Consider the following 274,686-nt stretch of genomic DNA (forward strand, 5'->3'; position numbering starts at 1 on the left):
TAAGTTAGCATGGGATGGTATGACGGACACTGGACTTACTACTGTGGAGTCTAGAGCTTTTATTTGCGATCTTAAAAGTTCAGCAATAGAAATGATTTTTGTTTCAGGTTTTGAAATTTCTTGAAAGCCTTTGATGTATCCCACTGAGTTTGCATTTTCTGTTGTTTTTGTTAAGATAGAGGGAGAGGTGTCATATGTATCTGCCTTCAAATTTTGTGAGTCTGAACTAGATTTCTCCACCACTTTTGATACGCCCTCATTCTGCTCAGTTTCCTCATAAGGTGCACCTACAATGATTCCTCGAGCGTCTTTAATCCCTGTATCTTTGCTCTTTTCTATTTTAGTTTGTTCAGTCGTATGCACAGCAGCAGTTTCAGTTTCCATCTCAACTATCTTCTCATTTGGGCCATCACTGTCATCCTGTACCAACAACTTAGTGACCTCTACCTTCTTATCATCTTGTATTTCTGTCTCTTCAATGGTTTTTATAGTTGGATCAACTTGGCTCTGCAGGATGTTAAGTGAAATATTACACCCTAAGGTGCTCTCACCACCGATAGACCTTTCAAGGGGTGACTTCTGCACGTTTTTAAAAAGGACTTCATTTAATTCCCTGGAATGATCCCATGTGTCTTGCGTCATTGTGTCAACGTCTGTTTTAAAACCACTGTGCAAAAAAGGGGTTTGGATGTCATCTGTCATGGTCGGCCTTTCTACTGGAGTCTTTTGTTGTCGCGAGCTGACCATACACTGGTCTGCTGGTAGCTCAAGGCTGACAGGTGCATCATTCCAGATCATCTTTGTGGGATCCTGTGTAACCTTGGGACATAATACAAACACAGGTTTCCAAGCTGTAAATACATATTCCCTTATCCCTGGCTATGCTGGTCATGGATAAACACATGCAATTTTTAAAAACAGCAACAGTGTAGCCAGCAACAAGCAGGGAAAGGAACTGGAAGACCTTAGTGCAAAAGGAAATTTATAAACTGGAGAAAAGGTGAAGTTATAGTATCAAACAAATGTGAATTTTAGTTTTAGTTGGATTCTTGATGTGACATATAGGCTAGGAAATATTGTTTATTATTCAATAGACTACTTTATTGCAATATACTGGAAAACTGCACTAATGTTTAAGTAGTAGTGTGATATGAATTAAACATAGTAAATAAAGTAAAACCTATGCATAGCACACAACATGTTTGTTGACTGTCAATTCTTAAAGTCTCCTTATGAGTGGAATTACTTCTTTTAATTGTCACATGTTTTTGGATCATGGACGACATAAGCCATAATATGACCCAATATAAGCCAGTATTTTAACCTATATTATGCCTCAGGAAACAGCCTTTAGCGTAAAATATCAAGCTTTTGAAATCATACACTATACAGTCAAAGAATTATGCATCACTCTTTATTTCTGCTTTTTTCTCTTACCCTCTTTCTAAGTCTGACATGGGGGGACTGTTCAAAATGAAGGCTGCTATTTTGCATGTAAGACTGGCCAGAAAGGAACGCAACTTATTTTAAGTGGTGCTTGAGCCATTCGGTGTGTTTGTCTCAGTTGTAAGTGCTCAGTTATGCAGCTGAAGTTTGTGTGATTGTATAAGCAATATAAAGACTGACAATCAGTGAGAATTTTGTGCCCCAGCCTAGAATGATTTTTTTTTAATGCAGCAAATTAGCATTAATATCTGTCACAACAGCAACCATTCAATTGCAATATAAAGGAATGATTTACATTTTTAGAGGATGCCTCTTCTTTTTGTTTTTCTTCAGAACAGTAGGTGGAGACTGATGCAACTTTGAATGATATTAAGCTACAGGTGGCAGCGAGATATCTGACAGGAAACATTTGGAAACAGCTAATGAAAATCCATCTGCCAAAACATCTAGCTTAATGAATAATATGTTATAGCTCAGCTATTTAGTCTGTGCAAAAACATTTTATAAAGGGAATGTAGCTCTTCCCATTCCCAGTCTGGTAGTCTACTTAGTTCATATAATAACATTACCAAGAGCAATTTAACATTTAAATCTTAAACTTTTAGCAAAGGCTTACTTTCAGACCTTAAAACTTAAAGAATATCAGATGCACTACATCAATATACCTGTTGTAACTGTCAACATGTGCGTCATTTAATTCTTGTGACCCAGCGGGAGATACTTGTAAAAGCTATAAATAACTCTGGGATGCTTGTGTTACTGATGGGACTGGTGTTGGCAGCACAAAACACTCATGAGCTCATGCAAAAAGGTTCCCTCACCTCACTTGGCAGGGGTACTTGAGACACAGGCACCTTATTTTGGCTGGGGCTTGTTTCTTTCTCAGACAGCTGGTGTCCAGCCTGTTCACATGGACGCTGAGATAAAGCAGTCCTACTGTCACAAGATGCATCCACTGACTCACTGTGTTTGTGGGATAAAGATCCATCAGCTGAAGCGTTTGACTTCAAATCAACATCCATGGTTGTTGTATGAAAGTCCTCTTTTAATATGCTTAGGAGTGTTGATCTAGCACTTGACTGTGGCTGTGTTGAGGTAATGTAAGGGATTTGCTCTTGCATTTTCAAGCTTTCTTCTATAGCATTGTTTCCAGCTTCCTTCTCATATTTGGCAGCATTTTCACCTTCAGTTCTTGACCCAGGATGACTTGAAAATGTAAGAGCAGCAGGGGACACTGAGACAGTGAGCTGTTCTTTCTGTGAAATTACTGTTAACTCTGTACACATCTTTTCATCCTGTGAAGGCCTTTGAGGAAGCACTGCTACCTGTACTGCTGATTTCAAATCTTCTTTTATCACGTTTGTCACTGCTGAATGTGCAACTGATGAACTAGAAATGTTCTCTACTTCCATAACCTCGGCTGAATTCCTCTGAGTCCGGACTGCCTCTTTACAGGCTGGAGCTACAGAGGCTGACGCCTCACCTTTCAGCCTTCTCTGCCCAGACACAGACACCCTCTCTCCCAGAGCATCTGCTTTTCCAACCTTTGCATTGTTGGAAATTTTAATCTTCTTCTTGACAAAGGGAGGTTTTGGTTGGTGTGTGGTAAAAATCTTCTGGGTGGAGTCATTTATGCATGTCTCACCCTTATTGCCATTGTCATTAATGGCCTGCCCCTTAGATAAACCAGGCATTTCTCCATTAGTGATTGGGACTTGCTTTTCTTCAGCTTCCTCCCCAGTGGCCTCCTGTAACCTGGCCTTAGTCTCTAGAGTAACAGTCGTTTGGTTCTCCTCGTTGCCCTCATCCTCCATGGAGCTTGGCGTGCTGAGAAAGGCCTCCATTGTCGAACGGCGTTTCCTCAGTGTACGGTCGGGACTGATGGTTCGTATCGGCTCCTGGTTTTCTTTCCCTTCTGCTTCCCTGCGTCTATTCTCAGCCTTCTGTTTGACCTTGGCAAAGTACCGCTGGTGGATTTTGAACTCGTTCATCTCACCCACCTCCAGAACCCCAGAGCAGGACACAATACCTTTACAGTTGATTGCTGAGGCCTGATATATAGCTGCATCCTCTACAGTGCACCTAGAAATTAAAAACATCATATTAAACAGTTTATTTGGAAAAGCTATTATTTAAGAGTTTTACTTATTATTTATATTATGGACTACTTTACAATAAAAAAAAGATTTTTTAGAAGAAGTTGTGTGTGATCAACAAACAGCTTTTTCAAATATACATACTTGTAAATGTGCAGGGAATGGTTTTGTCCATTGCGGAATATTTCATATTTAGGAAGTCCACAGTATCTGTCCAACTGCATGTCATCTTTATACCACGTAACCTGAGGGGCCGGGTATCCTAATAAAAAAATTAAAATAAAAAAAAACAGTGTAAGGGGAAAATAGCAGGCCATAAGGGAATTTTGAAGAATTTCTATAACAACAATTCCAAAAACTTTATGGAAAATGTAAATGAAAACAGAATGCAATGAGTTGCAAATTTCATAGACATGTCCTGGGTCTTGTTTGTTGTATTTTTTGTTTCATGATGTACCAAACGTTTTCAAGTGCTGAAAGGTCTGGACTGCAGGAAGGCCAAATTAGCACCCAGACTCTTGTTGCTCTAAAACCTTCATATGCCTTTCAGCACTGATGGTGACTCTCCAGACGTGCAAGCTGCCAATTGATGATTTCTAGAAGTATTCAGTTCAGTCACTCAAATGTATGGAGAAGGCAACGTTTACCTGTAACCACACAGGAGAACTTCACGTTGGAATTTTCGGAAACAGCTTTTGACTTCAGGGTAATTTCAAAGGAGGGCTGTGTTTCTTCAGTTAAATGGGCAATCACACTGCAGAGTGTGCTCCTGTGCAAGAAAATGGAGCTGGTCAGTCATGTGCTAATGTGGATTCATATTTCTTTTAACATTTTAAAAAAAATAAAAATGAGATAATTGTTTATTGTAATTGTTTTTATCCATAAATGTTGGCTTGACTATTTTTTGTGCCATTGAATAGAATGTCCAAACTCAAAATTTTATAAAATTATGGACATAAGAACTGAAGTCAATATACAATGTGGATTGTTTTTCTTCACCCCTTAACTCTCAAATAAATTCTTTATATTGAGTCTGATTAAAGCACTAATTTCAGTAACAACAATAAAACAAAGCCATGTGATAGCAGCCACATCTGCTGTCACTGGCTAAGAAGGATGAAAATAAAAGTTGTGGATTTTGAATTAGAAGCAACTAAAACAAAGAGCACAAAGTATTCGTTTTAAAAATAAAACAAAGTCTTTCTTGTGGTCTTTCGCTGCTGTAGTCAGCGTTGTAAAGCTGCTGTACATTTAACCCAAATTCACATTAATTGCTTGGAAAATGTAACAATTTAAAGCTCTTGAATCTTTATAGCATGTGGAAGAATGCTATGATGAATGAAATATGAATATATGAATGAAATTCTCACTGCTAAAGTGTTAGATAAGTGCACAGTTAAATGATACTGCTATGCTTCACCGAATATAACTTTTTACATTTTATTTATTTTCAGTTGGTTTTGTTACTGGCTTGAAGTCAACAGTACACACACACAAAAAAAAGAACAGCTGTTTTTCTTCCTATTAAATATTGCACAAGATTACTGAAAAAGAAGACCTAAGGAGCAATACTGACTTGTGCTATAAACAAATCTTCCCATGCAGACGCTGTCATGTATGCTTGGTGTGAAAAGGGGCCAATGGTGCATAGCTGAGATTGTGTTCTTAATCAGCAGTTTATTTAAACCCTGTTGTCCATGGCAACAACAAACAAAGAAACACCAGGCAACACATCCTCATCTCAGGTTAGTAAAAAGCCTGAATTATAGATATATTATGCTGGGATCATACATACTGCATGGTGGTTCGAGTGGAAGGACAGCACGCTGAGTTAGTCTGGATTCTGTACCTGTTTTCTGGCCTCACATTAGAGAGGTAGCTGCAACCACCAAGCCGGCTGCTCCCGTTGACATCTTCCCCATTACTGGACCTCCCATTCCCATTAGAGGAGCGTGCTGTTGTCCTCCGTGAAGTCATTTTCCACCAGATATTGTTTTGTTGTCAAGAAATGAATTCAAACTTAAAGAGAACAAAGTTCATAAAAAGCAAATGGAAACATGAATGAAAACAAATTAAATCTGTAACATATATATATATATATATATATATATATGTATTTTTTTTTTTTTACATTAAAAAGACAACATATGCCAAGTTAAGATATACTTTACAAATTCTGCACGCTCTTATCCAGCAGTTACATAAACAACACTCAGCAGTCTATTTTATACAGTTAACTCACCGTACAGAAGTTTCATTCCTTCCTTTGACAGATAGCCCACAGCACTGGCTTAAGGCACTGCAATTTCCAATCAAACATGAGCATGCGTAGGCTCCTGGGCTATTTATAGTTGGCCTGCAAATAGGCACAAGAGCACATCACACTTTCCAATACTCATCTTTGGGCCATTTTATAAAGAAGAAGAAGAAGAAGAAAAAAACTCTATGCATCCACAAAAAATGGAAATCTCAAGTAGGGAAATATTTGTAAGAAATCAAGAACAATCTCTAAAAATAAATAAATAAACAAATGCTTGTTCAGTTTTTAAACCATGCCCAGAACTGTTAGATCCTCAGATAGTCTTTTCCCCCCCCAGTTCTGTTATCAGTGGACTGCAGTTTCTCAGAGAATGGATTGTTTGTGTGGCCAGTCCTTGGCTGTCTAACTTTTTAGCTCTGTGTAGAGACTGTAGTAAAGAATCATTTGAGCCTGTCAGTCAGAAGGATGACGCCTTTAGTTTTGAGTACGTTAATATGAGCAGCACATTCTTACAGTCATCCAGTCACACGTAGTTTCCTATTTAAAAAGTGTTGATAGGAGACTGTTGAGTATAAGTAGAAGATAACAAAAACACCATGAAATGGCACATTTATTCATGTTCTAAAATAGTTACATAATACCAAGTTCTCTGGCATGTATTGTCTAGTGGCTGACAATTGCATTACAATTGTGTCCCCAGAGGAAAAGCAGTAGGAATAGAACAGCCTTATATAGGCAGATACCACTGACTCCCAGAGAGCTATGGGCTCTTTGCACAAGCATGCACACACCCATACACACAGTCTGTCTCTCACTTGCACATCAGTTCTTAACAAGTCAGTTTATTTATTTTTTGTATTTATTTGTGGTCAGTAAAATGTGATTTTAATTGACTAGATGTCAAAACTGCCTTAATAAATGCTTTATTTGTCAGCTTTATAGCCTTCCATGGTAAACACACTCCAAACCCCCAAACTTGTCTTTGAACTGACTGGCACTGATACGACTACAATGAATTACAGCTTCCCAAGTGTGTTCTTCCAAGTTCAAAGGTATCAAACTGCATTATCACTCAGGTTACTATGTATGCTCATCATATTACACGTGCCAACATGACTTCCTTTCATCTATTTATGTTTTTTTTTGTTCCATCCATCCATCATACTCTTTTGTAGCGCCTTGCCAGGGCTGTGATGTAGTAATTTAATTTAAAAACCTAGATTAAATTAACATATCTTTAAACGCAATATGCTAAGATTCTTACAAGCAATGGATTCCATTAGTTATAGCGCGCACACACACACACACACACACACACACACACACACACACACACACACACACACGCACACACACACTCACAGAGTGGTGACAGACATGTATGGGCTGCAGGGCCTCGTATTGACTATATGCCAGTCCCCTGTGGGGGGGCTGGAAAACACAGTTGCCTCAGCATGGTCAGGATATTCTGGATTGTGGTGTGTACAGAGTGATCAAAGCACATCAGGATGGTGAAACACTACAGAAACCAGAAGACTGTCATGTGACTGTGTATCCCCCTCAAGCATATGGGAAATCTGCTGATGAAAGAGGGATTTCCAATAAAATATACTTAGAAAAGTACACAGTCAATCAACTTTCAAAAATATGATTCAATGAAAATAAACTGGTTAGACACTAGCTACTACTTTGACATCCATTCCAAGCTTTTCTCCAAAGTTTGTTTTCCTTTTATCTTGACTGTCCAAAGTATACTACACCCTCTTCCACTTCAATGTTGTAATCGCTTTCTAAATCTGAATTCACATGGGGCAATAGCGTTGCATTGCTTCATGTTTTACCAATTACAGCACATCACAAAATCCTGTAGTGGCTTAGTGAGGCAGATTTATAGAAAGGCTACTAATGATGCTCTCTGAGATCACTACCTCTGGCTTTGTTTATACCATTATCTCTTTTGCAAAGATAATTGTGCTTCTATCAGAAATAAAAGGGGCAAATGTAAATTGTTATGATTAGTCATTACAACCTGTGTGGTAATGGACATCCCAGGACAACAGGACCATTGTCAATCTGGATGTGTATAGAAGTGTGTGTGTATGTCCCTGATGGTGACAGGGGTAGACCAAAAAGGCTGAAGTAGATTGGACAACCATCAGCTCTTCAGTTTCACTGTGGCATTTATTTACCACCTCTATGGACTTCCAATAAATAGTGACCTTTCAGCATGTGCTCGTGAACCTTTAACTCACAGCTTTCTCTTGTCCCTCATTGTTTCTCCTATTATAATGCCATTAGTACAACAACAACAACAACAAAAAAGAAAAATCAGCTTCACCAACCTTCCTCAACTTTGTTAGCCTTAGTACTCAGCCACTGGAGAATGCTTGCCTTCAGTCTTTAACAAATAATTATACTTGGTCATGTATTTTTTCCCTTAAATTTAGCAGTGATAACATTTTTTGTTATGAATAGATGGTCTGTAAGTTTTCATGTACCTTTGCTTTGAACAACAGAATCCTAGGTCTGTTTTTTTTTCTGCTTTTAAGCATATAAATAGAAGGGATACAGTGAGCATGTTCTCTGGTGTTGTGGTAATCTTAATAAAATGGTGATGTAAACTTAAACCAACCCACTTGAGTCAAGTGAGGCCAGTTCCTGCTTTAAGTGGTGCACTAGTTGATACTGAGAGCTTTCCTTATCAAACGTTTGAGTGCATTCATATTATTTTGTAATGTCACGTAATGATTTTTTTTTTGTTTTATTTGAAAAGCCTCTGTCCTATTCTTATGGCAAGAGAGACTTGTTGCTTTAAAACATACACAAAGTGAAGTGGCAGTTAACTCTTTCGTGTTGCTGCCTGTGGAGGAGCCTCCTGATATAAATCGCTACTTTTAAAGCTACATGAAACACCAGCTGCATGGGAACACACTGTTCTAATTCAGCTGGGATGTTACAGTTCTCAGATCCAACATGGTTTGAGTGGTGAGGTGTTGACATGAGCTCATGGGGAGAGGGGTATACCAGCAGAAAAACAGGGGGAGGTAGCTATAACTGGAATTTTGATTGCAAATTAATTATTCTTTCTGGGAATAAAGCCAAACATATTGACAGGATCAAAAAATGCTAGAATGTATGCAGGTACACTGTTGCGTAGGTGATTTCGGTTCACCCAGACCTGCTGAGCTCTGTTGTGAGGGTTTACTGGCAGAGTGACCCAATGCCAAGTGTACCCCAAAACACCCTTGCACATAAATGCACAGTCAGAAAGCAGATTGTTTTGATGTTTGACAGGTCTCTGTGGAAACCGAGCTTGGCTTTGTATGGCCGTCTGGCCTGCTACTGAGCCTGTGACATCATCCTCTGGTTATTCACACCAGTGTCAGCTCCAAGGAAGCAGAAACAGGAGAAGACTTGACCTCCAAGAACAGCTGTGTGCCCAGCACACTCACACACACACACACACACACACACCTTTATGTAGCAGAGCCCTGTTCACATTGACTATGACCAATTATGCATGCACACACAATACGTAATTGACTAGCAGGCCATAGGTAATACTGCATGTCAAGCAAAATCCTAATAAAAAAAGAAAAAACTGAAACCCATTTGTATATATGAAAAATTTTGCATCAAAGTTTTAGGAATGAGGAAACTAGAAAAAAAATATTTTGATATAGAAAGCAGAATCTAGAATCACTTCACATTAGAGATAAAAATTTTATTTGAACTTTTGTTTGTATGCAGTTAAAATTGAGATAAAAAAAAAAAAACCTATTAAAACAAACAAAAAAATCACTACCAGATCATTTCCACTTTCTGTTCCTTTCCTTCAGATAGTTAAAGTACAATGTCAGCTGCTTGGTGCCAACTACAGCTACTCTACAACTTACTTTTATTCTTATTTTTTATGCCAGTTAAATAAACTCATTTATATATATTCCAAAACTAAACACGTGACAGATTTAATCTTTGAACACCTAAAAATATCTTGGGAGAGTATCTTTGATACACTTGATCTAGACACACAAAAAAAAAAAAAAAAAAAAAAGTACAACAGATTCGAGTTTTTCTGCAGGCATTGTAGTGCCATCTAGTGGAAATAATGTATATATAATGTTTGTTAAGAAGAAGAAACAGCCTTTATTGTCCCACAGAGGGGAAATTTGGGTGTAACAGCAGCCGCAGTTATTATAAATATAAATAAAGATATAATAATTCACACTATTAAGAAAAGAATATATATAAAATCAACAAACAATATTAACCTTAATACTACTAATAATAATAACACTATATACAATGTGCATGATGTGCCGGACTATTTACAGTATATTATATATTATCCTACATTGTGTAGGCTATTGTGGTTTTTGTTGGGAGCAGTGATGGTTATAAAGTCTTACAGCTGCTGGGAGGAAGGATCTGCGGTAACGCTCCTTTGTGCATTTAGGATTGTTAAATAGAAGCAGTAGTTTTAGAATGTAGCCATTTTATTGCTCAAGACACAATATTAATTTTCATTTTGACATTTTATTAAAGAGTGAGGATTGAAAATGACATGAGACTTTGCAAGATGTAAAGACAGTCTCACCTGTAAACAGTTCTCTCTTATTTGCTATGCTGTGATTGGATACAAACCTCTGTGTAGTCACATTCAGGTTGTAAACCAAGGTTTTTATCATTTTAACCACACAGGTTGTTTTGCAATTTAAAACACACAAAAAAACACCCCCAAAAAACAAAAATCCAGATTAGCAGAAAGAAGCTGAGGTCCATGCTTCTTATTAACCGTAACAGTAATCTTACAGGACAATGATGAAGTATGACTGATGTACAGATCGTGTGTAAATTGTCTCAGTTAGTTTGCAAATATGTCAACAAAACTGCCATTTTATGATACAAATAAATAAATACAAGCAATGCCAGATGTCAATAAAACAGACTTTGGACCATCTTCCCCAAGATTTAAAACTTTTTTTCCAGTTTTCTTGATTTTTCAAAACCATTTTCCCCATGGCATACTGTCTTTCAAACCTTATTCTTTTTTTTCTATTTAACATGATAACAATCTCAATATTTAGACAAGATGACGCTGACCTTTAGAAAACATCATCTCTGTGCAGTAAGTATACAAGTATACTTCTTACCTGATTTATTTTTAACTCAAGGCACATTTTAAACACTGACATAAACACAACATAAAAAGTAAAAACCAACAGTAATAATGATATAAAACAGTAACCAAGCTCTCAGTACAGGAAAGCTACCAAAACCTGAATATACAGTGATTTGTAATTACTATACTTTTGCTTTCTTCTTGAACATGTCGATGACAGATGGAGCCTTGCGTTTTACACCTTGAAGGAAAACACACACACACACACACACACACACAGAGAAACAGAATTTAATGCAAGCATGACAAATACAAAAGAACAGAAAGTTTTTTTGTTTCTTGTAGTACCTTGCTTTTTGTTAGGTGACTCTGTGGTGTCTGGAGATCTCTTGGCATAAGCCAGTTTCATCCTCTGAATGTTTTTCTTGCTGATCACTTCATGCTGTACAATGGGATGTGGGTAGTCTTTACCCACAATACATCCTGCTACCTCCTGGATCCTGCGTGGAGCTTTCCAAGGTTCATAGATATATTCTGCTGGAAACTTCTTCAAAAGAGGGAGGTACTTCCTATAAACATAGGAGAAAAATTCTAAATTGTTTCAAATAATACATGTTAAGAATGTAAGTTTGATAGGTAATCGGTTTATGATATTACCTGATGTAGTCTCCGTTTTTATCTGTCTTCTTCCCAAAGGCAACTGGAGAGTAAACCCTAAAATACTGGTGGAAGAAGGTGCTTGCTGACAGCCACTGCCAGTTTCCAGCATTCAAAGCCCAGTCACCATCCAATAAAAGCTCCTCGAACACCTTCAGAAGCAATGAAGAAAATATTAAGCTTATTATACTGATTTGGCATTATAAATTCTGCTAGACTCACAGTGAACAGTCAATAAACACAAGCATAACTTAGAATGCACAACTGATAGCTAAGGTGTAGACACTAACCCCAGGCCGCCATTTAAAGTTGTAGACTTTGATATAATCCCCTCTCATTGTCAGTTTACTCACAAAAGTTTTCTGAAACATTTTTAACCTCTTTTTAAAAAGACTTCATGTTAAATGGCAGCATTTTTTTACATTCCTGTAGAGAAATGTAATTATTTCAGGAAGTTTAAAGCAATGTCACTCTTCTGGAGAAAGTCATCCATGCATTTTTTTTCCTCAAGACTAGACTACTGCAACTTGCTCCTCTCTGCCATAAGTGAAAAGTCATTGTCTTGCCCTCAAATGATTTAGGCTGCAGGAACTCGGCCTCTTTCTGGTATTACCAGCCAGCATCACATCACCCCAATCCGGGCTTCTCCCCACTGGCTTCCTGTATGATTTAATTTTTTTTTTTAATTTAAGATTTTAGTCACACTTAAAGCTGGGCCTTTCTGGCTGTTCTGTGTGTTTCCCAAATGACCAAATTCTTCACCCTCTCTCTAAAAGGACACTCAGACTCCCTATAGAGGAAGCTCATTTCCACCACTTGTATCTGCAGTCTCATTCTTCTGGGTATACCCATAACTTGCCATAGGTGGGGGGAGGACAACTTTGCTATAATGCTCAGCACTCTCTTCACCACAACAGACCAGTACAGCATCTGTATCACTGCAGACGCTGTACCAATCCATTTGTCGAGCTCCCACTCCTTTCTTCTCTCACTTGTGTTGATAATAATAATAATAATAGTATCAATGCTAGTAGCAGCTGATATAGCCTTTGTGGGCTGACCTTCTGCCCTTCTTCCCAGCTGATCCAGAGATCTCCCCTAGTAAGGAAACAAGCAACGGCATGTCTGGCCAGGTGGTGGATCCAGCCCTCCTGCCTCAGCTGAGTCATGATGGCATCAATGAAGGGGTAACCAGTCCGAGCCTTAGAGGAGAGTGCAAAACAAAAAAGAATCATCTGTGACACAGGAAATTAGACTATCGCTCATTTAACAGTAATTACATGAGTATGTCAACATGAAAAGTCCTTTTCCCGGCCCATCGGTTTTCTCTAGATAAACTTAATTTAAGGACTCAATCTCAGTACCTCGCTCCAAGCAGCTAGATATTCAGGGTTTGTGTCCCAGTCCACCTGAGTACACACACTGTTACCCTCCATCTTGTTAAAGTTAGGTATGCCCAAACTGGCTGTGTAGAAGAACTCTCTCCAGAGTAACTGGCCATGGAGGGAAACTGGAGGATCTGAGTGTTTGTTCTGTTTAAAAAAAAAAAAAAAAATCACATTAAGGCCAAATATGAATAAAGCACACTGCGCCTGTAACCTCGCACCACAATCATTAGGCATGATAAAAGGAAAGTATTCGGATTAGCCTCAATGAATTTAGTTTGTTTGCTGCAAAAATTTATTAAACACTTTTATAAACTAGTTTACCTTATTAATTACAAAATCTGTATATGAAATGCAACACGCACCCCCTTATACACCTCTGTGAGTCTCCACCAGAAGGTTCTGACTGATAGGCATCCAAAGGTGACATATGGACTGAGAACAGTGGTGCTGGGGCTCAAAGAGTTTGGAGAAGTCTGTGGCTTCTCAAAGGTACACACCCATTTCTGAAAGGCACATATAGAACATGTTTCAGACAGAGAATGTAGGCATGTCTTCTGTCAAAATCTTGCAGATAAATAGGATGTAGATGTGATGCTAGTTTACAGTTCTTTTCATATGTTCGTCTAGTCTCCTGAGAGCCTCCTGTTCTCCTCCTGGAAACAGCTCCTCTCCAAGGGTAGTGGTGTCCAGGCCAAGCTCCTTCAGTGCTGGAATCCCATATTCCTTCTCATGGTTTTCTGAGGAAGGCATCTTTATATCTTTGACAGAGGAGACTCACATCTAAATTTTCACATTTGTATTTTAGATAAATGTGCTTACATCGATGCAAAGAACTCCATGTGATAATTCAGTAGCACTATACTGTCTTTCTGGTAGTCTCATACCTTTCATGTCGTCCATGGTTGGAGCAGAGACTGGTCTCTTAGGGGGACCGATAGTCTTCACTATTGCTTGCAAATGTTTGTAAGTAAGTGGAGGTTTCCCACTGTTTTCCTCAATTATTCTATGAAAACAAACAAAAAAAAACAGTCAAGAAAATAAAACACAGTGAAAATCCAACTATGTGTACATGCTCAGCATGACTTTTACCTGTCTATATTATACAGCGTGTGTGAAACTTTGTAGAGGACTTCAACTCCATGTTCTTTGGCCAGCGAGGTCACTTTGCTGTCGCGCTGGAGGCTGTAGGGCTCTGTGTCATACTCATAGGTCAGCCTGGTCACTTTCCACTTGGTGAACAACTTGGGGAACACATCTTCTGGTCTCCCTCTCACAACAAACAGCCTGAGGGGGTTGAACATACCACAACATGACAATAAGTGTTTGATGGCAGCAGTCTGACTTAAATCTTATAATTACAACCAGATAGTTTAAAAAAAAAAAAAAAAAAAAAGCTTAATATTTCTGAGTGTCGCCTGTGTCTCTACCTAGAGTTATGTTTCCTGAGGCTGCAGTCTAGGTCCTTCAGGGCTCCTATGAGGAACCTCCAGCGGTTGATGCCCACGCAGGTGTTGTTCTGGAAGTAAGGGTCCAGTATGAACACAGGGTACAGCTTCTTACAGTCCTTCAGAGCAGCCATCAGTGCTGGGTTGTCATGCAATCGGAGTCCCTTGCGGAACCAGTGAATACACGTGTGAGCCATGCCTGCAAACATGTGAATCACAAATACAATGCACAAAAACATAAGGAAGAGGTGAAGGTTAATGATCTTCAATGGGCTTTTGAACTTAAAGGGACTGAGGCTGCCGGTTAATTCCTCCCCTCCACCTCACCAATTCTCAATAATGGAGAGCTCATCCTATACAGACACAAAATCCACAGAAATGACTAAGACTTAAGATCTTTAAAACTACAGAGAGCACCAATCTTAAAACAAAATAAAGAGAGGAACAAACACTACTTTTCACAGAACAACTTGAAAGGAATGCATCTGGAAGTTCTGAACATCGGCTTGAATTTGCACGTCAGCGGCAGAACCTGCAGAAACGTCACGTCAAAAATGCAACCAACATGCAGTGTAACGAATCTACACCACAATGGCATTCAAACATTAAATACCAAAATGCTGCACAGTAGCCAAGCAAAACTTTACCTTCTTGGGGCGTTGTATCTGATCAGCTGAAGCTGTGTTTACCGAAAAAATTCAGTGTTTGGTAACAAGCACGTTTGGTTTGTTACAAAACAGGAAGATGTGCTACGTCGGCAGCAAAGTCCGCCAATCAAAAGAGGGCTGGTGGTGCCACTGCAGCACTTTGTTGGTTTATCCACCAGATGGTAACATCGTGCAGACAGTAACCGAAGTTAATGATTTTATACTGTCACAGAAACCCAATGTGCTCCCGATACTTACTAAAAGTTGTGCTGTCTTCTATATGTTGCTTATTTAAATCACCTATTTTAAGCTTGTCTCAGTATTGCACAAATAGTTGACAAGCTTTTGACGGGTTTGCTAAAGACACCACGTTTCTGGTTGTCTGAACCCGTAAGCTCATCGTAGCTCGCCGTGATCGTATAGTGGTTAGTACTCTGCGTTGTGGCCGCAGCAACCCCGGTTCGAATCCGGGTCACGGCATTGTGAAACAATGTCACGGCAGATGAGCTCTTTTTTGATTAAGCGAGTGCAAATTTCTGGTGGTCCCGACATTGTAATTATTTTTATAAATGCGTGAATGCACAGCCTGCATCACCACGCAGGCCTGAAAATAAGTCGACATCCACTCGTTTCCTACCACTGGAAGCATTTTGGGAAATGTAGCCAGCCAAAATAGAAAGAACTAGGGCCCTATTAATGCGGAAGTTTTCCCATTACTCCATTGTAATTACCACAAAGCCCCCCAAGAGAGAGACATAGTCGAAGAAATGGAAGAACTACCTAATTTTCTGATCACTCATCCAGCAGAGATCTTTCTCTGCTGCCCTCTGTTGCTATTGAGCAAGGCATGCCAATCGAGGCATTCTGATGGTCGCACTTGGGACTAAAAGCAAGAAAGTGATGAAAACCACTGGTCATTTAGAAATGGACGCGCAGAAGTGTAGATATATAAACTTTCTACTTTCTGATAACCAGAATACACATTTACTTTTCAATTAAACACTTTCATCGTGTACAAATAATGTTTTTGGATACATATTTAAAGGCAGGAAATCAACCTGTGGAGGATAAGATGTTTAAATATGCTGTTGCCTTCACCTTCTGTCGGAAATATCATATTAAACAAAGGTAAAATTGACAAACTGTTAAATCTGACACGTGAGGTGTGACGTTATAGTAGTTGAGCGTAAGTATGTTTCAGGAATATTGAGCTGACGCATTTTTGTGGCTGTAGTCATTTGTATATCAACTTAAATTAATTCAGCAACTTCTGCAACAGCACGGAGCAACTGCCTGTTTGACTTGTGAAACTGTGTTATTATTCCATGTGGATTTAGTCACGACTTGCAGCAGCCTATCGGAATTTCGGCTTCTGTCTTTAACTCTGCGAAGGCAGCATCTCAGTTACTGCTCTGTTGGCTGACAGACTCGCCATTCATCAACCAGCCCGCCCAGCAGCATTGAGAGCGGCATGGCAACGGCGAGGAGACGAGGGGAGAAGGTGTGGTGACAGTTTAACCGGACCAGAGAGCCGCAGCAGCAGCTACAGCAGCAGTGTTTCCACTCCTCGCGGACGGGAGAAACGCAGCACCTCGGTCAGTCCACGCTCACACGCTGATAAAGCGATGCACCACCGCTGCCTGTCTGCACAGTCGCTGCCACTGACCAGGTGCTGGAGCAAAGACCAGGGACGCCGTTAACGTCTCAGAACATAAACTTGTATGTATGTTCTGTGTGCACCTCTCTGTGGTCCCGTTCGCAGACGATCGAGAAGATGCTGAGCCGACTGATGAGCAGCAGCATCAGGAGTCTGGACCGGGAATGCAATTGCACCGTGCGGCTGCTGGACGATTCGGAGTACACCTGCACGATCCAGGTCAGTGGAGACCAACATTTCCTGTTTCTCGAATCACCTTGTTGCAGAGGACGTGCTATTGACACGTAACAGGGTGGCGATCAGGTAAAGTGACGTTTCCTCCGCTCGCCCATCACATTCAATCTGATGGTTGCAGGAAAATTTCAGATTAATAGAGGCATCATCTATCAAAGGTTTAGTCATCTTAACATCACACCTGATTGTAATGTTTTTTTTTTTTGTTTTTTTTTTTTATGATGAAACCTGTCGTATTGGAGCTGCGGATGTTAGGCTTTCGTCAGAGAACTACCTGTGTGGACATGCTATGATGACCGCATGTGGTGCGTGCATTGCGTAGCAAATATCAAGGATGGTCAGATTACACGATATGCCAGGACAAGGAATCCCCTAATGTTAAAAGAAAATAAAACAACGGTTTAAGCTGTTGTCAGCTTTTGTACATGCACTGATTTGAATGTATTATAGAACTAATCTGGATAATCTGATCTTGAACGATTTCAGTGAAGGAGTCAGTCGGGATTTCTAGATTCCTACATGAGCCAGTCTGGTTTTGGCTCACAACCACAGAAAGTTAAATGTTTATATTCCAGTCACATTTACAGTTAGTGTAAACAACGCACGTCTCATAGTCTCAGTTGGTTGACCTTCAGACTGACCCCATGTTCAACTGATGAACTGACGCTTTATAGTGATGAGAAAAATTTACCTCCATTTTTGCTTTTGTTGTTGTTGCTTTTAAGAAATTTAGAAATTCTTCTATATCTTAGCCAGCGTTAATGCAGAGATATTCTTTTCCAAATTTAAAATTAGTATGACATTTGTATTTTCAGAATTTTGCAGCAGAAACCTTAATGATCCAGATTTTGTTGAGATCTCTAAATGCTTGAAAATAAATAACATACATGACAAAAAAATAAAAAATCTCAGCAAAGCTTGTATGAATAGGCAAAACACAAAGGAGATCTATTTATAATGTTTACTCTTGCATCACGTAATAAGGCTGTAAGTAAAAATGTAAATTTATTGTCTTTTTAGCTCCTTTGTTGGATTGGATGGATAAGATATTGTGGATCTGTTTTATTGCTTTATAAAAGTGTTTCCACCTTTCTGTCTAGCAGTTGTAGATCAGTGACACTGTTTGTGTGACAGCTTAATTCAGAGGCTTCCATAAAACCGATTAATGCTGTATTTTGGTTTAATCATTCAGTCATTCTTCTTTCTCTGAGTCCTTGCAGTTGTTTGGAGCATTTATTTTTATTTCGTGTAGTTTGAGTTACTCAGTCAATTGCTATATTGGCATATGTGTGTGTACCCCCCCCCCCCCCACACACACACACACACACTTTATTTTTATTTTATTTTTATTTTATTGTTTGTAGACTTATTTGTACTCTGCACTACACTGTATCACCTCTGCTGTTCCTCTGAATCTACTCCGAGCCTATAGCAACATAATTTTGTTCTAATGCGCACTGTATGGTGTAATTTCAATGACAATAAAGTCTATGTCTATGAAGGAGCAGCATGGTGGTGTGGTGGTGTTTGCGTGGGTTTTCTCCAGGTACTCTGGTTTCCTCCCAGAGTCCAAAGACATGCAGTTAGTGGGGTTATCACCAGTCACTAATTAACCTAACTGGAGTAAATTGCCCATAGGTGTGAATGTACGTGTGAATGGTTATCTATCTCTGTGTTAGCCCTGTGATAGACTAGCAGCCTATCCAGGGTGTGCCATGTGTACCCTGCCTCTCGCCCTATGGTAGCTGGGATATGCTGCAGTCCTCCCGTGACCCTGAAAAGGATAAGTGGAAGAAAATAGATGGATGGATATTGGCATGAATAAAGGCAAGACGTGACTAGAGTCAGTAAGCACACAGTTTGTTTATATGAGAGTGAATGCAGGAGGAAGAGGAAGTGATTAATGTGTTTTACCTCCTTTGTAAATCAAGTGAGTATGTTTGTGTCTTTTGTGTTGGTGCATCATTATAAAGTATGATTTGTGAATGATCTAACCTGGTCTTTGATTTGCTGGATGTGCGTTTGATGCCTCTTTCTGGAAGAGATTCCAGCGGTGCTGAATTAGAGATGACAGCACAGAAAGGCCATCAACACCTGCTCATTTCTAGGATCTGACAGCAAAGGCAAAGCAAGGCTTTCAGCATCTAACAACTTAAAGTGGCAGTGCTCAGGGGACAGATAAAATGGGAATTTTGTCAGCCTCAGGTCTTTTACTGCCTGTAAAAAAAAATAAAATCAGCATTACCAACAAGTGGGGAGTAACATGAATGGTTTTCAGTGAAGTGATTGTATTTTCTTACTGCAGCATGTTGGGTAGTACTCATTCAGATGATGGTGACTTTGAGCCTATCCCCAGTAGCTTGCATATTCATCTTGAGAGAAAAGGGAGTGCTTTGTAGTTGATTTGACTTTTGACCAGCTTGCCAAATTACCTTTGTTTTAACATTACTATTTAAAAAGCAAAGCACCATGTAGGTTTTTGCTTTTGGTCACGTGTGGGGAAGACGTGGTGTGTCTTGTGCTTTTGCTGTAGCCTGCACTTTTTCCCCCTTTGACTTCTAAGCAGCTCTTTTTCCCCAAGTGTGATTCAAAGTGTTTGGTTGTCAAGATATGCTGATCCCATCCTTTCAGCAAGTGAATGCACTCAGCAGAGATAGAATGCCTAATTTCTAGTGGAGCTTGTACTGAGAAGGATTAGCTCTCTTTTGGCGTATGTCATTATTTCCAGCATGGGAAATAATGACATACACCATTATTTCACACTGTGGGGCCCTTGATGAAGCACAACTGGTCTGAATGGAGACATAAATAGGATCATCGGCTTAATCAATCATCTATTGTTTACAACAACAACAATGCCATTTATTTGCTGGCATCAGAATGTGTGAACACAGCATTTAGGAAACTCTATTAATTATGTTTTACACAAAGCATCTCTAAAGCTAAATAAACACTGGTGATGCCTTCATTTTTTGTCAGCATAAAGTACATTACAGTGTCTTTAGTGCAGAATGACATCATTGTGGGCTCAAGGAAAATGAGAGTGGATGGTTGCTGTCCTTTCCTGGCCCACCTTACAAAGGTGGCCCAGAATAAAGGGCCCTCATGGGGCCCAGTGGTCACATTCTCTATTTAGCTCAATTAGCCTACACCTTTAACAGCTGCCGTTAGAGTGGAATTGCATCTTTGGGGAACAATGAGAGAAAAAACCTCCATAACTGGAGGAAAATCTCAATGTGAAGACAGCCTGCAGTGGAATAGGAGATGGTGAAGGTGTCCTGTTTTTTTTAACATGGACCGCTGACTTTGCCTGTCTGTTGGCCAGGCTTACCTACCAGTCTAATCAGACTGAAGCATGGGGAGAACCAAATTCATTAATTTGTCCTGTTCTTCTGACAAGATTCTGCCCTTCAGAAAATTCACAGTCATTTTACATCCACAAATGTTTAAGCCTCAACTAATGATTGATACACAGAGCTGTTTCTGCAGGCAGAAAATTAAGAAAAGGGTAAATGGTTGCTGTGATGAAAAGGTGGAATGTGCTTTGTCTTCCCAAATTTTAAGGAAGACAAAGTTCAGACTAGGGTCACCTGTTGTTAGTGGACCTTATCAGCAGAGGTTTGAGATAGTTTCAAAAAAGCAAAATTTCAGAATATAAAGGTAGCAGTGACAGTGCAGAGGAGAGTAACCTAATGCACATGTAGGGCTGTGCAGTTAATTGGATTTTATGTTCAGTTACTTTGTGTCCAAAATTCACTTCTCTACAGGCTGTTGAAGATTTTGTTCAGCTTGAGCAAGATGATGGAAAGAATGACATTGGTTCAGCTGAATTTAGCTGTTTAGAAACACTGTGCTCAGAGTGGTCTACAGTGACCATATATAGGTAGGCACAGTTTCAGTTAAAGATTTGTATCACCTCAGAAACTTAGCTCTACTGTTACCTACATCAGTCCCTTTATCTTTAGTGGTCTTTGGCCGATGTTGCAACTCAAACATAAATTGACTGAATTCATGCATTTATCCACTTTACTCTTTTTCTTCTTCTTTTGACTGCTCCCTTTAGGGGTTTCTACCATTAATCATCTGCCTCTATCTCACCCTGTCCCTAGCACCCACCTCTGTCACACCAGTCCTCTGCATGTCTTTCTTCACTACATCCACTCTTCCCAGTGGTTTGCCTGGCAGCTCCGTCTTCAACATCCTTCATCCAGTATATCCACTCAGGGTTCTAGCCAGCGATTGATCACCCGGTGCTGTGCCATGTTGAGGTTGTCTTGCGCCAGGCTGAGAATTTCACCAGTTTGCTGTTGGAATTCTTCTATCACTGCAATTAGCAAGCGGGTGCGTACCGCGCACCCTCCGCCCCGTCACAAATACCAGACTGATTTGTTTTCTCTCGCTATATCACTGCATTATAGTATTATTTCACCGCAGTTTGCAATCTACCACCGGGACGGCCAGTGTCATTCACAGTGCGCATGCCTGATCTCTCGACAGTCCTGTTCACGTTTGATATCACGTGGCTACAGAAAGCAAAATGGTGACCAGCGTTAAAGTGAGGGGAAAGAAAAGGAAAGGGGAGCACAAATGACAATTTTGAGCTTCATATTTAACATAAATTTCCAGGAGCTTAGTGTTGCCAAATTAGTGACTTTTCAGGCCCCTCTAGCGACTTTTTCCCCCAAAAAGCAACTTTTTCCGATAATGTCGGCAACTTTTGGGGATAGCCCGGAAAGCCGAAATCCTCCGCCTCTGCCGTGTTTTGTGTACACATTGCACACGTACCGCATCCCTTAGTACGCTTCAGCATCACCCGGACCTTGCTTGGGAAAGGTTTGCTTCACCTCTCTTGTGCACTGTCTGTTGCTTTGGATGGTTGACCCTGCTACTTAAACTTGTACACCTTCACTAACTCTGCTCCTGGAATCTTAACTGTTACATCTGTTTCCCTCTCATCCACACATATATTCTGTCTTGCTTCTGGTGACTTTCATTTCTCTTCTCCAGAGGATGCTTCCACCTCTCCAGGCTTTCTTCCACCTGCTCTTTCTTGCAGCTCACAATGTCATCTGCAAACATCATAGTCCACAGAGGCTCCTGACTGACCTCATTTGTCAAACTGTCTGTCCATCACCACTGCAATCAAGAAGTGTCCAGCTTCACATGCAGTCCACAATCCTTTTTCTCTTCCCTGCCATCCAGAGCCTGTCTTAACTCCTCCTTGCACTCTGCGCCTCTGTCTTCACTTGCTTCCTCTTCTTGATTTCCAGAGTTGCCCTACAGACTATCATCCAATGTTGTCTAGCTACAACCTCAATTGACACCACTTTGCAGTTCCCTATCTCTTTCAGATTGCACCTCCAGCACAAGATATTGTCCACCTGTGTGCACATTCCTCCACTCTTGTATGTCACCCTGTGTTCTTGAAGTATGTGTTCACCACAGCCATTTCCATCCTTTTTGCAAAATCAACCACCGTCTGTACTTCCACATTTCTCTCCTTAACACCAAACCTACCCTACTCCTTTTCATCTCTTTTCCCTTCACCTACATGCCCACTGAAGTCTGCTCCAATCACTAATCTCTCCCACCTGGGGACACTCTCTACCGCTTCATCCAACTTTCTCCTGAATTCTTCTTTCTCTTTAAACTGACATCCAGCCTGTGAGATATTCAACATCACAGCTTCAAACTCATGATCCTGTCTGACACTCTCTTCACCTCCACAACACTATTCACATACTCTTCCTTCAAGATTACCCCTACTCCATTTCGATTACTACACCAGAGTAGCAGTCCAGTGCTCCTTGCCCCGCTTCCTTTCCAACAGACTCCTGCACATGCAATATTTCTACCTTCCGTCTCTCCATGATATCAGCCAACTTGCTTCCTTTACCAGTCATAGTCCCTACATTTAAGTCCCCACTCTCATCTCCACACTCCTGCCTCAATTTCTCTTTCTGCCTCTGAACACGCCTTCCCTCTCTCCTCGTCCTTTGTCTTTGGCCAACAGTAGCACAGTTTCCATTGGCACCCTGTTGGCCAACAGCACCAGAGGTGGTTGTTCTCAAGCCAGCGCCTGGAAATCCTCGATGAACCGCGTGTTTGATTTGGCACAGTTTTTACACTGCATGTCTTTCCTAACACAACCTTCCCCAGTTATCCGGGCTCCAGCACTAGAAGTACACTGGGTTGTGGCCCTTGTGGCTAGGTTTACCCACAAACACATATTAATGGTGGCAAGCTATAATGCAAGGCATTGCCCTAACCAGAGGGAGTAATTTGGGGTACTTATGTAAGACAACTTGTGAGGAGGAGGAGCACAGATCGAATCACCAACCCTCAATAAGTAGATGTCCTCTACCTGCTGAGTCACCCCATCCCCATCAATAAGAGGATGAATAGTTTCTTCCTTCAGTATTACAAAAATAATGATAATACTATTTTTTTCATACTACTCACCTGTACATCTGTGATTGTCCAAATCAATAAAATAATAGGACAGGCATTTAGTGTTCAAAAATTGGTTAAAAAAAAAGTCATTGACTTGCACTGTTGGTTGAACAGTAGAAATAAAACTTTGCTCCCATCTGCAATATCTTGATGTTTGAAAATCTGACAAGAAGAGTTTCTATTAAACTTCTATTGTGATTGTTATGGCTTGTTGATTTTTTCATGTGTCCTTTCCCTTTCAGAGATCATTATTCTAATCAATTTATTAATTTTTTTCTTGGAAAATATTGACTGTTGCTCTGGTTTAAATTTAGCCTTAGCTCACGAGTATCTGTGTTAGCTTCTTTACATTTCTGAATTAGTCACTGTATTTAAAGAGGCGTTCAAATACAGGGATTATTTGGATCTACGTTTTGTTTGGCAGATATACCCTGGATGCCTTTGAATTATGTAGTCAAGGAGAGTGGTTAAACAGCCATGGCCTAGCACTGTTAATAAGCAGTGTCTCAACACAGAACACAGAATAAATTCTCCAGTGTCTCACAGACCACTGAGATACATTTTAAGAGATTATTCTATGAAAATACAAGCTATGTAATTCACTCAAAGCTCAACATAACATACAGTTCAGCAAATATCATGTAGCAGTTAGCCAGTTAATTTTTTTTTAGTGAAATGCTGTCAGCCATTTGATCTAAATTAATATTCCTGTGAACCAAAATATGTATATCAGAGATTGAAAGACAGATGAATGATAGAATAGCACTGATGCATGGAAATGTACCTCATCACTGTGATTAAGTGGCTTAGTCACCTGGCACTGACTCAAGTCCTGGATAACTCACTAATGAAATTAGGATTGCTGTTTTGAAGCCAAATGCACAACTTGGAAGAAGTTCATCTTGTTTGTGTTGTAAATGCATTATTGAAATAGGTTGCTGTCATCTCCAAAGTGGTCTCCCGGCACTTGTATTATTTTCCTCTTGGTGTACATTTCCAGGAATGTTAATAGGTATTGTAACATTTTGTTTTAATACATGGAAGGGCCTCTTCTTCTGATTATGGTTTCTTCACTAAAAAAGTTCCCCACTGAAATCATGAATATAAGAACAAAAGCAAAATATGAATTTGTGAGTGTTTAAGAAGAACCCAGAAAGTGCTGGAGAATTCAACATATCAATTTGGTGTCAAATGATTGTTCTTTAGTGAAAATGTCAAGATTATAAATGGCCATCATACTCTGAACTACAGCAGGCATTGATTCATTCTTGATAAAAATTACACTTTGGCTTCCAAATGATTTGAGTTTATGGTTGATTTTAATTTTGTACCTTGGTATAAGCTATAGTCAAAGCACTTAGACTCTGCTAAAATTTCATATGTCTTCTTCCGTTTATCCAATTCAGGGTCATGGTGGGGCTGGAGCTTATCCCAACTGTCATAGGGTATGCCCTGGACACCAGTCTATCACAGATGTAACACAGAGAGACATACAACCATGCAGCCTCACATTCACACCCACAGGGAATCTAGAATTACCAGTTAACCTACCGAGCATGTCTTTGGACTATGCAAGGCTGGAGTACCTGGAGAAAACCCACACAGTCACAGACTCCACACATGCACACTCCACACAGAAAGGTCCCATCTGAGTAGTGGATTCAAACCCAGGACCTTGTTGCTGTGAGACAATAGTTCTAAATACCACACCACCATGCATAATACTAATTCTGATAATAAAAAGTCAAGTATTCCATAGCATTCCATCAAGATATTTCACTGAAAACCACACATATAATCCTCCTGGTGACACTAGTGGAAGAGCAAGGTGATTACTTAATCATTCATTGTCTGAATGTCTGTGCAAAATGTCATGGGAGTCAACCCAGTAGGTGCTTTGTGGTGGAATGACATCCCGAGAGCCCTATCACTATCATTGACCTAAGGTTTTTGTTTTGTTTTGTTTTGTTTTTTAATGCTATTCTTATCATTTGATACTCTTACTGGTTTTGGAGGGTTCTAATCTTATAACTGAGTTTACAACTACTGAGCAGCATAATCGTGATTATGGTTTTAGCCCCAATTGAACAGCCCTGGACAAATCTGTCCAAAATTCTGAGAAACTTACTGGGTCAATAGACAACCAACCAACGTTGAATTTAGACTGTGCATTCTGCAAACGTTTGCACATCAGATCAGCTGGTACAGGCATGAATGCTGTCATTCCTGTCAAAATGTCTTTGATCAAAGCTTTCAGTGGATCTGTCAGCTGGAGATAACAGAATTGTGCTTGGATTCAGAAGCTCCCAAGTGTAGAAAACGTAATCTAAATGAGTCATTTTAAAAGGTGTTCTGTCTTTATTTTTAGACATCTTGATAATGAAAAACTGTTGATAGCCTTGTTCTCACATCACGGTTCATGGTGCCTTGCGTAGCACCTTCAGAGGTGCTAAAAGAAGAACCCAGCATGTAGGTCTGTTTGGGAGAACATATAGTTACAGGATATAAATTTCACCTGATGGCCAAACAAGCACAAGCATAAAATTCAGGCAAAGCATTTGGGCTTGCAATAATCCAGACTGGGAATTCTGGCCTTCTAAGTAGATTTATTTCTAACAGGTAAAGGCTTAATATAGAATAAAAGTAGGATGTGTTAAAAACAGAACACTTGCTTATCTGCTTTGCTGCAAGCTATATGCCACCCTACTGACATTTCTTTCTCATTTCTGTTATTTAGCAACCTGCTAAATAACATGTTAATCTGTAATGTGCAGAACTGATGAGATGAGCCTTCAGAGCTTTGGTGTGCTTTCATATTAGGGTTTTGGGTGTTGGCCATGACACTAATGTGAAGAACTCCAGAGAAGTAGCTCTGATTAAGCTGCTCATTCATTCAACTGAAAACAGGGAAGGATTTTTACATTCAAAACTGAGACTCTCATAAACTCCAATTTTGTAGCTCTTAGTGACTCTTAGGTTGCTTTTCAGGGAGCTAATCCCCCACTGGCTACCCAATACTTGTATATGTATAAAGTGTGAGCAAAAAGTGGTTGCGACTATGAAAATCAAACATTCTACCTGATTTAAATTTGCTTCCTATCCCCTTCAGGGTAGTCTCCTTTAGCAGCTATACACTGGTCTCAATCTCCTGCTGTGTTTGAATCACTCCTTGGAGGTCCCTTTCTGACCTTGAATGGGATAACAGCCATATTTAAATACAGTAGAGTTTTTAGTTTTTCTTGGCATAGTTTTGGGTCTTCTTGATTGCACTTCATATTTCTATTACCGACTATGAGGAGGGTAGCTGAAATTCTTTGTTTACAGTTGAGGTTACATAGATTTTGGCTTTCAATATGTGCATGACAAAAGGAAATATTTGCTGATTTTTGCACATGCACATTTTTCTGGAGGCATTTGATGAAGTCAGCCTGCAATATGTGATGCATAAATGGTAGTAAAAGGGGAACTTGCCAGTACACTTAAAGCATTTGTCTTTGTGGTGTCACTGGACTTCTTGTGTAGCAGCATCTGAAGGTGCCTCAGCTTATACTAAACAAATCTTACTCTGAATGCTCTTACGCTCTTATTCTTTGTCCTCTATCTCTTTATCACTCTCATTCTTTCTGTCCTGTTTGAAGTATCTGTCATCCCTCCTCGCTCTTTGTGCTTTGTCTCCTGGCTGGCCCCTAAATTCTGTAAAATCCCCTCTTTGTTCCATCTCACTTTCATTCTCCCCTTCTTCTCTCTGTCTATCCGTTCTCTCAGCCAGTAGCACTGCAGCTGAGCAGATTAATGAGCTCGGCCTGAGTGAACCTGACACCAGTAAACATCGCAGCAAAGACATTCTATACATGATGCAGCAGATAGGATACTCGAAGCCCTTTACTCAAGGCTAGAAATGACAGCAATAGTTTCATATGTAAGAGCCTGGTTTTTATCCAGATTGGCAGCATGGTTCTAGGAATTGCTACGTCTTTGGTTAATCCAGTTCTATGGGTCACAATGAATCCTTGGGGTTGAGTTATGTGAAATTTTGTGCAACATTCATTGCAAACGATTTTTTATTTTTTTTTTACCAAAATGTGAACATCTGGGTGTAAGGATTGCCACAGGAATTGGTCCACATATTTTTGTTGCATCCAGGAAGTATGTAAAACCTTTGGCGATCTATTCCCCCATCATCTAGCTCTACCATCAGAAGTTTTTTTTTCATCTGTTCCATACTTTGGTTTTTAACCAAATTCCAGCAAAACTGACATTCTTCTTAGGGTTTGGTAACTGAGCCAATATATCGTCTATTAGCTCATCACAGGATGACTTTTATTTATTTTACTTTTTGTGAGGGGGAGGGCAGTATGTAGCCTAATTTTAAACAAAACAGTATGTTGGATATCTATTCTAGGTAAGCTATCTGCCTGTTGCTATATGTGTGTGTCTAGTAGGGCTGCAACGATTCATCGATGTAATCGATGACGTTGATTCCAAAAATTAGTCGACATGGAATTTTAATATCAAAGCGTCATATTTTATAACCCATCCATCCATTTTCTTCTGCTTATCATGTGATTTTGTAACTGCAATACACTACAGGAGTATATGGGTCATTATTTTAATTGTGAGAAGAGACAACAAGGTGATATTGACAGGTGGGGAGGCTTGAACAGGTGAGGTAAAATTGAAATAATGGTTGACTAATCGACTAATCGATAAAATAATTGACAGATTATTTGACTACCAAAATAATATTTAGTTGCAGCCCTGGTCTCTAGGTGTGAGAAAGTTGTGTTACACACATGTCAGCAAATATACTGGTAATCGCTGGTGTTTGCACTGATGGTAAGTTGAAGATTTTAAAATTAAAACAATAATTCCTGTTCAGCCAATGCTAGCATGCTAACACACCCTACCAACATGAGAAGTTAAAGTGAAGCACGGCAGCACTCAAGCTAATAAGCTTGTACATTTCCGCTTAAGTCAGAAGTCAGAATTTCCGAGTTCCCAGTCGGAATTTTAAACTGTAACACCCTCTCAAGTTGGATTTCCAACTCAGAAAGTCAGAGCAGCTCCACCAACACAAACTTAATCCAAAATGGTGGCTATGAACACAAACAGTAGTAAACCTGTAAAACTTCTAATCTGTACTGCCAGTCTTTTGTATTTATTACTGGCTAAATAAGCAATACACTGAGCACTGACCAGGCTCCATGAATGTGCTGCTCAATGTTTTTAAGTGCAAAAAACCCCCAAACATTGCACTGTATTGCTAGTGATGCATGAATGGGTCTACCTTGCTGAGAAGCAAAACAAATCCTGTATTTCCTTGCTTTTCTGATTTTAGTGTGGGGGTCACTCACCACTCCGAGGTGACTGGTATAATGCAACATCTGTACAGCCTCATGGGGTCAGTAAGATGGCATGGCATGTCAGTGTTATTTTAATTTCTAGAATCTGTACATAATAGAGAGCAGTTTATTTTCCAACCACACACCTATCATAGTCAGGATGCCAACAAATGATATCCACTATATTTATTCTCTGCTTCTTTTTCACAGTGGTGATTTACATCTCTTGGGGAGTTTGCATGTCTTATGCTGATGCCTTTGAAGCTTGCAGGAAAAAAAAATAAGAGAAAAAGTGTAGAAACCTGTTCACTGTTGTGAGACAGTAAATATGAGTTTTTCTGAAGCCTGCTGACACATCTACCAGTGTGCTTAATTCTCAATAAAACATAAGGGAATGCAGACGTGATTGTAGGTCAATATTACATCAACTCAAGCTGAGATTCGTCAGTTTAATTAAAATAGTTACGCTCAGTGTTGGAGATTATCTGCATTGTATAGTGTTAACAGAAGTCACCTATGTTGATAATTTTAATTTTCCTGTCATATTTGGGAGGCATTATGGTATAATGTGGGGAACCAAGCAACAGACAGACTGTAACCACCCAAACTAAATCACCCCACTGCATGTAGCACAGGGATTATGTAGTACGATTCCTATGAGACAGCAAACACCCTGAAGGAGAAGCTCTGGAAATTGATGTTTCTCACTTTTGCAATTTCCTCTGTCTATCTCTTTGTAACATCCATTTGCACATTACTCAATTAGTGCATTTTCCATCTGCAGCATTTGGCTGCAGCTACAATGAAGTGTTAGTGGTACTGTGCACCATGTCCTCAAAAAGAAGAAAAAGCGGAGCTCTAAAGATTAGCAGAATGGAGTGTATTAGCCTTTCAACACTGGCTGATATCAGAACCATAGAGGCATCTTCTCACCCTGGTACAAGCGTTACAGCAGGGAAATCTTTAAGACTTTACAGAAATGAGAGAGCAGTCTCTTGTTCTCACTGGGGGCTTCTCTGGTGCTCCTCTTCCCCTTTTGTCTTTCCTTTTATGTCAAACTTGAAAGGGGAGACAAAGCTTGTTTTGGAAATGCAGGGGCTTGCTGTGGAGTTGAGAATGTTGCTTGAAAGGGTGAGCTGAAGCACAGTGGAAATTGTGCACACACTGATCTTGGCCTCACTAATGTCGGAAATCATTCTGTTGTGAATTTTTTTGCTCAGACATGGGTCAAATGTTTTATTCATGACTCAGTTCCTTATTTAATCATCATATTGATGATGTTCTCATTGAGGTGCTCTTAATTGCCAGTGTGTGTGTGTGCGTGCGCACACATCTTTTCTTTGCCTGCATGTTTGATGTGTAATTTTATGTGTGCCAAAGCTAAAACGTTTATTTGCATATCTGATTTTCTTCTTTGTAATCTTTGTGTGAATTTCTGCATTAATGAGAGATTGTGTCTTTTGCTGGTGTCCACTGGTGATGGGTGCCTTACAAACAAAATGCGTAGAGCTTTAATTACACACGGATGCTGACATCCTGTTGGGTGCCTGCTGGCTCTGCACATTACAGACAACAGTATCCTCGGTTAGTGAGTCTGTATTTGTGTTTGCATGTGTGCATCCAAGTGTTTCAGAATGGAGGGTTTACACTGGACAAAGGGAAATGGAGACATAGCACCATAAGGATCATTATAATGACTCTGGGACTCTCACTTGGGTAACACACTGTGCCTGCTAATTATTTTGTTGCAGAGACAAAATGAAAATGCAAAATGATTAGAGATGCTTCGAAAACAGCAGAGATCACTCAAAGTGGTAAAAGACTGATTTTAATTCCATCAGTTGAATAATTTTTTATTTAAGGGAATGTTATGTACATGTTGCAGTTTTGCATTGCTTTGAGTTGGCCTCTTTATTTGTGATGTAAGCAGTATAAAATCAGAACCACATGCCTGGGCAGAGATGCCTGTTGCAGCTTCACCAATGAGTATTAAGACTGTACATATCCATGCAAGTTACTGTAAACTAAGAGTGCCTCGGTCTGTGAGGTGATTATTGGCCATGTACTGTGGTTTGTGGTGTATGTGTTTGGGTTGTAGCTGCTTTGTTTGTTGTCTTTTGGGAATGTGCGCCTGTCTGTGCCATAATGTGAGGTGATGGTGTGCTCTTCTTCTCTTCTTTGTCGATTCACAGAACCAGTTTAAGAGTAGAGGAGGAGGCCACACAGTCATCAATGAAGCCAGATCATGTATGAAAATGATATTTCAAGTATGTGTGTTTGTATTTATCAGAATTGTTGTTGTTACAACCCGGTGCCACGGCTGTAATAGTTGTACTAAACATTCGGGAACCTAATGACACGAGCAGAAAAAATACAAAGTGTTAATATTTTATTGTTTAAGGTACAAGAGTCATCATGCAACAAGTATTTGTATACTTTATTTATTTGTTTGATTTTTTTTTTAAAATGTGCTTCCTAACAAAAATGAGGACAGCCCAAAAAATTTCTAATGCATCACAATACTACACAAACCATCTTCCAAAGTGAGCATAATATTTCAACTAAAATAACCTTTACGAATGTACACAGGACTCTGAGACTGTGGTACAACCAAGGATGGCATTAGAACTGATATTTAGGAAACCTTTCAATTTGAAAATTCAGAAAATGTGCTGGCACATGTTTTGCTTCAGTACAGTAGGTACAGTGGACTCGGTATGTAACAAGGCTGCCGGTTTTTCAAAACTGACAGGGGCAGGATAAACTAGAACACTTCTAGGTGTAGAAGCATAGGAAAAATTAAACATGGAAGATGGTGATTAGTGCAGATGGGTCGAAGATGGGTCAGATGGGCCAATAGCTCAGCCCCAACTCGTGAGAAGAAAATCAGTAAGAGTCGGGTATGTTTGCAGTGGCTAATGTTCTATAAATGATTATGATTGTAATGTACCTATAGTTATACCTCCTAGTAATGTTTGTAGGGCACTCGGCAACCATCTGAACATTTCAGTCTGTGTCCTGTCAACAAAATATAACGTCAGCTAGTCACCAAGTCACTTAAACTTCTATGTTTAAGTACGTGGATTCATACTTTTGTTTTGGTGTCACATTGGGTATAGAGAATTGTGCGATTCTACTTGTATTGGTGCAGACTACTTAATTTATGGTATTGTAACAACAGGTGCAACCCAGTTTCCAAAGAAGTTGGAATGATGTACAAAATGTAAATAAAAGAAAAGTGCAATGATTTTCAGTGTATTTAAATCCTGTGTTTAATTGAAAATAACACAAAGAAGTGTGTGTATGTGTGCATGTATGGCTGTTCCTGGGTCTGGGGCTTGCTGTGCCTTGCACCCTGTGGGACATGTTTCCTCCCCACTGGCAGTTGCTGCCATCCAGGAGATGGGCACTTGGTGGTTCCGGGGAATGAGGCTGGGTGTTTTGGTGTGCCCCACTCCCTTGGGGTTGTGGTTTGGGTTGGCTCGGTTCCCTGGGGCCCTCCCTTGGCTGGTGCAGGGATGACCGGCCTCTGGCGGGGTTGGCTGGCTGTCTTCACTGGTTCTTTGGGGCTTTTACCCTTTGGCCGTGGGAACCCCAGCTGTGACCTCCCTCCTCCGTGGTCTCGGGTCTTTGGTGTTATCAAGTACGTTTCATACAAACATACACGCACACACACACACACACAGGCATGCACACACACGCAACAGAACATTATTATGTGTTTGTTGTAATCAGGTGCTGTTTGTTGTGGGGTTTTTTTGTGTTTTGTATTTTGTTACAGATGCAGCAGTTGGTAAAAAAAAAGAAGAAAATAACACAAAGAAAACATACGAAAAGGGCTTACACTGTAAACCCAGATTTTGATTCCACTTAAAAATATTGAGTTCATATTACTTAAAATTGCCTAGAATGTGAACATTACTTGTTAATGCTGAGTAGACTGTACTTTTTGATGGTCTATCTTATTGTAATCACGTGTTTGAGTTCAAACAACTTAATATCATCAATTTTTGCACCTGCTAAAAATCTAGTTTATACCAGTTTTAACAGACTGGATTAATGTGCAGCTGCATGGTGGCACGATGGTTAGCACTGCTCCCTCACAGGTAGAATGCCATCTAGAAGGTCTGGGTTCAATTCTGGCTTGGCCCAGGCCTCTTGCTGTTTGGAATAGTTGACATTTGGTATTTTTGTTTGGCTTTTGTTCACAATGCTCTCTCATATAGTTTTTTTTATTGTTCCATGGACAAATGTTATTTGTAAATGTTAATGTACCAGCATTCATCAGGGCTGAGTTTTATCATGTTTATTTACCAAATTTAAACAGACACAGTTCAACACTGTAAAAAATATTTGTGTTAATGGGCAGCATGGTGGCGTGGTAGTTAGCACTGCTACCTCACGGCTAGAATAGCTATCTGATAGTCTGGGTTCAATTCCACCTTAGCCTGGGACTCTTGCTGTGTGGAGTTTGTATGTTTTCCCTGTGTCTGGTTTCCTCCCACAATCTGAAGACATGCAGTTACAGGGGTTATGTTAATTGGTCTCTCTAAATTGCCCACAGGTGTGAATGGTTGTCTGTGTCAGCCCTGCAACAGGCTGGTGACCTGTACAGGGTGTACCCTGCATCTTACTGGCTTGTCAGCTGGGATAGGCTCCAGCTTCCCCCCCCCCCCCCCCCACCCCCCCACACAACCATGAAAAGGATAGGGGGAATTGATTGATCAAAAGCCATTTTATTTTTTCATGAACTGTAAAAGATAAGTTTGGTCAATTAGAACATACAATTTAGTTCAATTGGAAATGGAGTAGTGCTTACTTAACAGGCTGAGTTAAATGAACTGTTTCATTACTTAAAAATTTTAAGGCAACGAGTTACCTTGGTTTTTTTTAAGTAGATTCAACTTATCCGGGTTTACAGTGTACGTAATTTGCCAGTCACTGCATTCTCCTTTTTCAAGACTTGTATGAGACTGCATTAGTATTATCTATATGTGCCTAAAACACTGGGAACTGAGAAATGTCACAGTATACACAGATGAGCAGAAACATGATTTCTAGCCCTGCCTATAAGCTCCATAATGGCTCAGTCCTGCGATGGCATGGACAGTAAGTCTCATCTTTTTCCGTCACATAGAAGATGTCAAAGATTATATTGTTAGATTGCACATTGTCTCATTGTACTCATTGTCCCTTTGACAGTTCAATTAATGCTCGAGAGTTTCACAGTAAGAACAAAGGCTATAAATCATCAGATTAACACACTGCTCTAGTGTACTTTATACACTTTACTCTTAGATGTAGATTCATGTTTCTGTGAAAGTTATCATTGAAATTATTTGGATTTAACGATTCGTCACAGGTGTTATTGTAATAGCTTTCCATATGCTTTAGCAGTAAACACACACACACACACACACACACACACACACACACACACACACACACACACACACACACACACACACACACACACAAAACAAATCACAATGTAATTTTAAACACATTATTATAAACAAAGTTATTATAAGCACATGCACACACAAACATATTCCTCAGGAACTGTTCTGTTTTTCTTTCAGCTAAAACACTAATACTTATTTATTTTGACTTTTGGGTAGGTTTTGTTCCACATGAATGCAGGTCAATATTTTCATTAGTTAATTTTGAATGACACAAACAGGATTAGAGCTGGGCTCAGTATTATGTCTGCTCACTTTGGGTCACACCTCTTAATCTCCAAATTCAGCTGTTTTCAGTCCCATTGCCACATACAAGCGCCTAGTCATGCAGTCTACCTTCACAAACATTTTGTGAAAGATTGGGTCATTCTAAAAAGCATGGTACTATAATAGGATGCCACCGTTGCAACAAGTCAGTTGGTGAAATCTCTTCTAGATATTCCATTAACTGTAAGTGGTATTATTACAGAGTGGAAGGGTTTAGGAGCCATAGCAGGACAGCCATGAAGTGGTAGATCACATAAAGTTACAGAGCAGGGTCTCTGAGTGCTGAATGCATAAAAGTCACCAGGGCTCTGCTGATTCAATAGCTGTACAGTCCCAAATGCTCCTTTTTGTGCCTTAACATCAGCACAAAAACTGTGCACCGGGAGCTTCATAGCGTGGGGTTCCATAGCCAAGCAGCTCCTGCAGGTGTAATGTGTAAGTGGTCCAGTATGTTTGTCCATGTAGTGTGCGTTAGTTTTTTTTTTTTAACAAAATACTTGCTTTAGGTGCTTAAAAGCCTTCCAAGGTCATGCTGTGAATAATTGCGCTTAATTGCTGGACAGAGAGGCAGACAATGCTAAAAGAAAGCTTCCTCCATTGGTGGGATAATTTGGCATGTCTTTTCAGAATCATAAACATCATGTGAGACCGATATTCACTTTCTGTTACAGAACTGTGAATGTTAGTGGTCGAGTCTTCTAGGAAAATAGAAGTAAAGAGCAGAAGTAAAACAAACCCTTCAGATGGCTGGATTGAGATTTTCATTTAAGAGCTCAGCTGGGAAAAGAGCAAAACTCTGGTTTGCACTGATACAAATTGTATCCAGGCATATAAATCTTTTACAAAACTTTGGAAGTGAAATTCTGCTGATATGTATCTCTGGTCAGTCCCATGACATTTATTAAGTCTGAGTTCAGCAATTTCTGCAAGATAAAACACTTTTATTGTTTTCACTTCTGTTATTGTTTGCACAGACAAAGTATTTTTTGCTCATTAACATCAGCCCTCTGATGAGATCATTTTCCCTTAACATCACATAATGTAGTGATCTCAGTAACTCCAAGATGCTGTTACACTACATACAATTTTTATGCATCATGCCTCTGCAAATCTTTAATAACTTAATAATAAATCTTTAAAATTGTGATCAATGTAATCCCAAAATCCCAGTGTGGTGCACTGCCAGATGTGAATGTTTCTGGAGAAGCCATGGAGATCATTATACTGCCTGTAACATTGTTCAGCATGATCAGTTTGATAGTGGGTCAGTGATGGCCTGGGGAGACACACAGACCTAGTCTACAGGCTAGGCAACAGCACCCTGATTTCCATTAGGTATTGGGATGAAATCCTTACCTATGCTTGTGCAGTGGGTCCTGGGTTCCTCCTGGTGTATGACAATGCTCGGCCTCGTGTGGTGAGAGTATGCAGGCAGTTTCTGGAGGATGAGGGGATTGATAACATTGACTGGCCTCCACACTCACCTGCGCTAAATCCAATAGAACACTTCTGGGACATTATGTTTCGGTCCATTTGATGCCATCAGGTTACACCTCAGACTGTCTAGGAGCTCAGTGATGCCCTGGTCCAGATCATGGAGGAGGTCCATCCGTCGTCTCATTATTTACTTGATTTTTGTGTTTCTTTGGAATTCAGCCATGTGCAGGTTGATAATTTTCCTTTCCCTCAAAAGATGTGGCATCTTTTTAACACATTACCCAGTTCATATGAGTATAGATATACAGCATGATTTTTTTCCCCATTGAAATCTAATGTGCTTTCAAAGTGTTGATTGAATTTTTTTAGCTATATATATTATAGAATGCTAAATTAATAGAACAAATTTCCAAAGAAATAGCCCATTCAGATCTCATATGCATTGATGGCAATAATGGTAAATGTGAACAGATCTTGGTTTTCAGCAATGCCCTGCATTAAGTGAAAGATCCACAGTTCAATAATTATCATTATGAAGAGCAAAGCCATCCACCCCCACCCCCCACCCCCCTCAACCACACCAGTGTGGATCCCCCTCTTCATACGCTACACTGCCTCTCTTTTTAGCTCATCTGAGGTCTATTTTTAAACTCTTGCTATAGTGGAGTGAGTGTGTGTGTGTGTGTGTGTAGAATATTAAATGCTCTCGCTCTTCCCTCTTCCCTCTCTAACTGTGGGTAACTGTAGTCATCATCGGCTCACTTCCATGCGAAGAACAGTCCAGACTTAAGTCAAGTGCAAGCCTAAGAGCTCTCGTGTTTTTCTCTTGGCTCTTTTGGCTTCCTTCTTTGACTCCTCCGGCACACACAAATACACAATCTGTCTATTTTGTTTCATCTGCCTTTCATCACCCTTCTAATATCTCTTTGCTGAACTTAGCTTCTTCAACACCTTATGGTGAAGATGTTGATCAGTGAGCAGCCTGGCTAGCTGGCTACTTTGTGAACTTATGACGTCTTGGAGAGGACAAATGTTCTGATGCACAGGGCTTAGCATTGCCTTCCACTGTGTGTGTGTGTGTGTGTGTGTGTGTGGGGGGGGGGGGGGGGGGGGTCAGCAAAGGTTTGCCTGCACTCAGAGCTTTCTTCTTCTTTCTTCACCTCTTTCCCAGTGAGGTAGACAGCATGAGAATGACTCACTGAGAGGGATTGATCTCTACATATACAGTAGCATTTTTGTTGGCATTTTTGTAATACTGTTATGTTAAGACTGAATTCCTGTTTTGGATGTTTATGGATCAAGCATTTTTGTAGTAGTGCAGTGGTTTGTGAATTCAAGTAGGGATGCACCAATATGTCCACATATTGGCCGATATTAGACTTATTGACTGATATTATTCTTCTGGTAAATAAGAAGACATTTGCTGATGTCAGTGGTTTATATTTTTTTGTTGTGTCAGTTCAATTTTGCACTGACTAAATGTTTAAAGATGGTGAGATGAAGAGCTTACAGACATTTAAACAGTACAGTTTTTCACAATAAAGATTTCTTTGTTTACAGTGGGACAATGAGGGAAAAACAATTCAAAAAGTAAAGAAATAAAAACAAATAAAGAGGAAAAAAATGCTGTTTGCATGTTTGCATCAGCTATTTCTGTTATTTATTTTAAAAATTGTTATCCTTATTGACCCTGAATTTCACAGTCAGCATTTTCCTGCTGCTACACTGAATTCCCCCATCATGGGACTAATAAACGGATTTCTTATCTTATCTTCCTAGCATCAAGGATTTAATTTTTCTTCGTTTCCATTATGCTCAACTTACACTGAAACAGAGAGGCAAGTAGATAAGGCAAAGTTTAAGCCCATTATGTTACATAAAAATAATAGTTTTAGTATCATTTGAGAAGGAACTCTTCATAGTCATGTATCACACAGAGTCAAACCTGATTGATGACACTTTCTTTCATCAATGCCAAACAGAGAGCACTTATATATTTTTTTTTTTTGGATGTGGTTGTCTACAATAAAAATAATTTGTGAGTGCCCACATATTTGCGTAAAGATTGAGTGACAGACACACATGCACAACACAAATAAACACAAATAAACACACACACACACACACACAATTTGCATGCCACTGATTGAGGTAAGTATAACAAAACCTGACGTACTATTTGGTGGAGAAACCCTTGTTGGCAAGCACAGCAGTAAGATGTTTCTTGTGGTTGGTCACCAGGTTGGCACACTTGTCTTTACAGAAACAATCTACATCCTTGGCAACTTGAAGCTTCAGCTGCCTCCACAGATTTTCTATAGGACGGCGGTCTGGAGCCTGGCTAGGCCACTCCATGACCTTAATGTGGTTCTTCTTTAGCCACTCCTTTATTGCCTTGGTGGTATGTTTTGGGTCATTGTCATGCTGGAAGACCCATTCACAACCATCTTCAGTGTCTTGGTTGAGGAAGGAAGTTCTCATCCAAGATTTTACTGTACATGGCCCTGTCCATTGGGCCTTCAATGTGGTGAAGTTGTCCTTCACCCTTAGCAGAAAAACAGCCCCAAAGCATAATGTTTTCACCTCCATGCTTGACTGTGGGGATGCTGTTCTTTGGGTCATACTCAGCATTTTTCTTCCTACAAACTCAGTGGGTTGAGATGATGCCAAAGAGCTTGATTTTGGTTTCATCTGACTGCAGCACCTTCTCCCAAGCCTTCTCTGAATCATTTAAGTGTTCACTGGCAAACTTAAGACATGCCTGTATATGTACCTTCTTGGGCAGGGCAACCTTGCAGGCACTGCAGGATTTCAATCAATTACGGTGTGTTACGAATGGTGTTTTGGTAACTGTGGTCCCAACTACCTTCAGATCAATAACAAGCTCCTCTTGTGTAGTTTTGGGAATATTCACCACCTTTCTCATGATCATCCTCACCCCACGAGGCAAGAGCTTGCATGGAGCCCCAGACCAAGGATTATTGATGGTCATTTTATATTCTTTCCATTTCTGAATAATCTCACCAACAGTTGTCACCTTCTCATCAGGCTTCTTGCTGATGATCTTGTAGCCCATTCCAGTCTTGCGCAAGTCTACAATCTTGTCCCTGACTTTCTGTGACAGCTCTTTGGTCTTGCCCATGAAGGTGGAGAGGTTGGAATGGAAGAAACTGATTCTGTGGTCACGTGTGCGTTATACATAATGAGTTGAAATCAGAAGTACATGTAATTGATTGACTGTAATGTTTGTGCCACATGAACACACAACCAATCTGGGTTGAAGGGAATCAAATACATAACTCTCTCAATGACATGCAAATCAGTTTATAGCTTTTATATAATGTGTTTATTCTGTATTTTTAGTTTATTCTTAGTATTCTATTTCTCTCCATTAAAATTAAACTACTATAAAAATTAGAGACTGTTCATTTCTTTGCATGTGAGCAAACTTACAAATTCAGTTGGGAATCAAATAATTATTTATCCCACTGTATATTGTATGCTATTTAAAAAAACAAAATTAGGCATTTTGGGTAATTGCAACTGATTATAATTCAGTTTATTTTGTTTACTTGCATGACATTATGCATCTATTTACTCTACTGTGTTGCTCTTGGGTGATAGAAAGTCCCGATTCCTAAATCCTGATTTTATAACACTCATTAAGTCCAACAGTCAAGGCAAGAAATGATTAACAATTTATATCTTGAGAAGTTAGCTCTTCAGATGGAGAGTTAAATGATGTCCAAAAGCTCTTGAAGACATGATATGCTGCAATGCAGTGCTTTCACTTTCCAGTTAGACATTTGTGTGGCTTTAAAGAACGCAATTTTTTTTTTTTTTTTTCCATTTTTTAGTGATGATCGTCTGAAATGGTTTCAAATACTACTTGTTACTAACATGAACAGATATCTAATTGAGTTCCATTCGCTTTGCATGTTTGGAAACAATCTTGTCTTTAACCAATGATGAGATGCAAACTATAGAGCTCCCTGTTTTCTTTGTTTCCCATTGTTTCTATTCTCTTGCTGTCTAACTGTCCAATTTTTTCAACTCTTTATTTCTCATTCTCTCTCCGGGGACTCATCTGTATCTCATATCATCTAAATCAAAAGAATGAAGAGCATCTCTGCCTCAATTAGGGCTGAATACTACTGTAACTCAGAGGAGCGCATAACTGACAGGTTTGTGTTCTGACTTCACTTTGAATTTTTTCCAGTTGCTTTACATGGTTAATGTGATGAAAGCCAATGGAGACTCAAACCCTGACTCAAATCAGGGTTTTCTATTTTCTTGACCACTTTCCCCTAACACAATGACAAGCAGCTGTTTGACTGGAAGATTTAGTCCCTGTCTGTTCTTGAGGATTTGGGCAATCCTGACTCAGCCGTTTGGATCCTAAAAGATAATATAAAAAGGTTGTAGTGACTTAGCATACAGGCTAGCCTTTCTGCAGTAAAGTCTTCTCCTGTTTCTGTTTCCTTTAAAGTGAATGGCTATTAAAATTTTCTTGTGCATACATTAGCTTAAAAAGTGAGTGAAGTCAGCTGCAGTGCCTCTCTGTATGTGTGGCTGTGTGTCCTCTCACCACTGAAGCATTGTGTCCCAGCCAGCCTAGTGACTTTCCACCGCCCTTGAATTTTTGGAGATGCTGGGGAACCACTGGTCTCCATGGCAACAAGATTATTACATCACTACTCTCCAGCTGCTGTCGTCAGGCTGGTTTGGCCAAGCTCTGCGGCAGCGTGGCAGTGACTCCACACACTCATCATATATACACACTGCTGTACATGTCAAAACCCTCATTGTGAACTCTTCCAACTGCAAGAGCAGGTCCATATGTCTAAACATATTACGATTTTGGTAGGAGATTTTTAGCTATAATAAGGGTTTTTTGAGAGGACTCTGTAGTCAAATTTGATTTGTTTTATCTTAGCAGCAAGACATCCAAAACTCTTAAACATTCCAGTCTCGTATTTCCAGGACTCTTAATCAAAATGATCCTCATCCTATAGTTGTTCTTCTTTCTTGAATGTAAGGCTCTCAGAGCATGCTGCCTTGGATTCAAGGTTTAGGAAAGTTCAAAGTTCAAACAGACAAAAATGTGTTGGTTAATCAAGAAATAATCAGAAAATTATTAGTAAAAATTACAAATATTGTTTGTTTCAGCTCTTCTTGAAATGATATATAATTAAAATACACAGAAGGAGGAAAAGGAATGGTACATGGTAATATTAATTAATACAATAAATACAATTATATATTATGTGTAGTTTTATATTTTACCCTAAATTACAAATAATACCAACATCAAATGACTGTAAATTGAAGATGTTTTTGCTCAGTGCTTCTGAGACTTCTTAGCTGTCTTTACCCCAGTTTGGCTTTCACCTCGGGGAAGGTTAGTTCCTAAAATGTTTGGCACTATTTAAATGGGGTTAACAGTCTGTGTTAACCCAGTTTTCAGTCAGCTTGGTCCCTATGGGTGCCTGTGATAGATGGCCACATGAAAGCAACTTACCTACAGTTGGCTGTAATATGCACATGCAGAGGATGAGGTTATGAATGGTACAAAGTATTCACAGCTTCAGGCTGTCATTTGTGTAGCTCCAACAAAGCTGTCTCTCTTTTCTTAACCCCTGTACCTGCTAGCCAGGTTTTCTCTGGTGCAAGTGCAGGAAGGTGGAATAATCTACTGTGTCCCTCAGCTACATCATTCATCAAGTTGTCATTACTGTCGCAGACCGGACAGCATATCCCAGAAGGTCTTGTGTACTTTCTGCTTTAGCAGAGGTCAAAGTGACCTTGCTGCCTGACTGAACTCTTCAGTCTGACTTTGGTCCCTTGGCCACTGAACATTTATGTGTGTGCAGCTTGCTGCAGGCTCTTGGGTCCCACTAAGACGATGGAGCTATGGATGGATGAGATGAGCGTGACTGAAATAAGAGGAGAGAAGATGGAGAGAAACAGGCTCCAGGAGTGTGTGAAAATTCACAGTCACCTGGTTCTCTGTGGCTGTGGCTCCCAAGAATAAAAAAAAAAAACTGTCCCCTTGGCCTTTTAAGGGGATAGTGGTCTTATGCAGTTTTGGTCAAATTTAAAACAAATCTAAAATGAGAACACACGTCTGCAGAATGGTCATGAAAGGTGCAAATTAAAAATATATACATTTTCAAGAGATGTGGGGTAATACAGCAGAATCAGCGGTGGGGTCCAAGCAGATGTGTCTAGGGAAAGAGACAAAAAAAGAACAGATAGAAGGAGATACAGCAAAGATTAATTCAAAATGTCACATTATTTGATGTATTTATTGGCAGGCGTTTTCCCTCGTGAGCAGGATTTTTATCCTTCAGCATTTTTTTTTCCTCCAAGAAGGTTTCAGGTAGCTTTTTACTTCAAAGAACAGATCATAATAAAGCCCTTGAATGTCTTCCGCCTCTCCTTTGAATCCATGCAGTGTGGGCTAATAAGTCTGAGAAGTTTGAGGTTTACTTTCCAACTCCATCTCACTGTCTTGCACTAACACCACAGTTGCTTATGGTTTAATCAGATACATAGCAGTCATTTATTGCCAAGCAGACCTGGGCCTAGCTTCTTAAAGAAATGTTATTGCCAACAAATGATGTGGTGACAGGGCTTCAATTCTGAGCGCTTATTGCAATATCTTGCAAAAGATATCCTTCCTTACATTTAAACATAACAGGAGAGGGACTCACATGCAGAAATGAAGCAAACCACTTATCTCTTCATTTTTTTCTTCAGTAGTTAAATAAATATAAATTATATGAAATGTTTTTCTTTTCTCTTTTGCTATAAGATTTTTGGGATGTTTTGATTCTTTCCAAATAAATTTGGCTGATCTCCAGTTCAAAATCATCTTCGCATGCACCTCTGGACTTCTGTCATCACGGCAGCTATTTATAAATCACTCCATAGAAGTTCAATTCAATTTTATTTATATAGTGCCAAATCACAACAGTTGCCTCAAGGTGCTTGAGGCCTCCAAGTGCCAGTATATCCCCGTGTGTTTGCCCCTTGGATTTCTTCCAGTGTGTTGAAATGGTGATCCTTCAACTTGGCAGAGTATGCTCCATCAGAGGCATCAGGCTATTACAGCTGCGCTGAATATGCCAGAGAACATGACCTTGAATGGAAAATTGGCAAAATTCAAATCAGGTAATGTTTGTGATCTGTATACACCCATGAGTAAATAAGCAACTGTTGTTAACCATGTCTATCTAAAATGTAAAAATCTCAAGAGGAAGTGTACAGTAGATCATCTACCAAACAGAAGGTCAGTGGCTCAATCCCTGGTTCCTGCACTCCACTGAAGTGTTGCCAAGGCATTCTGGGGGCAGATACTGATACTAATTACCCCTGATGATGCATTCGTGTGTGTGTGTGTGTGTGTGTGTGTGTGTGTGTGTGTGTGTGTGTGTGTGTGTGTGTGTGTGTGTGCGTGTGTGTGTGTGTGTGTGATAGCTAGAAAGCACTTAAGGCAGAATAAAGCGCTGTGTGGGTCTCTGAATGAGGCTTGTAGTAAAAAGTACTTTGAGTGCTCATTTAGAGTAGAAAAGTGCTATTTAAGTACCAGTTCATTTATCTTGCTGTTTTTGTTTTGTTTTGTTTTTTTGTTTTTTATTTGCAGTATTTCTAGATTTAGAATGGATTTTTATTTATGCAAACAACACAATGTTTATATTCACAGTACATTTCTCCAGTGTCATCATCCGTGCTCTGGTGCATTCAATCAAAATCCAGCTCCATACCATATCCAGTTGACCCACTGCTTATCTGCTGTATATCTGTGGAAAGTGAAAGCACCATTTTTTTTTCAAAACTATATCATTATCATTAGTGGCCTGGTGATGTGGCTGCCACTTAACATGAGAAAAATCAGTGAAAACAAAATTTAAGCTGTGTTAGTCATAAATGCTAAATAAATGGTTTCAACAATCAAAACGTAATTCAAAAAACAATTGAGTTTCATCACTGAGCAAACACTAATCTAAAACATATTCATTTTGAGCGTTGAGTCCATGACTGTAAATGATTCAGATAGAGGGTTAAGAAAATGTACCAGTTTGATATTAAACCAACTGCACGTCCAGTTTTCATATCAGCGGTTCTCACTTCTACAGAGCTACATGGTGTTAACTAGGGAAGCTAATAATTCAATTAAAGAAATGTGTCCAATGTGACATCAATTTACCAAGACATTCATCTTATAAATGATAAATGAGCAGTAATTTCAGAATTCAGGATGAGTCCATAAATTAACACATCCTCAGATTTGCTAAACTAATGTATTAATGAATATTTACACTAGAGTGACTGTTTTGGGAAGGTCATATAATGCAAAGAAAGTAAAGCTGCGATTAATCTTTTTTTTTTTTTTTTTAACTTTTCATTCGAATAAGAAATGTCATTTTGACACGAATCAATAAACTGCATCAAGAGAGTGACTTAGGTGAATTTAATATTCTGTTTTTACACTAAAATAAATTTATATGTTTACTGTTCACATAAATCACATGCCTAGCTCTCTGTACACGTGGCACCTGAATTAATGAGGATCACCTGAAATTCATCAAGACTATGTAGGTTTTTGTGCAATTAGCATTTCTACTAAGCTCCCTGGTGAAACAAGTTCTGATGTCTGCATGTGTTCATATTTATTTGTTGTTTGAAAAATGTCATCGGCATGTGATGACTTAACAAAAGTTATCATAAGCCTTTGCCTTTTACATCTTTTTCCATCTTCCCTGAGCTCTCCTCTGTTCTGTGCAAGTGTAGCTCAGCTGTTGGTAATTAGTCACTTCTGATGTTGCAGAAACGCCTGACCTCAGTCTTACCTGGATACATGGATGGATCGCTAATTTACTCTGGGGGGGATAAAGTACCATGAAAGTGTCTATCATGAATTCCCGCTCATGCTGGAGATGACTGTTCTTGTTTAGTTGTTGATTAATCAGCAACATTATTCTCATCCAAGGGCAAAACTTTCACTGGGGATTGTACGGCAGGAATGTCCCCCCTCTACTATTCTTCCACTTTTGCAGCATGACTTTTATCTAATGATTTAAATTTCTCAAAAATCCATATATATATTTCATATCAGTCATCTATAATAAATAAATAAAATTAATAATTTCTCCAGGTATGTCAGTCTATTCTGGATCTTAGAGATTTTTTGTCCACTGAAGCGTCACAGCAACATTAAGTCATTCCACACCAACACCAAAAGAACAGTTGTCTTTGATGGCTCAACATCAGAAGTGGCGTGAAACAAGGATGCGTGCTTGGTCCAGCTATCTTCGGCATTCTTTTCCTCTTGCTTCTTAAGCGCGCCTTTGGCTCTTCAACTCATGGTGTGTACTTAAGAACATGATCATATAGGAACTTGTTCATCCTGGCTCGTCTAAAGACCAAGACCAGAGCCAAGGAGAAATGCCTCCAAGACTTCCCCTTTGCCGATTATGCTGCCATTACTGCTCCATCAGCCTCTAACTACAGAGGATGATAAACCTCTTCAGTGAAGCTTGCATGCACTATGGACTCACCAGCAGCACCAAGAAAACCCCAGTCATGGGACAAGGCACAGAAGTATCTCCAAAAATCAGCATTGGCAACCATGTACTTGAATTAGTCAAGTAGATATCACTGACCTTGGTTCAACAATAGCTGACAACCTGTCTCTGGAGAGTGAACTGTACAGTCACACTGGCAAAGCAGCTACCACTATGTCTCACCTGAACAAATAAGCCTGGATGAACAGAAGGCTGTAAAAATTGCTATAGTGAAATATTGTTTCATTGCTTGCTTACTTCAACTGGCTTGTGACTCCTTAAACATTACAGTTAATTTAATTAAGGCGATTTTGGAGTGTTTAAGAGTGTTTTTGTGACTGTTCAGAGGAGAAGAGGACCAAAAGACAGGACAGGGGATAGATGATATCCAAAATCCAAATCCTTAATGCAGTGAGCTGAAGGTTATTAATAATTAGTTAGCATAACAGTTCCATCAAAGGGAAGGTGAAAGGTCTTGCATGTAGAAACACATCAACAGAACCAAAATCCAAAACCACGACTGGTTTACATGTAAATTTTTAGAAACCTATGGGCATCTTACTAAGTTAATGTCAGTCATATGTTTTCATTCAGTATATTGGTTGAGCCAGGGCAAAGTTAGATTTTCACAGACCAGAAAGACTCATAGCAGAGAAAAACAACTACCATGATGCTGTCTGAGGCCTCTAATTAACATGTAATAGCTTGTTTAATCTGTACATAACCTAACTGAGTATGACTGAAATTATACAATATTTCACAGATGTGGAAGGCTTGTAAAAATTGATAGTGTAATCTCTGTTTTAGAGACCATTTTTTACCAACCAAAACAGTGTAATTGGTTTGATATTTTTCATGTCAGCAGCCAAGGCAATACTTGTTTCCTGTGTATTAATACAGTCTGTATGCCATTCATGCTATTGCTCTCCCCTTCATGGCCAGCCAGGCTAACATCATTTAGACTGCATCTAAAAGTCAATTACCAAGTCAGAGGATCAATAATTGCTCTGCTCCTTACAAAGAACAGGGTCTAATGATGATACCAAGGCCACAAAGCCCAATTTTCTCTAAATTAATCTATGTTTGGTTGAACAGAGTGACTCCTAAATCTAGTGGCTATTTTACTCCAAACATCACGTCATTTGTTAACTTGAAATTCTTTCTATATTGAAAATTGGGACAGTGATGGATGATTCATAACCAGAACTATTATCACGAAACTCTGTAGCTTTGCTTGAAAGATTTGACAGAATATTTGAGTGCACTCAGATTTCAAGATGCGCATGCTTGGCAGTTTGTTTCTGCATTAACTGCTCTCCATTAGATGAAAGAGTAATCTGCATGCAGACATTGATGCTATGGACGTATGGCTTAAATAGGACTTCTTTATGTGTCAGTCATCCTTCCTAATGCAGTGCGTCAGAGAAATGAGGCCTGTTATATTGGCAAGAGTTGGCAACACGTGATCATAGAGAGCTTAGCAGTCAGCCTCCCTTTCCTCCTCAGTGCACAGCTAGAGTGACACAATTGTCTGAGGTACTGGAGCTTTTAATTGAAAAACCTGTACTGGAAGTATCTTTCCTAAATGAAGTGTCATCTCAATGGGATTTTGACTCTTACACCTCAGCTTGGAGCACTGGAATGAAGAGAAATAAATTATTTTAAGCTATTTTTAAAAATCCACTAAGAAAGAAAAGTGGAAAAGATGTTTATTTTTCACATGGCCTCTAAGAGAGAAATCTATATACTATGGGACCAATTATTTTTCATTGCAATACCCTTGCTCTGTACTAAAAAGTCAAGAGAAATGAATCAGCCCATTAAGGCATGTGGAATAATGAAAAACTAAATGAGATACTTTAGGAAGTAACAGTGATATACTACTACGTACACAGCCATCATTAGCTGCTTATCATTTTAATGCCAACTAATGTTTTGGCTGCCAAAAAAGGCAATAGGAGCAGAACATTCATTTTTCACCTAACATTGTTGATAATGGACTTCATTAGCATTAATTTAGTCTCATTTCTGTCCACCTGATGAATATAAATTCAATATTTGCTATGTTTCTGCTCTGTTTTTAGTCTTCAGCTTCTGAGGGAGGGATATAGGTCTTTAGCAGCCAGTTGCTTACATACCGCCTTTGTTTGGTGCTAGGCAGGCAGTATCAACAAAACAGGCAGTGCACATGGTGACTCGCCCAGCAACGAAGGTGGTTAATATTTCTGAAGATGGAGTGTATTGTTTATAATTTTTTTTAATAGCTTGGTGATCACTGTGTTAAAACTAAGCTTATATATTAAGCACTGGTTTCTAGCCTGATCATAAAAACCACCTAAGGGGTCTCAGAAAATCTAAAGGGATTACAAGATGAAAGTGACATAAAAAAAAATTGACATTTGTTTGGCACCAGGGTGGCTCAGTGGGGGAGCAGGTGACCACGTATGCTGCATGACTTTGGTGCAGGCAGCTCAGTTTTGCGTCCGACCCGTGGCTCTTTGCTGTGTGTCTTCCCCATCTCGCTCCTCGCTTCCTGGTCTCTCTTCATTGTACACTATCTAATAAAGGCTTAAAAAAACATCTTTGACATTTTTAAGCGATCTTGTTAACAGGCCCTCACAATTAGACATGAGCTCAGTTTAAATTTTATAGCCTAAAATGGAAGTCACTGAAAAGAGGACATGTAGCCATGATCAGAGCTACAAGAACATACTACACACTGGCAGATACTGAACTAATCTAGCTGTCTTTCATATCACCTTCAGACTGTGTTTCTCCTCTGCTCTGTCATCCACCACATTTTCCTTCTACCTTAGTAAAGGCAAATACTGGGGGGGGGGGGGGGGGGGGGGGGGTGAATTGTTTATCCTCTTGTTGTATTGAATGCTTGGTTGGCAGAGGTTGCCTGTCCTGTGTAGCTTGCCTATGTTAGCACCGTTTACAGTACCCTGCAAGACGAAGCTGGCATCGGATGCTGGGTTTACCTGGGCATGCTCCCTCAGGCTTAACTCACACTGTGATATCAGGCAGCGCCCTGAGTCATCTTAGACCTGTGTGTAATTTTTTTTCTTTAAATAAAAAAAATCAAGTTCAGTCTGACCTGCAGCGACATTCAAAATAACCTCCTGTCTTAAGTTGTATTTGAGGCCTCTGCCTTTGAAAATGTCCATTTAAATGAAAAGACAAAAAAAAACAAAAAAAAAACAGTAATAATTTTACAAGGCCAGGGGCTAAGTTGTATCAGCATGAACCCAAGAAACAACATAAGCTGTCAAGCAGGTGGAAAGCCTCCAAGTAATTTCCTGGTTATGTGAAGGCATCCCCTTCTTGACCTATCTGTCTTGTTTGACAATAACGTCGGATCCAGCCATAAACAATCTGATTCACAGCGCAACCTGTTTTCCTTTCCAGCCGCCTGTTTTGTGTGTGAGGAGTGTGTTGCGGAGCTCGGGGCTGTGTGACAGGAATAAGAACGACTCCTGCTTGTCCTCTCAGGGGCTCAGTGAATATCTGCAGCTCTGCAGCTAATTGTCTCTGCCGCTGTGCGTCGGCATTCTGAATAATGCTGCAGCAGTGTTCTTCCTTTTGCAGGCTGTGGTTTGCCTCTGAAGCAGGGGCAGCCTTACCTGTGAGGATTTGATGAACAGGTAATATAATAACAATAATTACTTTTAAGAAGTGAAACATTACCTTCCTCCTCTGGTTTTTTTTTTTCTGTGAAATGAAACTATTATCGTCCCATTAACCCTCAGAAACAACTGCAGGAGTCAGAGACTTTCTTGTTGTCTTCCTTTAACCCTTGGAATTCATCATAAGTGTCACTGTGTGCCCATGAGCATCACTGGTTCTTTGTCCATGTGTGTGTCTGTGCGTGTGTGTGTGTGTGTGTCTGTGCGCATGTGTGTGTGAGCATCCCAGTTCCACAGGGATCTCATGCTCCACTGTCATTAATGAGATGAGATTTATTCTAATTATCACTGCACCCCTGTCCAGCCCCACAATCTAGCATGGTGACTGGAGTAAAATAAATGTGTCTGCCTCAATCCATCTCAGACCTCTTTGCAGCACAGTTTGGTTCTTTTTTTTTTTTTCTTTTTTTTTAACCATGGGGGCAAACATTTATGTTAAATTAAAATCAAATTTCCACTGTGCCTTATTTTGCAAAAAGGTCAGTGGAATTTTTGACAGGACTGACATGCTGTCAGTTCACTTCAGCAGACAAGCAATCAGCCTGACTATTCGGCCGAAATCATTTTAATGCACATTTAAAAAAAAATAAAATAAAATGTGTGCGCCTTTTAATCAGTCTCTCCCAGTGACTTGTAGCATTTGAATTTAAAAGGGCACCAGCATGATTTTTTTCAGTCTTACTGTAGGAATTAAATGGTTTGTTTGGATTTCTTAAAGTTTTGATTATGTAAGGTACTTATTCATATATTACCTATGACAAAAGGCAGAGAGATGAAAAAAAAAGGCAGAAAAAAATTTTAAACTGCCTGCATAAAGTGCCACCCAAAACTATATGCTGTATTAGAATATTTTTTGTTGCTTTGCTTGAAGCTTTTGTAATGTGGAACTAACATTTGCTGATATACAGCAGCAGCATATTGCTTATTTTCTGTTCCCAGCACTGTAAGTACTTCATATCAGCCTACATGCATTCAAAACTGGTATAGCTGGCAGGTGTAATACTGTAGGCTGGCCTTTTGTAATTTGTCTGTTCATTGCCTTGAGTCAGCTGAACAGAAGTGAATGTGTCTCCTTTCCAAATATGTTTATTTATGGCTGGCACACTTGCTGTGTTGCAGCTGAGTTGCATTTTAATGATTCAGCAAAATTCTCTTTCTGGCTTTCTTTGCAACCCTCTTGATATTTGCAGGCCTCTGTGATGGGCTTCCAACTGTATATTTGAAGTTGTTGTATACAGGGGTCCCAGGAGTTTGTTTTTCCAATGTGTTGTCCATGGCAGAACAAAAAAAGGTTCCTGTGATTGAGTGAGCGAGTATTCAATAGTTTTGGTAAAGAAAGAGGAAGGGAAGGAGGGAGGGAGGGAGGGTGATATCTGCTGTCCCAAAGCCTCAAAAATCCTAATCTCACCACAGGCAGTGATAGTCCTAGTTTAATGTACATAATGAACTAGAAAAAAAATGCAATTTAACATAAATATTGTCTTAAAGGAATATAATTTTGGGAAATACACATATTGTTTTTTTGATCGTGATAGGTTCAGTGCTTCTTTTGTATCTGTACATAAACATGAAGCTGGAGCCAGGAGTCTTAAGCCTAGATTCAAATAGAGACTGAGAACACTGGAAACAAAACTAGCATGGCTGTGCACAAACTGAAACAGGTATAGAAATGTTATGGCAGCCTCTAGCATCAGTAGCAACCTCAAGCATTACTATAGCTTTTCATGCATATGATATATTTCTATGTCTGGATAGATAAATGATTTTTGAATCTCATCACATTATTATGTATTCAACCATGGAGTATAATTAGCATTTCAAGATCAGATTTAAGTCACCAGTGTTTCACATCCTCAGCAAGAAAGTTAGTCAGTTTCTAAACTTGTGCAAATTTTCTATTTTAGTAAGGCAGACATGGCGAGTGCTCCTCAAAGTTTTTCCACTAATGGAATCCAGCAGTCTGAATATATTGACATGATGTGACTAGACTTTCATGTAGTTGTATAAGTTGGTGTGCAGTAACTCTTGTCATCAAAGATATTTAATCTGACGCCGCAGATTTAATGTGACAGGGAGCTGAAGGATGAATAAAAATTAAGGAAAGGATATAAAAATCTGCAGAACTCATGTCGAGGTAATGCAAATATAGGATATAAATGTGCTTGTGTACTCAGTTTATGTCAATAACTGTTGATGCACTCCAAAAAAAAAAAAAAAAAAAATAGCTGTGTCTGCATCTGCACCTGCTAACACTTAGACGATATGGACGGTGCTGAAGGATGTAATTCTATCATGAGGTTTTGGATAAAAGACAGCTGGCTGTGTCACTTTTGGGTTGATTTGCTTTACTAGGAAAAGCTCCAAAATTATACCACAATCTCTCACTCGTAAATAGAATGCTATTTTCTCTCCAGTCTTATGTAGAGCATGCCAGATAAAAGCAATACGGTCTGCAGTGCTCTTCGTGCACTCACCCTGCTTTCTGATTTTTACCTCTGGTCTGCCATAACTTTAATCCTGAGATGATGTTTCTCTGTGTCACTTATACTCTCTTCTTCCCCTCATGATATGTTTTCCTACAGTTAAATGTTTCAGAGACAATAAAGACATGGGTGTAACAGTGCTCTCTTGTTTGTGGTTTAAGTAAGCAATGAAAGGAGTCAAACTTGTACACATTTTATCTTAAAATACATCTCTAAAAGCAGAGTTTTAAAGGTTATACTTTCAGAGTGCTGCCCTTCAGCAGACGAGCAGACTTTAGAAAAGAAAGGTTGGAGATGGGGATAACATCTCAGCATGATAGAAGAAAGGTTCTGTAAGTGCTTTTTTGTCCTGCAGACACCTGCTTGGACATGAGAGGTTTCTTGTTCAAGACCTTGAGCCCTTTTGCCTGTGCCAGTTTTCCGCTTTAAAGCAAAATTTCTAAAAATCTTTTCCCTTTTCCAAGTAACTTAACCATTAAATCAAGAACACTAATGTGCAGTTTTGTAACATTAAAGTTGGGTATATTTTTTACCTGATAAAACATATTTTAATATATTAAAATACAGCAATACATGGCAAATTGAAAACTCTTCTTTTATTTCCCCCTGTACAATGAAAGAAGGGGTCATGATTCTCTAAAAAGACTCTAAAATTAGTGAAAATTTAGGGAATCATTAATGAAGAAATTCCTTAAAAAAATGATGGGCCTGGAAACTTGGTCTTTGTTCCACCCATTCCTGGGACATGTGCGGCTTGTCTAAGTGAAGGCACAGTCTCGCTGCATCACTGATAGCTATGGGATAGAGAAACAAAAAATTGGCATTTTTTAGAGAGGGGAAAATGACCAGCTGACTATGAAATATTTTTTCTGCATGCAACTCACACAGTAGCAACACAATGAAAATCACGTGCATGGGTTAAAATCACATTAGTGTTCTGGGGTTAAGGACTAATTTTGGAATAACCAGAATTCAAGTAGAAGTTGGCTTTTCTTAAATACAATCACGCTGAAGACGCCACCTGTTGTTTAATCATTTCTGCTATTTGCACTGAAGCAGACAGCTCGCTCTATACATTAATCATGCTGTTTTAGAACTGAAAACCTCCCTTTTCTTATCTGCCTGAAGCTATTCAGTGACGTTTTATCAAGTTGTCCAGCTGTGGTACACAGAAGGATCTTTGTGTAGGAGACTCAAAATCAGAGTAACGTGACGTGATTGCTCCTTTCAGAAATGTGGTGACATCAGTGAGAAAAATTACAAGGTGAACTAGCACAATATGTATGCAAAATGCAGTGTAGTCACACTGCAATAATATGAAAAAAGTGCAGATAAATTAGGTATGTTAATGAAATGTTTAGATTTTATTACTTATTTTTATCCCCTTTGGTTTTGTGGGGGTGCAGTGGTTTCCTTTGAGCTGCGCCGCTGGTATGATTGTTTTTGATGTTCTAAAAGTAATTTGGTTACAGAGAAAGAAAAATAGGTGGTGTCACACAACCTTTTGGGACCACTGTATTGTATTGAAAAGAAAAGAACCATCTTATCAATAGTAGATTTAATACTTATCCATGTCAACTTATCATACCTGATTGAGCCACAGTTTAACTTATTTGATAATTACACTGTTAAAGTCATTTAGATTTCACAGATCTGAGGCCAATCTATCTCTATATAAAAAGAAAAAACTACCGGTGGAAAACATTGTAACCGTTATGACTGAGGTGATCTGGTGGACTCAAAATGCAGACTCATAAAATCATAGTTCAGTGTGTTTATTTACAGTGAAAGGTGAACAACAAAAGCTAACTGGAGAATCAAAGGTTAGTGGCGGCAGATTTTTGCACTACTCCGATCCAGTGCACCCAAAGTCACTATCCAGCAGGACCACCACAATAACAGAGCCTCTGTTTTTTACTCCACAAACTCACTTGCTCTCTGGTACAAACTCGGGGTCCAGATTTCCTGTCTAGAAGGAGGCAGACACTTACAAGGGTCTTCTGGTAATCAACAAGACACAAAGTACAATCACTGGCACACCAATTCCACTAAATCGTTATAGGTAACAATCCAGCAACTAGTGTATGGCTCCCTCCAGCTTAAGTAGGAAACTGCTGATCACCAACAGCTGCGGTAATCAGCCCAGGTGCTTGGCCAATGAGAGCTGGAGGAAGACCTGTCTCTAAAACACAGGAAGTGGTTAGACAACATATACACAACTGAATAGAAAGAGAGAGCCAGAGTGAGAGAGAGACCAGCCAGGAAGGCCACGACAGTAACTGGCTTTTTAATACTGTAGCAAATATATTTATCTTCCAAAAGCAGTCTGAACTTGTCTTTCCATGATTTATTTCCACATCCATGGATTTATATTTCTTTGTGCATTTAGGCACACCCTCATTCTCCCTGTGCACACAACACTTTGTGCTCTCTTATTTATGTAATGCCACCGAGGCATAAGGTTTAATTTGAACATGCTGATGGTCTGCTTGTTTGTCTGATTTCTCTATTTGTTCTGCTTTTATGCTGCAGCAGATGGGTGGAGTTCAATTAGTTTCCTCTATAAAACTCCACTCTTAGAGCTTTTGGGGGCTCTGATTTCAAATTCAAATTACATATAAATGTCTTTATAATGAACAAATTATTATCCTTTCACCCTGTAAAAGTGTTTTTTATTCTTAACTTTTGCCTACATTTTATTCATAATAAACTTACGAGTTTTTGCTCGTAGTCAATCTTGTAAAAAATAATCTGCCGTTGTCTCTTTACGTGCTTGGCATATAAATTATCGGGCCACTTTGTTGATTACTGAGTCTGCAAGTAAAAATACGATGGTATCGTGATCACAAACTGTTTATTTGTTCACTAAAGCTTATTAAAGCAGGAAATTTCCTCAATGATTCACTATGAATCTGCAATGTTCTACTTTGGTCCACTGACTTTCTTATTTTAGAACAAACCTCCATAAGGTTCAGAACTGTCTATTAAACAAAGCACTTCCCAGCTGTGTTTTTACATTTATGCATATGCTGTCAGAAATCACAGGTAGTGGACCCAAATACAGACTTACGAAACTCACTGGTCAAACTTTAAGCACCTTTATTGTGTTAGTGGAAAATCCAAACAAAATAACAGAGTCCATGCAAACGTCCAAACAGTGATGTTAACAGAATCCAAAAAAAAACAAAAACCTCACAAACAGGCCAGAAGAACACAATGGAGAACAATAGACATCACGATAAAGGACAAAAGAAAGACTGAAGCTATATACTGTACATTGATCAAGCATAATATTATGACCACCTGCCTAATATTGTGTTGGTCCCCCTTTTTTTCTAAAACAGCCCTGGCCTGTTGAGGCATAGATGCCACAAGACCCCTGAAGGTGTGCTGTGGTATCTGCACCAAGATGTTCGCAAAAGATCCTTTAAGTCCTGTAAGTTGTGAGGTGGGGCCTCCATGGATTGGTCTTGTTTGTCCAGCATACCCCATAGATGCTTGATTGGATTGAGATATGGGGAATTTGGAGGCCAAGTCAATACCTCAAACTCATTGGTGTGCTCCTCAAACCATTCCTGAACCATTTTGGCTTTGTGGGAGGGTGCATTATCATGCTGAAAAAGGCCACAGCCATCAAGGAATACTGTTTCCATTAAAGTACATGTTCTGCAACAATGCTTAGGTAGATGTTAACATCCACATGGATAGCAGGACCAAAGCTTTCCCAGTAGAAAATTGCCCAAAGCATCACCCTGCCTCTGCCAGCTGGCCCTTTTCCCATAGTGTATCCTGGTGCCAGGCATTCCCCAGGTAAGCGGTGCGCATGCACTCGGCCATCCACGTGATGTACTGTAAAAGAAAACATGATTCATCAGACCAGGTCACCTTCTTCCATTGTTCTGTGGTCCGGTTCTGATGACAATGTGCCACTAACAGGTGCCATGATAAAGAGGTAATCAGTGTTATTCACTTCACCAATCAGTGGTCATACAGTAATGTTATGCTTAATCAGCGTACACACAAACAGACACAGAGGGCAGTCAGGGGACGTGGAAACAGCCAGGGAACAAGACAGAATCAGACACACACACACACACACACACACACACACACACGCACACACACACACACACGCACACACACACACACACACACACACACAGAGCAGCTTTACACTAAGCAAAACAATGGGGAAGGCCGGAAAACTTATATAAAAACTGTATTCAGGGAACCCCTACAGAATACAAAAATAAAGCAAAATTAATCCAAGCGATAACAAATAAAAACTAAGACAATGAAAATAACTTAAAGAAAAGCTGTAAATAATCGCAAAATCCAAGAACTTCAACTAAACGAAACCACAAAAGCACAAAGACCCTGGGACCCTGACATATGCAACGGTAAGTTCTGTGTGGGCGGTTAATCGCTGCTCGTGTGCTGAGGATGAGATGAAAACAGCAGGCGGCCATGAATGCCCACAGGTTATTCGAAAATAGGTTCTGAAATATTAACATTTTCATTCCAGTAATCAGAATTTCAAAGAGAAAAAGTTGATATGAATGAGATCTTGGGAATAAAAGCAATTTCTGAAAGGATTTGGGAAAGCAGGAATTACTGCTTATGAATGCACACATTATAAAACATCTTCATCTTTAGATAAAGATAAAGGTTGTGAGATAAAGATGGTGTGTCAGCAAGGTGGCTGTTTTCTCTGTGGTTAATACCAGAGTGTTGGGGAGCTATTGGACCAAAGAGAAATACTCTCTGTGGGAAGCTTCTAAGCAATATAAATAATCTATATAGGTTTTTGGAAATGATTATTCATGGAGATTCAGATCAAAAAGAGTGCTCAAGATGCAGTGGACAGATAAATGAAATCTACGTGCAAAATATGTGAAGTGATATCTAGTTTATTTTGGTTTTTTTTATCGAAGCTGAATGTTAAGCTGTGTGTTAACCTTGGTTGTGGTTCGCTGAGATCCTCCCACCTTTCCTCAATGAGTATACAGTAAAATTACTTTGGTGTTCCTCAGATTTCCTTCTGCCTTTATCAGCAGATCGGTAAAAGAATGAAGCTGCTTTAGTGCTTTTCTGGCACAGTTTTCCATTCACAAAAACCTTCTGGCAGCATCCTGAGTGTTATGACAGGACACTGATGGCCACTTTGTCCCCAAAGGGAAAAGAAACAATTCATTCAATGCACAAGTGTGCTCATTGTGCATTCTGGGGAGTAGGGGGGGAAAGATAATAAAAAACCTTTTGTGTGAAGGATGCATTTGCGTGACTTTGTCTGAGGGAGATATCTTTGTGTGTGTTTGTGTGTGTGAGTGTGCACACCATCTAGCACATCTGATGAACGAAAATAATGATGGCGTATGTGCATGTCTGCATGTGTGAGCATGGTTTTAGGAAAGCTGATCTCAAGTGCCGGGTGTCCGTGAGCTCTAAAATGTCCAGTGTCCTTCTGAATCCTTGTCTAGATGCAAGCACAGCAGATGGAGGGCGCCTGCTTCCAACATGGGCCGTGATCACTAATACATTTGACCTGCTGACAGTTCGGTCAGGGCAACAGTATTGGCTGTTAGCACTTTTCACAGAACTTCTCTGATAGCATAGAACACTGTCCATGGTAACAGAGCTCAAAGCATTTTGTTGCATAGGTGTTACAATGAAGCTGCCTTTCCAGGGAGAAGTGTTTCTGATTTTGCATAATATAAAGTCATGTCTTAAGGTCTCATTAGGTATTTGTTCTGCATATAGTTCAGTGTCACATCAGATTTGTAACTGAAAAGTTTTCTTTGCATATTGTTTTAGTTGGGTTTTGCTGGCCTGTTCTCTCACTAATTCGACCACAATCTTATGCTGTGAATCATATGGCTGAACCTTGCACTGTGAGCCAAATAATCACTCAGCCAAGTAATAACATCTGAATATTAGAAGTGCTCCTTGAGTTATTTTGTTAAATGAACTGCCATTATAGTGCCCAAGAAACTGAGTAATTATTGAGTAAAGGGACTTCTGGGCATTTACTGCAGTTACCTGAACCAGTTTTTTTTTTTCTGCCACTTTGCCGAAATAACCAACACAATTGTCTGGTTCAAAACCCTCCTACAGGTGAGAAGGGGTGATGAATTCAATAAACACTTAGCATTTTATTTTTTATGTATTGTTTTGCCTATATACAATGTAGATGAAGTAGTTTGCAGAGGGACATGTCAAACTTTTACAAATGCTCCACAGGGAATAAGTCACCTGGCACTGCATCTGCTGATAATAGCTTCTGATTTATGCTTTACATCATTGTTACATAACAAGTGTCACAGAAGGTAAACACTGCCTGATGCTAATCAAGCAGACGATGAATACAGTCATTACACTCCTATCATCTGAGGAAAAATCCACAGCTTTTCATGGATCTTTTGTCACTTACAATTTGTTATTTTAGAAAAGACTTAAACAGTGGCTTTGACATCAACTAATGTGTCATGCCCCAAAAATGCGTTACAATACTTCTTTTTTTTTTAATCACAAGTGTTAAATGTACAGAATATTTGGATGGATAAGGCGTTCTTTATTATAAATCCTTACACTGATGTTTTATTAACTATTTTGATCAACATAGCTCAACAATATTTTTAGTTCTCTCCTAATTGATCTGTTTCTGACATAGCTGCTATAGTTTTGCTTCATTTAACTGTTTTTTTAATTGGTGCTCTTTGGCCTGTAGCTCCTCTTAGAGACTTGCTGTTAGAGAACTGCTTGAAATTTGCTGAGCTCAAGGCTGTTAAAGTCTACAGGAACACATTTTTCACTGATCCTACGAGTATGGGTCAAGATTGTGCTGCCTGATTAGCTTAAAATTGATTTGAACATTGTGCAAAAGTTTGGCTTAATGAAAATTAGAAGTTTTCTGCATTGTAAGTGTTTCTGACACTTTTTTTTTTAACCTGACTTGTTTTCCTCTGGCATCCTTCTATATGCTTTCAGGTGAGTATACAATGTAAGTTCTTGATTGCCTCAATAATACATAGAAGCCAGACTTTTCTACTCCTCACTATCGTTTTGCTTTGTCGTGTTCTCAGGTCACAAAGCGATTTGCATCCTGAGGTCATGTGCAAAACATTTTAGCCATGGTAGCAACATAGTAGTGGTAGTGTGAGTCTGTCAGTCAGTTAGTTGGTCCATTGCTTTAGCTCAGACTGAATATTTGTGTCAAATGCAGGCCAAGCTGTGGTCTGTATTTAACATAGATATTTATTTATTTTGGACAGTCTTAGGAAGGGGTACCAAGTCGACATACTAAGATGCAGGTATGTTTGCACTAAAGCCAGCAAACAGGGATTTATGTTTGCCTTTGCCACAAATTTTAACTGGATGTTGTAATCAATGGCTTTTGAAAATCTAAAATCCATCTACCGTATTTTCCGGAGTATAAGTCGCACTTTTTTTTCATAGTTTGGCTGGGGGTGCGACCTATACTCCGGAGCGACGTATATGTGGCATTTATAACACATGAACCAAAATACTCCAGCCACTTGACATCTCCGTGAACTGCAGCTTTAAGGCAGTCTTGCGTAACCTGTGGGCGCAGTGGATGATGGATGGAGAGCACAGCTTAACGGCAACTGGGAGAATGCGCCACCCAACTTTCCTGGAAGTCATTGGATGGATCAAGAAAACATGGGCTTCAGTGACAAACCATCCTGTTGGGATTCAGAACGGCTGGAATAATTGGAACTGCAGCTGACGACGAGTCTGACTAACGCGACACAGAAGAGGAAGCGGCGCTTCGTCTACGGAGTGTACGGAGTTGTTTAGAAGTGACACCGAGGATGAAGAATTCAATGGATTGATGGTTTGGTTAACTTGTTAGTATGTTCTTTATGCTATGGTTATCTGAATAACTTAATGTTACGTTAACATACCGAACACGTGTTCGTTGTGCGTCATGTAGCTGAATGTGCTACGTTAGCATAACGTAGGCGTAACCGTGTTCGTCCTGTTCTTTAATCCATTATTATTTTAAATTGCCGTTCAAGATGGAATTTGTGCTCTGGGTCTCGGAATCTATCAACCCCCCCCCCCCCAAAAAAAGTGCGACTTATAGTCCAGTGCGACCTATATATGTTTTTTCTTCTTTATTATGCATTTTTTGGCTGGTGCGACCTATACTCCGGAGCGACGTATAGTCCGAAAAATACGGTAATAACTAGAATAGAATAGAATAGAATAGAATAGAATAGAATAGAATGCCTTTATTGTCATTATACAGGATGTACAATGAGATTGGAGGGCCACTCCTGTTCAGTGCCATGTAACAGAAAATCAAACTCTCTAAAATGAAAATAAAAATATTATAAAAATATTATAATCTAGTATAATCAATATGATCAAGAGATATACAGAAAATAAACAATGTGTAAAATATACAAAAAATAGAATGTATAAAAATATATACATACATACCTACATTGGTGCATCTGTACATTGTAAGAAAGTAAATGCGTGTATACATATAATAATGAAGATGATGAAAATTGCACTTGGTGAATGAATATTGCACTAGTGAATGAATACTGGATATTACACAATATAGGAATGTTAGATATTGTTCAGTATGAATAATATAATATTGCACAGAGATGTGGGTGTTGCACAGTTACAGTGGGTGAGTGTGTGAGGTCAGGGTGGTGATTGCTCTGGCGAAGAAACTGTTCCTGAGTCTGTTTGTTCTGGCTTTGATGCACCTGTAGCGCCTGCCAGAGGGCAGCAGGTCAAACAGGTCAAAGCCAGGGTGTGAGCTGTCCTTGATGATGTTCCTGGCTCTGCTGATGCAGCGGGAGGTGTAGATGTCCATCAGGGAGGGGAGAGGGCAGCCAACGATTCTTTGTGCTGTCTTGACTACCCTCTGAAGCCTGACCCTGTCTGCCTCAGTGCAGCTGCCGTACCATACTGTGATACAGTACGTCAGCAGGCTCTCAATGGATGAGCGGTAGAAGGTCAGCAGCAGGTTTGAGTCCAAGTTGTTCTTCCTGAGGACCCTCAGGAAGTGAAGTCGCTGCTGAGCCTTCTTGATAACAGCTGTGATGTTATCTGACCTGTTATCAACATTTTGCAACTGTTGTGAGTTGCAAAATGTTCAAATATGTATACCAAGTATGGTTTGGTATACCAAGTATGGTTTTGGTAGCGCAAGAAAAAACATGACAAAGGAGCAAAAAATAAAAAATAACCCTGCTGGGCTCCAGTTTTCCCTTATTTGTTGGACCAACAACAAAAGTGTCATTTCAAGCTTGATTGCTCTTCATCAGACAAAAACTGGGTGCTTATGCAGCTTCTACATTTGGCTCCAACTTTAATAGATTGCGGTAAACTTTTAATCACCCATCTTCCTCATAGGCAGTTTATACTCACTGCCATCATCTCTGTGCAACAGCAGCATGTTCCAACAGTGACATCATCACTGCTGGTGTATGGCAAGCTTTTGTGTTTTGACTGGTCACTTACCATTCCAGTTTTTGCAAGTGCTGTAGATTACCCAAAAGCACAAGTGTTCATCACTAGGGCACATTAATGCAGGAGCACAGGAGTTTCCAGATGGCACAGAGGACAATTGTTACAACACTACAGAAAACTCTTGAACACCATCCATGCTTGCTTTGTTTCCTGTTTTGACTTTTTTAGTTCTTGTTCCAGCTGTGAAGCTTTTTTTTTTTTTTTTTTTTTTTTCTGAACAACAAAGCTGAACTCAGAAGGTGAACATGGTGAATATTATAGATACCCTAGCTTTGCAGTTGTTATTCAAATTAAATACATTTATTAAAGCAATCCATTTTCTTATCTGCTTATCCTGTTCAGGGTTGTGGGAGGGCTGGAGCCTGTTCCAACTGTAATGGGATGAGAGGCCAGGTACACCCTGGACAGGTCACCAGTTTATCACAGGACTAATACAGAAAGTCAGACAAACAGTCACACTCCCAATTACACACAGTTTAGAGTCAACAATTAGCCTGACATGCATGTGTGGGAGGAAGCTTGAGTACCTGGAGGATCCACACAGGCACAGGGAGACCATCCAAACTCCATAGAACCAGTGGATTTGAACCCAGGAGATTGTCTCTGGAGCTTGAAAAAGGCGACTGGACTTCTTTTTGTTTCTTGAAGACGTTTCACCTCTCATCCGAAAGGCTTCTTCAGTTCTCAACCAAATGGTGGAGAGACCCAGGTATTTAAACCCCTGTGGGCATAGTCCCCTGGAGGTGGTTATGACCCTCTATTGATCATGTGCGTGAACACATGTGCCCAGGTGTGAAGGGGGCGTGGGTCATATTTAATCAGTGGTGTCAGTTGAAACCAATTTAGGACTCCGCTCCATTGTTTCCTGTGGCCTATTGAGGTCACTGGAACAAAGGTGTGAATGGGGGTTGAGACGTCTGGGAAGGGAGCTCAGGACAGCACTGTAAGCGGGGGAAAGTTGGTGACGTAATCCACCTCCTCTGTTCAATGATGGTTGTTCACAGTGGACATAGATGGCTTCTTTCACTCCTCTTTCAAACCATCTGTTTTCCCTGTCCAAAATGTGAACATTGGCATCCTCAAAAGAGTGCCCTTTTTCCTTCAGATGCAGATGTACTGCTGAATCTTGTCCTGTCGAGGTGGCTCTTCTATGTTGTGCCATTCGTTTGTGAAGAGGCTGTTTGGTTTCACCAATGTAGAGGTCCGAGCACTCTTCACTGCACTGAACAGCATACACTACATCGCTGATCTTGTGTTTGGCGGGTTTGTCCTTGGGATGAACCAGTTTTTGTCTTAGGGTGTGACTTGGTTTGAAGTATACTGAGATTTTTCAAGCTCCAGAGACTACTATGACCTGGATGACTGAGAATCTACACAGACAACCCAGGAGATTCTTTCTGTGAGGCAGCAGTGCTAACTTGCACCACCCTTTATAAAAGCCAGTGCATTTATTTGATAGTGAATCCCATGTAACCTTGCTTCTTTACCAGTAATCCAAGGGTTTTAAACTAAAAGTAGATATTGTCTGATGTTCCCCCACACCCTCCACCCCTAAATACAATATTTTGTAAAATAATTGTAAATTTCAACCCATTTCCACGCCACTGTTTCCACTCCAAAAAAGGGAAAGCCAGACACCTGGTTTTCCTTGCAGGTGTAATGGAGCACGTTCTCTGTGATGCTTAATCTGCATCTAAATGAGTACAGCTAATACAAAAAACTAAACAGTACATCTATATGCTTACCCTGGATCTGCTTTAACTTAAATTGAACATTCAACACAACACAGCAGCCAGCATAATTTGAAGCTAGGCTCTTAATTGCAATTATATGAGACTCCAAGACTAAAGCCTCATGCAGCAAACCTCAGTCTGATGAATCAAAGTGTGAAGGATATTACATTACTATTTGAAGAAAGTCTCTTGTGATCAGAAGCAATGTTCCAGATTTTTGGCACACTTTAGTGAATCCAATTTAGACTGTCCCTTCATTTTTTAAAAGGCTAAGTTCAGAGAGACAGTAATAGTTTAATATGAGACAAATTACCTGTTAGTAATATCTCGAGGCCAGAGTTACCTCCAATGAGTTTTTTGGGGCACAAAATGATATCATTGTGCTGTCAAGCCAAAATTCTAAGATGGCCACTCAAATTAAACTGCATTTTTAGGATTATATTGAACAGCCGTGGCCAGAGGCATTATTTTATTTGGTCTGTCATCCGTTCCTGTGGGACAGTCTCTTCTCAGAAACACCTTGGGGGGATTTCTGAGTGATGAAAGGATTAGTTTTAGTGTTCAAGTGATGACAATTCCTGATATCATATGAGCTGTGCATGTGCACATTTGACTCCTATAAATACCAAGAAAGGAACAAACTGTAGCATAACAACTGATACCCCATGATTACCAGAAGGCTTTTAGTATATTCCTATTATCTGAATGCAATGGCATGATAAGTTTCTTCTCTCTCGCTCTTTTAGTGTTTGAATATGGCTATGACTATCTGCCATAGTCATAAGTCATATCGGTTATGATCTACAAGCTAAAGTCAGGAAGTTTAGGCAGAAATAACTCTCAAATACAGCTGACTCTCACAGAAACCAGTAAGTGGAATGTGATCCATTTATCCAGGCTTACATTTGCCCTCTGTGATCTTCAGTATCAAGATCATGACCTGTACAGTGTGCAGTTCATGAATCTAAAATGACCAGGAAACCTTAGATCCTTCTTATTTCCTTTTTGATGTGTAAGTGAATGAAAATAAATGCATAGGAATCAGTTGTTTGGGGACATATTAAAAATGTGATCCTGTAAATGTCATGATCCTGGGCCGGTGGCCCAGTGTTTTGAGTTCTATTTGTGAAGTTCTGTTTTGTTCTATTTTTATCTCTAGTTTTGGTTATGGTTTAGTATTAGGATTGTAGTTTGCCTTTGTTTAGTTTTCCATGTTAGTCCTGGTCTTCCCTGTACTCCTATGTGTTTAAGTCTTGGCCCTGCTGTGTTTAGGTTCCCTTTGGTTTAGTTCTCCCTGTGTTTCTCTTAGTGTCTCTCCCTTGTCTCATGTCTTGTGTTTTGTTGGTCAGGTTCTGATTCCCTCTGTGTCAGTCTCCCGGTGTTAAGTCTGAGTGTATTTGGTTAGGTCACTTCCTGTTTTATTTTGATGAAATTGTGTTCATTGTGCCTTGTGTTTAGATTTACTTCCCCTTGTCTCGTTAGTGTATTTCATTCACCTGTGTTGTCACCTGTTTCCCTTTTCCCTCATTATGTCTCTGTGTATTTAAGGTCTCTCTGTTGTTTAGGTCATTGTCGTGTCGTCAGTTTATTTTTGGTTTTTCCCCGCTGTGTGCTTATGTCTATGCTCTACGTTCATGTTTACGTTTATGCTCCTGGTTCTCGCTATGTTTTGTTAATAAAAGTTTGGATTATTAAGCTCCTCGCCTTACGAGTCCTGCACTGGGGTCCTCTACCTCGTTGGCCACAGCCCGAACCGTGAGAGTAAATGTAAATGTCACATGTATGCTATGTATATACTACAATAATACTTTATGAATTTTTGATTTAAATTATTTTGCAAAGAAAAGATATTTGTAATTTCCTGTATGCGTGCTTTTATAGTTTGATTATGGACCTACAGTAAAAATGCTGAGGAGGCATACAGTGCTGCACAGCTTGGTAAATGCTAGGCACAGCTGCAGCTATAACCTTTCAGAAAAGATTCAGCTGTGCTTCCACTTGACTTTAAAATGTTTCCCTGGTCTGATACTTGTAGTTACTCACCTTGTGGACATATAACAGCATAAGCAACTTTTGATATTGTCCCTCTGTGAAGACTTTTTTCCACTGGTTTAAAGAGTGTAGAGACTGCACAGAAAGTGATATAGCTCTTTTGAAGGGTTCTGTTTGACTCTACACAATCTGCAACTCAAAGTTACAGTATTTTATTGTATGTTTGTTGATAGGTTGAAGGTTTATAATGTTAAAACAGGCCAGAAACTACAGTCTCACACCCTATAGGACGTGCTGTAAAACATTTCTCCCACACTGCAAATTACTGTGCACTGCTGAATGGTTGCCAGCTACAAAGCCCAGGGGTTAGCAGTGAACATGAATATTATTTTGAAAATACTTGTCTGCCCATTTCAGAAAGGTTGGATAGCTGTGTATGGTACAGGTCCCCTTGTTTTGTTTGCCTATCTGATCTGAAATATCAAATATCAAAATTATGAGATTGGAAACTTGAAGTTAAACTTGTAGCCAAAGTTTTGAGATTCTGTAAGGACTTACTGTGGGAGCAGTGTTCAGTGCTTTGGGCTGGGCATTAAAAACAGGTGCACTGTGGTTTGGCTTGTTTTCATCTCATGCACATCACAACCTTTTTCCTGGAGAAAAGCCTGAGAGACTGCTCAACTGGGGCTGCAAGACATCTGTGAAGATCATCTTTCTTTTTATGCTGGTTTCCTCTCTATTTCTTTCTTTTCCTTTTTATATCCTCTTCAACTTTATATCAATCCACTACCCTACGTTTTCCACATAGCCTTTTATCTCTCTGTCCTGTACTTACTGTCTCCCTCTTCTGTCTTCTACTAACAGCATATTTAAACAGTAGTGAACGCTGAGTATGGTTGCCCCAATAAGTCTTATAGGTTTCCTGTTCTTAGGGACACTTTTCCACTGTGGCAGCTCTTTAATGGAGGCCTCGGGAGCCTGAACCTCTACCTAAACAAGAAAGGATTTATACAACTGAGCCGAGCAGTGATTGTGAACGCAGCCCCAGCGTTGTTCAGTCCCACTGGGCCACTTCAAGGGCAATAAAGATGGCAGCCTGCTGACAGCCAACATTGTTTTAAGAGGACCACTCTCTTTTTTTTCTTCCACCTAAGGGATGTTTTAGGCGCATATGAGGGAGACAATAAAAGATGTGTATTAAACTGTAGTCAAGCAATGTCATAGCTTGTTATTGTCTCACAGATTGGCATTGTACATGAATTTTTGCTTAAGCACCACTGTCTTTGTGGAATTTTGTGAAACTTGATCAAAGTAAAATCCTGAGTGTAAAATTACGTCACTCTGCAGTATGTTGTTAATTATTCTGTGTTTTTATGATAAACAAAACATCATTTTAAATCTTTGCATGGGCTGGTGGTCAGTGCCATTACTATAATGAACTTGAAAGGATGGAGTTTACCGTAAACAATAAATGCATTCATTCTTTTAGGGCCCTGCTGTGTTCAAGCACATTTTTTGAAATAGGAAAAGGTGACTAATATTCTGAACACTCATGCTGCGCCCATGAATTTGGAATGGCTATTTTAATAGCGAATAGTGAACTCTGGATTGCCAAGGAGAAGAGGCCAGTCAAATCAGCAAATTCAAAATGCTTCACTGCCATAGCTGTTGACGCAGTGTGGCACCATAGTTAATTAATTCAGCCATCGTTCTTTTTCTTCATTATCATCCTTCATTAGCAGATTTTTTTTTTTTTAAACTCAGTGATTGTTTCTTGCTGAATTATACCCTGTGAGTCACAGCTTTGCCTACAAAATGTTTATACTTATCAAAGAATCAGACACTGCATCATGGTCACTGCTGGGTCCTTGGGTTTTCTTTTATTCTCCTCTTGCATTTAAAAGTTTCTGTTACACACTACTTTGTGTGTCTAGGTTGTTTTTGTTTCCCCTCATTGTGCAGTTGTTTCTCGCTTTTTCGATTGTCTCCTCTGCCCTCATTAATATCGACTGTTTCTCATTTTCTAGTCTGCTCCTCTTGTATAAATAGTCTATGTCTTCCCTTGTCAGTTGTCAGGTTGTCTGTTCACCTGTTTATCTTCCCTGTAATTCCCTTCTTAACCTCCTCATGCTTTTGTTAGTTTTTGATTTTCTCTTTGGATTTGTCCTTGTTGGTTTTTGTTTAGGCTCATCTGTTCTTTTTCTTCTTTTTTTCATTAATACATTTTTTTTTTAAATCTGCAAACAGAAGAAAACATCAAATTGGCAAGTTTTGGTTTTACTGCATGCAGTTATTCCTTGGAAGGCACAGTGACTTCCTGGAATTTGCAGAATGTAACTTCTACTAAAACCACACCATTTGCATTTGTATATTGAATTAAAAAGACAATTCAATTTGCAAATTGAGAGCTTTAGAGGTGCTGGGCAGCTCCTGCTGTTGCCACCTGCTTTGAGTCCTTATTATCAAAGCTAGAGTATTTGTAGTTCACATGAAAGGTGGAAAAGTTCTGAAACTGTTTTATCTACAGGTGCTGGTCATAAAATTAGAATATCATGAAAAAGTTGATTTATTTCAGTAATTCCATTCAAAAAGTGAAACTTGTATATTACATTCATTCATTCCACACAGACTGATATATTCCAAATGTTTATTTCTTTTCATTTTGATGATTATAACTGACAACTAATGAAAATCCCAAATTCAGTATCTCAGAAAATTAGAATATTACTTAAGACCAATACAAAAAAAGGATTTTTAGAAATGTTGGCCAACTGAAAAGTATGAACATGAAAAGTATGAGCATGTACAACACTCAATACTTAGTTGGTGCTCCTTTTGCCTGGATTACTGCAGCAATGCGGCGTGGCATGGAGTCGATCAGTCTGTGGCACTGCTCAGGTGTTATGAGAGCCCAGGTTGCTCTGATAGTGGCCTTCAGCTCTTCTGAATTGTTGGGTCTGGCATATCGCATCTTCCTCTTCACAATAGCCCATAGATTTTCTATGGGGTAAGGTCAGGTGAGTTTGCTGGACAATTAAGAACAGGGATACAATGGTCCTTAAACCAGGTACTGGTAGCTTTGGCACTGTGTACAGGTGCCAGGTCCTGTTGGAAAATGAAATCTGCATCTCCATAAAGTTGGTCAGCAGCAGGAAGCAGGAAGTGATCTAAAACTTCCTGGTACATAGCTGCGTTGTCCTTGGACCTCAGAAAACACAGTGGACCAACACCAGCAGATGACATGGCACCCCAAACCATCACTGATTGTGGAAACGTTACACTGGACCTCAGTCAATGTGGATTCTGTGCCTCTCCTCTCTTCCTCCAGACTCTGGGTCCTTGATTTCCAAAGGAAATGCAAAATTTACTTTTATCAGTGAACATAACTTTGGAGCACTCAGCAGCAGTCCAGTCTTTTTTGCCGTTAGCCCAGGCGAGACGCTTCTGATGCCGTCTCTTGTTCAAGAGTGGCTTGACACAAGGACTGCGACAGCTGAAACCCATGTCTGCATACGTCTGTGTGTGGTGGTTCTTGAAGCACTGACTCCACCTGCAGTCCACTCTTTGTGAATCTCCCCCACATTTTTGAATGGGTTTTGTTTCACAATCCTCTCCAGGGTGCGGTTATCCCTATTGCTTTTACACTTTTTTTCTACCACATCTTTTCCTTCCCTTCGCCTCTCTATTAATGTGCTTGGACACAGAGCTCTGTGAACAGCCAGCCTCTTTAGCAATGACCTTTTGTGTCTCGCCCTCTTTGTGCAAGGTGTCAAAGGTGGTCTTTTAGACAACTGTCAAGTCAGCAGTCTTCCCCATGATTGTGTAGCCTACAGAACTTGACTGAGAGACCATTTAAAGGCCTTTGCAGATGTTTTGAGTTAATTAGCTGATTAGAGTGTGGCACCAGGTATCTTCAATATTGAACCTTTTCACAATATTCTAATTTTCTGAGATACTGAATTTGGGGTTTTCATTAGTTGTCAGTTATAATCATCAAAATTAAAAGAAATAAACATTTGAAATATATCAGTCTGTGTGTAATGAATGAATACAATATACAAGTTTCACTTTTTGAATGGAATTACTGAAATAAACCAACTTTTTCATGATATTCTAATTTTATGACCGGCACCCCTATATTCAAATCCTTCCCTCCATTATTAATAGTCTGACTTCTCTGATATTATTTCATAAAGTATTTCTTTAAGAAACTTACACCGAGCCTTATGTGGGTAGTCAGATTTTATTTTAGAACTTGCATTACATAAAATCCTGTTCTTAAAACTAAGATTTTATGGAAATGCTCTACTCAAGATGAGTCACTTTACTTGAAAGTAAAATACAAAAGTTACAGTGTAGAAAATATATAAAATAGCCTCTCCTAGTATGACTGCACACTCGCTGTGTTTTCTCTTGAGTTGCACTGAGATTAAATCTAGGGACGTGCGATATATTCTGAGCAGTTTAAATAAGTGTCACTGTGCTGTGCAGCGAGAATGAATCACCAGTAAATTAATGGCTGTAGAGGCAAATAAAGACCCAGTCTCATGCAGTTTTGGGGAAAATACATGTAAATGAGAGCCTTATCCACAAGAAGCGGTGTGAGTCATCCCGATAGAATTACCATTGAAGACAGTTTTATTCAGTGTGTCTGCTTTCTTTTTTCCCAGTGTCAGCACGGGTCTACATAACCTTGTGCTTTTAGTTGAGCTCTACTGAATTTAGAGAATAACTCCATGCTGTCTTTAATCAGGCTGCTAAGAAGAAAGTGATGCTTCGGGTCTTGAGTTTAGATCCATGGGGTTCTGATACAAATCCTTACCTAAACTTTTAGTTTCTGCTCTATCAAAGAGGCTATTAGCCAACAGCTGGCTGACCACAGCTGTCATGGAGACAGTCAGTATGTTTGATCATTTGTTGATTAATTTAAGTTCTACTAAATAAACACACAGAGAAGCTTAAACCTAGTATAAACTACAGTGCATGTCACAATGTTATTTATAATGCATAGTACTACTATTACATCACCATGGTCCTGGTACCTGTTGTTTATTTATTTAAAGTTTGTCAGAATGTGTTCAGAATTTACATGAGTCACTTCCTTCCTTTCTGTAAATGCCATTGCAATATAACTGATTTATTTCTTCCATTAGATTGCCAGTGAAGGCATGTTGAGTGTAAATCTTCTTACCAAACAGCTGCTAACTGACAGGAACATCCACTACAGTCTTTCACGCTGTAGAATATGGAAAGTACACATTACCATATCATAAGATTATAATAAGCCATTTACAGGCTCGCAGCATTAGAGGCAGCTTCTTAAAGAACAGCGAGAATCAGCGTAAAGATCATGCAGTGGAACGCTGAGATATGCTAAATCTCAACGTTGTTGTTGAGCCACAACAAAACTGGTGATGTTTAAGACCACCATGAACCATACTTCGACTTAAAATTGCCTGCTAACCGCTCAGAGCTGTTTGGAGTTACAAAAGTGACACAAAACATTGTCAAGCACCACTTTTACCATTGTTATAAGCAGCCATTTTTCCAGGATTAGTCCTGCAGTTGTTGCAATTTCTATCTTCTAGCTGAAAATGACACCATTATTTATTGATGTGGTGTTTCCCAAGCTGATATGGAACCCCTCTCAATAATTAATCCAACGCAAAGCCCGGCCATGCTGAGAGAGCAGCGTGCTGCTGCTGCTGCTGCTGCTCCCACTAAGGAACACAGTTATCATTTGGCCCCAGTCTGGGTTATTTCCATCTCCCCGTTTATCACTTTTATTATAGCTGTGATGAAACATGGCGTGTGCCTCCATAAGGCATTTACGAGCCTCTGCTTGTTTAATACATTCCTCTCCCTGTGACAGGCCTGCACTAATCTCATTTACCCAGAAGTCACTGTGGCTAATATCACAGTGCGCACACCCCCGTGTTACTACTCTTATCACTACACATCTCATGAGAACCCTGTTACATACATGAGCTTGTACATATGTCAGTAGAATGCTTAGACTCTTAGTGCTGGTACAAGTCTACTGCTATTGCTGCAAATAATTAATTCAGCTTTCCCAGTATGAGTTTCAGCTGAGGCTAAAACAGGTTAGAGTACTACAGCAATACTTCATCCCATTCCTCCAGGTCTCAAAGTAGAAGAATTAGGATATGTAGTTTTTGTGTTCCTTTTTTAGGTCAGATGCTTGTATTCATAATCTTATTGCTTCATATGTTACCCAGCATTTATGACACTTGTGAAGGTTAAAACATAGATTGTCATGAGCTTTGCTTTCAGTCTTAGCTTCAGTCTTTACTATGAGGTCAAATGTAGTCAAACACTTTATCTAACCTTTACTATAAACCTCATTTATGAAGCATTAGTTAACTTTTATTTCAGTTATTTCAAACTCGTGAAAACTACCAAACTCATTTATATAGTCACAGTAAAAACTGGCTGTATCATCTGGCTGTAAAAACTAGTGTTTCATCACTATAAAATAAATACATTGTTACCATGACGTTCACAAACAAAACACACCAGAGAAATAGCTCAGTGCGGTGGTCCTGCTGCCCTATATTCCTGCTGTACATCTTCAACTAGGCATCCTAAGGGATGCTGTCATAAGTGCACAAAGGCTGGATTAGCAAATTCCCATAACTACTTGAGTGTCTTCCCAAGAGCAAAGAGCTAATCCATCATTCCTCAAAGGTACTGACTATGAGTCTTGAATCCAGTCTGTCTGTAGTGGTCTGTCCTGCTAAAATGTTCTCTGGGAATGCTGATAATTCTCACCTTTAAGAACAGTGTGCATAGAGACCTGTTTTCTCTGTTTTTTGAGCTATTTAAGAGATTCTTAGCACCACTTTAGAGGCAATAGGAAATCCTTCTTCAGGTCCTTCTCTTTTTCAGAACTCAAAATTTGACTTCTGTGACCAAAAAAAAAAAAGGTTTTGGTCTGATTTTCTGTTTTCTGTCTGATTATGTTGTGATTTGCCATAGGTCTTGAATGTTCTCCTTCACTCATATAATATCCATATCCATGAGATGATTGTTAAAATTATTTGATCTCCTACATTAAATTATACCCAGGGGTGCAGGCAACCTTAAATACACCTAAGCAAGCACACATATAAGTGTTGGTGAACAGAACCTCCAGGCCATCCATTTGTCGTGATCAGGTAAGACCAGTGAAATCAAATGCCAAAGTTTAATGATTTTCTCAATAAATTTAATGGAAACTGACAAGGTAATAATAGCCCCAGCTTCTTTATCAAGGGGGCAAGAATACAGAGGGCCATAAGATTATATTGTAGTTAGTGCTGTTTGTTCACTGATAATTACTGTCATGTCCTGGGCCGTTTGCCCAGCATTTTGTGTTTGGTTTCTTATTTCCTGAGTTTTTGTCCCCAGTATGTTTTGATTCTTGTTCCCTTTGTCCCTGTCTTCCCCTGTATCTATGGTCTTGTGTCTGTTTTGTCAGCTTGTCTGTCCTCTGACCCTCGGTGTTTCTTATGGTGTTCATTCCTAGTGTTGTGACTAGTCTGCGTCTCTGTCCTGAGTCTGTGTGCCAGTTCCCCGTGTTGAGTCTGCATGTTCCTTGGTTAGTCACTTCCTGTTTTATTTTGACAGTGTGTTCCTGTCTTTCCTGTGTCTACCCTCAGAAGGATTTTTGTATTCGTTCCCCCATCCGTTATTAAACATCTCTTTAAGTAATGTCTGTTTCTGGAGTCATACGTTTGGGTCCATCCTTGCCCGTCACATCGCTGGTCATGACAATTACACTGCTCAAAAACATGTGAACACTTTGAAAACATATCAGATCTCAAGGGGAAAATAATGCTGAATATGCACTAATATAGATTGGGTAATGTGTTAGAAAGGATGTCACATCATTTGATGGAAATTAAACTCATCAAGCTACAGAGGACTGAATTCAAAGACACCCTGAAAATCAAAGTGTATGATGAGACGATGCACTTCCTCCCAGATCTGGACCAGGGCATCACTGAGCTCTTGAACAGTCTGAGGTGCAACCTGGCAGTGTTAGATGGACCGAAACAAAATGTCCCAGAGGTGTTCTATTGGATTTAGGTAAGGCAAGCGTGGGGGCCAGTCAGTGGTATCAATTCCTTCAACCTCCAGGAACTGCCTGCATACTCCTGCCACAGTGGGACTAAGGATTTCGTACTAATGGCAGTCAGGGTGCCTTTGCCTACCCTTCAGAGGTTTGTGTGTCCACGGAGGGACACACAGACCTCTGCAGACCATCACTGATCCACCACCAAACCGGTCATGCTGAACAATTTTGGAGGCAGCATAACGTTCTCCACAACTTCTCCAGACCTTTTCACGTCTGTCACATGTGCTCAGGGTGAACCTGCTCTCACCTGTGAAAAGTACGGGGCACCAATGGTGGACCTGCCAATTCTGGTATTCTATGGCAAATGCCAGTCCGGCTCCATAGTGCTGGGCAGTGAGCACAGGGCACACTATAGGATGTCAGGCCCTCAGGCCACGCTTGTGGTCATAATCAAGAAATATATACTTTTCTTAACTGATCATACATATAACAATTCAAAGAAAACCTTATATTTAAGGCCATGGAAACTTTTAGAAAGACTTAGAACAGTATTTCATGAATAAAGTGGAAATTTTCTGGGAAGGTAGTTTGGGTGATTAGCAGGTGCACTTAAAAAAAAAAAAAAAAAAAAAAACTCCTGTAAATATACTTTAGAGCAGTGATTCTCAAATCCAGGCCTTGTATTCTGCAGGTTTTAGATGTGTCCCTGATCCAGCATACCTGAATCAAATGGCTGAATTACCTCCTCAGTATGCAGTCAAGTTCTCCAGAGTCCTGCTAATGACTTCTATGTTTGATTCAGGTGTGTTGGATCAGAGACACATCTAAGGGACACTTGGAAAGAATGCACTGTTAATCTGTATTTCATATCCTTATCATACCATTTTTTAGCAGCACAGAGCAAGACTAAGGTAGGGTTCTCTTCAGTTTCAGCTCTAGCAAACCAAACCTTCCTAATACTGGAATAGACAGCATTGTAAAGAAATACACTGCTCAAAAAATAAAGGGAACACTCAAATAACACATCCTAGATCTGAATGAATGAAATACTCTCACTGAATACTTTGTTCTGTACAAAGTTGAATGTGCTGTCAACAAAATCACACAAAAATCATCAATGGAAATCAAATTTATTAACCAATGGAGGCCTGGATTTGGAGTCACACACAAAATTAAAGTGGAAAAACACACTACAGGTTGATTCAACTTTGATGTAATGTCCTTAAAACAAGTCAAAATGAGGCTCAGTATTGTGTATGGCCTCCACGTGCATGTATGACCTCCCTACAATGCCTGGGCATGCTCCTGATGAGGTGGCGGATGGTCTCCTGAGGGATCTCCTCCCAGACCTGGACTAAAGCATCCGCCAACTCCTGGACAGTCTGTGGTGCAACATGATGTTGGTGAATAGAGCGAGAAATGACGTCCCAGATGTGCTCAATCGGATTCAGGTCTGGGGAACGGGTGGGCCAGTCCATAGCTTCAATGCCTTCATCTTGCAGGAACTGCTAACACACTCCAGCCACATGAGGTCTAGCATTGTCCTGCATTAGGAGGAACCCAGGGCCAACTGCACCAGCATATGGTCTCACAAGGGGTCTGAGGATCTCATCTCGGTACCTAATGGCAGTCATGCTACCTCTAGCGAGCACATGGAGGGCTGTGCGGCCCTCCAAAGAAATGCCACCCCACACCATTACTGACCCACTGCCAAACCGGTCACGCTGAAGGATGTTGCAGGCAGCAGATCGCTCTCCACGGTGTCCCCAGACTCTGTCAGGTCTGTCACATGTGCTCAGTGTGAACCTGCTTTCATCTGTGAAGAGCACAGGGCGCCAGTGGCCAATTTGCCAATCCTGGTGTTCTCTGGCAAATGCCAAGCGTCCTGCATGGTGTTGGGCTGTGAGCACAACCCCCATCTGTGGACGTCGGGCCCTCATAACATCCTCATGGAGTTGGTTTCTAACCGTTTGTGCAGACACATGCACATTTGTGGCCTGGTGGAGGTCATTTTGCAGGGCTCTGGCAGTGCTCCTCCTGTTCCTCCTTGCACAAAGGCGGAGGTAGCGGTCCTGCTGCTGGGTTGTTGCCCTCCTGCGGCCTCCTCCACGTCTCCTGGTGTACTGGCCCGTCTCCTGGTAGCGCCTCCAGCCACTGGACGCTACGCTGACAGACACAGCAAACCTTGCCACAGCTCGCATTGATGTGCCATCCTGGATGAGCTGCACTACCTGAGCCACTTGTGTGGGTTGTAGAGTCCGTCTCATGCTACCACGAGTGTGAAAGCACCACTAACATTCAAAAGGGACCAAAACATCAGCCAGAAAGCATAGGTACTGAGAAGTGGTCTGTGGTCCCCACCTGCAGAACCACTCCTTTATTGAGTGTGTCTTGCTAATTGCCAATAATTTCCACCCATTGTCTATTCCATTTGCACAACAGCATGTGAAATTGATTGTCAATCAGTGTTGTTTCCTAAGTGGACAGTTTGATTTCACAGAAGTTTGATTTACTTGGAGTTATACTGTGTTGTTTAAGTCTTCCCTTTATTTTTTTTGAGCAATGTATAAGAACCTCCTTACTAGTGTTTTTTTTTTAAAAAACTGTAAACAAGGGGAAAAAAAGACAATTGCAAACAGAAACCACCAACACATTAAAAACACTACAACAAAAGCATTGTGTGTTTTTTCCCATTGGAGTCCTCACTTATATGATGGCTCCCTTAATTGGCACTCAATCACCAAAACGTTGAGAGCTCCAGATCTAACCCAAAGTACACTTACATGAGAGGCATCAACTGGACTATAATAGAAAAGATATATCAGAAGTGCTGCTGAAAGAGGATGTCGAGAAATTACCGTAGCAATTTACTTCAGCCAGTTTATAGAGATACATTTAGATGCTTGACTTGCATAAAGAGATGTGAAAAGCCTGCTTGCCATATTACCTGCAGGAAATAAATATTTTCATGTCTGTTCAGCTAATTAGGAAAAAATATGAAGCGGTCATTTCTTAGTGCAGAATCATTTCAAATGGGCCCACAAGAAAACAAGCTGACATTAAGCTAATTAATATGTCTAATTCTCTTCAATTCGATGTGATGAAATGACAATATTTACCCTGAAATGTGATGCATTACCAAAATACATTTAATAACTCTGTTTTTAAAGCCCAGTTACTGTGGATTTCATGACTCTGTTAAAACTTTGAAAAATGGGATGCATCAGAAAGACTTTGTTACCGAGGCCAGTCCTTATGTTAAATATAAAACAAAAGACAATCTCACTGCATAGCCTGTTGTATAAGGTCTTGAATGTGTGTTCATTTATCTCAATAGCAGGTAATAAAATTTCTCAGTTTCATATTTTGACTATTAAAGGGTTTTAATCCAAATATAGCACAGATCCAATTATTTCCTCCACAGCAATAAAACCACAGCAGGGGAAAGCAGTGAGAGAAGCAATTCCCACAATGAAATCACATGATCACAAACCACATAACGGAGCTGCAGTTTATCTACTCAAAAACAATAAAACTGTGCTTTAACTGGCAACATATAGCATTTCCTCCCTGTAGCCAGCAGTGTATTGCTACTTGGCTCTGAGTTTAAGGATGTTGAAGAACACTTAACTTCAGATCGATAATGTTTAAGCCTTTGTCTCCCGGTGGAGCCAGTGGAGCCTTACTGAAGTTCAGTGAATCTTATTAGTATGCAACACAACACCATCCATACATTACAGGTGTTTGGTCAGCTGCCTTTGGGCAGTTTACTCTGCTGCTTTATTCTATTGCTTTTGGTTAAAGCAGACAGTGAGCACAGGACAAAGTTAGAGTGTGCTTCGATTTCATTATTACAAAGTGCATCACAGTGCAGAGTTGGGTAAATTACCAGGTTGTATCATAATGCACAATAGAATCTCAAAATCAGAAGTTCTTTACTTAGTAAAACCATTTTAAACCTGTTGTGAGAGATGGCAAATCCATTGTGGAAATTGTGTTTACCTCTGCTGTGGCTATAAAAAAAAGCACTTCTGCTTGTTTTGTGCAAATGTTTTCTCAGAAGACCTGTAATCTTGATGAATGGCTTTTGCAAATATCTTTCATTCCTCTTCATTTATATGCTAAAGTGTTGGACAGAGACAAATCATCTCCTTTACTGTTGTTTCATAACTACTATGGACATGGACCATCAGACACTTCTCTCTCTCACACACAAAGGGAAACACAGGCAGACACACACATAGAGAAAGACACACACACGCACATACACATTACGGTATGGAATATACTAAGACATGGCTGCACATATATAGCATAGTGATTAACTGGGAAGGCATTGCTGTAGTTTGCACTACAGAGCTTAGCAGATGGAGGGAGTGGGAGGTACAGGCTCTGAAAATGTTGTGGATCTAGAGGTTTCACAGGTGTATCACCAACCATAATAGAGCTAGAAGAACAGGGACTTCGTGTGTGTGTGTGTGTGTGTGTGTGTGTGTGTGTGTGTGTGTGTGTGTGTGTGTGTGTGAGAGAGAGAGAGAGAGAGAGAGATATGTGCCTTTCTATTTTTGCACCAGGGCTGGTCAGCAGGCCTGTCCTAATGAGTCAGGGTGTATGTCATGACAATGACATACAGATACAGTGACAGAGGAGATCGAGGGTAAGCCCAGTGCATCCTGGGAAAGGTCTGGTCAGTGCACAGCTTGACACAACTAAACATGATAAGTTCAGGTTGGGTTGTGCTTTAGTGTTTGCTAAACAATGGATCAAATACTTCATTAAACATGCTTATTAACTGCATACCCTGGCTTAATTCAATTCAATTCAATTATGTATATAGCACCAAATCACAACAAACAGTCGCCTCAAGGCACTTTATAGTGTAAGGTAAAGACCCTACAATAATTACAGAGAAATTCATGAATATATCTTTTGGTGCATCCCCTAAGTTACATCTCTTAGCACGTTTTTCATTAAAGAACCTGAATATATGGTTAGGTCCATGAGTGTTTGGATACTGTCAGATTTGTTGTAATTTTGCCTCTGTACACCAGATTTAAGTTCAAACTCTGAGCTTTAATTCATTTGCCTTACAAAAGCATTGCATTAACTGTTTAGGAATTACAATATTTTTTATACAAAGTCTCCCATTTTCAAACAAACTGGCATAAATTTGCATATAAGGAATGTTTTGACTACTTCGATGAAGATCCTTTGCAGTCAGTGATTGAATCCATGGACATCACCGAACGCTGTTTCCTCCATTGAAATGCTCTGCAGCTGCCTTCACTTGCTGCTTGTTTGTGGCTCTCTCTGCCTTTGATTTTGTCTTCAGTAACTGAAAAGCATGCTCTGCTGAGTTGAGATGACTGACATGGTCACTGAAGCATATCACATTTATTTGCCTTGAGAAACTCTTGGGTTATTTTTGCAGTATGCTTTTGGCCATTATACATTTGCACTGTAAAGCGCTGGGTGAATCTGCACAGAGTATAGCCCCAATTCATCTTGCTACTTCTGTCAGCAGTCATATTGTATCATTAATAAGTGCTAGTAACCAGTTCCACTGGCAGCCTTATATACCCATACCATAACATTGCCTCCACCATGTTTGATAGATGATGTGGTATGTTTCGGATCATGAGCTGTTTTTCTCTTTCTTCATGCTTTCTCTTCCCATCATTCTGGTAAAAGTTAATCTTGGTTTCATCTGTCCAAAGAATGTTTTTTCAGAGCTGTGTGAGCATGGTTAGACGTTTGCTGGCAAAGTCTAATCTGGACTTCCTGAGGCCTGTACTACAAAGCCAGATTAATGGCTTAGCAAGCTACGTCAACCTTAAAGTCAGAGTTTTCTGTGTCACAGATGTGTCTCTCTTTTTACCTGGCTTAAACACCATGGTTACTTATGCTGAATACATAACTTTGGTTGGGTACAGGTTATGTTCTGAGTTTCAATTTAAAATTGAATGGAAGCGCCATGTTTTCACTGATTCTTGAACTTACAGTATGTTTTAAGTGCAATATAGATTCTCTGGTGGGTGAATATATTTTATACAGCTGCTAAGTCTCTTTTACACTGCTGGAAATGCAGCTGTTAGAACACAGAACACACAATGAGGATTCCTCTTTAGTTAATAAAATGAATTTCACTTTGATTTGCTGACAGTCTAAATCTCCTTTATTTGGCTCTCGGACAGTAATCTTTAATGTTGAAATGGGTTCAGTTTACAGTTTCAGAGACCTAATTTGCAGCTGTCACCTTAGAGATAAACAGCAGCACTGAGAGTATACTCATCAATAAAGTAACTTGAATTAAAATGTTTACCCCTCCGCACTAAATCACCAGATTAACAATTTTCTGTAGCATTCATTTTTTTTGTCTCATTTGCAACACTGTTGCATTTTACTTTTATATTTTTATGTTCTTTAGAGATTTTTAATTACCATTTAATCATCATCTGATTGTGGCACTCATAGGTATCATTTTGAATGGAAGAAGAGCAAAACACCCATGACCTTCAAAACACCAATTTTTACACGATTGCACACAGAGCCAGAGCAGAAAGCCCTGTTTAACAAAAAAAGTTGATAGCCACCGTCATGATACCCATCGTCTGCAACTTGCATGAGTGTAATTAGGAGAAGTGGACACAGGAGGGTAATGAGACTCAGGTGATAATAAAAGATAATGAGCGAGAAGGGGAAACAAAGGAGGAGTGGAAACAAACTAAACATAAGACACTAGAGACAAGTAACTACCAAAATAAGACAGGAAGTAATATAGTAACTCAACTAAACACTAAGGGAAACTAGGGAAATAAACCAAAACACAAGGAACCAAACAAATATGCTAAAAGCTAACAAAGACTAGCTTTCAAAGACACAATAACTAAGAGAAAATTAACTAAACAGAAAACCCTAAAATAAAGGCTAAACCCAAAGAACATAAAATAAAAAAATCACAATAATAAAACTTATAGGTCATGATAAACTCCTTCAGTTGCTTCAACATCTCTTTGAACCTAATATCGAGAGTTCTAGTGACCGTTTACCAAATGCATGTTCAACCCTTGGAATCAAATCCAGATTTTTTTTTTAATGTGTTTAATTTGTCATGAAATAACAAGAGAACAGGTCTCACTGGGCATTCACTATTCAGCATGTGAAATAGCTTCACTGGCACAAAGAAGAGGATGATGCCAGCAAGACTTCATGTTCTGACAGAATGCAAGACAAATTTTTTTTTTTCACCACGTGAAGCAGAGTCAATAAACTGACTTGATTAGATGCAAATTTGCTAAGTTACCATAAATAGGCAACTAAACCCTTCACACTAGCTGAATATGTTAAAACAGCACTGAAAAATTCATGTCTATCCTGGAGATATGCAGCATGAAATTGCAGTGTTCTTGCAGGTTCTTAAAGAAGAGCACTTTTATTCAATTTAATTAAAAAACAACAAACAAAAAAAAAAAAACAACAACAACAACTCTCCACAAAGGCTCTTTGGAATAATAATAAGCGCAGCTCAGCTGACATGTTACCCGAGGTGTTTGTTCCAAGATCTGATATGATATTGAGTGAAATAAAAAGTGTGAACAGGATTCATCATAGATTCCCACATTGTCCGACATGATGTGTCTCAGCAGGCCTGAACATAGATTGCGGTTCACACATGAACCTGTCCTACAGTGTAGTTATTCTCCTCCCCTCTCTTTTTTGATTGTGGTGCTGGATAGAGACACATTAATCAGAGTCATCTGGCCTTGTTTGTTCTCTATACCCTTCCTCTGTTCTTGCACTCTCTCTGTATTTGATCTCGCTTTCTGTCTGGTTTTGACTTTCCCTTCTCTTTTTCCCGTTCTCACATATCTGCTTATGACTTTCTCTGACTGTGCAGTTTTGTGTCACTTATGTGAACACAGTATCTTCTAAAGGGCAGAGTCCGATATTTTATAGCGTCCTTGACAACTGAAGCAAGAGAAAATATATCCTATATGTACAATACAGGGTGCAAGGGGCAAAAAATTTCACTTGACGTACATCCACATACTGTACCTTAAAGAAGACAATTTTTTAAACATATTGCAATAAATTGCCATTAGTATGTATGGAGGAGGTAGGAGAGAGGTACAGCAGTGAGTGTCTGCAAACAGAAATCACAGATATATCATAGTTTGGGGCTGCATTTCAGTCAGTGGTGTGGGGAATTATGAATGTATGAACGTAAAACACAGACAGATTTTGATCCACCGTGTAATACCATCTGGAAAGCATCTGAGTGGCAGAAGCTTCATTTTCAGCATGACAATGATCCCAAACACACTGCTAATGAAGTGAAAGCATACCTGGACAGAAAAACACATAATAGAACACTCCCCAGAACCTGAACCTCAGTGGGCCCAGACCTTACTGAATCAGTGTGGGACCATGTTCACAGAACAGAACAAAAGGCACCCAGCATCCAAAAAGAGCTTCGAATGTCCTCCAAGAAGCCTGGAGAACTATTCCTGAAGACTGCTTACAGAAATTAAAAGAAAATGGAAAGAGAGTCCAGCCTGTGTTGAAGAATAAATGTCATACCAAATACTGACATTAAGGTTTGTTAGAATTATACAAACTGTGTTTTTGCCTCATATCCCGTATTTCCATTTGCAGTGCTCAACAAATTTATTAGACAACCTGTCATAAAAAAAACAAGTCAACACAAATACTTAAGAAATCTGTCAAAACTTGTTTGAAACTAAAAATGATATTGTTGTTTGTTAGGCAAATAACAAACTGAATTCATGTTTTTAAACTTAGCACAAAAGTAAGGAAATGTGTGTTTGGTCAATTATTTCTTTGTTGTAACAATGCTTCTTAACAATAAATCTTACTTTTATGATTATTATTTATTTTAGTACTCATAATTGGAAGGTCAAAGTTCAACATTTTGGGAAATATGCTTAGTTGATTTTTAGATGAGAAAATTGGTTCCACTCATAAAATATCGCTGTAAATATCAGGCTGAGCAGCAAAAACAAATGAAACAAAGGCATCCTCATTATTCACTTAGTGAGAGCAAAGCTATGGTTTTGCTTTTTTTTTTTTTAGGTTTTGGATCATACAATCACCATCTATGGGTTTTTAAGAAGCATGTATTGATGATCACTCCTTCTCACTTTTGGTCTATACTACCAAGCCCGAGGGGGACGATTTAAATTTAAAAACATTGCAGTGTCGTGGTCCAGAGATGATTTTTGCTGGCTTTGCTGTAACACACCCAATTACTGCTCATGGTTCATTATGCATTCAGTGGGAGCTATGCATCTTATTGATGCAGTTAAATCTAAATAAAGATTCCACTAAAATAGATTTTTAATGAGTCATATTGGACGCATGCAGCTTTTTGTAAAGCCCTGTTCACTTTGAGTTAAACTGCGAGTGCCAAAAGTGATTAATACTCACTCTTTATACTTTGGTTTCCCTTATTTGAACTGATTCCGGAGTAAAATACAATGTATATATAGTATGTTACAGTATCATAGGGCACCCCCATAGTTCACCTGATTCAGCATGTCACCCATTCACTGAAGCCTTATTCCTCACTGCAGTAACCTGAGGCTGATTCATCCTCTGGCCCTTTGCTGCTCTTCATCCCCCCTACCCCCACCCCCATTTCTCCTCACTTTCCAGTATATCTTCACTATCTTTGTCAAATACAGGCCCCAAAAAAAACCCCAATAAATCTAAAAATATAGTCATAGAGTCTGATTTTTTTTTTTTGGCTGCATTGCATCACAAGGCCTTTATCTGCTTTTCAGTCTTTTCCGTAGCCTACTCACTGTCTTGCTGCTTTTTCAGTTCTTTTTCTGCAGCAGAAAATTTTCAGAGCATTCACAGATGGCTGCTGCCTCCATATGAATATTTGATAGCCTTCATATATCTCCCTTGAGGGTAGTAAAATATTAAAACACTTTCTGGTGGCCGTTTTGACTTTTCAGAGGCTCCAAAAGAAAAAAGGGGCTAAAAAAAAAAAAAAAAAAGATGGACTTCCTGATGAGATGGAAACTAAATCACTCTGATGTGACACTATGACTATGTTTTTAAAATGTCCTTCATTTTATAATGTATGATGCTGCTCGCTGCTGTATCTGGACAAAGTCTAGATTTTGAATCCAAGTGTTTGCATGTACGCTCTACCACACTGATCTGCCGGGGGGTTCATTAACTGTGTTTCTGAATATGCAACTATTGGGAGGGAGGATAGAGGCTGTAGAGTCCTGGGAAGTGAAATTGCTCATCTCTTTTTTCCTCTACCCTTCTCACTTACAGTAGTAGTGGGTACATTGTTTAAATCTTCTCATGTTATCTCGTGTATCTTTCAGCGGGATGCCAAAGGACAGTACCTGTTTGATCTCATCTGCCACCATCTTAACCTGCTGGAGAAAGACTACTTTGGCATTAGATATGTTGACCCAGACAAGCAGAGAGTAAGTATGAATTTTCTTAATAATAAATAATCACCTCTATAGAAAAGAAATAGAAAAGAAAGACCCACCTATTCAGCATTTAAACATTTTACAGTTGCCAAGAATCATTATCTCTAAATAAGCTTCTTAAATTGTTTAAAGTTTTTTCACTTCACCTTTAAGCTAATTTGTGGGCATAAGTTAGTTGGGTCTTTGTCCTTGAAAATCCATTTTATGCCTCTCAAAGGTGATACATCATTGTGATTCACTGGTTTAAAGGATAACACTATTCAAATGTAAATCTTAAAAGCTCTGAAGACAATACTGGGGAGCTGATGCAAGGATAAGAAAGCATTTGGGTCTATTTAAGTATTCGGGACAGGTAGGTAGGGCTGCAGATTAATAATACAAGCTGCCAAAGGGCCAACCTCTTTGACTGATGTGAATACATGTATCTATTAAAGAAGGTGATACAGTGGTAGGTGAATTTGCAGGATTTGAATTGAGTATTTCTTAATTCAACTTTTAACTGTAAATAGGATTACAAATTCTTTAAAAGGTGTCAGAAGTGTTCTTCATTTTATAATCTCCGAGGTCACTAAAGTGTTTCAGCATAGCAATAAGGCAAGGCGATATGTTGATCCTTTTCAGCCATCACCAGCAGCCCAACAAGCATGACTTTTGCACACCCTACAGCCAAGAGACCTAAATAAACTAGTCAGATGACAGATACCTAACAGCCTCTAATTAAACAAAGTCATAAGGGGAACATATGCTATTAAATGATAAGAATGCACAATTCCCGACTGGCTACACATGGTTAGTTTGCCTAGCATGGGCTCCAGGATAGTGTATGAGCTCAGAAATTTACCTTACACTGGATAATGGTGCTTTGTTGTACAGTACTTAACATCAGCAATCCCATCATATATGACTGCATTTATTAATCATACATGATGAGAATCTCTGGTGGATCTCTATGTAAATCTTTTAACGCTAGCTCAACACAATAAAAAGAAAGGAGATATTACCTTGTGGGCTATTCAGCATTGCGCTTTACACATGAATTATTTACCAAGTTGATATCTCAGGCAGAGAGAACAAAAATCCTCCAAAAAGATTGCCCCAGAAAACTAACCAACCATGGACTCGGTCAATCCCCCTTCCTTCGTAGCATCTTTTGCTACACTACGATAGCTTCAGTGCCCCATTGTCATACTGTAATTATCTCACTGATTAAAACCACTTATGAACCTTGATGTTTAGCACTCAATCAAAAAAAAAAAAAACAAAAAAAAACCCAACACTCTCCTGATTATCTTCTAAACATCTTTTTTTTCTCTGCATGGCGACTGTGTGGAGGGAGTCTAAATAAACAGAAGGCCAAGCGATGGCAGTAATTTTACTGTGCCTTCCAGCTATAGATTCCAAGTCATCATGCTCAGCTGCTGAGCAATCAGACTGACTGACAGTTTGGCAGTTACTGAATCGGTGTTCAAAGTGCTGGTCTTTACTTCTCTTTCTCTTCCCCACAGCACTGGTTGGAGTTTACAAAGTCAATCGCCAAACAAATGAAATGTAAGTGTTTAGTTTAAGATGCCTGAGTAGTTTGTGGATACTATTTTGGTTTATTCCTCTTCCAGAATGCCCAAAGTTGATTAGAATAATAAACCCTGAAAGAAATATATGTCTTCTACTCATAGCCCAGCCTCCATTCACCATGTGTTTGCGTGTCAAGTTTTACCCACCTGACCCCGCTGCCCTGAAAGAGGAAATCACCAGGTAAGACATTAAGATAGTTTAGTGGGCTCCACATGGGGAAAGGTGAGGTTTATTTATACTCTTCCTTTGTGGGAGACCATTTGTAATTCCCATCCATCCATTCGCTTCCGCTCATCCTGTTCAGGGTCGCGGGGGGGCTGGAGCCTATCCCAGCTGTCATAGGGCGAGAGGCAGGGTACACCCTGAACAGGTCGCCAGCCTGTCGCAGGGCCAACACAGAGAGACAAACAACCTTTCACACTCACATTCATGCTCTCATTCACACCTATGGGCAATTTAGTGTAGCCAGTCAAACTAACCCCAGTAAGTGCATGTCTTTGGAATGTGGGAGGAAACTGGAGTACCCGGAGGAAACCCACGCAAGCACGGGGAGAACATGCAAACTCCACACAGAGAGAGGGAGCAGCCTGGGCCAAGGTGGAATCAAACCCAGACCTTCCAGATGTTATTCTAACTGTGAGGCAGCAGTGCTAACCACTGCACCACCGTGCTGCACCGTGCTGCGTAATTTTATAAAATATAAATTTTATAATTTTGTGTCTTATACCAAATTTGCTTAAGGCAGTTTTTCATCTGAAACTTATACACAGCGATAGAGTGACACTAAACAAGTTAGACTAAAAAAGAATAGACACATTGCAGAGGTACACAGTAAAAAATGTCAGCACCAACTAATGATATTTGACTGTAAGGTGTCAGTTTTTACAACTTTTTGTCACTAATTGAGTTCTGGGGCTGATGGTGGCAGAGCTCATGTGTCTTCTTAGCCAAGTTTTGCATCTCTAGCTGACTTAAATACATTTACTACAAACAGGCAGCATGTTTCACTGATGCCATTGACGTTCATTACCTGGAAAACTTTTTTTTAACTGAATAAAAAGCAGATGTGTAAGAAAAAAGGGGTTTTAATGAACACAGAGGAGAAAAGTTGTTTGAAACTGGGGGACTTGTTTTCACTTACAAATTTCCTTCTTGCAATTTCAGAATGAAGGCCAAGCTCTCTGCCGTTATACTGAAATGGGATTGACAATCATAAAACTCAAAGAACAGAAAAAAATTACAAACACGCAATGTAGAAAATTTGCAGTATCTTTCTAGCATTTTTATTTGGAGCCCAGGGTATTAAAAAACAGAAGGCAAAAAACAAAGAGCACATTTGAGTTTCATTTTCTGTACATAAAGTCAGCCTATATTCTATCATATTTTTTGGACAATTTCTTTGCGTTTAAAGTGACAGAGTTATATCAATCATAAAAAGTGCAAGAAAAGTTTAAGACTCAAAGCAGAAGCTGAGTATAAATTACCTATTACTAAAGTTCTTACACTCAAAAATCTAAAATAAATGCTGACTCAGATCAAACCTAAATGGCAGATATAAAATAATAAAAGTCTCCACAAGAAAAAGAAGCTTTTATTGAACCAAAGGCGGCAAGGGAGACGTCTTTGTCTTCTGCCCATACTTATCTCATAAAATCCAATCAGATAATGCCTTTTATGCTTCTGTAGCTGGCTCTTACAAAATGGAAGAGGAATAAGATCATTGCAACTTAGACGAGATTATTAGGAAATAATATTTGATTTGAATAAATTATGTATCCTTTCAGTAAATGATTCTTAAGAAAAAAATTATCTGGAAAACATAATAGCCTTGTGATAGATTTTAATAGGGAATTTGGCCTCTTTGTTAATGACTGAAAATGACCCTCTAAATTATCTAAAGTCCAGTATTAAAATGGGCAAGTGGTTATGAAAGTGCAAAAGCATGCACATTTAATTTTATAAGAATGCTCAGAGCACAGTGGGCCTGTGTGCAGAGAGGATTTGAGTATTTCCTTTTTTATAAGCTGTGGTGTCATGAAGCTCTGCACCACTACTGTACTGCGTGCGGCATCTGTGACAGCTGAACAAACTGCTGTGAGGAGTGAGCCAGAGAGCTACGAAGCGCACAGATCCCTGTAAATCATATCTCTCGACTGGTTGCCACGCAATGAAACCTCTTATTTGCAATCCAGCTCTTTTTGATAGACCAGAGCACCGGCAAGGCAGAGCTCCTCCATCTTCATCCATCTGTTCCGACTGGAGGCTTTTACAGACGCACAAATACATAGCAGACAAACAAAAATATCTCCAGTTATTACCAGTTATTTCACAGCAGTCCTGCGTTTGTGTGTTCTAAAGGAAACATAGGCACTATGCAAGATTTTGTAACCAATGAGGTGGCAAAGCTAGCAGAAGTTACATAAAAATGAACCCTGTATGAAACTTGCACACATTACAACACGTAATAACCTCTATAATGTAAAATGCTCAATATCCAAACTTTTGCACAGCAGTGCTTAACAATGCTATGCTATTTATTGCTTTGCTGCTTGGAGAGAAGCAGAATCACAGCCGAATGAAATAATCCAGGGTGAGCAAACTGACAGACAGGAATATCTGGATGTTGTAGAAGAGACCAGAAGATAAACTTGTACCCAGAAGGTTTCTGCATGAACCTGCAATCATATTTTAAATCAATCTCGGTTCCCAAAATGATTATGCATATGCTCAAGCATGACAGACTGGTAACCTGTCCATGGTGTGCCGCATCTCTCGCCCTCTTCAGCTGTTCCACGAGCATGTGGGGAGACTGAATGGATGGCCAGTACAGTTTGGAAGAATAGACAGAAGATGATGAATCATTTTTCTTATAAATTGTGTTGTGAGTTAATGAAAAATGGATTGGGAAAAGTCCAAAGAGTAATTTCAGAAGTTTTCATAAGTTACATTTACATATTTTACATTTCAGTATGTAGAGCTACAAGGTTACTTACTCATAGTAACCACAGACATACCATCTAAGGTCACCTTAAGATACTCATGTCATAATCTATCATCATGTCTTTCACTGTAAACTATTTATAGAAGTCAGCCTCAGGTCTTATTAGGTACTCACAAAATTTCATCTTCTAACAGTGTTTTCCCTTACATGCAGCATCAAGAGACACTCTAAATTGTAAATAGATAGATGTCCTATATTAATAATTACCCAAATCAGTTTCTCTGTGTTCCACTCCACAGATATCTCGTCTTCCTGCAGGTTAAGAGGGATCTCTACCATGGTCGCCTCCTGTGCAAGACATCAGATGCAGCTCTGCTGGCTGCCTACATATTACAAGGTATGACAAATACCTTTTTTCATAAGATGAGCATGTTTAACCATACTATATACATGCTTTGTTGTGCGGGTGTGTGCAAATGTGTGAGCAGAGCATGTTTAAAATATGAACACTCATACAAATCATGTTGTTGTTGAAGGAGGGGATCTGAGTTGAAAAGCAACTTAGACGCACCCAATGTTAGAAAAAACAACAGATTAAAAAGTTTACATAAATCGGAGAGTTTTTTTTTTACAAAAAGAGCTGATTCTCTTTGGTTCCTCTGGGTGTCAGACTCATTAACACGCAGAAGGGTGGGATACATTAAGAAACAGTTTCCCTGTCACACACACTACCAAACAGCTATCCTTCCAAGATTTTGTCTCTTAGACATTCCCTGAATCGAAATGTTCCCTGTGTCTCTTTGTGCTCCTACAGTAAATAACACAAACCAGTGTGCCCTAGAAGGCAGCCATTAACAAAATGTGCAATGCACACTAAAATAATCTACATGGATGAACAGTCCAATAGGCCATAAAATAATCATGCAGTAAATTTAAAAGTGTTAAAGAAACCAAAACATGTTTTAGATTTTAGATTCTTCAAAGGAGTCACCTTTGCACACTCTTGGCATTCTCTCAATCAGCTTCATGAGGTAATCCCCTGAAATGGTTTTCCAACAGTCTCCCAGAGTTCTCAGAGGTGCTGAGCACTTTTTGGCTGTTGTACCTTCACTCTGCGGTCCAACTCATCCCAAACCATCTCAACTGGGTTTAGATCAGGTGATTGTGGAGGCCATGTCATCTGATGCATCACCCTCTTTCTTAGTCAAATATCTCTTACATAGCCTGGAGGTGTGTTTGGGATCATTGTCCTGTTGAAAAACAGATGATGGTCCCACTAAGTGCAAACCAGATGGGATGGCATGTCACTGCAGAATGCTGTGGTAGCCAAGCTGGTTGAGTGTGCCTTGGATTTTGAATAAATTGCCAACAGTATCACCAGCAAAGCACATTAAGAGGGCGAGAGATTCAAGAAATTAACTCTTGACAAGGTACGGCTGTTAACTGAAAGTCATTCCAGGTAACTACCTCAAAAAGCTGACTGAGAAAATGCTATGATTTGCAAAGCTGTCATCTAAGCAAGGGGTGCCTACTTTCAAGAATCTAAAATATAAAACATATTCTGGTTTGTTTAATACTTTTTTGTTTAGTAAATAATTCCATATGTATTTCTTCATAGTTTGGATGACTTTAGTATTAATCCACAATGCAGACAATTTTAAATAATGAAAAACCACTGAATTAAAAGGTTTGCCTAAACTTTTGACTGGTACTATATATATATAGTGGCAACATATATAATTAGAAACATTTAACATAGCGCCTACATTTATGGTGGATCTACTTTCACAAATATTACAACAGCTCTGATGAAACTCACATTCTATGAGTATGCTTTGCAGATTTTTAAGCATGTTTTAGGGCATTTATTGTCTTTATACTCACTTTAAGTCTGTCTTCTTTCTTGGGTGGGGGTGGGAGGGTGCTGTGAAGGCCAATCTAGGAATAACAACTATTCCATGAGGATTTTCCACCAGTGAGGCAAGCTTTCCACCATCTGAGGTGGCATGTAATCACCAATAGGGACACCCTTTCTCTGAAAAAGCCTGTAACTAGCCAGAGTCCCCCTTCATAACATAGAAGGATCATATTCTGAAAAAGGAATCAGGAAGAAGAGCACAAGCCTGGTCTCATCTCAGATCACTTAACTTGCAATGTGCAGAAATTTTGTTATGGAAATTTTGCACAATTATGTTAACAAAAATTGAAAAATATTACTGCCTACACTGGCTTTAACTAAATTAGCATAACTGTCTCATACTATATATAGTGGCAACACATATAATTAGTAACATTTAACATAATGCCTACATTTATGGTAGATCTACTTTCACAAATATTACAACAGCTCAGATGCAAAGCATACTCATAGAATGTGAGTATCAATCAATCCTTGAGACTCAAATAATAGATTTTAAAGTTTCAATTAATAAATTACACAAAGCTCTTTTTTTATTTATTACATTACGTGGATCTTTGCTTTGATGTTGAAGCTTCTTTCTTACTCAGAATAAACATTAATTGATGTATTTTTGTGAAAAAAACCTTTTATCTTTTTACTACTGTTTTTACTACTGTTATTTTAAAGAACATTTTTTCAATATCGTGTACTCAGGCTTGAACTCTTTTTTTCTGGCAAGGCCAACCACATAAAAGAGCTAAAGTCAAACATGTCTATTGGTACAATAGTTGAAAGCAACATAAATTGAAATAACTCTGAGTAAAAGAAATTAGTTTTTATGTCAACACTGATGAAGTGAAAAATATATTTAACACTCTTTTCTGTGCGGCATTTACATTTTTTTTTTTTTTAGTTTTACTACTACTGCAGCAGGCAATACAAATTAGGTCCTCTTTGCATATTATTATTAGCACTCGTGGTCAGAGATATACTGGGCAGCAGGGCACAGATTATAGTCCCTCAATATTGTCAACATATTTCCTGTCTGTGCATGAATACTTAACTTGCACAATTTATGTTTAAACTGAGCAAATATGACCAACCCTCTTGCCCATCACTGAACTGTGTGATTGAGAAATGTAAAAACTTGTGTTTGAAAGTTCAAGTCACAAAACAAATGGTTTTGTGGGTATTCAAAATACTCTTGGGATTTGACTCTATATTCAGTTATGATCGGTCATTTCTTGATTCCTTACATTGGTTAAAGGGTCTTAGATCACAAAAAAGTGACTCGTGGGGCAGCTGTTAGCACATACACCACGCACTTCATCACAGCAACAATCACTGGTTCAATTCCACCTCTGGTCTTTCCCCTTAGCTTTACCTATCAATTAAAGGCAAGGCAAGAAGCCAGACATAAAATTGTTAAAAACAAAAAGTCATCCTTTTCTTTTATTTCTTCCTTTTTCATTTTCCAGCTGAAATTGGTGACTATGACCCTGGGAAACACCCAGAGGGCTACAGCTCCAAGTTTCAGTTCTTCCCCAAACACTCAGAGAAGCTGGAGCGGCGAATTGCTGACATCCACAAGACTGAGCTGATGTAAGGTGGCAACAGTCCAGATCCCTGTGTACCTGTGTATCTTCCTTCAGTTCTATCAGAAACAGGGTGCAGGCATCGCAGGATCATACCTAACTTACAGCACCGATGCAGTGAACTAATCTACATAATCTTCAGATCACCATATGACAACAGTGGCATTCTTCTTTATCAATACATTAAAAGCAGTGACGTAGAGGAACATATGGTACAAAGATTTTTAAGGATGCTTCCAAAAAATAAACATCTGAGTGTCCTTTTTTAATTAATAAAGTGCATACACAGTTTCTGCATGAGTACTTGGCAGGTAGTAATTTTGGGGGGGGGTTGCTGCTGTTCTCTGGATTTAGACTGACTCGTTACTCTAAGACCATCTTAGTGATGTTGAGATGTTGAGTTCAGGACTTTGCACGTGAAGATAGTTTTGTGAAATTCAACTATATGTTTGGGGCTGTTGCAGCAGAAGAAAAACTGGGAGATGTCAGGAGCCTTGCAGACAGTAGAAAATCTAATCAACTAAACAGCTCCATAGTATTTCATACTTACTGTACATACAGTACACAAATCTGAGGTGGACACTGGCACTGGGTATAGATTTAATCCTACACTGCCCTCTGTTGCTCATTTCCTTCCCATAATTAAATGCATGTTCTAGAGTTAAGTGTTATCACAGGAAAAAAGTTGTCATTAAAACATTTTGCATATGAATAACAGTGCTGACATAACTGAAGATTACAGAGTAGATGAAGGGGTGAATTTTGCTAAGATACAAGAACCCTGTGTGTGGCAAAAGGATAATGGAGTTAATTCAGGTTCATACACACTGCCTGAGTGGAAGCAAAGAGCTACAGCTACAGTACATTCTCCACTCGACCTAATGTGACTCATACACTAGTTTCGTCAAGGATTATTAATAGAAGAAAGTACGGACAGCAGATTGATTTATAAGCCTTACATTCCTGTGGTCAGTACAACAGCTGTTAGAACATTAGTCACTGCTTTAAAGTTTGATCTGCAAGACTAAAAACTGAATTAAGCTTTTGTTCAATTCTTTACACACCGTCAACAGATTTGATTATGTATCCCTGATCTTCTCAGGTTACAGCCTGGAAGCTAAGATTGAGATATTTTGCAGCTTTTAGTTGCACAGGTGATATGAGTCTTTTGGATTAATAAACATGCTGTGTGCTTTATTCTTGTAATGACAAGGGCTTAAATTCAAGGTATTTATAAAGTCTTTGGTTTATTTATTATAAATTAACATAGACTTCAAATAAGTCTGTGTGTGTGTGTTAATGAGTAAAACATTGTGACAGAAGTCAGTACGTTGACTTTATTTATCTATTTTTTTTCCTCAGTGGTCAGACTCCTGAAACATCAGAGCTCAACTTCCTCCAGAAGGCTCAGATGTTGGAGACGTATGGAGTGGACCCACATCCATGCAAGGTTGTTATTACAAAGGAAACTTAAAGAGAACCCTAACATGAATGATTGAATATTACTGTGCCTTAAAATGCTGGCTCTCTTTCTTTTTTCTTTTTATTTAAAAAACAAACAAACAAACATGGATGTGCCTGTCAGGATGTGTCTGGGAACCCAGCTTTTCTGGCTTTCACCCCTTTTGGATTCACTGTGCTGCAAGGAAATAGAAGGGTTCACTTACTCAAATGGTAAGTAGGGATGAAAGGCTGAAATTTTACATGATAATAATATTCAAATCAAAGGTCTGTACTAGCAAGACGTTGCTTTTATTTTTACCAGAAATGAAATAAAAACTGCCCATTACTTCTAAAACAAGTTGAACATATATCCTCTGAATTAACAGCTTGAGCAAAAGTTTGAGCACTAACAAACTTTAACATTTAAACTTTTATGCACACATACAAGCAACTTAAAATATATCAGATACAGTCCACTTCAAAATTACTTCATTGCTTTAGATTGTGTTGTTTAAAGGGCCAGAAAAGGACAAATAAAATCCTGCACTTAATGCAATTTCATGCATTGCTAAAAAAAAAAAAAACCACACACACACAAAGTAAAGTACAAATTGAAATGTGAGTCCAAAGGAAAATAAAAGAAACCAGTGATCCATGCAAGAAGATAACAGTAACCTTTTTAAGAGAGCAGCGCAAGCTGTGAAGTTTTCACAGCATCTGACTTGTTTTGCTGTTTCCAAATCAGCTTTTCAACTCTTGTTGATTATTCTTGTAATTTTCTGTCTGTAATCAATGTGTCTAGACTTTTCAACACAGAAATGAATCACTGTTAGCCCTATTCATTTACCTTCAGCCACTATTAATATTTTAAAACCTTTATTCATTTATGTCTCTCCCTTCTTTCGCTCACTTTCTTCCCTATTCTTCCTGCTCTGATATCTCTGTTATTCTGTTTGGTCTGTCTGTGTATCTCAGGGAGGAGGTGACCAAACTGAAGTTTGAAGCAAAGACATTCCATATATATGCAAATCAGAAAGAGGTATGTGCATTCATTATTAAAACACTGCCTATTCTTGCCTGTGGAGCTCAGGAAGTTAAATGAGTGCAGCCGTGTTTTATGCATGGAGACGCTGCCTCTGTGGAGCCAGTGTACTCTATTCTTAATGCAGAAGTAAACGGGGAAGGATCTGACAAAAATGTATGCCACCCATGGGTTTTAGCAGACAAAAGAGTAAAATCAAGGCACTGTGTGAGAGGTGTTTGATGTTTAGATTAGAGGAATTATTTGTTGTGGGTTTGCTTTGGTTGACTGGTTACAGTGCCCTTTAGCCAAGAGTGGAAAAGTCTTTAGAATCTATACAGACACCTTCTCATATCCTGAAACTCAACATAAACTTTGGCTTAAAGGAGAATGTAAAGCCTTTAGATAATAAAAATTCTGGTTTCCATCGCAAATACGTGTTAATATACTGGACTTGTTACAGGATAAGAAGATCATACTGACTTACTTTGCACCTACACCAGAGGCCTGCAAGCATCTTTGGAAGTGTGGAGTTGAGAATCAGGCTTTCTATAAGTGAGTCAAAGGACAAACAAAAGTTGAGGTCAGAATAGACATCTTTAAGCTAATTATTGTGTTTATGATTTTTCACTCACAGGCTGGAGAAGTCGAGTCAAGTCCGAACTGTGTCCAGTAGTAATCTCTTCTTCAAGGGTAGTCGCTTTAGATACAGGTATCAACAAGCACAGTGTGTTTGATATAAATTATAGATGCATGATATGGGAATATTAAGTAACCTTTTTTTTTAGCGAGTTTTATTTTGGGAGTTTTTCTAGAACTCCTGTGGTATTGCAGTGCTTGCCTTAGTGGTCACATGTTGTGTTTTTTTCTTTTTTTTTTTTTTTTACATATAATTTGATTTTCTCTGGTTTTTTTTAGTGGAAAGGTTGCAAAAGAAGTAATGGAACAAAGTGCCAAAATTAAGAGGGACCCCCCGGAGATCCACAGGTAACAATAGTACATTGATTCAATATATAACTTACTGCTTAAGCTCTGTAAACATTTGCATGTGTTTGTGTGTGGCTTTATGCATGTATGTGTTTTCTCCCAGGGCTGGTATGGTGCCGAGTAGGAGTTGTCCATCCATCACCCACGGCCCTCGTCTGACAAGTGTACCAAGGACCCGACGGAGAGCTGTGCACATTTCCATTATGGAAGGTAAACCACACACACACACACACACACACGAGCAGAGTGTAGCTGAAGCACTCAATGTCTTGATGGAGATCATGTGAGTCAGTCCTCAGACTGCTAAACAATATATGCATTGGCAAGTGCGTAAAAAGATGCCTGTCACAGTGGAAGCACATAAGTCATCAAATGCATCTTAGTCCAGTAGTTCCTAACCTTTTTGTCTGATGTACTGCTGGAGTCCTTTTATATGAATGTAGGTAGACCTTTATCACGCTTTTCATACTGCAAAACTGCCTATTGGCTGGGTCAGCCATGTAAAGACACTTTTAGCAAATTATTTCGGTCACTTATCCAACTACTATTTATTCAGTACTTTAAGCTAAGTAGCCTATTAGCTACGCTTTTATTTCTATCAATAGTTTATTAATTTATATTATTTCAAATTTTTATCAATTACTTTTAACAGTTTTAGAAGTGCTTTTGTTCTAGCTAACTATTTAGAATCATTTGGCTATACTTTGGGCTGTTTAACCAATAATTTTAACTAGTACATGCACATGCTGCGGTATTGCTTGGTCAGTGATTTCAGTCCATTGTTAGGTGGCTGCTAGGCAACATACTGACATCATAATATATCACACATAATGACAGTTTTATGTGTAATTTAGATGTTATCATCATGAAATACAAATGATACAATGCTTTTATAAGGTGTTATAAGTGTATAAATGCTACAAATGGGTCATTTTAGCCTGTTGGTTGGTGGTTGCTTGGCAACATGATGACATCATAATATCTATAGATAAGGGGTGGCTGTGACTCAGGTGGTAGAGCAGGTCATCTGCCAACCGGAAAGTCCGTGGACAATCCCCGGCTCCTCCAGTCCATATGTTGAAGCATCCTTGAGCAAGATACAGAACTCTGAGTTGCCCCCAGTGCATCCATTGGAGTGTAAGTGTGTGTGTGAATGTTAGATAAATCACTTAGGTATAAATAAAAGTACATATGAATGTGTTTGTGATTGAGTGAATGAGACTTCTATTAGAAAGTGTTTTAAGTATTCAAACTGAGTAGAAATGCGCTTCAGTCTTCTTTTTCTTCTTCTTTCGGCTGCTTCCTTTAAGAGTCACCATAGCAGATCATCTGTCTCCATCTAACCCTATCTCTAGCATCCTCCTCTGTTATACCAACCTTCTGCATGTCCTCCTTCACTACATCTATGAATCTTCTCTGTGGTCTTCCTCTTTTCCTCCAGCATAGAAGCTCCATACTCAACACTTTTTGTCCAGTATATCCATTAGATCTCCTCTGCACATTTTCTCCATCATGCTTTTTTTTTTTTCTTGTCTAAACATATAAAGCATTCCCAGTTAGCCCATGTCTTAACTAGCCATCTAAACTCTTTAGCTAAACTGATAGCTGCTTTTCATTAAATATTTGGACCTAGTGTTAACTACCTCAAAATGTGGAATTTTGTTATTCTTTTATATCAAATAATTTTTTGAATTAGTTTACAGATTTCACAGTCTCTATTCACTGAATCCTCTGGCAGCTGTTATAGTAATGCTCTGGGGTATCAGTGCCCCAGGCATATAAGGAATCACCATCTTATGCCTTGAGATTTGATTTGCTGTGGATTGCACAGCTATAGCACAACATATTTGTGATCCTTTATAACACTAGCATACATACCTGAATACCCGCATGGTGAAAATAGCACAATTTAAGTACGTTTTCCATGTGAACAGCCTATCTACTTGCAAATGTCAGTCATTCTCTGTATTTCTGTGATATCTCACTCTTTCTCTGATGGGTGTGCTTTATTGAAAACTGTACACACTGTAGTGCCCATCAGCAACTGGCCTCAGGTATTATTTTGACATGAGAAAGCCATCCTGTCAGTTTATAAAGGGCACTTACCATCCCGTCTTTCCTCCAACAGGCTATTAACCTTTTGCCAATGCTGCCACTGAGAGTAAGTTTACTCTTTGCTGATCAGCCTTAGTCACACTAATAAACTTACAGCACAGTCTGTTCACAATGGCAAAAAGAAAAAAAAAAAGTCTTTTGTCAAACTAGCCTCCATTCTTGTCCTGGACTTAGCAAACAGGCTCTGACATTGCACCCCAGTGTATCAACAGTGAAACAAACCCCCTGTGTTTTGTCGTGTTGCTATATTTGCACTGGTATTTCAACTGGTAATAATATCTCAGGCTGAAAAAAGCTCCTGCTGTCAGGGACCATGCTGTGTGTGTCACAGCCGACAGCAGGAGGGAAGGTCGAGGTGAACTGTAGCACAAGTGGACCACATTCCCGGGCCTTGTCTTTCACTCTCTGACTGTCTTTCTATTTATCTACCACTGTCAGCCTGCCTGTCGGCATGTGGCAGCTTACTGCAGAGAAGGGAGTGCTGCTTAGCTAGACCCGCCAGAGTTGGAGACAGAGAGACAGCAGAAAGGCAGAGAACGAAGAGGAAGTTTTAAGATTTATAAAGCGAAAGGACAGCAGCTTAAAGCGTGTTGAAACACAGTTAAGAGTAGGCAAGTGCTTTTGCTGTTGTTTAATCATGGTAAAGTGTCTGATCCGGATCAAGACCAAGGTGAATGTTCACCTGCGTATGATCAACCATTGTTATCGGGATGTGAAGGTGCGTGTGCTGTCTCTGGGGCCCAGGCTTTTGGGCAAGGCTCTGGGAGTCCTACCACTTCTCCCTGCTCTACCGGGGGGCTCTTCAGCCTCAGGCTCTGGACCTGGGTTGAGACAGGAGTCCAGGACCCCTTCCAGACTAGCTGTCCCTCCCCAGTTATATGGCTACAGCCCAGCAGGCAGTCGTACAGGTAAAAATCAAGGCTGGTTTTGTCAGATTCGATTATGGAGTGCTGGGTTTCTGTGGTTGCAGGATTTATAGAAGGTTGAACCTACTGTATATTTCAAAACATTACAGCAATGAGAGATTGTGTGAGATATTGTTGAAGTCTAATGTGGTGGAAAGCTTACACTGTCATGAACCTCCAGAGAACAGCTGCTGGGATGTTGTGAGAGCTGAGTAAGTTCCTAGAGGACGTCAGTCTCGTGTTGCATGTTTACTTTAACATCACAGCTGCCATTTGTATTTATTTCTTTATATATAGATTACATGATGGGAGGACACGATCATTTTCTACTCCATAAGTTGTGAAAACCTACCCATTAAAAACAAATAAGGCTTCCCTTATGACTATATTAGCATATGAAATATCAGCACAGTGTTAAAGACAGCACAAGTGTACCTTAATATTCTGGTAGCTCAGCAAGCCAGGCTCCAGAGGCTTATAGAAACTCTGCTTCAGAACTAATTAATAAGGAACAGATGAACATAATTTCCCTTTAGACCTCCTCTTTTATGTACTATAAGGGGCAGGTTCTAATAATAAGCATGTCTTTTCCGAGCATCTACTAACTAGGTGGCTAATCATGAGCAATTATTAATCACTGCATGCTGTTCATACCTAGAAAACCTGCTTATCCAACACTATGCCACCTACATGTGTTGACTTATTATCATGAAGATACAGCTGTTACTTCCAACATTACCAGATCAGCCCACGCAAACAACATGATGGATAGCCCATGTTAGTTGCCCATTCTAGGTTCTTTTAATAACACTTGTTTTCAGAACAGAAAACACAATACAAAATCATGACTTTGATGAGTGTAGGCACAAATTAAAAATATTATTATGAACTACATCTATCAATAACAGAGGAAAACAAAGATATTAAGATATTGTTTCCATCTGTTATTGCTTAACTGTTTAGTGCATTTCATGAAAAATAGTCATGAGATTAATTTTATTTAATCCTCATTTAATTTTAGTGCCTAAAACGTTTCACAATTCTGGATTCTGACGTGCTAACACGTTAGCGCATTATAGGCTTCAACATATTGTACATTTCTAAGGGAGGTGAGAATGAACCAATTTATTTCCAGGTAATTCCCAGTTTGTTCTACTGTATTTTGGGAAAATTACTGGTACTACTACTGGTTTAGTGGTTAACACATGAAAGATCCCATAGTTCAAGACCAGGAGGAGACACAAACCTTTTGTACTCCAAGTGCTGTTCTCCAGCTTGGATAAATGTGAGTGTTCTATCTGGCATAAAATCTATGCCAGATCAAACATGTGAATCAATCCACTGTGGCAACCCTTTGGGGAACTTAAAGGAGGAGGAAAAGTACCTTTTATTTTTCTTTAATAGGTTACCAGAGTTCTTTTGTAGAAAGCTTTTTAGATTGAACTTAGTTATTGTCCCATATCCCAGATTTTTAATCAATTATAAGGTCTAATGTATGAGAAAACATCCTGTCAGGATCCTCTTTTAAGAGGTGCACCAAAGAAGCACCAAAATGTTATTGAATCTTGCATCTCTCTCATAAACTCCTGTCCTCCTCTGCTGTTTGTATCAGGTTTGGAGTCCCTTCGAGACAGTGCTCACTCCACACCAGTGCGCTCAGTTTCGCATGGCGACTCCTTCATGCGTTCCCGGAGCCAGATGATGGATGGCAGTGAGGCAAGCACGTCAGCAGTCATCTCGGATGAGGCCTACAGCCCCTCCGACAGTGTGCTGCCTACACCAGTGGCAGAACATGGAATGGAGATGCCTTTGGCTCGTCACCTCAATGGCGCCCCCTGCAGCATTGATGAGGAGGAGTTGGAGGCAGGGACATCAAAAGAGGGGCAGGCCACAGAATTTGGGCATGGCAGGAGAGAACAACGTATGGTCAAGAGCAAGCCCACAACATCTAGCGATGTGGAAGAGCTCAACAAGTTTATCTTGAGCGTGCTGCGTCTGTTCCTGGTTACCATTGGACTTCTGTTTGCCCTGCTGCTGCTTCTCATCATGCTGACAGAGTCAGACCTGGACATTGCCTTCCTGAGAGACATCCGTAAGACACCTGAATTCCAGCAGTTCCACTTTGAATACTTCTGCCCTCTGCGGCGCTGGTTCGCCTGTAAGTTACGATGGATGGGAGGTTTCCTTGTGAGCGAGACAAAGTGAAAAGAGACCAAATGACTCAACACAGGCCTCCACTGATGGAGCTTGGACACAGATAACAGACAGGTCGGAAGAGAAGGCAATAGGAGGGAAATGATGGCCCTGTTCCTGATATCAGCTAAGCTTCTCCCAGGAATAATCCTGTCACAAGCCACGTACTGTCCCCCGAAGAGCCTTGTTTATTACGTTTGACCATTATTATAAGGAAAGGAAATTTTACTTTAGAAATTCAGGTCATCAAGGTATTTTATTTTTCCACAGAATCACAGGAACTGGGTTTAATTTAAACACTGTATCAAGTCTGACAGACTTCACTTATTCAACCACAGATAATAGTTGCCTTTATTTTTTTATTAATTTATATGTTCTATCATCACTGTAATACGGAATGACCTGAGGTGATGGGGTGCAACTGAGAGTTTGAGAACTTTTGCAGAAAACAAGATGGGGTCCAGACTAGCTCATCAGTTTTTAAGTCAAATCAGCAACATTCATGATGATTAAATGTTATTATGGCTGCTGTTTTCAGATGGAGGGCTCAGAGAAAGTGTAAAATGGAACCATAAGCAGTACTGAATGTAGATGAGCCCTGAGTCAAATATGTTTGCAAATATTATAGTTTTATACGATTCTTAGGCCGATACAAATAGACTTTACACATTTCTCCAGATGTACTTTACACTCCCACATCTGGAACATTCAAATTAGAACAACTGCTAAAGACTAGTTGTAGTAGCTTTGTGACACAGATGTGACATAGGTGTGATGTGGTGCTGCCCTGACAGACTTTATTACTGGTCAAACATCTGCTGAGTGGGCCCAGGGAGTTTTTATCCAGACACAGGGGGATTAATAAAGTTTCATCACCTAATGACAATAAATTAAGTCTCTGTAAGGATATAAGTAAGTAATGGAGTTTATAGGTTTACTGTTTATTAAATAGCAGCCAAATAACACTAATGACTACAGTCAGCGTCCGTGCGTGAGGAACAGTTGTCACTTTGCTGTAGTTACTTTTACAGTAGTTGTAAAAGTGATGGGATTATGTGAGCTAGCGCTGTAGTGATAGTCAAGCGTCTGGTTAGTTCTTTGACTGCCACAATCTGTAGGTGTAGTTCATCTTGATGTGCAATACTGTTATTAAAAAAAAAAAAAAAACAGATCCTTTACATCAAGGGGAATTTGACTTTTTTTGCCTTTGTAAAGTGCAAATATTAGTGCTATTTTCCAACAGCAAATAGTTAAGAGTTTGTTTTTGGTTAAAGACCCAAGTTGAGTCACCTTTGTTTAGCTCTGCTGTGTTAAAAATTATGCATTTATCTGTAAAGGCTGAGTATATTTAAACCATTTTTGTACCATCTTGTTAACATGTTGACATTTCCCCCACAGTGACTTTTAATGTACTTGAAGCTGTTATTTTTGTTTTTTTTGTTACAGTGGATCTATGGTTTTCAGCCCTGCACTCACAATTGAGCCTAAGATAAGTCATGTTTACGTCCTTCTGTAACCTTCATCACGCCAACCAAAGAAGCCTCTGTTGTTCCATACTTCTGTCGGTTTGCGTCAACAGATGGTAAATTAGTCTGCTGTCCTTCTCCAGCCTTATTACTTATATTTCACAGGTTAGCCTACAGTGTGTCTTTACAGCCCAGAGCAACAGAATGAATTCAGACTATGAGGTCAGTTTTCACTATAAAAGTATTTGTCCTCTCAACAAGCCTACAAGTGCTTAGGATGCTGTGTTTATACAAGGAGCAATTAAAAGATTTTGTCGATCTGCCCATAAAAAAAAGTAAAAGTCATACCTGATTTCAGTTTAGCAAAGATCATGTGTTGTGCACATCTGGACTGCTTCCAGTGCTGCTGCCATTTTAAGAATGCTCCCTGGAAGTACTGTTCTGACCATTTGCACTTATCTGTATGTAATGTTACCATGGAGCTCAAACTTGCGCAAAGATCAACTTTGCTGTCTACTCACAACCATCATATTGACAACTCACAACTCAAAGACCAAACAGTCCACAGTGTCCAAGCCTGAAAGTGCTGCAACAGCTCAGGAGTGTGCTAGTCTATTTTTCATGAAGTTGTGCCCTGTGAATAATTCCCCCCGGGGTCAACAGCAAGTTGTCCTTTAACATCCTGAGGTATCATAGGGAGAACATTCAACGCAAACCACCTCAGCTGTGGCAGCCGCCAATGCTCCGTGTGTGTGTGTGTGTGTGTGCCTGCTCAAAGGGCATTAAATAAAGTAGTTAGACCACATAAGCACAGCTGTGCTCACCAATGTTGGCTCCCTGAAACGTTCCTATATCCCAAAATGAAATTCAAGTTCAAGGGACGATGCTTTCAGACAGTGTAGGAAAAGGGTCAGCAACCTTTAAATTTTTCCCCTCAAAACAATCTGTGTGGAACTGCAAAACATATTCAGGCCTTATAATGATTATGACACATCCTGGAGCCTGTCGCAGCTGTCAACAAAAAACTACTCTCTCATGTGAGCCTATTATGAAACAGCAAAGCTTTGAGTCCTTTGGACACTTTGAGTCTTACCTGTGGGTGGGCAAATTATTCAAATTGAAAAAAACAAACAAAAAAAACATTTTGATGATAAATAAAACAGCAGCCAAATAGTTTAAAAACATATAAAAGTTAGAAAAAAAAGGTCTGTTTCAGTTTAATTTTGAGTCCAGCTGCACATCAAGCACATTGGTAAGCCAGCAGCCTTTGGTGGTGAAAGAAAACAAATCTTTTATTAAAAAAAAAAAAATGGCCATTGTTCATTTTCATTTTAAAGCCACAGGGAGCCATTGGAGGTGGCCAAGAGAGCTGGCTCTGGAGCCACAAGTTGGAGATCCAGAGAAAGCACACAATCACAAATGTGCAAGTGACAAATGAGTACTTTAAAGGGAATATTTTAAGAAAATAACAGCAGTCCGGAGACACACAAGAAGTTGACTTTAAAAGAGAGAGTGGCTTAATTTATATCAGGTATGGTTTATAGTTTTTTTTTTTTTTCTTTTTTTGGGCAGTCACAAAAATGTGCCACCAGTTATTACAGGCTGGACAGACATACAACATTATACCAAAAAAAAAAAAAAGATCGAGCATGAATTATTTATGCAAAAAGAAGGATAATTTAGGAAAGTGACAGGCTAAAGTATTTAGGTTTTGCAGGTACCTGTAGGTGGTTTGGAAAGTTGCTGTGTTCAAATCTTATTCAAAGCTAACATGAGAAGCTTTGCTTTGAGAGTCGCTGTAGTGTTCAGTGTCCACTTTTAAATGCTGATATTATTTTTGTACCCAGAAAAAGAAATTACCATAAGCATTAACACGTGAGTGTTCTACCCTTTTAATACAAAGTTGGGTGAGTAACAGAAGCATTGAATGAAAGATTTATATTTTAATTTTAAAAACTAACATTTTGGGTTTGTTTTCAGACTTGATGAATAACTTACCTGCTTTAATTCAGATGGTGCTCTGTGGATTTCGAGTGATGTAAGGCAATCATGTTTACGGCCAGTAAAGGGAAACATTTACCTTTATGTTCATGCACATAAAAGGGAAACCTTTACCTTTATGTCCATGCACATATATTATATATACATATATATATATATAAAAATCTACAACTTAAGCAATTTGAGCAATAAATAATACAGATATAATAAATATAAACTACAAAATAATGTTTGCCTCAATCCTGTAGACAAGCAAACAGTCTGTAGATGCATGAGTGTACCAGCAGTGGTAGTTAACACTGTGGTACAGATGCCACAAATTTACTTGTGAGAAAAAACTTGACACCTGACAGCACGCCCGAGATTAATGACGGTGGAAGAACACAGGTATATAATTTAAACAGCAGAAGTAGCATTTTTAACTACCTGAACCTTTCCTTGTGCAATGTAGTTGGCACAGTGACCAAGAGGTGACAGTTCCACTGATAAGCAACTGGTTTTCAGTTTAATGAATGATGTAAACAAGGCCTCAGATATGGTTTTACTGTAAGCTTCCTTCCTGTACCATGGCCCTGCACATGGAAATGTCTCTGTAAGCATGTGTCCTGCATTGATTACCTCCAAACAAGACTGCTTATTTCCAATCACTGACGGAGGACTGGTGTAATCTATTTATGAATAAATATCATCTATTCTTGACAACTGGCAGCTAGTCTGGCTACAAGTTGAATTTTGAAATCACAAAAGCAGCAAAGACATTTAGTGTGATATTCAATCAATATTACAACCCAGATCAGCGCCACAAGGATTTTTTCATTGTGCATACACACACACACACACACACACACACACCTTTTATGTTGCCAGCTCCAGGTGATAATGATGCTGCCACTACTGCTGGGATTCATAGCATTCACACTGACAATATTTTGTAATAAAACATTTTGTTTGCTTCACAAATACAAAGAAAAAAATGGAAGTGAACACAACTTAACAGGCACTTCAAAAAGCCCTTTCACTGACTGCAGAGGAAACCCAGTAGAAATTACTTGGGTTTTCTGAGACACTTAAATAATTAATAAACCTCACATTTTCCAAATTCCACTTGATGTAATTTGGATTTTCTTTAATAGAAATAAAATCTAAAATATCAAACTGAAAACATCTGTGCACTGACTTCAATTGTGGTAATATATAACATGAATATGAACATGAATTGGCTGTGATCATGTTGTAAGCACACCTGTGTCTCCAAAAGGTCCAACAGTTGGTTAGTTGGTATCCTGGTGAATAAATAAATAAATTCATTGGGGGAAGCGGAGGTCTATTTGAAGGCACTAACCACCCCCCTAGAGAACAGTAAGGAGCTACTAAGAGCACAGATGTACAGCTGCCAAATCTGTATTAAAACTGAGCTCGTATGGCTACTTTATGAACACTGCCAATGGAGGAGCAACACACCATGAAGGCTGGTGGTGGCAGCATCATGCTGTGCGCGTGCATCTTTGCAAGTCTGACCGTTTTAAGAGACACAGGGTAGAATAAGTGCAACAAGAGGGCGGCATAACTGAGGAAAATGATTTCCAGCAAGGCAGCAAATGCGAATCAAAATTTACACGAGCAGCTTCAAAACAGGCAATTCTGGAGCGGAGGCCTCACTTACTCACAGTTGTAGCAGAGAACTCATTCAGCCCTCATGAAACTAGACAGAACTAATTCAACAATGCAGAGAGTAGAGAAGAGTGCATTGTCCTTGTGTGGAAGGTTGGTAAATGTGCAGCCACATACAGCAGGTTTAAGTTTGAAAAAAGGGGAACACAGTTGTATCTTATATTTGTGCTAAAACTTTACTGAATAACATTAATGCAAAGATCTAATTAGCCAATCGTAGCAGACATTTAATGCACAGCATAATTTCCTTTCCTATCCTGGCGTTAACTGTAAACCTGAGAACAGCCAAACTGATTTAAACTGGCAGCAGCAACTTAAATAATGTTAGAGCAGTGCAACACAGAACTCATGCTGAGTCATGAAGTGAACATACTACAGCAGAAGGCCACACATCTAGTTCCACTCCTGTCAGGTACAAACTCAGGCTACAGTTAGCACGAGCTCACCAACGCTGAACAGCAGAGACTGTAAAATCTTTTCAGTTTGGCATGAAAGTTTCAAATAGAGAAAAAAAATTTATATTATGACACAAGTTGTAAAGTGAGAAAACATGTAGTACAAAGGATAAGCCTTTTTTGTACAATCACACCACCTAATGTAGCTATAAATGTATTTGAGTGGCAAGGAATAAAATTCTGGCATTTTGCTACTGATCCTGCATTACTTCACAGCATACACCATATATACTGCAACATGTGTAAGAATATGGTTCAATTTGATACAATTCAGATCGCTACAGGTTTGTTACTCTGCTTTAGTGTAAGAATAATGTATTAAAGCTCTATGGAAATACAGAGTGAGGAGATTTTAGTGGCTATACTGAAATACTTGTGTACAGAAAAGGGGAAGAAGAAAAAAAAAAACAAAAAAAAACAAACAAAAACACAAAAATCCCCTGGAAGTTTATAAGTTGAACATTCTGATTGTCACCAAACTCCTTGTTCCTCATACTCCCCTGAACCCAGCCAGGACCATTGGTCGCACACTTTTTGGTCTTTCAGTCAGAAAAGACGTGAATCCGCCCTGATGCACTGCCACCCAGCAAGGCATTCCTTGTAGGGTGGAAAGCAGTGACGGAGAGGACTGTGCTGAGGTTCTCACTGTCCATGAAGGAGTGCTGGGGTCGGCCGCTTTCATGGAACACCTGCACCCTCCTAGGCTTCATCATGCTCCCCACCACAAAGCAGTCTTCCTGTTTAGGGTCCCACACTGCTGATAGTTTGGTCAGCCAGCGGCCTGTTTGCATGTAGTGTCTGTCAATTTAAATTGAAAAGGCATTTTTAAAGTATGCGGTTCTTAACACACAGAAGAGAAAAAAAAATTCAAGTTAGTGGATGTACCTGATGGTCGTAAGCAAGGGACATTTAGTGGTCATTGCAGATGTGTCATATATCCTGTTAAGAAGAAAACAGATAAGGACATTGTGCTGAAACTGGGGAAGAAAAAAGAAGAAAAAAACCAAAAAAAAAAAAAAAAAAAACCACTACAGCATGTCACAGTGCTCTGTCAGCTTCACCTTATGTTGTTATCCATACAAGAGGTAAGAACTCTGTTTCCAGTACAAGGAGAGAAATAAGCACCGGTTATGCTTAAAGAGTGGCCATGCAGCTGAGACACTGCTTGGCTTTTGGTCTTCTTCAGTCTTCGGCTGTCATAAATGCTAACTACCCTGCAAAAAAAATAAAAAATAAATGAATGAATAAAAATAAAATCAAAGCATCCACTTAACATTCAAAGACAGCGACACAAAATAGAGAAATGTGTTAAAAAAAAAAAAAAAAAAAAAAAAGTCCATACTTGCTTTCAGCCACCACAAAGTATTGCTTCTGTAAAGGGTGGACGCTAACACAACGCACTGTTTTGGGGTCCAGTGTGTGGAGGGATTCATGGGAGTTTCTGCAGAGGATATAACACGCTTATGAAAATGCTTGCGTGTAAAATTAAAATTGTTCAAAACAAAAGAAAATATAACATCACTAAGAGAACGTTACTTTCTCACCCTGGGGTGCGCCTATCAACGATGGCAACGTCTCCATAAAAGTTCCCGACCACTAGCGTCGAACAATCATGTGACATGAAGTCAAATGTTTTCAGGCCATCTTCAATATCATACACCTAGAAAACAAAAAATGTATTTATACATGGACTACAATACAAACAGACTGACCTCAAAGGAAGTTTCTTACATCATCAAAAACAGCCTTTTCTACATCCATGCAGCGGAGGGATCCATCATAGCTGAGGCTCAGCAGTTGTGTAGGATGAGACGTGGAGAATGCCATGCAGCTCACTGGACGGGTGTGGGGCTCAAAGAGAAGGACACCATCATCACCCCAGTCACCACCCTAGAAGAGTATACACATGCAATAAATAAATGGTTACAGTTCACCCAACCATGTCCAGAGCAAAATAAAAACCTAAAGTTAAACATGAAGCAAGTCAAATGTCCTGAGGACAACACTTGTGAATATTTGTGAAGAGAATAAATTGAAGACTGAAGTAAAGCTTTAGTTTTGAGATAATTTCTGCCATCTAGTGGTCAAGCACTAGTATTTCAAGCAAAAATCTTACCAACTTCCAGAGTCCCACTTTTCCCCATTTGTCTCCTGCGGCCATCAACAAGCTGCTGGTGCAGGGGTGGAAGGCTGCAGAGAAGATGCGATCCTTCACCACTTTGGCAACTTTGTCCTCATTTAGCTTCATGTTCTTCAGTGTAGAGGTGTACCTGTATTAAGACAGCAGGGTAAGTGTTTGCCCACCTGTTTCGAACATTATTAGGTCCTTGCAATAAATATGACCATCAGTACAGGACCAAAAAAAAAAAAAAAAAAAAGAACACTTTCTTAAATCTTACTCTTTCAGGTTAAGTTGCATCTTTTTCTCTTCTTTTGAATCCTGTGAAAAAGAGAAGCAATTTCATGATTTCCTAATTGAGTAAGAACAGTTAATACACTGAAGATGCCAGGCCACCCACACCAATCCGCGCGCACACACACACACACACACACACACACACACACACACACACACACACACACACACACACACACACACACACACAAAGCATAACATTATGAACACTGACTGGTGAAGTGAATAACACTGATTATCTCATCATGGCACCTGTTAGTGGGTGGGACATATTAGAGAGCAAGTGAAATTTTTGTCCTCAAAGTTGATGGTCTGCAGTGGTCAGTATCTACCAATAATGGTCCAAGGAATGGACAGTGGTGAACCAGCGACAGGGTCTTGGGTGGACAAGGCTCACTCATGCACGCGGGGAGCAAAGCCTGGCCCATGTAGTCCTATCCAACAGATGAGCTACTGTAGCTCCAACTGTCGAAAAAGTTAATGCTGACTCTGATAGAAAGGTTTCAGAATACACAGTGCATCACAGTGTGTTGTGAATGGGGCTGCATAGCAGCAGGGTGCTCATGCCGGGCCCTGTCCACTGCAAAAAGTGCCAACAATGAGCACATAAGCAACAGAACTGGACCACAGAGCAATGGAAGAAGGTGGCCTGGTCTGATGAATCACATTTTCTTTTACAAAATGTGGATGGCTGCATGTGTGTTGCTTTCCTAGGAAACACCTGGCACAAGGATACACTATGGGAAGATGGCAAGCTGGCAAAGGCAGTGTGATGCTTTGGGCAATGTTCTGTTCTGCTAGGAACCCTTGGGACCCACCTTTCATGTGGATGATACTTTGACATGTACCACCTACCCAAGCACTGTTGCAGACCATGTACACCCTTTCATGGACATGGTATTCCCTGATGGCTGTGGCACCATTCAGCAGGATAATGCACCCTCCCACAAAGCAAAAATGCTTCAGAAATGGTTTGAGGAGCACAACGAGTTTGAGGTGTTGACTTGGCCTCCAAATTCCCCAGATCTCAATCCAATGGAGCATCTGTGGGATGTGCTGGACAAGCAAGACCAATCCATGGAGGCCACACCAAAACAACTTAGCAACAGATCCTTTAAGTCCTGTTGCTAACAACTTGGTGGCAAATACCACAGCACAATTTCAGCGATCTAATGGAGTCCATGCCTCAATGGTTGCTGTGGGCAGCAAAAATGTGACCAACACAATATTAGGCAGGTGGCCATAATTTTATGCCTGATTGTATGTGTCATTCTTATGCTGGTGGCTAATACAAGCCCTATAAAAGATTCACAATTAAGTGGAGAAAAAAATGGTTTTAAGTTTCAATGACAACATGTGAAAATGTGGGGGGGAAAGCAAGTATGGTGACTAAATAAACTGGATATGAAACAGGGAAATATCCTAGAAAACTAACTTACCTCAGAGCAGAGCTCAAGAAGTTGAGGCGGCAGCTTGTTTCCCTCTTCCATGTTTATTAGATCCATGGGCAGGGGGCCAGGGGACTTCTTTACTGACTTAAAAGCAAGTCAACAACTATAATGAGTAACATACCCAGAAAGAAAGAAACAAACAGAAGCTAGAGAGACAGACTTAAGATCCAGCAGTGGAGCTGCATGAAATAAGACATTACAGATGCATCATTGGACTATTTGTCAGGACCTGTTCATAAATAAGTGTCCCTGTGGGTTCAGGAGGAAGTTCCAGGATCGTTGCCTCCTTTTTTTGGAGCCGCAGGGATTTGCGGGATGGCAGCACTTCTTTTACAGCAGCATGTGCTCTGCAACCAAAGAAGGTGAACATTAAAAGAACCTCAAGAAGAAACTTAAAAGCAGTCAGAGTTAAGTATTCAGTTTATCTGACATTCAAAACATAAAGCAACTTTCAGTATAATGAGATAACATTCAGATAAAAGGGGGAACGGGGTCATTCCTTGCACTTAATGACAACTACTCCACATATCAGTTTATCGTTTACTTTGGTGCACATGGTTCATTCAGTAGGTTAGAGGAACACAACAATGTTCCATAGAGAAAACCTGAAGGAAAAGTAAACACACTATTCTTGTAATTTTTGCTCTGCAAAACTCCAGTGCTGTGGTTTTTCAGATTGTTCCATGCAGAAAACACTGATATTCTGAGTCGACACATTGGTAGTAACAGGTCTGCAGCCTACTGTACCTTGTGAGACCCCTCTGCGATGGCTTTGGTCGTGTCAGTTGCTTGAACTCCTCAGTTGCCTTTTAACAAAAAACAAGAAAGATGAACTGAGAGAATCACGCGTGATCCTTTTATGAGGATTTACTTCTTACTCTTACAGTCAGGCTGACCAGCAAATCTGAATGCTGCTGCTCTCAGTTTAAATAAGTAAAATTTAAACAGTATGTCAACTGCGCGATAATAAGGAGTTTCAATCCAGTTAATTAAAGTGTAGATTCAGTGGATAACCTACCTGGAGTAAGTTGATAGAAGACAGAAAAGCTTGGTTCTGTCTGATGTTCTCCAGGCGCTCAAGTTCATAGGCAGAAAGAACCCCATATCCATTCTGCTGCAAAAAGATACAGCACTGAAAAAAATCTGCCCATCTCACACTGAAGAAGCCATCGGGGTGGCGAAGAAACACAAAGTAAGTTAAAAGTAAGAAACTGTGCAAAGCGTTTGTATTTACAGATGCTTGCTCCACATCACTGTTTTCATCATCATCATCATCATCCTTCTCATCCATCGGTTTCTTATTCTGACTGCCGTTTTCAGTGACGGTTTTTGCTTTCTATCAAGCAAATATGGCCAAATTAGCAGAGCGAGACAAAACAAAGCGGACAGTTTTGAAATGACTGTTTATTCCCATTACTGTAAAGAGGCTCTCACCCTTTTCTTCTTAGGCGTTTCAACTTCAGGAGAGTACCGGAGGCGTTTAGGTGCAAGAGCGTTTCGAGATGATCGTCGCACTGTCGCCTCGAGATTCTCCGGAGTCATTTCCTGCAAGGTGTGCCTCGTTAACAATTTTGTCAACATTAAGGCGTTCATAGAACTTTCCCACAAAAGATTCACCGAAACTAACAACACACCTGCGCTTAAAATTGTGCTCGTTAATGTTAATGCTATGCAGCAGCAGCAGCTGCCTCACACAGGCAAGATACAGGAAACCACATTCAAACAAAATGAATTACTATACCTTTACAACCACAGCAGCTTCGCGTTTTTTTCGGATAGTCGCCATTTTAGTACAGTTGTAATGAAAAGTACGAGTATTTGTTTCAGAAAAGCGGTAAACGATAATGCGTGACTGCCTCACAACAAATAACTTCAGCGTTCGTGACAATTATGTGAAAGGAGTAATTGGCGCCACATGCACCAAAGGTTTTGTAACTAGTCCCTCCCCCTCGCTTGTGAAACAGAATCCGAGTAAGTGATTCGCTGATATTCTTACGTCTCAAGCACAAAGGGGTTGGTCTCTGCTGACAGCAGCCAATGAACGCCGTACAATTTTAATGACGCATCGCCTCAGCTTCTGCTAGGAAGATGTCGCCATCTTATGGCAGAATTGGGCAATAGCAGTGCCAGGGAGCTTGTGGTTATTTATGAATAGAATAGAATAGAATAGAATAGAATAGAATAGAATAGAATAGAATAGAATAGAATAGAATAGAATAGAATACCTTTATTTGTCATTATGCAGAATGTACAATGAAATTGGAGGACCACTCCTGTTCATTGCCATGCAGTAGAATAAATCTAAAATAAAATATATTTTTGGGTGACGGTAAGCAATTGACAGCTGGACACTGCCAACGTTTCCCATCACTGGATAAAACAGAAAATTGTTCTTTATTGAAGACAAGCACACATTAATTGAAATTAGTTTATTGACAAAGTATACGCGAACATGTGAGGTGACTCAGATGATAATAAATGATTGAATCCTGTCCCTTTGCATACATGGAGACATTTTTGCACATATATCAAACTCAACTTCAGAAAGGGCCACATGGGGACAAGGAGATCACGTCAAGGGCTCTGCTTTAATTAAATGAAAAACATAAAATATTCTTGATGTCCTGGTTTGGGCAGCATAAAAGTCTCAACAAATCTTCCAAAATTCAAGAAATTGCCCAGCTATCATACTGTGTGTTAAATTATTAAATGTGTTTTAAGTTATAAACAAATTTTCCTTTTCTTTTCTTGCATTTGGTTCAAAACCTTCATGACCCAGTTTAAATAATAGCGTAAGATCTCATCTTAATCCTCTGCCTCACAGGGGCCATAGGGCCTAATAGCATAAGATGCTGTTGTGAAATTTACCTTCCAGAAAACATGTGAGAAACCATAAGTTGAGATCAGACCTTTAGGCTAAATAAAACACTTCCGCAAGCACTTCCCAGTACAGACACGCTCAAGAGCTCCCACTTTGTTGCCATTTTACTCCTCATACTTTAGGTAGAGGGTAAGAAGAGCATGTGGCCAGTCCACACATGTTTTTTCCACGCTCAATCAAAAAATATCTGATGGAATAAAAAAGAAATATGTCAGCGATGCTTGCAAGCTATAACAAGTCATAAAGCTCAAATACACACAGTCTATATTTACCCATCCTTTCCCCAGGCTGTGCCCCAAGAGTTCTTCACAATCCAATATGGCACGCCGTTCTTCTCAACGCCATAGCCCACCGCCAGGACTGCATGATTCACTTTGTCTGCTGTGTTCTTACACTGGGTGCTAAACAGACAACACTAGATCAATAGAGCACATGTCTTTTGTAGGGTGAGTGGGCTGATTGTCTCTTTCAATATTATACTGCAGCCTACATTTGCAAAATGTGGTATGTAGTTGTTTTGTATGCAGTTTTGTGACTGAGCTGCGGTGCAAACGGGCTGCTCAAAATACAGGAAATCCAAGATGCTGACGTTTTAAAAGTTGCTCATTTGTCTACTTCACAGTCATCACACACAAATTATTTTTATTCAAGTAGTAAAAATATGTTTGTATGTCTAATTCATTTTGTGCCTCTGAATATGGGGGCTATGTATAAAAAATAGTCTGCACGTCAGTCACATCTTGATGGTTTGATTTAAAATCCACCATGGTGGTGTACACAGACAAAATTAAAAAATGTGTCATTACCCAAAACCTTATGGACCTAACTGTAAATAACCTGACCTGACTAATGTGTACGCAAGCAGGCTGTTGTGACCTCCTATTATCGGTGAAACTGTAGGACACCACAGATTGTACTAGTACTCGTTATTTCCACAGTCCTTGTCCATGTCTAAATAACACTGTGTTGATGGATCAGAGATCAGAAATCCTGTTGTGTTATTGTATTTTAAGTATTTCCATAGCATCGTGGACACGGAGCTTTGCTGTGGTTTTGGATTACTCTTTTGGATTACTCTTCCCGCATTTCCTGATTGTTTTCATCTGTTGTTGATTGCTTCCTCCTGTGTCCTGCTCTCACCTGTGTACTGTTGTTGTTGTAATCAGCCATCTGTGTGTATATATTAAGTGTCTGTTTTTGTTTCCTGTCTGTATGCATCTATTTTATACTCCTTGTGTTAGTTAGAACTACTGCTTTGTTTTAAGGATTGTTTTGATTCATCTTGTATCATGCATTTGGGTCTGATTGTTATCATATTTCATAACATGTAATAAACAAGTAACAGGAACAAAATGGGGTCAGTATAATTTGGTCTCCTCTTAAGATGCCAGCCCAGCTGTACTTTTTCAATAATGGTAAATGCATAAGTGCTCGTTGAGTTATCGAGGTCCTGATCTCACCTGGAGTAAACGCCATCTTTGTAGTGCTTAAAATCAGCTGTGGCATCAAAGGAGAAGGTGATGGGATTGAGCCAGGCCACTGCATCAACCATGGCCTTTTCATCATCCTGTGAACGGGTAAACATAAATTTTAATAAATGACTGATTAGCTCAATTTATGAGGAGTTAAATTTTTACGATAAAACAGATTTAAAACGACTTGCCTTATTTCCACATTGGGTAACAACAAAGGCACGATTTACTGTATTGTGTTATGCTGTTAACCAGCAGTAGTACATGCAAAAGCCCTCACACTGCACATACACAGTACAGTTTCATGCACAGTGTAATTTCACCTGTTCATACACTCACCCTCGTTATATTGACAACATCTCGGACAAAAGCACCTGCAAGTGAAGGCTCAAAATGGCAGGTGTGTTCCTAAAACAGGAAAGACAAAACCTTTTTATTGCATTTTTTTTTTTGTCATGGTAAGTAACTTGCTTTGTTTTATTTTTTGTTTTTTTTTAAGGTTTTAATCCCAAAAATGTATACATAGCCTTTGTAGGGATAGTCGTCCTCTGTCATGAGACCTTTGCTGTATTTGATGTACTCAAATGCCTGGCTGGGGAGCCCACTGAAACAAACAGGTTGGCTGATGTGTTGAAATTCTACGCATACATTTTTCATTCTACTTCAGTAATATAAAATGTCTCATATGTTATAGTTATAGGCTAAAAATAATTAACAACTGAGTGTATGAGATGCTTCCTACCCGAAGCAGCCATAATTCCTGAAGTTTCTGGAACAGTCTAGTAGCTGCTGCTCAGACTAAGAGACAAATAAATAGCATTCTTCATTTATATGCAGCAGTGATACTGATATACATACAATAAAGCCTAGTTTACATTATGCAAAGACCCTGAAGAACTAATATCAAACGATAGCCTATATCAGACTATTCTTCAGCAATCTATATTATCTTATAATACAAATCTCTCACCAATGATATTAGTTTCCCAGTAGCAATAGCATTCACTGACTCCAGACAGCCAGTGGTGGAAAAGGTCCAACAGCTGCCACAAAACCCCTAAAAAAGACAAACACAGCACAACTCAAACAATTAATAATCCAGTTATGTTAAAGGAGCACTTCACAAATCTTTCAAAGAAAACAGAATGAATCCATCTGTAAACCAAACTGTTTATTTAATATATTTACTAATAGATCCAGTATATTCTCTCAGATGTTGTGACTGAGGTATTTTTTAAAAAATGTGCACATATAGTACAAAATTTTAAATTGAAAATAACTCAAGGAATTATTTGTTTTGCACTTATTGAAGGACTTTATTCATGAAAGTGGCCCCTTTCTTACTTTTCTCATAAAATATATATAAAAATCAAAGTGAAAAAAGTCAGTGTTATATTGTACTGGGACAAATTCAAAAGTGGCCGCTTTTATGAGCAAATTGTGAGAGAAAAGTCTTTTATACTACAGAGAACAGGGGTTTCTTTCTGTGATGCTTTTATTTAAATGTAATTAATTCTCCTGTAATTAAAAACGTCAGTGTTTTCTTTTCTGCTCCTCTCATGACTTTTTAAATCATACACACTGCACTTGTTCAAACAGGTGCTCTAGCTACATGTTTATGGTTTAGCAAAACATTTCTAAAGATTACACACAAGATAATGTTTTTAGAAAAGTACACTGTTCTTCACTATAACTCAAATAAAGCATAATAAAATACAAAGTATGCACCAATGAAGCACAATATTTCTTTAAGAAAAGGAGACTGTGGATGTTAAGTCTAAGAAAATTTCATTTAGTACTGTATGAGGATACCTGGTTCTTCACAGGAGTCACAAAGTTGCCCTTCGTCCTCCAGTCTACAAACTCAGGGTAAGGACCTGTCCTGCTGACATGATTACCTTTAGTGACTGAGCAGATCTAAATGATACCAGAGTCAAAATATTATACAGGAAATCAAAAATAAATTCCAGCACTCTTTATAAAAACATCAGCTTTGTGAAGTGTTATATAATCAGATGATTTACCTGAGGTTGGGTCAAAAGGTAAAATTTCTTGAATTCCTCAAACGTCATGTCTGAGAATTGGTTCAGGCCCACTAGATTTGAAAATGAACAGCAGCATGAAGACAGCATAACTTTTATGACCTTCTGAAGCTGTAAATATTATGTTTAGACTGGCAGTTTATTTGATAGTCTATTCACTCAACGGCCTCTTTGATAGGCACACCTGTTTAACTTCTCGTTAATCCCAACGTCTAATCAGCCAGTCGCATTGTAGTAACTCAATGCATTTAGGCGTGTAGAGATGGTCAAGATAACCTCCTGAAATTCAAACCGAGTATCAGAATTGGGAAGAAAGGTGATTTAAGTGACCTCGAATGTGACATGGTTGTTGGTGCTAGAAAGGCCTGCTGGACCATTTCGGAAACTGCTGGTCTACTGGGATTTTCCCAAACCATCTCTAAGGTTTACATACAATGATCTGAAAAAGAAAAAATTTCCAGTGAGCGGCAGTTCTCTGGGTGAAAATGCTTTTTGATGCCAGAGATCAGAGAATGGCCAGACTGCTTTGAGCAGGTAGGAACGCAACAGTAACTCAAATTGCCACTCTAACAACCGAGGTATGCAGAAGAACATCTCTGAACGAACAAGACAGCGAACCTTGAAGCTAAGAACAGAAAACTGAGGCGACAGTTCACATGAGCTCACCAACATTGGACAATAGAAGACTGAAAAAATGTTGCCTGGTCTAATGAGTCTCAATTTCTGCTGCAGCATTTAGATGCTAGGGTCACAATTTGGCATAAACAACTGGAAAGCATGGATCAATCATGCCTTGTATCAAAGGCAGTTGGTGGCGTAATGGTGTGGGGTAATATTTTCTTGGTACACTTCGGCCTCCTTACTACCAACTGAGCATGATTTAAACATCATAGCATACCTGAGTATTGTTGCTGACCATACCTGATATCAATCCCTTTATGGCCACAGTGTGTCCATCTTCTTTGTGACATAGCCCATTATCCTGCGTCCATCAGGATAATGGGCTATGTCACAAAGCTCAAATCATCTCAAAGTGGTTTCTTAAACATGCCAGTGAGTTCACTGTACTCAAATGGCCTTCACAGTTACCAGAACTCAGTCCAATAGAGCATGGCTGTGCAGCAGACAAAACTACTGCAACTGTATGATGTTATGTCAATATGGACCAAAATCTGTGAGGAATGTTTCCATGACTTTGTTCAATCTATGGCAACAAGAATTGATGTAGCTCTGAAGACCAAAGAGGATCCAACCTGGTACTAGCAAGGTGTACCTAACAAAGTGTCCAGTGAGTGAATATTACCTGATATGAGGAAGAAATTAGCGGTGAAGTGTTCTGTACTTGTGAATGAGTGATTCCCAGCATTATGGTGATCAACTGTCCGCTTATTTTGAGTGAATACATGGAGTCGATGGTAAAATTCCTTAGTGTCATAAACTTTGTTGTGCTGCAAAGAACATAAAAACACAGATATAACAAAGCATACAAAGGAAAGAAGATTCAAACATTGTTAAACTGCATGCAAAAAAAAAAAAAAACTCATTGGACTATAAAGTTTAAAGCTTTATGCATAAGTATTATGCACATACCTGTAACATCCACTCTTTGAAAGCATGTTTTTCTGATGGGACACAGAAGTTTTCAGTGAGTAAAGCAACACTTAAAAATGAACCTATTGTGCTTTTCTTAATTTTCAGTCATATACATACTGTTAAAGTGGTGGACGCTCATACTAAAATGGGCCAATCTTTCAAATGTTAAGGTCTGAGGTGTATGCATGTGAGCCAGGCTTCAGATTGCTCTAAAGAGTCCTTTTAGATTTTTTTATTCTTGGACCTGCAGACATCCCTCATCTCAAGGCGCACAGCTCTGACCCCACCTAGCTGCTCTTCAAAAATGTGTTTCTCAAAGGGAAAGAAGCTAAAACAGCAGGTTTTTAGACAGCAGATAAACTAATGGCCCACATCAAGGATCAATATGAAAATTACTATTCAGAATTCTGAATCATGTGCAGCTACTCTAGCAGAATAAAAATCTGGGAAATCTATTACCAAGATCATTCACTCGAGTACAAATTTGAAGGACTTCAGCCAATCCTCATCCATTCAGGGAGAAACTGTAATTTGATATAGCTGTAATTTCATATTTTACATGAAAACATTTGGAGTGCTCATATGAAATATACTTTCAGGACTTTCCAGGAAAATGGAAAATAGTATTAGCTTCACTTCTATGATGACCAACAGCAAAATTAAACTTACCTACAAAAATGGGGGCATTATTTCCTCCAAGACTGTTTTTACTTTACTGAACATTTTGCAAATGCAATCCAAGGACATGAATATTTCTCTCACCCCTTTCTATGCCTTTTCAATTTTAAGCAAATGCCTTTAAATTCTACCAACTACCTCTGTTGGAAATATAAAGTTTAAAAAAAAAAACAGTAATAAACTGATCAAAAGCTGGCATGCACTTACCTTTGAGTGAAATTAAAGGTGTTAAATGGACAAAGGTAAAAGCGGCAGAAATAAACCACACAACACTCAGAGCCATTCTCTCTGCAGCAGATTACAACAAGCTTTGAGGGAATCACGTCATTTGACTCATTTTATATTGACTACTTAAAAGCCCCTAACTTTGAACGCCCCTTTGAATTTCCCCCAGCAAAGCAAAGCAACAGGCATTAAGGTTATGGTTCGATGCACCTTGTTCAGAACAAACACTGCAGCCTGTAAGACACGTTTCCCCCTGAGAAAGAATAGATTTATTAACAAGAGGTAATCAGGAAAGAATACACTTTTATACAAAACTGGAAATACTACTCAAGCTTTTGAAATAGACTGAAAGATAATTCTCATATCACTGGGTATTGCTCACTGCAAACATTTGATGTGCCTGTTAGAGGGTAAAGATTCATGTGCAAGGGTGGGGTTTAAATACAGTACACATATTGTTCTAGGTATAGATTCCATTTGAACACGTCAAAGTGGTACATGCCTGCCACTTAAGCTTCAGATGTTTTTCTATACAAAGCCTGTAAAAAATACATATAAATATTTCAAGAAGAAGCACAATATTACTACTGTATAGTTCCTGCTAACACATCGGAATAGACAGGATACAGAATGTGTTACACTTATAAGTTGTTTTCAACATTTGTTTTAAAGTATCATACACAGAAAAGTTATTACAGAGTTGAACGATCATAAGGATAACACATTTCGAGGGATATGTTTTTTTAAACACATTGCACATTAGGAAATGCATCAGGCTGCCTGTACACAGTACTGTACACAGCAAATATTTCTGCTTTATCAGCAAATCGTAGAACAAAATAGTTTACATACTTTTGTGGAATATAATCCATTTCATGATTAAGGCAAAACCATAATGCACTGGCCAAAGAGGATAAACCATAACAACTATGCTATCACTGTCTGAGTGTAGAAGCTGGGAATTTAACTTCCTGAAGTGGCTCAATCTTGGTTACATCTGCTACATACATTGCCCAGTGCTTATACTGTATATACATCATGTTGCCCACCAGGGGAATAATGTAATAGTAAGCAAAGCATAAAAACCCATCTCTCCAAACAAAAAACAAACTCATCAGTAAATCAGCAGGTGTCAGTTTGACTCCAGCACTTTCAAATCTCTTTGTTACTTGGCGGCTACATAAAAACATCGGAGCACATGATTCAACTTTAGCCACTGCAGCAGTCTCACTTTAAGGGACTGAGAGAGGAAAAATGTTGTCCAAATTTGATAGTCTGTAGGTTTTAATCCTAAAGATTTTCATAAAATCAAATCCTGTTTTTGATCCTGTTACTTTTCTGTATTTTGCTGCAATGACATTTTAATATATTTACATTCAGCAAGTAGCCTGCCTCTCTATATCCTTGCAGATATTGTTGTCAGTCTTGTTCAGTTCAAATCGAACACTGAAATCTTAAGGACTACATGGAGGTTGATTTATATGGGAACATGTTTAAAGATAACTGCTGTTATGTGTGGTTCTCTCTTGATTTTCGGCGTTGACCATCATGTGTCAAATGAGACCATTTCTTTTGAATGAGTGCCATTTTGTAAAGGTCAATGCACATTCCCATTAGGATATGGCTAAATAAATAAAAAAAAAAACTTCATGTTAACATGGTATTTAAGACAATAAATAACATATAATTATTCTCTAACTATAGAAATAAAACCTCTCTGGACTTATACTCATTTCTAATAACGATTATACACGAGTCCATTGGGGAGCATATACTAAAAGGGGACTGCCTACTCTGTCTAATACAAATAATAGTCAATGTACATTTTGATATATTGTTTATGTACACTCCATATGAGAGCAGCGTGAGAGAGATCAACTTCACGATGAAGTTTTGGGTTCAATTCTCAGAGATGCTTCATACAGGCTCTCCTCATCCAGCACAGTACTGCGGTCGAGCAAGTACTTTGCCACCTAAAACAACAAAGAACACAGAGAGACCAGGTTGTTTAAGGTTTCCTTAATCGTCCATGTTTAGAGCAGAAAATGTTGAGTGACAGCAAGAAAACACCATTAGTTTCAAAACAGAACATTTAAGCAGTAGATGCTCTGGTCATAAAGTATACTGGCTGCTATGGTACAAATCCAGACTGTATTCACCTTAACTTATAAAAGTTGCATTCTTAGGCTTAAGTAGGTTTTGTCTGCAAGTGTACAGTTTTCACTAATTTCCAGATGTCTGTATAGTTGATGTTGTTTTCACCCAAAGTTTGTCTTAATTTTGTGTTATTTTCACTTGAAAGGCTCATGGGAGATGGGCAAAGCAGGGACAAGTTTGGGAACAGATCTACCCACAACAAGCAAGAAGATGACTGATGATTAGAAAACAGTTTGGTAGAGAAAAGCCATGGCGCAATGTGGTCCTGGAGACATCGTCTACAACAGAAGAAACTACTGGAAAGGCAGTTTTTAATATTTTGGAATGTGTTCAATATATGCTTATGTGTCTTTAGACAGATTTTGGCAATGGCATAGTGTCACTTACCACCCAAGATACAGTCATGAAGCTTTATAGGTGTGGTGATTTCAAAATGAAGTCTGAATTCCAAGATGGGCATAATAATGCGAACATGGATCAAAACATCAACTTGTTGACAGGATGGTGAGACACCATCTTAAAAAGGTCTCTAGTTTTGGTAAGTTTTGCCAACTCAGCCAAGTAACAACTGAAATATAATTTAGATGCACAAAACTGGAAATAGATTAAAAGTGATGTTTATTTATTTTTTTTAAATAGGCTCCAGCAATGCTGGTCTGTGCGCCTAGAGAAGATGTGTGGACATCTCTTCACTACCATGTTTTAACCTTATTAGTTGTTGTTTAAAAAAAATAGAGCAAAGAAAAATGCATTTAATTCCTTCTTTGCAATACTATAATCTGTATTTCTCGCTTTTAAGAGATGATCTGACTGAGCCTCTATTCTGTGTGGAATCTGTGTCTGAAGTGTTTTTGGCATCATTCTGCAGCCAGATTTGAGAAGGATGACACTGAGGTTCCAACATTGCTTGCTAAGTCCCAAATTTATACACATTTCTATCAGTGTTAATGTTTAACACCCTTACCTGCCTTAAATTTGGCCCATCTCCCTTTTAAGATGACATTTTCGTACAATTCAGGTCTGCTTTCAGTACAGCTGCTATTTATAGCTCGCTCACTGGAAGTCCTGTTCTGCATCCGTGCACTCATGCCTCTGCAAAGCCAGCTGGATTACCTCTATTGTGACAAAACAGTGATCCTTCAAGTTGATTTTCATATCAGTGAAGTGGTTGAAGTCATCAAAGTCAAGGGTTGGAAATGTGTAGGGGGTTAATGAGTGTTGATTGTGTTGGTGTGTCACAAAAAAAAAAAAAAACCTGATGCTCAACTTGTTTCCACTCCTTCTGAAGTTACTCTAAGTTGACAGTCTTACCTTAGGGCATGACTTAACACCGCACAACAATGTGAAGAAAAAAATATATAATTATTTTTTCGCATTGTTGTGCAGTGTGTAAAAAAGCTCTCCGCACAAAACGCGGGTTAGACTGAAACAGAAGTTGATGTTTATGATGTAATTGCAGAGCCCATAGTGCATGTCGGCCTAACAGGACTTCCAGGAACTGATCTAAAAACAGCAGCAGAGCTAAAAGCACTGAAGCAGTGCATGAAGATAACAATCTGTCATTGGCTAGTTCTCAGAACTTTTTGATCACACCTTATATTGCGATACTTGTCAAATCCAAAAACCGTAAAACGATTCAGACAAACAGTAACCTCACCTTTGGTTGATAATCAATCTTGTAAGCTGTTTGCTGAAATTGTCGTATCTCTCTGATAATGTGAGATATCTGAAGAAAATTGCAGAAAATCACATAAAATTCAAGCATGCACATTGTCTCATTAAGTCCAACAAAGAACAAAAAGATGAAGGAATGATGCACTTATTGCATGGATCACTTAGATGTGAAAAAAAATGGCAACCTTAACTCAAAACACAAAATGATATGAGGTTAAGGTTAGATGTTCTTTACCATTCTCATCTTGGAGAAATTGACAAGGTTGTCTTCGGTGTAGTTGGGCGTTCCCTCCTCAATGAAGGCCAAGTCAGTCAGGTACATTCCCAGATAGGGGACACATGGAGGGTCACAGCTAAGGACACCAGGCAGGTCAGAGAGAGAGAGCAACATTGTATAGGTACAAAACACAAAAAGCCTAATAACACAAAAGGTAAAAAATAAAAAGAAGTAAAAACCTGGTTTACTTACTTCTTCAGAGCCTCTCTCAGGTTTTTGAATCGGCCCTCTGATGACACCAGCTTTTGTAACTTGTCAATTACAGTCTTTGTCTAGAAAATGGAGAAGGCCAAAAATGTTACTGCCAGTGGCTAGAAATGTAATCCAAATCTTTTACCACAATTTTATGAACTGAGGATGACAATGACAGCATTATTCAACAATACCATTATCAGACTCTCTGAGAGCATGCTGTCTTTCATTCATTTTGTTCCACTTAAAAAAAAAGTGTCCTTGTTTTGATAAAATTCAAAACAAAATTAAAGCTTGAAATGCACATTATGGTCGGAGAAACAAAGATCAAGGAAACAGTCTGACGCTCGGGGGGGGGACTTGATTTCTTGCCAAGAGCTCAAATGAGATGATAATATAACTTGTACATGGGCACAGTGTACACACTATAATGCTCTGACAAATTAACAGGTTTTATCTCATTTGTGAGAGATCATATGAGAAATTTTGATACCTGCTTGGAAACTTTGAGCCACGTCTTCTTGAGGCGAAAGATGGAGCTGCGGTTGAGAGAGGATGTGATCTCCAGCACAGCGTTGTAGTTGTGGAGGCAGCGACAGATGTCGGCCACTGCCACCCATTTCTCGATCACTGCCACCCGCAAGTTGACATCATCCCATTGCAGGATCTCTGTGGCAATCCCGTTACTGATCTGGCCAAAAAGAAAGAAATACATGGTGATATCCATCCATCCATCCATCCATCCATCCATCATTTATTTTAATATTAATACGTACATCATTAAAATGCTTGGTTGTTTTCATTATGTACGGGGTTCTCTCATTCTTGTCGTTCTTCATCCAGCCCTGACCAAAGAACTCCCTGTACAAAACAAAATGTTGTACAAATTTTATCTGATTGTTTGTTTGTGTGCATGCATATACACAAGAGTATAAGAGTGTATGCCTGTGTACTCACTCGTATGGAATAACCTTAAAGACCAGGTGGTCCAGCAGTGTGAGTTGTTCAGCTATCTCCAAGGCAGAATGACTCTCAAATGGTTCGGTCTTAGAGTCCTCCATGGCCTGAACATAAATAAGCAGAAAAACGTATTACCACAACTAAAGCTAAAAAAAACTGCCACAGGACGCCTGAAAAGCTCAAGAAAAAGGAGCGTTTTATTTTGAAAAGGTTTTTTTGTGGTCTTCTCTCACCATTTGAGTGATCTCTTCAAGGGTAACCTGGTTGTCTCCAGGGTCCTCCTGGGTTAGTGTTCTATATAAAAGAAGACATAGCTGTTACATGTATATGGTTTTTGATATGTGTTTTTTTTCTTTGGTATAAACTTGATATTCATAAAATTCCCACCTTAATCAGTTACAGTGTCTATTAATTTCTCCTTTTGTTCTTTTTGAATTTGGCTTGTTAATGTTTCACACAAATAGTTTATGGTGACAGGTTTGTTAGATAGCTTTTCAACTTTGTTTTGTGTTGTTGTACCCATTTAAAAGTCTAGCCTGTGTTCCACAGAGGAACAGATAACACTTCTGGGACTGATACTAAGCAAAAAAGTTGAAAATTTAGGCCAAGTTCTGGGCTGCATTTTCTCTCCAGTTCCTGTTTTTACTACATAAAAAGAGTTTTTGTCTTCAGAAATGCACTTACAGTACAGAAAGTTTTTTCCACTGGGTGCTCACAAACGGTTGTGTCATATATGACTGTAAGAGCAATCAAGCAATGATAACTGAAACCAACCTGATAATGTTGGCAGCTGCCTTTCTTTCCTGTGTAAGCAGCTCTGGGTCATGCATCACCTCCTCCAGGAAGCTGATTACTCGCATTTTCAGCTCTGTGTTCAGCTCAAAGTCCTGAGGATCCATAAACGAACAACAAAAGTGTCATTAGAGAGGTGTTGTCTTTCGCAAAGAAACAATAAAAGGGAAAAAGAAAAGAGAGGCAGGGGAACTGTACCTGCGAATGTTTGGAGACCCAGTGACGCAGCACATTCAGGACTCGGTTTGTGGCGGCTCTTCTGATAACAAACTCTTTGTCCCCATTCCTCTGGTCTGTTGGGAAACCTGGAACCAGGTTTGACAAAGTTGCAGTGAAAGTGAACTCCTAAAGCACAGACTTGTGTGATATATCATCAATATTTTATGTTTTTTTTTTCTCTCAGTTTATTTTGCTTCAAAAAACTACTGGTCAAACTTTTTCAAGGTTTTGATTAGAATATGCAACAGGATACCCACATAAGAAAAAGAGAAGTGGGGCTAACATTGAGAAGATAAACTATAGGAAGATACAGAAAAGAAGACAAATGTGGCCTACATGCTGCTTCGTCACATTGCAAGGTTGATGACAATCTGTGCTGAAGAGAATGAGGGGATGTTTGTTGATTTCAACATTGTTTTGTTACTGTAGTGCACTAAACATAGTAGGTTTTGTTTGCCCAGTACATGTTTCTTGCTCTTGACAATCTACATGTTTTGCTCTGTGTACATTTTCAGCGTTTTTTTTTTTTCCCTCATCACTGTATCGTATGACCATTTGAGGAAAAATATGTTTGCCACTCACAAGACAGACAACTGCTCTTTTTTGTGATCTGAAGACTATTTACTCTGACACACTAGGTATCAGTGAAACAACCAATAATAGAAGATGAACAAGCTTCTAGAGTTTAAGTCATGCTCATAAAATGTCCAAACATTTTGACCATGCTGGTTTAAACAGTGTCAAAAGCACTTTTCTTTTTGTTGCACTGATCCAAAATCTTTATTTTGACAAACGTTTTAAAGGCTTTGGTGACCTACAGCCTTTCACAGGTTAACTGTAGTGCTTTCTTGCATCTATGAATTGTGCTGGGAAAGACATCTTCAGTGCTAAGAACTTCAAAAGTGTTGTGATAAATGTGCCAAATCAATGGAGAAACACGGAATCTTTAATAAATGCGTAAAATCAACAGAGAACTCCCATTGTCTGACTTGTTTGAGTGCCCCCTAGTGGGGAAGACACTAACCTAAATAATGTCAGCTGATCTCTGTCCAGTCTCAACAATATCTCAACACAAGCACAACTTCATGAGCTAGTATTGCTGACATAGTTTTTAGAGACTGCTTCACTGACTAGGTTCCAGCAAATCACTAGCAGAGGACAAAGGGAACTTCTGGGTAGTCTACAAGTAAACACAGGTAGTAGCTCTCTCATGTGACTAACCGGTGCTGGCGAGAGACATACGACGATACTTCTCCTTGGTTGGCGTGCCTTCATTGGCACCAGCAGTGGCAATGGCAAAGGCAGAGGCAGCAGAAAGAGCACTCCGGTTGTTGTCCAGCTCCCGGCAAGATGACACCACCATGCCATTGTTGAAAGAAAACAGAGAAAACTCTGCAGACAGAAACACAAATGATTTAAGTCAAACTCATACTTAAATCAATATTGAGTTTCTCTGAAAAATAACCATTATAAGAACACTTTCAGTGTACCTTTCTGAGCATCTTTTAATTGGTTAAACTGCAGGAATGTCTTAAAGACATAAATACCTGGGTGATCCCTAATTTCCTGCTTCTAAATTCAGATAAAACTGAAGTTCTTGTGCTCGGTCCTACAAACCTTAGAAACATGGTCTCTAACCAGATACTTACTTTAGATGGCATTACCTTGGCCTCCAGTAACACTGTGAGAAATGTTGGAGTCATTTTTGACCAGGATATGTCCTTCAGTGCTCATGTTAAGCAAATATGTAGGTATACTTTTTTGCACTTGTGCAGTATTTCTAAAATTAGAAATATCTTGTCTCAGAGTGATGCTGAAAAGCTCATTCATGCCTGTATTACTTCGAGGCTGGACTATTGTAATTCATTATTATCAGGCTGTCCTAAAAGCTCCCTGAAAAACCTTCAGCTGATCCAAAATGCTGCAGCTAGAGGCCTGACAGGGAATAGAAAGAGAGAGCAGATTTCTCCCATATTGACTTCTCTTCGTTGGCTCCCTGTTAAATCCAGAATAGAATTTAAAATTCTTCTCATAGTACCATATCACCCCAATAGAGCACTTCGCTCTCAGACTGCTGGCTTACTTGTGGTTATTAAGAATAGAATGGAAGGCAGAGCCTTCAGCTTTCAGGCCCCTCTTCTATGGAACCAGCTCCCAGTTTGGATTCAGGAGACAGACACCCTCTCTATTTTTAAGATTAGGCTTAAAAGTTTCCTTTTTGATCAAGCTTATAGTTAGGGCTGGATCTGGTGACCTTGAACCATCCCTTAGTTATCCTGCTGGGGGCTGCTGGGGGGGGGTCCCCATGATGCACTGAATATTTCTATTCATTGACCTCTTTTTACTCTGTTTATACCCCACTGTGCATTTAATCATTGGTTATTATTAATCTCTGTCTCTCTTCCACAGCATTTCTTTTGTCCTGTCTCTCTCCCCTCAGCCCTAACTGGTAGATGACTGCCCCTCCCTGAGCCTGGTTCTGCTGGAGGTTTCTTCCTTTTTAAAAGGGAGTTTTTCCTTCCCACTGTCCCACCAAGTGCTTGCTCATAGGGGGTCATTTTGACTGTTGGATCTTCTCTGTAATTATTGTAGGGTCTTCACCTTACAATATAAAGCACCTTGAGGCGACTGTTTGTTATGATTTGGCACTATATAAATAAAACTGAATTGAACTGAAATCTTGCAGGATTAAGCTGAAAGGTAAATTGTTTATTTTGTATACACAGTACCATATGTACATAATCAAACTAAGTTGTTGACCATCAGAGGGCAACAGCGAGCTAAAACAGACAACAGAATGCATCATGCAGCTCAAAGTGGTTACATTGTACACTCCACTGTGTCTGCCTCTCTGCCTCCCTCCTTCACTCCCTCCCTTCCTCCCTGCCTTTCTCTCTTCAGCCGGGGGCGGTATAGAAGAACACGCACATCGTTGCTAAGGTACAAGGTTTCCTTCCACCTACTCACACAAGGCACTGGCTTCCCTTGTATTCAGCACCGTGGGAAGAGAACACACTGGGGATGAATTGCGCCTGACTACCTTTGGGGCGGATGCTCCCTCTCTGTATGCTACGAGGAGGGCCAGGAGGCTGTGGGTGGTTTTTACCAATACCTTTATCGGCAGCCCCCCCCATCCCCCCAAACAAAAAAGTTTGATAGAAATCTGCTGTGGCTATATTTATTGACCTCTATGATTTGCTCTTTAAACACTTCTCACATGCATACTGTGCTGGGTGGTAAAAATACATCATGCTGACTTTGACACTAACTTCGCAACTCTTTGATAAGCACAAACTATAAAATGGGAAACAAAAGCAATCATGAAAGCTACTTTAACATTTTTATAGCATTTGAATTGTTTCATATCAGCTACATAAGGGCGAGAAGAAGCAAATAATTTGACAAACATGTTTCGCTGGCAAATGAGGAGATTAATTTCATTCTCATGTTCTCTGTCCAATAAATATGAAGCTGCAGCCATAGACTCTCGGTTCATCACAGCAAGAATACACACATGGGAAGAGTCTTTAGACCACAGGGTGAAATAGCCAAATATGTTATATTCGAAAGTTTGTTTTTTTTTTAAATGTACCAAAATACATTAATTGGCATCATATCTTCTCATGTTGTTATGTTTGATGTCTTGGCAAGCATGTAACCCCTTTTTTGTATTGATTAAACAAACAAGGTTAATGTTAAGTTTACACACTGTCTCAGCTAAGCTAACCAACCTGCTGGCTACAGTTTTTTTTTCAGATGAGAACACAAGAGTTGCAGAGATTTTTAAATATTAGAAACTGAATGCATTTCTGTTTTTATCCTTTAAGGTCCTCTCCCATCCTTAGAAAGTCAAGAAATATTTAATCTGCACACTGGCCTGTAATGCGTGTCTTTAGTGCAATTCCACTGGGCTAATCCTTCTTTTATTCCATTTTTGTACATTTTTTTATGGAGGATGTAGCATATGAACAGAAGGCCTGTTGATTTTTTTCTGTTGACATGATGTATTATTATTGATTTTATTTTGTCTTTTTTTTTTTTTTTTTTGCCAAGGCGGTCCACTGGCAAGTACTGCATGTCAGGAACACTATCCATTAAGCTGCTCAAATTTGCCAGCTCTTACAATCTTGCCAGCTCATTTGTCTTTTTAACTGGTGGGCTGGGATTTAAAAGTAGATCACCAGACATTTTTAAACAAGCTTTGGACGTGCAACAGCTTGAACAGCTTAAGCAGGGTCTGTAACACAATAATTGTACTCTACCTGAGTTTTTTGACTTGACGTTCTTGGGTGTTGATGGTGACTTAGGAGGGGACATTTCTGCTTCTGCGTCATCACTCTGACTTGGGTCTTCATCACACTCCTCTCTTACAGACAGATCTGAACAGACAGAGACGTTCATAGTTGAGAAAAAAAAACAACAACATAGAAGAAGACTGCTAGAAATGTAAAATCATAGGAGACAAAACTGGCTGTTGCCCAGTTGAGAGCTATCTTGTACTGCTCTGTGCACCAAAAAACATTCAGAAAAACAGAAAAGTAAATAAATAATAAATGCTAAATAGATAAATAAATAAATACGTGACATGGTGATAAACTGTCCCTTTAAGTTCTAGAAAAACAAATATTCAAGTTTCTTGTTATGTTGGCTGCTCTTTTACTGATACATCAAAAAATAAAGTTTAAAAAGACTTTTTTAAATTTAATTTCTAAAATTTTTTCATAATTTTCATACTTTTTCAGGCTTAATTAATACAGAAAACACATGTTACTAGTTTAACAGCGCAGTATAAAACTTGCAAACTGTTGCCACAGTATACATCAGCCTTGCTGAAACTGAAGAAAATCCCTTGAAGAGTGGCTCTGACCTTGCTTGCTGACAACTGACTCTTCAGCTTTGCCTTCAGCTTTGGGCTCGCCCTCGTCAGGGATTTTGCTGGCCATGGTGCTAGACACGTAGAGCTTGTTGATGTCGAGGGTGGTCTTACTGAAGGGTGACATGGTGGTGTGCATGCTTGCATAGCCATTGGGAGAACAGCTGAGTGCAGCCAGGTCCAGGGCTTTGCCCCCTGTGATGATGGGGATGTTGAGCGAAAGTTTACGACGGCGGTTGGGAGAGGACGACTTGGTGATGGAAAGAGGAGGAGGAGAGGAGAACTTGCGGCTGGCACGTGGTGATGTGGGTGGCTCGCCGTAGAGGAGTTTACTGTTCTGACTACTAGCAAAGAAAAGCTCCAAAGAGCTACAGGAAAGGAGCGAGTGAAAGAAAAGAGAAAAAGGAGGTACATGTGAAAAATGAGAAGTAAAAAGAGCATCATTCACTGTTAAAGAGCAACTCTTTTTTTTAATTTGTGGAGGGAAAAATCCCACAATCTGATTGGGGCCTATAGCAAAGAGAAGAAATGGTTATAATGGGGGATGTATGGTGCACTTTGTGTCTGTACACAGAGGCAGCGAGAGAACATGGGAGCATGTTAACCAGAGGGCTCTTTGGGAGCTCCTGACTTTTTTTTATTTAAGCTACACTGTTTAAGACAGCATCCTCCTTGCACTGAGAGCCACCCCCTCTGAAGGCCTATAAATAGCATGTCAAGTGACAGTGTGGGAGGCACGGGTGCTGCCAACAGCAACCAGCCCAGGGGAGGCCCACAGAGGCATGGAGAGAGAGAGAGAAATGGGGAGCCAGATAGTGGGGAAAGTTGGAGAAGGAGATAGAGGTACACTGCAAAAAAAAAAAAAAAAAAATAGCAGTGGCGAAAACAGTGATACAGAGAGGGAGGGGGTGAGAGGAGCAACATAGTGGATATGGATTCCACCACAGCAAAGGCTGCTGGCTGGGAGTGGGCAAATGGGAAGCCTCCAGCCCTGTATAGTGTTAGTTGCAGCCATGTTGTGTCTCCTTGCCTAAAATTAGGAAAAACAGTAATTTAAGGTGATGAGAAGAGCAAAGATTGGAATGATGAAGGCTGGGAGACTCAAGATAGGACAGGGGCAAGAGAGGCAGAGGGCAAAGTGGAGATTCAAGAGAAGAAGCAACTAAAGCAGGAAAGAAGAAAGACAAAAGGAGATATTTAAGTAAGAGATGAGAGAGGAGTGTGACAAAAAGGAAGGAAGAGGAGAGCAGGGTCTGGGTGCAAAACACCACCATCAATATTTAATACCGTAGAGCTGCTGCAGATGATGGGAGAAAGGGAGAGAGGGAGGGAGGGAGAAGACGAGGAGAGAACGAGAGGGTGGGGTCCTGCAGCAGAGTAAAGGGTTGCTATGGTGACAGCGCAGCGAAGAGAGGGATGGTCAGACTTGTGGAGAAAAAGATAAAAGTGAGAGAATGAAAAAGGGGAAGGAGAAGAATGTGAAACAAGAGGAGGAGTTAGGAAGAGGTGGGTGGACGCAGGACTCAATTAACTGTGATGGTGGTCAGAAAAAGTCTTGGTGTGACCTCTCGCGGCCTCCTTTCCAGTCCCTTCTCACCTGGGCCGGTATGATAGCATGATGGGCTGCTTACAGACATTCTACGTGAGAAACTAACTTACACTGGAGAAGTTCAGTCTCTTCACTGCATCATTACTGCACTATTGCTGCATTCTCTGGGAAAAAATGTGTGGAAATCACAAACTTTGTTCCTTTTTTTGCATTTGTTGCAAGTTACAGTGATCACCCTGGCAATGAGGTACTTGTAGAAGTTTTAACTAAGAAACAGTTTACTCTGATCTGTAAGCTGTCCACTTAAATGCCAACGGAGAATGTGGAGATACAAGAATGTAGACACAACTCATAAGAAAGGCCTTGAATTTGTCAAATTAGTAAAACAAAGTTAACTATTTATCCATCTATCTATCCACTGATAGTGCCTTTCCAGATGTACAAGCTGTCAGTTCAATAGGCAATGATGTGTCCTCATACTATCAGGAAAGCAGGCCTTTGAATTAAGTGCTGAAAACAAGCTGGATGGTCTCTCTCCTCTTTAGTCCAGAGGCTGTATCATCTGACCACAGAATAGTTTTACATGTTAAATGAACTTTGACCCACAGGTGATGGAGGCATTTCAAGATCATATTTGGATATTTTGTATTTATTTATTTATTTGTCAGGGACCATGTACAACATTAATCTCCTAAGAGAATATGAATATCAATATTAATGCAATGCCACCTGAAGGTCTGAAGTTCACGGGCATGGAATAAGAATTTTTGGTTTGGTCCCTTTCACACAGAGATTTCTCCAGATTTTCTGAATCTTTTGATAATGTTATGTAATGTAGATGATGAGACATTCAAAGTCTTCACAATTTTATGTTAAGAAACAATAATCTACTTGTTCCATAATTTCCTTAATAATTTTTTTTTTTTTTTTGGCAGACTGGTGAACCTCTGCCCATCTTTACTTCTGAGAAACTCTTCCTCTCTAAGATGCTCTTTTTATATCCAGTCATGTTACTGATCTATTGTCAATTAACTTAATTAGTTGCAAAAATGTTCCTCTGAGCTTTTGTTAAAAGAAGAGGGAATACTAGACAGTGGTCCCAACTTTTTTGAGACATGTTGCTGCCATCAAAATCAAAATGAGCTAATGTTTTTCATGAAATAGTAAAATGTCTCCATTTAAATATTTGATATGTTTTCTATGCTCTACCGTGAATGAAATTTGCAAAGCATTCTGTTTTTATTTAGATTTTACACAGTGTCACAGCTTTTTTGAAATTGAAGTTGTACTACAATACATATTAAGAAATGCAAGATTGGTAATGAAAGCTCAAAACCGATAACATCGAAGCAATAAGGCTTTGGCCTGCAACTAAAACACAGTTAGTGTGAAAATGCTCATACTGTGAAGCTCATAAAATCCCTCATTAAACCTCCTGGAATCATCTCACTCACCGTGCAGGGATGGCACTGATGGGCTTCTTGTAGATGGTGATGAGCTTGTCCAGCACTATATCAGCACTGGTGAAGACACGGTAAGAGTGGAGGAAAGTGTTCAGGAAGTCAATGGAGAGAAAGCGCAGGTCGGTCAGCCTCTCCAACAAGCGCTCCACACTGGCATAGCGAATCTGCAGCACCTTGCAGGAGTTCATCATCTTGCTGAAGCGAATGTCAACATCATCACAGTACAAGCTGGTGTCTGACCTGCATAGGAGGTCAAGTGAGGTTAGGAAAGTTACATATAGAGATGTAGCTTCAATTACTCAAATTAAGCACCCTTCAGTGGCCACATGTGGGTCATTGATCAAAATATTTTACGGTATTCTTGGTCTGTATCTTCTTTCAGCTCCTGTCTTAAGTTTGTCATTTTTCATGTTTTACGCTCTGTGTTCTTCTTGGTCCATATTTAGTAGCTGACTTTTGGATCGTTTTCAGTTTTACTTCAATAGTTTGTTTTCTCTGGTGTCTTGTTCTGTATTTTACTTCCTCTCTGTCTGATTATTATAAACACTTTTAATTGTGTCTCATTCCTCTCATGTGTCAGATCCCCAATTAGTCCTCAGTGTATAAATAGTCCAGTCTTTGTCTGATTGTCTGTTGTACTCCATGTTTTCCTCCCATGTGCTTTATGTGTTCCTCATCTCTGTTTCTCCCTGCGTTTACAGCCTGTTTATGTCAGATTTTTGCACTTGGATTTGTTCACCTTTAGGTGCTTTTTCTAGAGTTTGATTATTAGCTTTTCAAATAAAGCTTAAAGCTTAAATGCTTTTTTTTTTTTTTTTTTAGTTTTCAGTGTTTTTGAGCCACATTTGGATCCACCTTTTGAAGTGAATTTTCTTCTGGCATCTATGTGTATATTCACACAGAAGGCCAAGAGTTTTTTAGGGCTAATGTTAGCATTATGCTTCTGTGTCTGTACTCCTCACAAGGACAGTGTAATTACATACTCTTCGTCTGAGAGTTGGTGAAGCCTTTCTTCATCCATTTTCACTCCATTTGTTATGTAATACCAATACGAATCTCAATACGTGCATGTACAGTGCTACAGTCTCACTTGATCATCTGTGGCACAGTGACTTTACTGTTTTCCTCAAAGGCGTTCATCATCAGGCCATTGCAGCGGATGTTGTCAATACACTGTAAGGCAGGAAGACAGACAATGAGTATAACAAACTTTTGGATGCTATAGGCTTGTTGTGAGTGCCTTAATGATTATGTTCTCTATCAGCATTTATCTGATCACGTGCAGCTACAGTAAATTCACTCTCTTTCCATGATTCCTGTCCTATATAAGTTTTAAAAACAAATTGGTTAGTCTGCTGACAAAGTCTGGGGACTTCTGGTGTAGCCAGGATATTCAGTTAGTGTATAACAGATATCCAGTATAAGGCTTCCTGTTTTGTGCACTGATCATTGTTTATAAATTCAAATAAAGCTTTAAAGAGAGTCAGCTGGCAAATACATTACATCTCTTTTCTTTCCACACATGAACTGTTTACTTGCATGTAGTCAGAGCATGCTCAGATGTGACCGGCCAATAGATCCTCAACTAAAATCAGAATAGCACCTAAAATCTTGCCCGTTTGGAATGTGTTTATTGAAATTATTCTGCATTTGACCATCACTTCATTCTGACAATGTGTGTAGATTAGCAGAGTTTGGGCAGTGCTGTTTAAATCTGAAGCAACAAAAACTTGAACATAAGCAGTGAGACATACCTGGCTGATATCACTTGTCCATGCTGATTTCTCCAGTCGGGATGAAGCCACCAGGATCACGGTGTACGGCTGGCTATCTTTGGGTTCCACCATCAATTTAAAGTCCAGATGTTCTGTGTCCTGACCACTCCGCTCCCCTTTGGCTGCAAGGCATACATTCAAAAACCTCTAAATAGGAAAGAAAACAATATACTCGCAGCAGATGCTTTTAAAGTATACTTTAGAACAGATTAGCTACTGTTTTTTTTTTTTTATTTTTTTTTTTTTAGTTTACCTTGTTTTGCTGCATATGTCATGCATAGATTTTATATTGATTTTTACATTCAGAAACATTTCCCACCAAATCTCAAGGAAGTAAAATCAACTGCATTGGTGATGTTTTACTTTGCAAATACTGTACAACATTGATGACATTCTGCAGCCAGTTTTGAGTTAAACACAAATGCAAATGTCATTATTAAATTACTTTGTTTTGAGCTGCCTATAAAAGCTGACTTCAGGTGATTAAGCAGTGGCAGTGGCAGTGGCTTTACGTTCTCTTTCAGCACCCACTTATCTGGAAAGTGGGTGCTGAAACCACAGCACTGTAATGCAGTGATCCATTGGGGTTACCTTGATGAAATCATTTGCAACCAATCAGTCAATCAACCATTATGACTAATTATATTGGCCAACTTTCACAGTAATAAATAAATAAATAAATAAAATTTGCTGTAGAAAATTCACTTTCTGACACCTCTGACACTACAGGTAATGTGGGGATGAAGAGAAAAAAGTCGAAATAATGAACTGAGTCACTTTCTTCAGAAATAATATGTTACATAAGCAGAGCATTAGGGTGCTAAAATTCAGCCGCACCCCACTAACACAGTTTTTTGTTTGTAACTGTGAAAATTTTGTTGGTAAAGTGAGAAACATATTCCAGATTCACTGACTGTTACAGCTCCCTGTCTGTTTGTTACGTCTGTATGGTTTTCATGTATCGCTTCATTTTCCAAGCACTTCATATAATAAACTCTCTACAACTTCTAAATGTATGTATATAACAAGAACACATTTGAATCCACTGCACATAATAACTCACACTCATCATCCGTCCCCTCCGGCTCCTCCATCAGAGTGCAGTCTATGAGAGAAACTACTCCATTCTGTAACAGAATTGAAAGGTCAGAAGGTCACATTCACTATCAAGCCCATCCTTTATGGATAAAATATTTTGCAGCTGCTAAATGTGATTATAGAAATTTATAAATAATGTAATATAACACAAAAGAATAAGTGAATTACTCATTTAAATGATAATTATTAACTGTACATGAAGTGTTTCATAAATGTACCTTACATTCATGGAAAGTGAATTTGTACTGCTTTTACAGTACTTGGCGTACTTTGGGTCAATCCTGCCGTACCTTAGTGATGTGAAGTTTTCCTCCGGAGCCTCGGGTGCAGATGATAAGATGTTTGGAGAAGAGGAAACACTGTCTCTCTCCCTCCTTCTTCAGAGACAAAGAGCCAAGTCGGCCTCTCGTGATCTTCCCTTTCTCACTCATTGGGACCTGGATCAGAGAACCTGTGAAGTCATGTACACACAGACACACACACACACACACACACACACACACACACACACACACACACACACACACACACACACACTTAAACATAAAAGAAAAAATACTTTGCTCTCTCTTTTTTTTTTTTTTTTACCTAATCTGAAAACCAAAACCAAACAAACAAACAAGCAAAAATAAATAAAATCTAAACACTCAGTTGCCAGTTTGCTTTTATTTGGTGACCATAACTGTTAACCTTGTAATCTAACAACAACAATAACAACAACAACAAACACAAAACAACTTTTCTTTACCTTGTCTAACAAAGGTCTGGCTGGTATCAAGTAGCACTTCACAACCCTCCACAATCATTCGCTCAATGGCTAAGTTCTTCCTGATGTTCTCCGTCTCACTTACCTCATCGTGCATGATTCTGGAAGGGCAAGAAATGCTAATGAATTCAAGTACTTCTCATTTAAAACTATGTTCTTTCTTATAATCTATAGAGATTTCACAAACTATTACAGTGAATTTGGTCCAGCATTACTTTATCTAAACTAAGAGGAGCGACCACAAAATCAAATAAATCTGATAGAAATGAGGGTTACAGAACCAGAAATTGAATGTGTCTATATTTTTGGTAATGTAGAAAATATACTTTGCATAGTTCAGATGATTCACTGACTTCTACTCTGTTTTCTGTATCCTTATGCCAAGTACAAGATATATTAAAATACAGGTACTAACTGACAGTTGCTGGTTTCTGATTTACATCAGACAAAAGCCTCACTTGAGTTGCAGAGCTACATAGATGTTCTACCTGGAAAGTTCCTCCAGTTTTGATTTGGCATAGTCCAAACTGTTTCTCTCCACATGCTCATGGGGAGTGTGAGCAAGCAGCTCGTGAAGAGTCAGGATGTAACGAGGAATCTGAGAGAAAAAGACAGAGATGTGCTTTAAATGAGTTTGACTGATAACTTTTTATTTTGTGTTTTATGTCTTGAACTGCCCTTCATTTTACTTTGGGCATTAGCTATTTTTTTCACTCATTTTCAGTCCAAATTTAATATATTTTTACATTTGAAAATATTTCACCAGTTTTGTTGCAGCATTAATGCCTGGTGTATTTTATATGAAGTTAGCATGTACTTAGCATGTATGTGTAATATTGAGTAATAATCTCTAATATTACTGCAGTCATATACAGTGTATTTTTACCTGAAACATGGGGTAAGTGAGGAAGGTCTCCAACGTCCTCTCCTCACAGTCGGGCTTGGCCTCATACTGCTTCAGCAGCTTGTCAAAGTCTCGGTTCTGTTTGCAGTGAGCCAAAATCTGCAAGCTGTACTGATGGTTCCTCACAAACTCTTGGTAGATGTTCAGCATTGGCAGTAAGATGTCAAACAGGTCAGCTAGAAAGAGACGCATAAAGATCCATAAACCATAAAAATCAGAAGAATCAATGAAGACACAAAGTAGCAATGAAAAAGAAGTCGTGTGCTCTGTATTTGTAAAAATATCTGCAAAAATCTTTTTATACTCTCACCTTTAGTCCCCTAGCCTGATAAATCATTATTTTTTCAGAAGGAAGTTGTACATATTTAGAACTGTTAGTTTTACCTGTTTACAGTCTGAATTAAACTACAGTACGTGTGTAAAAATTACACTGCTTCTAAATGTTGAAAAACAACTTTCACTGTGCTGTGATACTGCAAAAAAGTTCTGTGGAATGTGAAAGAAATTTATATATTTACCAACTGAAATGATTTTTTTGTGGTTGTGATTTAGAAAAACTGAATGTCTGTGTGTCTCTTACCTAGCACCAGTGTCGGCCAGCTGGCTATCCTGGCCTTCAGGCCCTGGTAGAAGATCTGATGGAGGAACATGATGGTCTCACTAATGAAACAAACAAGCAAAATGGCTGTCATGAGATATTGCTTCTCCTTCTGCCGTTCATAACTGTTGGCAGTTCCCACTGTGCCGAGTCACACCACTCTCACAACCAGTCTGACCACCAGCCACCTGTTAAGGAAGATGCTGCTGACATCATCGTGGGTGATGGGTGGTTTCTTGGAGCTGGCGGCCATTCGGAGAGGCCGCAGGAAGTTGTTGACCAGGATGTGGAGTTGCTGGACGTATTCAGCCTCAGCTTCCAGCATGCTGAATACCACCTGGTTTCTCTTCCTCATGCTTTCAGCATGGGGTGACCGAATGTAGTCCTGGATAATGGTTTTCCACTTCCTGCGGCAAATCCATCCTCGCAGGAAACTCTGGACCTGTGACAAAAACATTTAGCAAAACATTAACAAAGTCTGTGTTTTTTTGTTTTTTTGTGATGCTGGAGTTCCTATTATTAATATACAGTTCAAAACAATTAAAGGAACACTTTTTAATGAGAGTATAGCATCAAGTTTGCTAAACTTCTGGGATATTGATCTGGTCAGTTATGTAGCAGAGGGGGTTGTTAATCAGTTTCAGCTGCTGACTGGTGTTAATAAAGTTAACAGCAGGTGCACAAGAAGGGAACAATGAGATAACCCTCAAAACAGGAATGATTTTGCAGGTGGAGGCCAGTGACATGTTTTTCCCTCCTTGTCTTTCCTGACTGTTTTTTTACTAGTTTTGCATTTGGCTAGGGTCAGTGTCACTACTGGTAGCATGAGGCCATACCTGGACCCTACAGAGGTTGCACAGGTAGTCCAACTCCTCCAGGATGGCACATCAATATGTGCCATTGCCAGAGGGTTTGCTGTGTCTCCCAGCACAGTCCTAAGAGCATGGAGGAGATACCAGGAGACAGGCAGTTACTCTAGGAGTGCTGGACAGGGCCATAGAAGGTCCTTAACCCATTAGCAGGACCAGTATCTGCTCCTTTGTACAAGGAGGAATGGAATGAGCACTGCCAGAGCCCTACAAAATGACCTCCAGCAGGTCACTGGTGTGAATGTCTCTGACCAAATAATCAGACCAAAATAATCAGAAACAGATTTCATGAGGGTGGCCTGAGGGCTTGTCATGGGATACCAGAATAAGCAGGTCCACCACTGGCGCCCTGTGCTTTTCACAGATGACAGCAGGTTCACCCTTAGCACATGTGACAGACGTGAAAGGTTCTGGAGACGTCATAGAGAATGTTATGCTGCCTGTAACATGGTTCAGTATGGAGGGATGCACAGACCTCTACAGGCTAGGGAATGGCACCAAGACTGCCATTAGGCATTAGGATGAAATCCTTGGACCCACTGTCAGACTCTACGTTGGTGTAGTGGGTTCTGGCTTACTCCTGATGCACGACAATGCCTGGCCTCATGTAGTGAGAGTATGCAGGCTGTTCCTGGAGGATGAAGGAATTGATATCATTCACTCCCTGACCTAAATGCAACAGAACACTTCTGAGACATTATGTTTCGGTCCATCTGATGCTGTCAGGTTGCACCTCAGACTGTCAAAAAGCTCATGATCCCCTGGTTCAGATCTAGGACGAGGACACCATGCATCATGTCATTAGGAGTGTACCCCAGCGCTGTCACACATGCATACAAACACGTGGAGGCCATGCAAACTGAGTACCATTTTGAGCTGCTGCAATGACATTTTGGCAAAACTGACTTGCCTGCTTCATCTTTTTTCATTTCATTTTGATTTTCAGGGTGTCTTTGAATTCAGCCCACCATAGACTGATAATTTTATTTATTTCAAAACATTACCCAGTCCATATTACTATAGATATCAGCATGATTTTTTCCCCCCATTGAGATCTGATGCATTTTCAAAGTGTTCCTTTAATTTTTTTGAGCAGTGTATATTGATAACATAAAATGTTTAATATAAAATGAGGTCTGGAAACTGGACTACAAAAAGTTACAGATCCCAGGTGTATCACTAATTTGTTCCCTTACTCAGTCCTGAGTAAGGACAATCATCACTCCTTACTTAAAGCAACGCCCCCTTTTTTCCCCTTTTTTGGTTCACCCTCTCGCTCACATGTTTTTCTGCTCACAGCTATTACACTAACTACACTACCAGCACCAAGAAACAGACAGAAAAGTGAATCTACCAATTTGCTGTTGAAGATGTTGGAATTTTTTTTTAGATTAATAGCTAGATTATTAATTTCAGAATGCAGTGGTGGCCAAAAATTGTATTGGACTTAAAGAATGCTAATCTTGTGTCTCTGCTAGATAGTCTAAGAGTTAGTCTTTTGATTGCTAGTCTTCCAATAAACACAAAATTATTTTCTTAGTTTATATCTTATAACTGCTTATAAGTCAGGGCAGGTTTTAAATGTCCATTTCCCCAATAAGTTCAGATTAAATAACGCTGCAGTTAGAGGCACTAGTTGCCATCAGGCAAGGCAGGCAGCTACAGCAGTGGCAATGAGCAAAGTCTGTAATGACATTAGAAGAGGCCTGACCTCCCTCAGGGCAGTCCACCTGATTCCACTCACTCCCATTGCAAGTGGGATGCATGATTCTCTTTAAATAAACTTAATGACAACAATGAAAGCCACTCAGTGAAAAAGTAAAAAGAGTATTCTGGGAGTGAAAAAGGAAGAAAAAGGAGAAAGAGAAGAAAAAGCAACACCGGGTGAGTGGAGCAGATAATAAAGATTAAATATAATGTAAAATTACTAAACAGTGCTTGTCTAGCCTTAACTGTGTGAGAGAGATACTTGAATAATGCAACTTCCACTAGCATCACTAGCTAGCAGAGCAGCCTAGTGTGTTCAGTTCTGCTGGCGTGACCGAATTAAGTGTGCAAGTTTTATGGTGACATCAGATTTTTTACAACATCCATCCATCCATTCTAATATAATGGTGACAAATGCTAGTTGGAGGAATTTTTGCCTAGGGCCCCAGCAGACCCTAGAATAGCCACTGGCCTCAGTCGCACACCTAGAGACTGGTAGGCAAGAAAAATGTGTATTCCCCAACCGGGTGGCTAATGTTTGCTGTTGGCTCCCGGCTGTTACCAGGTGACATAAGTTGCACCAAAAAACTTAATGTGATTAGTTTTGTCACTAGCAGATTGCTGCAGTCACACATAGTTTGCATGGAAGACGCCAATTTGTCTCTAAACATTTACCATCTACTCACCCAGTGGTACTGAAACTCTGAAACGTGTACAACAAACCAAACACACATAACATTCACCTTCAAAGTAAAAGCTATGCCTTACCGCTGCAACCAACATATTTCACAAGACACAACTGTTACTTTAAATACAAATGGTGTCTGTTTCCAGTTCTCATCACAATTTTCACAGTTTCATTAATGCTTAGTGAATAGTTGGCAAATGTTTGCAGGCAAGTCAGCATCTTCCATGCAAACTATGAGCAACTGCGGAAACTGGCTAGCAACCACAGCAACTGTAAGGAGGCTTTCAGCGTAGCACCATACCTATACCGCTTTCCAGCAAATTTTACCTACCAACTTGGAACAACCACTCATCAATAAAGTGGTAGTGGCGCCACTGCCAATAAAGTGGAAGTGGTGCAGTGGGTAGGCGTTCACCTTGCAGCTGGAGGGTTGCCGGTTTGAGCCCCTGTCCCTGCACTGCGTTGTGTTCTTGGGCAAGACACTTAAACCACATTGCCTAACTGTAGCGCCGGTCTCTGGCTGCATGACCGCAGATGCTCGTCTCTGGATGAGTGATCTGGAACGATCATTTTGTTGTGTGCCTTGTGTGCACAATGACAATGAGTTGAATCTAACATCAATAGGTCTAAATATACACAATTTTTCCTCAAAGTCAAGTGGTTGCCAAGAGGTCTGTAGGCCGGTGCAACTGGGGCCTTACTTAATACTGACTTTTTTGGCATGCCGAAAGGAAGTGAAGCATGCCAAACTGACGTTGGTTATAGGCATGCTGCTGATACTGTTTATTTGGAGTCGTGTTTCTGTTGACTGAAAAATATTTGGCACTTTATTGCCTAAAATGTTTTTCCTATGACTAAATATAGATATCAATCTATCTAAATGTTTTACTACATTCACAGACTCGTTCCTAACATAATCTGTCCTTTGTTGCTTTGTTACGGCTCAAAACAGCTTCTGCTGAGAAGCTAAATCGAAAGAGTTAAGGGCTAGATAAGCAAAAAAGAAAAAATCTCATAGAATCTAAAACACTATGCTTAAATGATTTTTATTCATCATCTTTTCCAACTTTAAAGTAACTGGCATGTCAAAGCTTTCCAAGCTCTGCAGCCTTAATTCAGATCAGGCAGCTGCTTCAGTAGAGCTGATGACAAAAGAACCTGATAGCGGCAGTGATCTAGGAGCTCCCCACTGTAAATGCAAGTGTGAGCTTCCCTGAATATATGAAGATTAAAAGTAAAACCTGCAGGTACCCAGAAATGCTGTGGCTTTTAAAAATGTATTTCAGAAATGACATATAGTTGCTGGAACAGATGTGCCTAAACCCACAGCCTTTTACCTCCCTCTGTTGCCTCTTTGTATTACTTTATTTTTTCTTGATTAAAAAAAAAACTGTACAGCACTGAAATGGCTCACCTTTTTGATCTTCTTGATCTCTGTGTCATCTTCACTGGGGGGCACTTCTGGATTTGACTGGATTTTCTCATTGTCCTTCAGAAGTCCAGCAATCTGAAATTCAACATAACCAGTATAATATACTGTGTACATTACACTGTATACGGCGAAAACTCTAAACACGATCATCTCATATTCTTTAATATGTTTTTATAGTGATCGTTAATGACTCAGTTCATGTTTTTGAATTGCTTTTAGTCCACCTGTCCATTAGCTGGCAAAAAGAAATTGTAAATGCAGAAACTGCACCAGCCACATCAAAATACCAGTTTTGTATTTCATTCAAGTCTGTTACATTTACTCCCATTATACACAGCACATGAATAAAATAAAATAAAAAAAACTTCTGATAAAGGACTGAAATTAAACAAAACAAAACAACCGCCATTACTAGCATACTCTTTAGCATACTCTCATGAAAAGTGTGATAGTAGATTATCATTTTCCACAGACTCTAGTATCACGAGCAACAAAAGGTGATTCATGCATATTGAAAACATTTGGTTCAACTGAAGCTAGCCATTAGCACATTAAAGAGGGGTGCATTTGATTTAGCTTAGACTGAATAATTAGGATACAAAACACTCAACAGCATTACAGAGTTTCTAACAAGGACATCCCAGGGGCACTACAAGCTACAAAGCTCACCATGAACTCATAACATTGTGGTTTGGAATCTGGGTCGTGACCTTTGTCCTGTGACCACATTCTCACTTTATCCTTTCAGCCTGTCTGTTTTTGATTCTGTCTCTCTCTCTCTCTGCACAGTAAACACACATTCATACATACACAGGTACTGTGTTACTAGCATGAAATTACAAGGTGAGTTACCTCTGATTTTAGTCGCTCTATCTCGATTTCCCCATCCTCTATCTGTTGTCGAAGTTGCTTGGCAACCGTTTTCTCCGTCTCCACTATTTGGAGTAGATGAAGATACTTCTGCATGAGGGTCTCATGCTCTGTAGCCAGGTTCCTGTAACTATACAGACACACACGCAAAGACCTCATTAAAGCATGTTTCAGGGGCTCAAAGCAAAGACAGACCTCTGATCAGCATATGTTTGGAACACAGACCTTATGTCCACACAGAGTGCAGAGCACTTATACAACCAGTTCTTTAAATACTTGCAGGGACACCACATGTAGCTGCTTCTGCACAAGCATTAATTCTGTACATTAAACAGGTCAACACTTGTCGTGCATTCCATTTGAGGCTTAAAAATCTATACAGCAGATTATTTTCAGCTTGTGTAAATCTGTCCTTGAAACTGTCCTAAAAGGTGTTTTATTTTAATTTTTCTCAGTGGCTTTTAAACTTTTTCCAGCATGGCCCATTTCAGAATCCAAAAAAAGTTACCACCGTTTTTATCTTGTTTTAATTCAATAAAGGTTGGCAAACTTTTGCTCATTTTCTCTAAAAAATAAAATCTTATTCATTTATCATAAATTAATTCCAGATTTTTCCCTTATTTGTGAATGCCTCAACTTCAGGGGCCTGCACCACAGTTTGACCACCACTGGTTTAACACAACAGTACAGACCGTAAAAACCATGAAAGAAAATAGGTTATTAAAAAATATTCAAACTGTATGGGATGTAGATGTGAGGAACCTTTAAAGTACAATTTTTAAAGTACCTTTTAAGAACCTTTAAAATTACCATTAAGATATCTAAATACAAGTCTTATTTACTTGTTGTAATACTACAGTATTACAGTAAGTGCTGCTGCATAGACAATCAATTTAATCTTCAATGAGTCCAATCAGTCGACCTTTTGGCATTGAATTACACATTGTTGACATTTAGAGTAATGGTATCATTTGACTTTCATTAACCTTTTTTGTCCATGCATCATAAGTGGGCATTTCACTCATTATACATGTGAGGACTCCATAAATCAAGAATCAATATTAATAACTGGTTTATTTTGATTGATTTACATAATACTTTTCATTGGTGCCATAAATTATTAGTAAAACACCGTGTTGCCTTAAGAATATCAATTAATTAATAGGCAGTCACACAACAATCCCAAGAGTTCAAACTGTGCCTTAAAGGATTTTCACATAAAAAATGACATGTTGATGCACATTAACTCATAGCGACATACATTTTGCTAATTTTCTATCAGGCTCCACAGCAAAAGTTCATCTAAACTGGACCTAATTTGGGCCTGACCACTTTGTATATAATGGGTTTACTGGCAGGAAATAGAAGCACTGGCTGTGATGGCTCATGGTTAATTTGTAATTCTATCAGAAATTGAACAAAAATCAAGCAGCAACCTACTGGGTTAAAGATACTTTAGCTAACACTGCAATTCCTGAAATAACATGAATAGACATAAAACTGGAATCTTTATATATATATATATATATATATATATATATATATATATATATATATATATATATATATATATATATATATATATAAACACCTTCTGAACTCTGTGAGGGAAAAAAAATCAAAACATTCAAGTTTAGTTTGTTCTTAAAGTTATTTCACAACCAAGCTGTAATATAAGGGAATGCTGTTCTACCAAGTGTAGCTAGAGACTTTCTGAGTACCATGTTTCTTTTTATATCTCTGGCATCATACTCTGATCCAAATATGATAATGTCAAAATGCCACTCCCCAATGCAGCATATACATGTCTTGAAAAAAAAAAAACAGATAATAGTGGAAAAAAATCATTTGGACCCAGTAACACATAAATAAGTAAGCATTTAGTTTACAGGTGCACACAGACACTAAATGGCATGACTCGTGACCCTTGTTAGCGTCCTAACCAATCTCCACTGGTACACTTTACAAATATCAGGCTGTGAGTAGTTAACATATTTGACCTTTTTTTTGTTGGCAAGTTGAAACATACTTGTAAACTTGTAAGTTCAAGAATTATATGTTAATCTATGGTGGACTTGACTATGACTTTATAGGCTGTATATAAAAGATGTACATAGCTACCATGATGTTGCACATCAGTTAATGAGGTCCAATGTGAAGCCTCAAGCTGACTGTTTTCACCATCTCAGTCAGGTTAGTTCAAACTAAAGCTTACATTTATTATACCCTTTTGATTCTAACAGGGACTTTAATTTACTATAAATGAACATCAGGTTGCAATCATGCTGACTTGATTAAGGGAAATGAGGACTTTGCTTCATTTTGCAACCACAAGAGTCATCCCCTGTTTACGCTTAAAGAATGCAGGTTCAAGGCACTTTGGCTTTACGTTTCAAACCCAGAAGCTATGTCCGTCTTTTTTGCACAGTCTGCGTATGAGTTCCAACAGAACTGAGGTTGTATGAAGTTTTTCACATCTTTATTGACCATAAATGCTACAAGCACACATCTCATAAAGATCTGCAACCTCAGAACATCCTCATTTAAATGGCTGTTGGTAAAAGGTCATATGTGAGCGCTACCTGGCCTGCGTGATGGCAGCAACCCACTCATCACAGTCCTTGACATCTTCTGTGCGCAGCTCCAAAGGCTTCTGGTTGTCATGATTGAATGTGACAGTGAAGTAATACTGGGAAAACAAAAGCATAATGAGTGAGTCAGATATTTGTTCAGCATACAATAATCAGGACATGTATTACTGTCCTATAAAATGTATGTTGCTACCCTTTAATCAATAGTAATCAGGAGCCACTTCCAATGATCTGCATTTTATTAAAAGGTGTATGTATACACACATACATGCACTTGCGTGTGAATGAGTGTGAGAGAGGGATCCTGAGGGAAAAGTCTTGAGAGATTCATTATCAAGCCTTTGTGCCTTCCGTCTGTAACCTGGCAACTCACCTCTGAATTGGCGGAAGCCTCTTGACTGATGCCATGTTTTGTTTTGTTTTGTTCCAGTGGGTTGGCAGCATTTTAGCGATACAAACACCCCTGGGTCCTCGCCCCTTTTTTACTCTCTCACCAATTATTGTAGAGGTTCAGTTATGGTAATTATGGCGAATGCAGTTGCAATTGTTTTATAATAGGCTTATGGGATAAAATCCTCAAATCAACAAAGTGGTGGTCACTGCACTAGTAGTACAGCCAACCTATTTGTAGTAGAAACGCATCAAATTATATAACGGTGATGCATTGTAAATAGAGCCCCACAAATCCAATATATTGGATTTTTTTTTTTTTATCCCTCCCAAATGCCAAGAGCAAATCATTTGTGAATGAGAGTAATGTTCCTTATTTCATGATGAGCAGCAGAACGGACCTTTGTCAATAACGTGCTTCCCATCTTTCGTCTCCTGTGAGCTGTTGTGTCAAGCCTTTTAGGTGACTATATTTAACTCCACGTCATTATGGGGATTTTTTTGCCAAAGATACAGTATCTGTTAGTAAGTGAGACTGCATAACCAGTAGTGAGTCCTGGTTAAAGAAATCTGTGAACAAATCAGTAGAATAAGAAAATATTATACTTATGTAATAATAATGATAAAGATGCCTTTTAATTGCTAAACTACATCATGATTTTTATCTCCTAAAAAATGTTTTTGATTCCATTAGTCATTCAAATAAATAAACAAGTAGACTTGAGAAGACTTTATAAAGCTCTTCACAAGTGGAGCCTGTGAAACCACTAATGGGAATGAATAGCTAATATAAAAAAAACACAAGGTATATAAACACAGGTGGGTGATGGATTAAAGGAAAAACCCAAACTGCTGGCATGGTTTGGGCCCCTTAGAAAAAATGGTCATTCAAAATTAATACAAAATTGTTCTGGATATCCCTGCAAAAGACTGGCAACCTGTCCAGGGTATAGTCCACCTTTTGGAACTGGGGTAGGCTCTAGCTCAACCCTAAATTTGATAAATGTATCCATTCATCCACAAAAAAGTGGATGAATGGACAAAAGATGGCTAGCTCAGGGCAATCAACGTTATCCTGTGATGAAATATTTCTGTCCTCATGAAAGTGGTGTCCTTCAACATGGCATTTCCCCATACACAGGGTCAGCAAATAGTTTGTTTAATATTAGAATAATATGAATAGACAGTTCACTACACCATCATCATCAAAACAGGAAAAAGAGAATATCTTTTTCAGAAATTATTTTTTAAACCTCCAATGTATGTCTCTACAGTAGAAAAGACTTGCATTAAAGATATTCTTACATATACATTTGCCACAAAGACCATAGCTTGTATTTCAATTGGCTGATTCACTCTGATATTGTCCATTTGTGCCTCTTGCCAGGTGGATCACAAATGATCACAATTACTGTAAACAGTCGTGCTCTTTATATAAAGAAGGTTTAATGTGTAATCTATATTTCAAGATTACATTGTAAAGTCAATGAGGTGACCATATATAGAGATTGATGATACATCATTGCTCTTTACTTATAAAAAAAAAAGGGAAACACATAGCCCATCAACTCTTTACACTTGCCACTTCCTAAGAAAACTCACCTCCCGTTTCTCATATGCCTATATTTGCTGTACTTGCTAAATGGAGTACAATGCCAAGGCATGTTGTTGCACATTTTGTTGGCCCCTTCAAATGTACTTTTTCAGATGCAAATAGGGGTTGCCATAGTAACTGTGGGCTTAAACGTAACTCGCCATCTAAATGGGGAATAAGAACATTTAAAAAGTAGAACACTCCAAAGAACACAATGAGAACAGAGAGACAGACGGAGAGGGAGGCAGAGAAAGATCTTTTGCCTTTTTGAGGAGTGAGGGCTATAAAAAGCACTGTAGCCCTGCAAGGTGGCAGTTGGCTTGGCATCTATTCGCTGTATTGTCCCTCTCCCTGTCACACACAGATAAGATCCAGTACTCTACTGGCCATTTCTCCTGCAGCTCTGACACACACTCAGTGAGATACAGTACATGAACACACACCGCTAAAATCTGGAATCTGTTGTAATCCTTACATGAACCAGTTTTCATGTCAGGATTGTACAGTAGCATCGTCTGTGACTACCTCTGCAGTCTGCTCGTTGACTCAGGTGTCATTTTATGTTTTTCCAGAGCGGTGATGGTGAAAAGGAAATCTGTTTGCCAACAGACACCTGGAGAATTGATCAGTCTCTCTGTCCGCAGTCCACCTTTTCCATGCAGTCACTCAGTTTATAGATCAATACAGGCGTATACAGGAGGGCACAGAGAAGCAATTATAGACTCCGAGGAATGCACACGGTCCCACAAGATTTACACATGTGGACACATGAAAACATGAGTGATTGCAAACTACAACATGTGCAGTTCACACTGCATGATCATGTATTTGTGCAAATACACACACACACACACATATATATGTATGTATATATAAAATGACTAAATGGGGAATAAGAACAAGAAATATATAAAATAAGGAAATATATAGATGTTAGATTCAACTCATTGTCACTGTGCACACAAGGCACACAATGAAATTATCATTCCAGATCACTCATCCAGAGATGAGCATCTGCGGTCATGCAGCCAGAGACAGGCACTACCGTTAGGCAATGTGGTTTAAGTGTCTTGCCCAAGGACACGACGCAGCGCAGGGACAGGGGCTCGAACCAGCAACCCTCCGGCTGCACGGCGAGCACCTATCCACTGCACCACTGCCACAAGATAACACATGTGGACACATAAAATGACAAAAAAATGAAAGAATGTATTCCTGACAGATATTATGCAAAGGGACATGTGTGAAACAGAAGACTGTGTTATGCTAACTGAAGGCTTTCAAATTCATTTAATTCGTTGTTGAAATAAATTCACTGGAGCAGTCTGCATGAACAGCTGTCATAGGAGATGTCACTCAGTACATATTGCACCCCTAGAACAGAACATTTCTCTTGTCCTGATACGGTTTTAAGGAAACAGACAGTGAGGAGTAAACAAAGTTGAACAGTTCACACTACGAAAGCAACCAACAAGTCTTTATAATTAGGTTAGTTGTCTGTCTTTTAAACAACAAATGAGCAGTATTGGGTTTTGCTGGCCCACACTCTTCACACTCCTCACAAAAAAAAAAAAAAAAAAAAATATATATATATATATATATATATATATATATTCTAGTATTGTCTGGGGTGAATATTTAATTTCTGTTAATTTAATTTGTTAATTTGTTAATTTCTGTTGGCACATCTTCATAGTCCCTTATAATCCTGGCACCTTTGCCTGCAGACAGTAGAGGGCAAGTGTTTGAGGAACATATGACAGCCGAGGTCAGCACCATGGACAGCGACACCAAGTACAGCTGTACCTGGAGCAGGAACTGTGGAAGTCACAGTTAATGGATTTACTCTGTTCCCATCCTTTATTTATTCTTCTTAGAGGCTATACAGTAAAATAAAATTATTGCAACAGAGGGCTGTCTAACATGATATCAGACTTTTTTTTTTTTGAGATAGAGAGAGAGAGAGCATGTGAAAAATTTAGGAGATTTTTACTGGGGATAGGTAAAATTGCTTGGCAAACATGCAAATATACTCAAAGATTTCCACAGCTGATTTACCAGTCTTTTGTCTTGAATCATTGGCTGTTTTTTTGTTTTGTTTTGTTTTGTTTTGTTTTGTTTTTTTTTTGTTTGTTTTTTCTGCTTTAGCAACATTTTAGATAAAATGTATTTTAACTGCTTAGCATTTGCCACCAATGAGCCAAGTGGAGATTGGAGATTTAGGACCTGAACTGAAAGTTTAGTTCAGATTCAACACAGCTGCCTTTTTTTCCTCTTCAGTTTATTAATATAGATTTTTATTGAAGTTGGAAACAAATACAAATCATACTTGTACAGACATATTAACTAGTCTACCAAGTTGTTCTACAAGCTTCTAGAAGTATCTACAAGTTACTCTACACTATTTCCACTTTTTCTTCTAATGCAGAGGTTAATATCCTAATATTAAACATTAAAATCACCACCTTCACAACAATCATCTTTGAGCAATATGTTCTTTTTTTTCATTTAATTTGTTGTGATAACTACTTATTGGGAAGTTCTGCTGTGCAAATACAGAATATATTAAACGTGGAACATGCGTGCAAGACCAAAAGCTCAGACTTTCCTTTTTTTTTTTTAAAAATTCCAGTGCAATTTGTTAAAATTATATCAAGAATCTGTTTATTCATAAACAAAGGATAGAATTGCTGAACAAATAAAATTGTCCAACATTTTGACTTTTACCTTCAGTTCTTCATCCCCCATGCTGCAGGGAAAGCAGAAGAGACTGCAGCTGGCAGAGCAGATTTCAGAAGGTGACTGCAGTCATAGCTCAGTAGCTTGACCACTTCTCTGGCTAAAGTGCTTTTATACATACTGTTTAATTTTTTACAGCACCAGCATTTCTCAAAACATCAAACCAGTTCCAACAGAGGAAACTGTGCTTTCACTAAAATTATTTCTAAATCTGTTGGAGGCATAAAACAGTGTAAATTGTTTTATTCCTCACACATATTATACTATGGCACTAAACGCCAGAGGAATTAAAAAGAATGGGGGGATACACTGAGAAAGAAAAGCATGGCTGGGACATCGTTTGGTTTTCATTCATGGCTGTCGTTAACAACCCGTGATAATGAGAGAGCTATCAAATGAGCCAAGCCGCTATAAACCGGGGAGACACAGTTGCCAAGGTAGGATGCTATTAATATCAAGACAAGGAATTAAATCAATACGTCAAAACGACAGGGAAGGGGCAGTTCTCCTCCGCAAGATGGCAACCTACAAAGTTTGGATGCAGTTTAAGTTTACTCCTTATATGTGCTGCATTCCCTGAACGTTTGAAGTGTCTAAAAATACAGCGTCTCCCATCCAAATGTGATGCAACAGATGAATAGAAAAGAAGATGCTAAAATAATGGGAAAAGTTTGCAAAGATTTGCGCCAATCCTGCTAACTTTAGGCGTTGTGTTTTTCATGCGTTTAACCTTAGAGGATGCCTGTGTGGCTATTTTAGTGCATAATCGAGAAAATCAATCGGTTAGAATGACGCCATTACGTAACTCTAAAACGTCAAGTCAACAGTAATGCAAAAGCATCTCTGGGAAATTGGTTGCGTGATGAATAGGCGATATGTTCAGGTGAAAAGTGTCTACACGATACCTCATGTCATGAATGCGGCTGTAACCAAGAGCCAGACTAATAAAAGCGAATTTTAAGAGGGAAAAAAAGCAGAGCATTGCTGAGTGTATCCGTTCAGTGAGTCTGACTACCTCGACAGTGTCAGTCAGTCAGACTTAAGAGAGCTCCCCGTGCGATCAGTATCTTACCTGCTTCTCTAAGCATTCCTTCGCTGAGAGAGACGGTTTCGGTGACGGTGCCCTGTCACAAACACATCCCTCCAACAGGTACAGTCCGGACGGGCGTGAGCTCGAATCGTTTTCGAAATAAAACAGCATGTTCTGCAACAAAGCGAACCACTTTGAATGCCATTTTGTGTTGTCTGAGCTTTTTTTACTCAGGCAACCTCGCCTCGTCCCGTCTTTTTTCGCCAAAAGAGCCAGATAGGTGATATGGCCATCATTGAGTCTGATCCCTTTCTGCATTTTGGCTGAGAATCCGAAAGGATCTGCGGGGATGCCTGCGGATTCTTACATGTTCTCCTTCTCAGTATCTCCGAAACACAGTCAGACTTGGTGGGCAGCAGCCCACTCCAGTGTGGCCATCCACACTTGCTGCACTGATGTTTGCAACAGCCGAAGGAAAAGAAGAAGAAACGATGCACGTAAAGAGTCAATCACACATTCAGCTGCACAAGCCTATCCACCCTGCGAGCTTAGGCTACTACAGTAGCCCCGACGCCTTCTTAGAAAAGCCTACCTCATGAGCCCAATCGCTCATGATGAGGACTGAAGTGTCCGCGTGCAGAGTCTACGCGAGCGCGCTCGCACGCGCGCGCGCGCACACACACACACACACAGCACCCTGCTCTCTCAGGGAGAAAGCGCAGTCACGTGACCGGTCCCCGGAGCAGCACAAATTTCAGCACCTTGGACAGAAACTCCGAGGAGAAACACAGACGGAGAGAGACGGATTTCACGTGGAGAATCCCGAAGCATATCGGGAGGCTTTTCAGGAACTAAAAACACGCACGCACACACGCACATACGTAAACACTTAATATCACACACGACTAATGCGGTCAGCGTCAGACTGGAGTGCTTTCTGCACTGAAACTCATAATCAAGAGAAACTCCGGAAGCAACACTTATCCCTACTGAATATCCAGTTGCTCAGTTAGTTCAAAGCATTTTCGTAGTAGAATCAATGTAATGCAATAATGTAAAACTGCAATATTGCAAATATTACATTATTTGAGTGAATCCTGTGATTATTCCTAAGAAACTGATTTGCACAGTGAGCAGCACAGTATGACAATGAGCTCCAGAATACATGGAAAGCAGATTTAAACACTATAAACAATGCAAGTGGTTTGACAAAGTTGGAAGATAGTCTTTGCTTAAGTTCATATGAAATACATTAATTTTCTTAAGCAACGAACTCTGTCTGACCTGTCATAGGGTAAAGAGTGGGCTACACCCTGGACAGGTCACCAGTCTATCACAAGGCTAACACAAAGCGAGAGAAAGCCATATATGCTGAAACCCACACTTACAGAATCATCATTTAATCTAAGAAGCATGTCTTTGGACTGTGGGAAGAAGTCAGGAGAAACCCACATAGGCACAGGGAGAACATGCAAACCCCACACAGAAAGGCCCCAATATAGCAATAATAAAAAATAATATACTCATAAGACTAATATAGCCAAGAATTTTATGAGTGAAACTGAAGGTGGCAGGTTGAGTGTGAGAACCTACCTACAGAGCTGTGACTCGGTGGTGCTCTTCTACCTTTGGATCTGGAGGGCTTATAAGCACAGTGCTCATGCCTGGGAATACATATATTCACTCAGGTGGAGCACTTAAGTTCAGGTTTAAGGCATTTGCACTTTATGACTATATTTATTTTCCCTAAGAGAAAAAATATTGCACTTTAATTCCATGTAATAGCTGTATTATCTATAACTCAAAGCAGTGAAGAGAGGGAGAGCGATTTTCCTCAAAACTTATCAGTTATTTAACTAAGTGCATGGCAAAGAAGGCAATTTATACATTGCTTTTATTGCAAAAAGGGAAAAATATAGCTGCTGCTACATGAATCTATCTCTTTGTCCATGTTCCCCATCTTCCAAGTTGAAAGGGGAAAAACATAAAAGTGTTGTCAGAGCACAATTTTTCTTGCTCTGCCCACATTTTCACTTCCTGTGTAAGTGTTTAAAAAGTTCAGAACCCATGATGTCAGCAAGGCGGGTAGCTGCTGATGGCGAAGAGTCCCACAATAGCCATATCAGATGGGTCAGTGTGTTAAAAATTTCAGCACAGCCTCTGCTCTTCCTGACTTGATTCCCACAGGTAAAATTTAAGTGAAATTTGCTGAGGGCTTGCACTGATTTGTCTGCATCACTGCAAATTCATTCCCTTGACCAACTAAGAAATTGTTTTGTTTTTTCCAGCTATGAAATCTTTTGAAATAATATGAAACCTTTGTCCTTGGTTCGCTCCATCCTGTTCTGCCCACTTTTATAAAACAGAGTTAACAAAAGCCTCTCAACACTGTCCACTGCTGGTGCATTTACATATCTAAGAGGGCAAGAGAGATACTCATTAGGGTCGGCCCATAATTAATCCTGGATTAGCATATTGGGGCGAGGACACACACAATGGTTTATTTCATCACAGGGTGTTTGACAGTGGGATCACAGTGCAGTGTCTGTGTGGGATCATTAAAAGGATCCAGGGAGGTAACGGGGATAATTGAGTGAGATTCTGCTGCTCTTGTTGCTGCTCTTTTTATTGAACGGGAAAGAGGACAGTCCACCTTTCTCAAACGTTATATTTCTTTATCTTTTTGGTAACAGGTGCAGTGAAGATTGGCAGCAATGTGGAAAAAGAGAGAAATCCGGTAGTGAGGAATGAGCTGCAATTCAACCCCATGCAGCCATTAGCAGACTGAGCCTGCTAGGACGCCCCAGGCTCAGCTCTGTTGCCGTGCTTCTTCCGTCCCATAATCAGCCTCGCAGACAAGAGTGGTAATGAGGTGGTGATTCTCTTCTGAGACTGGGACTGATAGTAAAGATTATTTTTATCGTTTCCTATAATAGAGTGGTTAAAATGGAAAGTGATGCAAAACACTGGAAAGACTGAGAGGTGATGACATTTAAAGCCTTAAACGTGATTCAAATCAGTGTAACGCTATCCAATCAAAAAGCATTTTTCAAAAAGGAGACAAGCACAGGTGGAGACATATTGTGCAACAGGATTTCAAGGCATCCTTTCTGGGTTTCTGGGTTGATGTGTGCCAAAATTCAAGCCAGACACATTCATTAACAAAGATGGGATAAAAATGGGGTTAATGAAAAGCGCAGATAATGGAACAGGATATTAGGGCTGCATGATTATGTCTTTTTGGCCACTGAGGGCAGAAAAACTAAGAATCCTAGAACTCCTATAAATAAGACTTGTAAGTTTTTTGGAGATAATGGTATGATTAAATATTTGGCAGACAAAGACCAATATTAGCATTCATTCAGTGTTGTGACTCTGGTACTATCCTTTTTTTTAAGTTCTTCTTTGGTCTCCACCAGCACACTTGTCATGACCCTGGGTCTTTTGCCCAGTGTTTTGTGTTTTATTTTTTGTAGTTCTGTTTGAGTTTCTTCTGCCTTGTTTCTTTGTTTAGATTCCTAGTATTTATTGGGTTTTGGATTTGTTTGTGTTTCAGCTTGAGCTGGTATTTTGTATCACTGTATGTCAGTCTCTCTTATGTTGTTTATCTTTTGTCATTATGTCAGATTCACGTGTTTTAGTCTTTTGTCTCTGTGGTTGCTGCTTCCTGCTTTATTTTGGTATGTCTTTGACCCTTCTGCTTTGGGTTTTATTTTCTTTCCCATGTTTCCCGTGCCCAGCTGTTTCCAATTGTCTCATTCCCCAGTGTGCATATATTGTCTGCGTTTCCCCTTGTTTCTCATTATGTCATCTATGGATCACTGCCCATTGTGTGTGCGCTCCCATCTATATCCCAGTTTTGAGCTGTTTCCTAGTTTGTGCTGCTGAAATTGTCCAGTTCAGTAATAAAGCTGAAGTTAAGTCCCGTCCTGTTTCCGAGTCCTACTGGGTCCATCTCCTGGCTGCCACACAGCAGACTGTGACAACACTTCATTCATTGGTTAAATTATGTGTATTGTTTTTTCCTGGTTTTGCTGTTGGAGAAAAGTGCCACTTGCAACAGACCTTTATCCTTTATACTATTATTGACTGAATTCCTACGGTGTGTTTTGGCAAAGGTTGTACACAATTTTGCCAGTTTTGTGCAACTGGTTTAATTTTTCTATATTACTTTATAACCACTACAGCTGGCTATATAATGCAAACCCTTTATTAATTAAGATGCACTATAAAGAAGATAGATTAACATCTTGTATTGATACAAGTAGAAAAACTCCTTCTCCAGATTCACTGGGATGGTTAAATGCCTGGATCCAGTGCACAGTGACAGGAGAATTAACCAAGCATGTTTTTAATGGATTCTGGGGAAAAGACAAGTAAACTACACATAGAGGGCTCTAAACAGGCTCAAAATCTATTTGTTTTAAGGATCTGAGGCACCTCGCTGCCATAATAATGGAAATACTCACTTGTTTTTTTTTTGTCAAGAAAAAAATAAAATAAAATCCAGGAGCTACAGTTTTGTATGTCTATAATTGTCATGGTTTGAGGTTTGGTGATTTATAAAACTAATTAGTCACATACGCTAATATTTAGTTGCTCTAGCTTTGATGATGGCATGCATTTGTTGTGGTGTCTCAAAAAGCTTATGCAATGCCACAACATTTATTTCCAGCCAGAGCTGCATTATTTTTTCACCTCCATCTTGTGTTGATGATGGGATAGTCAGACCACTGCATAAAGTCTCAAAGATTCTTAACAGGGTTAAGATCTGGAGTGGTGGCCAGTCCAAGTGTGAAAATGTTATCTCATGCTCCCTGAACCACTATTTCATTATTCGAGCCCAGTGAATCCTGGCATTGTTTTCTTGGAATATGCCTGTACCATCAGGAAGGAAAAAATTCCATTGATGGAAAAACCTTCAAAAACATTCAGTATATTGAAGTAGTCAGCTGACCTAGTCTTTTTGGGCACATAACATTGCTGAACCTGGACTTGACCAACAATTTTTTTTTTTTTTAATAATGTTTTGATTTCACCAAACATTTAAGTGATCTCCCATCATTCAAGATTTCTTTTTCCAACATTTCTTCCCAAAAAATGAAAGTTCACTACTATCCTTCCAGGTTTGAATAGTTTCAGCAGTATCAATGTTTTCTGCAGTTTTCTAGTTTTGCTTTGCTTGATGCATGCCAATAATTTGACCCTTCTGAAATGGAGTAACATCTTTTCATGACCATGAGAGACTGTCTTCGACATGGTTGTTTATGCAACGAGAAGCTGCTCACTGTTAAATAACCTGTTGCCAGCTGAAACATATTAATCACTGCAGTAATTATCGAATGTAAGGCTCTTACCTGTTTGCTTAGTTAAATCCAGGTGGTGACCTTTTGGGGGGTCAGGCAGTGTATTCTATATAAAATGATCTATGAATGCTGACCTTAAACCTCAAACAGAAAATTTTCACTTCAGAGCATCTCATAATTTATCAAAATCCAGTAATAAAGGTACATTTGGAGACAGAAAACTAGTGATCCTCTCAGGTCTGCATCCATTCAACTACAGTGACTGTCTGAACTCACATTCCATTAGGGGTGGCTTCAGTCTTAGTTGATAATGAAGCAATTGCAAACACTTCCTGGCTCCAGGGAATTTTACAGTGTGTGTATGTTCAGACCAGAAAACTTTATGTGCAATAAGAAATAACTGAAAAACATGATTTGTTAAATGTCAAGTTTTAAATGATGATGAGACCATTTGTTTTCAATGCCCTCCTGATCAGTAAATAACAGCACAGGAAATTATTTCTTATACTTTTTAGTGTAAATGGGAAAACATTATATACCTCTCTTCTGACACTACATCAAAGATTTGCCTTCACCCTCCACTGTGTTTGTATCAGTGACAGTGTCGCCTCTTTGGTGGCAGATTGGTTGGTGTCGGCAGGTCTCTGACTCTGAGATCTGGCTCCATCTCTACTCGCTCTGCTGTGTGCCAGGTACTGCATGCAGGGTCACCACCTGGCTGCACCATCCTCAAGCTGAACAGCATTGGAACTAACAGAGAGCGTGAGCTCAGACAGAAACAAACAACCGCAAATCACACCTATAAAAACAGGAAACGTGTCATTTTTAAAAGACAATTTATCTCATTGTTTTTGTTTTAGTTCATTGATGGTGGTGCAGGAGCATTGTAGTTTGAGATTAATCAATTAGTGAACAGATAGAGTGTTTTTTTTTCTCCAGTGCAAGACAAAAAAATAATTAAAAAAAAAATAAGCAGAAGAAAGTTTGTTAAACCCCAAAGTTCCTTTTCTTTTTTGTCCAATTGTTTGTCACTGAGTCATCACTTCTGATGCCACACTGTGTAACAATGCTGAGAAAAGACTTCACAGAAATGGGACAAAGATGTGAATCAGAACAAGAATAAATAAAGAACAAAAAGCAAATGAGAATATTTGGATGTGTCATTTTGCCTTCAAGCCTTTGATTGACAGAAACTTGGACTGAAATTTTCTGACCAGCAGATAGACACCTGAAAATACCGTGCAGCTCTGAAACACTGTCAGCATAGCTGGTAGCATAACGGCCAGTGGGGTGTAAACAAATAAACAAAAAAAAATATTATGACATTTATATTTGAATAATTAAAAAAAAAAAAAAAACTTATTTCCTACAAAATGTATTTTGCACCAAAAATTTGTGCTGTCAACATACATAGCATACAATATTTCTAAGTTTTCTTACAAGGTGCCAGTATTTAAGAAAGCTACATCAAGATGATTTAAGATCTGAAATCATAGAAACCTGAGCAAAACTGGGGAGAAATCAAAGCAAAACTTAATAATGACAGTTTATTTTACTTTTTAACAAACATCAAAAGCAACCTGCCCTACAACCCAGCTAAACATATAAGCACTCAATATGGCCTGTCCTCTCTCTTCCATCCTCAACCCCCCTCTGCAAACCGCCACTGTGTGACCCTGCCAGGGTGGCATCTGGGTCTCAGTCTAACAGGTGTCATTCACACAAGCTCTGCATGCTGCACCGCAGAATGGCTGGCCCAAAGATATATGCTAATGTCATGCAAATGCCATATAGCACATCTGAAGGTGAGGCATATTAATGCAAGGCAATCAGGCAGAAGAGTGCACCGTCCTTGACAAGAAAGCTGCCACATCTTCAACTGTTACTGAAGGTCAACAGACAGCACATCACTGGAGACACTGCTGTGGCTTTAGGCAGCATCTGCCATGACACGTTGCTGCAAGGACACATGCATGGGGGTCTCGTGCGCTAATGGACATGCACGCATTTGTGCACTTGCCCTTCCAGACACCATCCACCATCACCCACATAGATACACAAACACATAGTGCTGGCAGTGGGATGGAGGAGGCTGACTCATGAAGGCATGTGCTCATTATTAAAATATAGTCAGTGTTGAAGCATCTTTAGCTGATTACATTTTGGACCAGATGAAATATGCGGTTGAACATTTTTCCAGAATTTCACTGCTTTTTTGTGAAGAGGGTGTTTGTCTGCTTCACCAGTTGAGAAGATACTTATGTGGCATATATGCTCCACACGTGCAGCATTTCAACAGTTAAAACACTGCATTTGAGCACAGGGTCAACTGCAGGGCACTGAAGCACACTGATGCATAACAGCATGTGGAAGTGGGTACCTATTTGTTTCAGTACACGTGTCAAAATGTCTAGCTGCTTCATGTCCTTCTGCTCCAAAACACATCAAAATTCCCAAAGAATTGTCATCAGAATTCTGATATTAGAAATGGGTAGTTGTACATGACAGAGGTTGCTTATAGTAGTGAGTAACAAGTTCCTTTGTGTAGCATTGTAAGCTACCCAAAAGTTGGCCTGCCTTGTTGGTTTTCTGGAGCCAGCAGTTACAATATTTGTATCAGAGGCCGGAGTGCTAAGTTATCAGCTAACATTAACAACCCTGGTTAGCTGCATCCATGAACTGTATGGATGGAATGCACAGACACTCAGACCTGCTAATTAGAACTAAATGACTAACAAAACACTAGAATTTCACTTACCAAAACTGAAGTACAAACTTCTTGAATTGTCTGATCCACGAAGCAGACCATATTAGTCAGATGATTGCAACAAAAAGAGACCAGCAGCACAGAGAGGTCAAGGTCAGAGGTTTCAGTTAACCAGGGGAAACGCCAGCGTGCTACAGCTGCCTGTGTCTTGACACCTGTCAATCAAAGCGTCTGCTCCCAAATCAAGTATCCAGGTGGATGAATATTAAAAATGTTTAACACCCCAACAGAGTTGCCTGAAAAGGGGAAAGAGGACAGTCCACCAAGCCCAAAATCATTAATTGCACCAGACTCTAAACACACTGTGCATAATACTTGGCTACAGCAAACATGATTCAAAAGCTTGAAGAATATGCTTCTAAAACAATTTGAAGAATTAGCACTTGTTAGAACCTTTGCAAACTTCATGTATTTAATAGCTTTGAACATCTGGGTTCACAGTGAAAGTTTTATAGTGTTTCAGCTCATTACTTTTGGCTTCAGAAAGAAGCAAAAACCCACTGTATAGTTACAAAAAGAAACCTGCAACAGAAAACAAAGGATGGCATCCATCAGTGGACAGTAGAACTTTAAGCAACTGAAGAACCAGATATTTCACTTAGGAGTTGGTAGAGACCAAAAGCAATAGTTAGGAGCACTAGTTTGTATTGAACTAGGTGAACAAAAACACATCACATAAATGATAACATTACCTCACTTCTAAAAGTATTAAGAAGTAACTGCTGGTAAATAAGTTTGTAGTCTATGGTAGTCTTCATGTTTTCACATTTTTAGAACAACACCTGCTTAAAAGAAGCAGATTCATTCAAATATTTGTGATATAAAATTACTCGTGTTAATGGTATTTGTCTTGTCAAACACCATTACTTCACTTAATTCAATTTACAGTATGTACAAGGCATTATACCACCCCAACTCACACCATTATCCCTTACAGATGCATGTCAAAATGTGAGTGCTAATTCACATTAACTCAAAGATAGATTGAATCCATGCCCCATTGCACAGATGTAGCAGGGTATCAATGATAAAAAAAAATAAAAAAAAAGAGCGAGATGAACAAACAAAAAAAGGTATCACTGAAGCAGAAGCACAAATGTGCACACAGGTGCAGGCAGACACATACCCACACCAAGCTAAACACTCAAACACACATATTCCAGCAGAAAGTGTCATCAACCATTCAACCTCTCTTCTGTCTTGTTCCTTTTATAGAAGCTGTTTGGTGAAGAGGCCCAAAATTCGATCATGCATTTTCTCTTGACTGAAGCCCTCCATATTTAGAGAGTCTATTTGTGGCAATGTCTCTCCACAGTTGCCTTTGCCATGCCCTGAGGAGAGGGGAGGGGGGGGGGGGGGGGGGGGGGAACTAATAAACCTCCAAGAGTATGCCTCGCTTAGTTTCAAAACTGCAGCAGAACAGCCTCTTGCTGCCCGCAGTGCACAACAGAGCACGAACATACTGATACACTGAAACAGGCACAGTACTGAGGGTCAAGATAACTCAAAGAACACAGAGTCTGACCTGTGCAGCTTGTTTTATATCTCTCCTCGCCATAGCCTGGGGTTGAACGTCAACAGCTCTGAGTTTTACCTGAACAATCATGCTCTTGAAAACAACAGCAAGCATGAGTGCTGATCAAAAGATTTTTTTAATCATCTATGAAACCATCCCTGATATTCAATAATAGACAGGACATTAGAGTGGTAGTTAAACTAGTTGTTTTAAACAATGCATGAGGTAACTAATATGGATCTATAATTAGATTACTTCTGAGGGCATGCTGGAATTAATGTTTCATATCACTCTCTTCCTTCAGGCTAATTTTTTTCTATTTTTTTTTTATATTGTGAGACTGAACTTCGCATGCTATTTAAAGCACTGCATGTTATTCATTCTGTTCATTGGGTAGATGAAGAACTCTTAACCTCAACTTATTTTGATATCATGCAGTGTATTTGGTCTTAGTGAAGTAGATGATCTGGTGAAGAAAGCAGACCCTTTCTGTTACATCAGAGTCTAGAAAATGCCTTAAAACACGTGAGCAGTGCTGTCCCGTCATCAGCTCTGCAGTTTCAAGCCGTGTCCTTAAATTGTACTTTAAAATGAAGCTGGAGTTTGTCCCAAACTCACCTATTGTGTTGTGAGTCACCATTCTACCACTAGAGGTCACTACTTTCTGCTGCATAACAGATATTACACAGATTATGGTGTAAGATCAAGTGGAATATGGACAACAGTAATTATTTAATATGTCACTATATTATATTTGGTGTTATATATTAAGATTTTTTAAATTCCAAAGTGTGTAATCTTATGTAGGCCTTGCTCACATAAATGTGAATCAACTATAATCATTAGCTGTATTTAGGTATTTGCATAAACACCCTTAAAGTCAGAGAAAGAAAGCAATATTAGACTCTCTAGCAAATTAAAACTTAACATAATATGAAATATTTCAAAAACATGGCAGTGATTTTATTAGAATTCAAGGTATGAACACCACAAGGAAACAAAAGGTCAAGTACCAGGATTACAGCTTTTAAAGTACAGTCTTTTTTTTTTCTCCTTTGTTTGCTTGTTTGTAAATTACAACAGAAATTAATCTTGTTGATGAAAATTAACGCACCATAAGTGTGAAGAAAGCAGGTGAGCTATGGTACAGTATATCTGGGTTTGAAAAATACCTCAAAACTTGTTGTAAACTCTTCAGTTAAGAACTAAAGTGTAGTAAAAACCTGCTGTTGACACAGGAACAACAAAGGAAAAGGGGTAATAGTGTAAATCATTTACATGATACATTAAAATCATTATCTATTCACATTTTTTTTAATGGAGTTATGAAATAGTAAACACTCAATGTCCTCTGTCAAAAAGGTCTTGGTTGTGATGATTAAAGAAATCCTTTTTTACCTCCACTGTGGAGGTCATGTTTTTGGTAGCATGTGTGCATATTATTCTGTCTCTTAAAACAATAGCTTGAAAAATTTGAATGAACACTGATAAAACTTTGTAGGAGTGTAGAGTGGGGTCATGTAAACAATACATTAAAATTCAAGGTCTTCAAGGTCAACTTAAGGATTTATTGGTCAAAAAATGTAAAAAAAAAAAAGCCTTAAACGATAGAAACTATGATTCATACAAGTGTGGTGTGTACTGTCAACATATAGAAAGTAAAGATTTAAAATATCATGTCATTTGACCTCTGACCTCTCCTTCAAGTTCAATAGATTGACATGAAATTCAAAGTGATAATAATGCTTTATAGAGCCATTTAAAACTATGTTTATTACTGCCATTGTTTGTACTGACAACATATACGTATAGGGATTGATGTGTGGGGATTCTAAATATTATATTACTTTGGAGGTCTAACTTTTTCTTCAAGGTCAAATAAGGTCAAACTTTCATAAAATTATACTTAAGTTATATTGTCTTTTAAGAAATGATACTGGTACATGGGGAACATCTGCTACATCTAAATATCACATTAAAGTTTGCATCCAAATATCACATTTGCCCTCTGATCTCAGTTTTACATTTCACATACGCCTTTCTTGCAAGAAGACCCCAAAATGTGTTCTATCTTTAAAGAAAGTATTGCCAAGAGAAAGAAAATGAGCTGATTAGTTAGAAATATACTGTAGCATAATATATCATAAGCTCAAGTTATTCCTGTCCAGTTATTTACAAATCAGTACCTATTATCCATTACCTACTCCTACATGTTTGTATAATCAAAGTAGACATCTGTCATGCTGCCCTTATCTGATTTTTACTGCACTACAAACTTCTTAAAGTAAGTTTAAAAAGAACCAAGAAAACAAAATTAATATATACAAAAAAACAATACTAGTCCCTTAAAAGTAAATATTGCCCAGAGAGTGAGCTGCCTTGGAGGAGGTTTGCATTTTGCATTTTGAGTATTTCAGAGTTCAGAGTTTGTTTGTTTTTTACTGTATTAGCACTGACAGTAACCAAGAATCCTGCAATAAATAAACAGTTTATTATTTGTAAAGACACATCAGCAGTGATTGCAATGTCATCAGTGACACAAGTGAAGTGAAGCAGTGCAGCCAATCGCTTGTCTGTTTATCTTTCTGTATACCGTAGTCATGTTGTCATGTTTCCTATACATGCTGAATTAAGATAACATATTCTGTATGTTACATTTCTGCAACCCTGGCTCTCAGGTAAGCTTTTTTTTTTTTTTTTTACACATCACAGCACAATGAATAAAGTGCAACATAAAACAGCTTGTCAGCCAGCTACGCACAAAGTTTTATTTATGAAGACACAAATCATAATTCATTTCTCAAAAAGCATACACTACATAGACAAAAGCACTGGGACACACCTCTTAATCTTTAAATTCAGGTGTTTTCAGTCCCATTGCCAAAGGTGTAAAAAAGCACCTAGCCATGCAATCAACCTCAAGCTAAGCTAACTAAGTGGAGGTCGCTGAGTGCTGAGGGGCATGGCGCATAAAATTTGCAGACGCTCTGCCGGCGCAATAACTGCAACACTCCAAACCTCCTCTGGCATGAACATCAGCACAGAAACTGTGCACCAGGAGCTTCATGGCATGGATTTCCATGGCCAAGTGGCTCCTGTAGGTGTAATGTTTGGGTGGCCCAATACCTTTGTCTAGAAAGTGTATGTATGTATGTGAACTTACAACCTGTTTGCTGAGCCTCTCAACTTCAGGAAGAGTCACAGAGGCCTGTTCCAGGAAGGGAAAAAAGGACAGAATGAGCAAAATTAAAATCACAATCTTAAATAAAAATGAAAAGTATAACATGAAGAAAATTTTAAGTGTCATTTGTCAACAGGTGTGACAGCTCAGTGAGAAGATGTCAAAGAACAGATGGAAGGATGTATCCCAGAAAGCCTCTTTCATCCTGCTGAGACCAGGGGAGTGGGTGGAGAACAGGAGGACAAGAGGCAGACGAGGACAACCTTCGCATAAAGAGAAGAAGGGACACAACATGCTGCAAGGTAAAGAAGCAGAGAAATGTGATTCAAGGATGGGAATGTGAGAAAAAAAAGAATTTTGTTTGTGCTCCCCAATGTGTTAAAAAAATATATAAAAATGAAGAGTCTTTCCAGTTTTGCCATCCATCTGAATTTCAGTCCCTCCTGGATAAAACACTACGATAGAAATGTGTTACATTTGCATTTTAATTTCCAAACTTGTTTCTCTCTGATAGTTTGATTCAAGAAAATGTCTGCAAGTACAGCATTTCATGCCTGTGCAACAAGTTCCCAGTGTTAAAAAAAATTAAGTACATTTTTGAGTTTATTATAAGATATAAAGCTCTGAGTTTCAGAATTCAAGCAATGTGACTGAAATCCCCACATAATGGGGACAGAAATAGACAAAATCTAGTAAATGCAGAATGTTTTTTCTGGAACTAACACCTGCACAGACATGTTTGTTAGGAAGAAACAGCATGCCATCCATGATATATGTGCTACTGCAAAAATAACACACTCTCTTTCAAACCATAGAGGCTTTTGTCCTAAAATGCTAGGCTGTGTAGTATTTTGCAAATTCACTGTGTAGGGCAGAGAATTTTAGGTTTCTGTAATACCCGATATTTTCAGACTAGCTTTAATGCGCCCTCTAGCGTTTCGACCACGACAGTGAACGTATAGAGACGCGTGAGATATCACTTCGCTGGGTTTGCCATTTCAATTGCCTGGTCCTGATGTGTGCTGGCAGCCCTCCATGATCACATTTCACCCTCCAGTGAACAGCAGGGGTGTAGCACAGCACAACAACAGCCGCAGCTCTGGAAGCGCCACAGTGTTGTTTCTCATCTCTTCAGGTCCCCACGAGGTTGACAAGCTATGTTCAGTCAGTTACATGTTGCTAGAGCTACCATTGTGCTTTCTTAGCATAATGTTATTAGTTTTCTCAACGTCCTCACAGGAAATCAGATTAATAGTTTGAGGATAACACGTTTTATTGATTTGCTGTCAGTTTTTCAGCCAAAATAGGATTTGTTAATTTCAAATTTTTATTTTGAAGTTTTCCAGAGTTCATAAACTGTGAGCATTAATCATCTGGGTTATAATACAGGAAGCAAACTGTGATCAGTATACAGTGGTATAGTTTAGTAGTGCATATGTTTAATTGTAGCACTGCCAAAACTTCAATGTGGGCAAATCAAGGTAAATGCAGTGTGTGGGTATAAACATTCACCTGTCACATCATTAGGTACCTTTCTTGTACTGGGTTGAACCCCCTTGTGCCCTGAGAACTGCCTTAATTCTTCATGGCACAGATTCAACAAGTTGCTGGAAATAATCCTGAAAGATTTTGGTCCATGTTTACATTATGGGATCACACAGTTGCTGCAGATTTGTCAGCTGCACATCAATGATGTGAATCTCCTATTCCACCGTATCTGTTGGACTGAGATCTATAAATGCAAAGTGGGCATAGATAGATAGATAGATAGATAGATAGATAGATAGATAGATAGATAGATAGATAGATAGATAGATAGATAGATAGATAGATAGATAGATAGATAGATAGATAGATAGATAGATAGATAGATAGATAGATATTTTTGGTTTGTTGTAAAGTTTCACAGTAGAGGGCAGCACTGAGGAATGGCGATGAGGCTGGTCCAGCTTCTCTCACTGACAGCCTAAATAAATGATAAATACAGTCTGTTTCACACTCCAGATGAATAAATGGTTACCAATTTATGGGTTTATTGATTAAAGAGAAATGCATTTAAGAATTTGTTTAAATACCTTTAAGGAGAGAAATAACATGCTCAATAAGTAAAAAAAATCAATTTCAGACACTTTAATCTGGGACCCAGTTTGTTTCCAACTGAATAAAGATTTTTTTTCATTAAATATAGTGTTTTAACTGTATCAGTTCTGCACTGAAAAACATGCAAAAATAGCATGAGGTAACTGATGGATTCTAGTCGTAGCCTTTTGAACCTGCTGTGTTATGAAAGGATACTTGGAAGATCTTCAGATCTACATCACCAGTTGGCTAATTGTTTGCATGTTGGTTTAACCTGCATGAACCTGTGAGATTACCAGTGTTCTTTGCATACATTGTCAAGTCTTGTGATTGAACTTTGTATCCATCCTAAATTATAATCATATTATGTTTGATCTGAAAAGTGCAGGATTAGGAATGCCATTAGGTCAACAGTACTCTCTCAAGCACTGGTACATAAAGGATGCAAATAAAAGCCAGTAACACTGTTTGACCAAACAATCTAAATAATTATTTTACCAATTTCTTTATATCGTACATAAAATTGGGATGCACAAAGTGAAATACCCTCCTCTCCTTCAGCATTTGATGTTGATAGGAAGGATATTTGACCCCCAACAGCTTCAGTGAAACTTGTGATAAGGGTCAACAGGCATTAGTGGAAATCCTACAATTTACAGTTTTGCTTGTAACCACAAGACAAAACTTTTATTGTGAAGACAACATTTCTGCTCTGAACTGTATTGTATTGCACTTTATACTTTTGTAGTGAGTCACATTATATTTCATTTTATTAAATCAGATTCTATCAAGTCATTTCACATTGGAGCAGATTGTCACAGAAAGGCATTGGGTTTTTTTTTGTGCCAAAGCAGAAAACTGAAGTGTCACTAAAAGAATTAATAATGCAAATTTTCTGCAGTTGTGATTTAGTGATCTGAAACAAAATTACAATTTGTGCTATTAGCTACTTGCATGTTTCCTGCTGTGACAGATCAAAATATTTGCCTGAAAAATTTCCAATGGTCTACATGCAAAAGAAAATAAAAGAAAAACATTTGCAGACAACAAATTATAAATATACCTTTTTCACATGTGACAGACATGTTAAGCATTTGTTTAGTGGTCTTTTATATAGTTTTTTTTGTTGATGTTTTTTGTATGTCAGTTTTTCAACAACACAAACCAAATCACAGCAAACCCAACAAAATGAAACCAGACAGAAAATAATGATACCAAAACAAAATTTGTAACACTGATAAATACTAAAATACAAATACATTTAAAAACAAAAAGAAAAAAAAAGTAAAAGTAGGCTAGTTATTGTTTGACATGATTGGTAAAAATGCCAGTTTTTAACTATTAGATGTCCACTAGGAGTTCCAAAGATATGAATGTTTAATCCTTTAGCCCGTTTTCAGTGTTTACCAAAAGAAAAATTATGTGATTTATCATTATTTCAACTTCAAATGTTTTGTCTTGATTGGATAAGACACTGCAAACAGCAGACAGGAGGATGGGGAGACAGTCAAATACCTGGGAGTGACCATCTCACAGGACCTGTCCTGGACTCATCACATAAACATCACTGTGAAGAAGGCCAGACAGCGTCTCTACCTCCTCAGGCGGCTGAGAGACTTCAAGCTCCCACTCAAGGTGCTCAGGAACTTTTACACCTGCACCATTGAGAGCATCATGCGTGGGAGCATCACCACCTGGATGGGAAACTGCACCAAGCAGGACTTCATGGCCCTAAAAAGGGTGGTTCGTTCAGCTGAACGGACCATCAGAACCACCCTCCCCAACCTGCAGGACATTTACACCAAGCAGTGCAGGCTGAGGGCCATGAAGATCCTAAAACAGCCCAGCCACCCCGGACACTCTCTCTTCTCCCTGCTCCCAGCAGGCCGGCGTTACCGCTGCCTGAGGACTAAGACTGAAAGGTTGAAGAAGAGTTTTTACCCACAAGCCATCCGTCTGCTCAACTCTGAGCCCTAACTGGACCATTATTGCACAATGTAAATATTATAATTTATAAAAGTGTGTATAGTGTATAGTATATAGAGTATAGTGTATAGTGTGAATTACTTTTTTTTATTTTTATTCTTCTTATTTATATGTGTGTGTATATATGGTTGCAGGTACAAAATGCATTTCACTGTGCATTGTACTGTGTATAACTGTGCATGTGACAAATAAACACTATCTTAATCTTAAAAATCTTGAGAGGGCATAGCACACAGGAAGCGGTCTGGGGCAGACTCAAACCTAGGCCCTGCAGTGGGGACAGTAACCTTCAGTACATGGGTCACCTGCTCAACCAGGTGAGTCATATAGTGCTGTCAAATCATAATCTGAATGAGTTTGAAGACAAGGAGGATAAAGAACACCAGTCAACCAACAAGTGGAGAAATATGACCGTCAATTGATGTTAAAAAAAAAAATGATGAAACTGGTTGGTCTGCTTGTCCAAGGAATGAGCCATCCCACATGGCTGCCAGTGTGATCCAACCAGGGAATAAACGGCAATTACTCATGTGCAGGACATCAGGCAGACACAAATGCGCCATTTGTTCAATGGGTGTGAGTTACTGACATGAATATTTTCCATTTCTAATTAATTTCACAGAAGTAAACATCAGTAGTGATCAGAAACCATGCTTCATTTATATTTGTTTGAGATAAACATGTATTTTCACACATATCTTGGTTATGATCGATTTGTCTTTTCTTAAAAAATAAAAAACATAGAACCTTTATTCATAAATGTGCTATAACAGAGGTGATTCCCTAATTTTAACTATATATGTGGTCTGGATTGCTTGGAATTGGGATAAAGTAAACATCTGTTAAGGATATGAATATCACACAGTGGTTAAATAGTGTCCATGTAATATGTCTGTGAAGGTAAACCCACACGCATAAAAGACAAAACCAGCTAAATGGAATTTGACCATCACTGGTTAATAAAACACACCTGTGCCTTTCTTGCTATGAAAAAAATGCCTGTTCCTTCATAAAGAAGTTGTACAACGCGCTCATCAGAATAACTCATTTAAAATATGTAAACTCAACAGCAACAGCTACATAGAGATTAGCATTTCAGGATAAATTATCTGTTTGTTTGCTTGTTTTTCAGACTGGTGATAGAAAGTGTGTAATAGAAATCTGTAGTGGGAAAACCTTCTGCGTTGCCAGAGGAAGCGTGCAGGGACATTCCACAGACTGAAGTCCATCCAGGCTATGATTCCACACACCAGGGGGTATGTCTCCCAACTCCCTGCCCAGGGCTAAGATTGTGTGTGTGATGCATGGATGACATTTTCTGGGCTGATGCAGACACAGCTCTGAAGCCAAGGAAAAATATATGGAGTGGATGGATATTCATTTAAAGGTTTACAGTACTTGAGTTTATTTTTGGTTGCTATTTTCCATAATTAACAATATTTTCACACTCAGTCTGCTGTTACTGTAAGGAAAGATGAGTACTGAGTTTTTTCACGTTCTATCATTCTACTCCAATTTGTACTGACTGCATTACAATAGTGTCATCGAAGCACAGAAGCTATTTTTAAGCAAAGGCACTGTTGTAGTGACATAAGAGGCTTATATAGATTAGTGCATTTTAGAAAGAGGCGAAATCTATTATTATCATGAATTTTGTCTAAATAGTATTGACAATTGAGAATGCACTGAACTAAGTGAGCTTATTGTTTACATCTTTTCCTCTGAATACAAGCTCACACATCTGCAAGCATGGACCTTCATACACACACATGAGCAGTGATAAGCAGACTGGTGGGAGCCTCGGAGCAGAGTGGGCAGGAATGTGTCCTAATCCCAGTGAGGGACAGAAGATGTTTTAGCAGATCTCCTCTGATCCACATGAGTGGCCCTGGTTTTTAGATGTTCCCACAACATCCCGGAACTGGATAAAGAGAGGCTGATGCCTGTTTGCTTAGCACCAGACTTTCACACTGACAAGAGCAACTCAACTAAATAATCGATAACAATGCAAGCAGAGATGGCTGCAGCTCTTCCTCCCCTGATGGGATGTTAAGACATCACAAAATATAAAGAGCAGAATGTGAAATCATGCAGAAAATGGCTGCATAACACCGAGGGGAAGAATACTATAAGTGTAAAGATTTTGAAATTGAGCCAGCCTGAAAGCTTTATGTAAAAATTTGTTTTTCCCCTTTTGGACTCCCACATCTCAGAATTTGATGTTTAAGCGACATATTTTAAAGCACTTGTATGTTTACTATCTCTTCATGACACCTCATACATTTTGTAGGGAACACACACACATATTAAGTGCATGCATTTAATTTCAAAATGCCATAGGTAAAGTTGACTATTGCCAATCTTTTTAGCTTTAGAACCTTTTAGACTGCTTGGTTTTATATGTAAAAAAAAAAAAAAAAAAAACTGTGGGAGTTGTAACTCCTGACTTGAGGAGCTGATGGGAACCGTACGTTGAAAGATCCAGAGCAGCGCAGCATGTGCTAAACCAGGCAGACAGCTGACTCAGCACCTCCCCTGTTGTCTATGTGCTCACTCAACACTGCTGTTATCCCCTGTGACAGGACACAGCCTCGGGGTGTGAACACCCCTCACAACCCTCTGAATTCCTCCTCCCAGCCTGGACCCTGGAATACTTACAGACACCCCTGATCCTGATCCTGATATGCCCCTTCTGTCTCGTCCCACAAATACAAACATAACCATGAGAGTCAAGCTAACAATGCTATTTCAGTACTGTGGGGTTATGTGGGTGCTAAACACACAGGGAAAGTTAACACAGACAAAGTTGGTCACACTACCTGTTCTCAATATTTCGATGCCCTTTTAATTCATAGTTCTGCCCCCATATTAAAAATATATATATATTTATATTTAACATTAGAAATATTTCATTACTATAAAATCATGCTTGTGAACAATAAAATTGGGAAAAGCCATTAAGTGTCATATTCATTAAAGAATAATTTTTTGTATTTTTTTTTTCTAAGAGGCTGTTGGGTTTCCAGGACTCCAAACAAGGAAAGAGGATTAAATAGATGCAAAGAATAAAAGCAACGCCTTACAACATAATGCAGTCCAGCCCTGAATCAGAGCCCAAAATTAAACTACTCAACTGCATTGTATTATGCAACACAGGTGTTCATGCTAGCCATATTGTCTGCCCTTGAAAGACAGCTGAGCATCTTTATGATACATTCCTTATTGAAATAAAGCACATTTCACAATATTGTATCTGCACATCATTCCAGTGGCATTTCAGTACCAAAATCTCTGCAGTGTATGAAGCATAGTTTCATTTTTCTATGTGGTGCACTTAATGGATACTTGATTACTCATTTAAAGTCAGCTGTGGTCTGCAAACAAGTTTTGGAATGCAACATAGAAAAAGATGGAACATGTCATTATTTACTCAGATATGTGTAATTTTGTCTGCTGTAAGCTGTTGGTGAATTCAGCATTTCTGACAAGTGGCAAAAGGGACACTGATTTAACCTGTGTAGTTTTTTAACCGTTTTGGCCTACTTTGATTAGCATGAAGAGTCATGTCTGTCAACTAGAGCATCCCTCAAAGTCAGCTGACACAGGGATACATGTTTACGACATTCTCTGTAGTAAACAGATCCCCCTTTTCACTCAAAGTATAATGAAAATTTTGGGGGGAAATGCAGTGGCATTATTGCTGTCACTGTCAGTCTTTATTATGGGTCTTTTATGAGATTTTGATATTTCCATTATTAAAGCATCTATCATAAAGTGGGTTACAGGGTTGTTTCTGAGTAACATTTATTTATTTTTATTTTTTATTTTTTTTAGCAAAAAACAGCAAACAGTAAAACGATCAGAAAGTTTAATGAAATCTGCAGGTTCTCTTTAAGTATAGTGACTGGCGACACAGAAAGCCTTAGTCACCATAACTGGTCTGATTTAGCTCAACACGCACAGACTCGTCCAGAGGTAGTCACGGCATAGGCTGCTCTGCTTAGGCCCACAAATGCTACAAACCTGCATTCCCACACCTGCCTCGGGCACACACAGTTTGTCTCTATAGTCTGGCAGAGACAGAGAAACTTAGAGACAAGGAGAGATGAAGGGACACAAGGGAGGTGCAGGAGAGAGGGAGAAAGACATGAGGAAAATGGCTTGGAAGGAGAGGGACCTGCATACCAGAATTTCAAACAACAAAAAATCTCCACTCTGCACATATTCTCGTTGAGACTTTGTGATCTCCAGAGGGAGTAAAGTGATGTTCTTTGCTGGGGGGGCGAAAGTGCATGCCAGTGCCTGCACCTGTGTGCTAACTGACGCCACATATCAGCGTACATGCCAAGATACTCTGGTTCCTAGAAACCTAAAGCTTCATCATGTTGTGTCATATTGTTTTTCCATTGAAAAGCCACTTGTGAAACATTGCACTGTTATTGCACTGTTATATTCAAAACAGCCTTCGAGCCATAAGCCAAGCCATTTTCTTTCATATAGACCAACTGTATCACTGGTTTCACATATGGGATGCCATAAAATTAAAGGAAGTGGCACAGTTACAGAAAGAATTGACTAGACAAACAGGGTGGATATAAAATTGCTTATTTGTGCAACTGAAATGAGAGCTATTTCCTTCTCCCTCTGCATGGGCCCCAGGAGGAGGAAAGGGGCGAGCCAGTGGTCAACAGAGGTCTCACTTTCTAGGAGCAGCTGAATACCAGAGGAGCTGACAGGTATGTACATATTGGAATGTGTTTCTCAGCCACACCTGTGAGGAACACACCCACCAGGTTTGGTCTCTCTCATCCCACTGGCTGATCTCCACCATGACTGACAGCTGGAAGAACTATTTGGCTCCGGTCCTTAGGAGTCAGGGGGCAGGTATGGTGAGTTCTGAAAATGAACCAATAGCAGCATAGAAATCCCTAAGAGCCAGGCGGGGCTGCAGTGAAATAAAACTCATCAGTGGGGTGTGTCCTCAAAAGTTTGTCAGCAGTCAAACAGTGAAGGGCCACTGCTATGGGAGCCCACTTTGACTGCTTAAAGCTTAACTAGTCCTTTGCTGAGTAAGGATCTGAGAAGCTGGCAGACACAGTAAAGAAAGACAGAGAGGGACATTTTTTTTTTCCTTGGCAGGCTGACTTCCTCTGTGGCTGAACGATGGGAGGGAAACTTCAGAAAACATCTGCTCCAGACCTCGGGAACACCTCTTTCAGGCCTTTGAGGACATGGATGCCGGGTTCATGTGGTTCTTTTCTGGTGACTTGAAAACTACACAGACTTTCAACACTCTCAGGAATCATTTTTGTCCTGAGCAGTAGGTACTTCATCACAGTTTAACAGATTAAACAGATGCTTTTGTGGTACTGTGGTCACTCACATCTCCTTATCACTTTTCCAGCCCAGCTATAGATTCTGTATCCGTTGGACGGAGAACTGATAAGGGCATGTGCATGACATTACCTACAGATACTGGAGAGGCAACATCTGAGCCAGAGAGCCTGTGGGGTAATTCAGTCATTCAGTTTATTACTGGTGAATCAAGCTGACGGCTGGTATTAGTTTCTGTGCTTTCTGATTTGTTTGCTTTTTAAACATGTTCAGAGCTGTTAGAATGTTAAGCGTTTCAGGTTTTCAAATGTCACAAAGTAAAGAAAGGGGTTTGTGCAAATGTATAACTACCCACACTAACACTTATGTAACCTTAAGATTTGTCTATAGTGACTTCAAAAAAATATCTTAGTGCTGGTTTGGGGCTCTGCTGCCGGGACTTGCCATAAAAACAGGTCAGTTAAAATACTGAGAGGTTGGTTTCCTCAACACAAAGTTTATAGAGCACCAGGGACGCAGCCTGACATGATACAGCATGACTAACATTATCCATTGACTGTACACTGAAGATGACAACTACTGAACTTGGAGGGAAAAAAAAAAAACTGGCGTAACTGACATAACTTTCACACCCACAAAAATTTTTACACTTTAATTATAGCTCAGTGTACCAAAGTTAAGAAAACATATGTCATGCTGAATAAGGACAATATGAGATTTACAAAAAAGGTAGATGATGACTTGAAACTTGCAAACTCAAATATGCAAGTGCATGAGAAGCGGACATAAACATTCTAATACTAATCAAAAATCTCACATTTTGCTTTTAAAAGCAGTTTGTATTGTTATCAAATGAATGACCCCAAACACCTAAGCAATTACTGTTTTTCTTTGTGTTTTAACTATTTTGAAATCTTTCTTAATGGGAGTTCAAACTGGCATCATATTGTACTGAAAAACTGCTGGGGCCTTTGCTGTTTTCACTGTGCTGATAATCTGGCTGCGCAATTCTAGGTTTGTATCTCTAAAAGCTTCAAATGTTGCAGATATTTTTACAGTCGTAACTTCTAAATAAAATGTATAAATGCATTGAAACTGTTGAGTCATTGCACCTGTTGTTGAATAACTGCCAGAAGAAATGACACTTGTCAACAGATTTATTGCCAAAAAATTTTAACAGCTTGTGGGGGTTTTATTTTTGTTTTTTTGCTGTACACTTATTTATCTTCAGTTTCACACATCAACTCTCATCTCAGAGAACAAAAGAGACATAACATCACAATTTTTCTTGTAAATACACACCTGCGCACACACAAAAACACACAGGAGGGCCCTCAGTGAGCTGCTGAGTCTTCTGTACCTACTGGGTGTATCCAGACTGCTCTCTGCCCCTCAGGCATCTACTCTCTCGCTACACCTGGTATATGATTCTTTCTCCTGTCAAGTGCAACGATCTTTTCACGGCTGCCAGCACTTAAGGTCACTTCCTTTACTTCAGCCCTGTTTCAACATATTCTGCCTCTTGCTTTATAAAATATGCTGATACAGAATCAACTATACCAAAAAAAATGCAGATGATATTACAATATGTCGGTAATTGTTAGATGCCATGAATAAAAGCACATTTTATATATACTATATTGCCAAAGGTATTCACTCACCTATTCAAATCATTGAATTCAGCTGTTCCAATCACTTCATGGCCACAGATTTATAAAACCAAGCACCTAGGCATGCAGACTGCTTCTACAAACATTTGTGAAAGAATGGGCTGCTCTCAGCAGCTCAGTGAATTCCAGTGTGGTACCGTGATAGGATGCCACCTGTGCAACAAGTCCAGTCGTGAAATTTCCTCACTACTAAATATTCTAGTCAACTGTTAAAGGTATTATAACAAAGTGGAAGCCAATGGGAACAACAGCAACTCAGTCACAAAGTGGTAGGCCACGTAACCTCACAGAGCAGGGTCAGCGGATGCTGAGGTGGATAATGCACAGAGGTCTGCAACTTTCTGCAGAGTCAGTCGCTACAGACCTCCAAACTTCATGTGGCCTTCAGATTAGCACAAGAAAAAGTTGGATGCAGCCAAGCAGCTGCATCCAACTTTTGCATCACCAAGCTCAATGCAAAGCGTTGAATGCAGTGGTGTAAAGCACGCCGCCACTAGATTCTAGAGCAGTGGAGACGTGCTCTCTGGAGTGACAAATCACGTTTCTCCATCTGGCAATCCGATGGATGAGTCTGGGCTTGCTGGTTGCCAGGACAACAGTACTTGCCAAGCCTAATGTAAAGTTTGGTTGGGGGGGGGGGGGGGGGGGGGGGGGGGCTATGTTGCGCGGCTCTTTTTCAGGAGTTGGGCTCAGCTCCTTAGTTCCAGTGAAAGGAACTAAGGAGCTTCAGCATACCAAGATATTTTGGACAATTTCATGCTTTGTGGTGTACAATGTTATTTACATTGTACACCAACAGTTTGGGGATGGCACCTTCCTGTTCAAACATGACTGCACACCAGTGCACAAAGCACGGTTCATAAAGACATGAAAAAACATGTTTGGTATGGAAGAACTTGACTGGTCTGCACAGAGTCCTGACCTCAGCCTGACAGAACACCTTTGGGATGAATTAGAGTGGAGACTGAGAGCCAGACCTTCTCGTCCAACATCAGTGTCTGACCTGACAAATGTGCTTCTGGAAGAATGGCCAGAAGTTCCCATAAACACAATCTAAATCTTTTGGAAAGCCTTTCCAGAAGAGTTGAAGCTGCTATAGCTGCAAAGGGTGGGCCAACATTATATTAAACCCTGTGGATTAAGAATGGGATGTCACTCAAGTTCATATGCATGTGAAGGCAGAAGAATGAATACTATAGTGTATGACATGTTAAAATGACAACCAATTAGCCCAAATGGCAGATTAATAAGTAAATATTACCTTGTTTTCATAATGATATAGCTGTATTGCACAAGTATACACTGTATGCAAAGTATACAGAGTATATATAAAGAGTAAACAACACATGAGTTTAATAAGTGCATGCTGACGGGTTTAAATAGTGTAAAATGTTGTTCTGAAAACCCTATAAGATTTGAGCAGGTGAAAAATCTTTAATGTAAAGCCCATGCATATATTAGAGTATAAAGATTAGCACTTTATTTTAACCCATGTAATCAGGGAAGCTGATTCGCCAAAAAAAAAAAAAAAAAAGGAAGCACTGACACAGGTATGGCAGGCTGCTGCGCTTAAGACAGACCAACCATAGAAGCACTGAGGTCCCACAGCTTCTTGGCTGCAGCATCATCCAGGGCCTGTGGCGCTGGCTTTTTGGGGGCGCAGTCGCTGTACGGTGGAATGAACAAAAGAGAATGATAAATGTGACCAAAATCATGTCTGATATAGTACAATTGCTTGTATTAAAAAAAACTATTACTCTGTAATATTTTTACGCTCAATTGTTATTTATCTCAGCCTCTACTAATATTAGTTGATTGGTACAGTGAAATAATTTTTTTCCACCCCATAACACAATTTATGTCCACAGTCAGACACACTCGCCTGTAGTAGAGGCCGCTAGTGTTTGCCAGGCTCTCATCCACAGCACAGTAGATGGTGGTCTGGGCTCCTTCCCAGGGATTTTTGACCAGCATCATGAAGGTCTTTGCTATTATCTTCTTCCACAGAGGAAAGCTAGTAAATAGATGGCGACCTAACTCTGTGCGGATGACCCCAGGATGAAGACTGTACACTGTTACGCCAGTGCCTAGTGAGGGGACCATCAGAAAAGGGTGTGCATCAAACACCACAGTACTGTTAAAACCATGGCAGCAATGTTCATCAACACAAGGTACAAAGTTAGAAAACATGAACAGGAGGGTGAAATGGTTAACAGTAACATAATGCATATTATACATGTGTCTGAACTCCTATGACACTACCTTTCAGTCTTGCAGCCAGTTCCCTGCAGAAGAGAACATTGGCTAGCTTGCTTTGCCGGTAGCTCTTCTCAGGTTTGTAGTCTTTATCAAGGTTAATGTCATCAAAGTGTATGTGACCTGCAAGAAGTATTTACTGTAGTGTTTAAACAGGTGCAGCATATAAAATTGTTTGTTTGTCTGACATTAGAGACTGAGATGTTACCTCTCTCGTGTGCCAGACTGGAGACAATAACAATGCGACTTGGTGTCGATTTCTTCAGCAGGTCAAGGAGACAGTTGGTGAGAAGAAAATGTCCCAGGTGATTGACACCAAATTGCATTTCAAAGCCATCTTCAGTCTTCCACTTAGGACACATCATAATACCTAACATAAAAATAAATGACTGTACTTATTCTAAGAATCTGTATGGTGGTCCTGCAGAGATGAGAACATGTAACTTCTACTGACTGAGTAATGAAGAACCACTGTAATACCTGCATTGTTGATAAGGATGTCCAAGTGCTCCTCATTCTCCTCCAGGTCTTTGGCCAGGTGTCTGACAGACTGCAGTGAGGCCAGGTCAAGCTTCTTTACCACCACGTTGCCATTCCCACTCTTCTGACGTATCTCATCTGCTGCGATGCGGGCTTTGGTCATGTCCCTGCAGGCCAGGATCACTCTGGCCCCTTGGAAAAATTTTTTTTTTTTTTTAAATAAAAGCAGCTCATGTTAACACCAGAGGATGTGCAATCAAGCACTCACTGACTATATTCAAAACAAAACATTAGATAAGTTTTACTTCAACTTGTGGTTTAGTTTCTTCTCTGTTTACATATCTGTACAGAGATTTAATTTAAATTATTTTTTTAAAGTGCTACACACACACACACACACACAAAAAAAAGAGTGTCAGCAAATGTTAAGTAACTCTTAAGGACCAGTATCCAAATTTTCAGGGAAACTAGTCACTGTTTACCATTTCATACTGCTCTATCACTCATGCATGCATCAGTTATCATACTGTATAATCTCTTGTCCTCTTACATCTCTATAAATAGGCTATCAAAGCTCTGATCATAAGAAACTATAGTGATTGTAAGACTTGCTCTACACAAACTACAGTACTGTGAAAAAGTATTTGTACCCTTCCTGATTTCCTTTGCATATTTTTCACACTTAAAATGTTTAATATCAAACAGATTTTAATATTTGACAAAGATCACCTGGGTAAATACAAAATGCAGCTTTAAATGATGATTTAATTTATTAAAGGAAAAAAGTTATTCAACCCTACCTGGCCCTATTTGAAAAGGTAACTGCCCCCTAAACCTAATAGCTGGTTGTGCCACTCCAAAACCTTAAATTTGAATTAGTTTATTTTTTTTTGCCATTCAGAGATGGACTTGCTGGTGTGTTTCAGATCATTGTCCTGCTGCGTAACCCAAGTGTGCTTGAACTTCAGGGCATGAACTGATGGCTGAACATTCTCCTTCAGGATTTTCTTGTAGAGAGCAGAATTCGTGGTCCCATCAATTACGAAAAGTCGTCTAGGTCCTGAAGCAGCAAAGCAGGTTCAGACCATCACACTGCCATCTACCAGCACACTGTTGACATGATGTTCTTTTTATGAAATGCTGTGTTAGTTTTATGCCAGATGTAACATGACACAAACCCTCCAGAAAGTTCCGCTTTTTTCCCGTCACTCCACAGGATATTTTCCCAAAGGTCTTGGGGATCATCAAGATGTTTTTTGGCAAAAACGAGATGAGTCTTTGTGTTCTTTTTAGTCAGCAGTGGTTTTTGCCTTGGAACTCTCTCAGGGATGCCATTTTGGCCGAGTCTCTTTCTTATTGTTGAATCATGAACTCTGACCTTAAATGAAGTGAGTATCATCTTTAGATGATACTCTGGATTATTTTGTGACCTCCTAGATGAGTTGTTGATGCACTCTTGGAGTAATTCTGGTGGGCTGACCACTCCTGGGAAGGTTCACCATTTTTCCAAGTTTTCTCCATTGACTCTCACGGTGGTTCACTGGAGTTTCAAAGCCTTTCAAATGGCTTTTATAACCCTTTACAGACTGATAGATGTCAATGATTTTTTTTCTCAGCTGTTTCTTTAGATCGTGGCATGATGTGTTGCTTTTTGAGATCTTTTAGTCTACTTCATTTTGTCAGACAGGTTCTACTTTTTTTTTTTCTTAAAGCCTGTCATGTCTGCCAGTTTTTGCAATCGGAATATGATCCGAATGCTCTGGTGTACCAAACATATTTGCTATTCCAAGAATAGCTCTGTAAATTTTCCAATAGGCTACTCTTGTTAATGTTTGTATTTTTATTTTATTTTATTTATTTACGCTAGGCCTGACAGGTAGAAAGGAAAGGGAAGGGTTAAAAAGTGAGAAAGAGAAAAGAAACAAAAAAAAAAACAAAGGGGAGAAAAGAATAATCAAAGAACGGTATACATACATACATACATACATACACACATCCACATATCTATACACATGCATATACATAGTATATGCGCGCACGCACACACACACACACACACACACACACACACACACACACACACACACACACACACACACAAACACACACAGAGTAGACAGGTTCTACTTAAGTGATTTCTTTATTCAACAAGTCTGGTAGTAATCTGGCCTGGTGTGGCTAGTGAAATTGAACTCAGCTTTTCAAATAAATGTGGTTAATCACAGTTAATTCATGACTAAACAAGAAGGGAAGTTACTTTTTCCACATAGGGCCAGGTAGGTTTGGATAAATGAAATCATCATTTAAAAACAACATTTTGCATTTACATGGGTTATCTTTATCTTTAAAATTTGTCTGATGATATGAAACATTTTAAGTGTGACAAGTATGCAAAAATATAAGAAATCAGGAAGGGGACAAATACTTTTTCACAATACAATACAGTCTCAAAGGCAGAGCTTTTTTAAACCCCAACTCTGCAAATTTTAGCTGAATTGAGTAAGTGGAAGAAAATGGATGGCTGAATGGATGGATGGAGAAAAATCCTGGTTAAAATGTGGGTCATAATTGTAACTGTGACACTGACTAGTTGCTGGTTATGAGTATGAAGTCATGTTACTAATCTTATGATCTGTTTGGTTTAGATTGATTGTTTCAGTTACTTCAACTTACCATATACAACATAAATTTTAAACAATTGCACCAATTAATGCCCATCAAGTGACTGGTGGTAGAAATCAGCTTTGGCTCTATACTGTACATACGTACAGGACATGAGACACTGCTTTTGTTTATGTTAGCTGTTTTTCCTGTACCTTTGCCTTACAAATAAACAAAAACACGGGTCTTACCTCTCTGGGCCATGTCCAGGGCCGTCTCCTTCCCAATGCCAGTGTTGGCTCCAGTGATGAGGACTGTTTTCCCATCCAGCGTGGCCTTGCTCCGACACACTCCCCCTGCCATCCATCTGCGGAAGGCCAGCATGCCTACCCCTGACAGAAAAAGACACTTATGATATGAAACAGGGAGTAAGACGACTTTCTGTTATCTTTCCATTAGCCCTTTGCCTACAATATGTTTCGTTCTTGGTTCAGGGATTCTCTCTTTATTAACCACTGGTATTTATTTAATTATGCCGAGTCAAGCAGCGATATAGCACTGATATTTCTAGAAATTCACACCTGTAAGCAGAAGCAAGAATCTGCACTGGCAAAACATTTATCTGAAAAACAAGTTTCTGCCTTAGTGATGTGTTATAGTGAACAATATAATCTGTATACAATCTGAATAGCATAAGAAATCCCCTCCCATTACCATTTCAGAAATCCTACCAAATGTACAAGCTAACATAGTTTAAACAGAATACACTTAACAGAGAAACAGATCTACCTGCAGCAAAGACAACTGTGAGACAAGTTGCATGTCTCTCGGCAAAGTCCTTGACAGCGTCTGCGTAGTTTTGCATAGTTCAAACTATTCTGCAATATAAGGAACTTAAAATTAAATATTAGTGCAAACTTGCTGTTATGGATCTGTTTTTGTAGAAGGAGTAGACGCCAGGCACTGCAAACAACGATGAAAACCTCAAATACGTGTTTACTTCCTTCGTATTTCACGACGATAAACTGGCCGGAAATGGGAGTGTGGTATAACATGACGGGGATTTTCAAAATAAGACGTGTTATCACGTTGACTCGTCGTGGCAACCAATTTACGACATAGCAGCTCTGTTATATTTGTGTGTGTGTGTGTGTGTGTGTGTGTGTGTGTGTGTGTGTGTGTGTGTGTGTGTGTGTGTGTGTCTTAATGGGGGGGCTCGGTTGTTTTGTTTTTTAGCTTTCAAGTACATGAACGTTTGTTTTGGTGTAGTGAGAACATGTGTTTGGTATATTACTGAACAGAACACAGGAGCTCCGAACAGTATTTCTGTGTATACACATGCCCTACAAAACACATCCATCAATAGATAATTGGGTATAATGCAGCAGCTCGCTGACTCATCTATTGTAAATGCAGCAGTTCAGCTTGTGCTGGCATGTCCTAAATGTCAGCTAAATCTTTTTTTTTTAATGCATTGCAAAGTAATGAGTTGTTTATATATTTGTTTAATACTGTGAATTTTTTTCTTTAGTACTGGTAGTGATAGTAGTTACACTGTGCTCAGCAACTTGTACTGAATAGGAACGTCTTCTGTTGTCGGTGGGATACTGTAATTGTTTTTAAGGGATTTATATATAATTTTTTTTTTTTTGTGTTTTAATTCGATAAATATCTCACTGAGACTTTCAAACTAAGACAGCATGTGAAACATAAATTTATAATATATGGTACATAGTTTTAGTGGTCATGCAACATTAATGGATGCTTTTAACTAATGATGAAGTACATTTGTGGTATGAAAATATAATTTTACCAAAAACTTATTTCACTACTCCAAGTAATAAAAATACCTACAAATAAATTTACTTTGAAATTCAAGGTCTACTTATGCCTTGTGTTATTTTACTAAAATGTGTTTCTCTCGCCCAGAAAATGGATGGATAGATGGTTACTTTCCAGGAGCCTCCTTTCAAATGGCGTGCATTTATTTTGAAGGGAAAACTTGTTGCTGTGATGCTGTCATTGGTTAAACATGGGCGCAGCTGGTTAGAGGTATTTTATTCTTCATGGGTCTAAACTGGTATTAAAATGTTATATATTACGTTAGGAGCTTACATTGGGTTTTGTCTGACATTATATTACGTTTGACAGCAGTGGGCTATATTTTCAAACAAAAAATAAACAACGCTTTCCCGGAAGTGCTTTGTGCTCGCGCCACGTCAGAACTACAGACTGTTGCAGCGCTGAAGAACAGCACTGAAGAACGCTGTCTGTCTGCACTTTCTCTTTGTTTTCACAATGCTGTATTTGGCATTCACCTGTTTGCTGCTGTCGAATGCATTTGTGGTGTTTGGGGGGGAGCTCACATTTGAACTGCCTGACAACGATAAACAGTGTTTCTACGAGGAGCTGGAGAAAGACGTGAAGTTTGACATAGACTTCCAAGTAAGTTCCTCTGAAAGCTCCATATGTGCAATGCGTGTATCCAGGAGATCCTGTCAGGCTAATTGTTTAGGTGGGAAATTGACATTTAAGTATTTTCTTGACTTATGTTCCCAGAAAATAACAAGTTGATATGATATTGTTTATATAGTGCTTAATGCATGTTTTTATTGACTTCAGATTGTATATTAACTTTATTAATATACAATCAATTCACATAATATGTTTATCTCAGAGTGCTTTCCATTTTAAAGTAGACTTTTGCCGCATTGTAAAGAGAAATCCAGTGATTTCCAGAGGAACAGCTGGCACACACACCCACATTCAATACGTCAACATATGGCAAAAAGTTACAACTATCTTTGCGTCAGTATGTCTTGTCAGTCTGTGTGTTGATGTGTTTTATTTTCTTTTAGGTTATTTCAGGGGGCAACTACGATGTGGACTGCTTTGTCACCGATCCTCGTGACAACGTCTTGTATAATGAGAAGAAGAAGCAGTATGACAGCTTCTCTCACACCACAACTATGAAGGGAGTCTACAAGGTTTGCTTCAGCAATGAGTTCTCCACTTTTACACATAAAGTAGTGTACCTGGACTTCCGCCATGGGGATGAGGAACCTCTCTTGGAAAGCATGAAAAAAAGCACAGCACTGACTCAGGTAAGTCTCCAAATGTGTCAACTGCAGGGGACACCCTCAAAGGGCCATACTGTGGCCAGGTTTGAGAGGACTGAGGCAGTAGGATGACACCAGGCAAAGAGATAATATCTACAAAAAATGAAGTAGGGAGGTCACAATTCCCCCAAACCAGGGTTTGATTCATACCTTCACTTCTGGGCCATGGTTTGACTTTATTTTTCTCTAGAGGATATGAAGAATAAAAAAATTGGAAAAATGTTTTTTTTATCAGTTTTGTTTTTGCTTGTTTGCTTGTTTTTAGAACAAGCTGGATTACTAAATAATGAATTTCTAGTTAATTTGTTACCTGAACAATATTTAAACATTACAGTTTTCAATGAGATGAGCATGCCTTGAATAGGCATTAATGGCTCTACAAAGGTATGGGAAGATGGAACTGCAATATGATATTGCATATATTTGTATCGTGATTTAAGTCCTGATTTCAGAAATTACATCCCTTAGAAAAAGAGAAGCATAAGAAGCATTTTGACATAAAAAAAAGATGAACACAGACACATTAGTTATGTTGAGTAAGTTAAGCAAAAATAAACAGCTGTAGTGTTTATAGCAAGTGATCTAAGACACTATTTTTAGTGCTTTAGAGATGTGACAATTTTATATGATGTCCACAAGGTGGTGCAAGAGTTATTCATATTAAGGTCTCAAGGGAGACCTTAACCTTACCTCACATTACACAAAACACTCAGAAGAGTTAACTACAAGTACAAGTAAAACAAACTTAACAGAGAAATGTCAGCCATCTTACTGAAGCTTCTGGATTCAACATTGTTGCTTCAGAATAAAACATTTAAATGAGCAAAGATATGCTTGATTTCTCAACAGAGTTTGGAAATTCCTTCATTACAGCTAGTTAAACACAACAAACACATAGCTCAAATATGTAGAATGGTATATAGTTCTATAGGATACAGTATAACACAACAGATATCTTAGATACAGTAAAAAACTGTATTTCAATAAAAAGATAAAGTAATAATAACAATTAAAACCGCAAGCGGTGATATCGGGCCCTCGCACTCTGCGCGCGTCGACCTGTGGCGCTCGTCGACCCGTGCCGCACTCGGAGGTTTTGTGATCGTGATGGGTCTCTAGAAAGTTGAATTCTTTTATAGGAAAAGGTATCTTTTGCTCTCAGGCATAGACGGAATGGAATATTTGGGGGTGTGGTCACGGCTCCAGCATGCAAAATAGGGCATGGGTCTGATTGACTTTTTTGATGGGCTGTTTGTCTAGATGATGTGGAGCCAATTTGGTCTCACTGGGTGAAATGCCCTAGGAGGAGTTCATTCAAATAGCAGGCCTGAAAATGGCAAAAATTGACACTTTCAATTGAAGATGCTGGACTTCCTGTAGGGTTTGGAGTATGGCTCCAAGAGACTTTTTTGTATGTCTTAGGATGTTACATGAGTGTGCAAAATTTCAGAGCTGTAGATAAAATGTAACTCGGGGGCTAGCTAAAAAACATGGTATATTATGATATTTAAAGCTGCCAGTAGGGGGCGCTCTAACGTTTATGGACTTTATGCATATCAATGTGTTCAGGGCAGGAGGCTTATCAAATAGATGAGGATTTTGTAAGGAATGGTGAAAGATATTTCATGTATTTCAGAGCAAAACTAATTCTGTGGACGGTCATACAAATTTTCATTTGCTTCTGTAGGGGGCGCTATTGCGCCTACAGTCTTGAATCTGTAGTTATGGATTCAGCCTGGGTGTGTACATGAGTGATTAAATTTTCAGCCTGATCAGACAAAGCATGTGCGAACAAGTGCACAAACAATTTTGGTGGTGAGGGAGAAAAACAAAGGCCAAATTTAATGGGCTGGTGTGACAAGGCCGTTTAATATTTTGTAAAGATTTCCACAATATTTGATGGGCTACTTGTGTAGATGATCTGGAGCCAATTTGGTGTCAGTGGGTGAAATGCCCTAGGACGAGTTCGTTCAAATAGCAGGCGTGGAAATCGCAAAAATTGACACCTTCAATTGAAGATGGCCGACTTCCTGTAGGGTTTGGGGTATGGGTCCAAGAGACTTTTTTGTATGTCTTAGTATGTTACATGAGCCTGTACATTTTCATACATGTAGATAAAACGTAGCTCCGGGGCTACTCAAAAAACATGCTATTTTAAGATATTCCGAGCTGCCACTAGGCGGCGCTCTAACGTTTATGGAGTTTATGCATATGAATGTGTTCAGGGCGGCATGCTTATCACACCACTGAAGTTTGAGCCAGATTGGGCAAGTTGGCTTTGAGTTACAGCCATTTTTGTGTTCATGGCGAATCATCGAACTTTGCCGTCCCATAAGGGTCACGCCCTTTTGTCAAAAAGTCACAGTTTTGAAAACACAGTAAGTCCAACTTCTTAAGGCTTTCCAGGTGAAATTTGAGATGGTTCTGCTAAACCACCTTGGAGCTGGACCTCCAAGTGTAAAATATGACATTTCCTGTTCCCACTAGGTGGCGCTGCGACTGATATTAAATATTGTCATATGTATGTGTTCAGGGGGGCACCCTCATCCTACTGGAGAAGTTTGATGCACATTGGATCATGTAGGTATGAATGAGAGGCAATCAAAATTTCATGGCGAATGATCAAAGTTCAAAGGGGCATAAGGACCCCTCCCCCTTGGCAAAAACTCACCATTTTCGAGATTTAGATTCCCCTGGGGGTGTAGGTTAGACAAACCAAATATGAAGATGATAACGTCTAAAACCTCTGAGTTATTAGAAAAAGCGTGAGGGCTGCAAATCGCCAAATTTGCATAATTAATTCAAAATGGCGGACTTCCTGTTGGGTTTAGGGCATGGCTCCAAGAGGATTTTTTGTGCGCCTGGACATGATATACATGTGTATGAAGTTTCATTCATGTACGTGAAACACAGCGGTGGGGCTCCAGTTTAGGGGGCGCTAGCGAGCCATTTGGGCGCGCCCTTGCCCGAGCCCATTAAAATACTTAAATTTTCACCAGGTGTGACGCATGCGCAAAGTTTCATGAGTTTTTGAATATGATAAAGCCCCCAAAAAGCCAATTCATTTGCCTGAATAATAATAATAAAAATAAAAAAATAAAAATAATAATAAAAAAAAAAAAAAAAAAAAAAAAAAAAAATAATAAACGAAGCAATTACAATAGGGCCTTCGCACAGTTCGTGCTCGGGCCCTAAATATAGCAGATCAGTAAAATATCTGAACTTCACCAAAGCAAAAGCATAGTTGAAAGTGGTTTGCTAAATGTAGTAAAAACATTACACTATAGCAGACTGAAGTCACTCAGTATAATAGTATAAAGTGTAGTGGACAGTGCAATAAAGAGGTTTACTGTGTGTTAAGAGTTGTGACTGTGCATCTCAGGCCACAGGATAGCACAGTGTTACTGCTCTTTAAATCAAGCAGTGAGACCTGCAGGGTCAAAAATGTAGTAAGTTTGTGATTCCTACCTTCCACTACATGTTGCCTCATCGGTTGCCCTGATCCTGATTGATCTACGTTGTTGTTTCTGTTCTCAGCTGGAGTCGTCTTGTGTCGCCATTCATGAGATCCTGAAAGGGGTGGCTGACTCGCAGACGTGGTACAGGCTGAGAGAGGCGCAGGACCGCACAAAAGCAGAGCACCTGCTGGAGCGTGTGACCTACTGGTCCATCGGAGAAACCGTCCTGCTGTTTGTCATCGGCATCGGTCAAGTCATGATGCTCAAGAGCTTCTTCTCTGAGAAGAAAGGCTCAGTGGCAGCTACCACTTAGAACCCATGGTGTCAGTGTGCCCTCAGAAACACAAGTGAAAGGTTGCTAATGTGAACACAGAAATGTATCTGCAGATTATCGCATACTGTTAGTATTTTCAACAAAGCCTATGGTAAATGGAAAGTTCAAGGACTTTTTTTTTACATTCCTGTCTGATAAAACTTGAATTCCTTTTTTACACAAGTTGTTTTGTTCAACAACTTTCTACTGAAAAGAAACACCACTCGTGTCTCTGTTTAAAAATGCAGTTGACATCTTTCAGCCTCTCAGAGATTGTGATGTTTTTATAGAAGTGCAACAGAAGCCATGCTTAGTTTGATCTGCCTATTAAGTTGCCCAGTTTGCCTTACAGTAGGAACTTTGTGGATTTCCGTCTCCATACCTGCAGCAACAGTTGTGGCACACATAAAAACCAAAGAGAAATTGTGCTTAAATGTTTGTTTTATTTGTTGTATAGAATCTGTTATGTTTATTGTTTCCTTAATTTATGTGTACAAAATCATTATGGGCTATAAGAGTACTGTCTCCCTTATGTCGTTGTTCGTCTCATACAGAGTGCCTTAGACATGTTTTCCTCTTGCAAACCAAGTTAAAGTTTGTTTTAATTTTAATATATATAATCCCTTACATATACATACAATCACTGTTTTTGATTGGATTCTCAGTTTTCATTCATATGCTTTACATTTTTGTCATTGGAAAGACACCAAGTGTAATAGTTTTTTTTTTTTTTAGCACAAAAAGTTTCTTTGGCAATAAAGATTCAATTTGAAGACAAATTTACAAAATCAGAATTGTGTAAACTTGTCTGTGTAGATTCTCAGTCATCCAGGTCATGATAGTCTTAAGCATTTGAAGTGAAGGTAATTGGATGTCTTTTTCAGGTTCCTGAAGGTGTTTCTCACCTCTCAGACAGTTCTTCATTTCGTCTCACATGAGAGGTGAAACATCTTTAAGAACCTGAAGAGATATCCAGTTATCTTTAACTCAAGCACTTAAGACTAATCATGTCAGTAATTTTACAGACATTGTCAGATTATAGAATGGCTCTGAGTGCTGTATTGCTTTTTCAAATCCAGTGTTACACAATATTTATTTTATTTAAAAAAAAAAAAAAACCCTAAAGATTTTAACTCTAACCGTCTTTAATGCTATAGGTCTCCATTATGTTTCTCAAGATGATCTGCTGGAACCCCCAGTCCTAAAGTCCTGCCACATTAAAAATGTTTTTTGCTGTTTGACTTAAATATTTGACCTTCATTATACATAATGCCAAACAGAAATGTTACAAATTAAATAAAAATCCAAGATAAAGTGTCCCAGTGGAGTGTTTGGCCATCACGTGCCAACCAAACAGCTTCTGTGCTTTTTAGCATTAAATTTCCAACCACTCACATCAGGAAAGAAGTGTTTAATTGTTTAATTAAAGGTGATCGTTAAGAACAATTTAGTTGCAGTGAGTGCAAATCGAACAGTCCAAAATTTAGGATTGTTCGATATATATATATATATATATATATATATATATATATTTTTTTTTTTTTTTTTTTTTTTTTTTTTGCAACGTTATCTTTATTATTATTTAAAGAAGTCCATCATTCAGAAGAATGAGAAAACATTTTTACACTTTAAACTATATGTTGTTTATTTATGTTTACTTGCTGGTTTGGGTCTTTTAATGTGAAAGGCCATGCGTCTCTGTAACACAACAGTGCGTGTACGACAAAGAAGGAAAAAGGAAGAGGGGTAAAGTGAACTTGAATTTGAACCGGTGCCGATTTCACTGGCCAATCAGAACGAGGCGGTCTTTCCCCAAGCTGACGTGGATGGAAGTCATTAGCGCCGACGTCCAGCGTCATCAGTTTACCGGACTCTACCGGCATTACGTTCATTCATTAGGAAGTAGGTATAGTCCCAGTGGACAAGTCGGTGACCGTAAGCAATAACTAGTATACATGGCGGGCTACCTTAAATCTCTGACTACCGTGTCGAGGAATGCAGCTGCAGTGCTGTTGCAAAACCCCGCAGTGGTCTCACCGGCTGCCGTCTGCCAACACAGACTGCAACAGAGGAGCTGTAAGTCTGCCGTCGACTACAAACACAACATAATGACGCAAAACTGAACTGCTCGTAGCATTAATATGGTTACCTGCGATACGCTGTGTGGACTGAGTGAGTGTGGGGAAGAGTTGTGCTGTATCGTACGACAACTGGAACTGGAACCCGGTTAAAAAAAACTCGATGTTGCTGTTTGGCAACTATCCATGGGTGAATCATAAGATCCTAGCAATAGTAATGACAGTAAGCCCTCAAATTGAGAGCTCTTTAATTTATCACTAAGACAAATAAAGTAATGACATAAACAGAAGTCAGCATGGTCATGCTGAATAAAATATAAGGAGTTTGTATTCTAGCGTTATGAAATCTGAGAGAAAATATTGTATGTAAGCAAGTCTAGTGCCACCCTGCTTTGGTATTTTAATGCACGTATCCAGGTACAAAAAGGCCTTGACAGGTAATAAATGATATCAAAGCACTCATATATTCCAAAGGTCACTGCCTCAGTGAAACACAGCTGCCAGGAATGTAAAAATGATATGTGGGTGTCTCAGGTGATAAAAGTAAGGCTGATGTCAGATATATTCAGAGTTTGATGGCTGGCTTCCCCCAAAGGAACATGAATTGGAAGACTTGGAGTCAATCAAGAAGTATAATACAAAGTTGTGAATACAGTGTATTCACAACTTTGTGAATACACTGTAACAATCATTTTGATGTTGAGTGTATTCAATACACTCAACATCAAAATGATTGTTACTGTTTAACTAGTGTGCAAACTTAACACCCCCACCCCTAAAACTCATTTCCAGGATCCTGCAGCTGTAAATGACTGAATGTTAATCTAAGTGTAAATTTTTCAGATGCAACAAAACGTATCAAAGTGGACCAGCCGGTGGTGGAAATGGATGGTGATGAGATGACTCGCATCATATGGGAGTTTATTAAAGAGAAGGTAAATCAAACAGTAACTGAGACCTGCTTTGTTTAGGAATCAAAATGTTTGAAATGTTCATTATGCTGCGTGCGTGCATTTTTGTGGTTTCTGTGTGACATTGTCCTAAGGCAAATAACACATTTAACGTCTTGCACAGCTCATCTTGCCCAACGTGGATGTTGAACTCAAGTATTTTGACCTGGGTTTGCCCTACCGAGACCAGACGAATGACCAGGTCACCATTGACTCTGCTTTGGCAACTATGAAACACCACGTGGCTGTCAAGTGTGCCACCATCACCCCTGATGAGGCCAGAGTTGAGGGTAAGTTAGACTCGGTCGTGTTTTAACTTTGTACCAAATCATTAGTGTTAGATGTATTTGGATGTATTTTAATTCTGTTAACTGTACATGAATTAATAATACCTTGTTATGCATCTTCAATTAGCAGAAGCTTTTATTATATTTTGCCCTTAGAGTTTAAACTAAAGAAGATGTGGAAGAGTCCCAATGGAACCATTAGGAACATCTTAGGCGGCACAGTTTTCCGTGAGCCAATCCTTTGCAAAAACATTCCCCGTCTTGTTCCTGGATGGACACAGGCCATAACAATTGGCAGGCATGCTTTTGGAGATCAGGTAGACAAAAAACAACAAAACAAATGTGCATCTTTTCTTTCTATTCAACCCAAAGTGGTACAGTCTCACATACCAATGTGTGATCCCACAGTACAGGGCCACAGACTTTGTCATTAACCAGCCAGGCAAGTTTAAGATTGTGTTTACCCCGGCTGATGGAAGCAAGGAGCAGGAGTGGGAGGTGTATGACTTTCCAGCAGGGGGCTGTGGGCTGGGAATGTACAACACTGATGAGGTAACAATAAGTTTCTTTATAGATTTGGTCACATGAGATGAGATACAAAAAAATAATAGCCAAAGATAATAGATACTTTGATGCTGTTAATCATGCAGGTGTTATGTTTTCTTTGCATAGTCCATCAGTGGATTTGCTCACAGCTGCTTCCAGTATGCCATCCAGAAGAGGTGGCCCCTATACATGAGCACCAAAAACACCATCCTCAAGGCCTACGATGGCCGGTTCAAAGACATCTTCCAGGACATCTTTGAGAAGTAAGACGTGCTTTAAAACGAGAGCAGAGGTATCTGGGAAAACTTCACATGCTTTTGAGGATATCAATTTTATTGCAAGCTGCATATTTCAGCCTGTCACATTCATCCAATTCATCACGACCATAAGCTGAAATGTGCTGTTTTACACAGTACACGATGCTGGAGTTTTAACCTCTTCAGAAGTAAGACACACAGGAGAAGACTGTTAGAGCTGATGCTATTTATGTTGATGAGGAAAACTACTATCAAAATTTTGTACATTAGGTCATTTAACATCCACTAGGCCACTGAATTTGTTTGTCTTTGTTTTCCTTTCAGAAACTACAAGCCACAGTTCGACAAGCTGAAGATCTGGTATGAGCACCGTCTCATTGACGACATGGTGGCCCAGGTCCTGAAGTCCTCTGGAGGATTTGTTTGGGCCTGCAAGAATTACGATGGAGACGTGCAGTCAGACATTCTGGCGCAGGGTAAGTGGATTACAGTTGGATAATGAGAATATTTGCAGAGCTCCCAGTGCTGCATTATTTACATGATTTTGTGAGAGTTTATTTGGTGATGTGATCTCCTTCTGATTCCATGTTTTTTGTTTGTGCCAGGTTTTGGCTCTCTGGGTCTCATGACATCAGTGCTCGTGTGTCCTGACGGCAAGACTATCGAGGCTGAGGCCGCCCATGGCACGGTCACCAGGCACTACCGTGAACACCAGAGAGTAAGTGCCAATGAATCACTCTGCTAAGACTCAGTCAAAGCTTTGACTATGCGTTTAGTGTTGGGTTACAGTGAGGTTTAAGACGTGTTATGTATGAAGTTCTCATGGTTAGCGTTTAAAAGCTAAAAATGTTAGTTTTACTGCCACTAAAATACAAATTTTCAAGCTAATTTCTATTATTTTTGTGAGCTTCTTATGCTACAGACTCAACATGGAAAGTGTTCACACATCAAGCTTTTTAAATAACCAGTGTTAACATTGCTTTATAGGGAAACCCAACCAGTACCAACCCCATTGCGAGTATATTTGCTTGGACCAGGGGATTGGAACACAGAGGCAAACTGGATGGGAATCCCGATTTGATAAAGTATGTTATCTTATTACTACCATTTACTGCCATACTGTATATCTATACAGTTCTACATAATTATAATTTCCATTGCACTGCAAACTCTCTCTCCAGGTTCTGCCAGACTTTAGAAAAAGTCTGTGTGGAAACAGTGGAAAATGGTATAATGACCAAGGATCTTGCAGGCTGCATCCATGGCTTGGCTAAGTGAGACTACATTTTCATTTATAATTCCTGTTTTAGGGTTTTTTTTTCTGCTATTCACACATAAGGACTGATTTTATAAACTTAAAAAAGCTAATCTCTACACTGTCTAACCTCTCCATTGTAGCTGCAAGGTAAATGAACATTATGTCAACACGACAGACTTCCTTGATGCCATCAAGACCAACCTCGATAAAGCTCTGGGAAAGTGAAAAGTTGTCAGAAGACAATAAGAAGATTCTTGTTAACATAGTGGGAAAAAAAGCAGTTTGTTTTTTTGTTTTTTTTTTGTTTTTTTATATATATATCATGTTTACCTTCTGTTTGTATGAATATTTGTATCCAGTTTGAAGCTGTTCACAATTTGTGCCTTTTTTAAAAATTTGTATATTTTTCTTTTCCACTGACTTTCCTATTGCCACATTTGTATTGCACAAATTAGTGAACTGTATGAATAATTATTACTACAAATATTAATTTATTATGGATGTTTTAAAGACATTTCAGGCTTTCTCATTAAATTAGAACATATCTTCAGGGAACAGCAAAATTAGGATATAATTATGTTAATGTCATATTTTGCTCTATCAGCAGGAATATAAAAAGAAATAGTAATCATTTAATAACTGTGTGTACATCATTGCCTTTTTCTGGGTAGCGCTATTATCCTGGGACAGAAAAAACACTTCTCAGGACAGACTCTACAGAATAATTTAAGGGAAAGCTACCACATGCATGTCTATTTCACATTTTAATTTCATGCACTTGCTCATATGAGCTCCTGTCCAGCTGTGCATTCATGCAGAGCTGGATGCTCATTTTGTAGCCATCATATGCGCCCTGCAGTGCATGATGCTGAGTAGTGTTTGTACCGGCAGGGGGCCAAGCCTGATGGGAGCTCTGTCAAAGCTTTTAGCTCTGCTGGCAGTGACTATGTATCACCAGCAGATGCCGACATGGTCACAGTCCTCCAGTTGGCTGCTGTAGTGCCTATGCATTATGTTAGTGCTTTTTATTAAAATTTCTTTAACAGGGGGCTTAAACGTTTCACTGTTTCCCTCTGAAACCGATCCTTGGCTAAAGTACACCTGCAGACTGAATAACTGAGGCTTGCTGCAGTGGAAAATTCCACACCTAATTTCATGTCAGGTAGACTGCCAATCATGTTAATGAATTAACCTTCCAGTAATGTTTGTCTTCATTTGGGTTCATCCAGTATAAGAATCTATATGTAATCTAAGTAAAAATAGGGTGTCTCCCAGGCCTTGTTGGCCATCTGAGTGCTAAATTTAAAGAAACACGAGTATTCAGACATGCACTTTTTTTCCCTGTTCATTCCTTAATATTTTTGTTACTCAGTGTTGACAGGCATCATCATAACTAAATGCTGCTCAGAGAATATGGGAGATTTTTGCCCTTTCTGCCCCAGTTGATAAAAAGTCAAAGAAAATGAACAAGGTTCCTCAATTAAAAATTACCAAAAAAATTTGCATTTAGATTAACCTCATGCTGCACAAGCATATATTTGCCTATCTTCAGAACTTCCCCTTGAAAAAAAAAAAAAAACTCCCACTTCATTTCATCCTCTGCCTTAAAAGAGCCATATCTCTGAGCAAAATGATCAATCTCGCTCCTGAAAATGGGTGTATAATCCCTGAACAGTTTAAAGCATGCATGAAGCAGTTGACCAGTCCGTACTGGGAGTTGACTGAAAGACCTCAGATTTAATCCAAAATGTGTTCTCTGGCAGCAGGCTGCAAACATCCATGCAGCAGGCTGAATGAAGTGTAATCAAAATACTGATCTATCAATAATCAAATTTGTTTGTTCTTCAGCAACAAATCACAATAATACTGACCAAAGATGTAGCCTGTATCAGTTTTCAAGTTCAAGATATTTTGGGGAAGCAAAGTCAAAATCATTCTCAGCCTGTACAGGAAGAGTCAATGTATCATAAAAGTCAACCTCCAGTGAGGTTAAAAAAAACAAAAAAGCAGATAAGGATTACCCCCCCCCCCCAAATAGTGACAAAACCAGCCTTCATCATTTAAACTAGAGAACCTTTATTAAATAATTCATGGTCAATTTCCATGAGGTCTCAGTTTAATATTTCTCATCTCAAAAAAAGAACTAGTAGACGATTCCTCTGGTTTAGTGTGCATATCAAGGCTGACCTGCATGGCAGGACAGGGGGAGCTATCTGTCTTCCCCAAAACAGAATTTCTGAGTGGCAGGACCAGTGTCAGCCCACTTTTAATTCAATCATTTCAAAATCGAACCAAGCACGACTTTCAAATAATTTATTTTTCGCACTTTTTTTTTTTTTCATATCTAATTTTCATGCTACTTTCCCCATGATGGGGAAAATGTTTCTGAATAAATTGAATTAAAAGTAAAGTGGACCCAGCCCTGGATTTAAGAATGTTGAAACTACAAGCAACAGAGAAAAACCCAAACCGCTGATTCTCCACTCAAACTGCTCATTCTTCAACTTGCATTTGAACTGACAACCGTGAAATATCCATATCAAGTAAACAGCCGTTTACACCCCCCCCCCCGGCAAAAAAATACCACAAAAAAAAAAAAAAAAAAAAAATCATAACTTTGTGTTTAATAATATTGCCTTTATAAGGGGTTGGAAGATTTGATCTTATTCCACCCCCAGCACTTCTCCTTGAGGCAAATTAAATCACTCTTACTGAAGACAGCCTTCACAGAAAAATTACAGGGTTTGATGAAAAAGTGCTTTTGTTCTGTTCACTCAGTAATTCAAAAACTAGAGCAGTATATTCACTACACGGGATAGATTATTGATGTAAAGCTAAACCATGTGAAACAAAAAATGATGGGCAAACACACTGCATGTTGCAGAATCATTTGTACAGTGAGAGGGCTTTACATGCCGGCAGTTTTATTTTCTGGTCGTAGCCGACATGAGACAGAAGCAACTTTGGTAGTCAGTGCTCCACTAGGGGGAAAAAAAAAAAAAAAAAAGGCTACAATGTCCTGTGCAAAAAGCACAAATTCACTGAAAGATGGACCTGTCTGAACTTTCAAACTGAGGGCTAGGCAGGAACGGGCAACTATAATTAGGAGTTGTTAACTAAGAGCATTCAAACTTATGAATATGTTGTGAATATGTATGAAAACTTCAATATACAGTGAGTAAATAGCTGACACTGTGGAAGCTTAGTTTCTAGCTGGCACTTTCAGTCAAAAATATAAGGGTATAAATTGGTTGTGAATGACAAAAATGGCAAACAAATTTCTACCACATTAAATGTAACCAATGGCTCTGCAGCTTTTTTTTTTCTTCAAATAACTGATACATACACACAACATACAGATATCACTGTCCACCAGTGAGAGTCTGAGTTGGTAAGCGTAGTAATCCCAAAAAAGGAGCTTCACACCGTATCGACAGTGTCAGTGTCTTGGTTATAAGCAACAGAGTTGAAGTGTCTCCTTTGAAGCGCTGCTCATTCCTGGCCTCCCATAATTGTCCGCTGGGTCTGGCTCATCTGGAAAGAGGCCAAAACTAAATGAAAACCCCTTCCACAGAGTCTCCCAAAGTCTCAACAACTCTGTCATTTCCTTCTGCCTTTGAAAAAAAAAAAAAAAATGGTATCTGGTCCATCACCACCTCAAGGTGTAGTGTAGCTGCTTGTATCTTTCCCAAAATTGTAATACTCCTCCATGTCCTCCATGTTAGCTGTAGTGAGTTTAGTGAGGTTTTGGGAGCCACCATTGTCCATATTGTCTGGTGCTGTGAAGCTGAAGTTCTGTCCTTCATAGTCGCCTTGGCTTTCCATTTCTGGAAGAACTTCTAGAAAACACAAAAAGGCATTGAGTACATTTATAAAGCTACTTTTCACATATAAGAATTCTAGTTTTGAATTAATAACACTTAAAGAATGAATACTTTAAGACTGTTTTAGAAATACTTGGCCATTTTTTCCACTTTAAAGCTCCTGAAAATTTATGCATTTTGGTGCAATTTGACCAAACTTGACTGACAATGGCCTGGCAACATAAGCAAAGAACATCAAGTACATGGCATGATGCTTATCCAGCAAATTCCCACCTACTTGGGAAGTGAGGTTTTTGGTGCTTTTGAATTATTACTGCACTAAATAATGTTTTTCATTCTTATAAACATACTGCATCAGAGAATTAAACTTTTGTCTGAAAACTAAAAAACAAGTAGAAATGTGTAAAGTAATACATGCCTACAGCAAAAATTAAAAGCTTTGATGGTTTGTTTTGAAAATATATTCAAAATTAAAATTACAATTAAACCTTTTTACAAACAATGACAATCCAAGGTCAGGCGCCGCTTAAGATCAGCACTGGCATTCCGGCAGTGGATTGGACCAGTGGATTGGTACAGCATCAGCAGTAATGCGGGCATTGTATCAGACTGCTGTGGTGAAGAGAGCACTGAACCGAAAGGTGAACATTTTGATTTAACTCATCTATGTTCTAACTCGCACCTACAGTCATGAGATCTGGCTGATGATGAAAGAGTAATGTCACAAATACAAGCTTAGAGGTGAGGAGGGAGCTTAGAATAGAGTCGCTGCTCCTGGGTGTGCCACAGCCAGTGGAAGTGGCTCTGGCACACCCAACTGGGAACTCAGTAGAGAGATTATACACCTCATCTGGCCTGGGAACTCCTTGGGATCCCCCAAGAGGAACTGGGAAGTGTTGCCGAGGAGAAGGACATCTGGAATAACTGCTTAACCTGCTGTCACCAAGACCCAACTTTGGATAAGTGGAAGATGGATGGTTGGACTGATGGATGGAATGCATTAAGTTCACTTCCAGCACCAAATTTCTATTCTTGGACTCTAATAGAGTAGTTTTGCATTCACGGTTTAAAATAATCCTAATGTTTGAAACAATCTGTTTTAACTCCTCTTCCTTTCAGCCAACTTTTATCTTACTTGTGGCCCCACACAAACAGAAGGTCTGAACGGGAGGTGTGTAGGACTTAAGTGCTCACAGCCACCGCTGTGTGCCTGATATGACCATTTTAGGGATATCTGCTCTCACTGACACAGATCCAACAGTAGAAAAAAAACTGCACGAAACAGCATTTAGAGCTGTGTGAAGCCTGAGCTTTGGCTCATATGGGATTACTTGCATATGCACCGACATCATCTGAACCTCCTACAAATATCCATTATTGTAACAGTATATAAAATGTACTGGTATATAATGGTATACAACAGTCAATATGCTCAAATGTAACTTATTATCCAACTTTAGCTACAAAACGGCATTAAAGTTTCAGTAACAGAAATGTATGCATCTGCTCTATGACATACAAAAGTTTGGCCATGTTAAATATAAAGATTGCTCTAACAGTAAATGTATATGACAGAAAGTAAGGTTGGTTTGAATGTAAAAAAAATAAAAAAAATAAAGTGAGCCTAACCTTGTCCTTCTGGTGAAACATCCATTCCGTGTTTGACCTTCATGTGCCTGCTGAGGTTTCCCTTCAGGTTGAACTTACTGGTGCAGTAAGGACACTTGAAGGGCTTACTGCCAGCATGGAGGTGCATGTGACCCAGAAGGTTGTACATTCGGTTGAAAGACTTACCACAAACCTGGGGGGGAAAAAAAAAATACAAAAATAATAATTTAGGTGCACAGATATAAAAAAGAAAATAATATACCAGATGTGATAAAAGCATCCTGCCTGGCGATAGTGGCCTCTCATGTCTGGGATTTTCTTTTCATTTCATTTTAGAAAACTTGCTGATATCAGGATATAAAGATGCTTATGAGATGCTTCCTAGGAGCATTCCACCCCCCACCCCCATCCCCCCATAATCCTATTACATTAAATTAAATCGATAGAAACTAAAAATGCATCATCACAACTCATTTCACGGCAGTTAATTAAACAGTCCTGCACACGCTGCTATCACTGAAGTTAAAATACTCACCTTGCATTTGAATGGCTTCACAGGCAGGTGGACGATCATGTGGGTCTTAAGGGTTTGTTTCTGGATGAAGCTCTTGAAGCAAACGTGACACTGGAAGGGTCTGACACTGTTGTGGATGAGCATATGCCTCTTCAGGTTGGCAGACAGGGTGAACTCTCGGGAACACACGTCACACTTGTGGCCTTTCATCCCCTGCAGAGTGCAAAGACAAGACAAGGGTCAGTCGGTCAAATGCAGCAATGGCTGCTACATTTGGTTCCAGAGTGAAGACAGCAGTGGATTTACTGATTAATTCACATGTTTTTAAACTGTAAGGGAGAGATATGAGGGTGCTAAAGGGGAAACGTGGTGGGAAAATGTAGAAAAAAATGCTGTGAAGTGTAGGGTCTAAAGTCACACACAAAGACACATTTAGATTCAGCGAGTTTCACGTGTCAGGGCATCTTTAATGTGCATTGTGATTAAATTTCTTTAAGTTTGCACACAAATGACAGAAAAATAATAGCAGACAGCATACTTCTAATGGGGCTTAAAGAGGGCCCATTATGATCATTTCCAGCTTCATACTATTATTCTTGGACTTTACTAAAGTAGCTTTGTATGTGTCACAATACAAAACAGTCATAATTTATCTCATACTGGACTCTGGTGCAGCTGAGGTCCAGTATGCTGATAGCCACTGTCTGAAACAAGCCATTTAAGCTCATCTCCCTACTTTCTTTTGGATAATATCGACTTTAGTTTTAGCTACAAAACAACAGTAAAGGTATAACATTCCTGTAAAACAGGCAGGCCAAAGAGCATACATTACTCTAAAAGACAGAACAGCTTTTTAGCAGCTATCATCCTGCACACAATGCTAGGGCAATAATCTAATCCTGCCTGCGAGATGTTGCTCATTCCTCTGACCATATCAAAATCTATGGCAGCCATTTTAGGTGAACCAAAAGAGATCACTAGAAAACGGGGAAAAAAAAAACCCTTTGTAGCATCTTTATTCAGCTGCTGTAACATTCTCAACCACATGCCACAGGAAATGTATAAACACTGAGAAGCAGGTCACAAGAGCAGACAACTGTCATCTAAGGCCTTGAGGCTCGTCTCAATGAATGTGCTACTGCCTGTTACACTCCACTCTGCAGTCAGCGTCAGTAGATAAAAACGTGGGATTGAATGAGTGGATTCTAGGTTACTGCGAGGAACAAATATGTATTACGGGACACTAGTGGGTCGAGAGACAGTGTTTGTGTAAGCAGACAAATCTGGCAGACTGTCCATCCGCCCACTGTCTGCACAACAAATGGGTTGAGCTGCCGTTATCCACCAGGGGGAGCAGTAAACAGAGAGCCAGCTCAAACAGAAGTCACAAAAGAGAATATTCTCTCCACTGAGAACATTCATTGCTCTCATCTCTCCCAGTTTGATGATGAGTGTGGCTTTGGATTTAAATCGTTAGCGAGACAGCATTTTCATTTTTCACTGTGTGGGATTTCTGTCAGCTATCTGCTGTCCTTTTACCCATTTTCACAACTAAAAATTAAAAAAAAAAAAAGTAGTCTTGTTCAAAAGAAACTGATTTTAGGATAACAAAGCATCATCACAAATACAGGTGAAGACAGTCCAGTGCATCCTCATCACTCTTCCTCACGTGGGTAAATGTGTGGAGAGCAGGAAAAGAGTGACAAGGAGATTGAAGTGCTTTGCTAAAATGCAACATTTGACAAACAACTCTACTCTTTGATTTTTCACTGTTTCGATTAAGTACTGTGTCGCTAAGTGCAGATGAAGCCTTTACAATGATGTCTCAGTGTTTGTGCAGAGAAAATGGCATGCAAAAAAAAAAAAAACCCCAAACCAAAAAGATTAATTAAAACATGTTTTATGGCAGAACTGATGCCATTTGTTGAACAACTCAGACCATGAAAAAAAGAAATAAATATATAAAATAAAATGAAATAATTCAATGCTAGAAACTCAATTTACTTGATGATTTCATCAACAATAACTCTGGACTTTGCTCTATTCACTGGGTAACTAACTTCAGGATGACTGCATGAAAAAAACGAAACAAAAAACAAAGTCCTCATCACGACTTGCTGGCACTACATTAATAAAAGCTTCAGATTAATGAAAAAATACAGAAAAAAAAAATCAGACATTACCATGTTGATGGAATACCTTCTATTTTTCCATCTATCCATCCTTTTTCTTCCACTTACCCAATTCAGGGTTGTGGGTCAGGGCTGGAGCCCATCCTAGCTGTTAAACTTTATTGAAACTGAGTGTTAATTAATTTATATTAGACTGAGATATGTTGCTACTATTTTGACCTTTAAAACGCATAAGGAAGTTTTTGTAACATGAATGGATTGATGACACCGAAGGATGCCAGGCATAAGGTGGATACTGATACCTGTCGACTTTACCCAGATCTTAATTTGAATGACATTTGAACCACAAACGCAAATGGTGTTTTTTTTTTTGTTTTTTGTTTTTGTCTGTTTTGTATGGCTCTTTATTACAGTAGTTTTGTACAAGCCAAAAGAAAAAGCCCTCAGTAGTGTTCTACAGGTAACAATTACAGCACATCTGCAGCTTGAGCAGTCAGGTACCTTATGAGTGAGCGAGTGCTGACGTAGGTGATGGAGCTGCACAAACTCCAGGCCGCACTGAGAGCAGGTGTAAGGCCTCGGGCTCTGGTGCTTCAGGAGGTGGTTCTGGAGCTGGCTACGGTAGGCGAAAGACTTATTACACTCGGTGCACTGGAAGGTGTGGGGGCCCTGGTGGCTGGTCTGGTGGCGTTTGAGGTGGGCATAGGTAGGGAACTCCATGCCACACTGTGAGCATACATGGCAGCGGCCTCGCTCGTGCTTCACTTCGTGCGCTCGCAGTTCGCTGGGATAGGCGAAGCCACGGCGGCAGAAGCGGCAGCTGTAGGGCTTCACGTCAGTGTGTTGGAGCATGTGTCGTTTGAGGTGGCTGGTCTGGGTGAAGCCCTTCTTGCAGACGGTGCACTTGTGGGGCCGTGTACCTTGGTGGGTTAGTAGATGGGTTTGGAGGTGACTGGGCTGCTTGAAGAGCTTTCCACAATGTGGACAGGCATGTGGTTTGATGCCGTTGTGACCCAGGATGTGTGTGACCAGGTTATACTTAGAGGTGTATGACTTATCACACATGCGGCACTTCCAGCGCTTCAAACCATCTCCCACATCTACACAGTAAGATTCATCAATCTGGATGTTGATATCTAGCCGGTCTACTCTGCGGCCACCGTGCCGACGTGGAGGCTGGGGGTGCGGAGGTTGGGGATGCTGCCCTGCTGCACTCCCGTCTGTCCACATCATACTCTGGCTACCGTCTTCATACTCGCCCCCCATTCCCATCTCTGTCGAATCATAGCTGCCCACTTCACTGGTCTGGAAGTAACTGCTGATAGCTTCCTCCTGCTGTGTGGGCTTCATCATCGTGTTCCCCTGGTGTTCTACCTCTTCTTCATCCTCTCTACCACCTCGACCATGGCCCCCCATCGGGCGCTGGCCCTGCAGTCCTCTGTGGCCCTGCTCTGCTCCCCTGTGGGGCACCTGGGGGGGAGGAGGGTGGACATGTGTGTTGGCTTGCTGCTGGTTTGTAGCTTCCCGCTCACACTCTGCACAGTTCTTGTTGGTGCCTCTCAGGGTGGCCGGATCCACTTGAACTAGACCACCTCTGGGAGCCATATTGTTCAGCATGTGGACACAGGAGGACATTCCAGAGTTCATCCCTTCCCCTTTAACATGGGATGAGGACATGTCACCGGGTTGAAGGCTGTGACGATCTGGGACCACCATTTTCCCATCTGGATGTTGAGGCGGCCCCTGCTGCCACCTCCTCTGGCTGCAGCTGGGCTGCATCTGACCGTCTTCTCCCAAGTTGTCTCCAAGATAATCTCCGTTGGCACCGATTAGCTGGTCTGCGTACTCGTAGTCGACTCCGTCTACTGGGGGTGCAGGGGACTCTTTTGGTTCACCGGTGTAAAAGCCGTTGGGTGCAATGGTAGCTCCAAACACTTCATTCTGGGAGATGAGACCTAGCACGGCGGCCTGGGCTAAGGACAGCACAACTACTGGATCTGTCTGTGTGCCTATGTCCACCAGCCTGGCCATTACCTTGGGCTCACATCTACCCAGGCGCCGGCTCGCCTCCTCCTGGAACAGAAAGAGACAGTTTGTCAAGAGATCAGCATTTCAAGGTTTTTTTATTGTATAGTATTATAGGGAAGAAAATCACATGCAGTCTAAATAGTTATAAGGCAGGAAAGTTATGATCGTAATTTGAACTACAGTACACCATCCTCCACTTCATCAAAAGTGAGCTACTGAAAAGAAATAGGTGGTGAGGTTCATCTGATCAGATTTTTTGAGCTGGCTGCTGACAAAAGAGAAACAGAAAAAAAAAAAAAGAGAGATTTTGATTTTCAGGATCCATTTATTGCATCACCAGAAAGGACACGTAAAAGCAGACAACATTTCCTCCCACAGAGACGAACCTATTCCCAAATCAATCTTTCTAGTACAAGTAGTCAACCTGAATGAAGAGTGTCCAAAAGCAAACCTTCAGATCTGGTGAGACAGGAACTATGAAAGACAGCATCCTAATCCAGCGTGCTAACCATGCATGGCATGTGTGTGTGTGTGTGTGTGTGTGTGTGTGTGTGTGTGTGTGTGTGTGTGTGTGTGTGTGTGTGTGTGTGTGTGTGTGTGTGTGTGTGTTGTAGGGGATTAGATGGCCTACTGATCTCCACACAAACACACACATTCAAGTGCAAGAGAGAAAAAAAAAAGAATGAAAACTGAGCAAGATTAAGAAATGAAAAAAAAAGAATGGAAAAGCAGGAGAGAAGACAAAAACACTGGAGAGCAGAGAGAGAACGGGGGAAGCAGAGACAGAGAGACAGGGAGGGAGAGAAGCAGGAAAAAGAGTGAGAGAGTGAGAGCTTAGAGCAGGCAAGAGTCTAGTGAAAGGGAGGAGGGAGAGGAAAAAAGAAAAAAAAAGAAAAAATGAAAGGTAAAGGGAGAGTGAAGGAGAGATAAGGAGAAGGGGGTAGGCAGGAGGGAAGGAGGAAGGCTGAGAAAGACACACACATACATACACACACACACACACACACACACACACAAGAGAGGGAGGGGGAGGAGGAGAGGGCTGAGTGAAAGAGTGAGAGGGTGAGTGTGAGGCAGCAGGCAAAAGAGAGCAAGAGGAAGAAAGAAAAAGAAAGACATGTAGAGACAGAGGGAAGGGGAGGGAGAGGCAGTGAGCAACCAGGAGACAGAAGGAGAAAGGAATATGCCAAAATGAAAGCCAGACACTCAATTGAAGATAAAAACAAAAAGTGAAGAAGAGAAAAAGATGACACAGAAGAAGAGTTTGGAAAAAAAAAAAAAAAAGCTCAAATGGACACAAGAGAAGTTAATGCAAGAAGCAGTTCTTCATTTAGATTAAAAGAAAATCCACAGAAAGCAACTTTACAAACAAAGGAAACCCAGAAATAATCAAAGCATCTCTGTAGGCAGCTTTCTACCTGTATTTCGGCTTCACTGGGATCAAACCCACGTTGCCCACCACCTCAGTAAACCACCACTTAACGTGCTAAGAGTGAGAGCCAATGAACTCACCACGCTCCTTCTGCTGTGAGGTTTCAGGTGCTTTAAGGATCTCATTCTTCAGTGTGAGTGTTGAGTGAGAATAGGCTATGTTTGCCTCCTATTTATACGTGAGGGATGTGGGGAGGCGGGGCTAACGCTACCCTCCGCCTCCTCCTCCTTCTTCTTCAGCACAGTTTCGATAGTGACTCTGGTCGCACCAGCACAAACACAGAGCAGACGCTAAACAAACCAAATATTTTTCCAGCCAAATGAGCACGTGTGGCCAGTAGGTTTAAAAACAAACACATGCACACATAGCTCGTATATCACTGATGCACAAGGCTCCTTGACAGTCCAGTGATCAATAGGCTAAGTCATCTCAAAGTCAGAAGATGCACACACCAATAACAAAGATTTTTTAAAAATCAACATCATATCTGTGTGAAATTATGGCTCCGCCAAGCCGGCTGATGCCTAACTCGCCCTCCTTTCTTCTATCTTTGTGTGTCATTCTTCATCTTTGTTTCTGCCTATCCCTGTCTGTCCTCTCTTCCTGCTGCTGAGTTCTGTGTTTCATCTGTGCATCTCTGCATTCCCTCTGTATCTTTTCACTCTCTCATTGATCAAATGAGGTTTATGAGTACAGAAAAGTGTTGGAAGATTGTTTCATGCGCAGACTCGGATGCGAGCGTGTTACAGGAGAGAGGAGAAAGAAGAGAGATGGAGAAAGAAAGAGATGGAAGGTGACTGACAAGGAGATGAGCAAATGGATAAGAGAGAAAGAGAGAGAGAGAGAGAGAGAGGGGAGGAGAGAGTGAAAGGAAAGAATACTCAAGGAAAAGAGAAGGGAGGGGGGAGACAGAAAGAGAGAGAGAAAAAGAAAAGAGACGGGGGGATGGGAGCAGAATGCGGTAAAAGAAAAAGAAGCAATGGTCGAAGGAGGGAAAGAAGAAGACAAATTGGGAGTAAAAGAAGAGCACCAAGATATTATTCTGCCTGTAATGATGCATCAAACAGTCCCATGGATCCCCCTCCCCTACACACACACAAATTGAGCTGCTGATTGAAGCCACAGGAAACATCGAGGTTCAAGTGTGAAGAACTTTCATCTCTTCACGTCATCTCATGACCACCGCACCTCCAGCGAAATGGGATGCGTGGAGAGATCAGATATCTGTTGAGCGGCGAAACGGTGGCCTCAGAGCCCACAAAGGTCACGCATATCCTGCCAATGATGAAAGTGAGATGACGTGAAAACTGCAAATTACGGAGGGAAATGAGAAAAAGGACAATAGACAGATGAAAACGTACACTCAACATAGTGTCTTGTATGCACTTTGCAGGAAACACTTTGTACTGGTGTGTTAGTCCACAAAAACTAAGGATTCAATAAACTGTGTCAATATCAATCAGCCTGTTATTTTACTGATTCATCAATCAACTGTTTGGTCTAAAATAGTGGGCCTAAATACCACCCTCACTTATTTTGCCAATCAGCCATGAATATTATAGAAGCAAAATGATGTTGATGATTACTTTATTATCAATTCTGTCAATCACCTAATCAGTTTTCCCACAAAATTCCAAAATATACAAAAGTCTCATGAGTGACTTAATGACTGCTGCCAAAAATGAATGAACAGATAACTAACTCTAGACACTGGTGCACATTATTGAGTATTCGAGCCACAGCAGTGTTTACTCTAGATCATCGTGTGGATATAAATTCTGCAATACTGGATTTTTTGGGGGTCAGATAATGACTGAAACATCAGCCAATATTCTTTATACCATTGATCCATTCTGCCTTGTTTCAACAGTTCAGGTTGCTGGTGGTGGTGATGTAAAGGTGTGGGGGATATTTTTGTGGCATTCTGGGCCCCTCAGTACAAACTGACCATCGCTTAAACACCAAAGTACTGTTACTGACCACGTCCATCCCTTTATGACCACAGTGTACCATCTTCTGACAGCTGCTTCCAGCAGGATAACGCACCATGTCACAAAGCGCAAATCATCTCAAACTGGTTTCTTCAACATGACAATGGGTTCACTGCACTCAAATGGCCTCCATAGTCACCACATCTCAAACCAAAAGAGCAGCTTTGGGATGTGGTGGAAGAGGAGACTTGGATCATGGATGTGCAGCTGGCAAATCTGCAGCAGCTGTGTAATGCTATCATGTCAATATGGACCGAAATCTCAGAGGAATGTTTCCAGCACCTTGTTGAATCTATGCCATGAAGAATTAAAGCACTTCTGGAGGTAAAACCTAGCAAGCTGTACCTAATAAAGATATATATAGTAGTCAGCTACTATGATTGGATTATTATATCAAAGGACCAATATATCAGTCAGGCTCTAATGAAGTCACACTTAGCTTAAAAAAAAAATAAAATAAAAAATAACACCTGAGGAAAAAAAAATTAAAGTCTCACAAAAAATACTTCGATTAATTCATTAACTGATTAGGGAATCAGCAGAATATTAATCTGGAACAGGATTGCACCTGAAATGTTCGTAATAAAAATAAATAAATAAAAGAAATCAGTTAGTTCTCTGCAAAATGCCATCTTTGACCAAGGAACCGGGAGGAAATCTTTTCACAATTTTCTGTAATTTTACAAATTCACCACTTCAGTGATTACTCAAGAAGATAGCGAGCAGGTTCACAAGAAATACTTATAGACAATCCAGCATTTTTCATATTTTTGTTTCCCTTCCCATTGTTTAGGGGGACTGTAAAGACATTTATGTTTTATATTCATAAACCCTTTATTCATTTGTGATGATGTGCAGTTTCATTGCGGATATAGTTCAAGTCTGTCTGTGCTTTTTCAAATGCTACCATGATACACCTTTTTTTTTTTTTTAACGATACAATGTTTATAAAAAATGATTTCATTTTATTTATATCATGTTTCAAGTTATATTTATGTTTTAAAATAAGTCTTGATTTTCAATGAGCAGGTATGCTGTGGCTCTACTTTGAGCCTTAATGCTTTATATTTACCAAATAAAACTTTCCACAAACAGTTAAGTTTCCCTGTGGTCATGCTACAGCACACTTCCTGTCAGTCATGCGAGTCGAGAGTCATGACATGCTTCCACTGAATATAGTCAGTAAGTAAAATATAGCTTGCTTTTACAATAGTGAGAATTAATGCAAGATTATTTTGCACATTTAAATTTGAGTTTAACTGCCAGTTATTTCATAAATCATTTGAATTTGTCTTTACAACTGCAAAAAAAAAAAAAAAAAAAAAAATCAAAACAAAAAAAGTATCACAGACATAAATTTCTCCATGAAGAATAAACTAAATGGAGTGCAGCTCCACAAAATACCAAGGGGTGTGACTTCTATTTCAGTTAGAAGAACTCCTACTCTCTTGGGTCCTGTTCACAGTTCAACATTTAAAAGTGAGATGGTCAGAGGCAAGGAGATTTGCTTTAGAACAAAATGTGACCTGGAATAATAAGAAACCAAAATGTGTTGCTAAATAAACTTACAATGGAAAAGGATGCAGTACAGACACACAACACAAGAACCCTTCTAAAGACATGTAGATCTGCGAATGCCAAAAAACTTGGGGAAGAGTTACAAAGTCTGCATCCTCCAGTTCAAACCTCTTTTTCAAGCTGTATGCTCAAGAACAAATGCACATTTTTTTTCTTTTTAGCAACAGTCACAGTTTGATGAAGATACAATCAAATGGCAGCGGGAAGTGAAATCTGACCAAACGTGGCTTCTCCACATCCATCCTCACGCCAGGTGTGCAGTCTCTCTCAATTGCATCCAGACTTGATGTGAATCTGGCTATATTCACATAAAAGATATAAATGTGGGACAGAGCCCAACATGGCCTGGACAGAGCTATCTGCCTTTGCCCTACAGAGCCTGTAGGAGAGCCACAAAAGAGCCATAGCTATATTTGCTGGCAGCAATCTTAACTCCACCTGCCTGGTCTAAAACTGTTAGAGCATTTTAATCATGATGCGTCTCACCCATGATGATACTTTGGCAAATGTATTAATAATAGCATCGTAAGGATCAATTGATATTGGTCAGTGAACATAAAATTAATCTTCTTAAATGGTAGGGCTTACTGCATTTCTGTGCATTATATCATTTTAAATTCATTTTAGATTGTTAGTTGGATAAGATTAGACAAGATTAGAAGAGGACTTAATTATTTTCTTTATATAATATATATATATATATATATATATATATATATATATATATATATATACACAGAATCACTCAGTATGTCAGTAAGAAGTGACATTAAGAATACTGATTTGGTTGTTAACTGATTTAAACCACAATTTGTAAAGTCATTTTTCTCAAAAGCATAATCTTTTACTTGCATGGACATTAAATGCACACACAGACTTTTAAGCTTGGATGTTTATCTTTTCCAACAAACTTAATAACTATAGGCCCATCTCCAGCCTTCTATTTATCTCTGAAATCTTAGAATGCACAGTATCATCACAATTTCAGACCCACTTGGTTGAGAATAACCCCTACGAGCCATTTCAATCTAGTTTCTGTTCAAGACACAGCACTGAAACAGCTCATTAAAATTACAACTGACCTCCTCCTTGCATCAGGTGACAGCCTTCTCACTGGTAGAGAAACTACCAGTCGCAGTCAATCATGATCATATCGAGAAGTTGATAGACCTTGTTCAGTTAAAAGACACTGTAGAACATTCAGCACCACTTACTACAAATTTCAGTGAGGTTCTGTATATATTTGAGCCTGTGTGTACACTTTTGACCCTCTGTAGATTAGAGAAAATCCCAAATAATTTCAAACTTGAACAACCAATTCTTTTTGGAAGCCATTAAAGATATTTGCTGTACAGTTATTCCACCTTGGAAAAAGAACAGTTCAATGAAATCACTTAACGCCCAAAATTACCATGACATTTGTGCGCATGATGAGGGTAAACGTTTGACCACAACTGTATTACTAACTACACCATGGGAATTGGAGCTGTTTATGTACATAAGTACTGTTTATGTACATGCTATATATATATATATATATATATATAAATAAAACTTTCTAACACAGGTTTTGTTATGATGATTTAACTGTGTGAGTTTCACACTGAGCTAAACTTTGACAAATATGAGGTTGTTTATGTACGAAAAGCTCCTAATACACCACTAAGACCTCAAAAAGAAAAACCAAAAAAGCCCAAGGAGCAACAGTTGCTGCTTACATGCAATAAAACTTCAGCAAACCATCAATGGTTGCAGCTTCCAGCTGTGCAGAAGGAGCACATCACCTCATGAGGCCATCCTAAAACTGATATGCAAGGAAAGCACTTGGTTACACTGGTTTACATTCCCCTGAGGATGATGGCTGACATTTGTGGTTGCTTTGGAGCCTAGCAGGTTAGCCACTTGTTGAATGTTAGCAAAGAGAAGCAACCAGTATGTTTGGGGTAAACACCCTAGCTCTGTGCCAGATCGTTGCAGGAGGCAGGCGAACATGAGTCCGGTAAATGGCACCATAGATGGACAAGTTAAAGAAGAAAATGTGCAAAATGTGTGTGATTGGGAGTGACGCTTTGTGTCCAAGGTGCAGGTTTTATTCTAGAAATATCTGTTTCACTGCTTAATGGGTTTGTTCTGTCTGTGATAGAAATTTTTTTTTTTTTTTATAAAGTTTGTATCATAAATGTCACGGAAGTCTGGTAAACAACAAAAGAGAGAGAACATGGAGGAAAGAGAGAGGGAGAGAGAGAGAGGGAAATGGCAGAGGACAAAATGGGGGCGTAATAGAGGAAGCAGAGAGAGAGAGAGAGAGAGAAAGAGAGAGAACAGATGATTGCATGGAATGAAAGAGGGATTGAAGGGGGAGGGAGAGGAGGAGATAAGGAGAACCTGGATGGGAGGGGGAGTGAGTGAGTGAGTGAAATGGTGGAGTGAGAGAGGGGAGAGACAGAAAATGAGAGGCAGGAGTGGGGGAGGGGAGGATGTAGAGGGAGAGCAAGAGAGGCAAGAGAAAGAGAGGGAGAGAGAAGAGCGAGACAGAGGAGAGAGAGAGAGAGAGAGAGAGAGAGAGAGAGAGAGAGAGAGAGACAGTGAGAGAGCGAGGGAGAAAAAGAGATGGGGCAGGGAGCAACGTGAGAGCGAGAAAGAGAGAGGGAGGGAGGGGCAGTGTGCAACGTGAGAGAGGAAGAGAAAGAAAGAGAGAGAGGCAAAAAGGAGAGGGAGGGGTAAAGTATGATGGAAACCCAGAGCAAGAGAGAAGAAAAGAGAGAGAGAGACAAGGAGGGAGGGAGAATGAAAAAGGGAGAGAGGAGGAAAGAGGAACAGAAAGAGGGGGAGGGGAAGAGAGCTGGAAAGAGAAAAACAGAAAGAGGTAGAAAAAGCGAGAGAGGGAGAAAGAGCACAAAACCCATCTCACTTATGTGGTTTCACAAACATGGCTGCAGCAAAAGAAGAAAAAGAACGGTATTGTTGGTGTTCATAAGGCCAGCCTCTCTAACATACACACACACTAACAATCTACCAACAGCAGTTATCACCTATGTTAATCACTATAGGGTAAAAACAGCTCCATCCAGGTACATTAGGATGTACTCACAGACCTTATTAAAAAGGTCCCTTTTTTATTATTATTATTATTAACAACTACTAACAGTTGTTATCTCTGCGATTTTATAGTATCACAGACATACTGGGGTTAAATAAAGTTAAAGTTTAGCTCATTTTTTAGCGAATACTAGAGGACTGGCACCACGGGCCTTTCACACTGTACCTATGCAGCTCAACAAACCTATGACTTGGATGCATACATAATAGTGCTGAGTGGTATACCAGTTGTACATTCATCCATAATATGAATTTTTCAAATACTGTTATACTGGAGATCAGCCTAAATGGAGCACTGTGACGTGTACTGAAAGGGACCTGTATGAACTGTACACCCTTCTTACTCACAGTTCTAATCATTTGACTCAAAAACAAAATACAACACAATAATTAGTAACTCAGAGCTAACTGGCCAGGTCAATGACAATTTGTTAACAACTGAGGGGCTCTGTTGGCACTTTCAGGAACACTAAGGAATAGATGGAGGATAAAGAAAAGAGAAGAGAGATGCACCATAATAACCTGTGACCAAGAGACAAACTGTCTTGTTTGGGGGATTTTCGGTTTTAAAAAATGTGGCACGTTTAGTTGTGATTTACCTCCACTCTTGACTCGCCCATTTCAACATGGAACCAAGTGAGGGACAGACGCATGCTAGTAACTGCAAGACAAGAACAATGCGTGTCTAAAAATTTGATCCAAATTGAGTTTGTTTCAAAGCCGCACTTCACAGCTCTTCTGTGGTAACACTACCAAGCGTTTAGTCAGCACATATGTGGAAACAGAAAGTGGGTTATGGATGGACGGCGGCGTTACAGTGCCTTGCGAAGTATTTGGCCCCCTTGAACTTTTCAACCTTTTGCCACATTTCAGGCTTCAAACATAAAGATATAAAATTTTAATTTTTTGTGAAGAATCAACAACAAGTGGGACACAATCGTGAAGTGGAATGAAATTTATTGGATGTGTCAAACTTTTGTAACAAATAAAAAACTGAAAAGTGGGGCGTGCAATATTATTCGGCCCCCTTGCGTTAAAACTTTGTAGCGCCACCTTTTGCTGCAATTACAGCTGCAAGTCACTTGGGGTATGTCTCTATCAGTTTTGCACATCGAAAGACTGAAATTCTTGCCCATTCTTCCTTGCAAAACAGCTCGAGCTCAGTGAGGTTGGATGGAGAGCGTTTGTGAACAGCAGTCTTCAGCTCTTTCCACAGATTCTCGATTGGATTCAGGTCTGGACTTTGACTTGGCCATTCCAACACCTGGATACATTTATTTGTGAACCATTCCCTTGTAGATTTGGCTTTATGTTTTGGATCACTGTCTTGTTGGAAGATAAATCTCCGTCCCAGTCTCAGGTCTCTTGCAGACTCCAACAGGTTTTCTTCCAGAATGGTCCTGTATTTGGCCCCATCCATCTTCCCATCAATTTTGACCATCTTCCCTGTCCCTGCTGACGAAAAGCAGGCCCAAACCATGATGCTGCTACCACCACGTTTGACAGTGGGGATGGTGTGCTCAGGGTGATGAGCTGTGTTGCTTTTACACCAAACATATCATTTTGCATTGTGGCCAAACAGTTCGATTTTGGTTTCATCTGACCAGAGCACCTTCTTCCACATGTTTGGTGTGTCTCCCAGGTGGCTTGTGGCAAACTTTAAAGGAGACTTTTTATGGATATCTTTGAGAAATGGCTTTCTTCTTGCCACTCTTCCATAAAGGCCAAATTTGTGCAGTGTACAACTGATTGTTGTCCTATGGACAGACTCTCCCACCTCAGCTGTAGATCTCTGCAGTTCATCCAGAGTGATCATGGGTCTCTTGGCTGCATCTCTGATCAGTCTTCTCCTTGTTTGAGATGAAAGTTTAGAGGGACGGCCGGGTCTTGGTAGATTTGCAGTGGTCTGATACTCCTTCCAATTCAATATGATTGCTTGCACAGTGCTCCTTGAGATGTTTAAAGCTTGGGAAATCTTTTTGAATCCAAATCCGGCTTTGAACTACTCCACAACAGTATCTCGGACCTGCCTGGTGTGTTCCTTGGTCTTCATGAAGCTCTCTGCACTTTGAACAGAACCCTGAGACTATCACAGAGCAGGTGCATTTATACGGAGACTTGATTACACACAGGTGGATTCTATTTATCATCAGTCATTTGGGACAACATTGGATCATTCAGAGATCCTCACTGAACTTCTGGAGTGAGTTTGCTGTGCTGAAAGTAAAGGGGCCAAATAATATTGAACGCCCCACTTTTCAGTTTTTTATTTGTTAAAAAAGTTTGACACATCCAGTAAATTTCATTCCACTTCACGATTGTGTCCCACTTGTTGTTGATTCTTCACAGAAAATTAAAATTTTATATCTTTATGTTTGAAGCCTGAAATGTGGCAAAAGGTTGAAAAGTTCAAGGGGGCCGAATACTTTCGCAAGGCACTGTATATCTAACCTACAAGGCCTGTGACACACCGACGACCTGCCCGTGATGTAACACACCTGGTGCCCTATGACAGCAGGAATAATCTTCAGCTCTCCAAGTACACTTGATTCTGATAAGCAGTTATGAAAATGGATAGATGGACGGATGGATTTGCTTACAGCGTCCACCAGCTCAAAACTATCTTTAGCAATTTAGGGACTAAAAGGGTAGATGGTTATTTTTGCAGCTGTGTACAAAGTATGGGGCGGAGAGTATTTAAATGAATAATACAAACATGATTTACAAATGTTTGTGGCAGGCAATATACTTCTAAATGCACCACATTTAATAAGAAACATCTTATTTTGTGTCCGATGTAGCTGTAATAGTTGCTGCCAGGAGTGTTAATTTCAACAGGTGGAAAACTCAAACTGATTTTTATCTTTTATGAAAAATGGTACATAAGAAAATCTATAACTGATGTTCACCTCCAGCAGATGGTAGAATTCATCTTCACATGCAGCAAGTAAGGGAAAGAGAGATGGACTCAACGTTAAGGAGAGGGGGTGACTAGCCCACAGTAAAGAATGGATAAGAGACAAAGAAGAAAGTAGAGATACGGATGTGAACATGTGGTTGGTGATGGTCCGACACATAAGCTGCACAGAGAGAGGGCATCAAATCTATTCTTATAGTCAGTCCAACATTTGATCATTTATGCTAAGTTATAGCTAAATAATGTATGTAAACCACTGTGGTTACATCTCCTTAGACACCCCCAACAACTCAACTGTCCATGTGTTGTTTTTTTGTTTTGTTGTTTTTTAAATTAGATTTTAGTTCTTTTTTATAATGACATTTATTCTCTTCTCTCTTCTGACAGAAAAGTGAGCCAGTAAACCGATATGAAACACTAAAATACAAATAAATATTATATAAATATATATATATATAAAATAGAAAAGGAAAAAAAAAATAAACCAAAAGTGTAGGTCACATCAAGCCTGAGTGTGATCTTCATGTCTGATTCGAGGGAGTGAATCCATGCAGGAGTATAATTTTTACATTATACTGTTCAACAGAAGTGTTTCTACAACATTAATGAGAAATACGTGTAATATGTGCCAACATGATAAATTCAAGCAATATTAATGTGCTAAGGCAGACTGAGTAGGAATATATGACATCTTTTTTGTATAGTTTTGTTTACATGAGGAAGTGCAGGAAAATACAGCAGAAGCAGAATTTTTAGAACAGGAGGAATCTGAATTATTTGTTCAGATTTGGTTACGTAACCATAACCAATATCAATCTGACTTTATAATTTAATATTGTAGCATTACATTATTATTATTATTATTGTGCAAACATTGTGACCTTAACATCACAAACACTGTCAGACAGCGACCAAGGCAGCTGGTGAGGTCTGTAAAATGTTGCATCCATCCATCCATCTTTTTCCGCTCATCCAATTCAGGGTTGTGGGGGGAGGGCTGGGGCCTATCCCCGCTGCCATAAATAAAATGTTTCAACTGAAAAGTATGGACTTATTTTGTAAGGAAAAAAATTTTATTTATTATTTTGAAATTACTAAAGTACCAAAAAAAGGGTACTGGTGAGTATTGATACTAGTATTGGTTCAAACGTGAAAGGTACCCAACCCTAGTTTATGGCAATAGTGGCTCGGGTCTCACTCCCAACATATCATCACATTTATAAAGGACCACTTGCCGTCACATCTAAAAGCACTGGGTAAACATTATCTTTAAACATAACTACTTAGTCTAAACCCAAACCAGCCAGTGAGAGCCAATGCAAAGAGGGTGCAAACAAAGTGCAAAATGCATAATCCCAAATTGAACATGAACTTCTGGTTCCGAACTGTGACTTACTCCAGTGCCATAACTTAAACCTCCAAATGTGGACTGTCTTACCCTTAAAGAGGAACATGATCTCTTTTGCCTTACAATATTACCACAGCCATCAAGCCATCAACCCCAAAATGACACATTGTGCATATCTTTTTGATGCCCGTGGCATCTCACAGAATGGCAGTATGTAGCACCCTGCAAAGACAACACACTAACTGTGCTGTTGGGCCTTCCTCAAAGAGCTTATTAAAGAAAATTAGCCACAATACACTTTGTACTGAAGTCTCACATTTTGTTCAATTAAAAGGGTTTATTGTTATATATAAAATGCCACATTTGCTTCATGTTACGCACGCGTGATAAAATTTTTAAAAAGTCATATTACTGCTGGTTAGTAGAGGAGGTTTGAGCTGCATGTTTACAGCAATGGCAAATGTGTTTTACTTGTCTTCACAATCACAAATCTATCCCACATTGGTTTTTTTAACTTAAATTTGTCACCAATTTTTCTTTTCTTGCTGGTGTTCATCTCCCAGCACCAATCTCAAAGAGGTCCAGAGATCCAATATGTCATCTTTTACTACATACTTAGGAAGCCTGCGGCTCCTAAAAGAAAATTGAAAACATGTTTGAAGCACAGTGACAGCAGCATTAAACATCTGACCTCAAAGATGAACATTAGTATAAACCCACACAAACAATATCAGTATAAACTTCAACCTCACACTTAATCAGCAGCAGGACAGGAACAGGCATGCAGCAGCGCTGCACAGAAACTCACAAATCCATTTTAAACAGCAAGACAGAAGTAGCGAACGCTGAGGTTGTGCACCACTGATGAGAGGTCAAACTACTGGCCCCAAGCAAAGCTCCCCATCCCAAAAGTTTCCTGGATTAAAGAAAAGGGTGGATACATTTTGTTGCTTTGAATTTTCACTGTTTGAAGATGCCACCAAAGCTGACAGCAGGTGTGAATTAAGGTAACACTGGAAGTGGAGCTACTGTGCTCTACCCATATATTACATATGGACATAAAACAGACAATCCTGGTCTTGTTTATCTAATGTATATGAGGTCATCATTATATTTTATTTCAGCCATGCTTCACCATTGTCCCACAAATTCCCTTAACAACAGTGAAATAATTAAGCACTTTGAGCTGAAGTGTGGGAAAAACATCACTCAGCTGCTCTACTAAATGCTGCTGTGGGCCTACCATTTTGTTCCAGTGTTTTGTAGCTGTAACACTTTCAAACTAAATCCCTCCTCTCTCCATCTTGCGTTCCTCATATTTCTATGGATACCCCGCCTTTCCCACTTTTTCATCACTTCCTTGTCATCTTTGTTTTTCACAAAACCAACATCAGCTACAGATTTCCCTTAATGCACAAACGGCATGGAGATCCGGCCGTTCCCCTCAGACAGGAGTGAAAATAAAAAAATGTTAAAAAATAAAAAATAAAATAAAATATATTCTTCAGCTAAGGTCAATTCTCTTCTCTCGTTCCGCACCAGGCGGATTTCTCCTGCTGATACAACAGCACCCCCACAAAAGAGACTGGCATCCAGTGTTTTGCTCAAGGACACTTTAGAAGTGCTTGCTGAAATGAAGATTTAAACTAGATTTTGAACTGGAGTCTGAGGGGTTTTTTATTGTGCTATTATTATTACATTCATCTGTTAGAGTCATTGTCTATGACAGTCAGTGTCTAAGATACCTGGCAACTGAGAGGACAGAAATATGTTCATAAGTGTGAAGATATGAAGTGTTGTGCAAATGTTTAGTCACAAGAAATCCTGCTATGAATAATTTTTATTCATTACCTTCATACAATGTCCAGCAAACTGAAAAAGCCTAAATCAACCATCCTTTGCCTCAAGCAGTTTTTCTCCTACTATTTTTCAAGGTACCTGGGAGACACATTTTTGCATCAGTTCTGTGGTCTCAAGATCTTCACTCATCATGCAGTCCCAGACTGACACCACGATGTTGCATCTGCTGCAGGACTACTTGTTCTTCTTGTTGCTGAAGACAGGTCTTTTTTCACTCTGGGCTAATTGCCATGCTGCAGAATGAATTTGGGGGGGCCTGATAATTGCTTCCTTGATGATATAACATGACTGATAAAAATCCAAACATCTGAACATTTGCACAGCACTACATATATCACTGCATACATCCAGACTTACGTGAAACTAATCCATCAGACGTGAGCCTTTTAAACTGTTCAGCACCACGGGGAGCAGCAGAAGAGTTTAGTCTTTAGCAGGGCTGCACCAATAATGTCCTCATGTATTTTCAGTGATCATGACACAACAAATGAGCAGGTATTTGAAGGAAGAGCAATGTCAGCAGTTTAGAAATATTTTAGGGTAAGCAGTGATGAGAAAAGTGAAGCAGAGTCCAAATCATCAGTTAATCTTTCGTGAGGAGGAGTGAAAAATGGCTTCTTTAATACAAGACATTTGAGTAAACATTTTCTGAACCAATACCAAGAAGTTTACAAATACTAGTAGCAAGAAACCACAAAAATGACAAACACTTAGGAGGTGAGAGACCAAGAGTCTGTAAAAATAAAATCATAATAATTTAAAAGCTATTTTTCACTATTCCTCTTAATGCCTCACTTTTGCTTTGCTTACTCCAAAGAACTTTCAGACTGCTGATATTGATCCTACCTGGTACAAGGCTCTTGATGACCCTGACGCTGTCAGTCATCGATAATACAGGGAATCTCAAACACGAGTCTTGCCTCTTACCACTGGACACCTCTGGAAAAGATGCTATATTCTCTGGCAGGCTCTTTGGCACTTGACGAGTTAACTCAAAAAGCCAGCTCTTTTGCCATTTTAGCATAAGACGTGAAGATGTGATTCCTGCTGCGGCCGTGCTTCAGAGACTTTTGCCCAAAGAAACAGATGAGGACATCAAAACAATGAAGGGAAACTTTGCTGCGGCTGTCTAGAGACTCTTGACTCATGGAAGCACACTCTATTCAACCCCAGGCATGTCTATGTGTGTGTGTGTGTGTGTGTGTGAGTGTGTGTGTGCAGCTGTTGCATGTGAGAGCATAAGTAACAGATGAAGGCAAATTAGACTTAACCTGCCAGCTACCCATTACATTCCACTGTGGTGTCCAATTGTGTCCATATGAAAACAGCAGGTAATACTCTGGTGCACCCTCACCTGAGCCAAACAGCATTTCCAAAATTTGGCGATCACATCTGAAGCTAATTGTCTCCTGTTGTGTACAGGACAAGTGAGATCAGACAACTTCATGGCTTATGTCTGCAATTCTTTGTTGAACTGTAATGTTATTAAGTACTCATATTGTTACACAGTATCAGCAAGTGGCTAATTGGAAGTACATGGTTTGAAAAACAGTACTGGTACTCCTTAGTATTTTAGCATCCGACTGCCACAACTGCCTTCAAAATTCACACCGTGCATCCACGTCATACCTCAGTAAACGCTGAACACAGTGACACAGGCCCTTAAATATGTTTGGATATCACAGGAAAATATATGCAATACAACTCCTCTAGAGGGGTTTCCATAGAATGTAAATAATTAAATTATTGGTTAATTTTTATCTCTATAAACTGCAGCATCTTGTCATAATCATTAGTAATAACATAATAACAAATTAGTATGAATAGCTGTGAAAACAAATGAAGGGAGAAAATAAAATAGTATAATATGATAACGTTTACACTTGATTTCCACCCCCGAATAATTTTTCTTCTCCACAAATCTAAACTCAGCAGGCCTCCCATTCTACAGAATCTGCAAAACATTTAACTTGTCTCCTCTGATCCAGTTCTCCAGCTACAACTACTTTTCCTCAGTTTAAACCACTTATATGCACTAATGGCTGAGCAACAAAGTGCCAATCACACCCACACTGTAAAATGGCTGTATTGTCTCCAGCTCTCTAGAGGCCAACGCCATCTATTCACAGAGGTGCAGTGAAGCTAAACATACATCACCACCAGTAAAAGTACAGATATCCAGCTCAGCATCACTGACCAGAGTACTGTGCAGTGTGTCATGACTGCACAGACACAGACGGAGTGAACAAAGAGGGAATGAGAGCAGGAAACATAGACAGCGTTCACGATGCATGCACATTCACACACAGCTAAAATTATTACAGTGAAGAGGGCATGAACTAGGCCACCACTCTGCATTGTTGAAAAGTGGTGGTTAGCTAACTGAATAGAGGATCGCAGAGACCTGAATGGTAAAGGCTAACATTGAATATAGTTACAGACTGTGCACCGCATCAGCCTGGATGATTATGGGTGTCCTCATGACTGGCTAATAATCAGGATGCAATCAGAATGAAAGTGGGAAAAAAAAGAAGTAAATAATTCCACCATAAAATAATTAACCGTATAAGACCTTAATAAGACCGTATACTAGTATGTTATCCTAGACTGCAGCAAAATAACTTCAGCACTGCTAATCTTTTTCATGCAGGGAATTTGGCATGATTGGGGGTATACTGGCAGGCCCAAACCGACTCACCAGACAACTCTTAGCAACTTCACACAGCAAAAGCTGGCAAGGACAGCATTTAGCCAGACCAGCAGCGAGACCAAAACTGACAGGCATGACTCGCACCTAATAAGCATTACATACTGGAGCTGTCTATTAAAAACTCCTTCAGAGCACACTCCATAAAGCAGGTCTTTGCTTGATAAAAATATTCTGCATTCAAATTATGTGTCTATTTTGGTGTTTTTCCATTTTTAACATATTTATCAAAAAAAGACAGATACTGTTATTCTAATAAGACCAAGAGCCTCAACCATGCTAGTGACTCTGCACATCATAAAGGCACAGTGATGTTAAGAATGCATACTGGTTAAAAAAAAAAAAAAGTTCAAGTTCTCGGTTCTTTCTACCACAGTGGCATTTTGTAGGAATCTGGTCATAAACTAAGACATTGGAGGACAATAAAAATTTGACCTGGATATAGTCATATATGACAAGTTTGTGGATTACCATGGTAGCATGCATCCTGAGGGGAACATGACCACATTTCATAGCAATGCATCCAGTATTTCTCAAGATAAATCTAGAGAACAACCTACAGGAAAAGTTTGGTGATTACCATATATAGTAGGATTAAACCTCCAGAGATTCTGTGTGTCTAAATAAATCATTGCATTCCATCCAATTATTCTAGAGATATTTCAGGCTGAACTAACAGACTGATGCTGCAATCCCTCGAGCCATGCCACTTGCACTAGGAAAAAAATTATGCTGGCACAGATGAGTCGAGGGTTAAATCCAGACCCCCTTACTTTTTTTTTTTTTGCCTGCTGTGTAGCAGTTGACAGCACTGGTTTTTGTTCTGGCTCACAATCACGGGTAAAACAGCCAGATTAATGCGTGACAGTTATGGTACCAAAAGTGCAACATTCAAACACAAGCATGCCAAAACTGCAACCAATCTGTTAACCACGGCAAAGTATCAAATTAATTAATGAAGCCCTACAGCATCAACTGTCAGCTTGCTGCAGGAACACCGTTAAGCTAAATCTGGTTTTATTGTAAACAATTCCAAATTGAGAAAAAAAAAAAAGCTTTCTTCTAGAAAGTCTGAGCATTGTAGCGCTGAAACAGGACTACACACTGCAATCATGCAGCACATACAAACAAGCAGGCAATGCACATTGGAGGTCGTTCAGCTGTTACCAACAGGCCCCACACATTAGGCCTTTGTGCTTTGAGAAACATTTTTTTTTAACCCTGCCCTGCAGCACAGCAAAGCCCTGCAATGTGCTGACACCATCATCAGCTATTCTAAACCTTTTACCACAGCTGTATTCCCAAAGTGTGATAAAGAGGGGAAGGCAAAAATAGCGAAAGCTTATTTTTCATTTATCTTAATTTGCCAGAGATGCCGATAATTTTCTTATAAGATGACTGGATTTGTTGTTTTAAGAGGAAAACGACTGCTGTTTGGCCCTGCTGGACTGCATTCAACGAGCACCCTGTTGATGATGATCCATAAACGAACGGCTTATGATCCCCCGAGTAGCATACAGATTGTGAAAAGCAGCAGCAGCAGCGCAGTGCAGTAACACATTATTGATCCAAACTTGGGGAAATTCATCACTGTGTAACCCAAACTGAATGGGATCGCACCAGTAACAATTCCTGTCAATGTGTACTAATTACTGCATTATAATATGAGCGTTCAGTACTAATGAGTTGGACCACACCCACACCCGTAAAGTTTTGACTCTATCATGCATACTGACATCACTTTGGCAAAATTCGTCCACTTACATCCAGACAAATACATGCCAAAGTGCTCAAAACCACCTTTGCGTCTCCGGGGGGATTTTTTAGCTACAAACACACTCACACACACAGACTCACAAGGTAAAAACAATATTAGCTACAATTTTGTGCACGGTGAAAACAGTACTGTAAAACTTGGCTGAAGTTCTACAGGCAAAAGTTGATGGCTTGTCTGTGGTTTTTGCTGATGTTGACAATTTTTGGTTACACATATTATTAACTCAAGATATGGGATTGAAATAGGACAAATAAAACAAAACAAAAAAAACAACAACAACAAATATGCACACAGCCAGCCAAGAGATAACAATTTTGCAAAAGCAAATTATTTGGCTGAAAGGTCTTCCTGCAAAAATAGATGGGAGTCGTTATCGTCAAACAGGGCAAGTCAAAGAGCCTCAAAACTGCATTCAGGGAGGCAGCGCACTGCAATCGATGTGGCCATGACTGACCATCCACTACAGCTGCTTGACAGTTGGGGAGAAAGCGCAGCAGGAGCCAATAGATAAACTCTTTAAAAGACAGATATGGATGTGGACTTCACAATCTGAAAATACCAAGCCTACATCACTTAAACACTCATGAAGTAACGACAGAAAGCCAAAACTGACTGAAGATGCTCAGATTAAACAGCAACAGTAACAGTACAGAAGGCGGAGGTGGTTGACGCCCTGTGCTCCCCTGGGCACTGAGATGATTGATTCATTTAAGTCAAAGCAGGACGCTTATTTGTCACTTTCAAAGAGGCTAAAAGCAAGTTCTGCAGCATGAATTAGGATCTGCATGGCAGCGATACCTCGGTGAACGCTGCTGAGTCATTTAAATATTTCCCTCTAAATGACCATCAATCAGATGACCCATAGACCACAAGGGGAGTATATCTTTTTAATTACTGCCAGCCACTGAAGTGCAGTGACTCAGAGCACATATATAGGCCCTGAGCTGCCAACTGGTATGCACAGTATGCAGCTGCATTGCTGCATGCAGTGCACTGTCCTCATTACATGATTAGACACTGCAAGGCAGGCATGCAAGGGGTCAGCAGTATGATTACTGGCTCTGGCTTTGCATTTCATTACAGAAAATGCCACTGAGTGAGCCAAAAACGAGACAGCCCTACAGTGTCTTCACGTCCCTTGACAAGTCAGTGTTAGATGCACTGCCCTCATTAGTGCAGTTGAGGATACCTGTGTGGCCTATCAATGATCTGTGACAGCCCTTAGAGGAGTCAGCCAACTGGTTGTAGCCTGCCTTTCCCACAGCAGCGGCAAGCAGCCTTGGCTACAGGTTACTGCATTGCATCTTCCCGGTGCTTTGCGGTGTCGAAATATGCCCTCTCTGCTCAGGGTTGTGACCAAAATGTGGCCTCGAATGCACGTTACATACACCAGAGCTGACAGTGACCGGTCTTATCTTACCGCTGGCACTGTAGGCACTTTAGCCTGCTGAAAATAAACCATTATCCCTACCTCCAAAAGAAAAAAAACTTGTACCGTATCTTTAAAGAGATCCGAGAACTTAACAGCAGAAACTTTGTTGAAGACAGGTCTGCAAGACATCTTTGGCATGAACGGGGTGGGTTATGTGCATGTGCATGGTCTAGATTAGTGATGGCTAATGTGGCCTGGTGTCGCCCCTACTCCTTTATGCGCCTCTTTCCCCATTCTCTCCATCCCCCTCTCTCGACGCCATCTGTTTGTGGCATGAGAGAATGTGGAAGTAAAAAAAGAAAAGACGACATTTTGGCTGTAGTTGCTGACCTACATCGCGCGGTTGTTTTCGGCACAGCGTGAAAAGCCGCACCGAAAGACAGTGGCCCAAAGCGCACAGACGGTAAAATCGCCGCACATAACGCGCATACATTTTCGAGCCTGGTCAGGAGGAATTTAATAAGTTACGGCTGAAACACTCCTCCTCCGCCTCGCCGGGCCGGACAAGTCAACGCTCCAGCGCCACATATATATTTCTGTTCCCTCTATAATCTCCAAAGGAAGATAAAAGCGCAACTCACCTGATTCCAAAATCGGTTTATGGTGGCGACGTGGCTGTGGTTAATTTTAATATGGGAAAAACAGTTACAACGGTGGGTCCCCGTTGTGTGTAGCAGGAAGGAGGGAAGGGAAGGGAAGAGGGGCTGACGTGAATGAATAAACAACTGAGCTCCTCCTCAACGCCACAGCGGACTGTGGCTCAGCTACTTTAATAGGTACAATTAATCACCACACAGTGAGCATCGTCTTTTTTTACCCTTTATGAAGTAATATTTTTGTTTTTAACAGAATACACAACATTAAATAGCGGCTATTAAAGACATGAAGTGTTAACTTCAGAATTTAAGAAGACCCAGTTTTGGATAGCCCACATAAAGATGATCCTATATTAATGGGTAGTTTTTATTTTAATATTAATTCATATTTTCTTAAACTGTATTGGACACGTTTGTATGAGCTTAACGAAGTCCACCAGGTGGCACTATGTCTGCATCCCAAACACAGGATGGAAAGGCACCTTTAAGATCCCCTCTAGATATAAAGATTTTTCAACAACAAGGTTATCACATTTTAAAAAATTTTATTAGTTGGAAAAGTAACTGAAAAGTCCATTCTTAGTGTACGTAGTGAACACAAACCGTATGTAAAAGATGGCATAAAAGTGAAGTCAGCGTTGGTGCATTATTGTGTTATTTTTATGGCCACTAGGGGCAATACCCGTGGTTGCAAAAAATACTTCAGATCCTATAGAAGTCTGTGGGAAAATGCCTCTCTGACAGGACCTCTAGTAACCTTTTTAGTGTATTGGCTCAGTCACTCATTTTTGGTCATGTAGAATAAAACGTTAAGTTAATTTTTGTAAATTTTGGTATTTATAAGCTTCAGAATGGAGAATTATCTGGGGTATGCTAATTGGCTAATGGGGTGTGACTGACACATCTCTAGACACGTGGTTTCAAAACACCAAAGTTTTCATCTCGAGGCTTCAAAACAAGAATTCAGAACCCAGCTGGTGAAATCACGGTAGCTACAGCAGCCATTGTTTTGGGACTATTGTTTTTGAGCCTCAAGCTTGTCATTTTAAGCCATTATGCTTCTTTGTTTCCTTACCTTTTAAATCGGATGTGACCATATTTGGATAGGAGTTCACTTGGATAGCAAGGTGAATCTGTATCTCATTGTGATATTAAATGGGATGATAATTTTGGCCAAGAGAAAAACAAATATAAAAATAAAGACTGAGTGTCTTTCACCTTGTCCTGGTAGCTGCTGCTCTAGTGGTGCATTACTCTAAAATTAATTTATTTTAAACAGTTAAGTACAGTTGTCACAAAGGGGTGAACTAGCTATAGGGACCCTTTTTATACCAGGCTGTAAACATGTATATTTCTGCATTCCTATTATTTGGGAGGTCTAAAAGGACTGACCTGCTTTTGGTGCCAGCCTCAAGTGGCCATTTATCAAACTGCAAGTTTTGGCATTTCTATATTGTTCTCATTATTTTCACCCCTTAGTACTGTAGGCTTTCTTCCCTTTTTGGTGTGGTGAGAATTCTCACCACACCAAAAAGGGCAGAAAAAAATTGCAATATTTATTGGTATTTTAAAACAATTTTCTCTTGTGGTTGTTTTACATAATTAAATTACAATGAAAATAAATTACAGATCTTCAATCATTTATCATATTTTGTAAAAGTAAGTTATTAAAGAATACTCTCAGTATTGTATAGGTTTTGCATAAGTTTTAAAAAATAAGAGAAAGAAATTTTTCCTGTGAGAAATATACAACCCTGACACTAGAGGGCACAAGCACTCCACTGAACTGCTGTGACAGCATAAAGCATGTTTTTCTGTGTCTGTCATTTGATTAAGATTCTTTAATTCATGTGTGAATAACTACATCACTGTTGATCTTTATGAAGTGTGAGCACAGATCAAGACAGGTCCACTGTAAAAGCATTTTATGACACACATCATCATCATCTGTTCAGTGGTATATCGCGCTTCTTTTAAAGGCACTCATTTTTAAAACATCAAAGAAAGTAATGATCATTAGACCCAGTTAATTTGTTGCTGACAATTGGGATATGATTGAGGTTTTGTGTGCAGTGTGCAGAGAAGGCCTCCAGTCCTGTTGTTCTGTGCTATCTTTCTAAGCAGCCCCCTGCAGCCTGTGATTACTCAGTGTTATTGACAGAATATGATCTTTTACATAAAGATGCTGCTGTGCCCTTCATTATTCAAAGGCCCGTCAATACAGATGTGCTGCGAATTTTAAATGTTTGCGGGTCAGTGGTCTCAAAACTTCGGTTAAAACTGTGTCAGGAGAGTGAGATGAGCTTTTATTGATTTCTATGTAAAAGACTCCAGGGTAAGAGCACTGCACACTTTGTCAGAGGGAAAATCTGCTCATTTTTCCCACAGGTAGCGAACAATACCGGAGCAAACAACAGACTATGTGGGGGTGTTTGGGAAGCTTATAATTCATACTTGCAACACGCTGACCATCTGAGGTTCTCTCACAGCCTTTGCTTAGCATATGTCTTTTTGTCATCTGTTAGCAAATAGTGCTGTTCAGATAAAGGGCACTATGTAAAGCATTATACTATTTTTTCCCATTCACATATTAATATTCAAGTCTGGTGCTGTTAGTTTATCATGATGAGCTAGTGCGATAATTTAACTGCCTGCTTATTATGTTGCAGAAATCTGTGCAGCAGAGTCTTCAAAAAAAAAAAAAGGCTTTAAAATGTTGCACCTGTGGGTGGTTATTTAACAGTGCAGCATATCTCCTACTCGCCTACCTCCTGTCTAGACTGCGTGATTACCATCTGCTTCATCACTCTGGACTGTCCACTGTTTACTGAGCTCTCTCTCTCACACACACAAAACACAAACAGCCATAAACACAAAGAAGTAAGATACAAAAACTGAATTTTGTCAGTCAAATCTGCCAGTAAAACCACTCCTCAAAGTAGATTCATAGCTATCACATAACGTTAGAGAGCAATGTCCATCCTCCATGGTATTTCCAGACTAATGCAAGAAGATTGAGCTGACTTGAGGATTAGAAACAAGTTGCACAATGATTAATCTGAAGCAGACTTAAAGGGAAAATGCATCAGTCAGACTTTGCCATGTGCTACTTGTTATGCGCTGAGCTAGCTGAGACTTGTTTTGTGTTAAGTGTAATTTTCTTCTAAAACGTCTCATAGAGCCAGCGATGAGGTCATCTGCAAGACAGTCGTGTAACAAGTTTGTGACAGTGAAAATAACAAAGTAGAAGAAGCAGAAACTGCGGCAGCTAAACTAAAATTAAGAACGTTCAATCATTATACCTGCTTAACCTTACTGAGCTAACACTACCATTGTGACTGTTAGTAAACTGTTAGCACATGCTCAAAGCACCAGTGTGAGGTTTTAGAGAGCCTTGTTGTATAATCATTTAAAAAGAAAATCCAATCATTCTTGTTGCTTGTTAAGCTATGCTACAACCTGGAAGACAATACTGTAGTGATCACACACATTTAATTTTACAAATTACAGATGTTCATAAAAATGAAAGAGCCCAGCGTGTTTAATTTGTTACACAAGTGCATTTTAACTTGGGGCTGCCATGTGTTTGCTATTCATTCCAGGCAGTGTAGTACTCTGGTTTCCCATTCACTTGACAGCGTGTTTTTATTAGGGTGTAACAGTATTACCTCATTTGTCCTCCAAGCTCTCGTTGCTTTCCTGAGATGTACAGGCAAAGGCGTGCTGGGGCAGCTGAAGTTCACATGGTTAACTTCAAATCAAATCTCCTGAGAAAGCGCAAGCTGTTGTATAAGACGCTCTTTCAAAGAAATATCCCAAAAACGTTTAAAACAGAGAATTCTTTGCGGCACATCTGTGTAGGTACGTAGGCTCAGATGAGGGTTTCTAATCAGCTGCAAATTATAGAGGTGTATCTGAGCACACATAATAACATGTTTTATTGTAGATTCCACAAAAATGTAGGAGAAGCATGTGAACTTTGACAGCAGTGTGAATGCTGCAGCAGGGCCAGAGTGTCTCAGAAAGTTTAATATAGCCGAGGTCCTTCTAGCCCCCTGGTGAGAGACCAGTAATTAACATGGGGGGGCATCCTCCTCCTGTTTTACACCCTGCCCTGGAGGTTATTTCAGGATATGAGGCTCTAGTTAGGTTTGGTCAGGACTGCTTGGTGTTAAAAATGTGTGAGCATGCAGAAGGACATGAAAGGAAAGAGACATCTTCATGGGCAGCTGGCTGATAATTTCATAGCAGAAGACACATGAAAGTCTGCTGTCATGATCACTACATCATTATTCCTACTGTGTGAATCAGAGAAGTTTTACAGATTCAGTTTCTATGTATTGAAAAGGAAGACTCAGGTAATGGATACTTTCCCTTAATCTGAACACTCATTTGTGAAAACTACTTGATTTGATTACAGGAGTGCATCAGTTGCCTGACTGTGATTCTTCAGTGGTTACATCATTCATGTGGTAAGATAAATCCAATCATACTGATATATTGCGGCATGTCTGAGCTTCTGAGTTCAGTGAAAACAGGAAAAGCTTAAAGGATTTAAATAATGGCTCTTTACAATGTCTGGTTTTCAACAAGTGGTAATCAGTGTGGCACACACTTTAACTTTTCTTAATCCCGATAAATTATCCACTTGTTTGGAGCTGTGAAAAGTATTACCCTAAATACACAAGCATTAAAAACTCTAGCAGAGTTGGCTAAGATAAGTGGGGGATGTACAGAAGAAGCTTACTGTAAGGCAGCATATGACAAGATGTTGGATCTGATGTACCTCAACCATTTAACCTCATACCTTCTATTCACACATTATTACACTTACTATTACAAAGTGTCACAATTTTTGTCTTTCCATAGCCAGTTTCTCAATAAATGCCCATGTATGACCCACCTGCTTTATCTCCTCCTCAGCTGTCCTTCTCCGTGTCTCTTTTGGTCTTCCTCTTCTTTGCTCGCCCTTTGGGGTTCATTGAAGGGCCAAGTTTGTAAAGGCATCGTTGTTCATTATGAGGACATGGCCAGTGCATGTCCGTCCCTCCTCCATGATCATATTCTCCATGTTTTCCATATTACATTGATGGAGAAGGTTGTTACTGATTTTCTTTGGCCAGAAGATTTGTCAGATCTTTCTCCTTGCATGTTGTGTGGAAAGATAACAACTTGTCAGCACTGTGCTTAGTGATGCACCAGCATTCTGATCCATATAGACTGGCCGACAGGATGCAGCTCCTGTAGAGTTTCAGTTTAGTGCAGAGACTGTATAGGGACAATTTCCAGATGAATTTCATCATTGTCATTGCTCACCGGGCTTCACACAACCTGTTCTTCATGTCATTCTCCACTCCTCCATCTTGCCTGATGATGATGTAAATAACCAGTTCTGTTGTTGGAAGGTGGATGTCATATGCTTTCACAGAGGTAGGTGTCTCTACCCTGAGTTTCCATCTTGTTTTAGCTGAACTTCATTCCAATTTGCTCTCCACATTGATGGTCGATCGATCTTCTCCCGCATGTGTTTGTGAGTGTGTGGCTGAATTTGAATACTTTTCCATAAATCTGCTCTTTGACACATGTCTTACGGGTAGATTTGTAATGTTTTTTGTTTTTTTCTGTACCGAATAAAGGCACGACTAGCAGTCCTATTACTAATTGGTCCTGCTTTCTTATAGACTGCTCTATGCTCTAATCATTAGTGTTCAAAGGTCTCAGTGTGATAACCTCACTGTTGCAGGTTATCTCAGTGTAGACAGATCCCATTTAGCAATAATGACTTCACAAATATAGCAGATTAACTGAGTTAAAAATGATGTCATTATTAGATTTCACTCCTGTGGTAGTTTGATACTGCAGTCCTCTGAGACACAAATATACTTCCTACCTTCCTGTTTCTTCTTCATAATATAACTTATCCTGTGTTTTACCACATCAGCACTTCAAAGAAGCAACATGTACTGTTTGCATATAAGTGCAACATGATGGTATCATCAAGTTAAAATTAGGCTAGGTAACATGGTAACACGTTCTTGTAAGTCCCTCTTGCATATAAACACAAGTCTGCCATTAACAAAAACTGTGATGCATAAAATGAACTTTTGAATGTAAATAGATGAAATGAGAAAAAATGTGGAAAAATGCCATAAATTAAATATTACCAAATATATGGACTCACAGAACACTTTATTAGGTACACTTTGCTAGTACTGAGTTGGACTTCCTTTTACCTTCAGTACTGCATTAATTCTTTGTGCCAAAGTCAACAAGGTTCTGGAAACATTTGTCAGAGTTTTGGTCCATACATGATAGTATCACACAGTTGCTGCAGCTACACATCCATGATCCAAATCTCCCATTCCACCACATCCCAAAGGTGCTCTATTAGATTGAGATCTGGTGACTGTGGAGGTCATTTGAGTACAGTGAACTCACTGTCACATTCAAAAAAACAATTTAAGATGATTTGCGCTTTGTGACATGGTGCATTATTCTGCTGGAAACAGCCATTAGAGGATGGGTACACTGTAGTGTTGAAACTATGCTCAGTTGATACTTAGGGGCTCAAAGTGTGCCAAGAAAACACTCCCCACACCATTACACTAACAAGAGCAGCCTGAACCATTGATATTTGCTTTCATGTTGTTTATGCCAAATTCTGACCCTACCATGCAAAAGCTGCAGCATAAATTGAGACTCATCAGACCAGGCAAAGCTTGTTCAATCTTCTACTGTCCAATTTTGAATTGTACCCTTAATTTCCTGATGTCTGACAGGATTGGCATGCAGTGTGGTCTTCTGCTAGTGCAGCCCATCTGCTTCAAGGTTTAACATTGCATTCAGAGATGCTCTTCTGCATACCTTGGTTGTAACGAGTGGGTATTTGTGTTGTGTTGTCTTCCTATCAGCTAGAAGCAGCTTGACCATTCTCCTCTGACCTCAACAAGGCATTTCCACCCAGAGAACTGCTGCCCACTGGATATTTTCTCTTTTTTGGACCATTCCCTGTAAACCCCAGAGATGGTTGTGTGGGAAGATTCCCAGCAGATCAGCAGTTTCTGAAATACTCAGCCCAGCCCAGCTGGCACCAACAAACATGTCATATTCAAAGTCACTTCAATAACATTTTTCATTCTGATGGTTGGTTTTGTCATCTATTGGTAGACGAGGACCCAAATTCAGACTCACAAGACAGGCAGATGTTACAAAAACACAAACCTTTATTTTGGCTGTAGGTCTGAAACAAAAAACAAGTCCATGAACTGATGAGCTAAGTCCAAAATGCAAAGTCCATTAAATAAAGTAGCAAACTAAATCCAAAGATAGCGACAAAGACTGAGGGCAAGACACCACTATAGATGCACAAAAGGGCAATTAGGGGAAGTGAGAACAATTGGGACACGAGAACAAGGATATGAGTTTTATTATATGAAATACAGTATTTCAATATTTATGCATTTTCTGTGGTATAAAATTGCAAAATGATCATTCTGAACTGAACAGCCTATTTGGATTTAAAATGTAAAATCATAAAATCAGCTTCAGTATTCATCTCTGTATATTTTTTACTTGTCTTATATTTTTGGAATGTATCTCATCTATACAACAATAAACTGAGTGTACTTTGTCTTCTCTCTCTCACACTCTACACTCTAACCCCATAGAAATGTATATCTAACCTGATTTTCTGTATGTTGTTAATATTTTGTAAAAAAAAATATATATAGACAGTATTTCCGCTCAAATCTTCCTGGTTAATGAGGTTTTCTCAATTCTAAACATCTTTAAAGACTAATTGACCATTAAAGCTGATGCTATATTTTTCAACCAAAAACAACATCCTTAGGAATAACAAATCTTATGAGCATTCAGACATTTTGCAGCCTCTCTTGAGAGAATACTGAGTCTAAAACATAAATTACTCTTTCTTGGCACTAACATAATTTAACTAACTGCTTATAGCCTGGTCTAAGGTCCCAGTGTAATGCTAGTAGCAACTAAGGGAGCCTCAAGTAAAGTTAAAAGAGGGGCTTCCTTTTGCTCCTTGTCCATCTGCAGACTTGAAGATGCAAATGTCTCCCTGAAAGCCGAGGGCAGCTCGTGTTTGACAGCTATACCGTTCATCTGGCAGGAAAAAAAGAAGTTAGCAAGGTTTTTGGTGTCCAGTACAAAGCTTTGATACAAGCCTTGTGATTCTTAGTAGATAGGAGGATGTAAGCCCTGCACCTGTTAGGGGTTTCTCCCTCCACCTTTGAAAAAAAGAGTATTTTGTAGCCTGAGGTGGGAAGTTTACACAGGTGCTGCCACTGTTTGATGTAAACACTCTGACTCGGGGAAATCCACCCACTTGTATGTGTGTCTGTAACTTTCTTTCTGCTGAATTCATAGTGGGGTTTAAAGCGCAATTTGGAACATGGCATCAAATGGAGAGTGTTCAAAAGCATAATGTTATGGTTTAAAGCTGACAGGATGCCACCCTGATGGATACTTCACTAAAGATGTTCTGGTCAGAACTAAAAGCTATAGACAGTTTACGGGCTTTATACTTTATACCAGGGGTAGGGAACTCCAGGCCTCGAGAGCCGGTGTCCTGCAGGTTTTAGATGTGTCCCTGATCCAGCACACCTGAATCACATATAGAAGTCATTAGCAGGACTCTGGAGAACTTGACTGCAGACTGAGGAGGTAATTCAGTCATTTGATTCAGGTGTGCTGGATCAGGGACACATCTAAAACCTGCAGGACACCGGCTCTCGAGGCCTGGAGTTCCCTACCCCTGCTTTATATCATTACTAAGGGTTTTGAATCTCAGGAAACTACTCTGGCTAAACTACACTTAAACTGCATTTAGGGTGTTTTCACACCATCTGCCTGGTATACACTGCAAGTTTAAGCTGAACACCTTCCCATAGTGTTCCATGTACCCAAAGCCAGTTTCAGTAGTTGGTGGTCTAACCACCACCGGGGGGGGGTTGGTCCCTCTATGTCAAAGTGAGGTCCGGGGGTGGGGTGGAGGTGGCACGATGACTCGATGTACACAAAAATGTGCTGATGGTGGAGAATTTCGCTAGTTGCTATCACACATGCTAACGTATGCTAACCTTAATTCCTTGTTCCGCTGTGAGAATTAATTATGTTCAACATTTGTTCTGCATGACTTTTCTTCTAGGGGTGCCCCACCCGTCATGACCCTGCCAGCTGAGTGAAGCTGACACCCCACCCACGTGAAAAATTCCAGCAAATAGATTGAACGGTTAGTGCTTCGTTTGTGCTGGTTTGTGTCGTTAAAACTAGCGTTTGTGCTGCTTTCGTTTTTGAGTTATTAAAAATTATTTTTTTAGGTCATCCAAAGGTCACCATCCCTCCATCATGCTCCAAAACAAACCAGTCGTCTACCATGCTGCATTATAAGGCGCAATATCAATGAACGGGGCTATTTTCATATTACGCACAAAGATACGGGCCAGCATAGATGAAAATAGGCCAGGAACATGTAGAATAAAATTCATCATCATTTTCTGCGGTTTACTGCGTACGGTTTCTATTTTTGGAACAATGCTTCCACTTCTTGTTGAATTTATCTCCGGCGGCTTTGGCTGCTTTCCACACCTGCTGCGCCGCACTCGCAGCTTGTTCCTGTCAGTAGAGTCATTTTGTGAATCAACGATGGACTATTTTAGAGAATTCAATGAGGCCTTTGAACTGATCTGCCAGACCGGAGGAAATATCGCTGCAGACCACACAATGGTGCAATGGTGTGGATTCCTCGGCCATTGGCGATCAGATGGCAGCGCTCAACTATTTGAAAAGCGTACACTGGGTGTTACCCCCTCCCTCCATTGTACGCTCTGGAAAATGTCGATATTTATTAAACGTCCCTTACCAAAGTCGCACCAAATGTTTAGACAGATTTTTGAGCGCAGTGTACTACATAAAATTGTTTCAAGGTCAGTAAGCATAACAAGAATTCATACATAAGGCACACCGGATTATAAGGCGCACTGCCGATTTTTGAGGAAATTTAAGGATTTTAAGTGCACCTTATAGCCCAAAAAATACGGTAAAGCTAGATTTAGTTGATATATTTGGAAAAATCTCAAAGATAAAAATTTATCAGACAGTATTTTGTTATCCTAAAATTAACACATAACCCTTGATCGACATTCTGGTCCACACTCCATACCAGTCAATGGTAAATGGACTAGTTCTTATATAGCACTTTTCTACTCAGTCCGAGCACTCAAAGCGCTTACACAACACGTTTTTTTACATTTACCCATGCACACCCATTCATACAAGCACTTCCAATATTAACTAAGCTAAGTGCTTTTATTATCTAACATTCACACACCGACGGTTGCGTCGGAGAGCAACTTGGGGTTAAGTATCTTGCCCTAGGATACATTGGCATGTAGCCTGGAGTAGCCAGGAATCAAACCGCTGACCTTCCGATCAGGAGGTGACCTGCTCTTCCTACTGAGCTACAGCCACCCCACCTCAATGACAGTAATGCACCAATTTCCTTGCCCACCATCAATAAACTAAAAAAAAAAGAAAAAGAAAGCAGCACAAACACTAGTTTTAATGGCACAAATGAAGCACTAAAAAAGTAGACCACTCTGGTTTGTTTTGGAGCATGATGGGGAGATGGTGACCTTTGGATGACCTAAAAAATAATTTTTAATAACTCAAAAACAAAAGCAGCACAAACGCTAGTTTTAACGGCAAAAACCAGCACAAATGAAGCACTAACCGCTCAATCTATTTGCTGGAATTTTTCACGTGGGTGGGGTGTTAGCTTCACTCAGCTGACCCAGCCCCACAGTTTGAGAAACACTGGGTCAACTGTTGATTCTAAATTGGCTGTAGGTGTGAATGAGAGTGTGAATGATTATCTGTCTCTCTGTGTTAGCACTTCAGTATATTGGTGACCTGCCTAGGATGTACCCTACCTCTTACCCTATGACAGCTGGCATAGGCTCCAGCCTAACCGTGACCCTGAACTTGGAGTCACAGACACATCTGGGCAATGAGCGGACTGAATGTTCTCATGTAGTTTGTAGTGACACAGTTTAGCTTGCTTGGAGCTCGCTTGGAATTTTCTGTGTGGAACAAAACAAAAACAAAAAACTGGAAAAAGCTGCAAGTTTACAAACTCATCAAGTGATTCAGAACAGAGTAAATGAACTATAAATGTGAAAACCCTCTTTGTCTAATACTGACTACTTCCTCCTTCTGCAACGTATGTATAAATTGAGTCCCTGGATCTGTTGTTTGTGATACTTTGTGGACAAAATCGAGACAATGTCTCCCTGTATTTTACCACTTTGAATGTATTGGAGAGGTGATGTGAAATGTGAAAAAGAAAAAAAAAAAATTTTTAGGTCTAGATCCAGATCAGGATCAATTGACTCAGAAGTGGAAGTCCAGATCCACTAAGTAGAGCAAAACTCCAACTCTGTTAAACTGAAATGGCAAATCCCTCCATAACTTTTTGAGTCACTGTGGAAACAAACCAGATCAATCACATAACTTCTTTGGCAGAGGTAAATGTTGATCATTGCTGCCTTTTCAAAGCATACATGTTAAACATATTAACTGTAAACTGCACAAGACAAGAGACAAACAGATGGCCTTCATGTGTAGATTTTATACGCTCGGGCCAACACAAATAAAAGTCTGTTCTCCCCACTGGTGGCAGCAGATGTCTCAGCAATTATACCTAAAAACCAAAACTATCAGCATTACTTACCCTGCGGGGTAGGTTGGAGAATATATTTAAAAATAATTTTTAAAAAAGAGCTGGATTGTTTCCACTTCTTTATTGTTCCACAAGTACAGGGAAGAGAAATGCTGGTAAGAACTTGCAGCAGGCGAGTTAAGTGTCACAGAGACCGCATTTACCACATGGCTAAAAATATGAGATGGGACTTTATGCTCAGGAGATCCCAAGTGTCTGAAGAAACTTGCATAACCTGTCAGTATATCATTTAGCTGTTAACAAAGAAAGATTGCTGGGAAGCTGCCCCCCCCCCCAATAAAAAAATATAAATAGATGTTCTAATAATGTACAAGTCTACCTTGAGTAGAGGTTTTTTTCTTTAGCTTTTCAATGGACTTGACATCAAGGGAGATAGCACTTAAAATGGGAAAGAAAAGGAAAAACTTTAACTTTACCACTTCACTTCAGAAAGCACATCCATTATAAGTGATGAAAGCTTGACACTGGCTACTGACTCATATGTCAGTGCAGCACATTCCTGTGTCATAGCCTTATACATGCTTTTATGTATCAATTAAATCCCATCAGCTGAAGGTTACTCAGTATCTAGACGGTCAAAAGAGGAGCCTGGGCTGATGTTCCCACAGATCCTGTTACCAATGAGTCACTTTAACACTAAAAGACCAATTGTATCATAAAAGAGAAAAGTCCCAGTGGCCTTGTTGGTCACATCTCTCTGACTTTATTGTGGGCAGTGAATGCTTATTACTCTTTCCTTCTCTCGAAGGTGCTTTAAGCCATTTAAGTCGAGCTCTTTGCTGAGATATTCAGTTCTTGATGGTCAGAATTTGCTTTGAACATCAGTTTGGTTGAAATGGGATTTTAATGACACCCTAAGAGAATTGCTTTGCATTTAACACTGTTTTGTTTTTTGTTTGGTAGTGGGTTTTGTATGAAACTGGGAAACTGCATGCATATTGTTTAGATTGTTTTAGCATAATCTGATTTTTTTTCAGTGTTATTCACCAGTTGGATCCTGATTTTCTTTGTTCATTGTCTTGCCATGAGGTCTTTAGTAAGACTAGTTACACCTACAAAAACACTGTACTAGGATCTTTTTGTCTGTTCTTGGCTGAAATGCACTTGGTGATTCATTCCTGTATCAATGTGTTTTCAGCAATAAAAAGTTAGGTCCTCAAACATCACATTTTGTCCCCTGTCTTAGTGTTACATAAAAGGTTTTAAATACAGCATTATGTAAACTTAACACCTTTTAAAGCTGCTCTGGTAGAGAATTTGTCTTTCATAGAAACATCAGCTGAAGTGTCTATCAACATTTTCAGTCAGTCTCTTGTTTTGGTTTATGGTCTTATTTTACTTTGAGTCTTCTTTTGTCTTTAGTTTGTTGTCTCTCCAGAGGCCTTCTTGTCACCAGGCAAGGCAGGCAGCTGCTTGGGGCCCCAGCCCAGTGGGAAGCCCCTGAGGGCTGACAAACGTTAAACTACAGCAGTGGCAATGTCCAAAGTTTGCAATGACAGTATGAGACCTGACCTCTGTAAGTGGGCCCTGACTCCTCTTACTCCTGCTGCAAGTGGTGTGCATAATTTCTTTTAAACAAACCTGATAACAAGGAAAGCCACTCAGTGAAAACAAAGAGGCGCTAAGAGTGGTGAGTGGAGGAGATAATAGATAGCATTGAATATAATGCTAAAAAACAACTGCTAGTCTAGCCTTAAATGTGGGAGAGAGACACTTGAGCAGTCTTAGTCCAGCTTTGCTGGCTGTGACATGATCAAGTCAAGTGCACGTGGCCAGGAGTCAGAGTCAGGGCACTGACAGTCAAAATGCTAGCGTAGCTTGGAGGCTGAAAGAATGTTAGCAGTCACAGTATTAACACTTCAGAACTAGTGCTTGAGCATTGTTACCAAAATAAACATGGTCTCTGCTATTTCTAGAGTACTTGCTTCACAGAAATGTTGTTGGTTTTAGATTATAACATAATGGATGGATGGATGGATGGATGGATGGATATGAATGCTGTGTTGAAGACCCCCCTGTGAATTTTTGCCTACTGTCCCAACAGACTCAACAGAATCGCCATTCTGTCTTTTAATGTATTCCTTTCTCTTTGCCCTGCCCTCCTTGAGCTTGGTTCTGCCAGAGGTTTTTTTCTTGTTTCAAGTTTTTTCCTCCACCGTTGCCAAAGCTCACTCAAAGGGGATTGTTGGATTGCTTGGTTTCTATCTATAATGCTGTTCGGTCCTTACTTTAAAATGTTTTATTTTAATTCTTTGCTATATAAAGAAAACTGAAATTGAAAGTATGTTACGTGTCTAGCACTAAGTGTCAGAAAGAATATAAAGCATAAGTTTGGGTAAAAGTTTTTTCCCTGGTTAAAAAAACCCCCCAAAAAACTAGTATGATCGTCTGGGACAACCAAGTCTCTAAACATGAATCTGTGTGCACAAACATTTTTATGCTGGAGTTTGATGTATAGTTTCAAGCTAAATTGGAGATGCAAACATGTAACTGTGCATTTTTGTCATGCAACAATGTAAAATAATGATGGAAGAAAGGGGTCCACAACTCACAGCCAAGGGTGTCATAGACCTTCTTGTCCTCCATTGCCAACTTGCCTTTTCTGTCTTTCTCCACTAAAAGTAATCTGTGCTAACCTGGTTCCCAGTCTCCGCTTGCCAACTGACACACCTGCATCCAATCTCCCCACCTCCTGCTCTTAAGCACTGGCTTATCCACCTGTTTTCCAACAGATTGCTCCATCTACTCATGTGGCAGTCTTGCTCAGGCTCTCAGTTTATCCTTTGTAAAACTGCCTGCCCACTCTTCCCTGCCACTACTGCATATCTACCTGTACAGTACTTGCCTAAGTTCCTCTGTTGGACATTATCAGCTCATTGTAAATAAACTAACATTTTCCAGTTGTCACATTCTGCATTTGGGTTCACTGGTCAGGTAAATAATTGTTGCTGACAAAAGCAACAATTATTATTATTATTATTATTATTATTAATAATAATAATAATAATAATAATAATAATAATAATAATAATAATAATAATAATAGGTAACATCAATTTAATATGTTACAAATTATTAAAAAAGTCCATGGCAGTTGGGGGAGAATTTACACCCAAAAAAGAAGCATATTGTGTTAATTACTCCCACCTATGTCCTCTCTGATAAGAAACTCACTTCTCTCAGGGTGCAAGAAATGATTCCAGGTTTTGCTTGTCTTGGTTTATTAGGCAGAGCTAGCCGGCAAGCACAGAGAAATATTTTAGTCAATCCATATCACCAATGGTGACCCAGTATAGCTCAGTCTTTGTAGGACTATGAGACAGTTTGGAAAATCTGTAAGAGGACTCTGGCCCCCAAAATCCAACTTTTGGCAATAAGTAGAAATGAATGTGTAAGTACAGGATATGATGAGTGTTTCTGGAAAATAAGTATGATTAGGGTCCCATTCCTTGTCACAAGTTGCATCATTTCCTGCTTCTCCCCTCGTGACTGATTGGTTTCATATGTACTTCGAAGGGCTTGGTTGGGCTGGGCAGCAATGACTCTACCCCTCAACAAGGTCAGAGCTCTACAGTGTAAGAGTGCATTTGTTGTCTGCTCTCTGCTGGCTCTCCTTCTGTTTCTCTCTGCCTTTCTTCTCAGATGTGTCAGTCCATCAATGATTGATGTCTCCCCGTAGGACTTGACTCATCTTTCACCTGCAGCCTGCCTCACAGCTGTTCGGTGAGCTCAGAACCGGCCCACATGCATGAACACACAGCTCTGCACAACATAATATAAGCCCCTCTGAGCATATGTGGTTTTTGGAGAGTCCAAAGCCTATCACGAGTCTCTGTTTCTACACAAGTCATCATGCATCCAGTATTTTTCTCCCCACCGAGTTTCTTCCTCTGCGTGTTTGTTTTGTTTATAGAGGAGATTCAAGAGTGACAGATCAGTCCAGATGCTAGCTATGTCTCCTTTTTGCCATCTTTGTTTGAGAATAAATGCTTTTATTCAATATATGCCACACCCTTTATTGCCATTCCCAGGAGCAGAGAAATAAAAAAGCCACTTTTCAGCTGCATAGGCTGTAATTCCATGTTGTCAGAGGCCATTGTATTGCAGAAGCTGCATCTGTTCTTGTCTTGTATTGTCTATTGACGATGTGGGAGCGGCAGATGCCTCAACGGGCACAATTATGCAGCTTCACAAACCAGCGAAACTGCATTTCCCTACACATGGATCAGCATTTTTTTGAACCCAAAGGTGAGAAAAGGCTGAATAAATATGTTTATCCTCCTTAGCAACAGACCTCTAAGCTTTATGCTAACACTCAGCTCCTCAGCGCCTACAGTAACATATTCATGTAAATGAGCAGGTCATATACCCTCAGCACTGGCTTAGCCACAGTATCGTTTGTTTGTTTGGCCTTGGTTTTTTTTGGTTTAGGGCAGAGATTATGCTTGAAGAAAGTTTTAAATCAAAATCCTCACTTTAAACAGACAGAACCACATGTGTTTGGAAAGACATCTTTTGAAGGGCTGCTCAAATATATGACTGCTATCGACAGCTAGTTTTTTGTATTTTTACTTAACACAGTGCACAAAGAGCAATGGCTGTTTCACAAAGAGCAGCTCTTTTGGTTCTTAGAAATAACAGTGCTCTAGGGCTGCTACTTTGGAGACACAACAAACACATGTAAATGTTCATACTAGTCAGTTTTTTGCTCTTTTTATGATTTGGTATCCTTTGTATCACTACTCATTCAGAATTCAAACATGAGAAGAATAATACAAACACATGCCAAATTCAGAAAAGTAGAACTTGGCAGTATACTTTTTCTAACTTGTTTAAGCACTACAGCTTTAAAGTAATTTATCCTGCACAGCAATGTTCCAAAAAGCACAAGACACATGGGCTGGCTGTTACACAACAGATGAGTACAATAACAATGTTAGATGATTCATGCCTCCAAAACAGTTGATATGAAACAGGACACCAGCCATCCAGTTGTTTATTTAAAATTCTCAGACGTAGTTTTGTGGCTAGAAAAACCCGAGGTTCAAAGAGTGAAAAGTCAAGGCGATTATGAAAGAATAAAGTTTTCTCAAGAATAGCATGAAACAAGCAGCTGAATCAGAATAGCTTTACTGGAACTAGACAAATACACATCAGTAATGCGTATCTATTGAATTACTGTTCTAGATGGCTGATCCCGAATCAATCGCTTCCAAGAAAACTGACACAACCCTTTTGGTCCAGCTGGGAATAAATGCTCACTGATGTCTGTGCTCAGTTCTCAGAGCCAAATAAATAAATACTGCACATGCCATTTTATATTCATGCTCAGCCTTTAACCTCAGGGTCTGGATTACCATATGTAATACATATGTATGTGATTCATGGGTGCTCTAAGTATGAGGGAAATAAAGATTGAATGCATAATTTTTACTGCTCAACACTAACTTTTAAGGACATATTTCTTTTCTACATAAGACATTTTTACAATGATAATGGCTTGATTTAAATGCCTGATACAAATAAATACATCCTCCTCTGATACAGCAAGTATATTGCTCTGGTAGGAGCCTCATTATACACAAAGTGATGAGTACTTTATTTTTATTTATCCAATAATACATCCATCTTCTTTTGCTCATCCAATTCATGGTCACCAAGGGGATTGGAGCCTTACAAGCAGTCATAAGATAAGGGGCAGGGTTCCCCCCTCTGTCAGAGGGCTAACACAAAGAGACATAACCGTCCACACTCACATTCACTCCTACAGCCAATTTAGAATGGCCAGTTAACCTAGCATGCATGTCTTTGGACTGTGGGAGGAAGCCAGAAAGAACCCATACAAGCAACATGCAAACTCCACACAGAAAGGCCCCTGCCAGCCAGTGGATTCAAACCCAATACCTTGTTACTGTAAGGCTACAGTGCTAACTACAGTACCATACCCCATGGCTGCTCCCTTTAGGGTTCGCCACAGCAGATGATATGCCCCATCTCATCATATCCCTTCTCTTCTGTCACACCACCTCTGTATGTCCTCATTCACTATTCACTATTCCTCCTGCCTGGCAGCTCCATTTTCAACCTCCTTTGTCCCATATATCCACTATCCCTCCTCTGCACATGTTCAAAATATCTCAGCATTCTAATGTTGTCTGTCCTGGTTACGCCCAACAAAAATCTTAGCATCTTTAACTCTGCCACCTCCAGCTTGGCCTCCTGCCTTTTTGTCAGTACCACCATCTCCAAACCATACATCCTAGCTGATCTCACTACCATCTTGTAAACCTTCCCTTTCACTCTTGCTGCTATCCTTCCATCACAAATCACCCCTGACACTCATCTCCACCCACTCCACCCTGCCTTTCTTCTTCATCTCTTGTGCACTGTCTGTTGCTTTGGATGGTTGACCCCAGGTATTTCAACTCATCCACCTTCACTGCCTCTACTCTTTGCATCTTCACTGTTACACCTGCCTCCCTCTCATTCACACACTTGTGTTCTGTCTTACTTCTACTGACTTTTATTCCTCTTCTCTCCAGTGCATACCTGCACCAGATTTATTTATGTATTTATTTATTTAGAATGACTTCAAGTATGTGGCGCACTTTTATTTAATAATAATAACAATAATCACAGTCTATGCACTTCAGCCAAAGTATCCAGCCTGTGTTGCCAAATAGCATTCTTTCCTCTTGCACACACATGCTCAGACAGTGGAAAGGGGGGGGAAGGGCCAAACCAAAGTAGCTGGCTGATAGACTGACACACTTATTCTGATATTTTATTTGTAAATCAAATAATGTAAAAGCAGAAAGTGCATTATACTTATTGCTGTGTTAGCGAGAAAAAAAATCATGCAACTGCTGTTGCCCATTGACCTCAAGCCACTTCTGTCAGTAAATTACTTGCTGCAATTTTAAAGCATAATTGAGGATGTTCTTTTGCCAGCATCAACATACTTGTTTATTTTTGTATTCATATTCTGTATAACATGTTTGTTTGTTTTTTGTTTGTTTTTGAAGCGTAAAAAAAAAAATCCCTTGTAATTATATAGTTATATAGTTCTAAAGTCTCTTTGCTATATTAAATTCATTGTAACTTGCAGACAATAAGCTGCTGCAATACTGGGATAGAAACACTCTCCACCTTATGTATAAAGTGAAAAGACGTGTGAACAGGCATAGATCCAAGAAAAGCCATAATCTGTTCCCATTTAGCCAGAAGGAAGTTGACCTCATCAACATGAGAATCGTCAGATGGCTGACATCATGGAGAACCTATCCACCGCACTAATTATCCCCCTGCCACATCTCAAAGTGCTTCCTCTCCCCCTTTCTTGCTGTGTATGCCTCCTGTTTGGTGGGACAGAGGCAGAATATGTGTGTATTCATCCCTGGCCTGGTCCAAGCACAAAACACTATTGAGACGCACTGGGGGCATCCGCCTCGAGCTCCCCTTGACGTCACATTAATCACAATGAGAAAATCAACTGCAGCTCCTTCCCCTGCAGGGCTGTGAATGGACGTCTGCCACTGTTTGATGGGTCTTATTGGTTCTTCAGGGTTTAATGCCCCTAATATTTAACTAAGCCCAGCATGGCTGGGCTGACATTTGCACATGACCCTGACAGATAATATACAGCTAATCAACGGGAAGGAACAAAGAGGTTTTCATGGTGCATTTGCAGTTAAAAAATACCAGTAGGGTGTTACTGCAGGTCATCATACAAATTTTTTTCCAATGGAGCACTGTCTAGGAACTAATTTACACACTGATCAATCAGTCACACAATCATTTAAACATCCAATTTTCCCCTCTCTGCCATTCTATTGAACTGTGTAAAGTGCTTCACATCTATGACGATATTTGTCCTCAATGAAAAACGCTTTCATCAGCTTTTTCCCATTTTCCTTATGTTCCCACTATGCCATCAGTCTTGTGGATGACTGGTTGTCAGGCTGATTAATTGGCTAGCTGGCTAGCTGCTTTTCCAATCTGACTGTGACTGTGTGAGTGACTGACTCTGACTTCTTTTCAAGGTGACCAACTGACCGGTTTTCTGGATGATGCTGCCATCATTTGCTTTCATTAATGAGTTAAAATTCAGGCCTTCTGCAGTTTAGTTATTGTCAAAGGTCTCATGAAAAACATGAAAACCAAACACATCTTGCGTTAGTCTGAGTCTTGGTAATTTCTGCCTCTTTGGTTCTCTGTCCCAACCATAGAATCTGATTATCATCATGAATGTGTGATATTATACAAATAAAAATACATTAGAATGGCTAAAATGGCTTCTGGGTGAATTAGTCCTTAAAACAGCTGGCCAGTGCTGTACTGTTGGGGACCAATTTTGGAAGTGGATTAATGTGTGATTTTTCTCTAGGGAGTTCTCATGTTAGCAGAATGATGTATATAAGAACTGACTCAAAATAAATAGTTGCGTCCACAATCGTTTTAATGAACATAGAGCAGTTGTGTAACTGAAGCAATTATTTGTTACATTTGACAATTCTATATGTTGCAGGTTTTCACTATACAGGCAGTACTTGTGATTATCATGGCTTCACAGTGGGTCTTTTCATGGGATTTATTAAGGTGAGAAAATAATAGAATATTATTGATTTACACTTTAAAATAAAAGATACAAAATAGTCAACTCAGTGGTTCTCAAACTGTGGGGCGGGGTTCCCATTGGGGTAGAATAGAGTTGGTGCCAATTGTGGTCAAAAGTTTACATACATTCATCATACGCATGAATGTTATGATAATTTGGAGCTTTTAATAATTTCTTTGAACTGTTTTTTTTTTTTCCCATGGTGGAAAATAAAAACAAAAAAAAGAAACAAGAATTGGGGGGACAACATGTGAAGGTGTGGTTGTGTGAGCTCTGCTTGGAATGGACATTTGTTTAATATTCAATGTCAAGAGGCTGGTTGGAAAGCCAGAATTTACCCTGTGAAGGTTGGGTGTTGAGGATTTGTGGGAAGGTCAGTAGTCCCCGCTAACCCTGCTCCATGGGGCAGGGTTAGCGGGGGCAAGCCTGTGGAAAGTCTTAGAAGAGCTGGAGGAGGAGGCAAAGAGAGTGAGCTACTGGCTATGGTTAAGGAGGACAGACAAGACTTGGGGGCCTACACCCAATAAAGGTAGCTGCAGGGGGTGGTGGGGAGACATTCCTGTTTACACCACTTGGCCCCCCGCCCGGAGATGTACTGGCTGAGGGGGCGAAACATCAGTGAACGGCAGCACCAGCTGACGACCCTGCAGCTGACCTAATGGCACTGGCGGAGGTGCAACAGGCCTAAATGCCAAGGCAGGAAGTAACATCTTACCTGTGTAATGATCTCCCCTCCCCTTCTCACCCTCCCTGGAGCAAACATGCCTCTAAATGGTCAAATTCCTTAAATTGTGTTTTTTATCCGAGTTGAAGCTGAAAGCTGTCGAAAATGCTGAAATCTCAGAAGCTAAGGCCAAGCCCCGATGCCCCAGACTCGCTGGATGTGGACCTGGCTGCAGAAGTGGGGTCAGGGCCAAATCTCAATGCAATCGTGGCTGTCACAAAGCAAACAGAGCACTGTGTGCTAACCAAAATCAACTTGTCTGTGATGGATGCTGCAGGTAAACTGTACAAGAAAATAGATAACTTGACGAATGATTTCAGGTCAGCAATTCTGAATGTGCTTGCAGCGCTTAAGAAAATAATTGAAGAAGTGCAGAAGGAAACGTTACGTTTACTACCAGGCGATCCAGAGCAAGATGTTAATGGCCAAGCTAACCAGGCCATAGCACTTGACGCTAAAGTTAACACATTGACTACACAGGTAACCCGGTTGGCAGATAAGACCGAAGAATCTTAACAGCAGTGAGATAACTGCTAGTTGGCATAAAATAAGGATTTGGAAGCATAAGACTGGAGAAAGCTGTGTCTGAAGACAGTGCTAGCCCTTGATTATATGCCAACGCTGTCATGGTCCTGGGCCGTCTGCCCAGCATTTTGTGTTTAGTTCTGTCTTCCCTGAGTTTTGTTGTTTTTCAGTTGTTTTGATACGTTTGTTCCCCTCGTCCCTGTCTCCCCTGCTCCATGGTCTTGTCATGATGTCTTGTCCCTGACCTCCTGTGTTTTCATGTTGAGTTATTCCTAGTGTTGTGACTAGTCTGTGTCTCTGCCCTGTGTCTGTGTGCCAGTTCCCCATATGTAGTCTGCGTGCACCTTGGTTAGTCACTTCCTGTATTATTTTGACAGTCTTGTGTTCCCTTTGCTTTGTGTCTAGTTTTGCTAACCCCTGTTATTAGTTTCATTTGCTTCACCTGTTGCTCCCTGCTGTTTCCTCTTGCCCTGATTACCTGCTGTGTATTTAAGCCCTCAGTGTTCATCTGTTTCTTGTCGCGTCGTCTTCAGTGTTCCCTCGCTGTGTGTCTCCCTGCTCCTCCTCAGGTTTTGGTTTAGTTCCTTCCCAGTATAGGTTTGTTTTGTATTTTTCCAATAAATCCTGTTTTTTTGAGTCTGCATCCTGGGGTCCAATTCTGCCTGCCACACACACGCCATGACAGAACGACGCGACCAAAATACGGACCTCGCGGACTCAAGCCAGCGGGGACGGCAGCGAGCCGTACGGGTTTTCCTGCAGGAAATAGAGAGGTGGTGTGCTCCGGAGGACGAGTCACGCTTTCTGGGCACTAGTCTCGCCCAAGGAGGACCCGGCTGGGGAAAGAGACCTCAGCTTCAGTACTCGCCACTCTCCCCACCTCTGAAACTGCAGCCGCGCTCGCCGGCAGTCACCCCGCCTCCGCCCATGCCTCCGGGGATAAGGCTAGGCGGCTTCTCCGTGATGCCAGGCCCACCATCTCCTGCTTCGTTTCCTAGCGCCGCTCCCCTCTCTCATCCTACAGCGGGGGCGCGGAAGCGGAGCTCTCGGCGCCGGAGTAAAACTCAGTCAGCGAACTATGATACAACTCCTGTGTCAGCCATAGACAGTTTGATCATGAACCCAGTTACTCCCGTCTCATTCGGCTGTAGCTCCAGCTCCTCCCCAGTTACTCCCGTCTCAGTCAGCTGTAGCTCCGGCCACCTCCCAGTCTCAGTCAGCTGTAGCTCCGGCCACCTCCCAGTCTCAGTCAGCTGTAGCTCCGGCCACCTCCCAGTCTCAGTCAGCTGTAGCTCCGGCCACCTCCCAGTCTCAGTCAGCTGTAGTTCCGGCCTCCGCTCAGTCTGTCAGCCTCTGTAGCTCTCCCCGCTTCAGCTCCCTCAGCCTCAGCTTTCCCTAGCTCTCAGTCAGTTTCCACGCAGTCAGCTCTCCCTAGCTCTCAGCCTGCTCGCCCTCAGTCAGCAGCAGCTCCAGCCGCTCTAGTTCACCCTGCCTCAGCTTTGCCCCCTCCAGTGGTTTCTCTTTCTGTGATCCCCTTGGTCAGTTTAGTTTCACCTCCAGTCCCTTCATCTTCAGTTTTAGTCTCAGTCCCCTCATCCTCCTCAGCGTCAGCCCCCTCGTCCTCAGTCACCTCAGTCCAGTCTGGTCCTACTCCCTCCGTGGTTTCGGTCTCCTCAGCTTCCATACTCCAGTCAGCTTCCCCGGTCCCCACAGCCAGTGGCGTCACTTCCCTTAAATCCCTTGGTCTCTCCAGTCAGTTTAGTTTCATCTTCAGTTCTAGTCGCAGTCTCCTCGGTTTCCTCCGTGCCCTCAGGTCCCCGTAGTCCCTCAGGTCCCCGTAGTCCCTCAGGTCCCCGTAGTCCCTCAGGTCCCCGTAGTCCCTCAGGTCCCCGTAGTCCCTCAGGTCCCCGTAGTCCCTCAGGTCCCCGTAGTCCCTCAGGTCCCCGTAGTCCCTCAGGTCCCCGTAGTCCCTCAGGTCCCCGTAGTCCCTCAGGTCCCCGTAGTCCCTCAGGTCCCCGTAGTCCCTTACTCTACTTCCACTTCTGGTCCCTCAGTCCCTCAGGTCCCCGTAGTCCCTTACTCTACTTCCACTTCTGGTCCCTCAGTCCCTCAGGTCCCCGTAGTCCCTTACTCTACTTCCACTTCTGGTCCCTCAGTCCCTCAGGTCCCCGTAGTCCCTTCAGCTCTCCCTAGCGCCCGGCCTGCTTCCACGCAGCCGGCTCTCCCTAGCGCCCGGCCTGCTTCCACGCGGCCAGTCGTCTCCCGGCCTGCTTCCACGCGGCCAGTCGTCTCCCGGCCTGCTTCCACGCGGCCAGTCGTCTCCCGGCCTGCTTCCACGCGGCCAGTCGTCTCCCGGCCTGCTTCCACGCGGCCAGTCGTCTCCCGGCCTGCTTCCACGCGGCCAGTCGTCTCCCGGCCTGCTTCCACGCGGCCAGTCGTCTCCCGGCCTGCTTCCACGCGGCCAGTCGTCTCCCGGCCTGCTTCCACGCGGCCCTTAGTGCTAGTTCCCTTAGCTTCAGTCCCTTCAGTTTTGGTCCCCTTAGTCTCCCCGGTCCCTCAGGTTCCCTTTGTTCCCTCCTCTGGTCCCTCAGCTCCTTTAGTTGTGGTTCCCCCTGCAGCCTCAGTCCCAGTCTCCTCTGCTCCTGCTCCCCCGACTCCGGTTTCCCCGCAGTTAGCTTCAGTCCCCTTACCTCTTCCGCAGTCAGCTTCCCCAGTGTCAGCTTCCCCGTCCTCAGCTTCCACGCTCTTAGCGCCCTCCGTGTCAGCTCCCCCAGTGTCAGCCTTAGTTCCCCCAGCTCCCTTAGTCTCTCAGGTCCCCTTAGTCTCCTTAATTCCCTCCTGTGCTTCCATTCCTGGTCCCTCGTTCCCCCTAGTTCCCTCAGCCTCCCTGCAGTCAGAGTCCATAGCGTCAGCTCCCTCGCCCTCCATAGCGTCAGCTCCCTCGCCCTCCATAGCGTCAGCTCCCTCGCCCTCCATAGCGTCAGCTCCCTCGCCCTCCATAGCGTCAGCTCCCTCGCCCTCCATAGCGTCAGCTCCCACGCACCCACCATCACATGCACCTGGTCCATCCCCCAAGCATCCCCAGCTGCTCAGTGAAGTAGCTGTGTGCCCTACACCGCAGACCCAGCCTGCACATTCGGAGCCTCACCTTGTAGGCCCTGTTCAGCCCAAGGGTCCGGCTCAGTCGGAGCCGTGTTTGAAGCCCAAGGGTTACGCTCAGTTGGAGCGTCGGGCTCGGTTCGAGCCTCCTGCCTCGTCTCGCCACCGCCGCCGCCTGGAGCGCGGTCGGCCCTCAGTCTCGTCTCGCCGCCGCCGCCTGGAGCGCGGTCGGCCCCCAGTCTCGTCTCCTCGCCGCCGCCGCTGGGGCCGCGGTCGGCCCCCAGTCTCGTCTCCTCGCCGCCGCCGCTGGGGCCGCGGTCGGCCCCCAGTCTCGTCTCCTCGCCGCCGCCGCTGGGGCCGCGGTCGGCCCCCAGTCTCGTCTCCTCGCCGCCGCCGCTGGGGCCGCGGTCGGCCCCCAGTCTCGTCTCCTCGCCGCCGCCGCTGGTGCCGCGGTCGGCCCCCTGCCACGATTCCTCGTCGCCGCCGCTGGAGCCGCGGTCGCCCGCCTGAGAGGTTTGGACTCTGCCTTTTGGCCCCTTGGCCTGGACGGCCCCCTGAACTATGGACTGTTTGTTCCCCCTGGCCATTGCTCTTTTTGTTTCTGTTTTTGTCATAGCTCCTGAACTGTTCCTTGTTTTGACCCCCTGTTTTGGACATTGGAGCTCTCCGGCCTTGTGCCGTCGCTTTTTGTTTCATCCAGTTGTTTTTTTTCTCATCCCTGTGTTTTGTCCCTGTTTTTGGACTTTGTCCCGGCCTTGTGCCCCTGCTGTTTTGTTCTGACATTGTGATTTTTGATGTTTTGCTCCCTGCCTGGTTTTGTTTTTGTTCCGGTCCCTCCGTCCTGGTCCCCCGCCTCCCTCCCTGGTCTGGTTTTGTTTCCTGTTTTGGCCGTCGGGTGCCGGCCTTTGAGGGGGGGGTGCTGTCATGGTCCTGGGCCGTCTGCCCAGCATTTTGTGTTTAGTTCTGTCTTCCCTGAGTTTTGTTGTTTTTCAGTTGTTTTGATACGTTTGTTCCCCTCGTCCCTGTCTCCCCTGCTCCATGGTCTTGTCATGATGTCTTGTCCCTGACCTCCTGTGTTTTCATGTTGAGTTATTCCTAGTGTTGTGACTAGTCTGTGTCTCTGCCCCGTGTCTGTGTGCCAGTTCCCCATATGTAGTCTGCGTGCACCTTGGTTAGTCATTTCCTGTATTATTTTGACAGTCTTGTGTTCCCTTTGCTTTGTGTCTAGTTTTGCTAACCCCTGTTATTAGTTTCATTTGCTTCACCTGTTGCTCCCTGCTGTTTCCTCTTGCCCTGATTACCTGCTGTGTATTTAAGCCCTCAGTGTTCATCTGTTTCTTGTCGCGTCGTCTTCAGTGTTCCCTCGCTGTGTGTCTCCCTGCTCCTCCTCAGGTTTTGGTTTAGTTCCTTCCCAGTATAGGTTTGTTTTGTATTTTTCCAATAAATCCTGTTTTTTTGAGTCTGCATCCTGGGGTCCAATTCTGCCTGCCACACACACGCCATGACAAACGCTTGATTAGGCACATAAAAACCTGCAGCTGAGGTCAAAGGATGGGAATTGCCCAGAGGCCAATAATCATTGAGTTCCACTACTTTCAGGAGAAAATGGATGTTCTTCGAAATGCTGGTCCAATCTCTCACACAGCAAATGTTTTTTTTTTATCTACCCAGATTATTTGGTCACTGTGAGAAAAAAAAGTGCAGCCTTCACTGAGGTGAGAAGATTACTTCGCCGGTGTCCGGACGTGAAATATCGTCTCCTATATCCTGCCACACTCAAGATCACGACCCCAGCTGGTGAGCAGGTATCTTTAGAAGATTTGATCAAGGCGAAGCACTACACTGAGGCTAATCTGCATCCATGGGAGACAGAGGGAGAGTGACAGTCAATACATGGGCTATAATGCTGACTTAAAACTCTGACTGGTAAACACTCTTACACTGCAGTTGGATGCACTTTGTGTTTGGACTATGGACAAGGCTAAGTGATTTTTTTTTTTTTTCTTTCTTTCTTTCTTTTAAACCCATCTAAGGAATATAAATAGGAAAAAAAAATCTTTGGACTGAGGCTCCACGATGGACAGTTATACATAATTTGCAACAAAGTGTGACTGATGGTGGGGGACAAGTCACCACAAGCTTTTGTTTAATTAGTTCCTCTTGCACCATCATTATCACTAACTTTACTCATTACCTGTGGTGATATCCTCCAACTGTAAGCTTTAAGAAAATTTATCAGCCTGGGACCAAGCATAAATGCAGCAATGGTAATACTGAAAGCAAAGTCCTGTTATATTCTTTTCTGCCCTTGCACTGTTCATCTAAGAGTTAGGTTAGTGAAGATGTGATATATGCCCAGAAGACAGAGGAGAGGTTTTTAATGAAGTCTCAGGGTTAAAGAACACCAGCTCAGGAGTCCAGAGTGGTAAGGGTTTCATATGTTTGTATGTCTGTTTGGTTTTTTTTGTAGATTCTTTATTGGATTTATTTGTGGTTTTTGGTTAGACTCAAACATGTTCAGATGTACTTAGATAAAGCCAACAGACCACATCATTACAAACTATTTCACTATGGTTAGAGATAATGTGAAGAAGCAGCAAGAAACTATTTTATTCATTAGCTTGAACGTCAAACGAATGAATATCCAAGGAGCTGTGAGAGGCCATGGAGAAAAAAATTAGTTTCCAGCAAAATGATGTTACCTCCCATTGTCGTAGTTAGTTGTTTGCATTAAAAATATGATAGTTGATAACATGATAACAGATATTTGAACAGAAAGTGCTGTTAGCAGCTGATTGGATCAATAAAACACCTGGATTATAATGCTTTTTATGTGATTAGTGGACTGAAACGGTGCTCTGGGACACGTTGAATGCATGATATTTAAGTGTAACTCTTTTGCCTTATGTAGGAAAAGAATTATCACTCTATTGATCTCATAAGGCCTGAATTAGAGTTCGTACATAACCAGAACCCTACCCTGTAGCATACGACACAAGCTGACGTGCACCTCTTGAGAAATGGAACTACACATCAGGTTGATGCAGCCTACAAATGATTGTGATTACCGCATAGGCTGGACCATGACTCAGTAAGTGGCCATGGCATTTAGTGTTTAACATTAGCAAGCTAATTAGCATTAGCTTGGTAAATCATATTATTCTACCCTATATCAATCGGAGGTAGATATTAGCTCATCAGAAAGCTACTTGTTTCTCGATTATCTGGATATTCCAAAACTTCTCGTAGATGCTCAGTCACTTCTAGAACAGCTCTTGTCGCTAGAGGAAATAGTGGATTCTTGTTTTTTAAAGTCATCAAAGGTCAGTAAGACTTTCCTGCATCAATTCCAAATAAGCTCTAATACTCACCCAGTGCCAGTTCACCAATCTCTGTGGAAAATTGTGGATCAGACATTAACACCCATATCCTTTCTCTTTCAGTGTAACTTCTCCTTCAGACCTGGACCCGATGCTCCCATAATTCTCCTCAGTGTTATCCCCTAATTGAATAACTGTTGGTTCTGCATTTGGGCCCACCCTTACTATTCGGTTGTCAGGCCTTGACAAAACAGCCCAAACTTACCATGATATATATATATATATATATATATATTCAAATGCTCATTAACACAAATATCTAATCAGCCAATCACATGGCAGCTGCTCTAGGCATTTATGTAGACATTTTTGACTATTGGGTTTTCTCTGTATTATTGTAGGGTCTTTACCCACAATACAAAGCGCCTTGAGGTGACTTTTTGTTGTGATTTGGCGCTATATTAATAAAATGGAATTGAATTGAATTGAATTGAATTGAATTGAATTGAATTGAATGGTCAAGATGACCTACTGAAGTTCATGGTTGTTGGTGCAGTTTAGGTAATGAGCTTTTTCTCAGCTTCTGAAGTGGGGCATGCCAGGTAAGGTTTGAGAACCACTGGGTTTACTAAAGTGTTTGGGTTATACTGTATGAACAAAAGGCAAAACAACTAGATAATATATGAGCATCAGATATGAATGTTAAACTCCCATATAAGGTTTGGCTTACGACACACTTTTGGAAAGCCTGTGAGCTTGTTATGAAAGATCTGCCAGGCTGACTGAAGCATACGAAAGAGGCCAGGAAGGAACAGCATTTCCTGGCTTTTACTTCAGTCATTGTTTACATTCGTGATTGAGTAATAATCTTATTACGGCACTTGAGTAATTTGTGTCTTTCGTGGCCAGTGTCAACAAAACTGCTGCTGAAGAGTTATCTGTTTGTCACCTTGAACCGTCACAGAGATTGCTCTTAGAAAACGCCATATCTGTCCCTCTTTTAAGATACAGACACTGTTTTTCTCCCACTTCCTTTGTATCTCTTGTACACACAACCATTAAAGCATTGTTTTCAGTACTTGCTGAATCTCAAAGCTAATAAATTCCAAATATTTGTAGAAAGAATTTGCATACTTCAGTTCAGAACCATTCAATACAGGTAACTTAATAAAAATCTACAGTATGTGGACCATTCCCCGAAAAGTAGAATGCAAGATGAACTTAAGTGCAGCACCTGCCTCTTTCCTTCTTTGTTTCTCTAAGCTTTAAGAGGCCCTTGACCAGGGAGTCTATGAGACTGGAAGATCTTGTTAAGAAGAGAACAGTTTGTTCTGCCAAAGGGAAGACCAAACATACACACACAGAGTAAAAGGCCCTTCAAGATAAAACCAGGCAGTCAAAGCTGATGAGATACAGCTGAAAAGACAAAGTGATAACTATTCTCGTTACAATCCCTTGTAACAGAACATGGGAACTATCCCCCCGGTCCTTACATATATCACATTGTGTGGTGGTGATGATATGGTGAAACAGGAACTGCTCTTTAGTTATCACCCTTACACCTCTTTCTTTCTAGTTAAAGTAAATTTGCTTTTGCTGACTAAAGTAAAGTACTCACGAAACCTGTGCTGTTTCTATGAGCAGTCTGTGCTGGTATTTTGTAATGTCACTTTTGAAACAAGAGACAATTTAGCCAGCTGGACACTCTTGGCATTTCCCAGAATCCACTGACCAGTTATGTAAACCTGTTTAATAGCTTAGCTTCACTGAGTAGAACCAGTGACATATGGCTGGTGTCACACTGTTTACGCAGGTTGACAATGTAGTAGTTCAGTAGTGTCAACAGAGTGTACTCAGATTACAGCTAGAGTATCTTTTAGAAGAAATTTGCATAGCTCTGAGTATTATTTAAATTTAACACCTAAAGATCCACCAAACCCTAACCAGTCTAGAGTTGGTGTTGGGTTTTGGTTTAGCCACATACTAAATGGCAAATCTTCAGAAACTACCTTTCAAAAGGATGTTTCATACATTTTGGCAATAAAGTTTTTGATCCTGACCTGAGGCCCTTTTGCTGCATGTTTCCCTCTGCTCTCTTTCTCTCCGTTTTTCTCTCTTCTTGACCTAATAAAGGCAAGAAACCCCCCCCCCCAAAATGGGTAGTGAGTTTGATACTACTATCTGTATATTAAGAGATGGAGCCAGGAGGAATCTGTTGTTAAGTGGTGATGTAATAGCAACCTTCAGTTCCAAATCTCTACTGCACTAACTGAGCCTCTTTTCTTTCTAATATGTCACAGTACTGTGCACCTTTTAAAAAAACAAAAAGACACAAAATATACACGACAGGCCCTGGTTCAGAGTGTGCCAGACACCAATATTTTAATGCCTCAAAAAAAGAAAATCCGCTGTCTGACCAACTGAAATTTCAGCAAGTAAATTAAGCTTATGATTACGACTATAAACTTGTGACATCAGCTACTAATATGGAGTTGTAAATGTGTGCTCTCAGAAACTCTCTTGCTTACAACAATACAGCACATTTTTGTTGTCTTACCCTTTCATATGATAGCATTTGTCTCAGTACAGCTGCTGTACCTCACTGACTGACCCTCAGTGTGTGCTTTACTCAAAACAATTTAACCTACATCTTAAAAATTCTCGACTACATTATCAGTGCTCCATTAGCCTATTGATATCTCTGTAGCTAGTAAGATAGTGGCAGTTCCTGATGATTAATTTGACTTTACTAAGCCCTCGGTCACACAGGCCTAGTGACCAGACGGCAGCCACCCTGGTACCCTTGGGTAAAATGTTTATTTCCTGACAGGGTGGCAGGTGGGTTGCTGGAGGTTGCTGGTTCTTAGCTGTCGCTAGGTGAAAGAGGGTGCTGCAAAAAAAAAAAAAAAAACTTGCGATTGCATCGCTCACTAGCAGATTGCATAGAAGATGCGGATTTGTCTACAAACACTGGCCAACTACTCACCAAGCTGCAGTGAAACTTGATAAATGCAAACTAGAAATGGAGACTAAGTAAGAGTTGTGCTTTACCGCTGCAAACAACAAAAGGTGCAGTGGTCTCTGTTTCAGTTTTAAGTCCCACTTTTCACACAACTGTTTGGCGAGTTGGTCGGTGTTTGCAAACAAGTGAGCATCTTCATCTGCAACTTAAGGGTGACCTGCTAGTGGTCAAAGCAATCACAAGAATGTTGTGAGTGATTTCACTTAGCAACAGCCAGGAATCTCCAGCAACCACCAAACGGTTGGAGAAAACATGTTTTTCACTAGCAAGCATAGATGGTCACCAACTGGCCTCTGTGACTAAACCTCCAAAACTTCACTGGTATTTTCACTTTTGTTTAAGGTTTAATTTTATTAGAAATACCTGACTCAGAACATAACGCATCATCTCAAGATGTTAACTAGCTACAGCTAACTTTCATTAACATTGTTGATCCTCTTTTCCACAAGAGAAATAATTATAGAACCTATTTTAGCTGAAAGAAATTATACTCTTTTTAATTATCATTGTTGCCTCAGTTTTTGTATTCTTTGGGGTCTAAAGAAGCGTTTGGACTTGGAAGTGGCTATTACATCAGACTGGATTAACCTAGCTCAGAATTAAAATTAGAAATGGAGAAACAGCTGGTTGAGTCTTTTTGAATTTAAAAAATATGCACCTTTTCATATTCATATTTACAATGTTTAATTTTGTATAATATATATATATATATATATAAATCAAACTGGTAAAACTATTTCTTGACAATACTGAAAGCTGTACTTCACGGCCCAGTTAAGACAAGAGGTCAGAACTTGCAAATGTTGCTTGCTAGCATTTTTTTATATATAGATTCAGAAATGCTGATACATATCATTTTAAATCTTTTAGGTATAAGCCAGGCTATCAGTTTCCCCTTGCGTCGAAGCTTTATGCTAAGCTTGGCTAATCGCCACATGGTTCCACCTCTAGTTTAAAGCAAAGAACTGAGTATGGTGGAAATCTTCTCATTGGAAAGAAAACACATAAGCTTATTTCCAAAAATGCTGAACTGTTTAAAACTGATCATTTTTGCCCTATAGGGTGAGCTTCAGCTAACAGTGGATAAAAGGAACAGAGAAACACTGTTTGTGCTCACAGTATATTGTAACTGACAGTGAGCTATTCAAAATGAAACAGTCCTGCATGGCATTTCCTCACAGTGAAAGTGCATCTTTCTAACCTAAAACTTAACAATGTTGAGCCTTAACAGTGTCTAGCCTGCTCCTATATGCACACTAGTGGTTTTCAGAATATGTATGCAATGCAGATTTCAGCACCACATCACTTTGAAAAGGCTTTTCTCGGTTTGAGTGGAGCTATGGTAATCGTGCATTGGGGAGAACGGAAAAGGGCATACATGCACCTTTTTTCTTTGCACCACCTAAGTGAATCCTCCTTCAGCTGCTTGGGGGCAAAAACAGAAGTCGCTGTGTATCCAGAGCGAGAAAGAGGCCTGCCTGGCCGCAAGGTTGCCAAGGCAACAGGGAACATTGCAGGCATGATGTTGAAAGAAGAGGGCGTCTGGGCTGATAGGGAGAGCTGAGGCGCCAGGGGACACCTTTGTGCATTAAGGTATTCCACTCTCCCTTTTCTAATGGGAAAAACCAAACTAAATGAAACCATAAATAGTGCTGGTTAGGCAGTGTCTGAAATTGAAAAACCCAGTATCAGGGAATGTACCTCACGGGTGGACACAGACCATTTTACACTATCTAGACCAGGGTAAAAGGCTACTTTGATCTTTTTTATTATGTCGACGTTATTAGATATATGGCCTGTAGTGAAAAAAAAGGAACACTCTTGAAAGTATGTGTATTTTTTCTTAACATTGAAGTAAAATCCAGGTAAAATACATGTTGAGAAAATAAATATAAACCTTAACCATTCACCCAATACAGTGAGGGGTTCTGGTGTCCCTGCTATGCTGTTGGGGAATGATCATTGCTAGTATTGCCTGTGTCTAAAAACTTGACTGGATTTGTTCTCTTGGCCAGCAGGGGCCATCTATGGCTTCCTAAATATGTCGAGTTGTTTAGAAATCTATGAGAAAACAGCCCTCAGCTCAATCTGTACTTTCAAATCTTACTGAATACAACATGATGCGCACTTTGTAAATTATGATCCCCATTGTTTTCAAGAAGAGCGATAATGATGGATATGCTTTAGGGTGGGCTTAACTTTTGATTCACAAGTAGCTACTGCATGGACATGTGATAATCTCCAAGTCAGCTCTTGTTAATCATATCTGGTTTTAAACTATCCGGTTTTAGTGAAATTGTCAGCTCATTGCTTCATAGTGGGACCCCACTAACCAGTGGGTGATTTCACAGTGGCTATGTCAATCTTTTAAAGAATATGATTGCTGCTGCTTATTTTGTCACCTTAAATCACTCGTCACTTATCCAGTTCAGACTCACAGGGAGGCTGGTGCTTATCCATGTTGTCATAGGGCCTTCTCAGGAACTGGGGCTAGTCTATCACAGGGGCCAATTTGAAATCACCATGTCAGCAGACTCAGTGAGGGGGCCAGAGTACCAAGAGAAAACTCAGACAGGCACAGTGAGAACATGCATACCTGAAAACCTGTATGTGTGCGTATGGAGCAAAGCCAGGACCTCCTTGCTGTGAGGTGATAGCGCTAACCCCTGCACCACACTATCCCACAGCTTTCATCAGTCATTATTATCTGATAGACTGGATTTATAACAGTCTTAGATTAATGACCTCTAAAACTGCTTTACTCTTACTAAGATGCTTCATGTTGGTTTTTCCTTTACTTTGTTACCTGCCTATTCAAGAATTTAAAAATATTATATGATGAACAGGATCTGTTGATTTTCCTACTTCCACAGAGCTATTCCTGGAAATTCCTAAACCTTTTTCTGCATATGCCAACAGCAGGTTCTGTGCAGGCTGCCTAAGACTGGTGCATATCAGGCATTCTTATGGCCCAGTGATTTAAGCTGTAATGGCAGCATCCCGAATTCAGTTCTTGGCAGAGACCCATGTTGCACGTGTCCTCTCTGTATTCAGTGAAAGCTGTCAAATAAAAGTCGTATAACCCCTCAAATCATTTTACAATTTAAACAGTATTTCATTTCCAATAGACTTAAGTAAACTTATGTTACATTCCAGAGGTAAACATTTCAAGTAGCACTTGTGTGTGTTTATAGATCAGAAAGATCAATTCACACTGTTTTCTTTTGAGATCCTCACTGTGTCAGGCTATTTGATCTTGTGTTTTGAGGGAAATTCTGTTTTAACAGCTGCTATTGATTGGCTCTATCTTACAGACCTTTTTCGCAGCAGACATTTGGAGTTGTCAAAGGAAAATCCCAAGTATAACTGAAACAGCAAAACAGTAAGCTGCTTTAAGTCCTATTTATATAGTGCCAACTCACAATAACAGTCATCCCAAGATGTTTGAGATAGAGAGAGACAATGTAGAGAAAGAACTCCAACAATGGGGAGGGGAAGCCATCTGGACTGGGTGGAAGGTGAGAGGTGAGAAGACGTGATTTATCATTTATACGCTCAGTGCTTGGTTTGGGCTCCTTTACTAGAAGTTACTGCATCAGTGTGGCAAGGCATGGAGGTGATGAGTTTGTAACATCTTTGATAGTGTCCTTCAGGTCACCTGCATTTTTGAGTTAGGTGTTTCTAATTTGTCTCTTGACAACACCTCACAGATTCTATGTGGGGTTCAGGTCAGGCAAGTTGGCTAGCCAGTCAAGCACATTAGCTTTGGTACTGTGGGCAGGTGCTAAAAATTAGCACTTGGCAACTTCACTAAGCTTTTCAGCAGACAGCAGCATGAAGTGCTCTTAAATCTCCTTTTACATGGACCAATCAACACCAACATCAGCAAACGACATGGCATCACAGACAGGGGGAACTTCACACTGGACGTCAGACACCTTGGATTCTGTGCCTCTCCACTCTTCCTTCTAGGACCTTGCTTATCCAAATGAGATGCAAAATTTACTGTCATCTAATAAGAGGAATATAGACCACAGAGCACATAAGATCCTTCTGATGTTGTCTTTGGTTGAGGGATGGCTTGATATCAGGAATGCAGCAGTTGTAGCTCCTTTCCTGAAGAAGTCAGTGGTGGCTCTTGATGCACTGACACCAGCCTCAGTCCAGTCCCTGTGAAGCTCTCCCAAGTTCTTGTGATGACTTTTCTTGACAGTCCTCTCAAGGCTGCAGTCATCCCTGTTGCTTGTGTACCTTTTCATGCCACACTTTTCCTTTCTATCAATGACCTTCTGTAACTTACCCTCCATGTGGACGTCATCTGTACAACTTTACAGACAGCAGTCTTCCCCAGAACTAGACTGAGAGATGCATGGTAATATTAATTTACTCAAACTCAAAATGAATTATTTTAATAAATTGAGAATAAATATAGAATATATATTAAAGTTAACAATTTTCAAATAAATTAAGGGGAAAAAAAGGAATTTTTTCATGATTTTTCATCTCAAATTTTTTGAGACGCACTACCACATACATGCATACTGAATGACCAATCATTGCAGCTTAGCTTGCCATTCTCATGTCAGTAGTCTTAATTACTGCTTAGTTTCCAGAGCCTGGGAACTCTGCCACCATGTTGACTTTAGATGTGGCCCCTTCCCAACAGGGTACAGTTTTGTTTTTGTAAGACTAGAAAGATAGAGCTGCGCTGAAACTTATTCATAACAAACTGGTCAGCATGGGCAAGAAATTGCCATTCTTTAAAGTAATGTAAATAGCTTCAGGGTGCTATTCTATCTTTCATTCAAAGCATTAACTTTTGTACAAGTGCAACCCTCTTGTGAAGATGAAAGTGCACAAGCCCACAGTCAGCAATTTAAAAGTTACACCCACCATATATACAGACAACACACACAAAAAAACCCCCAAAGCTATAAACAATATAGTCTGTATATAAACTAATTCACTGTGATGGTTGAGTTTGCAAGGTGGCGGAGAAATGTTTGTGTCTGAGTCATGCTGAGGAACAGGCACAAACCATCACCAATTATAAAATGGGCTTTAAGGTAAAGAAAAGGCAGCCTTACAATGGTAACTATGTGAGAGTGCTGTTTGTAGATTACAGCTCAACATTCAACACCAAGCTGCTGGACCTGGGCCTGGGCCCATCCCTGTGCAGGTGGGTTCACAGCTTCCTGACCAGCAGACCACAGGTGGTACGAGTGGGTCACCTCACCTCATCCTCCCTCACCCTCAACACTGGATCCCCCCAAGGCTGTGTGCTCAGCCCTCTGCTGTACTCATTGTACACCCATGACTGCGAGGCCACGTCAGAGTCCAACGTCATCATCAAGTTTGCTGACGACACTGCTGTTGTGGGACTAATCTCTCACAATGAGGAGACAGCCTACAGGAGAGAGGTCTCCCGCCTGGAGAACTGGTGCCAGGAGAACCACCTCCTGCTCAACGTCAGCAAAACGAAGGAACTGATCGTGAACTTCAGCAGGAAGCAGCAGAGGGACTACCATCCACTTGTCATCAGTGGTGCTGAGGTGGAAAGAGTGGACACTTTCAAATACCTGGGAGTGACCATCTCACAGGACCTGTCCTGGACTCATCACATAAGCATCACTGTGAAGAAGGCCAGACAGCGTCTCTACCTCCTCAGGCGGCTGAGAGACTTCAAGCTCCCACTCAAGGTGCTCAGGAACTTTTACACCTGCACCATCGAGAGCATCATGCGTGGGAGCATCACCACCTGGATGGGAAACTGCACCAAGCAGGACTTCATGGCCCTAAAAAGGGTGGTTCGTTCAGCTAAACGGACCATCAGAACCACCCTCCCCAACCTGCAGGACATTTACACCAAGCAGTGCAGGCTGAGGGCCATGAAGATCCTAAAACAGCCCAGCCACCCCGGACACTCGCTCTTCTCCCTGCTCCCATCAGGCCGGCGTTACCGCTGCCTGAGGACTAAGACTGAAAGGTCGAAGAAGAGTTTTTACCCACAAGCCATCCGTCTGCTCAACTCTGAGCCCTAACTGGACCATTATTGCACAATGTAAATATTATAATTTATAAAAGTGTGTATAGTGCATAGTATATAGAGTATAGTGTATAGTGTGAATTACTTTTTTTTATTTTTTTATTTTTATTCTTCTTATTTATATGTGTGTGTATATATGGTTGCAGGTACAAAATACATTTCACTGTGCATTGTACTGTGTATAACTGTGCATGTGACAAATAAACACTATCTTAATCTTAATCTTAATCTAAGTTTATGCAAATGGAGCATCTTTTTCAATACACTGATCTTCAAACTTCAGCCAGTGGCCACACAACAGTTTCAACCAAGCAGCAACATCTGAGGCTGAAAATAATGAAGCCAAACATGGCTTTGGTTTTTATGGATAGATTCCCTTTAATAATAACTGTATAGTGAGTGATTTTATTTTTTTAAACTCACTTATTGATATTTTTCACAGGCTTACAATGAAAGAATCAACCACTCTGACAGGTGTGCTATCACAAGCAGCCATAACTGATAGCTGTCTGCTGGGCTTTATAGCAGCTTTTTGAAAGAACAAAACTTTGACTGTGTGCCTTTTTGGACACTTTTAGTGGAATTATATGACAAATAATATGACTTGTCCTGGTTGTACAGACTTAAGGCCTTTACAAACAGAGCACTCTGTAATAAAAACAACACGAGTTTCTGAATTTTTCTGACACATTTTTGGGACCACATCTGAGGAGGCAGAGAAATTATTTCAGAGAGCTGACTGACCCGGAGCAGCGTCTAGTTGTGTGTCTGAGGTGAAACAGTATTATTTTATTTTTTCTATATCATTGTATATTCAGTACCGGTGCATGTTTTGAGCTACGAGCACACTTGCTGCCAATGCAGTGGTGTGATTGGTCAGATCTATTTATTCACATGCAAAAAAATCAAGCCTGAGCCAAAAAAATGAATTTGTCCTCTGCAATTTGTCAGTGTGAATGGCTGCATTAAGAATAGGTAAGTCCAAAAAATATTTTAATGCACGAAATATTCTCAGGAATTTCATGTGTCCAGCGTGTAAAGGCCTTTAGTCTGTTACATAGTGCTAATTAACAGATATTTTTTCTCTCTGTAGCACCTATGCAGTCTATAAATGCACCACCCTTTGGCACCATAATTGTTCTGGTTTTTCTACACAAAACACTTCATGTGCATTGTTTTAGGTGAGTCTCAACAACAGTCATGTGGCTCTGAAAAAAATCATTCAATAATTTGAAAGCGTTAGGGGTGTCCAGGACTCAAAAGCAGGAGACAGTTGAGATGTTTAACAGCTTTAATGAACTGAACTCAGGAAGCAGCAATAACAATGAATCTTCTGAGACAAGTATTCAGGCTGGGATTACACTCAGGTAAGTAACTAGACTAGAATTTGCAACCTGCTTTCTTTCCACAGGGCTAGAGTTCCAGTCACTAAGAGCCTCGGTGCAGGCAAGTTTCCAGTTGCAGGCTGAAATGAGAGTAGCTCAAGCAGGTATTCAGATAAGTATTAGGCAGGCTTTCTGACAGGTTTTCTAAGATAAGGGGAAAGACAAGCAAGACAGGAACCCAAACAAGCAGGTCAGTAAAAGCAGAGTTGCGAGAAGCCTGTACTATGTTACTACATGTCTACTACCTCAATAATCTGGCATCATGGAACTGGGTTTAAGTACTGCCACTGAATGGAGATGCACAACAGGTGCACCTGCCGGAGACTTCCTGAGACAACACCTGCCAGTGGAAGGCAATGGTTGTAGCACCCATACCTACATTCACACAGATAGGGGAAGAAAAAGAGAGAGCAAAAAGAGGGCGAGAAAGAGAGAAGGCAGATCTGCAGCTGGAGGACAAGGGGAGGCTGTGACACTCTATCTAGGATTGTATCCAAATTCTTTTTTTCCCCTCTTTCTTTTGCCTTTTCAGAACAGATCACCCTTGTCTAAGCAGTGCAAGGTGGACACTGATGTGCAGTTTCATCTAGACAACCAGAACTTTGGATTAGTTAATGTGGGATCATTTGTAAAGTGAAAGGTCTTGCCTGACTGAGACTGAAAATCTTTTTGGGGCTAGTGGAAACAGTTTTTATTCCTGGCCTGCCTAGACTTGGGTGTCATCAAGACTTGTCTAATTTTTCTTCTTTAATGTGGTAAGGCCCTCAGGAGTGAATGCGTTTTACTCAAGCTGTTTGTATGGAGTGTGTTTATGTCAGTCAGTTAAGATAGACTTAATTTAATATTTTGTGGGCTCTTATTTCATGCCATCTTATTTTATTGAGACCTTCTGGGGTGTCACTGCCCCTAAATCAAAGTATTCAAAACCAGAAGTGATTTTTGGAGATCCTGCCAACTATTTAATAGTCATAAATCGTGCATGTTTGATCCAGAGTTCTGATATCATAATTCTTGCACTCTGATTGCATCATTTTACTCCTATTCTCATCTGAATTGAATTGCTGTGTTAATGAATTAATCGCATGTTAATGTCACTTTCATTCTTTCATCAAGGCTCCTACAATAAACAGACAGATTAAGAACATTTAGCCTAAATGATTCACCTCCACTCACACTTTGCTTGTGACAAATAAAAGGTCAAATCTATTTAGAGGATGTTATAGGGTAAGAAAAAGTGAGGAATATATAATGAATACCTCACTCTTTAAAAATGCCAGTGTGACCTGTGTGAAAATAGTGAAGAGACAAGCCTCTAATAGTGACCACTGCTGCAAACGTTTGTAACATTCCCAACACAATGCCCAACAAATTCCCTGATACGAGTATTTATATCAAATAAGATACAGTTGTAATCTTTGACAGCCCACCTTGGAGAAGAGGGGTGGCACATCACCAGTCAGAATTTCCCATGTAAGTGATGAGAGGGTAAAGATTTAAAAGGGGGCTTTTTTCCCCCTTGGCCAGTTACTGATCATGGTCAAAATTAAGCCTAAATTGAAAGAGCAGCAAGAATCATCAAGAGAAGGTAAGTGTGAAAATATCCAATATCTCATAAAAGAAAATTGGCAGGAGAAGCATGAGGCAGCACTTCTGAAAGCCAGCACAACAGCAATTGTGCCAGAAATGCTGTAAATAGAGAACAATCATCAATCATTCCATCTCAACAGAACTTTTTTTTGTGTGTGTTTCCCCTCAGAGCTTTCCCCCTGTACTTTGAGGTGTGATAACTGCACAAGTGTTGCATTAACCCATGTCACAGTGTGTTTGTTATATTTCAAACAAAGCCTTGTTGCCTTATCTGTAGTATCACACATAATGAACACAGATCAGCCACAACATTAAAGCACCTGCCAAATATTGTGTAGGTCTCCATTGTCATCTCTGTGTCTAACACATAGATGCTGGTAGCTGATCCTCTGGGTCCTGTTGCAGGCAGTGTGGAGCCATGATTTAATGTGCTTATTCTGATGCATCTTGCAGGTGCTCCATCAGATTGAGGTCTCAGAACTATGGAAGCAGGGTCAATACCTTGAGCTGGTTTGAAACATTTTTTCTGCTTTTCCACTAGAACCTACTCAGCTTGACTCAACTGAACTAGACTAAGGTTTTAGGGGTTTTCATTAGGAAGTAGTACACGGTACCAGATAATTTTATCAGTACCTACTCATCCACGGTTCCAAGTGAGCTGAGTCTAACTGAAAATTTGATGTCACCAGAATGCATGCCACTAATCAGCCAGGCAGCGGCTTTGTATATGAGTCATGAGAGTGACCCCTTCACAAGAATCAAACCCGGAAACAAGAGAAATGGCTACACACACTAACCAACACAGATTGTGCTTAATGGCTGACGACAGAATCCAGAAGAAGCTAGACAGAATGACCATTTGTGCTGCAAATTAATGTAACTGAGTAAAGTCGAGCTGAGCCGAGTAGGCACTAGTGGAAACGAGGCATTATTTTCCATAGCGGGTGGCATTGGAGAAGGCAACTGCTGTCAGGCCATAGGGGGTGTACTTGGTCAGCAAAACTGGTTAACTGCATGGTGTGTAACATCCACACAAATAATAAAATGCCAAGAGTCATGGTTTCCTCGCAGAACATTGCATTGTAAGGAGATGATCAGTGTCATTCACTTCATTCACAGTGTCAATGGTTTTAATGTTTCAGCTAACTATTGTGTTTTCTTTGATCAGAAATGTCTAAATATATAAATGTATACTCTGTGGAAATGTTTATCATAGAAATCGACTGATAAATTTCAAAGTGAAACTTTCACCATTGACCAGTACAAAGCTATTTTGGCAATAGTGACATCTCTGGGGACAGAGAACCAAGGCATCAACAATTGAGGATAGTAAAATAGTTTATTATCTGTGTTGTTACTTTTATTTGATCTGCTCTCTTGAAGTAAAATAACTTTCTGTTCCTCAAACAATAGTTTGTGGAACAGAATAATGGTTTCCACTTGAACATAAAATGAAGTAAACAGAACAGTTGAGAGGAAAGTGAAAGTGACTGACGCAAGCCCACTGGGCCTAACAAGCAAATTTTAGCTTGCATGCTATAGAAGTTAACTAACACTCGATGCTCCAGTCTCACATATTATGTGTGGACAAATGAAGACATTTTGTGGTGTGACTTCTGCTTTAGAGAAGAGACATTAAGCAAATATTGGGTGACTGCACCTTGAATGAGCATGCAACATACAAATGTGCTATAAGTCACAGAAAGCCTGGAAGGCTCAACACTGAAAACTTATGAAAATTAATGAAGAGAGCTGGAAGAAGAGACTTCCTTATCTTTGTGTTTCTGCCACCTGCACTCTTCCTATCTCGTTTTCTGCCTGTCTTGTGCCAGATTGCAACAGACAGAGCAGAGGTGCAAGGATGACCCTGAGCTGTCATTGTTTTTTCTACTAACACCTTTCCTTCTCGCTCCCTCTTTCTCTCCTTTCTTCTCACTCTCCCTTTCTCTTTAGGGATGGCACGCTGCACAAAGACAGGTGATTGCTGCAGCTATAGGGTAACAAGAAAAGTTTGTGTTCTTTTATCTTCTATTTATCTTAAAGCCAGCAGAAAATGTTTGGTATCACTCACCTGAAATGTCAGTAACTTCCTAACAGGGCGTCCATCAGTGCTTTTTTAAAACTGACAGCCACTGACCAGCTCTGAGTGTGTCCTTTGGTGAAAAGAGGCAGGATTGTCATTTTGTCTCTGTGTGAGTTAGAAACAAAAAGGAAAGGAAAGGAAAATCAGCATCTGGAATGCATCTGTACATAAAAGCTGTAAGAACACTTATTTATAGTCATCGGGAGGTTTGGATCCATAATCTACAAAAAAGTGGTTCATGTACTTGTGATTACTGTACCTTCCTGATTATAGGTGCTGTTTATGCTCTGCTCGTGTGTACACCACCACACACACACACACACACACACACACACTCACAGGTGCAGGCACCATGACGACACTGCACTGCATGCAGCATGGACACAATCTTTAATCATCCTGTGGTCTGCTGCAGAGGGAGAATATACGGTGATGCAGACACGAACACAAACACAAGGACACACACACACATATACACACACACACACTTTCCCCCACCCATAGTCCACCCCCTGCAAACCTACCATTCCCTATTCTATGATGTAATGCTACCAGACCCCTCCTCTGCTGTCTTTCCCTCCCTCGCCTTTCACACACTCCTCTCTCTCCTTCTTATTCTATTGGTGGCTCCCGCCTGCATCTGCTGGATCAGCTCTGACTCCCTGCATACGCGCACACACACATACACACACTCACACATATGCACACACACACACTCACACTCACACACACACACACACACACACACACACACTTCCATGCTCCCTCTCACACACACTCTTACACATACACTACCAGGGGGATTCCTCCGCCGCTGCAGCCTCTGCTGCTCCACCTGGCTCCTGTTCTTCCACAGTGGGGGGCAAGCGCGGTGAGTCCCTTTCTCTCATGACAGCAGGCGATTGTGATTCACAATAAGACAAAAGGATAAAGGGACAGTGTTTTGTTCTGCAGAGAGTGACGGACAAACACCGGGAGGCTTTGCTGCCACTGCAGCCTGGAGGAGACGCTCGCAGCTGAGTTTGTGCTTGGAGTAATGAAGTGGTGTGAGGTTGCTCAGCTACTACAGATACTGGTCATCTCTCGCCGGGTGCCATGACAATAGATTGCATTTAATCAGGGTGTTTGTGTGTGTATGTCCTAGTAAGGTGCTTGAAGCTGTAGTGAGGTGCATGTGCATGTCAGCTCCCAGAGAGGTGAGAAATTTGTATGCATATCTGTACACGTGCAGCCTGAATTAGGAAGCATAAATATGCTCCTGGGTGTTGTGTGTGATCTGATTTCCTCTGTGAGAATTGTCAGTCACCTGGTTTGGGATAACAAAGGAAGGAAAAAAAGAGGTGTGAATGTAAAGGCAAACCTAGTTCTGGGTTAAGTTACTGTGATGGTTTAGTTTGTTCTGATTACTGCTGGCTGAATAGGAAGGTTATACCGGCTGCAATAAAAGTAAAGTGTCATTATTTAAGTATAGACTGTATGTTACTGACAAAACAGGGTGTGTACATGTGGTGTGAACTTGAGCACCTGTGACATTTAGACAGTTGCAATGCTCTCGCTGGCTTCTCCTTTCCTATTATGTGCATTAGGCTCTTTCACTGCGAGACTCAGTGACATTGAGTCTAATAGGAAAAGTAATTCTATTATTGCCACGGCTTTTGACTGCTAAATGACACACTGATGATAATGGAACTGAGTGAAATGAAAATCACTGGTCCATTTTTCTTCCTTAGCCAAGTTTGACGAGCTCCTATTTTGTGTTGTATTGCACTGCAGCCTTACCTTATAAATCTGATGTGTTGAAACGTTAATATTTTATATGGCTGGTCTAGTTCACATGTGGTCACTCTCATAACTAATTCATCCAGATGTGTTTCCATTTCAGTGTTACATGGAATGGGCAAAAAACCCAGACATGATTCATTTTTATTCCATGTCGATATGGAAATATGGTGGTTCATTTCTGAGTGTCCATCCTTTTTAGTTGATTAGTACAATGATGGGATCCATAATTCAAAACAAATATCTAGAAAATCTGCAGGGAAGTGTTATCCATCAAATGCCACCAGCTCACTGGCTGTAAACCAAACAATATATTTTCCAAGCCCAATAATCTGCATGCCTATCTTCAATTAACCAACAAACAAATTAGCTTTGCTATGCCTTTCAGCTCACTCTGTATTTATTGTTATTGCAGCTATGACCACATGGAAAAGAAAAAACCCATCCAAGATATTTTCAAAGTCAGCTGGCCTTATTCAGATTCTCCACAGTCCCTCATGGAACAGTGTGCAAATATGTTGGCGGGTTATGATTAGAACATGAAAAAGCTCCTCCTTGAGGCTGTTTAACTCTGACATAGCCTCTGTAGGCATAAATGAAAAGTAATTAAAATGGTGGTCTAGCAAAAAAAACAAACAAACCAAAAAAAAAAAACACCAGGCAATAAGGAAGTGTGCAGAGTCGGTTCCTATTGGCCAGTGAAGCACTATATTGGTGCTTGAAAGGTTAGTGTGTGGTCATGCTAAGTTTATTGATTTCTTACTGTTTGTATCTCATTACAGCCAGCAACAGACACTGTGTCTCTCCAGTTTCCTAAAGCCTTTAAAAGTAAGACCAGGAGATTGCAGTAGCATGCTGTACTTTGTCAATTTGGCAGAAAATTTACATTTTAATTATCTCTCTAAGGAGTTCTTAAATTATTAGATCTTTCTCTGATTGTGAGAGTTCTCTTGTTTAACATGTTTTGGCACAATTTCTGACTTTGGAGCTTCCTGTAATGTGGAGTTGAAGTTGAAGAACACTGTTGGCCTGATTCAGCTGGTTAATTTTGTATCTGCCCTCACTGGGTTCAGTGACGTCAAACCAACAGACTGGAGCAAAAAAATGAAGGCATACTAACTCAACGTAAAATATTGACAGACTAGCAAATTAAAATCATCAATTTAGTCTTGACTCTTCCTAGTGTGTAACCAATTTGGATTCTAATTAAAGCAAGAAAAGGATTCACATACCTCTTATGTTTTTGTCCTGTGTCAGCATCTGTCACACAGTCTAAACAGAGGCCTCCGCATAAACTGTTGATTTCTCTTTATTTTTCCAAAGTGTTTGATAGCCCTTTTCCATTTGCTCTAAACAGGGGCACCACAAGTACTTCTAAGAATAAAACATGTGATGTTGCAGGGCCTACTTATGGAAAAAACAACCAAAAAAAAACATGACAGCTGCTCTGGTTCTTCTATTCCAAACTGGAAATTTCTTGTTCTATAATAATACTGAAGCAAACTTAAACTGGAACTGTCCAGCAAAGTCCATGCATACTGGATCATCACCCACAGGATTTCAACAAGTATAAAAGCAAAATCCAACTTTTCTGACTTGTCTGCAGCCTACCTGTATCTGCAATTACATGGACCGTAGGGCTGCAAAATGACAGAGTTTAAAGCACAAAGCTCCCTGGCACTGTACAGTGGTACAGCAGAGACTAAACATAAGGTCATGATGAATTTTTTTTTTTTTTTTTTTAGCTAAAATACCTGAAAACTTGCTGGGATTGCTTAGATTTTTGCTGTACAAGCAGCTGAGTGAAATTTCATTCTGTTTTCAATGAAGTGTTTTTTTTTTTCCACATTCCTTAAACCTCCACAGAGCTTCACAGAAAGCACTGCAGCTCCAAGTTTTGGTTTTCTGCCCTTTAATCTCAGAGAGGAATCACAAAAACTGAGCCAAAAAAAGGCAATTTCATATTTTTTAATGGCATTGCACTTTAGTGGCATACCATACTTAATGTCATGATTAATAGTTATTTGTGCTGAAAAATTCATTAAAAAAATCCAAAACTCATTAATTCCGTCTCTTTGCCTCGAGGCTTTCTTCCACCACCCTCCCCCTTCCCACTGTGCAGCTGTGCAGGACCTTCACCTATGCCCTCCTACTGCGGCACCAGCTTCAAAACCACGAAGAAAGAGCCAGACAAAGAAAACCAGTGCACTGAGCAAACACACACACCAACATGTTCATTCAAACTGCATTGACTATGAGTGACATCACTTCCCTCCAGTTCCCAGGGGAAAACCAAACCACATTAAGCAGCATTAATCTCATATCATCCTATAGAATTCATATTATGATCACATGTCAACCCTTCTTCTTGGAGCTGTCACACAGATATTGCTTCTATTTTATTAGTAAAGGAAAAAGGCATCCACACAGTCTCAGTATGTTCTTATGGCATTAAGAGTTTGAGTCCATTTTGCAATCTTTACCACATATCGCATTCTTTTTAATCTTCTTTCTTTGTATTTCTCTGTGTTTGTGTATAAATTTTTCTGTTACTTAGTGAGCTCTGGAGCAGAAATGTCCTAACACTAATCCATAGACAGGCTGCTTACATTGCTCTGATGCTTTCTGACTTTACATCTTCACATTGTTTGGGGTTTTTATTTTGTTCAATTTTTATCAAGCACCCTATAAAAATGAAGGCAGAAAAGAAAAGAAAAAACAGAAGCTTGCGTCAAACATGAGTGAGGACTGTTCATTTCAAACATCTATTTTTTCAGCTCTCACTTTTTTCTCAGGTGACAGAGCTAGCTGGTAAACCTCTAAGCTTTAATTATTTGGGTGAACCAAAAACCTCACTCTGAGATAATTGAACATGTAAGGAATGAAAGGAAGAGCCAATTAAAGCTGATGCCGTGATTTACATCTCATGTTTAATTATCTTTCCTGTCACCATAAACATGTCTGTGCACTAGATTGTGGAGGGGTGCGAAAGGCACCAACGCCACAAGCATGGTAGGCAAAGTGAAGCTGAGCAGATCACTGGTGGTTACACGCTTAAAAAAAGAAGCTGTATTTAGTTGTCAAGCTGTCTGTTTTCTGTATCTAAGTGGTAGCATGCAAACACACATACTAAAGTAAGTTAGCAAACATTCTAAACAAGTTAAAATTGATAGTGTTAAAATGTTTGTAAGCTAATGTTAGCCTTTAGCTCATAGCACTATTGTGAAGCTCCTGAGTCATATTATCAAAATGCTTCTAGTTGCAAAGTGGGTCACCATAAAACAATGAGTCCAGCAAAAGCTTAAAAATTTCATGTTAGCTATTCAGCTTATTTTGTTGTATAGATTAAGGTTATAGATTTTGTTCTGAAGTCCTTGTACCATGCAGGACAATCATGTATGAAAATGATTACTGATTACTGACAAACAAATGTTTGGTCTCCGAAACATTAGTTTATGTCAGTTTCCAAAAGAGATTAAAACATGGTTGCAGTTATCAGCATTTTTTTTACTGATTAACAGATACAAAAATACAAAACTTGATATTATTGCCATCTCTGATATATGACCAACGCATCAAAACAACACATCTCAGGGTCATTTATAGAAAAAGCAAACTGGAATCTTTCAGATCTAAGTGCTGTCATCAATCATCAGTTTAAAGAGAGGGTGAATAAGATGTGGGGATTTTTTGGAAACTGAGCTCAACATCTTGTTAATGATCTGACTGAGAGGGTTCAGGCCTATGCAGAACAGCAGTGGGGACAGAGCATCTCCTTGGTAAATCCATTTGATGGTAACTTGTGCAATTGGCTTGAAGTTAGCCTCTGGTGTTGTTCTCCACATCACCACTGAATTCTGATGAAGGCTCTTTGGGTCCTGTTGATCTTCTATGTATTCCAGGATCCATCGTAGGATTTCTTGTAATCAATCCAGGTGGTGGGATCAGGACCGTCTGGTCTTCAGTCAGCCATTCTTTGGTGTGCCTTATCCAACTCTTCATATGTGAGACTCTTTCTTGGATGTCTGCCACTGTGATGGTTACTGGAGTCTGTTCAGGGAGGTTGCTGTGGTCTGCACTTAGATCCACTAGCCACTGAGCATTCGTGTTGTATCCTTCTTCCACATGCTCTCCAGCCTTGGTAAGTATCCTGTTCTCATATTGCTCCCCTGCCATTGAGAGTACACCTTCAATGGTTCAGTGGAGAACATCTGGTTTATTCTCCTGGCTTCTGTCTCTCTGGTATACCTCTTCAAGCAGGTAGCCAAGGCTGTGAGTCTTTGCTTGGCAGTTTCTAAGGCCTCAGGTATGGACACCCTTTAGGCACCCCTCACTTTAGCTCTCATAGCTGGCGTCCTCTAGTCGTCTTTTCCATGGAGGTGCTGCTCCTGTGTGGCTGTTCATCTTAAAGCCAATCATCTCATCACTGTTGCCGTGATAACCGATTGGTTTCAGTGATGGTCGAAGTAGTGCTGCATTCACATCTTCTAGCAGACATTCAGAGGAGCCCTGTGGGCCTCAGGGTTCCAGGTTTCCAGCTTAGCCATGATCTTATCTTTCAGGTCAGCTGCTCTGGCATTCAATGCACCAGTTGTTATTCAGGCGTGGTACCCAATCTCGGATTGTGGGGATGATGATAACTCCCTCTGACCTGTCATCCTGGTTCCCCCTTGCCGGAGCATTTCTGTGTGTGTGTGTGTGTGTGTGTGTGTGTGTGTGTGTGTGTGTGTGTGTGTGTGTGTGTGTGTGTGTGTGTGTGTGTGTGTGTGTGTGTGTGTGTGTGTGTGTCTTTTATTATATATATATATATATATATATATATATATATATATATATATATATATATATATATATATATATATATATATATATATATATTCCCTTTATAGGTCATCACAGCATATCATCTGCCTGTAACTCTGGCCCTTGCATTGTCTTCTGTAACACCAACAGTCTACATGTCGTTTATTACATCCATGTACCTCCTCTAAGGTCTTCATCTTTTTCTCTTAGCTGATAGCTCCATCTTCAACCTGCTTTGTCCAGTATATTCACTATCTCTCCTCTACACATGTCTGAACCATCTTAACCTTTCCTGTCTTACTTTTTCTCTAAACTGTTCAACCTAGGCTAGCCCTCTGCTAATTTCTAATCTATACTATACTCATCCACCTGCACTACCTCTGCTCCTTACAGCTTCACATTTCTATTTACCACCCTCTCATTCCCACACATCTTGCATCTACTGACTTTGATTCCTCTTCTCTCCAGAGCATACCTCAACCTCTCTAGGCTCTATTCCATTTGTTTCCTACTCTCACCATTGTGCATATACCTTATGGCCTCTGTCACAAAACCTTTCACCATTCAGTTTATCAAAACTACTCCACATTTACAACCATGCTAGCAACTACTACTGCTGTGAGAGTGTACGTAGGCACAGCAGAAAATCATACCTTTGGTTGCGTGCAGGTAAACTGTCTGTGTGGAGAGCAAAGCTGGGGAGATTTGGTGAAATGCTATCTCAAAACCGTCAGCTATTATCTGACAAAGATTAAGCTTTTGTTTGGTTTTTTAAATGCCTCTATTTGAAAACAATGAGCTTCACTGGTTTTGCCCATGCATACAAAAGATAAATGCATCTACCTGGGTTGGTCATTTGAATTTCACCAGCTTGATGAAACCCGATTTAACCATGTCAAAATACTAACTGGAAAAACTGAACAGGCAACTCCTGGGTGTCTTTTAGTACACTGTGATCAAGCTGGGGTTGGAACTAACTAAGAAATGGAGGACACGTTATGCCAATACTGTAGTGATTTGTCTGTTCTGGAGTAGCCAAGTTCTAAAACATACAATGCTTTATTGTCTATGATGTTTTAAACTGGAACATAATTTACAAAATAAACCTCATTCTCCATTGAAGAACACTTGAAGTTAGCAAGTGAGACCATAAACTCATTAGGAATGGTTAACTGGGGTCACGTACTTAGATTTCATCCAACCAGATTATTCGCAACCAGAGGAGTCGCCCCCTGCTGACCATTAGAAAGAACCCAGGCTTCAGTCACTTCTGCTTGGCTTTACTTTTCAGACTTTTCATCTATTATACAGTCTCTGGCTACGCCTGAAGCATTGAAACACTGGCTGTTATTCACAAATGCTAAGTCATCAGACAGTCCCAGTTTGGCTGATGGTTGCAAGTTTACAGTGTTAACTCGGTTGGCGTGTGTAGCATGCTACAATTTTGACTTGATAGTTGTGTTACATTAAAAGTCAGAGGATCAACAAAGTCATTGCCATTTATCCTCTAGATACCATGAATTTTTGTACAAATGGGACAAAATCCAGTATGCTACTTGTTCTTGTGGTTATTTTTAAAATCAAAACAGTTTCTTTTCATTGCCTACAGAGAAGTACTAAATATGATGCAGAAATGCTTATCAAAGAAAATAACTATTAAACACATTGACATAAGCCTGGTTGTAATGTGAGCTGCTGCTACGTAGAGCATTTGTTTGGTGGGTAAATCCACAAAACATTGGGCAAATATCCAAATCTGACTGTCTGTCATATTCTTAACCCCAATAAAAGCTCCACGGGTGGCCATGACCTTAATATGAATAGCAGCCGTATGCTCCCTGTGTTCAAGTTTGCGTGCCACCACAAGGAGATATTATTTGAGTGCAGCAGCAGATTAAGGGTGATGTGATCAACAACTGAGCTTTTGTCAAAGTCAGAAGTAATTTGTGCAAAGTGTAAAA

At 39.9% G+C, this 274,686-nt stretch overlaps 10 protein-coding genes and 1 non-coding gene across 17 annotated transcripts in view; 4 read left to right on the forward strand and 7 right to left on the reverse strand.

The window, feature by feature from the left end:
* Positions 1-5,537, reverse strand: part of alpk3b (alpha-kinase 3b) — a 10,290-nt gene extending 4,753 nt beyond the window's left edge. Inside the window, exons 1-5 of the mRNA XM_030722027.1 lie at positions 5,392-5,537; positions 4,190-4,311; positions 3,687-3,804; positions 2,268-3,528; positions 1-819 (exon numbers count right to left, since the gene is read on the reverse strand). The exon at positions 1-819 is cut by the window's left edge and continues 1,258 nt beyond it. Of these exons, the coding sequence (XP_030577887.1) occupies positions 1-819; positions 2,268-3,528; positions 3,687-3,804; positions 4,190-4,311; positions 5,392-5,519 (2,448 nt within the window). The 5' untranslated portion in view covers positions 5,520-5,537. The remainder of the gene's footprint in view (positions 820-2,267; positions 3,529-3,686; positions 3,805-4,189; positions 4,312-5,391) is intronic.
* A 4,758-nt stretch (positions 5,538-10,295) lies between these two features.
* Positions 10,296-15,152, reverse strand: cry5 (cryptochrome circadian regulator 5). Of its 4 annotated transcripts, XM_030722059.1 has the most exons (12): positions 15,062-15,103; positions 14,870-14,946; positions 14,397-14,613; positions 14,059-14,253; positions 13,854-13,972; positions 13,573-13,727; positions 13,332-13,472; positions 12,946-13,113; positions 12,643-12,783; positions 11,582-11,733; positions 11,273-11,493; positions 10,296-11,165 (listed from the first exon to the last, which is right to left on the reverse strand). In XM_030722059.1, the coding sequence occupies exons 3-12, from the start codon at positions 14,609-14,611 to the stop codon at positions 11,107-11,109; spliced, it is 1,566 nt and encodes a 521-aa protein (XP_030577919.1). In that variant the 5' UTR covers positions 14,612-14,613; positions 14,870-14,946; positions 15,062-15,103; the 3' UTR covers positions 10,296-11,106. The 4 variants fall into 4 exon arrangements, with proteins under 4 accessions (XP_030577919.1, XP_030577911.1, XP_030577901.1 ...); XM_030722051.1 differs by lacking the exon at positions 14,870-14,946 and having other exon boundaries at positions 15,062-15,152; XM_030722041.1 differs by lacking the exons at positions 14,870-14,946; positions 15,062-15,103 and having other exon boundaries at positions 13,573-13,706; positions 14,397-14,846.
* Positions 15,153-15,469: 317 nt separating this feature from the next.
* On the forward strand, positions 15,470-15,541 carry trnah-gug (transfer RNA histidin (anticodon GUG)). The gene has a single exon. It is a non-coding gene; the product is annotated as a tRNA-His (tRNA).
* A 787-nt stretch (positions 15,542-16,328) lies between these two features.
* Positions 16,329-101,054, forward strand: LOC115776066 (FERM domain-containing protein 5-like). The gene is made up of 14 exons (XM_030723683.1): positions 16,329-16,937; positions 83,343-83,447; positions 84,962-85,004; positions 85,130-85,208; positions 88,269-88,366; positions 91,348-91,471; positions 92,827-92,914; positions 93,050-93,138; positions 93,883-93,946; positions 94,392-94,483; positions 94,566-94,640; positions 94,847-94,915; positions 95,019-95,125; positions 99,548-101,054. The coding sequence occupies exons 1-14, from the start codon at positions 16,836-16,838 to the stop codon at positions 100,138-100,140; spliced, it is 1,728 nt and encodes a 575-aa protein (XP_030579543.1). The 5' UTR covers positions 16,329-16,835; the 3' UTR covers positions 100,141-101,054.
* Positions 101,055-104,697: 3,643 nt separating this feature from the next.
* Positions 104,698-111,501, reverse strand: wdr76 (WD repeat domain 76). 3 transcript variants are annotated; one of them, XM_030758518.1, is made up of 15 exons: positions 111,330-111,501; positions 111,023-111,133; positions 110,823-110,924; positions 110,607-110,702; positions 110,336-110,394; positions 109,818-109,935; positions 109,577-109,672; positions 108,121-108,161; positions 107,838-107,991; positions 107,453-107,611; positions 107,266-107,381; positions 107,064-107,162; positions 106,783-106,935; positions 106,607-106,660; positions 104,698-106,519 (listed from the first exon to the last, which is right to left on the reverse strand). In XM_030758518.1, the coding sequence occupies exons 1-15, from the start codon at positions 111,372-111,374 to the stop codon at positions 106,264-106,266; spliced, it is 1,659 nt and encodes a 552-aa protein (XP_030614378.1). In that variant the 5' UTR covers positions 111,375-111,501; the 3' UTR covers positions 104,698-106,263. The 3 variants fall into 3 exon arrangements, with proteins under 3 accessions (XP_030614378.1, XP_030614394.1, XP_030614386.1); XM_030758526.1 differs by having other exon boundaries at positions 106,264-106,519; positions 110,607-110,699; positions 111,330-111,374; XM_030758534.1 differs by lacking the exon at positions 110,823-110,924 and having other exon boundaries at positions 110,607-110,699; positions 111,330-111,500.
* Positions 111,502-112,580: 1,079 nt separating this feature from the next.
* On the reverse strand, positions 112,581-118,537 carry LOC115778106 (pro-cathepsin H-like). The gene is made up of 12 exons (XM_030726137.1): positions 118,462-118,537; positions 117,574-117,605; positions 117,326-117,431; positions 115,966-116,036; positions 115,754-115,858; positions 114,912-114,998; positions 114,684-114,739; positions 114,464-114,545; positions 114,281-114,349; positions 113,930-114,036; positions 112,742-112,870; positions 112,581-112,656 (listed from the first exon to the last, which is right to left on the reverse strand). The coding sequence occupies exons 1-12, from the start codon at positions 118,535-118,537 to the stop codon at positions 112,581-112,583; spliced, it is 996 nt and encodes a 331-aa protein (XP_030581997.1).
* Positions 118,538-118,754: 217 nt separating this feature from the next.
* Positions 118,755-152,004, reverse strand: LOC115778297 (ras-specific guanine nucleotide-releasing factor 1-like). The gene is made up of 27 exons (XM_030726362.1): positions 151,729-152,004; positions 145,925-146,031; positions 143,325-143,472; positions 142,455-142,547; positions 137,965-138,218; positions 137,759-137,838; positions 137,161-137,354; positions 136,763-136,872; positions 136,257-136,375; positions 135,799-135,959; positions 135,474-135,537; positions 134,390-134,532; positions 133,726-133,808; positions 132,627-132,875; positions 129,618-129,991; positions 129,013-129,129; positions 125,972-126,142; positions 124,730-124,836; positions 124,514-124,626; positions 123,973-124,033; positions 123,737-123,843; positions 123,556-123,640; positions 123,273-123,470; positions 122,780-122,859; positions 122,546-122,663; positions 122,294-122,362; positions 118,755-120,452 (listed from the first exon to the last, which is right to left on the reverse strand). The coding sequence occupies exons 1-27, from the start codon at positions 152,002-152,004 to the stop codon at positions 120,360-120,362; spliced, it is 3,774 nt and encodes a 1,257-aa protein (XP_030582222.1). The 3' UTR covers positions 118,755-120,359.
* Positions 152,005-176,180: 24,176 nt separating this feature from the next.
* On the reverse strand, positions 176,181-181,889 carry LOC115777939 (retinol dehydrogenase 13). The gene is made up of 7 exons (XM_030725966.1): positions 181,652-181,889; positions 181,114-181,254; positions 178,262-178,453; positions 177,990-178,151; positions 177,788-177,904; positions 177,408-177,612; positions 176,181-177,191 (listed from the first exon to the last, which is right to left on the reverse strand). The coding sequence occupies exons 1-7, from the start codon at positions 181,725-181,727 to the stop codon at positions 177,095-177,097; spliced, it is 990 nt and encodes a 329-aa protein (XP_030581826.1). The 5' UTR covers positions 181,728-181,889; the 3' UTR covers positions 176,181-177,094.
* Positions 181,890-182,951: 1,062 nt separating this feature from the next.
* Positions 182,952-189,145, forward strand: tmed3 (transmembrane p24 trafficking protein 3). Its single transcript, XM_030724654.1, has 3 exons — positions 182,952-183,307; positions 183,721-183,966; positions 187,519-189,145. Exons 1-3 carry the CDS (start codon positions 183,161-183,163, stop codon positions 187,750-187,752), a joined length of 627 nt encoding a protein of 208 aa, XP_030580514.1. The 5' UTR covers positions 182,952-183,160; the 3' UTR covers positions 187,753-189,145.
* Positions 189,146-189,584: 439 nt separating this feature from the next.
* On the forward strand, positions 189,585-194,048 carry LOC115776858 (isocitrate dehydrogenase [NADP], mitochondrial-like). Its single transcript, XM_030724648.1, has 11 exons — positions 189,585-189,828; positions 190,674-190,765; positions 190,905-191,070; positions 191,224-191,384; positions 191,476-191,619; positions 191,740-191,876; positions 192,195-192,346; positions 192,476-192,588; positions 192,858-192,955; positions 193,052-193,144; positions 193,269-194,048. The coding sequence occupies exons 1-11, from the start codon at positions 189,708-189,710 to the stop codon at positions 193,351-193,353; spliced, it is 1,362 nt and encodes a 453-aa protein (XP_030580508.1). The 5' UTR covers positions 189,585-189,707; the 3' UTR covers positions 193,354-194,048.
* Positions 194,049-195,183: 1,135 nt separating this feature from the next.
* znf710b (zinc finger protein 710b) lies at positions 195,184-218,447 on the reverse strand. 2 transcript variants are annotated; one of them, XM_030726490.1, is made up of 5 exons: positions 218,387-218,447; positions 201,708-203,279; positions 199,096-199,287; positions 198,582-198,753; positions 195,184-196,967 (listed from the first exon to the last, which is right to left on the reverse strand). In XM_030726490.1, the coding sequence occupies exons 2-5, from the start codon at positions 203,235-203,237 to the stop codon at positions 196,786-196,788; spliced, it is 2,076 nt and encodes a 691-aa protein (XP_030582350.1). In that variant the 5' UTR covers positions 203,238-203,279; positions 218,387-218,447; the 3' UTR covers positions 195,184-196,785. The 2 variants fall into 2 exon arrangements, with proteins under 2 accessions (XP_030582350.1, XP_030582349.1); XM_030726489.1 differs by lacking the exon at positions 218,387-218,447 and adding an exon at positions 204,747-204,792.
* Between the last annotated feature and the right edge of the window lie 56,239 nt (positions 218,448-274,686).

The sequence above is a fragment of the Archocentrus centrarchus genome, chromosome 3, assembly GCF_007364275.1.
Source record: "Archocentrus centrarchus isolate MPI-CPG fArcCen1 chromosome 3, fArcCen1, whole genome shotgun sequence".
NCBI lineage: Eukaryota > Metazoa > Chordata > Actinopteri > Cichliformes > Cichlidae > Archocentrus > Archocentrus centrarchus.

Bases quoted from the DNA above. Each gene is read 5' to 3' on its own strand.
- cry5 (XM_030722035.1), bottom strand. From the start codon at position 14,653: ATGTTTTTGTGCATTGTATTTGTGATTCACATGTTTGCAGGCATGGCT. The intron at 11,734-12,642 runs GTCAGCCCACAA...TTGCTTCTGAAG, and splicing joins GCTGGGAAGAAGGGCAGAAG to GTGTTCGAGGAGCTTTTATT. The intron at 11,494-11,581 runs GTAATATCATAA...CTATGTTTATAG, and splicing joins AAAAACGGAGACTACATCAG to GAAGTACCTCCCTCTTTTGA.
- LOC115776066 (XM_030723683.1), top strand. From the start codon at position 16,836: ATGCTGAGCCGACTGATGAGCAGCAGCATCAGGAGTCTGGACCGGGAA. The intron at 85,209-88,268 runs GTAAGACATTAA...TCCACTCCACAG, and splicing joins CTGAAAGAGGAAATCACCAG to ATATCTCGTCTTCCTGCAGG. The intron at 93,947-94,391 runs GTATGTGCATTC...GACTTGTTACAG, and splicing joins TATATGCAAATCAGAAAGAG to GATAAGAAGATCATACTGAC.
- wdr76 (XM_030758518.1), bottom strand. From the start codon at position 111,374: ATGGCGACTATCCGAAAAAAACGCGAAGCTGCTGTGGTTGTAAAG. The intron at 110,925-111,022 runs GTGAGAGCCTCT...TTTGCTTGATAG, and splicing joins AAACGCCTAAGAAGAAAAGG to AAAGCAAAAACCGTCACTGA. The intron at 107,163-107,265 runs GTGAGAAAGTAA...TATCCTCTGCAG, and splicing joins GTTGATAGGCGCACCCCAGG to AAACTCCCATGAATCCCTCC.
- LOC115778106 (XM_030726137.1), bottom strand. From the start codon at position 118,537: ATGGCTCTGAGTGTTGTGTGGTTTATTTCTGCCGCTTTTACCTTTGTC. The intron at 114,999-115,753 runs GTATCCTCATAC...TGTCTTTTTTAG, and splicing joins TGACTCCTGTGAAGAACCAG to GGGTTTTGTGGCAGCTGTTG. The intron at 112,871-113,929 runs GTGAGATCAGGA...TTGTCTGTTTAG, and splicing joins AAAGATGGCGTTTACTCCAG to CACCCAGTGTAAGAACACAG.
- LOC115778297 (XM_030726362.1), bottom strand. From the start codon at position 152,004: ATGCAGAAAGGGATCAGACTCAATGATGGCCATATCACCTATCTGGCT. The intron at 138,219-142,454 runs GTGAGCCATTTC...TTTTTGTCACAG, and splicing joins AGATCAAGAAGATCAAAAAG to GTCCAGAGTTTCCTGCGAGG. The intron at 129,130-129,617 runs GTCAGAGCCACT...CTGTCTGTTCAG, and splicing joins GTCAGTTGTCAGCAAGCAAG to ATCTGTCTGTAAGAGAGGAG.
- LOC115777939 (XM_030725966.1), bottom strand. From the start codon at position 181,727: ATGCAAAACTACGCAGACGCTGTCAAGGACTTTGCCGAGAGACATGCA. The intron at 178,152-178,261 runs GTATTACAGTGG...TTTTTATGTTAG, and splicing joins CATCCTTATCAACAATGCAG to GTATTATGATGTGTCCTAAG. The intron at 177,613-177,787 runs GTAGTGTCATAG...TCCCCTCACTAG, and splicing joins ACTGGCTGCAAGACTGAAAG to GCACTGGCGTAACAGTGTAC.
- tmed3 (XM_030724654.1), top strand. From the start codon at position 183,161: ATGCTGTATTTGGCATTCACCTGTTTGCTGCTGTCGAATGCATTTGTG. The intron at 183,308-183,720 runs GTAAGTTCCTCT...ATTTTCTTTTAG, and splicing joins AGTTTGACATAGACTTCCAA to GTTATTTCAGGGGGCAACTA. The intron at 183,967-187,518 runs GTAAGTCTCCAA...TTCTGTTCTCAG, and splicing joins AAAGCACAGCACTGACTCAG to CTGGAGTCGTCTTGTGTCGC.
- LOC115776858 (XM_030724648.1), top strand. From the start codon at position 189,708: ATGGCGGGCTACCTTAAATCTCTGACTACCGTGTCGAGGAATGCAGCT. The intron at 191,620-191,739 runs GTAACAATAAGT...TTCTTTGCATAG, and splicing joins GAATGTACAACACTGATGAG to TCCATCAGTGGATTTGCTCA. The intron at 192,956-193,051 runs GTATGTTATCTT...CTCTCTCTCCAG, and splicing joins GGGAATCCCGATTTGATAAA to GTTCTGCCAGACTTTAGAAA.
- znf710b (XM_030726489.1), bottom strand. From the start codon at position 204,791: ATGAGATCCTTAAAGCACCTGAAACCTCACAGCAGAAGGAGCGTG. The intron at 199,288-201,707 runs GTACCTGACTGC...TGCACTCTGCAG, and splicing joins AGCACTCGCTCACTCATAAG to GGGATGAAAGGCCACAAGTG. The intron at 196,968-198,581 runs GTTAGGCTCACT...TGTGTTTTCTAG, and splicing joins TGTTTCACCAGAAGGACAAG to AAGTTCTTCCAGAAATGGAA.